The sequence below is a fragment of the Onychomys torridus genome, chromosome 2 (assembly GCF_903995425.1).
Source record: "Onychomys torridus chromosome 2, mOncTor1.1, whole genome shotgun sequence".
Classification (NCBI taxonomy): Eukaryota; Metazoa; Chordata; class Mammalia; order Rodentia; family Cricetidae; genus Onychomys; species Onychomys torridus.
This window is the reverse complement of record NC_050444.1, coordinates 158,751,893-159,002,025: the sequence shown is the minus strand read 5'-3', so window position 1 is coordinate 159,002,025 and position 250,133 is coordinate 158,751,893. Positions and strand designations below refer to the sequence as shown.

The 250,133-nt window shown below is 45.0% G+C and overlaps 1 protein-coding gene across 5 annotated transcripts; it reads left to right on the top strand.

Moving 5' to 3' along the window:
• The first annotated feature begins 6,621 nt into the window (after positions 1 to 6,621).
• Positions 6,622 to 236,179, top strand: Vps13d (vacuolar protein sorting 13 homolog D). Of its 5 annotated transcripts, none has more exons than XM_036179299.1 (70): positions 6,622 to 6,699; positions 10,993 to 11,162; positions 23,068 to 23,145; positions 25,800 to 25,990; positions 26,084 to 26,164; positions 28,520 to 28,636; positions 31,552 to 31,656; positions 32,521 to 32,691; positions 33,033 to 33,133; positions 34,756 to 34,924; positions 37,228 to 37,329; positions 37,490 to 37,691; positions 38,228 to 38,407; positions 39,498 to 39,628; positions 40,425 to 40,497; positions 40,890 to 41,060; positions 42,074 to 42,204; positions 44,992 to 45,124; positions 47,286 to 49,496; positions 50,797 to 50,948; positions 54,462 to 55,493; positions 58,811 to 58,901; positions 60,660 to 60,786; positions 62,505 to 62,685; positions 66,404 to 66,583; positions 70,857 to 71,079; positions 73,732 to 73,942; positions 76,871 to 77,042; positions 77,237 to 77,349; positions 78,726 to 78,938; positions 83,222 to 83,484; positions 84,329 to 84,462; positions 87,773 to 87,928; positions 89,891 to 90,101; positions 90,678 to 90,752; positions 92,580 to 92,786; positions 94,960 to 95,049; positions 96,836 to 96,976; positions 98,208 to 98,330; positions 100,454 to 100,528; positions 104,197 to 104,302; positions 105,947 to 106,099; positions 107,723 to 107,858; positions 109,668 to 109,715; positions 112,588 to 112,738; positions 112,901 to 113,111; positions 115,186 to 115,433; positions 116,833 to 117,024; positions 117,275 to 117,401; positions 119,331 to 119,473; positions 123,665 to 123,795; positions 124,012 to 124,187; positions 130,396 to 130,519; positions 131,861 to 132,096; positions 133,616 to 133,724; positions 136,986 to 137,149; positions 138,118 to 138,226; positions 141,261 to 141,440; positions 143,897 to 144,013; positions 144,857 to 145,006; positions 149,609 to 149,758; positions 150,649 to 150,745; positions 153,074 to 153,222; positions 161,598 to 161,732; positions 162,772 to 162,939; positions 187,994 to 188,126; positions 191,128 to 191,323; positions 225,461 to 225,592; positions 231,975 to 232,215; positions 233,473 to 236,179. In XM_036179299.1, exons 2-70 carry the CDS (start codon positions 11,066 to 11,068, stop codon positions 233,602 to 233,604), a joined length of 13,158 nt encoding a protein of 4,385 aa, XP_036035192.1. In that variant the 5' UTR covers positions 6,622 to 6,699; positions 10,993 to 11,065; the 3' UTR covers positions 233,605 to 236,179. The 5 variants fall into 5 exon arrangements, with proteins under 5 accessions (XP_036035192.1, XP_036035191.1, XP_036035190.1 ...); XM_036179298.1 differs by having other exon boundaries at positions 40,422 to 40,497; positions 104,200 to 104,302; XM_036179297.1 differs by having other exon boundaries at positions 40,422 to 40,497.
• The last annotated feature ends 13,954 nt before the right edge of the window (positions 236,180 to 250,133 follow it).

Sequence of the window (250,133 nt, the reverse complement as noted above, 5' to 3'; positions counted from 1 at the left end):
GGGTGATTGAAGATGGAGGTAAAATGCAAGGTGTTTTTAAGAACCCGAATGCAGGTTTCTTAGGTGGATGGTGAGGTAGAGTCCTGATTACTCTTACTCACTGTCTCCAAGAGCTATGGTGCCTCAAGAGATAAAGCAGTGACCAAGACCGTCATCTTTGCTAGGAGATCTGCAGCGTCATTGCAGCCTTTAAAAACATTTATATAATATATTCTTTTTTTTTTTCATCCTATGAGTGAGTGTTTTGCCTGCATGTACATCTGTGTACCACATGTGTGTCTGGTGCCCATAGGAATCCGAAGAGGGCACCAGACCCCTTGGAACTGGAGTTACAGATGGTTGTGAAGCACCATATGGGTGCTAGGACTCAAACCCAGGTCCTCTGGAAGAGCAGCCAGTGCTCTTGATCTCTGAGCCATCTCTCCAGTCACACTTTTTGTTTTCTTCTTTTTGAGACAGAGTCTTATGTAGCCCAGGCTGACCCTGAATTGGCTGTGTAACCAACAATAACCTTGAACTTCTCTTCCTCCTGCCTTTACCTCCCAAATGCTGGAATTTTAGGCATATGCAATGATGCTATCTATGCTGGGAACTGAACCCAAGGTTTTGTCCATGCTAGGCAAGCACTCTACCAATTGAGCTACATTCCCAGCCCTACTGTACCCATTTAACAGCAGAGTAAACTGAAAGAGGTCAAGTGATTGGCCAAGATTGAGGAACTCAGAATAGTCAGTCTGCTAAGAGTGGGATCCTAGCCTCAGTGGTAAGGACAGAGTACCAGCAATCCCATCTCAACTTCCAAATTCATGAAATCCTAGAGGCAGCTATGGACACTGAGAAAAAAGATGTCTTCAGAGTCAGGAGTTCATCTCCAGGAAGAAACAGTTTCCAAGTGGCCATAGATAATGCACCAATGACAAGCAAGTTCTCACCATTTGGTTTGGTTGGTGGTGTGGCTATAATGGTTGACACCTTTCAGCGGTTGTGGGAGAATGTTCTTGACCAGTCTTGGCCATGGCCAGTCTCCTGCAACTGTTTCCTGTTTACATGCTGGGTTCTCTGCTAGGGCACAGTTTCTCTCTCCCTCTCCTGCTTCCTTTCCCTCTCCTCCTCCCCTCTCATGCATATAGGTATGATTTTACGATAAGATGAAAACATGAAAGCTGGAACCCTGGATTTCACTGCACAACCTGCAGGAAGCTCGGCAGTTTCAGATGTCCCATCCAGGCAACTCGGCTGGTCTGAATGTGTCTCTTAGTAGTCCTTACTGCTTATAACCTCAGGGAGTCAGGTAGACAGACTGAGAAACGTCTCCCATAGGCTGATGTATTTGAATACTTGGTTTGTGCTTGGTGGTGCTGTTAGGGAAGATGGAGCATTACTGGAGGAATTACATCATTGGGGGCGGGTTTGAGAGTTCATAGCCCTGCCCCACTTCAGTTTGCTTTCTCTGCTTCATGTTTGCAGTTGAAGGTGTGCTTGCTCAGCCATCCTATCTGGCCGTCTATGGCCACGCCTCCCCCACCACTATAGAGTCTCCCTCTAGAACCACAAGCCCAAATAAACTCTTCTTTCTATAAGTTGCTTTGGTCATGACATTTTATCACAGTACCAGAAAGTAACTGATACAAGAAGGGAGGAGCCTAGTGTATTTGGTCAGTTTCAGGGACTTTCTGAAGCTTTTGAGTTGTTTATCTCCTGAGTTTTAGCTAGCTCGAGGATATTGCTAGGCAACATTGTTCTAATCTTTGAGCTTCTCCATTTTAAAAATAGGCTTAATACTACCAGCTCTAACCCCCTTGAGATACTGATGTACGAAGAGATGAGCTGAGAGTTAAGGATGTGTCACAGTTGGTAGAATGCCTGAAGCCATGGGCTGATCCCTAGCCCCTCATAACCAGGAGTGGGTATTGTATCCCTGTAATCCTAGCACTTAGGAAGATAAGATGTTCAAGTCCATTCTTGGCTACATAATGAGTTTGAGGCTATGGGTTACCTAAGACAGAGACAGAGATTTAGAGAAAGCTCGGAGAGCTTGAGTGGGGGAGGACGAACCGAGCAAACCCATTAGGTTGGGAGCTGATAAACGGCTGCAGGGAAGGATTGTTGCCCCTTCAGTCTCTGGCTCCTTTTATTGCTGGGCATTGAACATGCACTAAGGATGGGCCTCAGGGACCTAGCTATGCTATGACTCACAACATTGAAGAGACAGTGGAAGCATCGGGTCATTAAGTACAAGAAGGTACAAATTTGGGGCAACTGAGGCAGCCACCTGACAGAAGTCACCAGTTAACAGGTCAGGTGCATCCCCTGCTGATTGTTTTGTTCAAGCCAGAGTGAGCAGTCTGGCTATGATGGGGAGGGAGGGTCTGCTTGCTCTTTAGTTTTTGGGGCTACTGGGGACATGCTGATGAAGTAACAGTGGCCAGAACCCGTGTCTTCCTGTCCCTGAAGCTGACCTGCCGTGGAGTGAATCTTGGCTGTTCCATTCACTCACTTCCTGTCTGTGTGATTGGTATCAGGCAATTGGCGCCTGTTGTCCCTATCTGGAAAGTGGGGTTAAGAAAATATCTCCCTCAGAGGGAAGGCTGGCTTGAGTTCCTACCTGTAAAATGCTTAAGTCAATGCCTGGCTCACAGCAAGAGCTTAGCTTGTGCCTGTCTTCTGTGAAGGTTCTGGAAAAGCATCTGCGGACAGAGCAGATAAGTCGCTTCCAAGAGCTACAGTCAGAAACACATGCAGAGGGGTGGGTGTAGGTGTGTGTGGATGTGCAAGAGGCCTTGAAGAAACACAAAAAGAGGCAAAGGGTCAAGGGGACTGGGTGGGGGTGGGTAGGATGGCTCAAGTGTTGGGCCTTAGTGGAGCTGGGAGGGGAGATAGCTCTGGGAGTATGAGGAGACAGAGCTAGTGTTGGGTAGGATGGTACAGGAAGTCGAGTTTTGCTTTCAGATGACACAGGAGTGTGGGAACTGTTCTAGCATGGCCTGATCTTAGAGTTGGGAAACCAGGCTTGCGTAACTTCATCTGGGAGACTGTTCTGGGAGAAAGGAAGCCGTCCACTGTCTGCTTTGCGGAGGAGGCCCAGGAGGCCTGGCTAGTGGGGCTGGTCAGGCGTGGTGCTTATTTATCTAAGGAGTGGGCTGGGTGCTTGTAGCAAGCTGCTGACTGTAGGAGGTTCCTGATAGCCAGTTCCTTAGAAATGCATAAGAAAGCCAGAGTTTCTCAACCTGTGGGTCATGATAGTATTTACACTGTAATTCATAACAATAGAAAAATAACAGTTACGAAGTAGCAACAAAAATAATTTTATGGTCGGGGTTCACCACAACATGAAGAACTGTGTTAACTGTTAAAGCATTAGGAAGATTGAGAACCACTGGACTCTAAGCTAAAGATGGCTGTTACCCAGTGCCACCACGGATTGTCCTGAGAATGTGGAATGGCCTCTGATTTGCAGAGCTCAGAACATCCCCTCTGAGCCAAGGGCTACTCTGTCATTTGTCTTTTTCCATGTCCCTGGGTGACAGTGACACTCCTTCCCTGGGCTCTCTTCATTTTTACTACAAACTCTGGCCCTGGGCTTCTAAACACTATAGCTGCCAGGCACAGAATGTACCTGAGCATCAGAAGGAGGCCCATCCTGAGACTGCAAAATAAGTGTTGGTACTAGATGCTGGAGAGCTCCTATCTATCCAACAGCACTGTTCCAGAAGGTTAAAAGCACTCAAGAAGCCCGGCAGAGGTGGCTGGCGCGCGCCTTCAATCCCAGCACTCAAGAAGCAGAGGCAGGCAGATCTCTGTGAGTTCGAGGCCAGCCTGGGCTACAGAGTGAGTTTCAGGAAAGGCGCAGAGCTACACAGAGAAACCCTGTCTCCATGAAAAAAAAAAAAAAAAGACAGGGTTTCCCTGTGTAGCCCTGGCTATCCTGGAACTCTGTACACCAGGCTGGCCTTGAATTCAGAGATCTGCCTGCCTCTTCCTCTCAAGTGCTGGGATTAAAGGTGTGAGCCACCATTGCCCTGCAAAAACTTTTTTCTTTTTAATGTTTTATGTGTATGAGTGTTTTGCCTACCTGCATGTATGTGCATCACATGCATTCTGGTGTCCTTGGTGGTCATAAGAGGGCATCAGGTCTCCCTGGAACTAGAGTTACCAATGGTTGTGGGATGCTGGGAACCAAACCCAGGTTTCCCTGCAAGAGCAGCAGGTGTTCTTGACTGATGGGCCATTTCCCCAGCCTGGCTTTGTTTTGTTTGAGATGTTGTCCAACTAGCCTCAAACTCCCGGGCTCGAGTCTCCTCTTCCCTCAGCCTTTCAAGTAGATGAGACTATGGGTACAATTACAGTGATGGCTAAAGCCGCTTGTTTATTTATTAGAACATGCTAATCAAGGGCTGGCCCAATGAGCCCCTCCCCCAGCCCCAGCATTTAAAAAGTATCCCTCAGATAGAGCCACGTCTGTGCAGACCAACCTAGCCTGCATTCCATCTGGAGAGTTCCATCTGGAGAGTCCCAACTGGAGAGTCCCAGGTTTTGTTCCTCTATCTTAGCTGCTGAGGAGGACCCAGCTTTGGGATGCTAAGAGGTCCCTGGGAATCCAGGCCTCACTTAGGAGTGAGTCAGCTCACCATCTCACAGTCACCCACATCAGTGCAGCATTATGAGGCTGGATAATTACTATGGTGAACACGTCGCCACAGCCTTGTCGTTCAGCTTCCTGCATCTTCTCTGTGAGCCTTAGATGCTGCCCTTGCTCTTTTTGGGATAATGGAAGAGTGAAGTGTTTATTTACCCATTCATTCATTCATTCACCCATTCATTCATTCACTCATTCATTAATTTTGTGTTGCTTGCCTTTTCTCATCACTGTAGCCCAATACCCTACAAGCAGCATCACAAGGGGGAAGGGTTAATTTGGGCTCACATTTCGGGGTACAGCCCTTCATGGTGGAGAGAGCAAGCAATAGGGACAACTTGGTCCATGTCGATAACAGGAAGCAGAGAAAGAGGAACGTTGGTGCTCAGCTCTCTCTTTTTTCTTTTTGCTTTGAAACTTTTAAAACTTAATTTGTATTGACATGCATGTATGTGTGTCGGCTTGTCTGTATGTGTAACATGTGAAAAAAGTACGCTTAGAGGCCAGAAAATGGTGTTGGATCCTCTGGAACTGGCGTTACAGGCAGTTGTGGGCCACCTGATGGGGCACTGAGAACTAAACTCTGGTCCTCTGCGAGAGTAGCAGTGATCTTACCACTGAGCTGTTCCTCGCTGCTTCTCTCCTTTTTATTCAGTCTGAGAAACTGACTCATCTGTTTTCACATTCATCCTACTCCTCAGTTAATGCTCTCTGGAAAAGCCCTCACAGACACACTCAGAGGCACGTCTCGTTAATGGCCTAGGTGTTCACTAGTCCACGGAGGTAACCCTGGAGAATTCCTTTCTTCCCTTTCCCCTGTCCCCCGCTCCTCCCTCTCCTCCCTCTCCTCCCTCTCTCCCTCCCTTCCTTCCTGGTAGGGTCTCATGTAGTTCAGGCTGGTCTCAAACTGGCTGTGTAGCTGCGGAGAGCCCTGAACTCCTACCTCCCCTGCCTCCACCTCTCGAGTGCTGGGATTGCAAGTGTGTGCCGTCACCTGGAGCTCGGACAGTGTGTGCCGAGGCAACAACTGTGAAAAGATGAAGCATCTGTTTTAGAGTAGCTGTCAGGGTTAGGAAAGATAACCAAGGACTAAACAAATACAGCTCATCTCATGTAGCATTAAGTTCTGTGAAGAGCTGGGCACAGTGGTTCACATCTGCAATTCCAGCTCTCCAGAGGTGGAGGCAGGAAGGAGTTCAAGATGAGTTTTAGCTACATAGGGAGTTTCAGGGCAGCCTGGGCAAACACACACACACAGTCCGTGAGGAAACATAGCAGCTGGAGACAGGGTTCTGTTCTCAGGAACACCTGGCTGCTCCTGTGGAGGACTTTGGTTTGTAGCACCCACACAACCATTATGTAGCCCAAGCTGGCTTCAAACTATCAATCTTCCTGAGTGTTCAGAAGGAGGAAAATATTTTTTTAGTTAAAACGTTTGCATTTATTTATTTTGTGTGTATGTGGGCAGGCACAGGAAGGCAGAGGACGACTTGTGGGAATTAATGCTCTCCTTCCACCATGTGGGTGCTAGAAATTGGACTCAGGTGATCTGTCCTGGCTGCAAGTTCCTGTACTGGGTGGGCCATGTCGTCTGTCCAGGAGGTGAGTTTTAATGAAAATATAGTGGGGAGGGTGGTTTAAGCAGGAAAAGGCATCATTTGAGTAACAGACTTCGGTGACAGTCAAGTGGTCCCTGTGGGTGGGGTTGAGATGGAAGGTGGATGGAAAGCAGGGCATCTTTGAAGGCACAATACTGTTTGAACTAGGTTCATTTACATCCCTACACGCTCCCGGGACTCAGTGTACCCATCTGTGAAACAAGCGCTGATTGAGTTGTTGCACATTAAGCCCCCAACATCCTGGGAGGCCGCCGCAGCCCTGCAGGAGCGGCTGCAGACGCTAGGGGGCGCCCCATCGATGGCTCGGTGCTCGGCTGGCCAGGCGCAGGCACATAGCCTTTCGATTGGTCGGGTCTAGCGCTCCAGCCAGCGCCATTGAGGAGTGGCCGAGAGGAAGCGCCTCGCAGAACCGGGCTAGGGCGGCAGCGACGGCGGCAGCGACAGGTATGGGGGAGGCGGGCAGGGCTGAGGGTCTCACGGGCAGCGCCCACCGCGATCGCCCCGGCTGTGCTTAGCCGGCCCGGCTCGGGGTCTGCGGCAGCCGGCCTCTTCCGGAGCCCGGGCGCCCTCGCGGGGACCCCGGAGCCCGAGTGTCGCCGGCTCCTCAGGCCCGGGCTCGGGGCACCGGTCCCTGCAGCCTGGCGACACCCCTGGATTGTGGGTGTCACTTCTCCCGAGGCCTGACCCCAACGTGCGAGTGTCCCTTCAGCACACCCCCACGGGGCGTCGTTCCATCCCTCGGTGCCTCCATCCCCTCTGGGGTCACCTCTGGGCGGGGGCATCAGGCCTGGTCCCTGGGGTCCCTCCCTTCCCCTCTCCAGGTAGGGGACCCTTCGCCTTCCTTACTAACCTAGAGGGCCACCTTCTCTGGGTTTGGTGGCTCCGTCCCTTGCTGCAGCCAGGCTTTGGGGTTCTGACAGCCGGTGGAGACACGGGGAGGCAGGGGAAGCTTTGCATTCCTGTGGACCCCTAGCCTGACACCTGCTCGGAGTTGTCCCCTCGAGGCAGAGCTCCGGGGACCCCTCAGCTCTCAGTCCTAGCTGCCTCGCGGAGGGACTCCCGGGTTCAATTGGCAGTGCTTCCCCTTCCCGGGTCTGGCCTCCTCTCGGGAGGGGCCTGGCTCAAGGTCACGTCCGGCTGTCTGCCCAGGCTGTGGGCTAGCCCAGATCCTCAGTGTCACCTGCCACACCGATAGGGGAAGCCAGGTGGGGGTTATTGCCGGACAGCTGCCTAGAAGTCCTGATGGACACGAGCATGTAAACACTCCGGGATTCTGGCCAGTCTGGCGGCCCTTCCTGAAACCAGATTCCTTAAGGGAATCCTTGAAGTGGCCTCAAGCCTGGTCTAGATGCTTAGAACAGCTAATGGATGCTTTCTGGCTTGGGCCCCAATTTACTGAGCAGAGGAACATTTTACGGCGCTAACCGTCCGTGTTTTCGTACTGTGTGTTTTGTATTTCTTCCACATAGAGTAAAGTACGGTAGGGCCTGAATGTGGGTACAAAATGACAATAGTTTGCTAAAAATGTAAAATTATTTTACATTTATTTGGAGGGTGTGTGTGTGTGTATGTGTGCACGTGTGTGTGGTCATAGGACAACCTGTAGGAATCTGTTCTCTCTTTCCACCAAGTGGGTTCTGGGGATTAAACTCAGGTCTTGCTAGCAAGTCCCTTCACTCTTTGAGACACCATGCTGGCCTGACACTGGTTTCTCTTTACTGGGAAAACATCTGGAGTTGACACTTCAGGGGGAGTTGACGTTTAGGGCTGAAATTAATGGCAATAAAAAAAAAAAAATAAAGTGTACTCCAGCTTTGGCTGGTTGCCCAGGACTGTTGGAGGCTCACATAGTAAAACAGGCTAGTCAGTTTCACACTGTGTTTTAATAGATTTACCTTTTTAAAATGACAACAGAGAAATGTTTCTTTTACTTACACTGTGAAGCATTTTTGATTAACAATAAAAACTTGTTTTTGTGATCTCTTTAAACAAATATCAAAGAGTCTCCCTCAGTTTCTTAGTTTTATGTTTGGAGCATTAAAAAAAATCTTTTGGAAGAAATAAGGCAAGTATTCTGCAAAATGTTTTAATAATATTATTATTAGACAGGGTCTCACTATGTGCCCTGGCTGGCCTGGAACTCCCTATGTAGATATAGACCAGATTGGCTTTAAAACTCAAAACTCCTGCCTCCGTTGTGCTGGGATTAAAATTGTGCACCACCACCCTGAATAGTTAATTGATTTTTAACTGTCCCTGATAACAAATAAATCTTGCATGGAAGTGCTAGATATTACTGACAAGTAAGTCAGTCTCCCCTGGAGACTAGGTTAACTCTTGGGGGCTTTTGCTTTGGGGCTTCTTCGTGTTGATAGCCTTTTCCTTGGGGCAAGTGTATCTTTTGGCACTAAGATAAATCACTAGTCATCGGGCAAAGTCCCTGGAAAGGATCCTGAAAATAGTCTGGTTCCAAGTGGGACACATGCCACAGGAAATCTGGAATGTCTGGTGTGGTGGCTGGTGATCAACATGAATGGCCTAGAGCAAGATTTACAGCTCACAGTTCTAATTGGAATCCACTGGCCCAGTCATCTGAGAACCCGCTTAAACTTTTGTTTTTGTTTGTTTGTTTTGAGCTGTTCTGGGACTCTATGTTGACCACGCTGGCCTCAAACTCATAGAGATCCACCTGCCTCCGCCTCCCCGATGCTGAGGTTAAAGGCGTGTGCCAACATTCTTGACTCCCACTTAAACCTTTTCTGTTTGTTTCAGTCTCTCTGTTAACCTTTATTTTTTTTTTAATCTGTGTTTATTTATTGTGTGTAAATGCATTTGAGTCTGTGTGTGGGTGTGCCCCATATCACAGCTTGCATGTAGAGGTCAAAGGACAACTTTCTGGACCAGTTCTCTCCTTCCTGTAGGTCCTGGGGATTGGACTCAGGCCCTCAGGGTGCAGCAGGTGCCTTTACCCTCTGAGCTATTTTGATGGCCCTCATGTTAACCTTTTTTTTTTTTTTTTTTAAATATAATAGTAAAAATCTATATAACCTCAGGCAAAAACCTTTTTAAAATAAATTTATTTTATATTATGAGTGTTTTGTCTGTATGACTGTCTTTGCACCATGTGGGTGCCTGGTGCCCATGGAGGACCAAAGAGGAGGGCATCAGATCCCCTGGAACTGGAGCTACAGATGGTTGTGAGCCACCATGTGGGTGCTGAGAATTGACTGAACCTTAGTGCTCTTAACCAATGAACCATCACTCCAGCCCCCTAAGCAAAACCTTTTACAAATATTTGCTAAAGTATCATAGTTATGTACACCAGATGAAATGAAAACTGACTTTAAGTGCCAATCAATATTTTGATGAGCTTTAAAGTGTTTATTAAGTATGTGTTTAAAAGAATAATAATTTTTAAAAAAATAATACTGGTAAGCACAGTATTATACCACTTATTGTAATAAGCAATGTGATTCAGTACTGAATCTAAATACTGGACCGATAACCAGAGGATTTCTGGTGTTTGGCTAAGATGCTTTATTAGGTCAACATCATCGAATGTCTAATGATAGGGCTGGAGATGTAGCTCAGTTGGTAGGGTGCTTGCATAGCATGCTTGAAGCCCTAGGATCAATTTTTAGCACCACATAAACCAGTTGTGGTAGTGGGCACTTGTAATCCTAGCATCTCAAGACTCAGAAGTTCAAGGCTATATCCTCAGCTATATGGTGAGTTCAAGGCCAGTCTTTGACATATGAGACCCTGGTCTGGAAAAAAAGAAAAGATTATTGATAAAGCACTGCCTTTCCTTCCCATTTAGATGATTTTATGAATGAGCCTAATGAATAAATTTGCAAATTTTAATTAGGACACCTTAACTAGTGTTGTAGAGTGTGAATTTCATCCACATAGCTTCTTGGACATTTTTGTTTTGATCTAGGTTCCTGCTTCTTAGCATTTGGGCTGGATGAGTCTTTGCTCTGTGGGGTTGTCATGAGCATTGTAAGATGTCTGACAGCTTCCTGTCCCTCCTCACAAGATAGCCACAGCAGCATCTGAAGTAATAATAATAAAAAATGTCTCCATAGAAGCTGCAGAGATGGTTTTGGGGGAGTTAAGAACACTAGCTCTTGCAGAGGATTTGGGTTTAGTTCTCAGCACCCACATGGAGGCTCACAACCTTCTGTAACACAGTTTCAGGGACCTTATGCCCTCTTTTGGCCCATCACAGGCTCCTGCATGCATATGGTGCACACATATACACACAGAATAAAAAAAAGGAACGTCTTCAGATGTTGCCAGATTGGTCCTATGAAAAACCCTGACTAGGGCAATCTGATCCCAAGTCTAGTCCCCAAAGGAAGTCTTTCAGAGAACAGTTAATTAAAAAGGCACAGTCAAATTGCAGGTGACTTTCAGTACGTTTCTGAGACCAGTGTGGCCTGGTCTTGCATTCCCCTCATCTCGGCCTGCTCCTTGCAGTCTTCCACCTGCAGGCTGGCAGAACAGGAAGTCAGCAGTGAAAATACATCCAGGTTCTGTTTTGTTGTTGTTTTTGAGACAGGGACTCATTATTTATCCCTGGCTGGCTTGGAAGTCCTGACCAGGCTGGCCTTGAACTCACAGAGATCCGCCTGCCTCCGCCTTTAAGTGCTGAGCTTAAAGGTACGTGCTACCACACCCAGCCATGCTGTTGTTAATTTCTTTTGTTTTGTTTTGTTTTTTAATCTTTTATAGATTCTGTGACCATGAGAGAGAGAAATAAAGACTGATCCATGATTTCTAAGCACCTTTTCCAGAGGAAATAGTCATGTTGGAAGGTCTTGTGGCCTGGGTTCTTAATACCTATTTGGGGAAATATGTCAATAACCTGAACACTGACCAGCTTTCAGTTGCACTTCTCAAAGGTAAGCACACTCATTTCTCTTCAGTAAGGTATGGCCTGTCTGCCTGTCTTCCCTCCCCTCCCCTCCCCTCCCCTTCCCTCCCTCCCTCCCTCCTTTCCTAACTAACTAATTAAATTAAAAATGTACATTTATCTGTTTATGTGTGGGAAGGTAATGCAGGTGTCATGGTGCCCATGTGGAGGTCAGAGCACAACTTGTGCAAGTTGGTTCTTCCGCCATGTAGGTCCTGGGGGTGAGTGTCAAACTCACATTAACAGCCTTCCTTCCTGGCACCTGCCCCTACCACCGAGTCACCTCACCTGCCCTAGTTTACCTGTGGGGTTGTGTGTGGTAATGTTTGTGCACAGGTGAGAGCTCATGGGTATGTTCAGAGGCCAGGAGCCAAATTGGGGTGTCTTTCTCTGACACTGTCCATCTTTTGAGGCAGAGTCTCACTGTATAATCTTGGCTGGCTAGCTAGGAATTGACCATGAAGATAGGCTGGTTTTGAACTCAGAGATCTGTCTGCCTCTGTCTCCTAGGATTAAAGGTGTGTGCAACTATGCACAGCTAATTTTTTTTTTTTTAAAGCAAAACAAGACATATTGCTGGTGACTGCTTTACCCCAGTTATGTCTTAGCTTTATGGGGTTTTGTGGAGGCAGGTGCTATGTCATGATGGTGGCATTGACTTTGGCTTCAAATGCAGTTACTTATTAGCTAGATAATATTGAATGTTTTTTTTTTTTTTTTTGGTTTTTTGAGACAGGGTTTCTCCGTGTAGTTTTAGTGTCTGTCCTGGATCTTGCTCTGTAGCCCAGGCTGGCCTCGAACTCACAGAGATCTGCCTGGCTCTGCCTCCCAAGTGCTGGGATTAAAGTGTATGTGCCACTGCCGCCTGGCCAATAATATTGAAATTTTGAGTCACATCTTCTTTAGCAAAAGAGGGCCCTCCCTATTCCTCCTATGGTTGCTGTAAGGATCACAGCCTGCTTCCACATAGACACAGCATAGCCATCTACTAGAAGTTTTATTAAAGTTTTTTTTTTTTTTCTTTTTAGCTGAGGACCAAACCCAGGGCCTTGTGCTTGCTAGGCAAGTGCTCTACCACTGAGCTAAATCCCCAACCCCTTATTAAAATATTTTACTTTGAGGTCTTTGAGGGAATTTTTGAGAACTTGTTTTGCTTAGTAGTTTCTTTCTTTCTTTCTTTTTTTTTTCAAGACAGGGTTTCCCTGTGTAGCTTTGCGCCTTTTCCTGGAGCTCACCCGAGTGCTGGGATTAAAGGTGTGTGCCACCACCGCCTGGCAGTAGTTTCTTTTTTTAAGTTTGCTTCGGTTCTAGGAATTGAACACAGGGCCCTATGGATGCTAGGCTGGTGCCATACCACTGAGCTATTTCCAGCATGTTGTCTTGCTTAGAAGTAAAGTACTCCAGGTTTGGGGCATGATAGCCTTGCTGGCCTGAACTTGGTGCACTCAGTTCTGTGATTTGATGTGGGAATTGGAAAATGACATCTTTCCTTTTTTAAAAACTTTAAATTCCCTTTGCCCAGCTCAAAGTGGGACTGTTTAATATGTGTAGAGAAGGAATATGAAATTTGAACTAGGCATGGTACACACCTTTAATCCCAGTACTTGAGAGACACAGGCAGGTGGATTTTTTTCTATGAGTTTGAGGGCAGCCTGGTCTACATAGTGAGTTTCAGGACAGCCTGTTCTACATATGGAGTTCTAAGCCAGCCAGGGATACAAAGTAAGGCTCTGCCTCAAGAAGAAGATAGTTTGGTTTCTAGCATGCAAAATCAAAGCTTGTGGAGAGGAACGAGGCCCAGTGTCCTGGGAATAGGGTTTGCCCAGGCCCAGGCTGGAGGGGATAGCAATGACTCCTGGGTTTGACACTCTGAGAGTAGGATCAGAGTGTTCCAGGAGGTTCCCACCCCTAGGTTCCTCAGGATTGGGTGAGGTGGCTGGGAGCTAGTGTGCTTTAGTTGTCCTGTATGCCCTCCTTCCTTTAGTAATGGGTCCAGATATTGCTAGCAATCCATGGAGTCTGCTTAAAGGACAAAGGAATTTATTAGAGAGGGAAAGCTTACGATACAGAACAGAGGAATTATTGCAGGGTCCTGGAAGGCTGAGGCACAGGCCCATGCTGTTCTTTCGCCTGGTCTGTCTCCAGCATCCAAAACCAGGAGGAAACAAAGAGAGCACCATGTGCCTCCCAGGTCTTAAGGGTCCAGAGTGGCCACACCCCAGAGGCATGGGTCACCTCAAGGTCACCTGCTACCTCACTAGGGGCGGTGCTTCAGAGTCATGGCTAGAACAGCTGCCCATTAAACTTAAGAGACAGGAGTGTATTCTCCTCTCTCCTGCTTTCCTTCTGTTCTTTTAAGGAAGCTAGTGGGAAGCAAAAGGGACAAGTGTGTCAGAGTGTCAAGTTCTTGCTCCAAGGGTTACTGATGTGCCTGGGTACCTCAATGCTGCAGGTAATAGGCCTAGAGAGCATTGCAGACTCAACTTCACTGGTTAAGAGCTGGTGTCTCCAGAGTGAGGTGGTGACATATGGTTTGCTGACAAGATGAACTGATGGAGCTTTAAGGCATGGGATGTATTTACTCTAGATTTACTGACAGATTTCTAATCTCAGCACTTCTAGGCCATATATATATATATATATATATATATATATATATATATATATTTTTTTTTTTTTTAATTTAAGTGCCAGGTGTGGTGATGCGTCCTTTTAATCACAGTACTTTGGAGGCAAAGGCAGGTGAAACTCTGTGAGTTCATGGCCAGTCTGATCTACATGTGGGAAACCTGACTTAAAAAAAAGAAGGAAGGAGACTGGAGAGTTAAGAACATTGGCTGCTCTTCCAAAGGACCTGGATTCAATTCTCACCATCCACATGTCAGCTTACAACTGATTGTAAATTAAATTCCAGTGGTTCTGACTCCCTCACACAGACATACATGCAGGCAGGCCAAATACCAACACACATAGAAATTAAATAAATGAAAAAAAAATTAAAGTTGCATTTATATCTTTTGTATGTTTGTGGGCACATATGCTATAGTATGTGTGGGGAGATCAGAGGACAACTTTTGGGAGTTGATTCTCTTTCCACTGTGTATGTTCTCAGGATCATATTAAAGCTGGGCAGGAAGCACCTTCACCCTTTGAGTCATCACCCTGGCCCTTCCTGTTGTTTTTCAGTCTGTAGCCCTGGCCGAACCTGGCACTTACTATGAAGTCTCTGCCAACTTCAAACTGGAGTTGATTCTCCTGCCTCTGCCTCCCAAGTGTTGAGATTATAGGTATATGCCACCACACAACTTAGACGACTATTGTAGTTGGAGAGCTTCTCTCCAGCCCCTGCCAAGCCCTGTTAGTCCAACAACCCACTTATAAAATAAACACACAGACATTCATATTATTTAAACTGCTTGGCCATTAGTTCAGGCCTACCATTGTCTAGCTCTTACTCTTATGTTTAGCCCATTCCTATTAATCTATACTTTGCCATGTGGCTCGTGGCTTACCATTACCTTATCTCTTTCTTGTCATGGCAGTGGCTGGCAGCACCTCTCCTCAGCCTTTATTTCCCAACCTTCTCCTCTTCCTTGTCCCGTCTACCCTATCCTTCCTGTCTGGCTACTGGCCAATCAGCACTTTATTTATTTTAATCAATCAGAGTAACACATTTGACATACAGAACATCCCACAACACTTCCCCTTTTCCTTTTTTCAAAAAGCAAGGTTTTAACTTTTATATAGTAAAATTTCAGATAATAAAACAATGATCAACTTTTTGTTATCTACTTCTATCTTAAATTAACCCATTTCTATTAATCTATACTTTGCCACGTGGCTTGTTACTTACCGGTGTCTTTACATGTTGCTTGTCATGGCGGTGGCTGTCAGTCCCTCCCAGCCTTCCACTTCCCATAATTCTCTTTTCTCTTGTCCCGCCTATACTTCCTGCCTGGCCACTGGCCAAACAGCATTTTATTTATATAGAGCGATATCCATAGCAGACTATATCTTTTTTTAATTAATTATTCTTTTTCATTTATTTTACATCGCGGTCACAGTTTCCCTTTCCTCTTCTCCTCCTGTTCCTTACCCCTGCCTTCCCTCTACCCACTCCCCCATCCACTCCTCCTCTGTCTTCGTTCGGCAGAACATGTCCTGTAATATCTGCATGCATCATTTTGTTGCTTTAGGGTAACTTTTCTTACACCCTCTTTAAGGACTATTCTCTTTGGCTTTTAAATATATGGAATGAGGCTGGGTGAAGTGGGGCGTCTTTTGGTTCTAGCAGTGGAGAGGCAGAGGTAGGCAGATAGCTGCTCTACATAGGGAATTTCAGCACACTAGGGCTATGTAGACAGACCTTGAATAAAAAAAAAAGATTATGGGATGAAACCGTGAGGGATGTTTTTCTTTTATAATTGGTATTAGTTATGAAAGAACGTGCCCCCTTTACTAAGAATCCACAGCACACTGCGGCATGTGGGAGCATCACTGTGAACTGAGGGACTGGTACCAAAAGGAGTTTACGGGGTTTGTTGGTCTTGATGTAGTTGAATAGGGACTGAGGGCACAGGGCGCTCGCTCGACAGGCACGAGACTGTTATTCTGATCTAGTAGTGAACGTTTGCCTTTGTGAATGTCTGGGGAGATACAAAGGAGATGGTGCTCAGGGTGTCTGGACTGATGGCGGGTCCTGTGGCTGGGCTGCCTGCAAGGTGCAAAAGGGGGAAAAAGGAAAAAAAACTTGTTTGTTTGGTTTTTCAGACAGGGTTTCTCTGTGTAGCTTTGCGCCTTTCCTGGAACTTACTCTAGCCCAGGCTGGCCTCGAACTCAGAGAGATTCTCCTGGCTCTGTCTCCTGAGTGCTGGGATTAAAGGCATGCATGCGCCACCACTGCCCATTTTTTTTTTTTTTTTTTTGAGACAGGGTTTCTCTGTGTAGCCTTGGCTGTCTTGGAACTCGCTCTGTAGACCAGGCTGGCTTGGGACTCACAGAGATCTTCCTGTTTCTGCCTCCCCAGTGCTGAGATTATAAAGGTGTGCAACACCGCTGCCTGGCAAGACTATGTACTTTTTTTTTTTTTTTTTTAAAGATTTATTTATTTATTATGTATACAGCATGTATGACTGCAGGCCAGAAGAGGGCACCAGATCTCATTACAGATGGTTGTAAGCCACCATGTAGTTGCTGGGAATTGAACTCAGGACCTCTTGAAGAGCAGTCAGTGCTCTTAACCTCTGAGCCACCTCTCCAGCCCATGGACTATGTATTTTGTATCAGACAGTTTGTGTCCAAGTCATAACATTTAGCAGCAACTTAAACACATTACTCAGTTTTTGCATGTGAGAAATTATTTATTTATTTATGTTTTTTTTTGAGACAGGGTTTCTCTGTATAGCTTTTTGCCTTTTCCTGGAACTCACTTGGTAGCCCAGGCTGGCCTCAAACTCAGAGATCCACCTGGCTCTGCCTCCCGAGTGCTGGGATTAAAGGCGTGTGCCACCACCGCCTGGCAGCATGTGAGAAATTATTAACCATCCCGTAGGGTTCTGAGGACCAAGTAGGTTAATGTGGGTCAAAGAGCTTAGAGCCATTCTTGGCATGCAGTGGGCTCTCAGTGCAGTTGAGTCCCCATCATCCGTCATCACAGTGGGCAGCACAGGACTGGCTGTGCACATGTACTCAAGTAGTTAAAACACCAAACACTGCATGAGTACTTGGAGGACAGAGTTTGCACTTGGTCCACATTTAGTGAGCACCTGCTGTGGGCCAGGCTCTGGGCTTGGGACTGATACCAAAGGATGTGTCAGGAAAAGTACCCAAGAGTTAGGCTCAAGCCCTGACCCTGCTTTCATCACTTACAACGGCATGTGATGTGAGTGGCCACTAAAGACCGTCTCCATCCTCTTTCCACCCCAGGGCAGACAGACCTATGACCTCTGGTGCTACCACGTAACCAGCTCTGAGATTTCTAAGCAAACTGTTTGTTTGCTAAGCCTCATTTTCTCATCTTAAAGTTGAGAAACTGATATTCAGGTTGAGTAACCTTAGTCTGGAATGTTTTGAAAGTTAGAGCACTTTAGTATTGACAGAGCTCAAAAAGCCTTTGATATTGGAGCACAGTGTTTGCATTTTGAATTTTTTTTTTTTTCTTTCGAGACGCGGTTGCACTGTGTAGTCCTGGCTGTTATGGAACTCACTATGTAGATCAGGCTGGCCTCGAACTCACAGAGATCCGCCTGCCTCTGCCTCTTGAGTGCTGGGATTAAAGGTGTGCGCCACCACTGCCCAGCTTTTAATTTTTGTTGTTGTTGTTGCATTTTGAGTGTTTTTAAAATTTAGTTTTCCTCCTTCACTCTCTTCCCTTCCTTTTTTCCCTTTCTTTCCATTATATTAATTGGTTGATTGGGGTGGGGTGTGCCCCATAGGAAGTAGTTGGATATCGGAAGATAACTTGTGAGAGTTAGTTCTCTCCTTCCGTAGTGTGGTCCTAGGGATCAGACTCGGGTTAGTTCTGGTGGCAGTCAGCTCTACCCTCGCTAGCCCAGCTGGCCTCAAACTTGCTATGTGGCTGAGGATGACTTTGAATTTCTGATCTTCCTACCTTCACATACCAAGTGCTGGGCTTACAGGTGTACACACTTCCAGTCTGCAGTCCTGGGATGGACCCGCTGGCTCCAAGCATGAGAGAGAGGGTATTCTACCCATGGAACTACAACCCTGGCCTTGAATTTTTGATTTTTGTTTTGGAATGCCCAACCAGTAAAATCTATGTAAATAATTTAAAATCTGGAAATCCCCCAAATCTGTATGTGAAATCCCAAGCATCCCAGACAGGGCATACTAACTTGTAGTAATTCTTTGCCTTGTTACGAAGATTGAATACATGGGCTGGAGAGATAGCTCAGCAGTTAAGAGCACTGGTTGCTCTTCCAAAGGATTCAGGTTCAATTCCCTTATACCCACCTGGTAGCTCCCAACTGTCTGTCTGTACTTAGTTTCAGGGGATATGGTGCCCTCTTCAGGCCTCTACATGCACCAGGCACAGAAGTGGCACAGAGACAATCATACATACATACATACAAAACATCCATACACATACAATTAGATTAGAGTGTGTTGTCTTAGTTACTGTTCTATCATTCTGAGGAGACACGCAACCAAGGCATTTAATTGAGGGCTTGGGAAGCATGGGAGCAGGCTGGTAGGCATGACGCTGTAACTGGAGCTGAGAGCTCACATCTAATTTGCGCGTTGTAGACAGAGAGACTGGGCCAGGCATGGGCTTTTGAAACTTCAAAGCCCACCCCCGTGACACACCTTCTCCAACAAGGCCATACCTCCTAATTTTTCCTAAACAGTCCACCACCTAGGGAACCAAATTTTCAAATATAAGAGCCTGTGGAGGTCATTTTCATTTAAACCACCACATGTATTAAATACTTAAAAAATATTTCTTTTATCTGTTTGGGATTATAGTTATACCTTTCCCCCTTCCCTTTCCTCCTAACCCTCCCATGTACCCCTTTTTGTTCTCTTTCAAATTTCTGGTAAATCTATAATTTTTAATGAGGTAATAAAGGGGCTGTGGTTATAGCTCGGTGGTAGAACATTTACTTTGCATAAGTGGGTGGGAGATTAGGAGGGCCTGATTTTGAGGCTCACTGTTTGGGGGAAAGAGGGATATGATGAAGTATTTGGCACCTAAGTGGTAGGTGCTGTCACTGTCATTGTCCCCCTCAGCCACTGTCCTCAGAGCCACTAACCTGTGGGGAGGCAAACCAAGCAACACAAGGCAGCCTTTGCTAAATGATTGCACTTCAGCTATATGTGCGGGCTGGCTCCTGCGATCCCAGCACTTGAGAGGATGAGGCAGGACGATTGCTGTTGAGTTGGAGGCCAGTCTGGGGTACATAGTGAGTTCCAGGCTAGTCTAGGTGACACTGAGAACCTGTGTTTAATTACACACAAAAAGTTGCATTATGCATTTAGGTTCATAGGAGAGGAGCCTTTTGTTTTGTCTGTCTGGGGAAAGCCCCTGTGGGCGGCTTTTGAGTGAACAGAAAAGGGTCTCAGTGGGTTGCACAGGAGGGGCTGCCACCACACTCCAGGTGCGGTGAATCCCAGGAGCAGAGGCTGGGAGTTGTAGGCCGGGGAGTCAGAAAGTGGAGACTTTTTCAGCCCTATTCAGCCTGGCCTTTAGATAACCTAGAGCTGAGTGAGGAGAATCTGGTAGTCAACAGACATGGCTGGGAAATGCCTGAGGCCTGAGTTCGCTCCAGTGTCAGTGAATAGATCTCTGGCCAGTGTGAGGTGAGGAATTTTGGGGCGAGTCATCCATGAATAAGCCTGGAAATTGTTTGCCTGGAAATCAATGAGTGGCCTGCTGGCTTTGAAAATGCCTACTTCCTTCAGGTGCTTTGCTGCCTGAATATCAGGCAGTCCTTCCCAGCAGGACCCTTCCCAGCAGGGCAGGCCGAGTGAGTGAGTGAGTGAGTGAGTGAGTGAGTGGAGACTAATAAGTCTTCAGTTTTGAACCATTACTGTGGTTTTGCTGTTCCTTAGCTGTTGGCTTGCTACAGGCTTCTGTTTCTTCTTTCCTTTCTAAACCTCCTGTGTTTTCTCAGCTTCAGCTTCTTTGATTTTTATGTGTGAGTTCCTGACGATTCTGAGCAGTACAGCAGCCAGGCAAACCCAGAAGCCACCTGCCTTGGTGATGGATTAGCATATGGAAAAATAAGGCACATGAGAAAAGGGCCCGGGCATAGCTGCACATGGAGCCCTCACCTCACATGTTCAAGAACCTGCCTTCAATCCTGGTGCTTGAAAAACAAACAAGAAAACGACAGTTTTCTCTCGGAAAGTGATTTTCACCTAAGGAGAAGATTGTCAGTTTTTCTCCTTTATGATAATTTTCTCCCTACCTTTGGATATAGATTTATTTTGCTTTAGGTCAGTCTTAAAGCTTGTGATGGAACACCGCCCCCCCCCCCCAAAAAAAAAAAGAGACTACATTTGCTTAGAATCTGCCAAATTGCTAGGTTTGACCTCTTTTTTAGAGTCTGCATAGTCATTGATTTGGGGAAGTCATCTGCCTATGTCATTACACCTTTGCAGTGAGCTTTGTCTGCCCAATTCTTGGGCCTTTCTACCAGTTAATGGTTGTTGTCTATACACCCTGTTCTCAAAAGTACCTATCCCAGACAGATTCAAGTAGCTCAGAAGTTGTTTTGTGTTGTGCAAGCAGCTTTATGATACCAAGGCCCTCTCCTCAGCAGTTTGTGGCTAGGATGTGATGTCTTTCTCATGTTCCCTGTGGCCTGCACAGAGTAGAGCTTGATTGTATATATGCAAATGGAGGCTTGTACAGTCAGGTGAGCCTGTTTGTCAGTCCTCCCTCACTGTGATAAAATACCTGAGACAATCAATTGAAAAGGAGGAAAGGTTATTTTGGTGCAGTTTTGGTTCACATAGGTTGCTTGGCCCCATTGCCTTTAGGCCTACAGTGATGGTGGGAGCCCCTGGATAGGCCTGCTTACCCTATGATAGATGGGGAGCAGAGTCAGAAAGGGGCCTCAGGCTCAATACTTCTTTCAAGAGCATGTCCTTAATACCTCAACTTCTACCAAGTAGGCCCACCACATAAAGGCCCCACCCCTCCCAACAGTGTCATGGGATGGGATAATCCCTTAATTCATTTGATGAACATTTGGCTCCAAGTGGTAGCAGAGCTGAATCTAGCTGCCCTGTCTTGACACACCTGGGCTGGAGTCATCATACAGGCTGGCCCTGTTCTTTCTGTGCCTTCTGACCAGTTACTATGCCTCAAGGGAGGTGCAGAGAGACCATTTGGTCTTGCTAGAAAAATAGAGTACTTTTGGGTGACCAGTTTTATTTATTTAGTTAGTTACTTTTGTTTGTTTATTATTTTTTTTTGTTTGAGACAGGCTATCCTAGAATTAACTGTATATATTGACCAGGCTGGCCTCATAGAAATCTATCTGCCTCTGCATCCCAAGTGCTGGGATTAAAGGCATATGCCATGCCTATGTTCAGTTTTATTAACTAAACCATGGATTCTTAAGCATTTTGTGACCCATGATCAATTCTGGGAGGAGGGCATTGCTGAAGGCTTGGACTGTGTTAAAAACTACAGCAGAGTCTTGTGGTTTTTTTTTTGTTTGTTTGTTTTTTGTTTTTTTTTTTACTGGAGCTGAGGACCGAACCCAGGACTTTGCGCTTGCTAGGCAAGCGCTCTACCACTGAGCTAAATCCCCAACCCTGAGTTTTGTGTTTTAACCTCAGCGATTCTGGTTTGGGGGATGTTGGGGTGGACCCAGGAACCTGCATTACATCTTAGTCAGATGATGGCAATATTGTGGGAACTGTTGGCCTAAGCTGGGCATCTTCAAACTAGCCAGTAGGCCAGATCTGACCTGCTAGCTCAGGATGGCTTTTACTAACTTTACTAATATTAATTAATTGATTCTGTGCATACTTAAGAGTCCAAGTGGTCAGAGGACAACTTTTGGGAGTCTGTTCCCTCTTTGCACTATGTGGGTCCTGGATATTGAACTCAGGTCTTCAGGCTTGGCATCAAGCGCCTTTATCTGCTGAGCCATCTTGCTGTCTTTATTTATTTATTTGTTTATTTTTTGAGACAAGGTTTCTCTGTATAACAGTCCTGGTTGTCCTGGAACTTACTTTTGTAGACCAGACTGGCCTCGAACACAGAGATCCATTCTCCTGCCTTTGCCTCCTGAGTGTTGGAATTAAAGGCATGTGCCCTTACTGCCTGGCCTCTGTTTTTGAGACAGAGTCTCATGTAACCAGGCTAGCTTGTAATTTTGCTATGTATCCTAGAATTATCTTAAATTCCTGATACTTCTGTCTCTACTTTATGGAATTCTATCTTTTTTTTTGAGACCGAGTCCCTAGCCAGGCTGGCCTTGAACTCACTATGTAGCTGAGAATGATCCTGAACTTCTGATTCACCCTGTCTCTACCTCTGAACTGTGGGATTACAGAAATGTACCACTGTAGTGGTGTTACATTTTCTTTTTTTTTTTCTTCGAGACAGGGTTTCACTGTGTAGCTTTGTGCCTTTCCTAGAACTTGCTTTGGAGACCAGGCTGGCCTCGAACTCACAGAGATCCGCCTGCCTTTGCCTCCTGAGTGCTGGGATTAAAGGCGTGTACCACCACCGGCCAGTAGAAACTCTTTTTTTTTTTTTTTTTTTTTTTTAACATTTTTTACATTTTCTTTGGTGGGGATCAAACACAGAGTTTTGTGTATGGTGAGTGACCATTGAAACCTCTGGGTTTAGTGGCATATACCTTTTAGTCCTAGTTACTCAGAAGGCTAAATTAGGGGGATAGTATAAGCCCAGAAGTTTGAGGTCAGCCTGGGCAACATAGTGAGACCCATGAGTTAGGGAAAAAATATAGGAAATGCCAGCAAGATAGCTCAATGGGTAAAGACGCTTGCTGCCAGGCATGGTGACTTGTGTTCTATTGCTGGAACCTACATGATGGAAGGAGAGAATTGACTTCTGCAAGTTGTCCACTGACTGTCACATGTGCACAGCACACACACACACACAAATAAATGTGATAACAAACTTTAAAAAAGGAATGCAATTGTCATGATGTAAAGGCTTAAATATTTACTCTCTGGCCCGTTACAGAGATAGTTAGGGTCTTGCCTAAGCTCTTCAGTCCGCCGCTCTTCAGCTGTCGTTATGGTTCAGAGTGGGTGGTCAGATTAATGCTGCAGACAAAACCCTTGGGCTAGTGGTGGCATCGCCATGGCTGTTACCCTTCAGTGCTCTGTTCACAGCCAACAGCACACTGTCTTTGGATGAACATTTCATGGTGTTTTGTTTGTAGGTGCTGTTGAATTAGAAAACCTCCCATTAAAGAAGGATGCCCTGAAAGAACTGGAATTGCCATTTGAAGTCAAAGCTGGTACGTGGAACCAAAGGAAGGAGGAAGGTTTGAGGATCAAGTTGTTTGGGACAGGAGAGTCAAAAGCCCTGGGGACTAGACAGAAAGTTTGAGAGTTTACATCAGTTTATATCAGTCTCACCACATGGTAGGTGGATCTCTGTGAGTTCTAGGCCAACTTGTTAGAGGGTTCCAGGCTAGCCAGTGAGACCCTGTCCCAAGCAAACAAACACAGAAACACGAACAACAAAACCTGTCCTCAGAATAGTCAGGGAATAATAGGACTTGGCATGTAGTTCAGTGGTAGAGAATTGCCTAACATGCGCAGGGCCTGGGATTCCACATTACACACACACACACACACACACACACACACACACACACACACACACACGCATGCACGCACGCATGCACGTGCATGTACACACATCCTTAAACACTCTTGCACATGCAGAAAACCACAAAATCATGATAGTATTTATTTATTTTGTATTTTTTAAAAAAGATTTATTTATTATGTATACAGTGTTCTGCCTACAAATATGCTTGCAGGTCAGAAGGGGGCGCCAGATCTCATTACAGATGGTTGTGTGCCACCATGTGGTTGCTGGGAACTGAACTCAGGACCTTTGGAAGAGCAGCCAGTGCTCTTAACCTCTGAGCCATCTCTCCAGCCCCTATTTTGTATTTTTAAAAACTTTTTTACAGTTATTTATTTGTGTGTGTGTGTGTGTGTGTGTGTGTGTGTGTGTGTGTGTGTGTGCATGCATACCACCAGCAAATATACTGACAGGAATCTGAAAGCTTAAAGAATGTTGACACTGGTTACTTCCAGAAGAAAATTCTTCAAATATTGAAGGATTAAGAGTAACTCTTTGGGGAAAATTGATGGTTTTCTGATACTGTATTAGCAAACTTGACCTTATTTCTTACAAAAAGTAAATAAGATGTATAAGTTCTGTCTGTCAGAATGCTTTGTATCCTCTTGCAAACTCATTCAGTACTACTGCTGTGGCCCTGCATGACAGAGCATGCCTACAACCTAGCATTTGGGAGGGAGAAGGAAGGTCAGGCTTCAGGACCAATGTAGACTGTATACAACTCTGTCTCAAGTCAATTAATTACCTGCCACTGTGTACTAATTCAGATTGGATGTAAGTTCAGTTATAAGTCTTATTTTTCTAGGGAAAACTGATTTTTTATTATTTTTAAAAAAATACTCCCCCAGTAGTGCTGAGTATTAAACCTAGAGCCTAGTACATGCAAAGCAAGTATTCTATCATTGAACTGCATTCCCACCCCCAGTATTCTTAATTTACTACTGTATTAGACAGTCAGTTGTTTGTATGGACTGGGGTTATAGCTCAGGGTAGAGCCCTTGTTGAACATGCATGAACATATAAGGGCCTTGGTTCCTTCTTTAACCACATACAAAGGAAAATACCATTCTGAATCCTCCATCTTGCTTTTTGTGACTGAGTCTCACTATGTAGCCCTGGCTGGCCTGCAACTGTGTCTCCAGGCTGACTTCAGATTCACAGAGATCCTCCTACCTCTGCCTCCCAAGTGCTGGGATTAAAGGCATGTACCACCATGTCCAGTGACCTGCTTTTATTAAATTGAATTTAAAGGCTTGGCTAAAATGGAAGAAGCTGGGAAAGTAAGTATACTTTTATTGGCCAGGTAGCTATGAGCCTGGGTTCTTATTCCTATATCCATATGCTGTGTTGTCTGTTTTAGTTTACAGTGGGTATATTCAGGGTTAATATGTAAGCATGGTAACTCCTGACAAAGACTTGTCAACCAACCAATTATTAATTAACAAGAGATGAGTCCTGTAACCAGGGTCTGTGCAGATGCATACCATGGGAAGGGTCTGTGCGGGCGGGTGCCATAGGAAGGGTCTGTGTGTGTGGCTGCTATGGAAAGGGTGTGTGTAGATGGGTACCATGGGAAGGGTCTGTGCAGGTGGGTACCATTGGAAGGGTCTGTGCAGGTGTGTGCCATGGGAAGGGTCTGTGCAGGTGGGTACTGTGGGGAGGGTCTGTATATGTGTGTGCCATGGGAAGAAAGACACCTTTCTTTCAAGGTGTGGTCCAGTTGGAAGAGTGTTTGCATAGTAGATAGTCTATATTTGATATAAAAAAGACTCATTGGGCATTTTCCAGTTTAATTAATTGTAGCTGCTTCTTTTTAACTAATTAGTTTATTTATTGTAATATAGCTTTTACAGACTACCCTAACACTAGTTTCATGTATGTAGGAGCCTGATTGGCTAGCCTTGAACTTAACTTCTGCTCCAGGCTGGCTTTGAACTTACCATCCCCCTACTGTAGCCACCTGAGTGCTGTGATTATAGGCATGTTCTACCACTCTTGGCTTGCTGTCTATTTTTGTGATTTTTGTCTTTTTTCCTTCTGGTTCTGGGGATGGAATCCAGGTCCTTGCACTTCCTAGGCACATGTTCTACCAGAGCTAAGTCTCCCCCCTCCCCAAGGTATGGCCCCCAATGACCTTGGTCCTCCTGCTTCTGACTCTTCAGCATTTCTTAAATGCACCACAGTTGTCAGGTTCTGTTTTTTAAAATAAAATAAATAGTGGTAGAAGTAATATGTGCGCTTTAAAGGGAGCTAGAACTGTGTGAGTGTCTAATGAGGCGTTCCTTCTCCTCCCAGGCTTGATTGGGAAAGTGACCCTCCAGATCCCCTTTTACCGCCCGCATGTGGACCCTTGGGTGATCTCCATCTCAGGCCTCCACTTAATTGGTGCCCCTGAGAAGATCCAGGACTTCAACGATGAGAAGGAGAAGCTACTGGAGAGGGAGCGCAAGAAAGCCCTGCTTCAAGCCCTGGAGGACAGATGGAAGGCAAGGCTTAGAGCCTCTGGGACCTGGGCTCCTGTGACTGTGTCCCAGCAGTAAAGGGCAGGACTGTGCTGACACTGGCTCTTTCCCTTGCAGAGTGAGCGGCAGCAGAAGGGAGAACCCTACTGGTACTCCGTCACCGCCTCGGTCGTCACGAGGATTGTGGAGAACATTGAGGTGAGTCCTGTCATCCATTATGAGGACACATGAAGGGTTTCTGAGCCTCAGATGTGTTTTCACTTCTGAGTTGCTCTTTTCTTGTGGGTTTATGTGGTACAGTGTGTGTGTGTGTGGGCTGACTGCTCAGGTGTGCACTTTTGGAGGCTGTGCCAAAGGGAAAACCTGAAAAGCAAGTCCTGTGTTGTGAGGCAGACACAGGTCTTTCTTGCTTTAGCTGATGTGAGTGGGCATTTCCAAGTCATACCCCCCACCCAACCACACTTTCTGTTTGAATGTTGGAATCTGATTTGCTAAAGGATTTATCACTTCAGAAGCTAGGGTACTTAGGTCTCGATGACTAGTTTCAGGGCAAGTCAGTTAACCTCTTTGGTCTCAGTTTTTTCATCTGCAAATGGAGGGAGGCGGGGTCCCCATTGTCTAGTGTGTTGTGACTATGAGTGAGTGGCCACTAAGGTATCCAACCTCTTGGTGATGTATCTTACTGAGTTTGGATGCACTGTAGCACTGGGGCTACCTGTTTGCTCATTAGGAATGGGATTAGGGGATGAAATCTTCATTAAATGTTACAAGACAGACAGCCCATGCTTAAAGTCTCGAGGGTTCTCTTGCAGTGTCAAGGCAACCCGGGCCAAATGTGTTCAGCATGTGTGATGTTCCCTAAAAGTATGATCTGAGGTTGTTAGTTTCCTAATGTGGATGAAAAGATTGGTACACTTGAGGGCATTGTTTTTTTTAGAAAATGTTACTTTGCCAGGCAGTGGTGGCACAGGCCTTTAATCCCAGCACTTGGGAAGCAGAGGCAGGAGGATCCCTGTGAGTTTGAGGCCAGCCTGGTCTACAGAATGAGTTCTAGGACAGCCAGGACTGTTATACAGAGAAACCCTGTCTTGAAAAACCAAAAAAACAGAAGAAAATGTTATAATACTTTTGTTCATGTGGTGTGTGTGTGTGTGTGTGTGTGTGTGTGTGTGTGTGTGTGTGTGTGTCTAGGTGTACACATTTGAAAGCCAGGCCAGCTTGAAGAGTTTGGTTTTCTCTTTCTACCACACAGGTCCTGGGGATGGAGCTCAGATAACAGCCTTGATGACAAATGCCTTTACTCACCTAGCCACCTCACTGGCCCATATTATGATTTTGACATCAATATTAAGCATTGGTTTTTCTCCACATTGGTCTCAATACCATGATTGTCTTTTGATTACAATCATATTAACAGAGTGATGACTTACTGTTGTTTGACTTTCTCTTTTCTTCCCTTCTCTGTGGTGTGTGTGGTTTATGTTTATTGGGCATGCACACACATTTACATGTGGCACCCTTGTGTTCATGGATGTGGAGGTCAGAGCAGGATGTCAGTGCCTTCCTCTATTGCTGTCTGCCTTGTTGGCTTGTGTCAGGGTCTCTCCCTGAGCTGGAAGCTTACTATTTTGATTAGGCTGATCCAGGACCTGGACCACCCAGGTCCTTGGATCTGTTTCTGTCCCCTCAATGCTGGCATTACAGGTAAATGAAGCCATGCCTGGCTTACTGTGTGGTGCTGGGGACTTGAACTCAGATCCTCATGCTTGCAAAATAATTGTTCCTACCTATTGAGCCATTTCCCTGGCCTAGTTTGTATTTTCGTAATGGCTAATGATGCTGAACAACTTTTCTTGACCACATGTGTATATGCTTTATCGTTCTTGTAGTGCTGAGGACTGGACCCAGGCCCTTGCACTTGTTAAACACACACTCTACTTTTGAGCTACTCCCAGGCCCCGTTGTTGGTTATTAATTCATTGAAGCAGAGTACCTTCTCTTGCTCACAGGAGCAAGAAGAAATAAACACACGTGGAGAGTCTCACAGACCTTACCTGCCTTGCTGGCTTTCTTGGGCTCAGATTTCTACAGATGCTAGAGCAGCAGGACCAATTGTGTGGATTCAGTGACATTATTCTTTCTCCCCTCTTCTCTAAACATGCTACTTATTTATTATTATTACGGGTGGGGGTTATGTGTGCAGAGGTCAGAGGACAGCTTTCTGGTATCTGTTCTTCTTTTTGTCTTTACAAGGGTTCTGGGGATTGAGCTTATGTTTCTAGGCTTGCATAGCTGCTGAGCCATCTCTCTGGCCCCTGGGATTCCTGTGTTTAAGTGTTTACATTGATTTCTGGAATGATTTGATGGAAGCATTGTAGCCTTCCTGTGATAATCTTCATGAGAGTGAACTATCATCCTTGAGTGGCTCGTGATTATGTCCTGTGGAACTTTCAGCACACTGGAAACCAGTGTGTAGATGCCCTGTGGTTGGACCCCACCTATAGGGTTCTATGGCAGTGGTTATCTAAATGTTTCCTCTTTTTCTCTCTGCAGTTAAAAATTCAAGATGTCCACTTGCGCTTTGAAGATGATCTTACCAATCCCTCTCATCCTTTTGCGTTTGGCATCTGTATTAAGAATGTGTCCATGCAGAATGCTGCCAATGAACCTGTGAGTATGATGAGCTCTGACCACAGACCTCTGTTCCTCCCCTCAATGTTAAGTAAACTAGCCCTGCTACTTCACCTCCTATGCAGGTGTCCTTTTTTGGTTTGTTTGATTTTTGTTTTTCTAGACAGGGTTTCTCTGTGTAGTCCTGTCCTGGAACTCATTTTGTAGACCAGGCTGGCCTTGAACTCAGAGATCCACCTGCCTCTGCCTCCCCAAGTGCTGGGATTAAAGGTGTGCGCACCACTGCCCTGGCTATGCTTGTGTCTTGTGTGTAGACAACAGTTACTTTGCTGGGAAGGGAAACGGTTACGCCTCACTGACCTGTTGCATCACTTTGGTTTATACACAAAGATACTGAGGTGCAGAGGGTTCCTGTTGGCAAAGGGTTTCCTCCTCCATTTTTCTACTCCTTTGTCAATCACCAAGGAAACTCATTCCACTTAAGAGTTTCACCTGCTCCCTGATAATGTCTGTGATGGTTTCCACACAGTCCCTTTTTATAATGGTGTTTTAGACTACCTGATAAAACACTGATTCTCCACACTTTTCACGTGCCCTTTTTTTTGTTTTTTGTTTTTTGTTTTTTTTTCTTTTTCTTTTTGGCTTTTTGAGACAGGGTTTCTCTGTGTAACAGCTTTGGCTGTCCTGGAACTCACTCTGTAGACCAGGCTGACCTCAAACTCACAGAGATCTGCCATCTCTATCTCCCAAGTGCTGGGATTAAAGGCGTGCACCATCACTGCCCTGCTTGGTTTTTTGTTTTTTGTTTTTGTTTTTTTTTTTGGTTTTTTGAGACAGGGTTTCTCTGTGTAGCTTTGCGCCTTTCCTGGATCTTGCTTGGTAGACCAGGCTGGCCTCAACGCACAAAGATCCGCCTGCCTCTGCCTCCTGAGTGCTGGGATTACAGATGTACGCCACCACCGCCCGGCTGTTTTTTTGTTTTTTAGACAGGGTTTCTTTATCTTCTACCAGGATGGCAGGCTGACACCATCACACCTGTATTTTTTTAAATTTTTTTTCTAGTTTTCTGAGACAGGGTTTCTCTGTGTAGTTTTGGTGCCTGTCCTGGAACTCACTCTGTAGACCAGGCTGGCCTTGAACTCACCATTCACCTGGCTCTGCCTCCCGAGTGCTGGGATTAAAGGTGTGTGCTACCACTGCTGGACCACACCTGTTTTAATTGATTGTATTTCCTATTCGAGAGGTAGATAGCACCTTACTAGAGTAAGTGTTCTGTTGGGTAGGGCTACTGGTGGTTGATATTGCTGATAAAGAGAATTTGACAGATCATTTCCAAGTTTGAGATGGCCTCATGGAGCCTAGGCCAAACTTGAATTAGATACGCAATTTACTAAACATCTCTTTGGACTTCTGGTCTTCCTGTGTTCACTTCCCAAGTGCTGGGAATTACACGTGTGCATCACCAGCCTCAGCAGCCCATCATTTTTCTTGACTGGGACGACCATTTACAGCTTTTGAGCCTTTGTGTGCTTGTGGACCCAGCACCCTTTTTCGGCCTCTGCAGGCACTGGTTACATCAGATGTACAGACACTCATGCAGGCAAAATATCCGTACACATAAAATAAAAAAAGAGCAGGATGTGGTGGTACATGCCTTAAATCCCAGCATCTAGGAGACAGAGGCAGGCAGATCCTGAGTTCAAGACTAGTCTGGTCTATGTAGCGAGTTCTAGGCCAGCCAAGGACAACATAGTGAGACCCTGCCTCAGAACAAAACAAAACAAAAATGAAGGTAAAAACAAAAAAGCTACAGTAATTTTTTTCTCTAGTTCTGGAAACCAGAAATGTGAAACTAAGAAGTCAGCGTATCCACATCCCTCTCTAGCTGAGGGTTACAGGAAGCCTCTGCTTCCTTGGCTTATAGATGTGTTACTGAAGTCTCTGTGCTGGTGTTCACAAGGCCTTGTCTCCTCTGTCCTTTTCTTTTTCCTTCTTACAAGGACCCCATTCATTAGCTTTGTACCTACACTCATCCAGGATGGCTTCATTTTGACCTGATTCTGTCTGCACAGATGGTGTTTACAAGTAAGGACACACTCACACTTGTGGGTGAACGTGACTTCTTGGAAGAAGACACTGTTCAAACTGATACTCTAGTAATAGTCCAAGATGCTTTTTCAATACTCAGTTGACTTCCCACTTTAAATATGTGTTCATGCACGTATATCCATACTGTTTCTCTGCCATTCAGAGTTCTAGTTAAGAAATATAATCACTATCCCCCTTTTTGCTGACTTAGTCATTTGTATGAAATTTCAAGTTTTTTGGTTTTTTTCCACTTTTTATGAGACAGGGTTTCTCTGTCTAACACTGACTCTCCTGAAACTCAATCTGTAGCCCAGGCTGGTCTCTAATTCATAGAGATTCACCTGCCTCTACCTCCCGAGTATTGGTACTATAGGCATGTGCCACCACCACCTGGCTGATATTTGCAGATATTTTGACACTCCTCTGCCCAGTGATATTTTCTGTTTGTTTGCTCCTAGCTTAGATATCCTTCCACTGCTTCTTTTATGTAATTAAAAATATTTGTCCACATTGGTGTTGCTAGCTGGTTGGATTTTGTTTATCTATTTATTTATTTTTAAGGCAAGGTCTTACTTTGTTTCCTGGCTGTTCTGAAATTCACTGTATAGACTAGCTAGCTGTATTCTTGAACTCACAGAGATGTACCTGCCTTTGCCTCCTGAGTGCTGGGATCAAAGATGTGAGCCATCAGGCCTTGCGTGGATGGAGTTTGAGCTGTAGGAGAGTGGACTGTTCCTTCGGTTTTGTATCCCTTGCACCTTGCAAAGTGTCTGATGTGTGATATTTCACACTTCGTTAGTTGAGTGGACAACAAATATACCCAGGATTAAAGGTGGCCATCCTTTTTTCTCCTCTTTCTCCCTCAGGTACAGAAACTAATGCGAAAAAAACGATTAGATGTGGCTGAGTTTAGTGTCTACTGGGATGTTGATTGCACTTTATTGGGGGATTTGCCCCAGGCGGAGTTACAGGTATGTTCTGGCCAGGACTTTAGTGTAAGATGGTACCAAAGACATGTGGTGCAAAGACTCTGATTTTCAGGCTGTAGTCCCTGGATTCTCCTTCTACAAGCATCTTTGTTCTAGAGTCTGCCTGAGATGCTTATTGTGTCTGCAGGTTTCAGATGCCCTGTGGTGGCTTGTGTATTTTAACTTGGATCGGGTTGCCTGGTAGATGTTTTTATATCTTTTTCATGTGAAGTTCTGCCTTTTTTTAAAAAAAAATTAATATTTATTTATTTTTGAGACAGGGTCTCTCTGCATAGTCCTGGCTGTCTTAGAACTCACTATGTAGACCAGACCAGGCTGGACTCAAATTCACAGAGATCCTTCTGTCTCCCAAGTGCTGGGATTAAAGGCCTGCACCACCACACCTGGCTAACATTCTGTTTGTAAGATGTGTCTGTGTGTCCTATTTCTTGCTTCTTACTGCTGTGTGCCCGTGGCACACTGGAGTTAGCATTTTGTTGGCCAGTAGGTCTCAAACATGAAAATTTCAAGTGAACAGAGCAGCTTCTTTAAGAGCGACTAGCCTCCTGGGGTTTCTCCTTGAATATCACCATGGGGATTCCTTTTAAGACACATGGATAGATACCATTACTGTTTGGAAAGGACTAAGGAAAAGCTTAGCTTAGTGTTTTTGTAAAGAAATTGTAGGTCCTTTAGTGAAATGGAGAAAAATGATTCATTTCCCCAACTCCTGGTGGCATAAGGTGGATTGGGTAACAGTGATGCTATGCCACAGCCCATGGCTTAGTTTCACCATTCAGCTTAAATTCCCAATGTTGTAGAAAGTAATAGCCAGAAGGAAGGTTGGTGTGTATTCTTGTGACACAGGAGGCCATGGCCAGAAGCATGGAGAGTCGCAGTCACCACTACATCCTGGAGCCTGTGTGTGCATCCGCCCTCTTGAAAAGAAACTGCTCCAAGGAGCCTCTGAGGTCCCGGCATAGCCCGAGGATTGAGTGTGATATTCAGCTGGAGACCATTCCCTTGAAGCTGTCCCAGGTACTTTTCCTCCAGAGTCTCAGACCCGTTGCTGGAAGCTGGAGTCAAGGAAAACCACCCTGCAATGGTGTCCTCAGCATTGTTTCCCTGCGGGCCAGAGTCTGATAGGTGCAAACCCAAGTGGCATCACATGGTGCAATTGGGTTCATGTCCACTTAGTTTCAGTTTGGATTGGTGTTTCTAAGTACTGAGCAGAGAACATCGGAGAACAAGTAGCCTGATGATGCTTTGGTCACTGAACTTCAACTTAGCAGACTGAGTTGTTCCTGTTAGATGGAGGTCTTGACTGAGCCAAAGAATGAATTCTATCCTAATCTAGTATCTCTTACTCTTTAACAAAGCTGCAATACCGACAAATCATGGGATTCCTCAAGGAGCTGGAGCGGAAGGAGAGGCAGGTGAAATTCCGGAAGTGGAAACCAAAAGTGGCCGTGTCCAAGAAGTAAGGGCACCTTTGCATATTCCCCATAAGTTCATTTTCCGGCAGCATGCTTTCCTGTACACAGATCAGAAACATGACTCCCATCCTTTACATGTGACTGGAGAAAAAAGGGCAGTTGGGTTAACTTTGGTAGAAGTAGTTACATTTTAAAATTCGTGAATGTGTTACCTATGAGGAAAGAGAAATAATATCTGGGACAAAGTGGGGCCTGAAGTGTCTGTTGTTATATTGATTTTTCTATTGCATCTCTGTTGAGGTAAGAACCACTCTTAGATTGAGAGTAGTGAACCTCAGAAGATCCTCGCTGTCACTTAGCAAGCAGATTGTTCTTGTTTAGTGATGTTGGTTATTCTCTGTAGCACTCTTTTTTTTAAAAATTATTTATTTATTTGTATATTCATCACATAGACAGTGTTCTGCATGCATGTAATGTCTGCATGCCAGAAGAGGGCACCAGATCTCATTACAGATGGTTGTGAGCCACCATGTGGTTGTGGGGAATTGAACTCAGGACCTCTGGAAGAACAGCCAGTGCTCTTAACCTCTGAGCCAGCTCTCCAGCTCCTGCAGCACTCTTCTGATCTCCTTTTGTCTGTCTGTCCTCCGGTCTGTTTGGCCCACATTAAGTAGGTTGTGCTCTCTGACTTCCAGAGCAAGCATCAATCCTCTTTCTCACAAATATTTATTTTAAGAATTTTTTTTTTTGTTATTATATATACTGTTTTCTGCCAGCGTGTGTCCTTGCAGGTTAGAAGAGGGCACCAGATCTCATTACAGATGGTGTGAGCCACCATGTGATTTCTGGGAATTGAACTCAGGACCTCTGGAAGAGCAGTCTCTCCAGCCCACAAATACATTTTAATTTAAATTATGTTTATGTGTATGTAAGTGATTGTGTATTTGCATGGTGCAGGAGCCCACAGAGGCCAGAGAAGGGCCTCACATTGGAACTAGACTTAAGGGCTGATGTGAGCTGCCTGATGTAGTTGCTGGAACTGAGCTCTGGTCCTATGGGGACACTCTGTCCTGTTTATTTTGGTGTATCCCTGGATGTTCTGGAACTCACTATTCAGACTAGACAGTCTTTAGACTCTCAGATCTGCCTCCCTTTGCCTCCCAAATAATGGGGTCAAAGGTGTGTGCCACCATACTCAGCCTCAGTATGTGCTCTTAATTGCTGCCATCTTTCCTGTCCCATAAATTCTCTCTTCATATTATAATGATACATGTGACCAGTCTGATAAGTAAACCTTTTTAATGATCTCACTTGTTTCTATGTATGTCCTTAGAAACTCAGTTAAATCTGTAGTGGTCAAGTCCATGGTAACTGTCTCAAGGTGGTGTTTGCCTTTCTGCCAGCAGCGATTTCTTCCTGGGGAGGGATGCTCTGGGTGAGGCACCCTGGTCACATGCTGTGGTATTATTATACAGTGTAATTCAATGTCTTTTTGGTGACAGAATCACTCTTCTGCCCATCAGGTCAGTGTTAAAATGGACCCAAGACAGAGACCAAGGCTGATTTGAGAAATGTCTCAGGAGTCAGCAGAGGTCTAGGTTGTCCTGGACCAAGAGCACTGAATTTTTTATTGGGAGGAGTAACATGTTGTCATGGATTGTTGCAGCTGTCGAGAATGGTGGTATTTTGCCTTGAATGCTAACTTGTATGAAATCAGAGAGCAGAGGAAGTGTTGGACCTGGGACTTCTTGTTGCATCGTGCCCGAGATGCTGTGTTTTACACTGACAGATATTTCAACAAATTAAAAGGAGGCGTGTTACCTGCAGAGGACAAGGTGAGTGGACCTCTTGCTTATTAATTTTTCTTTATTTGTTTGTTTGGATTTGAGACAGTGTTGTGTGTAGCCCAGGCTGTCCTCAGACTCTAGTAGCTGAGGCTGATTTTGAACTCCTAATCCTCCTATTTCTGTTTCTGTAGTCCTAGGATTATAGGCATGAGCCACCACACTTAGCTAAGAATATTTTCTCACAGACTGAGAAGATACAAAATCCCTTGCTGGAGGCACAGTTTTATAGGCTAGTGTTGGGCTCAGTAGAGTAGGGACTCCTTGGGAGGTAGTGAGCCTCATCTTGGCCAGAAGTGTTTTCCTGCTCCCCGAGAAGAGCCATCAATCAGGTGAGAGGAAGCAGAAATGGCCATGACCCTGCCAGACCCCTCCTGGTACAGTATGTAGTTCTGTGCATGCAGTTCAGGGAGACTCATGGAGTCACCAGTGTTTCTTCCAGTGCCGCACCTAGTCTAACTGTTGGTCTGTAGCTAATTTCTGTGGACATTGGCCTATATTTTCTGTACTCCTCATTGACTTGATTGGCTTTTGGTGGTAGAGGAAGCCAAAGCCAGTGACAGAGATGAGAAGGTTAGCCTTAGCTGAGTTATTTGTGGCCTAGGGTACCCCTTCCTGGGTCTGCCTGCCTTCTTCTCCCAGGAAAAGGAAAGGCAGTGGGGCTGCTTTGCTCCATAATGGCTTTGCCTTTGTGAATGGCTCAGACCATTCTCTATGTTTTGGCTAGGGTTATTTCTAGTTTGTTCCTGTAGTTGACCTTCATGAACAAAAAGGAATAGTTCTTCACTGGATGGTCCCCAGGGGTCCTGCTTAACCCCTGAGTTCTTATCCATCCTGTCAGCATGCTGAGGCCATAGCCCCCTCTTGCATGTTTCTGTCTTCAGTGGTGTCTGACATAGATACGTGACAATGGGCACCTTGTGAAAAGGATGGACTAGGTCTGTTATTTGTTCTGCATGGCTTTTCCTGAAGACAAAGGCAGGGCATTATGAGGAGGAGGAGGAGGCATCTGAATCAGAGCTGAGGTGGCCAGGTAGCTGTGGGCACGTGCTACTAGTGTGTTCTATAGTATTTTTTTTTTTTTTTTAAACTCTGTGGGTCTGCCACTTAACTTCCAAATAATGACTTAGAGTCATTCTTTCTTATGAATGCTCGGCCTTAGCTTGGCTTATTTCTAGTCAGCTTTTCTTAACTTAAATTATCCTGTCTATCTTTTGCCTCTGGGCTTTTACCTTTCTCTAGTCTATATGCCTTTCTTTACTTCTTACTCCGTGGCTCCTGTATAGCTGGGTGGCTGGCCCCTGGTGTCCTTTCTCCTCCTTTTTTCTCCTTCTAGTTAGTCTCTATGCCTGCCAGTCCCACCTATCCTTTTTCCTGGCTAGTTATTGGCTGTTCAGCTCTTTATTAGACCAATTGGGTGTTTTAGACAGGCACAGTAACACAGCTTCACAGAGCTAAACAAATGCAACATAAAAGAATGCCGGGCGGTGGTGGTGCACGCCTTTAATCCCAGCACTCAGGAGGCAGAGCCAAGTGGATCTCTGAGTTTGAGGCCAGCCTGGGCTACCAAGTGAGTTCCAGGAAAGGTGCAAAAAGCTACACAGAGAAACCCTGTCTCGAAAAACCAAAAAAAAAAAAAAAAAAAAAAAAAAAAGAATACAACACATCTTTGCAGCATTAAACAAATATTTCATAGCATAAATGAATGTAATACATCTTTAACTAATATTCTACAACAGTGTTCTTCTAATGTTAGGAAATCAGACATTATTTAGGATAGTGATTTTACTTTCTTAAAAAAAGTGACATAATAGTTGTCATTGCTACTCTTTAGTAGCTAGTATGAAACATGTTGAAATGACCACACCCTTGCTAATTGTGAATATGAAAGAGCTAGGGCCTGATCACACATACTGTGTGAGCTTGGCCTTCAGTTTCCTCTTGGAAGGTAGGGACAATGATAGCTGCTTCCCTTGATCGCCCAGGTTAATGGAGCTAATGTGTAATGTGATTTGTGACTGCCAGTGCTGTGCAGATCAGGATGCCTCTGCTGAAGACAAGAGTATTCTCATTTCTCTTCCTGCTCCCACTAGTTCTAGTGGGGTTTTTGAGAACAAGTAACATCTGCTGGATTGTAGGGAACCCCATGTAAGCCAGAGGCAGCTCTCTTGGCATTGGTCACTCATTGGTCACTGCTTCTCAGCCTTCAGAGAGGCGCTGGGGCTAGTGTATTGATGAGGATGGTTCACTTTCTGTAGCTCTGCAGTGTCTTGGTTTCATTTTATTCCAAACAGGAGGAGATGTGTAGGATTGAGGAGGAACAGAGCTTTGAGGAATTGAAGATTCTGCGTGAATTGGTTCATGATCGATTTTATAAGCAAGAGGAGCTAGCAGAGGTGAGAAATCTGTTTAGAAAGGATCATTCGGTCCCAGAGCACCCTGAGCCCTTCAGTGTCAATATGCTTGCATTTCTGTCAGGGCACATGGCCACTGATGGCATATCACAGCCTGTATCTGTCTGTGGGTTTTCATGTCTGCCTCTTTGTGATTTCACAGAGTCTTCGAGAGCCTCAGTTTGATTCTCCAGGAGCCTCACCTGGTGACCCAGATGCCAGCGGAGGCAGTGGGATGTTGCAGTACCTGCAGTCCTGGTTTCCAGGGTGGGGCGGCTGGTCTGGACAGCAGAGCCCTGAAGGGCAAGTGGTGGAAGGGTTGTCAGCTGAGTCACATGAACACTGGACCCCTGAAGAAATTTTGGGTATGCTGGGACCCGGTCTGTACCTGCTCTCTCAGCCAGAGTGAAGGGTTAGGTGCTAAATGTCATTCTGCTCTTCGTAGAACAGCTGAAGAGGTCATTTCTAGACTTAACCAAGTGAGATGACATTTGAACAGCAGTTTGTTACATAGAGGTAGAGGGAAGACACTCCATGGCTATGGTCATTTGTATGTTATTGGGCAGATCTGAGTGGCAAACATTGCCAGAGAACTAAATCTGAGCTTGTCCACAAACTCTGAGGCTTGATGGCAGTCCCGAGGCCCTCTCTAGGCCTGTGCTGTCAGTGTGAGCCCATCGAAACAAGGGACTATTTAAGTTAAATTGCAGTAGCCACATCAACCACATGTGTTACGCTGCCTAGTAGCCACATGTGGGTAGTAGATGCTGTCCTTCAGTCACCTATGTCTCTGGGTTCTTGCCTAAATAAGGGAAATCTGGCTTAGCAGCATCGTCCCAGTCAGGGCGCCTGCTCTTGCTCTCCATGTTTTCTCTTAAGCCTGTTCTCCCTCACTGTGTAGGCACCGAGGAGTTTTTTGACCCCACTGTGGATGCCTCATGTATGAATACCTACACAAAGCGAGATCACGTCTTTGCCAAGCTGAACGTGCAGCTACAGCGAGGCACAGTGACTCTCCTGCACAAGGAGCAAGGTGCCGCTCATGCCAGTGAGAGTGCTTTCATGCAGCTTGAGTTCTCAGGTATTGCTCAGAGTGAGCTCTGCCCGTCTCTAGGGCCAACACACTGTCTGTTTTCGTCATCTGTGGCAGTTAGAGTCTGTGAGAAAGCAGATGCTGGAGAGATGCCTCAGAGGTTAAGAGTGCATACTGCTCTTGCAGAAGACCCAAGTTTGATCCTCAAAATCTATATCATAAGGGCACCAAGAGGTTTGTCTTAGTTAGGTTTCTATTGCTGTGGTGAGACACTATGACCAAAAGCATCTGGGGAGGAAAGGGTTGGTTTGATTTACATGTCCGTATCACAGTATGTCATTAAAGGAACTCAAGGCAGGACCTGGGGCGGGAACTGAAGCAGAGGCCATGGAGGAGCATTGCTTACTGGCCTGTTCCTTCTGGCGTGTTCAGTCTGCTTTCTTAAATATTCGGGTCCACCTGTATAGCACGAATCTTAAAGGGTCTTAAAGCAAACCCGGAGCCAGGTATTGGGGTGAACACTGAAAGATCAGAGAAACAGAACAAGCCACATCCAACTTTTCCTCACCAACTCTGCAGCTTCCAAATGCAAACTACTTCCTGTCTATCCATGCCTTTAATATGCCTTGCTTTTCTGCCCTCTCATTGGCTCTTAGCCCAGCTACCTCACTTCCTTGTCACTGTCTGTTTGTACAGACCTCTAGGTCTCTATGGTTGGTACTGGGATTAAAAGCGTGTGTCACCACGCTTGGCTCTGTTCCCTAGTATGGCCTTGAACACACAGAGACCCTGTCTACTAAGTGATCAGATTAAGGACATGTGCTGCCTGATTTTGTTTACTTAAAATGGCTGGCCTTTTCCCCCTGATCTCCAGGCAAGCTTTATTTATCAAAGCATAAATAAAATATCACCACATTTCAGCACAAATAAAATATCACTACACATCTGCCCAGGGGTAGCACCATCCACAGTGGACTGAGCATATGTGTGTGTAAGTATGCATATGTGTGTTCAAACTTCATGGAAAAATACTTCCTACTGTTAAATAGTTCTCTTTAAAATATAGCCACTATTTCTAGATATAAAGCACATTAGGACTTATATCATAATGCCATTTCTTATGCTTATCTTTTTATAGATGTAAAGCTTCTAGCAGAGTCTCTTCCTCGAAGAAACTCCTCCTTGCTTTTAGTCCGGTTGGGTGGACTGTTCCTCCGAGACTTGGCGACTGAAGGAACCATGTTTCCTCTCCTGGTCTTCCCTAATCCGGTATGTCCTACCATGGCGTGGCCAGCGTGTGTTGCAGTGGTATGGCTAGCACCTGTGGGTGTAGGTATATTATGCCTGTTTTAGGAAATCTGAAGTCCTGTCACCTGAACTGATTTTGACATTTGATCATTGGAGACAGACTGGGACTAGGTCCTTTGTTGACCTTGTTAGAGAGAAAATGTTGGTGAGTTGTGTGGCTCTGCCTCTTCCCTCCCTATGCTGTAGCCATTATAGAAGTGTCTGTCTACCTGGGGATAATGCCAGGAACACCTGCTCTCTGCATTTCATGGTTAATAGTTGAGTCCTTCCCATGTCTAACAGCTATGCTCACAACCTACTGTAAATGTGAAATTTCATCTTTCAAGGAGCCCAAAAGAGAACTGCCTTAAGTCCTTTATATATGTGCAATTTTATATGTAATATCCTTTACCAACTATGGGATCTTCAGTCTTATTAAGTGGTCAAAGACATAGTCTAAATAGCTGAATATTTACCCATTTACTCTGTCTGTACTTCTTTTTGAATGTTCTTAGAGAGTGTGGGAGGATGGACTTAAAGTTTGAAAAGTTATGAATACTTAGTATTCATCTGGTAATCCATTAGATGCACTGGGTACCACATAGCATATTGTCAGCTCAGGGAAATGGTACAGTAGTGTATGGATTGGGTAAAACTCAGTGTGAAGGGGGTTTGAGTCATATGTGCAAAGAAGTAGCAAGGTGTGCAAGGTGAAGGGGCAGTGTACTGTCCCTCTTGCCCACTAAAGCATTTTTTTGTATATTGTGTTTAATAGCAGAAAGAAGTTGGCCGAGTTTCACAGTCTTTTGGTCTTCAAACTGCATCAGCAGACAGAAGTGATCAATATCCTGGTAAGTTTTCATATGCTCTGAAAAGAAATCATTATTATTGATTGGTAGACTTTGATTTCTGTTCTGTGCATAGTGGTTTGCTAGGTGGATCCATGTCACACTGTGAGGCAGCCTGGTACTCTGCAGGTGGGACTGTTTCTCTGGTGTCACTAGGGTAGCTTTGCAAGGCTAGCCCTGGGTTTGCATTAAGGGAATAAATACAGTAGCCTAGCTGTCATAATTCCTGTTAAAAATTAAGAGTCAAGACTCATTAGGCTTTATTTAAAAAATCTGCATAATTGTGAACTGATTAGAAAAGAATTTAGAAAATGTCTATTTCCCAGAATACTTTGCAGGCCTGTGTGGGTATAGTGGTTGTTTTTGTTGTGTTCCACTCTTCGTTCTTTCTTTAGCTGCAGACCCAGACAATCCCGTCTTTGAGATGCTCTATGAGAGGAATCCAGTGCACAGCCAATTTGAGAGGCGGCTGCATGTCAACACAAGGCCTCTGAACATCATCTACAACCCACAGGCTATTAAAAAAGTGGCAGACTTTTTCTACAAGGGAAAGGTTCATACCTCAGGTTAACTTTTTTTGTTTGTTTGATCCTTTGTTACCTTTGGGGAAAAAAACTCCTCTTTTGAGTCATTGCTGGTGCTCTGGACAAGGTTTTAATGTATTTTGATGACCTGGTATTATGGCAAGAGCTGCAGAATAAGTGACAGGATTGTGGTAGACACCAACTGAGTGTCCTTTGCCAATGTCCTTCCCATGTCCCTTTAGGATGCCCTTTTTCATCCTTCATCCTGGGATGGATGGCAGTTTATTTGGCAAGCCAGGATGTTTTAGCTTGATGAACTAAGGTGGAATGTTCAAGAATTTCTTTCTAGATGGCAGCATCTCTGGTTTTTTTTTTTTTTTTTTCCCTCTTCACTTGATTTAGACTGTAGGGTTCTAAGTATTGCTATTGATGCACTTATGACTTTATTCCTCAAGGAGGGTGAGACAAGTGCTTTCACTGACAGGGAGGCTTGTGAAACAGTAACATTTTCTTTGTGTACATCCTTCCTCCTTGCCCACTGTGAAGCTCTTGTAGTCTTTTGACAGTTGTGAGGCTTTTCATATCAACAGTAGCCGTATGTGACCTGGCTGACATTTCTCCTTCAATATAATATTCTGCTTTATCATGATTTTGAGATACAGCAGTTTGGGGTTTTCAGACGTGTTTTTAGGGATTCTAATAAGGTAGGCACCCTCCACGTACCTCCACGCCCTTAAGGCTGTCCACTCCCCTGCCTTCCTTCTCCTGGCTGTCCTATGAAGAGCTGTTTGGGGCTGGGCGGTGGTGGCACTTTAACCTTGGCACTTGGGAGGCAGAGGCAGGTGGATCTCTTAGTTTGAGGCCAGCCTGGTCTACAGAGCGAGTTTCAGGACAGCCAGGGCTCCACAGAGAAATCTCTCTGAAAAACAAACACAAGATCTGGTTTTGTCACTGACTACCTTTTCCACTTTGGTGGATCTCCTGGGTGCGAGCAGAAGCAACAGTAGCCCAGCTACTTGCAAATTCTGACGTCTTGTGCCTTTCCAATCTTGCAGGTTTTGGTTATCAGTCTGAGCTTGAGTTGAGGGTAGCTGAAGCAGCTCGAAGACAATATAACAAGCTGAAGATGCAGACCAAGGCTGAGATCCGACAGACTCTTGACCGATTGCTCGTGGGAGATTTTATTGTAAGTAGCCTTGCGTGATTCTGTTTGGGGGTGGGAGAGGCAACCATGTTTCCTGACAAGTTCATGACCTGTAGTAGATAGGCTTGCTTGTATCAGTTATGTATGCCAACTAGGTGAGTCAAAAAAAAGGGGAGCCGGGCGTGGTGGCGCATGCCTTTAATCCCAGCACTTGGGAGGCAAGAGGCAGGCGGATCTCTGTGAGTTTGAGGCCAGCCTGGGCTACAGAGTGAGTTCCAGGAGAGGTGCAAAGCTACACAGAGAAACCCTGTCTCGACAAACAAAAACAAAAACAAAAAAGGAAAATGTATAATTATATCTATCATAAAACAAACAGCTCATGTCTTTTCTATTAGTAGTTCATTTAAGGAAATGAACATTGCTGACCAGATCATGTTTTCCTTGCTCTGAGGGTAATTTTAAGATTTGCCTGAGTGCCTCTCCAGACTAATCTGCAGGTAGTTCACAGAAGAACCTTCCTCTTACTGTTTTAAAAGGTATTCAGTAGAACAATGCTCTACTTGTGGTAGTGACTTGTGCTGTGTGCCCAGCCAACTCGAGGACACCTTGAATAGAGAGAGCCAAGAAGCCGCTTCACTGTCCAGAGCGACAGTTTCTGACTCTGGGTGTGGTAGTGCACTGCCCAGGCATGGCAGTAGATGGAGCTGTTAGACAAGTGTGGCTCTTGTGAATGCTGAAGGTTGGCAGTGATGCTCCAAGTCAAATGCCTAAAGACTTGTGGTGGGGGGATGGGTAATTAATTAGTCTTATTTTCCTGTGTGTGTGTGTGTGTGTGTGTGTGTGTGTGTTTCAGAATAAATTACAGCTATCAGTGCCTTCCTGTTATCTTCAAAAGAGGGTTCTTTCTTTTTTTTCTTAATTTCTATTACAATTTTTTCCTACAATACATTTTGATCATATTCTTTCTCCCTCTCCCAACTCCTCCCAGATCCTCCCCACATCCCTACCCATCTAACTTCATGTTATTTCTATCTCAAAACAAACAAACAAAAAAAAACCCCAAACAAATGAAAAGTAAAATAAACACCTAAATAAGACAAGACCAAACAAAACAAAAACACACAAAAAACTATGGAATCCGTTTTGTGTTAGCTCACTCTCTTGGGCATGGGGCCCACTGTGGATGTGGTTGATATACCCAGTGACACTCTATTGGTTTAAATATTAAGGCAACTCCATGTAGTTAAAAGGGAGGTTTATTTTGTGGGGTAACTTACAAGTGAAGGGATAGGTAACAGGGTCTGGGAAAAGTGAAGCACAGTCCGGCGGTGTTCCCTGGAGAACTCTGCTCCATCTACCTCCAGTGTCCAGGATCTAGGAACCAAGAGAACCAGACCATCAGGATCTTGGGTCTTCAAGGGTCCTCTCTCTGCTCTGCCTTGTAGGCATGACAGTTACTAAAGCCTCATTGAGGGTGGCATTTCCAGTTCAAAGCTGAAACAGCTACCTATTACAACACTCCACTAGAGAAAACTTTTCCCCATTCCCAGCAGATATCACTTGCAAATATCTTCTTGGTTGGGGGTGGGACTTCTCAGTGATGGGCTTTTGTCTGGTTTCAGTCTTTGCACTTCTAGTGGGTATTGTCAAGTCTCTGTGTTCTTATGTATACTGGTCCTGTTGTGCCTGGAAGACTATTTCCTTGGCAGTCATCTGCCACCTCTATTTCTGATAATATTTCTTCTGCCTCTTATTCCATATAAATCCTTGAGTCTTGAGGGGAGGGTTTGATGAAGACATCTTCTCTAGGGTTGGATGCTCCAAAGTCTCACTTTTTGCATTGTCCAATTGTGGGTTTCTGTGTCAGTTATCCATCTATGCAAAAAGAAGCTTCTCTGGTGAGGTTGAGTGATGCACTGATACTGTGAGTACAGCAGTGTGACATTAGGTGTCATTCATTACTGTGTTCCTCTAGCAGAGTACTAGTAGTAGGTTTCCCTTAGGGCTCATGATCTGTCTAATCTCAGGTTCTTGGCCACTTTTGCAGTGTCAGGTGCGGGTTTCTGATTACATTTATATAAAATAGCCTTTACCACATACATGAAATTGAGGCAAATTTTAATCAGAAAGAATTTACCAATTCATAACTTGCTGTATTATTTATATTACAAATATTAGAATGCGTATTTCCCTCAGGATACTTTAGCATGAAAGTTTATTTATATATGTTTTTTTTTTTTTTTTTTTTTGGAGACAGTTTCTCTGTATAACAGCCCTGGCTGTCCTGGAACTTGCTTTGTAGACCAGGATAGCCTTGAACTCACTTAGATCCTCCTGCCTCTGCTTTCCAAGTGCTGGGATTAAAGGCGTGTGCCACCTTGCCGGGTGAAAGTTTATGATTACCAGTGTCTATGAATAAATAAAAGCATACATATTTCAATGTTGATTTGTATTTCATGATTTCTTCAATACTTCACAAAGTATTAAGCCTTGTAAATTACAAACAAAAGCCCTCTTAAGCTATCAGTCAGTACAAACAACTCCTCAGATTAATAATTTGCTAACTTTTCCTCTCTACTTCAAACATCTACCTGTGGTAGTGTCTTCAGACATGTATAACAAGTCTAAGTGTCTTGTGTTTCAGTCCTGAGGCCCGGCATCCTGGCTGAGGTTTCAGGAATGTTTAGACACCTCCAGAAAGCTGCTTGGCAGTCACAGTTATTAGTGATAAAATGAAGCAGCCCAGGCTAGCCTTGAATTTTGGTCTCCTGCCTCCTGAGTTTTAGGGTTAGAGCAGGTTTACAGCTGAGTTTTATTTTGCCTTTACAGGAGGAAAGTAAGCGGTGGACTGTTCGACTGGACATTTCTGCCCCTCAGGTGATATTTCCAGATGATTTCACCTTCAAGAACCCGGTGCTGGTTGTTGTGGATCTTGGAAGAATGCTTCTGACCAACACCCAAGGTGGAGTGTCAGCGTATGGTAGCAAACCTGCCCTAGTGCATTGGTCTGTCTGCGCTTCACTAAGGAAAGCTGGGCAGAGTTTCCTAACATTTTTACACTCCGAAGTTTGGGGTCTGGAGAGGTGGCTCAGTGGTTTTACAGAGGACCTGGGTTCGGTTCCCAGCACCCACATGGTGGCTTATAGCCATCCTCAATTCCAGTTCCAAGGGATCCAACACTCTCTTCTAACCTTTCTGGGTACCAGGCATGTATGTGGTGCACAGATATGCATGCAGGCAAAAACACTGGGAAAACAACAAACAAACCCCCTGAAATTTCACTTGTTGTTTCTTTAATATTAACGAGATACAATTCACATTTCAAAATGTCTAGTTCTTAGCCGGGCTGAATCTAAACCCACTGGCAGTCTCTAACCCTCTTCCCTCCGTTTTGACAACCAAACTTGATCTGTATTTGTCTGTTCTAAACATTTCATGCTTGTGGAGCATTTGAACACATTGCCTTTCATGTTAGGCTTTTTAATTTAATTTAATACTTTAAAGGTTCATCCATGTTGGGGTGTGTGTGTGTGTGTGTGTGTATGTGTGTGTGTGTATGTATTATCACACTCCTTTTTATGGCCTTTACTAGTCCCTTTATGAGTATATCAAATTTTATTTACCTGTTCTTTGTTAGTAAACATTTGCAGCACCCTCCCTCCCCAAGCCCGGAAGCTGCTGTTTGAATAGTAGCACTGCCGACAGGCAGCTCATGTGTCTGTGGAGACACGTCTTTAGTTTTCTTCCATTCTCACCCACGAGTCGGGTTGCTGAGCTGTGTGGCAGCCTTACAAGTAACATTTTAGGGACTAGCGGATCACTTCCCTGAGTGGCTTATTTGCTCACTGGTTTGTGAAGATTCTAGTTTCTTCGTATCTTTCTTGTCACTTGTTACCTGACCATTGGATTGCAGAGATCTTGGGACTGTAGAGGAGTATCTTCCTGTGGCTTTCTTTATCTTTCTATGTGACATTCTACACCATAATAAACATTTCCTGATTAATACTTAGTGCTAGAGATAGAAAGTTCATTTTTTATTTTTAAAATGTTATTTACTTATTGTATGTGGGGGGGGGCGTGCATGTCATTGCACATGTGGCAGTTAGAGACAACTTTGTGCTCTTGGTTTTCTCCTTTCACCTTTAAGTGTCAGATAATGATATTGTGTAAAACAAGAATATTCTAGAAGGGAAACAAAATGGCCACTACAACAAGGGAGATGTGTATAAATTTGGAGAGTGCCATAAGAGAGTTGTGCGCAGCCCTGCCAGTGACAAGGTGCAAAGATGTTGGCAGTAGCTGGTGGCCTCAGCACCCAGCATGAGCTTGGGGACTCTCATAGCTCTACGTTTTTACTCTTTGTGTTTGGTTTTCAGTTTAGTATATAAGTTCACACTGAGTGAATAGCAGATACACAATGTTGCTCTTGACATTTCATCCACTCAGAAAACCTCAGCTTGGTGGAAGTGTTCTTTTTCTTCTTCATCTCATTATCATCATTAGCAGCAGCAGCAGCATTATTATTATTTGTTTTTTGAGACAGGGTTTCTCTGTGTAGCCTAACTGTCCTGTACTTGCTCTGTAGACAAGACTGGCATTGAACTCACATAGATCTACCTGCCCCTGCCTCCCCAGAGCTGGGATCAAAGGTGTGTGCCACCACTACCCGGCTATCATCATCATCATCATCATCATCATCATCATAATTTGAGGCAGGGTCTCTCTATTTAGGTCTAGTAGGTCTGGAATTTACTATGTAGACCAGGCTGGCCTTTGACTTACAGTGATCTGCCTGCTTCTGCCTCTGAAGTACTCAAATATTTATTATGATGGAGTTCTCAGGGCTTTATATTGATGTCTACAACTTGTTGAGATTCTTTTTAAATATTTATTTTTTAATGTATATTTGTATGAGTTTACATGTACTACATGTGTGCAGCAGCCTGAAGAGGCCAGAAGAGGGTGTCTGATTTCCTGGAACTGGAGTTACAGGTGGTTGTGAGCTGCCATGTGGATACTGGGAAAGTTCTCCTAAGCTCTGAGCTGTCTTGTAATAAGGGAAGGAGGGAGGGAGGAAATAAGAGACATTTTACTTACTGTCTTTTCATTTTCCCTTATAAAAGACTCTAGGAGGAAAAGTGGAGATGGGTCAGCCTCTGAAGAGAATCAGTTCAGTGATGAAGAATATAAGACCCCTCTTGCCACACCTCCCAGCACCCCCCCTCCGGAGACCAGCAGCAGCAATGGGGAGAAAACGCCACCCTTTTCTGGAGTGGAATTCAGTGAGGAACAGCTTCAGGCTCATTTGATGAGTACACAGATGTACGAGAGGTACTCTTTGACGTTCATGGACCTCCAGGTCATGGTGGGGCGAGTAAGAGACAACTGGAAGCGAGTGCAGGACATAGATGTGGGGCCGACACACGTGGTTGAGAAGTTCAATGTTCACCTACAGTTAGAACGTCGACTGATTTACACGTCAGACCCCAAGTACCCTGGGGCTGTACTCTCAGGCAACTTACCAGACTTAAAAATCCACATCAATGAAGACAAGATATCTGCTCTAAAGAACTGCTTTGCTCTCCTCACCACACCTGAAATGAAACCCTCTGATACCCAGATCAGAGAGAAGATTTTCCCCCAGGAAGGACCTCGTGGAAGCTTGCAGGATTCAGTTATGAACTTGACCCAGAGCATTGTGATGCTGGAGCAGCACACACGGGAGGTACTGGTGGAGTCGCAGCTCCTTCTAGCAGAATTCAAGGTGAACTGCATGCAGCTCGGTGTAGAGAGCAGTGGCCGCTACATCTCTGTGCTCAAGGTGTTTGGCACCAACGCCCACTTTGTGAAGAGACCGTATGATGCAGAAGTCTCTTTGACTGTTCACGGGCTGCTCCTGGTGGATACTATGCAGACTTATGGTGCTGATTTTGACCTTTTGATGGCTTCCCACAAGAACCTGAGTTTTGATATTCCCACAGGAAGCCTCCGGGATAGCAGGGCGCAGTCTCCTGTCCCTGGACCTAATGTGGCCTTCCTAACTGATGTGGCTACCCTCAACAACCAATCAGCCACTAGTGTTTCCCTAGAGAAAATTCTCACCAAAGAACAAGAGTCCCTCATTAAACTGGAATATCAGTTTGTGAGCTCAGAGTGCCCGTCCATGAACTTGGACAGCACACTGCAGGTGATTTCCCTTCAGGTCAATAACTTGGACATCATTTTAAACCCAGAGACAATTGTGGAGCTCATTGGTTTCCTTCAGAAGTCCTTCCCTAAGGAAAAGGATGACTTGAGCCCTCAGCCTCCGATGACTGACCTGGAAAGAAGCTTTAGAGAACAGGGTACACTCCAGTCGACATATGAGCAGAACACAGAGGTCGCTGTGGAAATCCACAGACTCAACCTCCTACTGCTTCGGACAGTGGGGATGGCCGATGGGGAGAGGCAGGGCAGGAAAATCGCAACGGCCAGTATTGGTGGCACCAAAGTGAATGTGTCGATGGGCAGCTCCTTTGACATGAGTGGTTCCCTTGGCTGTTTGCAGCTCATGGATCTGACACAAGAGAATGTGAAGAACCAGTATGTCGTCAGCATTGGGAATTCCGTAGGCTATGAGAACATTGTCAGCGACATTGGCTATTTTGAAAGCGTGTTTGTCAGGATGGAAGATGTAGCTCTGACCGAAGCTTTGAGCTTCACATTTGTTGAGAAATCGAAACAGGAGTGCTTTCTCAACCTGAAGATGGCATCCTTGCATTATAACCACTCTGCTAAATTCTTGAAGGAGTTGACATTATCCATGGATGAGCTGGAAGAGAACTTTCGCAGTCTGTTGAAAAGTGCAGCCACGAAAGTCACCACAGTTTTAGCCACCAAGACTGCCGAGTACAGCGAGATGGTGTCACTCTTCGAAACCCCGAAGAAGACCCGGGAACCCTTTGTCTTGGAGGAGAACGAAATCTATGGGTTTGGCCTTCCGTCCCCTCGATCAGACACTGTGAAGCTCATCTTGAACATAAACATCGAGTCCCCAGTTGTGTCTATCCCTCGGAGGCCTGGGAGTCCTGAGCTGCTGGTGGGACATTTAGGACAGATATTCATCCAGAATTTTGTGGCAGGAGATGACGAATCCAGAAGTGACCGCCTGCAAGTGGAAATCAAAGACATTAAACTCTATTCTTTGAATTGCACTCAGCTGGCAGGCAGAGACAGTGCTGGGCCTGAAGTTAGTCGGACGTTTTACCCACCATCTGGGTCCGTCAGTGCCAACAGTCAGGAGGAGGCTCATTTCACACGACATGATTTCTTTGAATCTTTGCATAGAGGCCAAGGTGAGAAGCAGAACTGAGTTGAGTATGTGTGGAGGTTCTCAACCCAGCTCCTGTATATGTGTCCCTGAAAACAACTCAGCCCCTTTTAGGGTTATATCTGGGTAATGTGTGAAAAATCATAGTGGTGTTTTAATTAGCTTCATGAAGGGCTGGCACGGTTTTACTTTCTCTTTTTGGACAAAATACGAATGTACTTTGGAGTGTTGCCCTTTGAAGTTGGCTGAGTGCTGCTTTCCAGAGCTGCTTCAGGGAACGGTTGTGGTCTGGCCTCATTTCATATGATGCTTCTATTCTTCGTTAAATACTGCAGCCCAAGGTAGCTAGCGCAAGAGATAACGTAAATAGAAAAGAAAACTTGGTCTGGGTGGTATGCACCTTTCCTGCTCTGCCATCTTCTAATTGGGTCAGTGCAGGGTTCAAGGAATGATGTTTTCATGTTTGAGGAATGATGTTTTCGTGTTTATATTCTGGATGCAGACAGTTAGACCCACACAGTCCAGCTACAGAATCAGGGAAGTTCCAGAGACTGTTTATTGGTGAAGAAACTAATGCCTTTGAAAATATCTGTGGTTCTCAGAAAGGCCTTCACTGATTCATTTGAAATTTAGAGAGCCAGCCTCTGGCCTGAGTGTGCTAGGCGTGCACTTGACCACTACTTCATTTCCATGCTTAGCAAACAGTTCTTTTCTCTGTTTGGAATAAAGCGTTCAGTCAGAAAGATGTCTTAAGGCATAATGATAAGGCTGTGTCTGTCTCTGAAAGCTAAGGATGGAGGCAGTCTGGTTTGGAAAACTAGCTTTTATGACTAAGTAATGTAAGGTAGTCCGTGGACTGACTTAATGTTTACCATATCATATACATTTTAAATTATATTTATTTGGTGAGTGTGTGTGTGTGTGTGTGTGTGTGTGTGTGTGTGTACACTACAGTGCTGTGTATGGAGGTCGGAGGACAACCTGTGGAGTTGGTTCTCTCCTTTAGCCATGTAAGTTCCGGAGATTGAAATCAGGTCGTTAGGTTTGACAGCAAGTGCCCTTACTTCACCTTTGAGCCATTTTTCCAGCCAATAATATTTCATATTTTGAAGCTGCCAAGCAGAAAATGTCATGAAAATACCTTCTTTTCTCCCATCTTGTGGTTCTGCTTGCTGTGAGTGTTGGTCTCAGCCATAGACTCAGTTGCCAGGCCAACCTGCCATCAGATAACCCCTGGGCTTTATTTTATATACAGGACACTTGATCATCAATAACAAACCAGATATTAGTGTTCATGGTCTGTCATTTTTGTTCACTTCTGCCAGCCTTTCATATCCTGAACAACACCACCATCCAGTTTAAACTGGAGAAGATCCCTATTGAGAGAGAGTCTGAGCTGACTTTTTCTCTCAGTCCAGACGAGCTGGGGACATCCAGCATCATGAAGATTGAAGGAAAATTCGTCAACCCAGTTCAGGTAAACAAACACAAGATTGATTTTCAGGTCAGGGCAGTTGACAGCCCATCAGATTGTGTTCTCTGTCTGAGATGCGGGATACCTGATGCTTTTTAGGTTTTGGAACTTTATGTATTTGGGACATTTGCAAACTTTTATGGTCAAGCATCTCTGATCTCTAATTTGAAGTCTGAAAGGCTCTTAGGTTGGAAACCTTTTGAATGTTGTATCAGCTATTAGAAAGGTTTCAGGGGTATTTTGGATTTCAGATTAGGGACATTTAGTTGGTGTTTATTTATTTAAGTTTTATTTTACGTGTGTGAGTGCTTTGTGTGCCTGTATGGAGTGCACTGTATATGTGTCTGGGGTCCAAGTAGGCCAGATGAGGGTGCCTGATTCTGTGCAACTAGAGTTAGGGATGATAGTGAGCTACAATGTGGTTTGGAATTGAACCCAAGTCTTCTGCAAGAGCAGCAAGTGCTTTTTAGATTTATCTATTATTTATTATGTGCCAGATCTCATTACAGATGGTTGTGAGCCACCATGTGGTTGCTGGGAATTGAACTCAGGACCTCTGGAAGAGCAGCCAGTGCTCTTAACTGCTGAGCCATCTCTCCAGCCCAGCAAGTGCTTTTAATTGCTAAGCCATTTCTTCAGCCCCATCCATATTTATTTTATATTTGTATTGTATATAATACTGAGAGTATAATGGTATATATTTTTGTGTATTAAGCATTGGAAGGAAAATATGTAAATTCAAGGAAATAATCATTAATGCATGTTCATGTTGATAACTTATTCTAATAGATGTGGAACATCTGTGTAGCCCAGGCTGACTTTGAATTCATAATCCTCCTGACTCAGCCTCTTGAGTGCTGGGATCCCTCAGCAACATGGGATCCTTTTGCCATGTCATTTTGTCCCTTGGCAGTGGCTTTCTTCATGTATCACAGAGAAAGAAAGTGGATCTCTAATCCCATGTCCAAAAACCAGTTGCTCTTTCTCAGGAGGACATAATTCTCACCCCACTTTGTACACACTTGGACTAGACTGTGGAACAATGTGATTTGAACCATTAGGCTTGCCCTCTCTGAATTGAGTGTGTGTGTGTGAACTGTGTATGTATCCTTTCTCCTTTTTAACAGGACTAGAGGGAAGAGTACGATTAGGAAACATGTGGACTCAGGATCTTAGGACAGTGGAACCTCTGTCATGCTGTAGTTGGTCCCAAGTTTGTTTTTTAGTTGTTCTTAAGTAAACCAGGAATACGTATCTCTATCTCTGTTGGTATCAGTAGCTCCTAGGTGTGGGTCTTTGGGCAAGAAACCTTCCCCCAGCGTGCTCTCTCTCTCTAACTTAAATTTTTTTTATTCTATATGTATGAATGTTTTATCTGCATGTGCAACACATATGTGTCTAGTGCTCACAGAGGCCAGAAGAGATCATTAAATTCCTTGGGACTGGAGTTAGATAGTTGAGAGTGTGGTTGCTGGGAATTGAACTGGGGTCCTCTGTAAGAGCATCCAGTGCTCTAAACTACTGAGCCATCTCTACAGTCCCCCTTACTCTCTTTTATTGAGACAGGACAGGATCTCATGTAGCCCAGGTTGGCCTTTGACTTGATGTGTTCCTGAGGATGACCTTGAATGTTGGATTCTCCTGTTTCTGCTTTCCAGTACTAGGCTCATTCTTTTTAATGAGATAGTTTGGGACAGGGGCAGGTGAAATGATTTAGTAGGTAAAGTGCTTGCTATGAAAGCGAGACAACCCAGGTTCCATCTTTGGAACCTACATAAGGTGGAAGGAGAAAAACTTCCTAAGATTATACTGTGACTTCTGCACATGCTGTGCATGCACACACACTTGCACTGTACACACAAGGATAATAGACATTTTTAAAAAAAGAGACATTATAAGGCAAATCCCAGGCTTTATTCACTTCATCTTGTTTATTTGGAATGTGTTTCTCTGAACTGGGTGTCTCCATGTATTGCAATGGCTTTTGAGTCTCAAGAATGTCTTCACTTTGGTTTGTTTGCACTGGGAGCCAAGCAAGGTCTGTAGATTGCAGTTAGATGCTATGTCTTTAGGTCTTTAGGTCTCTCTGCCCCATCTGCCATGCCATAACTCTGTGTGGACACTGGTCAGTTGCCTACAGAATGGCCTACATGGTGCATTGGCTGTTGTTTCTGTCTTTCTGAACATGTTTCTGCCGTGAACTACACAGGCGCCTCTGGATTCTGGGTCTTTTCTTGGCTCAGCTTCTCATTTGCCTAGAACTTCACAGGTGCTGTCAGGCACCTCCGGTTACATTATATCTGTCACACATGTCTACATTTGATGAGGGTGTGTAGGTGGCAAGAGCCTGATCTCTCACTTGTAAAATTCCCTGTCAGTCATTTCTCTTGCTTCATTCCACTAATGAACTCTGTGGGGATGAAGATTAAATTAGAGGTTATAGAACGGTCACTTTCCAAGTCTGTCAAAATTTCTGTAGCTATGAGTTGGAATTCCTCTGTTAATTGCCCTTAATTAGTAAAAAAGATGTACTTGAAAATATTTTTAAATAAGAAATTCTAACTAAAAGAGAGTAAGACGCCAGGGGTGCAGCTCAGTGACAGTGTTTGCCTATCGTGCACAGGGCTCTGGGTCCCACCCCAGCCCCAACAACGGAAACTGTAAAAGAGAAAAAACATAATTGCAGATCAGATCATTGTTTGAAAAGCATTAACCATTGTTTGTCCCACTGACTGCTGATCTGTTGTAGTTTTTTTTTTTTTTTTTTTTCTCTCCTCTCTCTCTCTGAGACAGGGTTTCTCTGTGTAGCTTTGGAGGCTGTCCTGGAACTCACTCAGGAGACCAGCTGGCCTCGAACTCACAGAGATCTGCCTGCCTCTACCTCCCCCAGTGCTGGAATTAAAGGGGTACACACCACTGATCTGATCTGCCTGGCTGATCTGCAGTAGTTTACAGTCTTGTTTTTCAGTCCTGTGCTGTGCCCACATTAGACTTTTGGAAGTCTTTTCCTTGCTTTCTGCAGTTATTTCGTGTGATTAGAAAGAGTGGCTTTGCTGACTTGAGCATACAAGGAGCACTCACTGCACGTTGATGTGTATAGATTATTCTGCAGGGGGTAGGAGAGCCTTGTGAGTAGAAGTGGATGGGAAAGAAGAAAGGACAGAAAAGAAATGATGGTCCTTGGTGCCAACTAACTAAAGCCTCTTGTTACACATAGACATACCAACTGGGAGTGTAGGGTCTGTGTGATAATAATAGTGTTGGAGGGGGACTGGAGAGATAGTTCTGCGGCTAGGGCCACTTACTGTTCTTCCAGAAGACCTGAGTTAGGTTCCTGGTATTCATGTTGGGCAGCTGCCAGCTGCCTGTAACTTCAACTTGGTGTACTGGGGGGAAGGGTCCTGGCTCTTTTAACCTCCATGGGCACCTGCATTCCTGTATACCCCCCATACACAAAGTTACAAGTAAATTTTAAAAGATGGTTCTGGAGTAACTGGTTGTTCCCTTTGAATGTAGGTGGTGTTAGCCAAGCACGTGTACGAGCAGGTTTTACAGACGCTGGACAATCTTGTGTACAGTGAAGATCTGAATAAATTTGCAGCCAGTGCCTCATCCTCCCCCTGCCCTAACTCCCCCCTGCCCCCACTCAGCTCCTGTGGAGAACCTTCTGTGGAGAGGAAGGAGAACGGCTTGTTCAGCCATTCCAGCTTCTCCAGCACCTCTCAGAAGTCCTTGTCTGTGAAGGAAGCCAAAGCCTTTACTCAGATTCAAGCCAACTTCTGTATATCGGAGTTGCAGGTTCAGCTGAGTGGTGACCTGACTTTGGGGGCCCAAGGGCTTGTGAGCTTAAAGTTTCAGGATTTTGAGGTGGAGTTCAGTAAAGACCATCCGCAGACCTTATCCATTCAGATTGCCTTGCGCTCACTCCTCATGGAGGACTTATTGGAGAAGAATCCAGACTCCAAGTATAAGAGCCTGATGGTGTCTCGAGGGGCTCCCAAGCCATCTAGCTTATCACAGAAGGAGTATCTTTCCCAATCCTGCCCTTCGGTATCCACTGTGGAGTATCCCGACATGCCCCGGTCTCTCCCTTCCCACATGGAGGAAGCTCCTAACGTCTTTCAGTTGTATCAAAGACCCATCTCCACATCTCGGAAAAAGCAAAAGGAAGTTCAGGACAGCAGCTACCCCTTGACCCCACCTCCTTCTCCCACAGTGGACGAGCCCAAGGTGCTTGCTGGAAAGAATAAATTTGACGATTCCTTGGTCCACATCAATATATTCTTGGTGGATAAAAAACACCCAGAATTCTCTTCTAGTTACAATCGTATTAACCGGAGCATCGACGTTGACTTTAACTGCTTGGATGTGCTAATCACCCTGCAAACCTGGGTGGTGATTCTGGACTTCTTTGGGATTGGCTCCACTGCAGACAACCACGCCATGAAGGTGCCGCCTGAGGGCCCTCTACAGAACGTGAAGTTGGAGTCCAGCGCTGCCATGGAGTCTGAGCTCCAGGAGCCAGTGAACTCCAAGCTAGATCTCAAGGTATCGTTATCCTCTGAAGATGAGTTTGAATCCTATCTAAATGTGAGCATTTTACATTTATCCTGGAAAAGAGTTCTCATTGACTGAGGGCTGTGTAGTCTGTGTCTGGCTGTTGAGAAATATGGACATTCGTGACATCAATGTCTTAGAAAGGGCTTTGTTGTAAAGCCCACCTGGAGGAAGAGGGAATATGTAATTTAAGCAGCCTGTCTTCCTCCGGGAATCCTTTCTGTTTCTTTAGCTTCTTTCCTCACCGTCCATCTTCTGTCACAATGTGAGCGGTGTTTGGTGCATGGTAGCAGCTTCTGTGTTGGCTTTCTTATTAGCTCCCCACCCTCTCACAGCATTATTGGCTGTTGGCTGTCACTAGGCTCACTGTAGGCTGCCATGGAATGCAGTGTGCAAAGTTAGATTGTCTGTTGGAATCCTTGCTTCGCACTGGAACCTACAGCGGTGGTCTTGGGTGAATGAGGGAGTTTTTTCACTAGGAAACTGGGTGGTATGCTGCAGTGCCTATAGAGAGGGCGGTCTCAGGCATTACATGAGATTAGTGTGAGACCCTCCACATGGTATGTGGCACATAGAAGCATCCAGTGAAAGGTTGCTGTTACAGTTTTTATTATGACATGGATTGCCATGCTTGTAACTTAATCTTGATATTCATATTGTAAATATTAAAAAGTAACCTGTAAGGTAGCATTTTAAGGCATTCTGCAGTCTGTGATGGAACAGTAGTCAGGTACACTGAGTTGACTGTGTGGGGCAATACAGGCCTGTTGTGTAAGTTATAAGGCCTGGCCAGAGTTCTGGCACCTGTGCAGCAGCAGCTGGTCACTCTGTGTGCCTGGGGAGGAAGGTCTTTTATTTGCATGTCTTGGTGCATGCGGCCTGCATGTACTGTTGGGAACAGCCAGGAAGGGAACTCTATTACCCCATGTTGGTGTTGTCTTGCTTCTCTAACCCACGGCAGGCTTCACTCCTCTAGAAGGGGGAAGCCTGGGAGGAGAGGTGGGGACATGGGGTGGGAGGTTGGAGGGTGGCAGCAGTTCTACCTTGTACTCAGTTGGCTTGAAAAGCCAGTTCTGCCTCTTGCTCGGTTGGCGGGTGAACACACTGCTTGGCTGTGCTCTGAGGCTCTGGGGCATTGGGCCTAGCAAGGTGACTGGAAGTGGCAGTGTTCAGTCTTTCTTTGGTTGCATTTGATGTGTTATAAAGGTGACTTTATTCTGCCTGCGGGGATCTGCCTCAGGACTCCTTCCCTGCTATGGTAAGATGTGGTGTGCTTCTGGGACCTTTGCACAGTCTACTACTGTAGGAGCACAGGACTATATAAGTGCTTCCCACAATGGATTCCTAATATATCACAGAGGAAATGAGTCATGAACCTCAATATTCCCAATACTAGAATCCATCACATCACCTTTATTCCCTTTTCTTCACTGAAATCTTTTAAAGCAAATTCTAGGGCAGGTCAGATTGTTCAGTGGGTAGAGGTGTGTGCTGTCAAGCCGTTGACTTACATGGAAAAAGAAGAGAACTGACTCCTGAAAGTTGTCCTCTGACCTCCACATGTGTGCACATCCATACCCGCGCCGCAGACAATCATTGTCTGTCTCGCTACATTGACAGACATGCCTTGGTGTTACACAACACCATCAGGCCACACTCAGATTTCCAGAATGTTGCACAAATGCCTTTTTCTGAATGAATTGTGGAGGCATAAATGAATTGAGAGACTTGAGGCCTTTCCTTTGGTCTCTGCAGTGCTAGGCTTTTCTGAGAGATAAGTTTTCCCAGCTACAGAATGAGAAGTCAGTAAAACAGCACATGAAAATCTGAGTCAGCGTCCAACGAGGGTCCATGTGTTACATTTGCTGTCCTGTTTCCTTAATCTCTTGTATCTCCCAGTACCCTGTGCATCGATTTGCTAGAGAACCCGGGCTTGTGCTGGGGCGGTACCCCACATGTTAGTGGTTTTCCTATTTCCTACTCGACTCCATCCTATTTGGGATTGGAAGTTCATGTGTGCATCTGATCAAACGCACTTCTTGGAGAGGACATAGCACCAAAGTGGCAAGTGCTTCCTGTCACTCTGAGGACAGCTGATCCTTCTCAGTGATGTGAAGGTGCCATGCCATGAGGTGGGTTCAGGTGGCAACAGCAGGGTTTCTGTCAACAGGGCATTTTTAGACTCAGGGTGTGTAATCCCAGTTGATTCAATGCTTAAGGATCTTATTTTTCCTTTTTTATGGGACCTTGATGTCTTGATCCTTCAGTGGTCCCTGTCAGAGGAAGAACGTCCCTGACTGAGGCCCTGCTCTGATGACAGTGCTCTGCTCACCTTCTGTGCCTCCTATAGTGCTTCCCTCCTTCCTGCTCTCACTTTCCTCTTCCCTTTGCGCTTCCTACCCATCCGCCAACTCCTACTCTGCGAAGACTGTGAGTACAAAGGCGTGTGTGGCACACATGTTCTTCTGTCTCCTGCTCCTTCCTTCTCTTCCGTCAGAGCCTGGCCCCCAAGGCAGAGGAGCTGGGGACTGACCCAGCAAATTCTTAGACACATAAGTATTCTCAGTAGTTGGAATTAGTGTAGTGCAGCCTCTCTCTGTTAGAGAATTCTATTCCCAAGACAAGAGGTCACTGTCCCTGTCCACTGACGTCCCATTGCTAAACATAGCCCTCTGTTAAATATGGGTTCAAAGGCATTAGGCAGGATTCCAGGTCATTTTCATCATTTGCCTACATAGATTTTCTAGAGGAGACCTGCCTTTACAGATCTGTGAATCATTACAGAACTATGCACTACTAACAATTAATTGCTAAGATGGGAAACCTTGTTTTATACCTTGTGACATTCCACCACCAACAGAGGAACATAGAGGAGAGGCCACAGAATCTGACACTGTAATTCCTTCCTCATGTGCTTGGTTAGCAGATCTGCTTTGGGCACAAGTGAAATTGGCATCATGAATGGGTTTGAGCGGGCGAGATGACTCAGCATGTGTAAGTGCCTGCTACCAAGCCTGACAATCTTGGGTTCGAGTCCCAGAACCCACACAGTGGAAGAAGTGGAAGGAGAGAAGACTGATCCCCACACATTGTCCTATGACCTCCAAACACATGTGCAAGCTCAGAGATACACACACACACACACACACACACACATACACACACACACACACACACACACACACACAGAATAAGTAATAAAAGGTTTACCTTCACTTTTCTAAGCCTGTCCCGTTCTCACCTGTTCTGTTTTGCCGTTTCCTGTTCCTCTCATTAACTTGCCTTTTGCTTTGTACCTTGTGTCCCAGGTTCATTCGCTTTCTCTTGTGCTGAGCAAGGCCACCAGTGAGCTGGCTAAAGCAAATGTGTCCAAATTGGTAGCACACGTGGAGATGATCGGTAAGTGGGGCGAAAGGAAACATGCACGAGCTGGTAAATGTTCCAACGCCTAGCACAAAACTAGTTGTCCTCACATGCCAAGTCAGGTGTACATCCGTGGCTTAATTGTGGGTATTGGTGTGGCCATTATTTATGGTAGTGGTCCCAAATCCTGGCTTGGGATCAGCATTGTCTGGATGGCTTATTACAAAGGCAGGTAACGGTACAACTTCCTCCCTGCCCCTCTCCCATCTCATCCCAAGGGCCCCTAGCATTTGTTTGTGTAGATATTTTTTTTGTTTAAATTGGGATACTTCTGAGAGTGAAATGGAGAGATATTAATAGTTAGATCTAGAAGACAAGCAGGTCAAAGGGCTGTCTGTGGAAAATGGGACAAGCTCATTCTGTTTGTGGTCTTAAGTAGGGGTGCTGCCAAGAGAGGGTATGGTGTTCTGCAGCAGGGTATGGTAGTAAATCTGGCCTCTTTCTGGTGAGCTTTTGCAGGTTGGAATTCTTACTAGAACACCATGTTCTAAGGGGTAGAGTTTATAAAGCATGAGCTCAAACACTGACCTCCTCCCGCCCTTTTTTTTTGTTTTGTTTTTTTGTTTTTTTGAGACAAAGTTTCTCTGTGTAGCTTTGTACCTTTCCTGGAACTCACTCTGTAGTCCATGCTGGCCTCCAACTCAGAGAGTTCCACCTGCCTCTGCCTCCTGAGTGCTGGGATTAAAGGCATGCGCCACCACCACCTGGCTCTTAACCCCCTAAGGAATGTGTAATGCAGTAGTGAAGACAAAGATGCTAACGCTGTCATGAAGTCAAGAATGTCATTTGGAGAAGAAATTACCTGATATAGAGGTCTTGTGCCTGATATTATTTTAGAAAAGCATCCTAGAAGAGAGGTCTTTAATTGGGAGGATTAACCTCTGGCATTTTTGTTAGAGGACATTAGGAATTAAAAATAAATAATATGCCTTTGAGTCCCTGGGGAGCTGACCTGGCCTGCCAGAGGTCAGCTCCCCAGGTTAACTCATTGGTTATCATGGTGACAGCTGGGTAAAGTGATGATTGGTTTTGTCCTGTAGAAGTAATAGTTCAGTCACTGGCCTGGAACTTCCATGTAGACCAGGCTTCAGTTCCCAGGGATCCACCTGCCTCTGCCTCTTGAGTACTGGGATTACAGGCATACACCAGCCACTGCACCCTGCATGAAGGAACATTTCATGCTCATGTTCCAGTACATGCTCACGTTCCTCACCCTGGGGCTGTGCCCCTGCCAGCAGACTCATTTCCAATCTGTGCCAGCACTGTCATCCCCACGCATCAGCTGAAGTCACTGCAAGCCCACTCAGTGTTTCTTGAGCAGCTGACCCAGACACTTCCTCCCTTGTTCTTTTATTCCTAGTACAGTGAACAGACCACGTGATAGATCTTTCACCTCTAGCCAGTGGGCCGGTCTCCGAGGATCCTGCCTTTATCTGCAGCTGCCCGTGTTTTGTCCTTTAAGTTGGAAATTCATTTAGTTTGTTTCCTTTCCCTTGTAGATGTGCCCCTAGTATGCAGTGTTGCTGGCTTGTGTAGACTTTGTTGTTTAGACTTGTTCAACTCCTTGAGACTTTGGCTCTGAAACCCTTAGAAATGGCACATGAAGTGTTTTTCTGACATTTAGTTTGATTAAAAAGTGGAAGTCTGAGGCATGTGCATGTCTCTTTTAATTCACATGTATAAAACAAGTCCAGAAAATGTCTATAATAACATGTTCTAATTTTAACACTGTAGAGGGAGACCTGGCCTTGCAGGGAAGCATTGGGAGCCTGTCCCTGAGTGACCTCACGCCACATGGAGACTTCTACAGAGAACGTTTCACCACAAGTGGAGAAGAGGCGCTCATCTTCCAAACTTTCAAGTAAAACATGCACATCTTCCCTCTGGGCTGTGTGTCAAGAAGCTTGCTATAAAACATTCACCCTTTCTTGAGCTGTGTTTGGTGATTGCTGCTGTTTGGAGTCCTTTTTAGACGTTGTTTTACATACGGTTATTTTCTATGTGTCTCCCACAGTGTGTGTGCAGAGGCCAGAGGACAACTTGCAGAGCTGGTTCTCTCCTTCCACCATGTGGGTTCTGGGGATTGAACCCAGGTCGCCAAACTTGGTGGCAAGTGCCTTCATCTACTGAGCTGTCTTGCCAGCTCACTGTTTAAAATCCATATTGACTAAACAGTGAAAAATTTTACTTTCTTTAGTAAAATTGAAAAGATCTAGCTTATGAGGAGTCCTGATTTATATTGACTTTTATTAAAGAAGATTTGTATTGGAGATTACTTAGTGTCATAAGCATATGGGATAGGATTGAAATAATCCCAATTATCAAAAGACCTGGACTCTGTCTGCTCCTACCAACTTGCTATGTGACCTGAAGCAAGTCACTTAATCTCTGTGTGCCACTTTTCCTCTGTCTGTGAAGGGGGCCTGAGTTGAGCATCTCTGAGCTTCCATGTAGCACTGAGCATTCTTGCCTGATTTCAGTCTGAGAGTCCTGCTCCCACTGAGTGTGCTCTTTTTGCTAATAAGTATGACTTATGTTGAATTCTTGTTGGAATTTAGAAGGTGTCTTTAGACCTATCTGCTTACTTTAAAGAATGGTTTTCCTGGATGAAGTTTTCAGCTTTCTTGAGAGGCAGTAGAAAATGTAGTTGTATAGTCCTGCCTGTCGGTATTATATAAGGTCAAGGCTCCTGTTCATTCCCCTCCCCCCCACCAATTTTAGTGTGCTGAGAAAAGTGGTTCCCAAAAAACATCTGTGGGCTGAGGATATGGCTTATTGGTAGAGTGCTTGCTAGCTTGCACAAAGCTCTGGGTTCACTCTTTAGCGAACCCCTTAGCTCACACTCCTCTGAGTCTGAGAACTTCTCACTGTGAGGTTGCCGCAGTCTACTGAGGATTTGGACTTCAGAGTTTAGTTTGATTTGCTTATTTATGCATAGCAATGGCATGGTTCTACAATAAATGAGATGATTAACGTGAACCCTTAATTCTTTGCTTGGCACAAAAGAGCATTCCTTGGTAAATATGAATTCCTTCCCTCACTGACTGTGGGGGAATCATTTCTTTCTTGGCATCTCAGTCCATTAGATTCCGAGTGACTGTAAAAGTCTTCTGTTTATCTTTGAGTCTACACTCCACATTACAGTCCACATTTCACTGACATAAAAAGACAGCTCCTCTCTGTTTTTTAGAAGCCCCCTTTCCCTGGAAGCACTAGCTCTGCCTCTTCCATTTCTCCATGGCTTTTAAAATTACTTCCCAAACCCAGATTGTCACAGTCTCTGCCAGAAGCAGCTGCGGCCTTAAAGCAGGGATAGGAGGTGCTGTGCGGGGGCAGCACTCAGGTGGCTTAGGTGCTTTCTGGACGGATAGTGAGTTTTGTGCTCAGCTGTGCCTGCTGTGTGTAGCCCTGGGTGTCACACCACACTTTTGTTTAATGTCCTTACTATTCAATTATTAACAGGCTTGTTTTGGGGTTTTCTATTTTAATAGCTAGAGCTTTTTGGAGAGGAAGCCCTTAAACCAACCTAATACTCAAATCTTGCTGATGTCTGAGTCCTATTTTTGTCCCCATTTCCAGATATGGGCAGCCAGACCCTCTGCTCCAGAGAGAGCATGACATTCGTGTGAGCCTGCAGATGGCCTCTGTGCAGTATGTGCACACACAGCGCTTTCAGGCGGAGGTGGTGGCCTTCATTCAGCACTTCACTCAGCTGCAAGATGTCTTAGGGCGCCAGCGAGCTGCTATTGAGGGTCAGACGGTGGGTAACAGCTAATCTCTAAGTTGCCTTTTCAATTTGATTGATCCATAGAACTTAAAAAAAAATTGTTTTCTTTTACTGAAAATAGATTTTTTTCATGCAGTATATTCTGATTATGGTTGTCCCTTTCCCAGCTTCTCTCAGTTCTTCTCTTGTCTCCTTCCATCTAGATCCACACCCTTTCTATCTATAGTTTAAAAAAAAGCCAGGCATCTAAAGAATAACAATAAAGTAAAATAAAGCAAAATGATATGGGGTGTGTATGTATGTGCGTGTGCACATGCACACGTGCTTGCTTGCTTGTGTGGGCACATACAGGCATCAGAGGTTGACATCAGGTATTTTACACAATCACTTCACATTAAATTTTGAGGCAGGGCTTCTCACTGAACTTGAAACTTGCTGTTTCAGTTAGCGTGGCTAGCCAGCAAGTCATTAGGATTCTTCTGTCTCTGCTCCCTAGCACTGGGGTTACAGTTTGGTGCTGCCATGCCTGGCTTTTACTTGGTGATCTATTCTCATTTTTGTTGCTTTGATAAAATACCCCAATATAAAGCAACTTAGCGGGAGAAATGGGTTTATTTAGCCCATATTCCAGGTTACAGTCCATCATAAAAAGGAAGTCACAGTGACCTGAGCTTTTGGCAACTGTAGTCAAGAGCAGAGAGAAATGGATGCCGCCAGGCTCACCTGCTTGCCCGATTCCTCACTCGCTTGCAGGCATGCTCACTCACTTATTTGCTCAGCTTGCTTTCTCCATTTTTAAATAGCTCAGGACCCTCTCCTTAAGGAATATTGGGCTTGGTCCTCCTCATCAATTTAGATGTTCCCTGCCACTCCAGACATCCCCACAGGGAAACCCAATGTAGATATTCCCTCAGTGAGAATCTGTTCCCATGATTCTAGGTTGTGTCAAGTTTACAGTTAAATCTAATCAGCACATGTAGGTTCTGGAGATCAAATTCATGTTCTCATGGCTTACTTAGCCAACACTGGTACCCATTAAGCTATCTCCACAGTCTTATTTTATGATTTCTAATTACACAAATGGGTGTGTATCTGTGTGTGGTTATGTACACATGAATGTATGTGCCCACAGAAGTCAGAGACAGCCATTCCCTTGGAGCTGGAGTTACAGGTGGTTGTGAACTGCCCAGTGGGTGCTGGGAAAGGAACTCAGGTTTCCTGGAAGAGCAGTACATGCTTTCTTCTACTGAGCCATCTCTCCAGTCCATTGTCAGTAGAACTTTGAAGCCTCCAGAGATAAATCTAGAACATTTCACTGAGGAAAGGAGAGGTATTTTCTATTTACCAGAGTGTGGTCTATATGGCAGGTTGATTCCCCATCTCTAATTCATACTTTAAGTTCCTTTGAAGTTTAGCTTTAGGTGTCTGTAAAAATAATAGAAGAGATTTCTGATTGACACTTTGGACCTCTGGACCCTTTCAGGACTTTATTGGGGTCACTTCTGGAAACTGTTGGATGATTTTCCAAATGGATGAAACCTTCCTGGACATTGCAGTTCATGGCCCCCTTAGTGCCTGGATCATTTCCCCCCGCTTTGGTGCTGGTGATGGACTCTAGGGCCTTGTACTGCTGGGTACCTGTACTGCTGGGTACCTGTCCTACCACTGAGCTACAGTCCCCAGACCTTGGTTTGTGAGGCAGTGTCTTACTACATAATCCAGGCTGGTTTTGAACTCACTATGTTGATTGGGCTGGCCTTAAACTTGTGATCTACTTGCTGGAGCTCTACTGTTGGAATTGTAGGCATGTGTTACCTTGCCTAGATAGTCTATGTATTTTATAATCTTTAAAAAGTTATTTTTTAAATGTATTTTTCCTTTGAGAATTATAAAATGTATACATGTATACAATGTATTTTTTATAGTTTTTTTAAAATAATTTTTTTCTTTTTTTAAGATTCCTTTATTTATTATGTATACAGTGAGTGTTCAACCTGCAGGCCAGAAGAGGGCATCAGATCTCTTATTGTAGATGGTTGTGAGCTACCATGTGGTTGCTGGGAACTGAACTCAGGGCCTCTAGGAAGAACAGCCAGTGCTCTTAACCTCTGAGCCATCTCTCCAGCCCCCAATAGTTTTTTTTTTTTTTAATTTTATTATTTATTATGCATACAGTGTTCTGCATGCATCCCTGCAGGCTGGAAGAGGGCACCAGATCTCATTACAGATGGTTGTGAGCCACCATGTGGCTGCTGGGAATTGAACTCAGGACCTCTGGAAGAACAGTCAGTCAGTGCTCTTAACCTCTGAGCCATCTCTCCCCCACTTTTTGTTTTTGTTTTTTTGTTTTTTTTTTTCCGGAGCAGAGGACCGAACCCAGGGCCTTGTGCTTGCTAGACAAGCACTCTACCACTGAGCTAAACCCCCAGCCCTACAATGTATTTTTACCATCACTACCCTACTTTTCCCTTCAAGCACCTCTCATACTCATAAGAAGTCCCCCTCCCAACTTCTGTCTTCTTCTTGTTCTGAATAACCCATTGAGTCTCATTAGCTGGTCATACACACATGGATGTGGGGCTCCACTGAAGCATGGGCAAACCCACCAGTGGCTACACCCCCAAAGAAAAATGGCTCTCCCAGTGTGTTTTAGTGCAACGATAGGAACAAGAAAACAAAGCTAATACATTATGTTTATACCCAGCAAGATAGTGTGGGCAGGCGTGTAAAGTGTTGGACCGCCTTTAAAGGCCTTGCACAAAAGCCTGGTGTCCTGAGTTTGATTCATAGAATCCATGTAAAAGTAGGAGGAGAGAACCAACTCCAAAGTTTTCCTTTGACCTCCGCATGTGTGTTGTGGGATGCATACCCCCTCCCCCTAAATATTAAATAAATTAAAAAGTTTAAAAAGAGTCCTTTGTGGCTATAGCTCAGTGATAGAGCACTAGGTTCAATTCCCAGAATGCTCTCCCTGCCAAAACCCCTCTGTACTATAAAGTTGTATTTTTTCTCTTAAGAGTAGCACAGAGGGGCTGGAGAGTTGGCTCAGTGGTTAAAAGCACTGGCTGCTCTTGCAGAGAACCTAGGTTCAGTTTCTAGCACCCACATGGTGGTGATCAATCATCAGTAACCTCGGTTCCAGGGGATCTAATGCCTCTTCTACCTTCCTAGACACCAGGCACTCATGTAGCGTACATATGTACATTCAGGCATACAGCTATATGCATAAAATGTTTGTCAGGTGTGTTGGTACATACTTTAATCCCAGCACTTGGGAGGCAGAGGCAGATGGATCTCTGAGATTGTGGCCAGCATGTCTACAGATCCAGTTCTTGGACAGCCAGGGCTACCGAGAAATTCTGTCTTGAAAAACCAGTCAACCAAACAAACACCAAATCAACCAAATTTAAAAGCAGCACAGGCCTGGTGAGATGAATAGTTGGTAAGAGTCCTTGTTATATTACATGTGTCCTGTAATCTAATATATTTTCTTCATTAACGTTGTGAAAGTATTTTCACATTTCTCTTATGATTTACTCTCTAATTTTTAGGCTATTTAGAAGTATGAAATTAATTTCCAAATATTTGGGTACTTTCCGTTATCATTTTGTTCCCGATTCTAATTTACTCTGGTGGCCACAAATAAACTGTTGTGTTCTTTAATTGCTGTATAAGTTTTTGGGCCCCGTAGAGGTCTGATTATAAAATTGGAGAATTAACCGAGTCTCTGGGTACTTTCCTTTCTGACCAGGTGAGGGACCAGGCGCAGCGATGCTCGAGGGTTCTTCTGGATATCGAAGCTGGTGCCCCTGTGCTTCTCATTCCAGAAAGTTCCAGATCAAATAACCTGATAGTAGCAAATTTGGGCAAGTTGAAAGTGAAGAACAAGTTTCTCTTTGCGGGTTTTCCTGGGACTTTTTTACAGGATAAGGTGAGCCCCCAGCGTCTGTGGCTGTTTAACTTGAATTTGAATGTGAACTGAAAAATCCCCAGTCTACAGCTCAGGGGTTGCTGTTAACTTCTGAGGCCCTGTAGCTGGGAGATTTCTTTAGCATTTTATTGACATTTCACTTAACCTTTGCAGCTGAAAGAGTGTTACATTGTAGCCCTCATCAAGTGCTATTAACTTGTTTTTAGCTAACAACCCTGTGGGACCAGTCTTCCTGGTTACAGTGCTCTCTACAGGCATATAAGAGTCCCGGGAGGTCACTGGGTGGGTAAGACACTTGCCAGCCAGCCTGATCACTTGAGTTCAATTCCTGGAACCCAGTGAAGGAGAACTGATCCCCAAAGTCATTTCCTGATGCTCACATGTACCCATACTCACACCCACACATCATGTACCTTCATAGTAATAGTAAATTAATTTTTTTTAAAAGGGCATTCCTTTCTAGATGACTTGTTTTCCTGATTTAGTCCAGTTTTTACCTGAAGACAACTAAAAATATCTTAGTGGTAAAATGTTAGCTCATGTCCTGCTTTGCAGATTTAAATGACCTGGACATTTGTTTCTTACCGTGTTTGGAGTCCTGGGCTGGAGGTTTGCCAGCATTTTTGCTCTGTATTTGGGGAAGCCAGGGCTCTTTGAGTGTGAACAGCGGGTGAGTTCCGAAGCTGAGTGGCTTGGAGACACTCCGATGATCCATCCTCTCACGGGTTTTTGCCTTCCAAGAGCTTGAGCGACATTTCTAAGCAGCAGAGATGCCATTCTCAGGGTATGCTCCCACCACTCCTTGCTGGTCTCCAGGCCCTCATTCCCTCTGCTTATTCAGTTCAAACTCGTCTTTAGTGTATGGAAAAGGCACTGGAACACACACCAGCTCTGCCTGTTTGTCATCCAGCAGCTAGTCATGTAGGAAAAGAGGGAGGCCTCAAGGAGGTGAGTGTAAGATTTGATCGTAAGCTCCTAAGAACAGAGAAAATAGCAGTGAGTAGCTGATGCTTGTTGAACACCGTTGTATGTCATTTGTGCTAAATTCTCTACATATAAAAAGAATCTCTGTTTCTTCATAGCACTTCTGACACCATCTGTGTGCCGGCTTCTCTACATCTTCCATTTTCTAACTTTGTAGAAACTTGCTGGGAGTTAAGTCAGTCATGGTGCAGCTACCTGAAGTTAGCCAGCTTGGGGCCACTGTGGACACAACCACAGTTCTAGGTGTCGCACACTTCTGACTAACCAGCGACAGATTAGGGGGTTCCCACAATCCCTCCTCAGGTCCAGTAAGTTGCTGTAACAGCTCGTAGAGCTTGGGAGAAGTACATTGGCTGGCTCTTTTACAAGGGGTGGAAGAAAGGCCTGGCTGAAGAGTCAGATGCATAGGTGTATAGGGCAAGGGTGTTGCAGGCTCAGGAGCACAGGGATCTTTCTCGCATGTGTTGGAGCATGCCCCCTTCTCTTGTGTGTGTATCTAGCAACTTGGTAATGGTGAGTCCAGTATGTATGCTTTATTGATGAGCTCCTTGGCTCTTCCTGACAACACTTTATCTCTAGCTGCCCTCTCTCTCTGGAGGTCTAAGGAGTGTAACAGAAAGTTTCAGGAGTCATATAGTGTGAGTTCTTTGCAATGTGTTTTTGGTACATTTTTTTTTTCTTTTCTTTCCACGTGTAACATTTTATTATTAAAGAAAGAGAGAGAGAGAAAGAGATCAATACATCTTTATTTTGAGGTCACACTAAATGTTTGAGGCAGGGGGTTATCTGTAGTCAGAAATCTAGTTCAGTAAGTAGCACTATTTTGTTTCTCTCCCCTTCCAGAAAAAGGAATGGACTCATTGTATCAGATGTGTCTGTGTATGAGCTGACAAGTTTGCTCCAAAGTTAGCTGTGGATAAAGAATTGCCAAACTATTTCAAGATGTTTTTACAAAGAGTCCTATAATGGTTAAGCCAAATAACAGTACAAATTATAGCATTTTAATAACAAAAATTTGCTTGTCTTTGTTTATGAGGATTTGATTTTAGGTGTCAGTATCTACAAAGAATGCCTTTTCTTCAAGGTATGATGTGGATTCTCCCTCCCTTTTTTCCTTTCTCCCTCCCTCCCTCCCTTTCTTTAATTTCTTGGTTATTTTTTGGAAAACAAAAACAAAAACAAAAACAACCTTATGGGATCCAGCAGTCAGTTTACATTCATGTACTTAAAATAGAACAAAATAAAACCAGTCAAAGCCCCCAAATGCGGACCCTTTTAAATACCTCACTGTGGGAGAGGCCTGCTTTATTACTTTTTGTGTGGCTGCTTTGGGGAGTTCTCGACTGAGCAGAGGAGCCTTTCTTAAGGACTGTATTAAGAGTCTTTTTAGTCCTGACTAGTACTTCCTGAATGACCTCATTTTATATCCAGATATCCTAGGAAAGCTGCTGTGTTACACACTTGTGGTTGTTCGGTGGAACTTCCTAAGGCTGTGTGGAGTGTGTCATTTGTTCAGATCTCTGTGATCTGGCCTGCTTAGCTGTGCAGCTCCCTCCTCATACGAGCCCAGTGTTGACTGATGGTTTCTGTGCTGATACTGTCCTCTTCCACTTTGTACTTATACTTGCTTGTTGATGTTCTTGCTCCTGTGAGGTGTGTCTAATACGCAGTCCAGTGACCCAGAACACGAGATACTGCTGACGCAGAGCCTGTAGATCACTTGAGCACTTGTGCTCTGTGCCCTCAGGTTTTATGACTTCTGAATGTGGGAACAGTTTCTTAAAAACCCCATCTTATGGAAGACATGTTTGGAGTTTTGGTGTATACTTGCCTTTTCTTTTTCTCAACCATGGCTTGTGTTTAAACCATAATTTCTAAGTCAGAGTTGCTCAAAAGCTTCGAGTTGATCTCCTCCAGCCATTGATTTATTTTAGCTAACTACAGAGAGGATGGAGAGGTAAGTCAAGTGAAAGAGCAAAAACACTTTCTGTGGTTGAAGTAAACAGAGTACTAGGGCACTTTTAATGTGGAAACATTTAAATGATAGCATTTACCTGGTAATTGTCCTTGAAAAAAATGCAGGAAGTTTGTGTTACTGTTAGCTGTAATTACTGCTCAAGAAGTGGAGAGATCTCCGGGTTTTTCACCTTTTTTTTTTTTTTTTGTTTTTCGAGACAGGGTTTCTCTGTGTAGCTTTTGCGCCTTTCTTGGAACTCACTTTGGAGACCAGGCTGGCCTCGAACTCACAGAGATCCGCCTGCCTCTGCCTCCCGAGCACTGGGATTAAAGGCGTGCGCCACCACCCCCGGCCACCTTTTATTCCAAAGCTGTGAGCCTTGCAGCAGCAGCAGCAACAGCAGCAGAGAACCATTGCTTCTCAAGCTGCCAGGGTGCACGTGAGAGGGCCAAGAAGGAGCTGCTCCATGATGCAGAAGTCACACACAGACAGGGCTCTGAGAGGTCCTGAGGACCCAAGGAAGAAGTTGAAACACCAATGACTGACTCACTCTGTAGCATCAACTAAAAGCACTCAGCAAGAAAAAAGAGTCCTGTTCTTTCAAGAGAACCCCAGGGTTGGCTTTACTCTGTATGAGCAGAAGCCTGACATGGGCGGCTCACCTTTGTTTGCCTTTTGTTTCATTTCTGTGGTTACTTAGATGGGCAATGCAGATGAGTGTGGGAGACTCGAGTGCACAAACACCTTCCTGCGGTGACTATTGCAGCCCTATTGCCATTAGATACTTGTTGTTTAGTCCCAGGCTGCCTTCAGACTTGATGGGTAGCTGAGGAGAACCTGGAACCCCTTCCACCTCCACCCGGGATTACAGGCATGTGCTACCACATCCAGTTTATTTGGTGCTAGGCATTGAACCAAGGGCTTTTTGCAGACTAGGGAAGCATTCTGATACCTTAGGCACATCTGCAGTTCCCTAGGTACATTTTTTTTTAATTACAGTAAGCTTCCCTCTCCCCAAAGCAGTAAATATATTGTATAGTTGAGAGATTTGCTTTGGTTGAATTTGACAAATTGTTCTTGAGCCAAAAGACAGTGTCTTCCTGCAGTGCTGCTGTAATTCTCCACAGGTGTGGAATTGTTGGTAACAGTTTTGAAGATAATTGTGTGAGGTGGTGGGTGTCACGTCCCTCACTTCCTTGTGTCTAGGGTCTGAGGGCAGTGTATCGACTGTAGAGTCTTAGAGAACCTAGGGACTAGGATGTGATTTCTGAGCTAGGAAAGGCATTGTTACCCCTTCATCTCTGCATTCTAGTTTTCTTTTCTTCCTCCTAGGAATCTGTGCCTTCAACCTCTCCATCAGGTACCCCCAAACACAGTGTGAAAAAAATGACAAACTCAGAGGAGCCCAAGGGACCCCACGCACAGGGGCTGTTCATGAAGCCTCCTGCAGGAATGGGCCTTGGCAGCCTGAAGAGTGAGTTTGTGCCCAGTGCCTCCGTCAAGCAGCGTGGGCATCAGGCCATGCCACCTGTTAGCCAAAGTTCCAGAAGCCCAGGTAAGAAGTAGCTGCACAGCAAAGGTGGGGGCTGTCCTGGAGCCCTTCCGTGGAGCTCTGTGGAGTGTGGTGTCATGGCGGAGGCTGACATGAGCTGGTATCTGTGTGATGACCAGGCCTGATGCTGTGTGTGAGGCATGAGTGTCGGAGGTGCGTTTCGTCTCAGATAACTTCTAAAGTAGATTTATTTAGAAGATGCGATAGGCATGATGAGGCTGTTGGTTGTCTGTGGGACTCTTACAGGTCCATATGGCTTCCAGCAGATGGTGGCAGCCCAGCTAGTCCTGCGTCCTCATAAGCTGTTACCCAGACCTTGTCCTTGCAGGTCACTGTCCCCCCACCCCCCACCTCCCCCAGGCACACACCCCAAAGACACTAAGGTTAGTGTCAGTGAGGCTTAAGGGCAAAAGTACTGTAAAATGACTCTCAGAGGTCTGAGTCATCCTGCTATGGGTACTCTTGTTTTTTATTTTTTTATTATTTTCTTCTTCAGGCTTTTTGGGACAGGGCTCTATAAATAGCCTAGGTTAGCTTGACCTCTACTTTCTGCCTCTGCCTCTCCAGTGTTGTGACTGTGCTCCTCTGGTGAATGTAAGAAGCTGTCATTCTGAGCCTGGCCTGATCTGAGCTCTGGAGTTTCCACATGTTGTGGATGGATGCTGTGTTGGAAAGTGAGGGACTCAGTTGAGAGGGAGGCATAGTGTAAGAGGTGGCCGAGATGAGCTCAGTGTGGCTGCACTGTGGGCAGTGAAGGGTGGCCACTGAGGGAGGTTCTGTTTTTGCTAGATAGACCCAAGGACTGGTGGACTCCCTGCAGGACCTCATAGTCCTAGAGACTAGTGCTGTGCTGACAAAAGATAATTTTGTTCATAATTGTGGCGTTTTCTTGAACACATCAATGAGTCAAATGCCATTGTGTTTATCTGCATGGACTTATCCTTGTGGTACCCTGCTCATGGTTTATCTCCCCTTCACAGGAGGGAGGAGATGAAGTAACTTGGCCTGTCATGTGGCTAGTAAGTGGTAGAGCTGGATAGTGAGTTTTGGAAGAAGACATTGGTGTGACTCTGTCTCTGAGCTCTGTTGGCGGTACTTGAAGGGTTGCTGTGAACCACTCTGTAAGTGGTTACGATGGTGACGGTTGGACATGCAGCCAGCCTGACACACAGGTGGATGCCTGCGAGAAGAGATCTGGGGGCGGGTGGGGAGATGGCTCAGTCAATAAAGGACTTGCACATAAGCATCAGGACTGGCGTTTGCTCCCCAGCACTCAAGTCAAACAATGACAATGACAAAACTGGACGAACTGGCCTGTGTCTAATCCCAGTGCTGGAGAGGGAAGGCAGGGCATCCCTAGGGCTTGTTGGGGACAAGGACAGACACTCCAGACTGAGTGAGAGACCTGGATGAAAAAATAGGTGTAGAACAGTTGAGGAAGACTACACAAGACACTGACCTTTGACCACTGTACACAAGTGAATGTACACGGGCATTGATTGATCTACATGTGTGTGAATATGTGCAAACATGCACAAAGAGGTCTGGAATGTCTTACAGGAATATGTCTGCTCCAACATCATTTCTCCTACCCAGGTGATGTTTTCACTAAAATTCGTTCATCCATGGTACCTGGCCTTGGATCAAGGCCGTGGTTTCACACTGTCTCCATGTGGTTCTACAGCTACTCCCTAGGGTCTCTGTGGTCATGATATCACTGTTCTACAGCTCTCTCACAGATAAGTCCTGCTCTCATGGGTTCATGTATCTGTAGTACAACTGTCTCATCAAGAACTGTTTCCCACGCTCCTGCTTAATGATGGGTGTTATAATACTCTGTTCTCTGTATATGTATATTAATGCATATATGTTAACATCCCCTTAGTTACAGTCCCTCCCGGGGTGGTACTTACAGAAGAAAGATATTGGATGAACATGAGCATTGACAGATTATAGTGCATGTTATGGGAAAGAAGAAAATTGAGGACTCAATGTAGATTGAGGTGGGAAGGTCGTGATACTGATGAGGCTGCCCAAGAAGCAAAGAGCATGGCCTTTTGGGAGATGTAAAGGCCTGGAGACCTGAAATTTGGAGAGCAAATGGGAGAATGGCTTGAAGTGAGGTCAGAAAAGTGGGCTGTGGGCTTAGGTAGGACCTTGTAGGCATTTGCAGGGAGTTTTGCATTAAACATAGCCACTGAAGCTTCCATAGGAAGAAAACATTTCAGTCTGTTTTCTCTTACCCAAGTATTTTGTGGAGAGAATGTGGAATTAATATAGGTACATTGCAAGATTTGTTTGTGGAGGTGTTGTAGGCAAGGATGAAGGTGGTTTGGGTTTGATCAGTGGCAATAGAAATGGCTAAACATAGTGAGTGTGTGCTTGAGAAAAGAGTTCTGCTGCTGGGACATGAGCAGCATGGCCAGGTGTGGAGGGCAGGGAGCAGCACGTGTTGGACACAGCTATGATGGATGCTATGTATGGTGGGCTCTTGAGGCCCCGATGGCCAGGTTGCTGAGTAGTAGAGAGCAGGGCAGCAACTGGTTCTGATTTTCAAGGACAGGATGAACTGACTTTGACCCTGCAGTTTGCTCCAGCTCAGTCCTTTCTGCTTGCTACTTTTGTCCTTACCTCTTTTCCCTTGGGTCCTTGTAGAAGACCATGTCTGCCTGCTGGATTGCATTGTCGTGGATCTGCAGGACATGGACATCTTTGCTGCAGAGAGACGCCCCAGAGAGGGCTCTCAAGCCTCTGACAACAGCAGTGGGGACCTGGTCTTCCCTTCCTATTTTGTGCGCCAGACAGGAGGAAGTCTCTTAACTGAGCCTTGTAGGCTGAAATTGCAGGTGGAGAGGAATTTGGACAAGTGAGTGTCTTATCTGAATACCGTGTAAGTAGAATTTTAGTAGCTTGGAAATCAGGGCTGTAAGGTAAGTGAGGAACACTTGTTCACCTATGTAGTGAATGTTGAGTCCTTGCTACGTGCTAGACAAGAGGGCTTCTGGGATGAAAGAGAAACTGCTGCTGTCACAGACCTTAAGGTTTTTAGGGACATAGAAGATGCTTAGATGGCTCTAACTTAGTGTTTGATTCGGGGATTCTTTTGTCACCTTGCCTTGGGGACAAAGAGGGAAGAGTTGGAATTTAGAATGGCTTTAAGTGGTAATAGGGAGGTAGCGAGAACAGGCAGGGTATCTGGAAAAGATGGGCATTTGGAGTAAGTGGGCCAAGTGTAATAGACCCGCTGGAGTCCATTTACTTTGCATAACTGCCCTGGTGCAATTTTCCCCATCCATATCAGGAAGCCCATTTGGGAGTGCTCCATGAAGACTAAGGGGCTGCCCCAGTTTACCCTGAAGTTAGTCTCATGTGCAGGAAGCTTGTGTCTGTAGTTGAGAGCAATCACTGATTCAGTTCTCATTGGCTTCATAACTGCCTGGGAAACTCAATGACCCTAGACCAGCAGAGTCATGCTCAGGGCCAAAGCTTGCGTGTGTATTTAGGAAGGTTGTGGCCTGGGGAGTGCTTCTGTTGCCTGGCCCACACATGTGGGCTGGAAGCACTGATTACAGCATGTGACATCTTTCATTATGCTGCTTTGGTTTGGGAGAAAGCAGCATTTTGCATTTTAACTCCAGAGAAAGATAGAAAGTGTCTAGATAGCAATCAAAGAGATTTGCTGAGGTTGGAGATGGCTCAATGGTTAGGAGAACTTGCTGCTCTTCTGGGGGTCCCAAGTTTGGTTCCTATTATCTATGTCAGGCAGCTCACAACCACCTATAACTCTATCTCTGGGGAATCTGATACCTTCTACTGGCTTCCATGAACAGCTGCACACACACACACACACACACACACACACACACACACACACACACACGAAGTCAAACAAAACCCAAAGATATTTGCAATAGTCCCATTAAACAGGTCCTTTCCAGTCCCCAGGTTTGGGCAGCTCACTTCATGCTGTTTTTCATTTTGGTTTAGCTCATTGGGGTATTTCTCTCACTGGAAGCTGTTATTCTAGAGCTCCCTGGCTGGTGTCCAGTTATGGTTGGCATGGGCTGTATTTGGCTATCTTGGCTTGGCTATCCTAAGGACTTCTTATTTAGGGACTGAACTCAGGGTTTTCTTTGCAAGCAATGGTTTTTAAGAAGTGCTTTTCTTCTCTGCTTCTCTAAATTCTCCCCTTCCCTTCAGTGCTGTGTGGGGTGGCATAGCTCTGTCAGCCAGCGAGAACACAGCAGCAAATGTGCTGTCCACTCCTCACCCACCAGTGCACCACATGGCAGTGCTTCCCTGTTGTCCTTTGTTGATTGCATTCTTGCTCTTTAAAACTCTATGTGGGACTGGAGAGATGGCTCAGTGGTTAAGAGTGTGTGCTGCTCTTGAAAGGCCCTGAGTTCGGTTCCCAGCACCTGTGTCAGGCGGCTTATTTGTAACTCCAGCTTCAGGGGATCCTATGCCTCTGGCCTCCCTGGATACCTGCATTCAGCATGTATACACCTTACCCCTGCCCTCTCATGTAAAAACAAACAGCAGTTTTATTATATATAGGTTTTCACTTACAGACAAGTCAAATTTATTTACTTATTTACTTATTTTGGGCAGTTCTGAGAGTCAAACCTAGGGACATAGTACATGCTAGACAAGTACTCTGCCATTGAACTATATTTGTTCCCAGCCTTAGAGCAGTTTTTTTTCTTTTCTTTTCATTTTTTAATATAGATTTGCACATCTTCCTCTTTAAATCCCAGTCTTTGAGTTCATGTATTCAGATCTTGTACATGGAGGACCCATGATGCCTGCTGCACCCATGGAAGGCAGAGAGAACTCTTTAGGCCTAGGGTGAAGCATGTGTGTCCTGGCAGCCATGGGCATCTTCAGTCTTACTCCAGCTCCTCCAGGCACGGTCAGGTGTTATCTTAATGAGGGCCCTGTGCTCAGGAGGGAAGACTTGTCTCTTCTGCTGTCTCCTGTGGGAGCAGGAGCTAAGAGCTGGGCATCTGGTCCTTATGACTTCCCCAACTACAATGTTTAAGCTATTTTTGAGTCTTGTGAGATTTTCCTTATTACTAGGCTAGTTAGGTCTGGTGTGGTTACATCTGTAATCCCAATATTCAGGAGGCTGAAGCAGGAGGATTGCTATGAGTTCAAGACTATGGGCCACAGTGTGCGACTGTTGCAAAACCAAACCAAACCAAAACAAAACTTGGGGCTGGAGAGATGGCTCAGCAGTTTTGAGGACTAGTTGCTCTTGTAAAGGACCTGGGTTCAATTCCCGGCATCCACTTGGCAGCTGAAAACCACATATAACTCCATATCCAAGGGATAAGATCCCCTCTTCTGGACTCTGCAGGAACTCAACACATGTGGTGTACAGACATACATGCAGACAAAACAATCATGTATGTAAAATAAAAACAATTAGTTCATATGTGTATTTGTATGTATTTGTATGTTCATATTTGTGAGTGCACTTATTTGGCATGCTTGAGATGGAACCTGGGGCCCATGTGTGCTAGACTAATGCTCTACTACAGAGCTACATCCCCAGCTCATTAGATCTGAGGATTTTTTTCCATGTACATGTGGGAGCTAAAAGTCTCTCTGTAGTTAAAGCATGGCATACATGTAACATGATCATTGGAGATGCGTAACTTTTTTTGCCATTGGAAGTTAGAGAATAACTGGCTGATAATGTAGTAGCCACATTGTAGCCTTACATTTGGCTGTGCTGTACCAAGGCAGTTAGTGACTTATTTCTGAGAGTGGCCTCCTTTCTTTCTCATAGAGAAATAAGCCACACTGTTGCAGACATATCTGTCCATGGCAGTCTGTCATCCGTGCACTGCTCCCTGGATCTGTGTAAATACAAGCTGATCCGAGGCTTACTAGAGAACAATCTGGGGGAGCCCATAGAAGAGTTCATGCGGCCTTACGACCTACAGGATCCAAGGATTCACGTGAGTGAGATAGACTGGGTGCTCCTCCATAACTTGTAGTCTCTGCTGATGGTCACCCATGTGGTCCTCCAAGATGGCGGGGAGCAGAAGAGGGGGGTGGATGGGACAGCAGGTGGATTAGATTTCTTTGCCTTTGAGTTCATTTTCAGGTTGGCACCTTCACCTGAGGGTTGACTAGCATTTTCCTTTCACAGACTGTGCTGAGCGGAGAAGTGTACACTTGCATGTGCTTCCTCATCGATATGGTGAATGTGAGTCTGGAGCTCAAGGATCCGAAAGGAAAAGAAGGCACTGGCTCCCTAGCCAGGTCAGACTTTGATTAACTCTGTGATTTTACTGGTAGTAAGAGCGATGTGAGAATGTACCCATTTCACATTAGCCGAGGGCAGAGTGCAATGGTGATCTGAGGCGAATGAAGTGTGTAAGTGCTTTGTGTGTGTGCATGCATGTGTGTGTGATCATGTTTGTATGTGAATGAGAATGAGGTGTGTGTGTGTGTGTGTGTGTGTGTGTGTGTGTGTGTGTGTGTGGTGCTGATCGGTTACCATAGAGTTGTGCCCCTGACACACACCCCCAGTGCTTTATTAGAAGTTTCAATTTGGTTGTCCTATCAGCCAAGTCAGGTTAGCTTATGTCCTTTTAACAGCCTGCCCCAAATACTGGTGACTTAAAGCTGTGAAGGTGTATTTTCCTCTCAAGCTAGGACGCTGGGGGACAGGCTGCTCAGCTGTTTTGTCTTTTGAGTGACAGAACATTTGCTTTGGTTATTCTTTTGGTTTTGCTGTGTTACCCAGGTTCACTTTGAACTCCAGGATCCCAGCCTCAACTTTTCTTGAGTAGCTGGGACATAGGTGTGTCACTGTACCCCATGTGCTGAGCATTTTGACAGGACAGACTGAAAAATAAGAACTCTGGAGTAGTAAAAGTAAGAGCTCTGGAGTAGTCTTGGGTGGCACTTCAGTGCTCTGGTACACTTGGCACTGGAGCATGGTCTGACCAGTGTGAGGGGTAGGGGGCACCTTGCACTGTGTCTATACAGTTTTGGCACAGTTCTGGGCAGAGCATCACTGGTGACTGCCTGGTGGGTCAGTGTTTTAAAATTGAGAGAATTCAGACAGATGCAGATATAGACAGACAGACAGACAGACAGACAGAGAATATAAATGGGAACTGTTTTGAAAATTGACAACACTGGGCTGAGCTCCCTACTTGGAAACCTTTGGACTTATTTCCCTGTGTGCAGAGTAGGATGTGTTCTGGTTGCTTCTAGTGAGCTATAGTGGTCTTCACAGATGTGCAGGCTGACTTTGGAAAGCGAAGCCTCAAGCATGCTGTAATTTCATAGATGGAGGTCAAAAGAGACCCTTTATATCCATTGGGGACTATGATTTAACACATGGCTTTCTTAGCCTAGGATGGGACATGGGACGGTAAACCATCAAGGATATAATAGACTGGGTATGTTGTTATTCCTCTGGATATAATCATCTCTCTGCACATGGAAAAGGTTTAAAGTACAGCACCATTAACTGCATTTTCAGTGGCCTGTGAACAAAACCAGTGCAGGACCTCAGATCGAAAGGTACTCTGATATAGTGATGACGGTGCTCTTGTTTCACACTTGAACTTAATTTTGTAAGGTGGGACTGTGCTTAACTTTTTGTTTGCTTTCTTCCCTTTCAGATTTGACTTTAAGAAATGTAAGCTGCTCTATGAGAGTTTTTCCAACCAGACCAAGTCCATTAACTTGGTTTCCCATTCTATGATGGCATTTGACACCCGCTATGCTGGGCAGAAGCCCAGCCCTGGCATGACCAATGTGTTCAACTGTATCTTTCAGCCCTCCAAGAGCAGCAGCGCCACCCAGGGCTCCATTCAGATTGAACTGCATTTCAGGTAGTGGAGGCAGGCTGCAGCCAGCTCTGCCTTCCTTTTTTTTTTCTGTCTGTCCCCACTCCCACCTCCATAGGTCTCTCTGTGTAGCCTACTAGGCTTTCCTTGAAGTCACTATCCTCCTACCTCCATGTACCCCACACTTGGACCCCCAACTCTGTCTGTCTTTCTTTTCTTTTAAATTTATTGACTTTTATTTTAAGTGCATTGGTGTTTTGCCTGTGGGTATGCCTGTGTGACAGTGTCAGATCTTGGAGTTCCAGACAAATGTGAGCTGTAGGTGGGTGCTGGGGATTGAAGAACAGTCAGTGCCCTTAACCGCTGAGCCACCAGCTCTCCAGCCCTCCAGCTTGGACTGTCTTTATGGCGATATTTTCTTTTGTGGTCAGTGGGCTTTGGAACATCAACGGACCCCAAAATTGGAGGCTCACCGCTACTCACCAGCACTGGTGTCACTCACCAGCACTGTGATGTGTGGTTAACAGCACCTGCTCCATTGCAGTATCATGGACTCACCAAAAGATGTCTCTGTTGCCTTAAAAAAAAGAAAAAAAGTAGTTTGGCATTGAGCCAGATCCTCAAAAATCAACCTCCTTGTAAGCTTTAATTTGTAAAGTGACTCGGGGAAGGAAGAGTTTAAGGGAAAAAACCCAAGCCAAAACCTTTTGGTCTACATGAAAGGAAAGGCGGTTTTGACCCAAACAGTTGTTTAGTCAGGTCTCCCTGACTCTGGAATTATGGGAGGCAGTGGGAACAGGGAGGAAGGGAAAATGTCCTAGAATGAGACAGACCTTAGCCCCACGTCTTAATCTTCCTCTCTATAGCTATGTATCCTGTTGGCTTTGGGATTCACTTTCCTCTTTTTGGAATGACCCAAGAGTTGAGTCCTTCTGGCGGGTCACGTGGACCCGGAGCCGCCGTTATGGCTGGCTGTCGTAGCTGTGCCTTTCCTGCTCCCCTGGAGCAGGGGTCCTCACCCTTCCTCACGCTGCAGCCGTTAATACAGCTCCTCGTCCTGTGCTGACCCCACCATAAAACTACTTCATTCCTACTTCAGTGCTGTAATCTTGCTATTATTATGAATATCTGATATGCAGGATAGCTGATATATGACCCTCAAAGGGGTCTCACCCCACAGGCTGTGAACTATTGTCCTAGTGTGAGATTCTTGTGGCTTACAGCTACTCTTGTACTTGTATGGCTGGTATTTAGTGTGCCACTCAAGACTTACTCCCAGTTTAGCTTTGGAAGGGAGGAGCTGTTGGTCTCTCCATATCCTTTAGGAGGCCTAGCAAATGGGACAATTTAGCCCTCGTAGGAACATTAGGAGTCCATCAGTGGCAGTGCTAGTGGTTTCTTGCTGGTCCCTGCCTTGACCAGCCTTCTTACCTTCTGCCAGTTGAATCCTCCCAGATCTGCAAACTTGGGCAATTTCGCCCCCCTTTCACACACACAGAGACATCTGGAGAAGGACCAAGTGACTCTTGGAAGACTGTATAGCTAAAAGTCTTATAGTCACCACTTAGACCTGGGCCTCTGATGTCAAAGTTGAGTCCCACCAACTCTTCATGCCCTCCGGTCTCTGTCATTGGCTGAGTGTAGCCTTGGGATGTGCTGTGTGTGTTTGGCAGCTTCTATGAAGATGTTTCTTAGAACGGGAGGCTTCCATGTATTTGGTCGTCCTGCAGAGGGGTAGTTTGGTGTTTGCTTTATTGTTACTAATTGTGACTTCCAAAGTAGTCACCTCTTTGTCCCCTCCTTGTCATATCTTTAATATACAGGGGGCCCAAAGTATTATTCTGCTCACATACTAAAGGCATATAATTTCAGGAGTCAAACAATCATTTCTTACCTTGGCTTTTGCTAACAGACGCACCCTTGTTAGTGAGAGAAGAGAACTGCTTCAGGAAGAATCGCTCTTCTGTTGGGATTTTGTATGTCAAGTATAAATCACTTCACAGTGTTTGAAGGCTTGAACTATTTTCCAGAACAGGGTCTGACACACTTGACTTTCCAGTTAGCACCAAGGCCTGACAGTCCCTGCTCAGAATGGGGTGGAAAAATTTTACTGAGGGCAACATTTTTTGTCCATTACAAAAGAGTAGAGTGTTTCTGTGACAAATGCTGTGTGTGAGAAGGAACTGTGCCTTGCCATGCCCTTTTACTAGAGGCAGTGAGCCAGGTTAACAGAAGCGAGACTGGAGAGAGCAGCCTCAGGCACATCCCCAAGTCAGCGCTTCACAGGCATGGGGGGAGCTAGTAAATGTAGCAGCCAGAGCCAGGGTCTCTTTCACAAAATCAGGTTCAACTCCCAAACCCTGTGACCTACCCCTAGCCTGCCTCTGCTGGCCTCCTTTCCTCTCTCTGCCTGCTAGTGTGGTGATAGGGCTGCCATCACCCTGAGGACACTGTGGCTTCAGGCCAGGCCTGAGAGTCTTTCTGGGGAACAGTGAAGACTATAAAAGCAGTCCCTGTCCCCTGCCCATCCCTCTGCCCATTTCTGCTCTAGTGCGCTTGCTCTCCATTTATGGCCAATGTCCTCCTCAGGCTAGAAGATCTGGGGTCTGAGCTTAGTTGCAGTTAAAGAAGCCAGATAGCACTGGTGAATGAACTTGACATTTGTGAAGCAGTCCTGAGCTTCTAAGAAGAGGCCTCATCAATTTTAGACTTGTTTGTCAAGAAAGAAGCTGGCATTTAGGGGACACCTGCCATGTGCCTGGTGCTTTCGCTTACAATGTTAGTTCTCATTTTATATATGAGGGAACAGGTTGATATACTCAGGATCACACAGCTTGAGAGTGACAAGATTTTAGTCTGGCCTCTTGACCTCTAAACCTTTGCTCTTCCTACTGGACCAGCCTTTCCCAGTGGTAGCACTGTAGGGCCTGTGGCCAGAAGAGTTTGGGTTTTCCCCCTCATATTTTGGAGAATTCGCATAGGCTTTGCCAGTCAAACATCTCTAATAAACCTTCTAATATCCAGGGGCTAGAGGAATGGCTCAGTAGTTCAAGCACTTTTGCAGAAGGTCCAGGTTTCATTCCTAGAACCCAGATGATGACTTACAACCATTTGGAAGTTCTGTCCCAGGGTACCAATGCTTTTCTCTGGCCTCCTTGGGCACTGTACATATGTGGTACAAAGACATACGTAAGGGGAAGACACCCATACACATAACATATATAACTTCAAAAATGAAAAGAACATCCAAAGGTTCTCAATTCAGATTTGAGCATTTGGGTATTTGGATTGGGATGCTTAGCTTGTATTGATATTTCAGATCAGGCTGCTCCTATAAGGCTTTCCTATGCATTGTGGCATGGTTAGGAGCATTCCAACTCTACCTACCAGGTGCCAATTGTTCCCTCTCAATAATAATGATAATGATAATAATAATAATAATAATAATAATAATAATAATAATAATAATTGTTTTCCGAGACAGGGGTTCACTTTGTAGCCCTGGCTGTCCTGGAACTCATTCTGTAGTCCAGGCTGACCTCGAACTCATGGAGTTCCATCTGCCTCTGTCTCCCAAGTGCTGGGATTAAAGGCTCACACAGCCACTGCCTGGTGCCCTCTCAGTTATTATTACTAATAATAGTTATTGTTAAAGACAGCAAAAAAAAAAAAATGTCTCTAGATTGCCTAATAAATGCCTATTGTGGACTCATGTTAGCTGAGGGCTCTACTATCCCACGTTCTTAGATAGAGTTCTTTTTTTTTTTTCAAATGAGGGGCTGGAGAGATGGTTCATTGATTGAGAGAGCACTTGTTGCTCTTGCTGAGGACCTGGGTTCAGTTCCCAGCACCCATGTGGTGGCTCACACTGTCTATAACTCCAGTTCCAGAAGATCCAGTGCCCTCTTCTGACTTTTCCTGAGCACTGGGCATGCAAGTGGTGAACAGACATACATGTAGGCAAAATGCTCACACACATAAGATAAAATAGTTCTTTAAAAAATGTGATTAACCTCCAGAAAGCTTATACTTTGTGTGCTCATAAAACAGTGCTCAGAGTGTTTCCATGCTCAAAGTTGGCTATTTCTGCAATACTGGAATGGGACCAGGCATGGTGCTGCACACCTGAATTCCCAGGTACATAAGAGCCTAAAGCAGGAGGATCCCTGAGCCCAGGCATTTGAGGCCATCTTGGATAACATAAAAACAGAAGAAAAGGGGAAAAAAAAAATACTGGGCCTGAATAAAGCCTTGGCAGTGATGGAAATACCATCTTTGTGATTCTGTTTTTTTTTTTTTTTTTTTTTTTCCTGCCTTTTTTCTTGAAGATCTACAAAGGATTCTTCCTGTTTCACTGTCGTTCTCAACAATCTCCGAGTGTTTCTCATATTTGACTGGCTGCTGTTGGTCCATGACTTCTTGCACACTCCCAGTGACATTAAGAAACAAAATGTCACTCCTGCACGCCACCGCAATGCCAGCAGCGAATCTGCTGTTGTTCCCAAAACCGTTAAGAGTGGAGTAGTCACCAAGCGGTCTTCCCTGCCTGTGTCCAATGAGAGGCACCTGGAAGTCAAGGTCAATGTAACAGGTGATTGTTTTTAGTGTGCGCCAGTGTGTGTTAGTTTGGATGTTAGCTCAGACCTGTTGTACAGGACAACTTCTCTGTGCCAGCCACACCTCTTTATTTTTTGAGACAGGATCTCACATAGACCAGGCTGATTGCAAACACTAAGGTCTGCCTACTTCTGCCTCCTGAGTGCTACGATTAAAGTGTTTTTTTTTTGTTTTAGAGGAAGATCTCACTCTGTATCACAGGCTGACCTGGAATTTGCAGCAGTCCTCCTGCCTCAGCTTCTGCCTCCCAAATGCTGGGATTGTTGGTATAAAACACTGCATCTAGCTTCATACTGTTTTTTGATGAAAACCCAGTGTGAGTGAGTTTTGCAGACCCAGCTGAGTAGAGATCTGTCAGCACTTAGCAGCAGTGGCGGCTGGACATCAATGATCTGCACTCATTGTGGGCAGTGTGGACAGCTGTGCAAAGCTGTTGTGATACCCCATGCTGCTTGACCAACCCATCTGACTCTTCTTCCTTGGCTTCTAAGTCCTCTGAGAGAGGATGCTCTTCTTACCTTTTGCGTATCTTTTTTTTGGGCCTCCCACCATGACTAGAATGTCATTTCTCTGTTTGTCTTGAAAATGCATGTTGAATAGAGGAACTACATTCTAGTTCTTTCTGCCAGGCATTGCTTCATTAGCTCACCTGTGCTTACTAGATTCTGAGTCTGGGAAGGTAGTGAAATAGGACATTGAGAACTGTCCTTTGAGAAGGAACAGTGTCTTTACCTGGCACACCTGTGCCACTTGTGTTGGGACAGCCAGGTGATGCCAGCTTCCTTGCTTGCCTTGACTGATGATGCTGTCCTTTGCAGGCACGGAGTTTGTGGTTGTTGAAGATGTGTCTTGCTTTGATACCAATGCCATTATTCTGAAAGGTACCACGGTACTCACCTATAAGCCCCGCTTTGCTGATCGCCCCTTTTCAGGAAGTTTGTTTGGCATTGAGGTAAGTTTGTGTGTTGACCACAGCACTGCAGAGGGATCCAGAGAGAAACATCTAGAAAAGTATTTGCCTCCTGAATGCTTATTTTTCTAGTGCTAGGAATGGAACTGAGGGTCTTGTGAATGCTTAGGCAAGTACTTTACCACCAAGCTACATTCCTACCCTGCCCCTTTTTATGACAAGTTGTTTAGGCACAACCTCCAGAGCTTTTGAGTCAGTAGGACTGGGAAAAGACCCAAGACTCCATCTTTATAAATATGTGTGTGTGTGCATTTTAGGCAAGCACTCCATCAACTGAGGTGAGTTACATTCCCTGCTCAGCTCAGTCCTTTTTTGTTTTGGTTGTCCATTGCCTAGGCTAGCCTTGAACCTTTGATCCTTTTGCTTTAGCTTCTTGAGTAGCAGGGATTATAGACCTATGCCACTGTAACCATCACGGCCTCCTGAACTCTTCTTAGGGAAACATCATTCAGTGAAGGGCCTTTGCCTTCTCTTGTAGCTTTTTCCTCCAGTCTGGTAGCTTACTCCCCTGTGTCTGTCTTCCAGTGTGAGTGAGGCTCTGAGCACACAAGGACTTTTCTCATACGCTCCTCAGGATGTTAGTCAGGGAGTCAGTCCCTCTTAGCGCCTATTCCTATTAGCACCTTGTTGTGTGGTCTGGGTCTTCTTCCTGTCAGGATTGATGCAGTATTTCTTTCCAGTGCTAAAAAACATGCACCACAGGGCCCCTTAGCAAATGCCAGGTTAGTGGCTTACACTACAAGATCTCCCTCATGATCTCTCAAGGAAGATTTAGAAGTGAGATCCAATTGGGGATTGATTAATGTGTAGTCCCTGAAGGAAAAAGGAAAATGAATATTTTTTCTCTAAAGTCTTAGAAAAACTCCATGGTAGGTTTGCACAGTTTAGGCAGTGGTCCTGCTTGCCTTGAATCCTCTTCCCTGTTAAGAGACAGGGCTCTAGGGTAAGGGGACAGGCGGTGAGGATTTTATATGGTATCCATCCCTTAGGAATATCTGATCTCTAGTGACGCTCGGGAGAGTCATGTGTGACCAAAAGGACCATGTCTCTGACTGGTGTGATTATTATGAAGGAGGTAATTTGTACCTGAGTAACCTTTGTCACCTGGACATGTCATGTGCAGTATTAAGTAGCATCTACCCTGTGTCTTTTTTGTTTGTTTTGTTTTTGTTTTTGGAGACAGGGTTTCTTTGTGTAGCATTCCTGCTCTTCTGGAACTCCCTTTGTAGCCAAGACTGGCCTCAAACTCACAAAGATCCACCTGCCTCTGCCTCCCAAATGCTGGGATTAAAGGTGTGTGCCACCACCATCTGGTTCACTTTGTGTCTTTTAAGCCTTGGGTTGTGGAAACAACAGAGGAGACTATGCAGAAGCCATCTCTGTGGGATGCTCTTAGCTGAGGGATTTCCTCTCACTCTTGGCTCAGGGATCTCAGTGGATATTCCTCTCACCAAATGGTGGAACATTTGCTCAGCCTCTTGAACCTTCTGATGGAACTTGGTGTTACTTCCATTGATTGCTATTACTCATTTTTATCATAAGCTGTTTTTATTCTTCCTTTGAGGTTCAGATGTAGCTGAATTAATCAGGGGTTTTCTCTCCTTGACCGTTTGCTTTTGTAAGGTGAATAAAGCTCAATTTGGGACAAGGAGCTGGGTGTTCAGATGTTGGAGTTGATCATGGAATTGAAGTTTGTTTGCTTTCCAGGCCATGACAAGGCCAGCTTTGAGTGGGGCATCATGGTGACTGATTAAGGAACTGTACAAACTGGGCTCTGTATAGCTGAATCCTCCAAAGGAGAAAAGGAAGAAGAAACTTTCCTGCTCCCATGTTTCAGAAAAGTGGAGTGGCAGAATATTTGAGATGCCTAGTTTTGAGTTGGCAGAGCCAGATCTCAGTTTTAGGACCTCTGTGGTAGATCACTGGGAGGATTGAACATAGTGAAAGGCTTTGGTGTTCCATGGTTTCCATAGTGCTAAGAAATGTCCTGTGAAGATAGAGGTCCATAAGATGAGAGTAGCTTCACAGGAATGCTCCCTTCTTTCCTTCATACTCCTTCTGAACACATAAAAGAATTTGATCCCAGAGCGGGGGTCCTTCCTCCTGTCTACCCTGAAGCATATTTGTTTATTTGTTAGCATTGCAGAATATTTCATGCACATAGAGTATGAAACCAAATTTAATGGATTCCTATGTACCTGTCTGGTAGCTTTCATCACGAATGTGCTTTAAATTAGGAATTCTGAGAGCAGGGGAAATTACCTGTTCCATATATAATTTATATTCTTAATTTGGTGTGTTCAGTCCTGTCCTTAAGAAAGTCAATATTACTATTATTTTGTTCATTTGAAATAGGCTTCCATTATGTAGCACAGGCTGGCCTTGAATTTCAGTCCTCTTGGCTCAGCTTTCTTAGTGTTGGGGTTACAGTCAGGAGTCTCATGCCTAGCTTTGTCATATATACATATGTTTTTGGTTTTGGAGACAGGGTTTCTTCTCTGGGTAGCTTTGTGCCTGTCCTGGATCTTGCTCTGTAGACCAGGCTGGCCTTGAACTCACAGAGATCCACCTGCCTCTGCCTCCCTAGTGCTGAGATTAAAGTTGTATGTCACCACCCGCCCGGTGCTTTTTGATATTTTGATGGGGCTGCATTTTCACATAACCTGTGATATGCTGCCCTTCCTAAGATTGAAGGCATGTGTCACCACTGCCCAGCCTCTGTACAGTCTTTTCAACTGTCTTTTCTCTCCTTCCCTCTCTTGTTTCTTCATGTTTCCGGAGACAGGGTCTTGCTGTGTAGCTCAGGCTGGCCTGAAACTTATGGTCCTCATGCCACTGTCTCTCAAGGATGGGCTTAGTGTGTCACCACTCTGGCTATTAGCTCCTACCTTTAGGTGACTGCAGAATCTTTACCAAGGAGATGTGGTACAACCTCACTTGCTCTTTTTTTTAAAACTAATAAAGTGGTTAGTGAAATTTTCTATATTTTGTATTATTTCAAACTTAGGCTAGTTTCTAGAGAAAAGTGAGATTATTGGATCAAAAGGCAGGAGATCTGTAAGCCATTGTGGATGAATTGGGAATATTTTCCTGCACATGAACCACTATAGCTACAATTGACCTCAGGCTAGAGTGGCAGCCCAAATCTTTGCAGCGTTTACTTCAACAGTTGATATGGGTCCTGTGAGAACAGAGGGCTGATAGCTCCTGGGACAAGTCCATTGGTGCTGCCAACTGGTAGAGCCCTCTCAAGGCAGATAGTAATCTTTGCTGTATTACATTTCATTTTCAGGTATTTTCTTGCCGACTAGGGAATGAGCAGGACACAGCTCTTTCAATTGTAGATCCAGTTCAAATCCAAGTGGAGCTGGTGGGGAACTCTTCTTACCAGAATAGTTCCGGGCTGATGGATGCGTTCAACAGTGATGATTTCCCACCCATCTTAGAGGTAATGCTGAGCAGCATCTAGCCCATGGATGCACTCCTGGTCCCCTGTGCAGACACTGTTGACCACTCTGAATCTAGTACCATTGTAGTTACCCCAGCAGATGTAATGAATACAGTGCCACCTAGGAGCTTGCAGTGTAGACAAAGATAAAAGACTCCCTAACAGGCTGGTATCATTTTGAAGTTCTGAAAAAGTTGATAGAAAGCAGAACTCAACATAGGTAGGAATAGTGGGTAGAGTGCGGGGCAGGTAGGATATAAATCAGCAGAGGAAAGAGGACATTCCAGGTCAAGAAACTGAATTAGGGCAGAAGCAGAAGGTCTCACTGGGACTGAGAGGTGTTGGAGGAGGGGAGGACTGAAGCTGAAGCTAGGCAAGAGAGGCTGATAGCTCTGGTGTTCTTGATCTCACTTTCTTTATTTCTGTGTGTGTGTGTGTGCGTGTGTGTGTGTGTGTGTGTGTGTGTGTGTGTGTGTGTGTGTGTGTGTGTGTGTGTGTGTGTGTGTCTGTGTGTGTGTGTCTGTGTGTGTGTGTCTCTGTGTGTCTGTGTGTGTGGATGCACACAGAATCCAGAAAAAAAGAGTCCGAGTTATAGGCAGTTGTGACTGCCATGTGGATGCTGGGAAGTGAACTCAGGTCCTCTGGAAGAGCAGTAAGTGCTTTGAACCACTGAGCCACCTTTAAGCCAGGTGTTGTTTCTTTGATAATTGGGCAGTAATTAATCAGTCCACTTGAATCATGAGGGCCTGAAAGAGAAAAGCTATGTGGCTTTTGAGTTTCAGCAGTACCTCACTGGTAAAAAACTGAGTGAGTGAATAAGGAAAGGCTCCTTCATAGACCTTTGCACTCTGTCCAGTGTGTTGCCTGCTTGCAGCGTCTGTGCTGCCCTCACCAGTGGAGCTAAATTGCTCATCTCTGAGGAGGAATGCATTTCAGAAAGGGTACTTCCAGACTTGACCAATGTAAGGTTATGTTTGAATAAAGCAAAGATTTTCATCATTGTTGTTTTTATTTCTAGCAATGTTATTATTATTATTGTATTATTATTATTATTATTATTATTATTATTATTATTATTATTATTATTGACAGGGTCTCATGTGGCTTAGGCTGGCCTGAACTCCTGATTCTCCTACCTCTGTTTCTGAGTGCTGACAGTATAGGCGTAGAGATCCGTTTTGTAGGTGTGCTGGTTTCATTTCTGTTGTTGTGATAAAACATCCTGATGAAAAGCAACTTAGGGAGAAAAATGTTCATTTCATCTATAATTTCAGGTTATGGTTCAACATAGAGAGGTCAAGGCAGAAACTTCAAACACCTAGTCACATCATATTCACAGTCAAGAGCAGAGAGAAATGAGTGCATACATGATTGTTTTCTTGCTCACACTCAGCCTTATTCTCTACTCTCACACACCTCAGCACCTCCTGCCTAGGGAATGGTGCTGCCCACAGTGGGCTGGGTCTTTACATCAATTTAAGACATGCCTCTGAGACATGTCTAAAGGCTAACTCGATACAGCCAGTCTCTCACTGAAACTCTCCTCCTAAGTAATTACAGGTTGTGTCAAGTTGACAAAGCTACCCATCACAGTTGATCAATTTATTTCAGAGATAAAAAAATGTAATGGGTCTGTGCAAAATGGATTAACAAAATATTATCATTATGTGGTCTTCACCCCCAGCCATATTCTTATATTGTGAGGTATTAATTACTCTAGTAATTATTCTAGTTTAGTTTTTTTTTTTTTAAATTTCATTCAGTTTTGTAACCATTACCTGATGACTGAGTTATTACCTCATCATTATTTGTTTAATTTCAAGATATTTGCAGTCTTTTAAGTGAGAAGTTGTGGTGATATCTGGACTTCTGAGACATAAAGTAGGAATTATGTGTGAGTGATGTGTAGGCACAAAGCCGAAAGCAGCTTTAAAACTTTTGCTACCTTTTACATTTCATTAGATTCAGTTACAAGCCCTGGATATCAGGCTCTCCTATAATGATGTTCAGCTGTTTCTTGCCATTGCAAAATCCATCCCAGAGCAAGCTAATACTGCAGCCCCGGAGACAGCAGCCTTGGAGGCAGACTCTGTCAGCACTTGCCTCCCAGGGGCATCTGGAGTTGGAGAGGATGTCAGAGAAGGGACAAGACACACCTTAGATCCTGTCTTGGGTAGGTGTCTATTTGGAAACCCAGGCAGTCTTCTTGATAATACTTATTCTCTCTGTCTCTCATGTTTTACTCTGCATCCCGACTGATCCAACATTGGATATGTCATACATCATCCATGCTGTTCTCAAACTTATGGCAGTCCTCCCTAGTACTTGACTTATCTACCTTAGTGGTAGCCCCGCCCCACCCACCGTTAACTTTTTCAGTTTCTTATGCACAGTTCAATTGATCATAATCTAATTGCTTGTCCTTGAGTATGATTGTAAAGTATGACTCTACAGCTACTGCTCCTGCTTACAGCAGGGTTTCCCCTTACAACTGCTTCTGGAGTTGTGTGGCTCATCTACAAGTTTGGTTTTAAAAATTGAGACTTTTCTCTGAAAACTTTGAGTCAATGTTGCTCACACTTAATGATAGTCTTTCACTTTTAAAGATAAACATAAGGAAATGATGGAAAATTCCAAGGTACACATGATAGAGTTCTACACTAGGAGCCCATTTTACCTCAAGAAAGGAAATGTTACTAGTTCCCTTTATATTGGACTGTGGAGTAATCTGTATGAAATTGTCTTCTAGAGTTACAGCTGGCTAGACTGCAGGAGCTGGGTTTCAGCATGGATGACTGTCGCAAGGCTCTTCTGGTGTGTCAAGGTAATTCGCTGTTTGTCTTGACAACATGCTTCCTTTTATTTCCTCCTCAGTTGAGAGTGACAGTGAGTGGCTGGCTGCGTGGGTCAGATTCTTCCTTGCCCTCATCAGGGGCCCCAGGCTGAGCCTCTCAGTGCTAGTGCTTCCTTACCTGGGTAGGAGGCCCTGGCTTTTCGAAAGTGCCTGGCACTTGGAAAGTAGTTGTTAGTTCTGGTTACTGATGGTGGTGGTAATGGTGGTGATTCTGACAGCCATGACCATGTGCTGAGCTCCTATAGCTCTGTCTCTGGTCTTTTGAACAAACCAACCAACAGGGATTACATTTCTTTCTTTGTGTAGATGTATGTAAGTGAATATTCACGTGTCACTACGTGTGTATGGAAGTCAGAGGACAACTTGGAGTTAGTTGTCTCTTTCCATAATGTGGGTCCTGGGGATTGAACTCAAATTGTCAGGCTTAGCAGTGAGTACCTTTACCCTCTGAGTCATCTGACTGGGCCTATCTTTGTTTTATTTAGCTTTGTGTAGCTCAGGCCAGCCTTGAACCCTTGTGCTTAGGATCATCTTGAGCTCCTGATCCTTCTGCCTCTGTGTCTCTAGCACTAGGATCACAGCTGCAGACAACTTGTCTTTTATGCATCTCTGATGATGGAACCCAGTGGGCATGCACTTTGAGCTCAATCCCTCTCCCCAGCCTGGCTCTAGGTTTTCTCATGGAGTCTCCTAACTCTTGGAAATAGCCATTACTGCCCAGACTTCAGATGAGAAAACTGGTTCAGATAGGTTAAGTAAGTTTGTCTGAGTTTATCTATTAGTGTGGGCCCAAGGTACATTAAAGAGAGGTCTATCGGATGTGGAACCTATGTCCTTTGTATTATGGCACACTGCACACTGTGTCCTTCTACCATGGCACATCAAACCCACCTTTTGTTTCTCTTAAGAAAAAGCAATACAGTCAAAGTTGTTTTTCCTGATAGCCTTTACACTTGTTTGGTTTCTCTGTTTCTCTCGGTATTATATGTGTTTGGGTGTGAAGATGGATACACACACACACACACACACACACACACACACACACACACAGAGAGAAAGAGAGAGAGAGAGAGAGAGAGAGAGAGAGAGAGAGAGAGAGAGAGAGAGAGAGAGAAAGTGTTCCCTTTTCTTTCTGAAGTGTGAAGTGCTGGAAATTAAGCATAAGGCCTTGTACATTCTAAGTGCTCTCCCACTTAGCCTGGACTCCCTTCTACAGCTCTTATCTGCTTTATGACCTAGAGAGAAATTCTAGCTCTGTAATTTTGTGATTACCAGAGAATTGCCTTTGTTTTGTGTATATATTTAAACTGAAAACTTTGCAGCAAAAAAAAAAAAAAAAAAAAAAAGAGGCATACATAGAAAGATCATGGTGTGAACTGATTTGCTTTCACCCTCATATACTTAGTTTTTTCTTGCTTATTTAGCCCTTCTTTGGGCTCCAGAAGAAGGCCTAAAAGTCTTTGTTAATCAGGGCTGGAGAGATGGCTCAGAGGTTAAGAGCACTGACTGCTCTTCCAGAGGTCCTGAGTTCAATTCCCAGCACCCACATGGTGGCTCACAACCATCTGTAATGAGATCTGACACTCTCTTCTGTGTACATAATAAATAAATAAATCTTAAAAAAAAAGTCTTTGTTAATCAACTTGAATAGAAGGTGTACAACAAGCAGGTGGGAGCTTTCTCTGTTTGCTTAAGAGCAGAATTCCTGCTATATCCCCCCACTCCCCATCCTCACTCTCAGATCCTTGTAAAGCTTTGGGAAGTGGTGTGACTGCTCACCTTCTGATTTTCTTGAAGGCCAGCTGAAGAAGGCTGCAAGTTGGCTGTTCAAGAATGCAGAGCCTCTGAAGTCCCTGGCCCTGGCCCCCAGCAGTAAAGATAGCCCAGGGGCCATGCAGGCCCCACGCATCTCTGGAGTGGAGGTCAAGGCTGAGAATGTATGCATCTGCTTCATTGATGACTGCATGGACTGTGACGTGCCCCTGGCCGAGCTCACCTTCTCCCGTAAGTGTGCTTGGCTTGGGCACCTCCAGCAACCCAGTGCTGCTCAGTTCTTAGGGCCTGCTTTAAGTTTTCTGTGTGTTCTTATTCCCCTTCTTCTTCATAGTGAAGTAATAAGGAATTAAGATAAAACTTAATTGTCTAACATGTTTTTCAGATTATTTTTTCCTTTTGTGACAGTTTCTCTGTGTAACAGCCATGTCTGTCCTGGAACTCACTTTGTAGACCAGGCTGGCCTTGAACTCACAGAGATCCGCTGCCTCTACCTCCCAAGTGCTGGAATTATATGTGTGAGTCACTATGCCCCACCATATATTTTTTTAAACAAAGCAGAATTGAGGCTTAGTAAAAATATTTTATATTTTAGTATAGACTTAAGCAGGAGGGTTAGGATAGAAAGAGGCACCCAGAAGAAAGTGAGCCACACCTGAGGGCATAGTTGTGGACTTTCAAGGGATAGTCAGGAGAATAAGACATACTTAAGTATAGGTACGAGGAAGAATTGCCCAGATTTTTTATTTATTTTCCTTGTGTGGCTTCAGCCTGTAGCTCAGGAATAACACTGATAAAATTTCCATCACATTTAGAGCTCTGGCCGAGACACTCTGTCTGTCCATTCTTGTCTTCTGCACATGAGTATAGTGGTGACGTCTAAAACACAAGCCGGCAGAAGAATGCTGCTGCCCTTTTTTCTCTTGAAAACTAATCCAGGATCCTATTAGAAAGCTCATGTGGCCTCTACTGCAGAGGGCCACATGTGAGGTGACACTACTCATCTGCTTTTGATAGGTTGTGACCCAGGCAGGGGTGCTTTCTCCTCAGTGCCCTCTTGCACATGCTAGGATGAGGCTTCTGAGGGGAGCAGGTGAAAAATCACCTGTCACTAGCTGGGTGGTGGCGACGCACGCCTTTAACCTCAGAACTCAAGAGGCAACGGCAAGCAAATTACTGGGTTTAAGGCCAGCCTGGTCTACAGATTGAGTTCCAGGACAACCAGGGCGATACAGAAAAATTCTATCATGGAAAAAAAAAAAAATCACCTGTCACTTCCATGGTTTTTGGCTCACCAGCCTTTTCTCCTTCATGAAGTTTGGTTCTGGGGATTTGAGGTTAGTCTTTGTTCATTTTCAACTTGTCCCTTCTCTGCTTTTCAGGGCTGCCCAATTAAAAGCCACTGGGGTTTTGACTTCTGGCATGGATGTCTTTTCTGTAGAGAATAATTGTCTGACTTCTTATGTTTTCTATGGCAGTCTTAAAATTTTGAGCTAATATATGGTAAGAAAGGGTCATGAGCTTCCACAGCTATCTAGGAGCTTTGGACAGCTGGTGGTCTCTGTGCAGCTCGGAGCCAGTTTTCTTTTAGGCCCTGGTTAGGTCAGCCATACTGCAGTGGATGCCCACTCAGAGTATGTGGGCAGCTCAAATGGAAGTTGATGGGCAAGAAGAAGGGGCGGTTAGAATTTTCCTAGGGTGGGGGTGGATCTGCGGGTAGTTAGGAGGAGGAATTGGGGATAATTATGATAAAATACATTGTATGGAATTCTCAAAGAATTAATAAGTACACTAAAAGCAATTTAAGCTAGTGTTCAACGGGGCATGCATTTTCTTATCACTGCCCTCTTTCCATGCATTGAGGGAGAAATACCTTATATTCCTAAGGCTTTGGCTATACTTGTGTGCTGGGGATGGGGGCAGGGAGAGTGAGATCATGTTTTAGGTACAGTGCTTAAGGGAGTGCCAAAGACTCATAAACTAAGATAATAATATATATGTTTTTATTTTTTATGTGTATGGGTGTTTTGCCTGCAAATATGTATGTGAACCACTGCATTCCTGGTGTCCATGGAGACCACAAAAGGTCATCAGATCCCTTAGAACTCAAGTTACAGATGGTTGTAAGCTGCCATGTGGGTGCTGGGAATAAAACCTAGCTCCCCCAGCAGCCAGTGCTCCTAACCACTGAGCCATCTTTCCAGCACAATAATGATATTTGAATGTGGTGATTATAAAACAAGAAAACTGATGTACAAACCTGTATGGTGGACAGAATGCTATAGTTATGTGTGCTCTCCCATGAGGTTGTCAGTACCAGCTACAAGCTGTTGTCTGCAATGCAGTTCATCTGGGGAGGCCAGCTTGGCTCCTGCCTCTGTAGTGAGATTTGCTTCTGTTGCAGGTCTGAATTTTCTTCAGCACATAAGAACTAGCCCTGAGGGCTATGCCCACTTCACCCTTTCTGGAGATTATTATAACCGCGCTCTCTCAGGTCAGTATAAAGCGTATGTTATTGTAGGATTTAAAGAATAAGTGTAAATGTTTACCAGGGCCCATTGCTGCATACATGTGACATGAAGAAAACGTGTGGTGGGGTGAGACTGAGAAAGATCAGGTATGATTGCTATGTTGTGACTGTACTTACAAGTCTTTCAAAGGTTAGCTAATTGGTCTTGAAGAGCTGACTGTCTTTCATTTTGTTTGTGCATTTGTTTTGAGACAAGGTCTTACTCTATAGTTCAGTTCAGGCTAGTCTGTGACTCATATAGTTAGGTTGGCCTGGAACTCATGGAAATCTTCCTGCCTCGGTCTCCCGAGTGTTGAAATTAGTCTTGTACCACAACATTTGGCCCAAAATATAATCTTTTTTAATACCCAACAGCCAGGCAGAAGTGAAGTGTGACACTACTACATACTTGGGTGCAAATGAGCCATAGTTTCTGAAACAGAATTATTTGTATGGTTTGGAGGTATTCATCATGTTAAACACAAGCATATTAACAGCTGATCTGCACACCCCTTTCCAGGTCTGTATATTAACACACATGGGCAAAGCTGTTTAAAGTAATATTCTTCCTAGTAGTAATGAAACTAAAGTCGAATGAACATCTTTCAGGAGTAAAATGAGCAAATTAGATATTCACTGGTGGATTGCTACTCATTGGCAAAAACCATGATCTCAATCAGCTTCACCAATATATTGCAACAATGTGCTCAAACATGTTTTAGGGGCAAAGAAATCTTGAAAAGACTATATATGGGATTCCATTTATGTATCCATCTATTCATAGACAAGGCAAACCAACCAATTCTTAAGAAGTACATAGTCTAAAAGCATAAGACAGATAAGAAAGCAGAGACCAGTACAAGCAGATGGTTGCAGGGAGTAGCCTGAGAAGGTTGTTGGGAAGAAGGTAGGGTAACACTCAGACTTCATAGATACTTGCCATTTTCTAGTTGCTCTTCTTTCTTCTGTTTCCTTTTTCTCTTTCTCCTCCTCCTCTTTTTTTTTTTTTTTTTTTTTGGAGACAGGGTCTCTCTATAGCCCAGGCTGTCCTAGAACTTGCCATATTCACTAGGCTGGCCTCAAACTCAACAGAGCTCCATCTGCTTCTGCTTGACAAGTTCTGGAATTAAAGGTGCATGCAACCATGCCTGGCCTGATTTTCTATTTCTTTTTTTGTTTGTTTTTGCCAGAGCTGAGGACTGAACCCAGGGCCTTGGGCTTGCTAGGCAAGCGCTCTACCACTGAGCTAAATCCCCAACCCTCTGATTTTCTATTTCTTAAGTCAAACAATTACAATTATATGTGTGTGATGCATTTTAAGATTAAAACAAAAACCTGAGGAATTTAAGCTAATGAGCCTCCAAATGTGCCTTTGTTCAGCTGGCGGTTTGATTGATCTATGAACACAAGGATTGATGTAGGAGCTCTTAGCTAAAGTCACTGTTTTTCTTTTCTAACCTAAGTCTGAGGCTCCTTTTCCTATCTCCATTGAGGAAGGGGTCACATAACTTTAATGAAACAGGGCATGTGTCCTCCCTGCCCTTTTTCCTGCCACCTGGAGAAGAGCATGGTGGGGAGTGTTAATGTTCTTCCAGGCATGTTCTGCAGACAGCAGGCATCTGTAGGGTGACCTGTAGTCAAAGGTAGTTCTTTCATTGTGAGATTGAATTGGAGCCATTAAGACTGTCCTTGCTAAGCTTTCATGAACAGTATCCTCCTATAAACCCTTGATATCTGCTGAACAGATGTTTTATTTCCTGCATTCCTTTAGGCTGGGAGCCATTTATTGAGCCATGGCCATGCTCTGTATCCTGGCAACAACAGGCAGCTAGTCGTCTCCATCCTCCTCGACTGAAGCTGGAGGCCAAGGCCAAACCCCGCCTAGATATCAACATCACTTCTGTACTGATTGGTGAGTGGAAAGCTGCTTGCTGTAGGCTAGCATTTATCTGTAACATGAGTCTTTTGCCTGAAGACAAGGATGCCAGGTGGGCAAATGCTTGGCCCTGTGCCTGGCATCACTTATTCATCATGGCTGCTCTCCTAGTGAACCCTAACCTGGTCTCTAGTGTTGGGGGCCCCATGTTAATGCTCTCACTGGCCAAGTAAAAGCTAAGGCTGCTTGGAGACCACAAAAGGTCCCTGTGAACTTTCTCCTCATAATGCTTGTCAGTGGGGTTCACAAAATATCCTAAAAGTGAGCTTAGATTCACTTCTGTTAGTCACAGAGGAATTTTTGTTTGTTTTTGAAACAAGGTTTTGTGATGTAGCCCAGGCTTGTCTCAAATTCACATTTCTCCTGGCTTAGCCTCCAAAGTGTCTAGTATTGTAGGCATCCACTGCCATGCCCAGGTACAGGGCAGTTCTTTAAGGTCTGACTTTAGCACAATTAGTTAATTTTCTGTGCTCTTCCCTATCAACTGTCACACTGACTTAACTCTGAAAATGGCTTGCTTAAAGAATTGCCAAGCTGGGTTGGGGATTTAGCTCAGTGGTTGAGCGCTTGCCTAGCAAGCGCAAGGCCCTGGGTTCGATCCTCAGCTCAAAAAGAAAAAGAAAAAAAAATTGCCAAGCCAATGGCATTCATCTCAAAGTTTCTTTGGTGGCCCTGAAATGTACATATGTGGATCTAGATTTCTCTGCTGTGTTCCTCCTGCTGTATGTGCACCGAAGATACAGCATTGCACTCAATGTTCCCTCAGTGTCCTGTGTCCTTTAATGTCTTAGAGTCTTGCTAGTCCCTTTTCCTAGAATGAGACGCTGTCCTCAGTCTCATTGAGTCTCTATGCACTTTTTCAAGTCCTGAAGTATGGGTCTGCCTCTTGAAAGACTTCCCTGGACTTTGGCATACACCCACCACCCACTTCACCAAAGCAGAGTAAATCTGCACTTCTCTGCCCCTAGTGTTGTATTTCTGTCTTTGATTTATCCCCATTCACATCATGGGTGACTTCATGGAAGCAGTTCTTCTGATTGCTTTAATCTCTTACAGGTGGAATTGCTGTCTCCAGGGTCCAGCCTTTTCTAGCATAGGCCCAGCATCTAGGGAGGTGCTTAGTAAAAGCTTGTTTTGCTGAGTTGAAATTATTTGATATGAACCTTTTCTATCTCTCCTCATAATGTTTTCATGGCATTCTTTCTAGATCAGTATGTAAGTACCAAGGAATCGTGGTTGGCAGATTACTGTAAAGAAGACAAGGAAACAGAGTCAGCCAAGTCAGAAGACTGGATGGGCTCCTCAGTGGATCCACCATGCTTTGGACAAAGTAAGGTTTTTATATGCACGTCTGTCTGTATCAGTGTTAATCTACAGAGCAGTTCTTCACTGAGAGATTCAAATAGAATGGTCATTCTCTGTGGAGAACTCCATAGGAAGTTCGACTGGCCTCTGCTGTTCCTTTTAGTCTTTGGAAAAGACAGTTTTCTGGCACAAACTACTGAACTGTTAATGCAGGCTCTAATTCCACCGATGTGGGGGAGAGGGGATCTGCAAATGGTTACTCTTGATTTCCAGTGACACCGAAGAAGAACAGGTGTACCGAGAGCATGTCAGGACATGCTGTTGGTTGCTTTATTTTCAGATGGCCAAACACAATTGGTTTTTCAATCGACAGGATTTTTAAAAACTGGGTTATAAAAACATTTAAAGCTAGTGCTAGAGGGTTTGTATGCATTCTTGGAAAGAGGGACGGCAGGATCCCAAGTGGAAAAACGTTTTTAAAAGAAGGGCCTGCATTGTTCATAGAGCATAAAGAGATTGAATACCGGCCTCTTGAGGAAAGAGTCAGTGTGCTCTTTGTTGATGATGTTTTTGGTTTTGATGAATGCCTCAGCATGGAGCTCTGTTTGCCTCAGAGCTGGGGAGATGGTGACAGACACCACGGGTCCTGGTTGTTCCACAAGCCATTGTCATCCAAATTCAGCTCAGCCCCAACTCTTTCAGTGTGGTTTCTTTGGAGAGTCTTGGCGGGGACTTCACATAGCTCATGAATACGTAAATATTCCATCTGGTCTGCAAACAGTCCCAGGAAGATGGGCTTTCTTAGCATAGGAAGCATTTGTGCTGGTTTGCCTCTCCTGGGGTGTGTGAGCAGACTGCCTCGTGCTTTTAGAAGGAAAGACAAAAGCCTCAGCTGGGCTTGTTCTCTCTTCTCAGGCTGCTGCTTCTGAGCCCAAGCTCTCCTAATCCTCCTAATCTATGTGGCCAAAAAGTGACCTTGCCTGTCCAGAAGACTCTAAGTAATCCTTGTGTGTCCAAGAGAGCATGGTTCTGAAGAGAGCTCTGTACTGGGCAACCTCAGATCCAATCAGTGCCAACTCCAGGAAGGCCTGATGTGCTTGAAGGCCCCACTCTGTCTTTCTTACATTTCTCCTCTCTATTGTTAATAAATTGCCCTATCTATATATTAAAGCTTGATTTTTATTTATCAAGATTTTTATGGTTAGTGATGCTGATGTGATGATGCACTATTTTAACCACTTGAAACTGCTATCCAAATAGCAAGTGTCTTTTTATTGGTTATTCCTGGTAGCTGTCTAAGAGGCCTCCTGCAGCATGTATAGCATTGGCTTTCAAGTTAGAAGTTTCCAACCGTGTTGAACTGACTACCACTTTTCAGATCTTATTTGAGAATTTTAGCCACATTTCTCCCCAAAGTTAGGTTGTTTACTGAGGCCAGCAATAAATCAGGCTCCCAGAGTAGCCCTTAATGTGAACTTCTACCTAAGGAACTGTGGGCTTACTGCTGTTTCACTATCTTTAGCAGGGAACAGAGCACATTTACTTTGTGTTGTCATAGTTGTGAGCCTTTCAGTAAGGGCTTATTCTTTAGGTAGAACTCAACAGCATGACTCCATTGATCAGTTTATGAGAAGTACAAGTTGTTTTCATGATGTATGTTCAGTTGGAATTTAGTACTGTGAGATAAACCCTGAGAAAGGACTTTGAAATCTGGAGGCCAGACTGACTCTTGCCTTGAGTATTTGAGGTACCCAGTGACCAACACTCTGTCACTCTTGCGTTTTTCCAACTGGAATGGCATATCTCCCTTAAAATCCATACTGATTTTTCTGGGCCAATACATAACATGGTTTAAATTAAAACTCCCCCGAAGGCTTGTTGTTCTCTTCAAGGGGATGTTCAACGAATTCATTGTTGCTTAATTAGAACAAGGGCAGTGCTCTGCCTTGACATAGCTGCACCATCAAAGCCTTGCAGAGAAGTGCTGGCTTTGCCAAGCACATTCTTGGCTCCCAGCAGTCAGGAAGGGCGCTCTCACAATTGCACGATGCATGCCATTTGTAATGTTCTCTGCTCATGCATGTTGGAGGTGAGTCTTGTTCACCGCACCTGTTCTTACCCTCTAACTTTGTCTCTCCTGTCTACCAGGCCTCCCTCTTGTCTACCTTAGAACTAGGAGTACAGCCAGTCTGACTAACCTAGAGCACCAGATCTATGCTCGAGGTACAGTACAGCCAGAGGGCTTGCATCATTTTCCTGTTTCAAGAACTGCCTTATACGTCCATTTGTACATTGTTTGTTTGTTTTTTTTTTCATATGTGTTGTTAATTGGAGCTGAATTGTATATTCAGTTGTAAGAACTTTGCTTCAGTAACCTGAAAGCCTGTCTCCAGCAGATGAGTAGAGCAGCGCCTCTTTATGGCTGTGGCAGCAGATGTGACACCTGCTTTCTTACCATCTCCCTTAGCATCCTGTGAAAGTGGGATCAACTGCATACTACACAGTACAGAAAAGCCAAAGGCATGAAGGGCTCTTATAGGGGAAAGGGAGGAGGTGGAAAACTCCATCTTCGGCAGGCAGTCCCTCATGGTTTGGCCTACAGAGTCCCCAGTCAGTATCCCAGGGGATACAGGGGTTCTGTGAACTATATAGGAGCTATAATCATTAGTCATAGAGCCAAGAAAGTATTTCCCAACAAATTGCTTGGATACAAACCTTCATTTCTTTACATAGGAATTTATGTACTTAGGAGATAGGAAAGAAAATGTTCCTGAAGAACTGACCGGTGAGTAAGAGCAGAAAGAAACACCACATTTTGGATCACCAAGCTGCATTTCGTCCTTTGTGTTAATGAGCACTGTTAATCTGACTGATTCGTGTTTGAGAGCAATTTCAGATCATGGGTCTTGATATATCTTATTTTAAAAGGCATTTGAGCTGGGTTTGGTGGTCCACATCTGTAATCCCAGCACTTGGGAACCTGAGGCATGAGGATCATAAGTTCTAGGCTAGCCATGGCTACATAGCAAGACCCTGTCAAAAGAAAAGGAAAGATAAACCAAAAGGCATTTGAACCTCTTTTCCTGGGAATACCGAACAAGGTTATTAATACAGCAGGGTCACCGTATATTCTGTTTTTAGAAGGCTCCACTGAGAGAGGTCTTTGAGAGAGGGTTCCCATCTTCATTTCTTATGAATTCACACAGCTGAGCTTTCCAGGATGATTTCCTCATTGAGGCAAAAGCTGAGCATTATTTCCCTTTTGCCAATGTGACAGACTCTTGTGGGCAGCTCAGGAATTTGCCTTATTTCACTTCACTGTCTAGCATCAGACTTGGGGCTTCAGTATCTTTATTATGATTCACAAGCCAGATAGCGAGAACTGCTAGGTAGCATAAAAATCCCACTTCTTAGAATGGCCAATTATTCTGGGAAAAATGTTCAGAGGGGTAGGACTTTCCTCAGCTGGCCTCGTTTGTGCTGAACTTGGATGTGAGGAGCTTGTGGCTTTTTCAGCCCCTGAAGAAATTGGATTTGCTCACTGGAGGCAGATTTTTGAGGTCATCAGGAAATAATGTTCTCTTTGATGGATTTGGGAGTTTTCTCTTGGTATTGTGCCAAAGGCAAGAATACAGAGGAGTTGGATGCTGATGCAGTGCTGGGATTTGTGTGTTCTCTGTGGTGTTTTAGCCTCTATTATTAGCACATGAAACTTGGGATCCTGTGCACTATGTCTTCCATGTTATCTAATCCCATAGCAGTAGACACATAGATTGCTTTCTATGGATTTGTAGTACTTGATTGAGGCTGTATTTCAAAGTAAGTGGTTAAAGCCAATCTGCCACCTGTTCTTTCAATGCATGATTTGCAAATGGGAACTTTCAATCTGGTTCACAGTGGGATGGGAAGGCATGTCTGGTCCTTTTCCTCTTGGCCCTTGTCTACTGTAAGGAAGGTGCTTGCATGCTCCTTGCTTGCATGGAGGGAGGCTCCTCCCTGAGCACATGAGCACTGTCTATCCTTTATAAAGCTCTTACTGTAGCCTCATAGCCTTATCTTTTATTTGGGGAGCACCTAGGAATGAGGCCACTGGAATGGGAGTGGACATAGTAGTAGCCAACCATCATCTTTAGCAGTATCCCCACACAATGTAGAGGAGCACCCTCTAGACCAGTGGTCCTGAACCTTTCTAATGTCTTTTAATACAGTTCCTCATGTTGTGGTGACCCCTAAATTATTTTGTTGGTACTTCATAACTGTAATTTTGCTACTGTTGTGAATCAGAATGTGAATAGTTTTGAGATAGAAGTTTGCCAAAGGGGGAGGGGTCTCAATTCACAGGACGAGAACCACTGCTCTAGACTGTTCCTGTCCTCAGCAGATGGCTGGTGTAGGTCCTACTGAGTTGCAACTGTCCAGAGAGAACTTACGTTAACCTGAAGTTGTCCATTTGATAGTCCTCATGCTCCTCCCCTTTGGAAAGCTGTCACAATGCAAGCCCCAGAGAAAGTGATGATGCTGATGATGGTTGTGGCTAGACAAGCCATGATCATCATGGCTCGGCAGGCATGGTTTATCTTCTTGGTCTTGTCTGTGGGAAGCACATGGCCCTGTGAAATGATTTCAGCCTCACTGGTGTTCTCCACTGCTGGCATTTGCTGTTCCTTGAGATGACCCCCACACAGCCCCCATTGACGTTGTGGTTGTTCTCAGGCTGTCTTTGTGCTTTCAGGATAAATGAAAGTGATAGCTGGACCCTGGGGCCTGCTGTGGTCATCAGTATCCATGTGCTGTGAGCTCCTCAGCCAGCTGCCTTCCTACCCTGAATTGTCACTGCTGGGTGGTTCCTGCCACCATCTCCCACTTACTTTGTATGGTTATTGGAGGTGACAGGCACTTGGTCAGAGTGGATTGCAGAAGGGTCCTGAGGACACTGGAGTGCCTTCTGACAGTTCTCAGTGTTGATAGTTAGTGCCTTTTCCCTAGAATTTGGTGATATCATTTTCTAGTAGTTGTTATTTTCCTGCAGGTTCCCAATCAGAGGTTGTTTTGTGAAACAGCTGAATGGAATGTTGCCTTTGTAGCCTCCTTGATGCCTTCCTTATGGTAGCTAGCTGGTTGCCTGTGTTAAAAAGTGAACTATGTTGGAGATCTGGCTCCTCTGTGCAAGTATGAGGACCTGAGTTTGATCCCCAGAACCCATGTAGAAAAGCTGTGCACAGTAGCATGTGTCCACAATCCTAGTGTTGGTGTAGGAGGGGGACAGAGGCAGTCACTCAGTCAGTGAACTCCAGATTCATGTGACACCCTGTCTCAAAATAAGAGTAAGTAAGTGAGTACATAGGAAAGTGAAGAAAGATAGAGAAGACATCAACTCTAGCTTCTGCATGCATGCCTGCACACACACACACACACACACACACACACACACACACACACACTACCCACTAAAAAGAAGAGGGAGCTAGAATTTCATTTTAAAAGCTTTCAGATAGCATGACCTTGATTCTCTAGTGAGAGGGAAGAAGATAGTTCTAGAAGAGAGAATGGGGCTTCCGCCAGCCAGGGTTAGTGTTGAGAACGCATTGCTTGGGAAGGGTCACCAATGTCAGTCTTTTTATTTTCTTATCTAAATTTTAACCAGGTCAGGTCCTGATTCCCTCTTCTCAGCAGTAAGACCTGTGAGAGTTGTGGGGACTGTGTGTGTATGTGTGAGAGAGCCATCACCCAGAGGCCAGCAAATCCATGACGCGTCTGTTTGTCATGTCAGGAAGCCTGCAGTTCCTTTTCTCCAGAGACAGCTGTGGGTGCTGTCTCCAGGTACAGGAGGGTCTCTATCATGAAGACCGAGAGTAGATCTTAATAGTTTTCTGTCTGTCTGTTTGTCACAGCAGAGGTGAAAACCCCGAAGCGCAGGCAGCCATTCGTACCCTTTGCTCTTCGGAACCACACGGGATGTACACTGTGGTTCGCCACCCTGACTACCACACCCACCAGGTAAGGTGCTTTGGTTCTGTCTCTGGAGCCACTTAAATCCCCGGCAACTTCCATGCAGCAGCCTGGCAGTGCAAGGTTAGTCCCTGATCAAGGCCTCTGGGCTTATAACTGAATCAGTAACTCATACCCTGAGATTGGTGGTAGAAGTTCTGATTCTACAAACGACTACAGAGAAAGTGGGTCCTGAGTGTGCAGTAGTGGAGCTGTGCTCATCTTGACCTGGAATGTGTTATATTCACAGTCACAGGGTGATAGAAAAGTCATTCCAGGTCTCCTTAGGTGCCACACTCTTTAAGGAAGCTAAATATGGTCACAAAACTAAGTATTTTATATTTTTTCTCTGAGCCTGCTTTGGAAATGCCCTCCACCTCCTACTCCTGAACGCTTGTTTTTGTCTCTAAAACACACTTTGGCCCAGATAGCATTGGGTGGAGTTAGGAGGGCTTGAGAACTTGCCTAAGCTAAATGCAAAGCTTGTCTGACAACTTTGCCTGCTTAGATGTTGGCTCACTATTCTAAATACACGGAGGGACATTTCCAGCTTCATGAAGTGCCGAGCTGAGTAACTGCCAGCTGATTTGAAACTACATTCTCCTGTTTCCACCAGCCGTGAGGGTACCTCAGCCAAGACTTTGCTGTTTACCAGTTCACGTCAGTTAAGTTCTTGCTGGTCACAAGCATGTTCCCTTAGAAGGTCCGGCCTTGGTTTACATGTTCCAGACTCACAGCCAGCAGGTGACTGACAGCTTTCAGGGGTTTCTTTCTTTTTGATGCATGTTTATGTGTGAGTGTGAATGAATGTGGCTGTGTGTGGATGAATGTGGTTATGTGTGTGTGTGTGTGTGTGCGCGCGCGCGCGTGTGCGCGCGCGCGCGCAGAGGCCAGAGAGTAACCTTGGATTCCATCCTTAGGAATGCTGTCTACCTCCTTTGACAAAGGGTCTCTCATTGACTTGGGGCTTATTGATTAGGTCAGGCAGGCTGGCCACTCAGCTCCAAGGATCCTGTTTTTCCTTCCTTAGTACTAGGATGCATGCACCACCACACCCAGCATTCTAAGAAGTGAAGACAGGGGGATCCCTGGAGGTCTATGAACAGCCAGGTTAGCCAGGTGATGAGCTCCAGGTCCACAGAGAGACCCTATTTCAGGTAATGAGGTGGAGAGTCACTGAGGAGGACACCTGATTTAACATCTGACCTTCACATACACAGATGTGCATGATATGCTTTACATACACATATGCTCACAACACACACACACACACACACACACACACACACACACACACACAAATGAACTTTCTTCAAATTAAAAAACATTGAAACAAGGCCTCACTGTGTAGCCCAGGCTGGTCTAAAACTTGCCATATAGTAAAGACTGACTCATCCTCGTTCCTCAGCTAAGGTGGTAAGTATGTGCTGCTATGCTCACCGTTACTTTAAGCTATTTCTACTTATCCAACGAAGTTGTGACCAAGCCTGAAAGTAGCTGAAGTCACTGGCCTTCAAGGCCAGCCAGATTGTGTTATGCCGGTGTGGTCGGTAAGTTCCAGGAGGACTGCGTCCCCTTGGTGGCTGGGGACTGCTGTAGAGACAGCAGGAGAGCAAGGCACAAGGGACAACATGTCATCTGATCTGGTTCCAGGGCTGCACTGTCTCACAGTGGGAGTCCTGGGCTGGTTCCAGAAGGGAATGGAGCATTTCTGGATGATGCCCACAACGTCAGTGAGTGGCGGGAAGTCCTCACAGGTGAAGAGATTCCCTTTGAATTTGAAGCCAGAGGAAAGTTAAGGCACAGGTAGTATATATGGTTGTTTATTCCTCTGTGAAAGATGTGACATGGATGTAAATGTTTGTTCCTGGTGTTTTGTCTTTCATTTATTCATGACTTGAATGTTTTATTGTGAAAAGATAACTTTGAAATATAGACTGTCATGCAATCTGGAAAAGCATTTCTTTCTATTCCCATTTACTCGATGTGTGAGTAGATAACTAAGTTATTTCAGAGTCTGGGCAAAGGCAAGATACATGCTAACACTCAGATCCATTGCATCCCGGCCAGGTTTCCACATGTAGGAGTGATGTGCTGTTCTAGAAAGGGTCTCAAAGCCTGGTGGTTTCAATCTTAAAATATACTGTGCCACACAACCTTTCTGTAAGCAGATAGGCTCAGGCTGCAGAGCCAGTAATAGTAAGGCAGCAATTCAAAGAGGTGTAAGATGAACTCTTTAAGGGGCACTGAGATGCCCTGGTCACTCCTGAAGCAGCCAGCTAGAGGACTTGGCACAAATATGGAAGAAGGCTTTAGTCAGTTTCCTGAAAGATAATAGAATGTCCAACAAGGCATATCACTGTGTTTTCAAATGGAAAGGCTGTTGTAGGTGTAGATGGGTGAAGATTTAGTGTTTGAGCCTCTGACTGATTTCAGGGCCAGCTCAAGTGGAGGAGACTGGTTTCAGGCCTGAGCCCTGTGTTTCTGTGCAAACCTGTCTTACAACAAAGCACTCTTTTGCTGGTTTGCACTGGCTAGTCCTATCTGGCGAGGGCTTTGAATACGTGGGTCTGGGTTTCTGGGGGTCTTATGGAGGTGGGGGTGGAGAGATGTCCAGGGTGTACTGTTCTTCGTGAGGCTCTTGTTGATGGTGACTTAGAATAAGCCCTGCCTCTTGCTTTAGAGAGGGCTTGACCTCGGTGTCATTTCTGTCTTAGTCTCCATGTTCTGTAACCCACTGTTCTGCTTGAACTCATCAAAATAAATGCCTTTTTTGGCATTTTCTCCTTGGCACACTGTACCCTGTGCCACCCTCCTCCTTTCCTGTCAGCCTCAAGTTCAGTTCCCCATTTCAGCCTTCTGGCTTGCATTAGGCAAAATCTAAAATAGAATTAAACGTGCAATTTCCTCCCATTCCTTCTGTTCTGCCCACTGCCTTCTGCTCCGATTTCAGCTGAGCACTTGCGCTCTGTAATTCCGAGGGCTCTGCCTCCCCGGCCTGCCTGCGGCTGTGTAGGGCCTGCGCCAGACCCCTGGATGTGCTCCCGAGAGGAGTAGAACTTTCACCAAAGGGACCCAAGGGAAGGCATGGTTACGTGATTCAATGGCTAGTATGCTTTGACCACCCCACTCAACTGATACCCACTGATTTCACTATCTTATGAAGGTTAGGTAAGGGCTGCTGGGAGAGGCCTGGTAAGCATACAAGATTTCATGGTTTGTATGAGAGGAGGGCAGATGCCTCTTGGTTCAAGCCCCTCACATCTCACTGCCAGCATAAAAGCCAGTCTTCTTGGCTTCTCTTGCTAGGTAATGCTGAGAAGGTTTAGGCAGCTGACTTTTACATGATTATACAATAAATTGGATTGGAGTCTCTGTTCCTGATTTCCTTCCTTTTTGAGACTGGACCCTTTCTGTTCTGATTGACAGACATACCCATGACCTGCGCATCCATCAGTTGCAAGTTCGAGTGAGTGGCTGGGAGCAAGTGAGCCCAGTGTCTGTGGACAAGGTTGGGACCTTCTTCCGGTATGCTGCACCAGACAAAAACTCCTCTTCCTCTACGGTGAGTGGCTGCGGCGTGGTGCCAGGCCACATTGGCACCCAGTGAAGCCTGCAATAACCTTGCTCCCATATTTTTAAGAAGAAGACGTTTGGTTATTGGCTCAGGCATAGGGGTTGGTAATCAACATGCAGATAAGCCAGGTAATGGTTGACATCAGTAGAAAAAAAGGTGGGAACTGGGCAGCAACATGTTGTCTCATGTAGGCAGAGATCTTTCTTGGCTGCTTACAGCCGGGGAAACATGCAAAAAGTCATCCCTTAGTGTCTCTGGAGGATAGGTTTCATGACATCACCTGTCCTCCCATACCCAGATGTTAGGTGCTCAAGTCCCTTGTGTTAATGTCATAGTGTTTGCACACAGGTTGTGAATTGGAAATTATCTCTAGACTATCTGGGTATCTAGCATCAAGATTGCTGTAGAAACGGTTGCTAATGCTGTATTGTGTTGGGGATAGAGACAAGGGAAGAGTTTGTGCATGCTTACCATTGGAAGTAAGCCTGACCACATAGCACATGATCTGGGCTTGGATGAGTCTGAGGGTATGAGACCTGTGTAAATAGAGAACCAACTATTTTGACTGTTTTTGATGTATTATAAAGCTTTATGGGCTGGAGAAGTGGCTCAGAGGTTAAGAGCACTGCTTGCTCTTCCAAAGGTCCTGAGTTCAATTCCCAGCAACTACATGGTAGCCCACAACCATCTGTAATGAGATCTGGTACCCTCTTCTGGCCTGCAGACATACATGTTGACAGAACACTGTATACATAATAAATAAATCTTTAAAAGGGGGGGGGGCGGGAGAGATGGCTCAGTGGTTAAGAGCACTGACTGCTCTTCCATAGGTCCTGAGTTCAATTCCCAGCAACCACATGGTGGCTCACAACCACCTGTAATGAGGTCTGGTGCCCTCTTCTGGCTTGCAGGGACACATGCAGGCAGAATACTGTATACATAATAAATAAATCTTTAAAAAAAAGCTTTATAATTTATATACATTTTCATATTATAGTGCTTTTCTGTGGTCCCTTTAGTTCTGTGTCCCCAAATCCTGTGTGGCACAGAGGTACATAGGTGACCATTGCTGCTTTTTATCTGATCACACATGAGCTCACATACCTTCTCCCTAGTTTTGCCCTGGCCTGTGGTCCTGGGTCTGCAGGGCAGTGAGGAAGGATGCAGGCCATGGGGGAGGATACAGGCATTTGGGAAGGATGCAGGCAGCTTCCCTGGCTGCCTGTGTAGGCAAAGCCCAGTGTCCAGGTGAGTTCCTTAAAAACTCTTGTGCAATATTCACGTTCTCTTGGGCAGGTGACCTATTTATGGGCACCAGTGATGAAATAGAAACTACAGAGACACTGGAGCTTTCCTCATGAGAGATACTTTTGGAGAATACTGTCCCACAGGTGTTTATTTTCAAGGTCCCCCCCCCCCCCTCTCTCTCTCTCTCTCTCTCTCTCTCTCTCTCTCTCTCTGGTATCCCATCCATCTTTAGTGGGAGAAAACAATTCCCTCCATTTCTCCCCAGATTATTTTTTCTGCTGAAATTCATGCCAGGCAGTGAAAGGACCAACTCTTCCCATGATACCTTTCTATGGCATTGATGGGTTCTGGAGAAACCTCACCCCTGCTAAATGATTGTAGACTGAATTTTGTTTTTTCCCTACTGCTCATGACATGGTATATTGTCTTAGACATATTGTACCTGAAAGTAGTTCCAAACACTTCTCAAGGCAGTTAGATTGTCACTGAATTTAATTGCACCTGCTATTGTGGGTCTGTGCTGACGCTCTGACTCTGTGACTCTCTTAGATCGGCAGCCCAAGCAGCAGAACAAATATCATCCATCCCCAGGTTTATGTGAGTATGATTGATCTTTCTGTTGTTATCATTGTGCTCACTGAGTGTGTGCACCACACTGACATTGTACATAGCTGTGTGTTTCTTGATGGTCAAAGGACTCTGTGGCCTGTGTATGACTGGCGTTTATCCTACCCTTTCCTACTAGTGCTTCCCCTAAATTAGTGCACATAGTGAGGAATAAGGTGCCTTCAAGGCTTCCTTTTCCATCTCACCTGAATTAGCCATTTTCCCTGGTTCAGTTGTGTATTTCCTATGCTTGGTCCAAAGGCCATGCAAGGAAAATACAAGAAGTTAGATTACCTCCTTACTGGTGCTGAAATATCACTGCAAAGTGACATGAATGACATGGCCCAGGTTTTCCTTTTCAATTTCTTGTGCCCCAGGATCCCAGGCACTGAAGTTTCAGGTGGGTCTGGAAGCTCTGGGGTGCAGTCCTTGGGGGCTGGGCCAGTGGAAGCTTGAAATAGTGACTAGACTTTGATAGTGACTAGAATATGCTCCTTAAAAACACTGCAGAGAAGGGGCTAGAGAGGTGGCTCAGAGAATCTAAGTTCAAGTCCCAGCATATCAGGTAGCTCACAGCTGCCTGTAGCTCCACCCTCAAGGGATGCAACTCCCTCTTCTGGCCTCCAGGGACACCTGCACATGCATGGCATCATTCAATACTGAGATACACACATCCCCATAAATAAAAATAATAGTAAAAACAAAACAAAATCCAATAATACTCCAGAAAAGATGGTTTGATTTCTGACTTGGACTTTCTAGTGCTCTAGTTTGGAAGCAAAGTGCTTTGTTTTATTGCTTACTAGAGTGATTTTTACATAGTTTACTTTAATAACAATAAAGTTGGCAGAATGAAGCACTTGGCTTGTGTATCTCACATGGAATTCTTTTTTTTTTTTTGGTGGGGGCGGTAGGAGGTTTCAAGACAGGGTTTCTCTGTGTAACAGCCCTAATTGTCCTGGAATTAGCTCTATAGTCCAGGCTGGTCTTGAACTCACAGAGATCCCCCTGACTCTGCCTCCTGAGTGCTGGGATTAAAGGCATGTGCCACCACCCCCTGGCCCCGTGGAATTCATTCTTAAATAAATATTTCTGTATGATAGTTGCACAAAGACTGTCATATGTAAGCGAACATACAGGAACTTAACATAGTATCTGTAACCCAACAGCAATGATGAACCATTTCCCTCTGTTATATCGAGTGTCTAAACCTGGTGTTCTGTTTATAAAGGTTGTACATGCCTGTAAAAATCTCAGCACTTGGGAGGTAGAGTCAGGCGGTTAGGAGCTCAAGACCATCCTCAGGTGCGTATTAAAAGTCAACCTGAGCTACATGAAAAGCAAGACAATTGAAACCAAATTATGATTATGGAGCAGAACCTGGAGGGACGATGAAGAAAGAAGTTTATTTTTGAAGTTCTTGAGTTGAGTACACATAATTAGTTTTTGGTTAGCATGAGGGTAAGTTGAGTCACACTGAGAGAAAAAGAAGTCATGTACTCCGAAGGAATGTCCCCCAAACAGAAAAGATTTTCCTGCACAATGTGCTTTCCACAGACAGATCGAAGCCTCTGCAGGCATCTTTCTGTCTTCCTATGTGTGTCTGGGCAGGACCCAATCCCTTGTTAGTATTCAGGGAATGCTTTCTGAGCCGTAGTTTGGAAGGAAGATGCCACATGAAGGAACCAACATGCCTTGCAAGGTCCTCCCTCAATGTCTCTAATTTGAGTTGCTTAAGATGACTGTTCTTAGGGCTGCAGAGATGGCTCAGTGGTTAAGAGCACTGCCTGCTCTTCCAGAAGTCCTGAGTTCAATTCCCAGCAACCACATGGTGGCTCACAATCATCTCTAGTGGAATCTGATGCCCTCTTCTGGCATAAAGTTGTACATGCAGATAAAGCACTCATACATAAATAATGAAATCTTAAAAAAAAAAAAAAAAGAGATGACTGTTCTTTATTTCCTCAGGAAAGTTGAAAACAAGTCTTGTGTATAGTTTCTTTATGAGGGCTTTTGGTGTATTTTTGTTTTTACCAATTCATAGGAAATTTGGAAAGTTGAATAGGTTATTACCACCATCTTAGTTGAAGTTCTTTATAATATATCTGGAGTCCTAAGCATAACCCTCCCATCCTTCCTCTGTAGAACTCAGGATTGAAGCCAGGGTCTCCTGCATGCTACTCAACACCCTACTGATGAGCCATACCTCTAGCCCTGATGGTTTCTTTTGGGACATACTTTGTGGTATCCTATCTGAGAAGACTATTTTATAGACATTTTTAGAGTTGTCTCTTTAAAGAAAAGATTTATTGATTTTCTTTATTAAATACTTTGTGTGTGTTTGATTGCATGTAAGTGTGCCATGTGAGTATCTTGTTCCTGAGGAGGCCAGAAGAGGGCAGGTTCCCTAGAACTGGAGTTATAGATGGTTGTGAGCTGCCATGTGGGTGCTGGGAATTGAACCTACTGAGGTATCTCTCTGGTTCTTTTTTTTTTTTTTAAATGGGTGGGGTGGTGGTTGTTTTGAGACAAGATCTCAAGACAGAGCTCTGGCTATTCTGGAACTCACTATGTAGATTCCAGGCTGGCCTTGAACTCACAGAGATCTGCCTGCCTCTGCCTCCTGAGCTGTGGGATCAAAGGCGTGCACCACCATGCCCAGCAGTCCTGGCTCTTTTATGGCAGTATTCATGTTTAGCAATGTTTATGGTCTGCTTGTTTACTTTAGAGTTGAGAATTGGTTTGGGGTAGATAATAACTCACCGAGAAGCTTTGGTAACAGCAGCGTTTCAGACTTCTCACAGTCTGGACTCACACACTGTGTGTTTTCCAGATGCAGTTATCTTCTTTCTCTCTTTTGCAGTTCTCTTCGCTCCCTCCTGTGCGGCTGGTGTTTGCCGTCACAATGGAAGGCAGTGCTCGGAAAGTAATCACTGTCCGGTCGGCCCTCATTGTAAAGAACAGACTGGAGGTACCAATGGAACTCCGACTGGACAGTCCCTCAGCTCCTGACAGTACGTTCAGATGGTGTAGAATGAAGTGTTGTCTACTGTTATTGTGACTGTCTGTCCCTATGCAGTTGGTATACTCAGTGTGTCTTGCCTCTGTCCTGAGATAATGTGTCTTGAGGTGGGGACCGTCTCCTGCAAGTGCTAAAACCCTTATTTCTGTGACAGAGCCAGTAGTGCTTCCCGCCATCATGCCAGGAGACTCGTTCGCTGTGCCTCTACACCTCACTTCTTGGCGGCTGCAGGCCCGACCCAAAGGAATGGGTGTGTTTTTCTGTAAAGCTCCCATTCACTGGACCAATGTAGTAAAGACTGCAGAGGTCAGCAGCAGCAAACGGGAGTGCCATTCTATGGACACAGAGAAAAGCCGGTTCTTCAGGTGTGTGTGCTGCTGGGATAGGTGCCTGGGTGTTGGCTTTTTCCCTTCATGATCTCTGCAGACCCTTACCAAGTCCTTTGTGTTTGTTTAAAACCCTGATTCTCATTCCGTAAGTTCTGGAGTTAAAGTTTGTGGGAGGAACAACCAACAAGGGCTGTATCAGCTCAGGGTGCAGTATGTGTGCATCTGTACAGAGAGAGTACACATAGGGAAGAAAGAACAAAACAAAAATCACTAAGCTCCTGTATCTAAACTGGGAAGCCAAATCCTGGCCTGGGGTTTTTCCTAGGGAATAATTTTAAAGTCAAGATTTACACCCAGTGCTGACTTTCTTGAGCATGTTGACAAAATCGCCTCACCACTTAAACCTGTGTTTCCCTCTGTAGCCCTGTGAGGGCATCTTCCTGGGAAGAGACACTGGATTGTTGCCTTCAGGCTTTCAGAGACTTTACACCCCATCCAGACAAGAGCTCACCTGCTATACTTTCCATATAGTGAAAATGGGCATTCATTTAGTTTAAACATACAAAATAAGTACAAGCATAGTATAGAGACTTCTAGTACACCCTTGTCCTAAATGTGTCGGTTATAGGGAGACTAAAAAGAGAAATGGATGAATACATATGGAATCACAATTGACAAAATAATAAAGAGATCAAAGATTTCAGCCACATGGTCACTGAGCTTGTTTTAGTTGGCATATGCACAGAGAATGCCTTGTCCAGTAATTCCTGATTGTATGTTATATTCAAGTATCTGTGGAACATTCTTTAAGAGAGACCATCTCTTGGGCCATAGAATTAAGATCAATAAATATTTAAAAATTGAAATCATACAGCATATGTATCCTGCTTATAATAGAACTGAATCAGGTCAACAGCAATAAGATGCCTAGGCAACCCTCAAGTATTTGAGAATCAAACAATATACTTCTAAATAACCTTTGGGTCAAAGAAGAAATTACAAGGGAAATTAGAAAATATTTTGAACTGAACAACAACAATAAAAACAGTAATAATAAAGACATGTCAAAAATGGGGCATCCTGCAAAAGCAGTTCCTATGGGAAAGCTACAGTTTTTAATGTTCTGTGAGAAAATAAAGATAGGTAAAACTACCCATTTAGCCTTGAGAAGCTAATAGAAGAATGAAAGCTAGTAAAAAGCCAGGCACAGAAACACACATCTGTAATCCTAGAAGTTGGGACATGGAGAGGATCAAGAATTTGAGGTCATTCTCAGATTTATTGTGAGCTTGGGGCTGGCTTAGGCTACATTAGATCCTGTCTCAACCAAAACCACAAGTAAAGCCTACACACACACACACACACACACACACACACACACACACACACACACACACTGCAATTTTAACAAAAGTATGATTCCCTATGATTTATTTTTTTAAACATCCTTAAGTTTTGGTTTTTTTAAAAAACTCTCTTCCTTAATTGTTAGCTTGATACAACTTGGAGTCATCTTAGTGGCAAGTTTCAATTAAGGAATCACCTAGATTAGATAGGCTTGTGGGCAAGTCTGGGGGATTGTCTTCATTATTAACTAATGTGGATGGCACCATCCCTAGGCAGGTAAGCATTTGCGGGCTGTCCATGAGCCGAAGAGTGAGCCAACTCTTTTCTTCTTTAAAGTGTTTTGGTAAGAGTGTTTATCACAGCAATGGAGAGCAACTAAAATACCAAGTGTACAACAACATGCATAAATCCTGTTGAACAACAAAAAGCCCAACACAGAGTAGTGTATACTATGTGACCACATTTGTATGGAGTTCAAGACAGGGGTTTCTTGAATGGCTGGGAGAACCAACTGTTTGGAAAGTTAGTGAAGGCACTTTGAGGGTAAAATAGTCTTTAACTTGTATGGAGCACATGATGGCTAAAACCCATTGAACTCCAGTATTCAAAACCTATACATTTTACTGTGTGCCACATCTCAGTGCATATATTTTTATCAAAGGTTACAGCTATCTGGCTGACCCGAACTGTTATTCAGTTAAGGGGAAACAAATTCCAGTTTTTAATTCAGTTTGATGTTTTTAATACTATTTTGTCTTCACAGGTTTTGTGTGGCCATAAAGAAAGAGAATTATCCAGATTACATGCCCTCAAACATATTTTCTGATAGTGCAAAACAGATTTTCAGACAGCCTGGGCATACCATATATCTCCTACCAACAGTGGTCATCTGCAACTTGCTGCCTTGTGAACTTGACTTCTATGTGAAAGGAATGCCAATTAATGGGACCCTTAAACCTGGCAAAGAGGCAGCCCTCCCCACGGCTGATACATCTCAGAATATTGAACTGGGTAAGGCTGCCCTAGCATTATTTATAGTAATGCTGTGAAAAATACCAGGGAGTATTTTGTGAGCGTTCTGAACCCCTTGGAGAAATCAAGTTGCATGCAATATCTCATTGAACCAACTCAGAGCCAAGGACTCAGCCAGGCAGCAATCAACAGAGCCCTTTTTTGTGTGTGTGGGTATAGGGAGTGATTCCATTGTTTCAAACTGTGCGTATTCCTAGCTCTAGAATGGGGAGAGGCAAATGTTTCTATGCACTCATCCCTTCAGGAAGAAGGCAGGCTCTGTCTGTGCCCTCATGTAATCCTTACAGGAGCACTTATTTGGCCCATTTTATTGATGCAGAAATGGAAGTTGCAATGCTTATTGCACCAAGTAATTTTCCTTTGTCAGGGTCAGGGTAGAGAATAACTGCACTTCAAATACCAATCAGATATCACTAACAATAGCTTTACTGGGGCCTTCAAGGAACTCTAGGATTTGAATAGTAAACTTTGGATGGTAGTGGTGCATGCCTTTAGTCCCAGCACTTGGGAGGCAGAGGTAGGAGGATTTCTCTGAGTTTGAGGCCAGCCTGGTCTACAGAGTGAGTACCAGAATAGCCAGGGACACATAGAGAGACCATGTGATAAAAACAAAAAACAACAAAACAAAGAAAGCCAAACATGTTCATCATGCTGTTCAAATCTGTCCTAGGCTTTTCTTTTGGGCCACCAACCAGCTCCAAATTATGACACAGAGACTTATATTAGTTTGAATGCTCATTATTAGTTTGAATGCTCGACCTAACTCAGCTCATTTCCAACTAGCTCTTCTAACTTAAATTAACCTTTTTTTCTTTATCTACCTTTTATCTCGGACTTTTTACCCACTTTCTGTATATCCTACTTTGATTGATTCTCTGTCTAGCTGGTGTCTGCCTGGCTTTTGTCCTGGGCATGTCCTTTCTCTCCTCTTCTCTTTTGAGCCTAGATTCTCCTCCTAGTTCTCTCCGTCCACCAGCCCTCCCTATCCTTTCTCCTGCCTAGCTATCGGCTGTTCAGCTTTTATTAGACCAGTCAGGTGCCTTAGGCAGGCAAGGTGAAACACATCTCTACATACTTAAACAAATAGAGCATAAACAAAAATCACACACCTGATATGAGATATTATGCAGCATAAACAAATGTAACACATCTTTGCCTAGTTAAAAGAATATTCTACAACACAGACTTCCTAATGTGACTCTTGGGCTCTGGTTTGCTTCATATTTGTTCCCATCCAACAAGATGAACGTAGCCTTGAGGTTTCTATTACGTACATCCTCAGTGATTTCTCTAAAAGGATTCCAGTTTAGTTTTGTGTTGTCTGTTTTTGACAAACTGAAGTGCAAGTCCAAAAAAACCCAATGTTCTGTACCTTTAGGGGTGTCACTTGAGAACTTTCCACTCTGTAAAGAATTGCTCATTCCTCCTGGGACCCAGAACTATGTGGTCAGAATGCGACTCTATGATGGTAACCGGCGGCAGCTGAACCTCACCATCCGCATTGCATGTCGTGCAGAAGGAGCCTTAAAGATCTTCATTTCTGCGCCATACTGGCTAATCAACAAAACAGGTATACCCGGAGAGCAGGTAGACCTGTGACATGGCATTTGAATGTCTTTGCTCAGCTGACCAACTGGAGCCAGTGCAGACAGACATTACTTCAGAAGTCTGCTCTGCCCAGCCGTCCTACTGTCTCACCATAGTCAAGCTGCCCATTTAGGTTCCTGGAGCTTCCCCAGGTGCTTTCTCCCTTTTGCTGTTTGCATGTTTCATGGGGAGACTGGGTGGGAATGTTATAAACTTTTCCCTCCTTCCTAAAGGGTTACCACTGATCTTCAGACAGGACAATGCAAAGACAGATGCTGCAGGCCAGTTCGAGGAGCATGAGTTGGCCCGGAGCCTGAGCCCTCTCCTGTTCTGCTATGCGGACAAAGAGCAGCCAAACCTGTGAGTGTGGCTATGGATGGGAGGGCCAGTGAGCTAGCTGGGGAGAAATCAGCAAGGCTAGAATTGACCTGTGTGAGTGTAAGTAGAACTGTCCTGTAGGCCACAGGCCTGACTTGGCAACAGTGGAGCCCTGACTTAAAGGGATTCTTTTTTTTTTTTAAACCCGAGTTATGTGTTATTAGACACTGAGAATAAACTATTTGTGAGTTTGCAATGAAAGGTGATTTTATTTTATTGAAGTAGGTCTCTTATTTGTAACGGTGCCAAGGAAGAGAAACTGGGCACCCTGTCTTTCCTGCCATCTCCCTTCTGCTAGCAGCGCTGAGACCTGGAGAGGAGCGAGTGGCATTAGGGAGGATACAGATTGTCCTTGGTGAAATCTTCAGCCTGTGAATACTGCTGAGATTGTTTGTGGGAGGTTTTGAAATCCCAAATGTGCTGTTATACCATCTTCAAATTCATGGAAGTGGGGGTGGAGGAGCAGTTGTGAGGTTAAGTAAGGTGTCTTTTAGGGCATGTAGGGACATTAATCTACTTTTGTTGGTTTTGGCATTCAGTTTTCCTCAGGCGTTTATAGCCCCAATCTAAAGATAAATTGGTGTGTTCTGTATTTCTCAACACCTTCTGTAGGGTGCTGCTAAAACCTTAGAGGAAGGTGGTCTCAGTGCATTCCAGTGAGCACTATGAGGTGGCCCCAGTGCACTCCAGTGGACACTGTGAGGAGGCCCCAGTTCAGTGCAGTGGACACTGTGAGATGACCCAGGACACTCCAGTGCACACTGTGAGGTGATCTCAGTACACTCCAGTGGACACTGTGAGGCGGTTCCAGTTCAGTGCAGTGGACACTGTGAGGCAGTCCCAATGCACTTCAGTGGACACTGTGAGGTAATCCCAGTACACTCCAGTGGACACTGTGAGCTGACCCCAATACACTCCAGTGGACACTGTGAGCTGACCCCAGTACACTCCTGTGGACACTGTGAGGCAGCCCCAGTGCATTTCAGTGGACACTGTGAGGAGGCCCCAGTTCAGTGCAGTGGACACTGTGAGATAACCCCAGTGCACTTCAGTGGACACTGTGGGGCAGTCCCAGTGCACTTCAGTGGACATGATGTGCTTATCATGGCCAGCCTGAGTCTAGTGTAACGGTGCAGTTAGTCAGAGCTCAGGCTGTCAGAGGAGACATAGCCAGACAAAATGCAGCTATGAAACTCTTATTTATTTGATAAAATAAGCCCTACACGGGTCTTTGAATGCAACACTCAAATTTCAGACGTGATATATCTAGCAGTCTCTCTCTCCCATGGCATTTGTCACAGTTTGGTTTACCTGTGGAAGTCACACTTCTCACTGGGTTTCGTATAGACCATCTAATTGCATTCTCCTTGGCCTCCAGTGGTTTAGGGAGGCCAGGAAATATTGTTAAATCTTAAGATGAGGAAACTGAGTCACAGAGGCAGAGGTATCTGCCCAAGGCCATATTGAGTGTTCATGGCAGAGCTGGAACATACATTCTGGAGTCTTTTTCCAGGTTCTATGATGAGGTGCCAGCCACCTCATCAGTGCTCTTACCATTGTGATCATACTAGTTCTTAGAAAGACACCCCACCAGCTGCCTTGCTTTACAGTATTTTCTCAGGGAGGTTTCTTGAATCTTTGGATTTTAAGGAAATGGTAGAGATTGTAGCATGTGATAAGCTTATGGAGAGTTCTAGGATTTTCTACCAAAGTGCTTAGTTGTAGATCTCAGTCATTCACCTACTGCTGTGTGGTGGCTACCTCTGGGGTTAACTGTCTTGCTGTGTTTGGGGTCCATAGGAGGTAAGGTTCAGAGTCAGTGTCAGAGACCTAAGCAGGTGGCAGCCACAGTGTCTCCTCATTTGAAATCTGTTGTGGACGGCTGTGTATGTTTGCCTTCTCCCACCACAGCTGCACCATGAGAATTGGAAGAGGGATTCATCCAGAAGGCATGCCGGGTTGGTGTCAGGGCTTCTCCCTGGATGGTGGTAGTGGCGTTCGAGCTTTGAAAGTCATCCAGCAAGGAAACCGCCCAGGGCTCATCTACAACATTGGTGGGTTATGTTTGGGACTGAGGGAGGGTGGATTGGGACCCTTGGCCTTAGGCCTGCATGAGTAAACCTGGCAACAAGAGCAGGTTTTCTGATTTGGCAGTGGTCAAATATCCTCGGAATGCTAGATTAGTATCTACATAGATACGTTCTCTGACAAATCCCTTTTGTCAGGGGAATAATAGACACACTTAGAGCACTTTCATCCTCCAAGTGTTCCCACACATTCATTTTTCCCATGAGCAGGTGAGAAGAATTCACCTGAAGTGGAGAGCTTAAGTGACAGTCCAGAAGCGTGGGTCAGAGGCAGGAAATACAATAAAATGTACCTGGGGGTGTCAGGGAGGATTCTATGCCCACATCTCTCAGTGCCACCTGAGGACATGTGGAGCATTTCCTGAAGGCACAGGGTCAGTTGGACTAAGTGTTCCTCATGTTTTATATGTTAGCATTGTGTCCTTGTAGTAAATTATTTCCAGGGACTTTACAGCCATGTTTAGCCTAAAACTGCTTGGTCCTGGGTCCTGTAGAACTTCGGTAATGCTGGAAGTTTTCTCATGCACACTGCCCAGCACAGTAGCCCACACCACAAGCAGCCACTGAGCACCTGAGTGCACGCTTGGTTGTGTAACCAAGGGAGCCATCAACTTTTCATTTTATTCAATTTTTTTAAAAAGATTTCTTTTCTTTTCTTTGTATGAGTGTTTCACATGCCTGTCAGGATGTATACCATGTGCATGTAGTGCCCAAGGGGCCCTAGAAGATCGGAGGATTTTCTAGAGTGTTGTACAGTGTTGATGTTGGTCTAGACAGTCATGTTGTAGGAGGGAGAACCATGATGGTACAGTTTACTCTGAGTCCTACAGAGAATGGGGTAGTTTAGTCTAGAATTCTTTTTGTAAAAATCATTTAATTATTGTGTGTGTATGTTTTGTGCATGTGCATGTCGAATACAGCTTGTAAGAGTTGGTTCTTTCCTTCCATCATGTGGCTCCTGGGAATTGATCTGAGGTTATCAGTCTTGGAGGCAAGCACCTTTAGCTGCTGAGTCATCTCAGCCACCCTATTTGAGATTTCTGAAGAACAGATTTGTCCAAGTGTAGTTTCCTTTTCAGATTATTTAACCTGGATTTGTATTCATGTTCCCATTCAAGCTCTTTCTTATAGTGGACATAAAGATTTGAAAAAGAAACCAGCTTTATTTGAGCTGAAAAGAGTATTCTACTTACATTTGTCGGCTCCACCCCTTGAGTTAGCATAGCTTTCTGTTGGTCTGTCTTGCCCTTAATTTGTTTTCCAAAACAAGCTACTCAGGTTGGCTGGAAGCTTGATTTAGGAAGGGAAAGGAATGAAAGTTACTCCTCTTAACACAGCTCTTGCTGAGAGCCGCAGAGTTGAGGCAGACAAGCAAGAGGAGCAGAGAGCACATGTGTAAATGTGCATGAATGTGTAACTGTGTAGGCAGGTGTAAATTGTAAATGCATGTGTAACTTGCAGTATCTGTACATGTGTGTGCTAGGAGAGTGTTCCTCACTGGCCTGACTTCTGAGTGCTGTCCTTCTTCCAAGTGAAGGGGCAAAAGGGATGGGCCAAGACAGGATCCTAAAAGTTCTTGGGTTTGTAACATTTGTGTATGTGTTGTCAACATGTGAACTGTCCTGGTGCATACAACCAGGGAATGTTTATAGCAAGTCCCCAACAGAAAAGCTGGGGACATGCACCTTGAAAAAGAAGGATTCTATGTATTTTTATTTCAGCTTGAATATTGAGGGTCTGCCAGGGTAGGCTAGGATAGAAGGGAAACATAAAGCTCACCTTTTCTAAAAATAGGATGTCTGTGCTGCTCTGGGTGACTCTCTGTGCTTCCAAATTAAGCACAGCTAAGATCTGCTGACTCCCACCCTGTTGATTTCTGGCAAGTAAGGCTTTTCTTCTTGTCCCAGAAGAAAAGTGTGGAGGGGTTTTCCATCACCCTGGAGCCATGTGTACTTTCTTTTGAATGCAGAATGCCGTTTATTGAAGGAGGGAGGAGGTCTTAAATACAGGCTTACAGCACAATGGGAGAACCCCGGAGGGCAGAAGTTCGCTTCTGATTTTTTTTTTTTTAAAGCTGAGGATTGAACCCCAGGTCTTGCACTTGCTAGACAAGTGTTCTACCATTGCGCTAAGCCCCGCCCCCCTCCCCCCCATGTTTTACAATCTTGCATCTAAGCTGTTAAAGCCCAATATGCAGGATACATAGACAAGGAACTTCCCTTAAGCATTCAGGAGGGTGGAATCTCACAGGGAATTAGCATAGGGAGGATATCAAGGTCAAGGTCAGCAAGCAAGGCAACAGTTACCCAAAATGGGGGCCATGGCCCTACATGTCCCCCCCTTTTACTAAAAAATGAGCTTCTGACTTAGGTTGCGTGGGACATCAGCAGGTCACCTTACCATCATGGAGACACCTGTCTAGGCCACACAGGCATTCTGTCTTAGGTTGGTGAGCATCTCCCAAGCATTGCCCGTCTCTGAATACTCATTATCATACAGGCTCAATCCTATGAGAGCTTCAGAATTAACTGTTGCCAAAGATCTCTAAGTGGTACTGGGCTTGCAATCTGTGTGTTCGACACAGAAAAGACCAACAGAAGTCACCCATAGCCGGTAGGCTAACGGCAGCTGAGCCATTCCCTTTCTTAAGGAGCCTTAACTGCAAATTGGAGTCCTTGTAAGATGGTATCCCAAGAGCAAATGGAACTTGAGCTTGTAAATTTATAACTTCCAAAGCCAATCAAAATGTATATAACTATTGATTTAAATTTGTCATGCTCAATAGAATGAAAAATTAGTTAACTGTGGTAGCTACTTTTGCTGCCAGGGTCTCCACTATGTGTACTTTTTAGGTAAGATTTCCTAGAGACAGTCTCTAGAGACTGTTCAGTCTTGAAATCAGCTGACTTCTCAAGCCAGTTGAAGCAGTTAAAGAGTCAGTAGGTTGTGGTACCTGTAACTGGGCAGGGTGCTGGCTCTTATGAGGTGCCTGGGCTGAACCCCTAGCCTTATCTAGAGCAGGTGACTCCACTTCCCATGCCTTAGTTCCCTCAGCTGTGCAATGGAAGTGATTAGTACCCTTACTCCAGAGGGGTGATAATGAGAATTAAGTATAAAGGGGCTAACATGCATGAAGGAGTCGAAAAGTATCAGGATTGTTATTTTTATTACTTTGGTTATAAGTATTTTTAATTATTGTATAACCAGAACTCAACACAGAGCTTTGGACTTATTTTCTGTATTTATTGTCAAAGCGAATGAGTGAGTCATCTCACTGAGTATTGTATTTTTTTTAAATTGTCATCGGATTTTACCAGGTAACTCAGTGTGACTTGTTATTATGTGAAACTTGTTATTTTGAGATTTCTTTCTCACAGGGTTATGTGTGTGTGTGTGTGTGTGTGTGTGTGTGTGTGTGTGTGTTTCTGGTTTGTAATGAGTAGGGAAGGCCTATTTTTTAATGAATAAATAAATCCTAGCATCATGTATGAGTTGGATTATTGGACAGTAGACGAAAATTACTGGAGAAGGTTCTAGCTAGAGAGTGCTCAATTGAGTTCAGGTTGGCATAGAATCCAACTAAGTAGTCTAAAGTTTCCACTTATCCTTTAACAAAGGCAGGTTCTCAGGGGGAAGTCTCATTTTAGTGGTTAGTTTCATGAATAGACAGCTAAGCTATGTGTGACCAAACACCTGTGTGTCTTAGCTGTTATTATAATGGTGAATACATGGTAAAGAGACTAGGAATTAAAGGGACATTGGTACTGCCCTGAGACTTTTTGAACCTTTACTTATTTATTTTGTGCATTCTTGCATGTATGCCATGGTGCGTGTGTAGAGGTCAGAGGACAACTTGTAGGAGTGAGCAATGGGGGTTCCAGGGATCAAAATCAGGTTGTCAGACTTTGTGGCAAGTGCCTTTACCTAAGACATCTTGCCACCCACCCCCCAGGACTTCCTAAAGCCTAAATGGGTATAAGGAATAATACATTGTGAACAACTGATATTTCCATTCCATTCTTGAAAGGCTTCATACGCTTTCTAGGTGACATGCATGTTTGCTGACAAGAACTAAGGAATTATCAAGGATACTTATTTCTATTAAACCTAGAATTTTCTGTGATGATTAATCAATGAAATGGTTCTTGTCATTTGTAGGTATTGATGTCAAGAAAGGCCGAGGTCGCTATATTGACACTTGTATGGTCATCTTTGCCCCCCGTTACCTGTTAGATAATAAATCATCTCACAAGCTTGCATTTGCACAAAGGGAATTTGCTCGGGGACAGGTAAGCGGTTTGCTTTGAAGAATGGCCAGAGCTTGTTTTTTAATGGGGAGTTTAATGTCGAGGCTCACTTCTTCTCAAGACTGTGTGTTTTATGATGTGAGTGACCTAACAGTTCCTGTGTAGGATAAGGCTCAGAGTAGGGACCCAGCAAGAATTGTATGTGACTTGGTCAGTGATTGAGTGATGTGACTAAAGCCTGTGATCTGTGTGTTTTAGGGAACAGCCAACCCTAATGGCTACATTTCCACCTTGCCTGGTTCCAGTGTGGTGTTTCACTGGCCGCGCAATGACTACGATCAGCTGTTGTGTGTCAGGCTGATGGACATTCCCAATTGCATTTGGTCTGGAGGCTTTGAAGTCAACAAGAATAATTCCTTCCATATCAACATGAGGTGAGTTTGGAACGAGACAAACCAGCTTTATTTGAGGCATGTTAATAATATGGTATATAACATACATACATATATAGTGCAAGCCCATTTCACTCTTTGTGAGGTTGGCTTGTGAATTCCTGGCTCAGATCCAGTTCTTAGAACTTGTAAAATTCCAGGGAAGTGAGTACTTTGATTAGATGAGTTACAGAAGATGTCAACAGCCCTAAGTGAAGAATACAGTTCTGTGGTCTTAGGGCATGTGAAGTCCAGAGATTGCCTGTAACTTGAAGTTGCTGTCTGTGTTCAGATGGTACTGCTGTTGTTAACTGTTTTTGTTTAGTCTTGTGCATTTGAACGTCCTTCTCTCATCTGATGTTGTTCTGGTAAGTTGTCTGGTCTTCTGTTCTAGTTTCTTTTCTGTTACCATGATAAAATACTCTGGCCAAAACCAAAACAACTGGAGGGAGGAAGGGGCTTATTTCAGTTTATACATTCAGGTGATAGATATATAGTCCAACATAGCAGAGAAGTCAAGGCTGGAACCCCAGTCAGCTAGTCACATCACATCCACAGTCATGAGCAGAGAGAGAGAAATGAATGCATGCATGTACACTTGTTTAATAAATGTGCTTAGCTCTATTTCCCTAGTGTCATACAGTTCAGGACCCTTTGCCTACGGAATGGAGCTACCACCATGGGTTAGCTCTTCTCTATTGATTAACTAAATTAAAATAGCCCTTGACAGAGCCCCTGGCCAACCCAATGTGAGACAATCCGTCAGTTAGGCTTCCTTCCCAGGTGATTTTTGTTGTGTCCAGTTGACAGATCTAAACATCACATCTTCTTTGCTCACCCCAATGACCCTCAGTTCCTTGTTAGAAAAATCAACCAAATTCAGCCTCAGCTAGCTCAGGATGACTTAATTTCCTTCCTGCTTCATCAAATGCTTTATGGTAATTATTATTGTTATATTTGTTTGCAATTGAATCTAGAATGTATTGTACATGCTAAGCAAGTGTTGTCACTGAGCACATTCCTAGCCCCATCAAACAACAACAGTTTTTGGGTTTTTTTTTTTGTTTTGTTTTCTTGAGACTAAAGTTTTCTTTGCTGGATTGTCCAACTTGACTTTCAACTTTTTGGCCACAGTGCTCACCCTTATTGAGCGTGCCCTTCAACAGCCAGTGCATATTCATATTGCTGTACACCTGCAGGGTCTCTGTGACTACCAAAGCCAGCAGAGTAGGAGGCAAGAAGGTAGTACTGTTCAACATGACTTAATAGCTGGTGTTAGTTGAAACTACTCCCAACTAGTTTATTTTAGACATATTTAAGCACAGCACAATTTGGTGAAAATTTTCCTGTTGATAATTAATTCAGTCCATTTGCACAATAAAGCTTAATATATGACTACATTGAAACTTTGTAAAGAAAATGTGACATCTTCCATAAAGATAGGTTCTATAGATTGACAACCTCATGATAAGGATCTGGGAGCAGGGGAGATCCATTGTGGTCTCAGCCACACAGTGCAAAGGTCACCAGGCTATTAACCATGTCTGCCCCCAGCTTTCTGGTAGATAACAGATTATGCACACTTCTCTTTGAAGGAACAATCCTGTGTGTTTAACATTCCTGGTTTCTCAAGTGCTTATCTGTGAACACAGGAACCTTTGTGCCTCCCCCACACATCCATGACCAGCCAGTGCACACTCCCATTGCTTCACACCCTTGAGCAGCCAGTGTTCACTCACATTGCTGCACATCCATGAGCAGCCAGTGTGCACTCCCATTGCTTCACACCCTTGAGCAGCCAGTGCACACTCACATTGCTGCACATCCATGACCAGCCAGTGCACACTCCCATTGCTTCACACCCTTGAGCAGCCAGTGTGCACTCATATTGTTGCACATCCATGAGCAGCCAGTGTGCACTCATATTGCTTCACACCCATAAGCAGCTAGTGCTCACAAATGTTGCACATCCATGAGCAGCCAGTATGCATTCACATTGCTGGACACCCTTCAACAGCCAGTGCACACTCACATAGATGCACAGAGAGCTTAGCGCTTCATGTCCTGTAAAACTCAGACTCTACACCAATTAAATAACTCCTTATTTCCCTTGCTCCAGTCCTTGGTAGCCCCCATTCTACATCACATATCTAGAAATTTGATTACTCAAGAACCTATTTTTTTTTTTGTTACTATCTTATTTTACTTAGGATAATATCGTTTAAGGTTCATCCATGTGGCATTGGTCAACATTTCCTTCTTTAAGGCTGAGTAGCCTCGAATGTCTGTTCCACGTTTTGTTTCTCCATCTACTGACGCTTCTGCCTTTTGGTTCCTACTGTGAACACAGGTGTGCATATGTGCTCTCCAGACTCTGGTTCCAATTCTTTTGTGTATGGATCCAGGAATGTCATTGTTGGATCATATATATATATGATAGGGTTATACTCTGCAGCCTTGGCTGGCCCGGAATTTGCTACATAGACCAGGCTGGCCTTGAACTCATAGAGATCTGCTTGCCCTTCTGCCTTCTGAGTTCTGGGAGTAAAGGTGTGTGCCACCATGCCCAGCTGTTTTATTTATTTTTCTTTAATTTGAGGTCTTAATGTGTTGTTCAGGATAGTTTTTTTGTTTGTTTGTTTGTTTTTTGTTTTTTCAAGACCGGGTTTCTCTGTGTAGCTTTGTGCCTTTCCTGGAACTCACTTGGTAGCCCAGGCTGGCCTCGAACTCACAAAGATCTTCCTGGCTCTGCCTTCTGAGTTCTGGGATTAAAGGCATGCACCACCACCGCCCGGCCAGGATAGTCTTAAACTGGGAACTCCAATAGTCTCCCCACTTCAGCTTCCTGAGTGGCCAGGATTGTAGGCATAGGTCATAGGTGTAGGTCATTGGCTTTATCATTTTTAATCTTTCAAGTTTGTGCTATGCTGTGTTTTGTTAGGATTATGGCATTTTATTTGTTTTGTGCGCTGTGGCTGGGGGCTCCAGTTTCTCTACAGCTTTACCAATACTTATCATTTGCTGTTGGGGGTATCTATAGTAGCTATCCTAATAGCAGTGAGTGGGGAATCTCACTGTGGGTTGTCTCTGGGCTACTGAGTATTGAGCCCCCAAGTTCTCATGAATGCCAACAGATCCTCTGCTACTGAGCTAAGCCTCAGCCCTCACTGTAGCTCTGGTTCACATTCTCCAGTGATCATCTCATGTGCTTGTTTGTCTTCACTGGGTCCTTTGCCCACGTTTGACCCAGGTTATTGGAACTGATTGTTGTTCTTTTGCACGTTAGTCCTGACCAGGTATGTGATTTGCAAATCTCCTAGTCTGCCTTTTCATGCTGCTGATTGCCTTCTAGGATAGCTTTGTTGTTGTTTAATCCAGTTTTTTTTTTTTTTTTTTTGGTACTTTGGTTGCTTTTGATAATGCATCCCAGAAACAGTTTTCAAATCTAGTGCCATGAGGCTGTTCTCTTTTGTTTGCTTAAGGGTTTTATAGTCTCTAGTCTGCTTTGAGTTAACCTTTGTGTGTGGTGTAACTGTGAGGGCCACTTCTTGCTTGGCATATGGTTGTCCTGCTTCTCCAGCAGCATTGGTTGTTGGAAGGCAATTGGCTCTACACATAAGGGTTTGTTTCTGGACTTCCTACTGACTTGTCTGTGTGCCCAGTACTAGTATTGATTGCTGTACCTTTTGAAATGAGGCAGTGGGAGACCTTTAATTTGGTTTTGGTGCCTCTTTTATTCAGAATTCCTGAGACCCATAGGAATTCTATGATTTTTCTTTTCTATTTCTGCTAAAACATGCTGTTGGAAGTCATTCCTTAGGCTGGGATTCCACGAGTACTTTAAAAAGGTGAGGGCCGTTGCAAGGGAAGGTGATGCCTGTGTGCCTAGTGTTAATCCTTTAAAAACGCCTCCTCCACCGGTGTCAGCATTTTACTAAGTCCTGCTTCTGCCTCTTCCTCTCCCTTCCCACACCTGCTCTGGGTGTTGAGCATATGTGAGCACATTTTGCCGAACCATTGGAAAGTAAGTCCAGGTCATCCTGATACGTGATCCACACATAATGATATGTATCTAGGGAATTATCTTTGTTTTTAAAACAAATAATGATACCGTTAAACTATGATACCATTAATACACATGCAAGGAATTTAGTACCAGCACAGTGCTTTCTCGTAAGTAATCTCTGTCACAGACAGGATGAATGGGTGTGTTTTCCTTCACTGCAGCCCACTCTCTCTGATCTGGGGTCCGCTCAGCAGTCACCTGTCTAATGCAGCTGCAGATGCTCTTACTCTTGTAGTGGAGAGCTGGTGCAGCTCTGCCTTTTTGGCTGTGAGCCAGTGGTATTTGTTTGCTAGTTGCTCCTGTGGTCTTGCAGGATGTGTTTTTTTCTGTACTTGGATGCTAGTGTCCTGTGTATAGATTAGGTCAGTCCTTCGTGTGAATAGTTCTAGCTTATGGGATGTGTCTTTCCCCTTGAGTCACATCAGAAGGCCTGTGACACATTGATCTTGTTACTGATGTGATTTGATTAGCACTTGGCTGTCTTGGTACCCACCTACTCCTTCTGCTGCAAAGTCACTTTTCCATCCTTGTCAAGAGGACTAATCCATTGAGGGATCATTTGTAGTCCATTATTTTGTTTCCCCAAACCTTTTATGTAACTGGAATTATTTATTATGTCAGGGATTGGAAATGGTGATTTTTTTTTTTTAATTTCTTCATTTGTTAATTTATATTCTTCTGTAAAAACAAGGTTTTCTTTCCTCTAGTAAGGTATCTTAATACAATGCACGTAGATACAACACGTGTTCTTTCAACTGGGTCTCATGTAGCCCAGGCTGACCTGGAACTCAGTATGTATCTGAGAATGTCCTTAAATGTTTGAACTGCATCCCACCCTGTCGGGGTCCAGTGTTGGGGTCCAGCCCCTATCGAAAGTTCCCTTGAAGGAGGGAGTGAGGAATTTAGAAATGCTAGGTAGGAAATATAAAAGTAGATGAAGAAAAAAGCACCTTGTGATTAGGCCTTGAAGTATAAGACAATTGGTGGGCTGGGAGGTGGTGGCGCACGCCTGTAATCCCAGCACTCAGGAGGCAGAGGCAGGTGGATGTCTGTGAGTTCGAGGCCAGTCTGGTCTACGGAGCTAATCCAGGACAGGCTCCAAAGCTACAGAGAAACCTTATCTTGGAAAAACAAAAAACAAAAAACAACAACAACAACAACAAAGAAGAAGGAGGAGGAGGAGGAGGAGGAGGAGGAGGAGGAGGAGGAGGAGAAGAAGGAGAAGAAGAAGAAGAAAAAGGGCTGGAGAGATGGCTCAGTGGTTAAGAGCACTGGCTGCTCTTCCTGAGGTCCTGAGTTCAATTCCCAGCAACCACATGGTGGCTCACAACCATCTGTAATGAGATCTGGTGCCCTCTTCTGGCCTGCAGGCATACATGCTAACAGAACACTGTTTACATAATAAATAAATAAATCTTTAAAAAAAAAAAAGACAACTGGTAACCATGCTTTTGTACACTATTATTCAGCCTTGGATAGTAATATAAATTCTGACTCTGACCGTGAGTTAAAGTTGGAATCTTTGTGGGCTCCCATACCACTCCTTTCACAGGTCTTCATAGAAGAATATCAGCTGGAGAGACAAATAGGAAATCACCATTTTGTGCTATGTTTCTACTGTCTAAGTTTTAATAACTTTAATTTTAATTATATGTATGCACATGTGTCTCTGTGTGGGTATGTGTGGTGTGAGTGCACGTGTCTGAGGAGGTCCTTTGATTCCCTGGACCTGGAATTTTAGGTAACTGTGAGCCTCTTAGTGTGGGTATTGGGACTGAACTCTGGTCCTTCACAGGAGCTGTATGTATCCTACCTGCCGAGCCGTCTCTCCTGCCCTTCTGCTTTCTAAGTGTGCTCAGAGACCACACAGTAGGCTGCAGCTGCCAGCATCCTTGGCGGCCCCAGTGTTGTGACTGAGGAGCAAAGGGACTGCAGTCGGTGGCCTCCTTTGTTTTTTAAGATTTATTTTTACTTTATGTGCATGAGTGTTTGAGTGCATGCATGTTTATGCATTGAGTGTGTTCCTGGTGCCCTCGGAACTCAGAAGACATCAGATCCTTCTGGAACTAGAGTTCCTGTTCTGTCCACTGAGCCATCTCTCTAGCCTATCTCCTTTTAATGTGGCCTTTGCTCCTTGTTCTGCAGGGACACCCTGGGAAAATGCTTCTTCCTCCGAGTGGAAATTACTCTCCGAGGAGCTACATACAGGATCTCCTTTAGTGACACAGACCAGTTGCCACCTCCTTTCAGAATTGACAACTTTTCCAAGGTACCATGTGTTTCTGAGGGCTGGCTGCTCACATGGGCAGGGTGGAAAATTATGGTGCAGTGTACATGTACACTCACTGAAGCCCTGTGTCTCTGAAACCCATACTCTTAAGAGGTGGTTTCCGCTGGCTGGTATTGTTACTATTTTTAGATTTCCTAACTTATTTCATATGTCTGGGCATTTTGTCTGTATGTTTATGTGTATCTGCATCTATGCCTGGTGTCTTCAGAGTTCAGAAGAGGGCATTAGATCCCTTGGACCTGGAGTTATGGATAGTTGTGAATCACCATATGAGTGCTGGGAGCAAGTGCTTTTAACCACTGAGCCATTTTTCCAGCCACTTCTGCCAATTATTAAGGTCACTAAGCTGCCTCATCCAGATTGAAGTAAACTTTCTGCTCTCAAAGCTTATTTTTGACTAAGAATGTGGTGCTATCTGTAGATGTGCTATGCAGGCAGAGAGAGGAATCCGACTGATGAGTAGGAGTTGAGTGGGTACACTGCTGTTGCTCAATTTCAGTGGGCATTTCTATTATCCTAAATGTTAAATGGAAAGAAACCATGAGGTTTGGTTCTTATTTTCTTGTGTGTTTGGCTGTGTGAGTGAGTGCCATAGTGGACATGGTAAGGCCAAAGGACAAGGTTCAGGAGCTGGTTCTCTTCCATCAGGGGGTTCCTGGGGGATCAAACTTAGGTCATTAGGCTTGACAACACGTACTGTTATCTGTTGAGCCCTCTCCCTGGCCCATAGATTTCATTTTAAGTTACTCCTTCCAACTATGTGTCATAGAATATAAGACTTTCTGTAGCTAATGTCCGGATCCCTATTCCTTCCATGTTCAGACATTCACAGGGAGAGAGTAGCAAAGACATCATTGGAACAGTAGAATTGCTGCCTTGGATGTTTTGGCAAAGCCTCTTCAAATTTTTATTTATTTATTTTTATTTATTTATTTATTTTTTTCTGCCAGAGCTGAGGACCGAACCCAGGGCCTTGCGCTCTACCACTGAGCTAGATCCCCAACCCCTCAAATTTTTATTTTTAAGATTGATTGTTTTTACATTTTTATTTATGTGGGTGTATTATGTATCGGTACCTATAAAGATTTACATGTTGTATTTCCTGGAGCTGCAGTAATAAACAGTCTGAGCTGCTGGGCACTCTGTTTCCAGTTGGCTGTGGTCCTTGCCTTTCAGCAGTGGGCCTTTTACAGAGCATTGTCTCCTCACTGGTCATCATTCCCTGTAGAGTATTCATTTGGGAAGATGGGAGCTTCCACCTGGGCTGGCTGGCTCACTTTCCCAGAACACTGCCCTTGAACAAAGTCCTCTGCCCTCCAGGTTCCTGTTGTCTTCACTCAGCATGGTGTAGCTGAACCCAGGCTGCGGACAGAAGTGAAGCCCATGACGTCACTGGATTATGCCTGGGATGAGCCTACCCTCCCACCCTTCATCACTCTGACCGTTAAGGGGGCAGGCTCCTCGGAGATCAACTGCAACATGAATGACTTCCAGAATAACCGACAGTTGTACTACGAAAATTTCATTTACATTGCTGCCACGTACACGTTCTCTGGGTAATTCTGGACTTAATTACTGTTCATGTACAGCAGAGTATTTGAACTATTCACTGGTTTTAAATTTAAAGCAGTTTCTGAGGAGACAAGTCACAGCCAGTCCCTTCTTTACCAAACCCCAGGCTCAGTGTCTGCCTTGAGAGCCTAGTCCACATCCTCATCTTTAATAGCTTGATTTCCCCAAAGCCTAGACTATTTTTTGTTTTATTTGGTCCCCCTCCCCCCCAGACAGGGTTTCTCTGTGTAACAGTCCTGACATGGAGCTCACTTTGTAGACCAGGCTGGCCTCGAACTCACAGAGACCCGCCTGCCTCTGCCTCCTGACTGCTGGGATTACAGGCATGCGCCACCACCGCCTGGCTTTTTTTTTTTTTTAAGGTATCATTTAAAAAACAAAATTTCTTTCATTTCTGTGAAATCTAATTTGTTAAGTTTTGTTTCACTCTTCTCTCATATACTTTTGATGTCCAGATGACTGATTTTCAACAGAACTCATCAGTACTTTTTGTAATAGTAAAGATGGAGGAAGGAGGCAAGTGATCTCAGTCAAACATCATTTAAACATTATGCATGTACTCCAAGGTCCAGTGGGTACAGCACTTATTCACAGGTGTAATTTCCTCAGTGTGGATTCCAGCACTCATAGGAAAGCTAAGTGCAGTGGCCAGTGCTAATAACCCCAGCACTGTGCATAGAGATGGGCAGGTCCTAGGCCTTGCTGGCCAACTAACTTAACTGAGACAGTGAGTCCCAGGTCCAGTAAGGGACCCTGTCTCAAATAATAAGGTGCAGAGTGGTAGAGGTGGATACCCAGTGTCAACCTCTGACCTCCAATGCATGCATATAGATGGGTTTATCCAACCATGGACATACAATCTGCAATATCCCACACAAATAATAATAATAATATAAAAAACACCCCAACTGAGCCAACATTTCATAAAGCTTGGGATTTTTAAGCTACAGGGAAGCACCACAGGCTTGAATTGGGAGAAGGTGCTATTGGCCCATTCTTTTCATCCTAAAAGGACTTCCATTTCTTGCCAAGACTTGGGAGTGCAATGATGATGATACTCTGCCTGGCAGAGCATAACATGGCAGCGCCCTTGGTTTACACACACACACACACACACACACACACACACACACACACACACACACTGCTTTAAAGATTCATGGCTGTTATTTCATGTCTTAATTTTGTGCCACTGAAATTCTGGGGAGAGGGAAAAATGCCAGAGTTTTGTGTTTTTACAGATGAATCCTAAAATTGTGCAGGGGTAAGGATAGCTCTAAGCCTGTGTCTTGTCAGGCTTTTTCTTCTATATTTCATGGTTTCTGTTTGTCTGTCTGTTTTGAGACAGTCTCTTCTGTATAACCGGAGTTCTCTTCCTACTTTAATTTCCTAAGTGCGGAGATGAAAGGCATGGGCCAACTTCTTTGTTTGTTAATGGAGATTTATGCTTTGCTCATGTGTGTGAGTGTGTGTGTATACACACACTCATTTATTTCATCTTAGTTTGCAGGAGGGGAAAGGAAGGCCTGTGGCTTCCCACAAGGCAGTTACCTGTGCAGAACTCGTCTTGGATGTGTCCCCAAAGACGCAGAGAGTCATCCTAAAAAAGAAGGTAAGAACTCGTCAGCTGGTGATGAGACTTGGAGGCTCAGGCTCATCTGGTCCAGCGTCTCTGGCACTGGAGGAAATGGGCCGGGAGCCTGGAGGCTTTGGGGTTGCACTCCCACTGTATTCACTGTGTTCATGCTGGCTGCTGGGTCCCAAGCCTTCTCTCTTCCAGGTCCTTCTGGAGAGAGGATGGCCCTGAATCTGTGATTGGGGGTTTTTATCTGTTTTTCTTTCCTACCACTTCTTTTATCATCTCAAACTGGATGAAGAAAAATGTCACACTGACAAGTGCCCCGCTTTATTTTCTCTGGTTAATTAGTGTAAGAAGAGCAAGTGTGTACAGGAAAATATCTCTGTTAGCTGGCTTAGATTTGGAGGAAAAAGAGGAAAATTGGATCAAAGATCTTAATAAATGGCAGGAAGAGTGACAGTAAGTAGTTGAAACTGAAAGATGACCGAAGTTAGGGACCATGGAGATGCAGCAGGGACTCTCGGGAAGAAGACCACGCACAGAGTTGTCATTTGGAACACTAGACCTGAAGAGTCTGTGATTCAGATGCTACACTAACCTCTCTGTGTTTGCGTTAGTGCATGTCATTGCCCATGGCATAATGTAGATTGTTTGCAATGGGTTTCCCTTTGAGGGTATGCAGATCTGGACAGATTTCTAATAGTCAAGGGTACTCTGAACACGTTCCACCCTTGAATTTCTTCCTTCCTCATTCATGTGTAAAGGTTTAGGACTAAATTATTAGGAAAGAGGAAAAAGGTACCCCAGGAAAGTTGATGTGTCTCCATTTTTTAAAGAGGGAGTTCTGATTGTTTCCAGCTTAGGATAGGTAAGTCCCTGCAGGCCAGCTTCCTTCATTGGCCAAGTGGGCCCTGACTCAGCCTAAGGCATCTGAGGGGTTTCCTGTGCTAGCTGTTTTTGTGGGCAGATGTGAACATAGGAAAGGCTGTGGGAGCTGCAAATGGAGATGGAGGCTGACTTTGATCTTATGGGCACAGGCATCAGTTCCAGCAGGAAGAATAGGGTGCTGGTCTAGTTTGAAGCTGGTTTTCTCACTCCTCCTGAGCTGCATTTTTTTTTTTTAACAGACTTCCTGGGGGTTTTAAAGGAACCATCTAAGACAGTGGTTCTCAACCTTCCCAATGCTGCTACCCTTCAATACATACAGTTCCTCATTGTTGTGGTGACCCCCCCCATCATAAAATTATTTTGTTGCTGCTTCATAACTGTGGTTTTGTGATTGTTATGAATTGCAATGTAAGTATCTGATATGCGGATATTTACTATGCAACTGGTGTGAAAGTGCCTTTTGACACTCTCCCCACCAAGGGGTCGCAACCCCTTGAACTGCTGATCTAAAATAATGTACATGAAGTGCTGTGCCAGAGATGTAGTGGGTAATAGCATAGCACATAGATATGAAGCGACAGCTTTTTCAGTCTTATACTGAGCACCTGTGTTTATTACATTTACCACAAGAACAGAAGAGGTAGTTTAGTTTGCCTGTTTGACAGGTCAGAAAGTAGGCTCTGATAGCTTAGGTGCCTCATCCCTGTTACCAGGTTGTAAACTAGCTCACCTTCTGACTGTGCAGCTAGGTCTCAGGTCCTGGCATCTTGACTTTGACGTTTATATTATACCCTTTGGTTTCTACTGTGTGGGATGTAGAAGGCAGGGCTGTGGATGCAGCTCAGCAGAAGAACACTGCCCATCCCTAGTTTCAATTCTTAGCACTTGAAAAAAAATTGTAGAATGCAAAAAACTATCTTTCTGGCCTGTGTATAGCATGTGAATGAGTAGTGGGGGGAGCCAGAAGTGTCCACTACTGTGGTAAAACTCCTACATCCTGGAAGTGTGTGACCCTGAGAATTGCAGCTTGGAAAGATGCCCTGCAATGGGACTACATGGCTGTGTTATGGAGGCAGTGTCATATAACAGTTAAGTAGGCTCCAAAGTTGGACAGGTCCAATTGATTCCTCTGCTCACTAGTTGTGACAATGTGGGGAAGTTACTTTTTCTCACTAAGCCATAACTTCTTCATCTGTAAAGACAGTGACAGCATGCACCTTGTTGGATTGTTTTCATGGTTAAATGAGTTACTGTACTTAAAGATCCCTGAGACCAAGGCCTGACCTGCAGCAGGTTATCCATTAGTGTTATCACCTGTAGTAGATTATGGCTTCAATAAACTTCCTTGACTGACCTGGAAGCCTAATTGCAGTATTTAAGTATTCTAGCAAAGAAAATGCATTGAAAATTAGAAGCAATCAACTGAAAATAAGCTTTAAGTGCAACCAAATTAATGGTTAGTTGTGATCAGTTTGTAAATGTTGAGATGGTAGGCATTGGAAGTAGTGAGGGCTGTTGCTGTCCCTGCTCTGGCAGTCACAGAAATGCCAGAGACAGGGTACTGCCTCACGTAAATTCTTAGTATAATAGACTCTTCTCTGGGCTAAAGACATCGAAGTCATATGGAACAGTAGTAACCATGGCAATATAGCTAGGGAAGAGATGACCCAGTCATTTTGTTCTGTTTTGTTTTTGTTTTTTAAAGGAAAAATACTAGGTGCCTAAGTTATAAAAATTGTTCCAATTATTCGTACATGTGCATGTCTGTGTGTGTGGATGTGTACTTGTCAGTGCTTAGCCTGTGGACTCCAGAAAAGGTCATTAGATCTCTGCCTAGAGCTGAAGTTACAACCAGCTGTGAGCTGCTGCCTGACATGGATGCTGGGAAATCACTGGGTCCTCTGCAAGAGCATAGAGCTCTTAACCATGAAGCCATCTCGTTTGAAGAATACTTATTCAAAAATCTGCACCACTTAGAAATTTTGGTTGCTTAGTTTAGGATTTTAGCAAATGGGCTCAGGGTTTGTCACATAAACCTGATGACCTGAGTCTGAACCCCAGATCTCATGGTGGAAGGAGGAACCAGCTCCTGAGAACTGTCCGTAGATTTCCACACACATGCACCATTGGACACACATGCTTGCACTCAACATACACACACACACACACACACACACACACACACACACACACACACGTAAAAAATAAAAATGAAAGATGAAAAAGTTTAGCATACTTCGTCTAAGTCTAACTAGAAATTCACAATAATGAAATCTTTAGTTGCATATTTCTATGATGTGGAAAACATGCAAGTCTAGTTCCAACTGGAGAACCTCCTTGGCCCTTAGAGGGGGAGTGTGAGGACAGAGCTAGCTCTGGCCATATCTATGTGTATCTACCTATCAGGAACCAGGAAAGCGCTCTCAGCTCTGGAGGATGACGGGCTCAGGAATGCTGGCTCATGAGGGCTCTGCAGTTCCTCACAACCCCAACAAGCCATCAGCCACACGCTCCATCGAGGGATCTGCCATCCTAGATATTGCTGGCCTGGCTGCTGTGACAGACAACAGGTAATCTGATGGGTAACTTCCTAGTCAAGCTTATTACCTTCAAATTCAGACCCAGGAAATTCACCCCTCAAAAGAAGGGTTCTGTAAACCCTCATAAGAATTTATATTTTATTTCGTATTTTTTTTCCTTAATGGCTGATGCCTGTCAATTTCTCAGATATTATTTAATTTTAAAAATTATTGTGACAGTATCCATACAGGTGTTAAAGATCAAATAATAAGATCTTTTATAGAAAATGAGTATTTATTTTACTGAGAATTCCAGTCTAAGCTTCCTTCCTAAGTGTGAAGAGTTTTTGTTCTTAAGTTTTTCTAATAATTTGTTGTCTTTTAAGAAGAATTAATTTGTCAGGCAGTGATGGTGCACACCTTTAATCCCAGCACTTGAGAGGCTGAGGCAGACCAATCTCCGTGAGTTCAAGACCAACTTGGTCTACAGAGTTAGTTCCAGGACAGATAAGGCTGTCTCAAAACACTGGATTAAAAAAAAAAGAAAAGAAAAGAAAGAATAGCACTATTGAGACACATTTTTTATGAGTAATTCTTTGGACAGTTTACATGAGTATACATTAGCTTAAATAAGTCACTTTGTTTACTATATATTATATTAGTTTCTCCATAAATTCAGTGTGTTTGTCTTCACTTGCTGCCTTATGTGTTTCCAAAAATGTGTAAGTTCAGACACAGAGTAAAAGTATTTAGAAATAGAACAGTGGAGACAGTTGAGAAGATTTTAATTCTTCAGCAGCTGGCTGCTCCCAGACTGTAAGATGGCTTGTCCCATGAGGCTGCAACACTTGAGTTGTGGATCTCCATTCTGTTCTTTTGACTTTCCTCATGTTGAGGCTCAGCTCGGATGCCCCTCAAATTGCAGTTGGGGGAGGGGCACGGCCTGGAAAGCAGAGGGGCAGAGCCTCAGATTCTCCTCAGACTTTGACCCAGAGGATTCATTGTGTGTCTCTGTCCAGATATGAGCCACTGATGCTGAGAAAGCCAGACCGCAGGCGTAGCACAACACAGACCTGGAGCTTCCGAGAAGGAAAATTGACCTGTGGCTTACATGGGCTGGTTGTTCAGGTCAGTTGCTTTTGACACCCTCAGTTGCAGCTCCCAAGGGTTGAGCTTTCTTCAAAACAAAGCCTCACCTAGGTTATACATGATGAATTATTCAACAGGGAAAATTAATCAGAGAGCAGGTACTCTCTAGTTACTCGGTTTTTGTTAAGGCAGTCAGGAAACTTTTGCTGTGCAACTGTGTGTTGCTATGTGGGAAATGCTTTCTATTTTTAAGGTTTGTTTTATTTTTAAATATGTTCCTAATTGAAATAAAACCCCATCACTTTCCCTTCCCTTTCCCTGCTCCAGCTCCCTCCCTCAAACCCCTCTCATGCTCCCCCACTTTCAAGCTGATAGCCTCTTTTTCTTTAATTATTGTTACATGCGTACATGCATATGTATGTCCACAAGTGTATATAAATGCAACCTGCTGAGTCCATGGTTGTTCTTCGTGTGTATATCCTTTTTAGGGCTGACTGATATGCATTGAATAACTGATGTGGGTGACTCATCACTGGGAGGGACCAATTCTCTTTCTCCCTGCCTATATGACTTTGTTTAGGGGTGGGACTCCCACAAAATTTTCCTCCTTCCATGTTGACATGTTCATGGATACTCCCATTGTTCCTATCCTGTTTATGCAGCCATTTCTAAGGGAGATTTTTCACGGCAGGATTTATGGCCCCTAAAATCCTTCTACTCCCGCAGCTCCTGCATCTATTGCTCAAGATTTATCTTAATTATATGTATCTGTGTGCATCTGTTTGTGGGTTTGTGTACATCAGAATGCAGATACCTGCTGTGTTCAGAAGAGAGTGTCAGATTCCTGGGAGCTGGTGGGTTGTATGGTACTCAACATGGGTGCTGAGAATCGAACTTGAGTCCTCTGTAAGAGCAGCAAGCATGCTTAACCACTGACTCTTCTCTCTAGCTCTATAGGATGTGTTCTTGAAGGTGATAAACTAAGTATGGTAGAAGTAGCTGTCCTGGGTGATGACTTTTTTTCCTTATGTTCTTGGTTCCTCTGAACTTTTTCTCCCTTGTGGCATAAATTACCTATGTACCTTTTAAATGAAGGGAAAAAAGTGTTCGTTAAAAGCCTAATGCTAAGATGGGTACTTAGATGGGTACTGAAATGGAAGCTACAGTGCTCTTTTGTAAAGTGTAGGAGTAGTCAGTCCTGAGCTTTACGTCATCGTCCTTGTCATCGTTGCTGTCTCCTTCCTCTTCTTTCCCCTCCTTTTCTTCTTCTTCTTCTCCAACATTTAGCCAGTGTCCTTTCCTTTCTATTTTTTTGAGATTATATTGTAATTACACCACTTTCCCATTTTTATCTCTCAAAACCCTCCCATATCTTTCCCCCTTGCTCTCTTTTAAATTCATGCCTTCTTTTTCTAATTGTTGAATATGTGTGTACATTACTTGTATGTATATGTTTTCAGTGCTGACCATTTGGTATTATATAGTGTGTATACATATTTTTTATTTTGCTCATTGTTATATTCTTAGTGGTATCAAAGTTAGCATTTTGTTGTAGCACATGTAACAGTCAAGACTGCTAGACATTTTTCTTTGTCCTCAACTCAGCCAGTCTGTGGCATAATAAAATTTCAAGTATTTTATCAGGGATTTAGATTTCTGCCCTTTCTTCCTTTAGGCTAGGTATGGATGCATGCATCTGAGGTGAGCAGGTGGGAGGGTGGCTTGGAGGGTTGAGCACATAGCAGAGCAACACAGTGACTATGTGTGCAGTTCTGCCCACCATGGGACTCACACAAAACTCAACAGTCCAGCAGCAGACCCTGGACAGAGTTAGTGTTTCTTTCCCTGGTGGAGTCAGGCTGTCCTCTCATATGGTGGTGCATATAGCTGTAAGAAGCCTCTTCTGTTTGGTGAGATTTATTTTCTTTACCTCTGTGGCCCTGAGCTTTTCTCATCAAAGGCCAGCTGCTTGCTTATGTGAAGCTCACATCTGGAGTGGATTTGGGATTTTCAATTAGCAATGCAATTCAGGCTTCTAGAGGCAGAAGAAGGCTTGTTAGAATTGGCGGGTTTCGGGTCTGACCCTGACTTTACTTCTAGTTTTTTTAAAAGCCCATGTAATTCCAATTTTCGTGGAGCATTTTCCTCCCACCCAAATCCCTTTTTAATGTTTGTTGTTTCCTGGATCTGCCCACCATGTCTTTGCTGTGAATGTGTTTTGGTTAGGGAACCGGGTTTGTTTCATTCCTATGCTAAATACAGCAATAGAAGGCTTGCAAACATTTTCTGACCTGCCCTTTCCAAGTTATGTACCTACTTCCTAAACTCACCCTTATGAAAGGCTTTCCTTGTATCGAAGCCTGTCCTGTATGCCTTTTCATCACTCAGTACTTAAAATGAATGAAGATGGGTGGGCATGGTGGTACCTACAATCTCATCAGGAGACGAGTTTGAGGCTGCCCAGGCCACAGAGCAAGGCCCTGTCCTGAAAACCAAAACAAAGAAAAAAGATTGAAATATTTGTTCTATGGTGTGTCCCCACAGGCCTCACCCTGTCGACCTACATTTTGTGTTGGGAAAACAGCAGGCCTATGACTTTTCCCCAAAAGCTGTATTAACAGTTTTGATGTGGTACCGATTTGGTTGTTTAGCAAACATCAGCTTGGGGGAAATGTTAGTTCTGAAACTGGCTTTTAATTGGAAAGCTGAGTGATTAGTGATCAGTTTTATAATATTTAAGGTTTTTAGGAAAACCTCAATGATAATACTCAAAGAAGGTGATTGAGATTTATTATAAGGTAGATAAAACCAATCCACTATTTGTGGAGTTACCTCCTACTGTGTGTGTGTGTAACCTTCCACATTAATCAGTAAACATACCTTGCCATTTTACACAGGCCTATCATTTTTTAAAATCTGTTAGATAATTTGTAAACAATTTAAAAATCTTGTTAGACAAGATAACAAACTGTGACTCCCCAATTCAATTCATTTATTTCCCAGGTGCTATGTTGAATTGTCCAAGTCTCTGCTTTGGCCTTTTCTTGTATCTCTTTACTTTGACGTCTTTTAGGCCAAAGGAGGGCTGTCCGGATTGTTTGATGGAGCTGAAGTTGTTCTTGGTCCTGACTCATCTGTTGAGCTGTTGGGACCAGTTCCACCAGAACAACAGTTTGTTAACCAAAAAATGAGGCCTGGTTCCGGAATGCTGTCCGTCAGAGTCATCCCAGATGGACCCACTCGAGCACTCCAGGTAGGACTAGCACTGACAAAGCCATGCCTTTCCCCGTCCCGATGGTCGGTTACATATGTGCTGAGTGTGCTCATGCTGGATGTGGGCCATGCTGTCCTTTGTAAGAAAGGGCTGCCTCTCCATTACAGTGAGAAGTGTGGAAATATTATAGTATGGAAGTGAATGGGAATATAAAGATTAGCCAAGTCTAAAAAGGCTTAGGAGTTAACCAGGCATGGAGGTGATTTTTCATACTCAATACTCAAGAGGGTGAGGCAGGAAGATACTGGAGTTCAAGGCCAGCCTGAGTTATATCAGAAGACCTTTATCTCCAAAGTATAAGAATTTAAATAGATAAGAAAAATAATAGTGATATTCTCTGTGTAGTTAGCTATTATACTAAAACTTTAAATAATTGGTGTGTGAGCCCTCCTGAGAAGAGAGAAGCTTTCCTAGCCAGACAAGTACAACCTGTGTCGTGAAGGGAGGAGTGAGGGTGTAGAAGAGTCTGGGTTCTGAGGCTGAGGGAACTTCCTACAAGACGTTAATACTCAAGCTGAGCACTAAGGTGATAAAAAGAGTTAACTTGGGGGAGAAGGGAAGGCAGAGGGCTTTGCTGTGATGGGCATGTTCACACAGAAGTAGTTACTGAGCAGCTATGGAAACCAGGCCACATTTCAGTTACTAAGCATGTGACAGTGAGCAGACCTTCAGAATTTTGTCTTCATAGATAGTTGATGAGAGATAAACATAGTACATTATTATATTAAGATTCTCTAGTGAAAAGAACTACTAGAATGTGTGTGTTTGTGTGTGTAGTTTTTTGTTTTTGTTTTTTTGAGACAGGGTTTCTCTGTGTAGTTCTGTCCTGAAACTCTGTAGACCAGGCTGGCCTTTAACTCAGAGATCCTCTTGCCTCTGCTTTCTGAGAGCTGAGATTAAAGGCGTGCACCACCACTGCCTGGCTATATGTATAGATAAAAGGGAGCTTATTAGAGTGGCTTATAGGCTGTAGCCCAGCTAGTCCAACAGTGGCTGTCCAATATAGGCTGATAGTTGTTAAGCCATGAGGCTGTATGCCTCCCCTAATTTTCAGTCTATGTTGTAATCCTGAAGAAGTAGGTTCTAACACCAGTGAAGGAATGCCTCAGTGGCAGGATAGATGAACTTGCCAGCAAGAGTAATGGTAAGCAGGCAAAAAGAAAAGCCTTCTTTATTCCATGTCCTTCCATATAGGCTGCCACGAGGTGTGGCCCAGATTTGGGGTGGGTCTTCCTACTTTAAATGATTGATTAAGAAAACTCCATCAGTGTGCCTAGATGCTTGGGTTTTAGTTAATTCCCAATGTAGTCAAGTTGACAACCAATATTAACTATCACAGTTATTTAGTATTTGGGAAGCTGATTAGTGAAGAGATTGACCAATTGCATATGGTAAGAAATGAGGACACATGCTCAGCCTGGAAGGAGGGGACAGGACCTGCCTGTACTGAATCCACCAGGTTTAAATGAATCCCCAGGGGTGTCTTGGTCCTGGAGGACATGGGAATGGAGGGGAGGGGTTGGGGGGAAGGTGGGGGCGGGAGGGGGGAGGACAGGGGAACCCATGGCTGATGTATAAAATTAAAACACATAATAATAATAATAATAATAATAATAATAATAATAATAATAAAAGAAATAAGACTAGAGACAGGATTGAGCCTGAGATTCATACTGAAGTTAGAATGTTTTGTTCAAGGCAGGCAGGAGTCAGGGGTTGGCATGATAAGGATTTATCTGCAATAACTACATTGGCTACAGTGTAAAGACTGGAGGCAGAGAAAGCCCAGCTAAGAAGCTCTGGCATGATGATTGGAGATGGTGGCTTAGAGCAAAGTGCAGGGTGAGCGTGTGAGGTGCAAGAGAGAAGCTAATGCAAAGGAAGCTGAGTGGTCAGTGACTGGGTATCGATGAGGCTTGAGGCAAAGTGGCCTCCAGGAATCTGTTCTAGGCAGCAGGGAAGACAAGGGTCCACATCACTAAGCAAAATACAGAGCAGACTTGAGGAAAACAGAAGTTATGTTGGCACTTGCTGAACTAAGGTAGCCTCATGATTCTACATGATGATGTCCAAAAGACATTGTGATGTCTGGTCTGAGTCTTAAGGTGAGATACATGCTGGAAATGCAGACTCATCAGTCATAGAGTAATAGGGAATGCGGGAGCATTCTGGTACAGCACATCACACTCCACCATAATCTGTAGTGCTGCTTTACAGAGCCATCTACTCATGGCAAAGCAAGTGCCTGCCCATGCTCTGTGAGACCTGCCCATGCTCTATGAGGATAAAGTGCTATCTAGACTCAGAATGGCACCTGTTTGCCCTAGCAGCCTGGGAAGCCATTAGCTTCCGTAGGTTTCCTGGGCATAGAGTGACTTATGACCTATAGTTGACATGAAGGCGTAAGCTCTCATCTTGTTCTGTTTTGACTTCAGATAGCAGACTTCTCCCAGCGGAAAAGTGAGCGCTCATTGTATGAAGTGGAGGAACTTCCCGTTACTGAGCAAGAGCTGCAGAAACTGAGGAATCCAGACACACAGCAGGAGTTAGAAGTGAGTTTACTGGTTTATTTAGACATATGTGCATGTGTGTGGGCATGGTACCACTGCATGTGTGAGGTCAGTTCTCTCATCCTACCTTTACTGAGAGCCATCTTGCCACTCCAAGCAGTAAGTTTTTTAAATGCTGCAGATTAGTTTTCTTGGTCATTAGTTGAGAATTTGCTCTGTGATTGTGTGAACTCTGACTGTGGGGTGCTGTTTCACTGTGTTTACTGTTAACCACACGTGTGTTTATGTCATGCAAGTGACGTCTGGAGCTTATGTGGAATCACAGACTAACAGATGTTGCTCAAGTGAGATGACAAAAAGGAAGCTAAATGGTCCAAATTTTAATAGTATTTAGAGAAAAAGAAAATTTGATTTTTTCCCTCCATCTGACTCAAATGCTTATTCCTTTCTCTTTGTTTGGGTTTTGGGAAGAGAATGACAAGTTTGAAATCGAGATGAGATGAGCATGAGGCAGTATGCTTATTTGATCATGTTGAATGGTGTTTAATCAAATGCCTGTGTGGAGCCATGTCAGGAGCTGTGGAAGTGCACAGAATAGCCTGTGAGGAGCTCAGGTCCCAAACTGGGAGAGAGATTCTAGAATATTCACTCTACTGTATTGTACTGCACGACATCTATTGATGCTAGGTGAGGGGGTCCTCACATCCCTCTGCCATTCTGACTAAAGTGGAAGGCTTCCAGAGAGATGAGGACATTGGGCCCAAAGGTGACTGGTGAGGCTCTCGAGAGCTTCTCCGCTCTTCTGAGAAGCGTTCATGCTGTGTCCTCTGGCCACTGTGAGCTCTATTATAAGCAGGTCATGGCAGTACTTTGATTTCCTTTCAGGTGCTGGTGCGCTTGGAAGGTGGGATTGGCGTCTCTTTAATTAATAAAGTCCCAGAAGAGTTGGTCTTTGCAAGCCTTACAGGAATCAACGTCCACTACACCCAGCTGGCAGCCAGTCACATGCTCGAGCTGAGCATACAGGACGTGCAGGTACCAGAATGAGAGTGGTGTCTTCGTGCTCTGCCCAGATCAAGGGTGTCTAAAAACATTGGAGGAGTGTCCTTTCTTTTTTAAAATTGCTTTCAACTATATATATATGTCTGCATGTGAATAGGCATACGTGAGTGCCAGTGCCAAGGGAAGACAGAGCTGTCCCCCTAGATCTGAAGTTAGAGGCAGTTGTGAACCATTCAACATGGGTGTTAGAAACCATACCCAGGTCCTTTGCAAGAGCAGCAAGGGATCTTAACTACTGTGCCATATCTCTAGCCCCTGGAGGAAATAACTTACGATCTTCAAAAGAATCATCCTGTGGGGGCTGGGGATTTAGCTCAGTGGTAGAGCGCTTGCCTAGCAAGCTCAAGGCCCTGGGTTTGGTCCTCAGCTCCAACAAAAAAAAAAAAAAAAAAAAAAAAAAAAAAAAAAAAAGAATCATCCTGTGAAGTAGTTTCCACCCCAGTGTGTCTCATAAATTCTCTTTGTGTTTGAGATAAGGTCTCACTATATAGTCCTGGTTGGCCTGTAACTTACTATACAGGACCAAGCTCCTGAATGCTGTCCTCAAAGGCATGCTTATTCATGTCTGGTGATACAAATACAGATGAATTCCAGATGCTCTAGCTGATGTATAAGTAATTAAGATAACCAATTGGGGTGTGTGTAGCTGGTGTATGCACAGTATACATGTGGAGGTCAGGGGACAAAGTCGGTTCTCTCCTTTACCTGGGTTCCAGGGCTTGAACTTAGGTTGTCAGGCCTGCATTGTCAGGCCATGTTACCAGCCTCAGGTTTCCGGAGTCCTGTAGCTGTCTCCTGGAGGAGTTGGGGTCATCATAGGGATAAACAAAAGGCCTTGACTTCTGCTTCCAGGCAAGATGGAGTAACTGAGACTGGTTCCATTCTCCTCTTGAGATAAACCCTAAGACTACATACGGTAACAACAGCTTCAGGACACTGGGCACTAAACCACAAAGGACAGTGACCCGTGAGAGAGGAAATTAAAGAGGTGAACCTTATAACTGACTTAGCTTGAGATCTTTCCAGGCTATGGTCCTGGGAGAGGAGCCTAGAACAGAGAGGCCTGCAAAGTGGACTCTAGAGAAGACACAACTGAGCATCCCCAGGGACTGACAGCTAAGTAGATAGCAGTGCACCTGTGTGGAGAGGGCTGAGGTTTGGCAGAGTGCCAGCCAATCTGTGTGAAGAAGCTTCTCATCCAGGAAGTTCTGAGGTAGCAGGCTGTGAGCTGTACTGGGAACCCCAGAATTTGTGGGACATTGAGAAAAGTCTCAAGCAAGTCTTACCTCCATGGTTTATTTGCCCCAGATTGAATGCTACTCTGACCCTGTCTTGAACATCATGAAAGAAAGATCTGAAAGGATCCTGGGGAAATTGACTATGTCCCCAACAAGCCTCATAATGTGCAAACATGACCAGCACCCAACAAGGCAAACCTGACAGGCTTACAGACTTTCAGCAGCTGCTCTGTGTGTAGATGACAGAACAGCACACTGTGAGGACGAGAATGCTTTCAGGATGGAACCAGTGCTAAAACAGTTGTCAGAACATATTAAAACTGTTATTGGAACTGGAGTTTTGTATGTTTAATAAATTCAGTAGAGACCCAGAAAACAAAAACTTGACTTCAAGAAATGAAAATTCAGTGGATGTATATAACACACAACCTGGATGGGGACCCCAGTTGGCCTTCCATGACCATGGGCTCCATGTCTGTGCTGAACATATACAGGCCTTTCTCCATGTCATTGTCTCCTAATGAAACATAGCCTCTTTCATAGCACTTATATTGTATGAGGCACTGTAAGCCATTTAGAGACTGTAAAGTATGCGGGAGGCTGTGTGTAGCTGTGTGCAAATACCACACTGCTTTATAGGCTAGAGCATTCATGGATTTTAGCGTGCAGGGTATCTTGGAACCAATTCCCTGCCACTGGGGGACATTATAGTCAGGTTATACAAAACCAATAGTAAAGTAAATCATAGCTAAATATATTACATACAAAGGAACAATAAGATGACAAAGATAATAACAACAGATTTCTTGTTGGGAAAAATGCAAGCGAAAAGACGGTCAGCGATGTCTTGAAGTATTGAAAAGGTGCAAAAAGCTGTCATTCTAGAAATCTGCTCCTAGAAAAAGTGTCTTTCAAAAATAAGGATCTCAGTGTTCTATTGCAGTGAAGAGACCATGACCACAATAACGCTTCTGAAAGGAAGCATTTAATTGGGACTAGCTTACAATTTCATAGGGTTAGTCCATTATCATCTTAGTGGGGAGTGTGTGGCACACTGTCGGGCATGGTACTGGAGAAATAGCTGAGAGTTTTACATCCTGATCCTCAGGCATAGGCAGATAGTGAGCCTGGGCCTGGTGTGGGCTTTTGAAACTACAAAGCCCACCCCCAGTGCCGGCCACACCTCCAACCCTTACCTGGACTAGGGACTAGACATTCAGGCAGCTATGGTTCTCATTCAAACCACCTCAAAGGTAAATCGAAGATGTTCTTAGACAGAATTGATCAAAGGGGTTTGTTATCACTGATCACAACTTCCAAAAGCATTAGAGAGCAGACAGAAAGCGGTGCTGCCATGAAAGCCATGCAAGACCAGGCTTCTTAGGTCTGGCTCCTGAGGAGGTGTGGCTGCTTAGCCAAGCATGGCAACACTGTTGGGTGTCTGCACCACATGTAAAAGTAAAATGGTAACAACAATGATGTGAAGTCTGCAGGTGAGAAATGCAAACAGCACTGTCATTTTGTACATGAACTGGTATGATGTCATTTAGTGATAGACCAACACATTGAGTTAAATACTCTAAACTTCCCCAAATAATCATAGTTGTATGTAATTAATAAAGTGGAATAAGTGCCTGGTGGATCCAAGAGAAGGCAGGAAATGGGGAAGATAGCACATGGGATGGATAACAAGCCATAGAGAGATGGCAGACAAAAATTTAATGGTGCCAGTTAATTGTCAGTATGATCAACATAGGTCAGATTGCATAAAAATGCAAGATCCAACTGCCATCCACAAGAAACACACATTAGTAGGACCTATAATCCGCAGGAAGCCGAGGCAGGAGGATCTTATGTTCAGGGTCAGCATGTGCTATGTAGTGAGACCCTGTCTCCAGCCCCCATTCCCCCCCCCCCCCCCCCGCCTCTACCCCCCACTCCTCCCACCCCCACCCCTGTTAGCTATAAAGACACAATAGGTTAAAAGGACCTAAGGGAGGGGGGAGCACACTACACTTTTAACTAGTCTTGAGGAAGGAAGTAGGAGTCACACTGATTAATGTCAGAACAAAGAATATTAGCAGAGATAAAGAAGGTAATTTCCTAATGATAGGAGAATTAATTAATCAAGAGGACCTGACACATGCTAACACTGATATGCCTAATCACAGACTCTAGCCTTCTGACATTGTGACACTGTGTCATCCTCAGAAACCTCACTTGAGAACTGTGCAATTGAATTACAAAGAAAAAAACCGCAAAAAGAAAAAAAGAGAAATCTCAGGATGTTTTAATAAGTTTATGATTTCATGTTTCGCTGCATTTGTAGCTGTTCTGGGCTGCACATGGCTCAGAGCCTGAGGATTGAACATACCTGATTAGAACTTTAAAATTAATAGAAGAAAGCTCGTGAGATGGCTTGGTCGACAAAGGCACTTACTGTCAGGTGTGTTGAGAACTGACTTCCACAAGGTGTCCTCCAACCTCCACACGCACACACATGTAAACCACAATCAGTTGTGTTCTCAGCCTGGTATATGCAGTGATGAGCAAGAGACCTGTCTCAAACAAGGCAAGGACGACTGGCATCCAAGGTTGTTCTCTGACCTCCACACATGTGACCATGTGAACACATACCATACACACCTGGATGCATACACAGGCACAAAGGTTTAAAAACAGAAAAATTGGAAGAGAGCAATAAACACAAACAGCAAGGAAAAAACACTGAATGTATGAAATTGAATCTATGATTGTAGTAGAAAAAGATTGGTAAAATCAAAAGTTGTCTTTGGGGGCTGGAGAGACAGCTCAGCCCTCAGAACTCTCAGAGGAGCAAAGTCTCTGCTCTCTCTTGTCTTCAAGGAGCTTGGAGTGAGGTAGAAGCATCAACAGCATATCAGTAAGAACCCTAGCCTTGGGTGGAGGTCAGGGCACAACTTGAGAGGATCAGTTCTCTCCTTCCACCACAGGAATACTAGAGATGAAACTCAAGTTTTCAAGCTTGACATCAAACACCTTTATCTGCTGAGCCATCTTGCTGGCCCTGTTGTTATTTTTGAGACAGGGATTTACTGTGTAGTGCAGTCTGGCCTCAAGTTCTCAGTTCTCCTGTCTCCACTTTCCTAGAGCTAGAATTATGGGTATGTACCATGTTGCCCATTGTCATCACCACTGGTCTTGGATGAGAATGTGTAGGTGCTGTTGCTGTGAGGTGGCGGGATGGCCAGGGGATTCGAGTAACCTACATAGTATGAGGCATAAGGAAAGGTAAAAAAATGACAACTAAGCAGCTTGTCTTGTTTGTTTTTGCTTTGCTGGCTTTTTCTACCCCCAGGTGGACAACCAGCTCATTGGTACGACTCAGCCCTTCATGCTCTATGTGACCCCCCTGAGCAATGAGAATGAGGTCATTGAGACTGGCCCTGCTGTGCAAGTCAATGCAGTGAAGTTCCCCAGTAAGAGTGCGCTGACCAACATCTACAAGGTGGGCGGCCAGGGAGGCTGGGGGTGATGGCATGTAGGAGGCACACTTGCTTTCTCATAGCCAGGTTACAGAGCAAGCGGTGGCATGGTGTGTGCACAAAGGTGGCTCTCAGGGCTGAGCCACATGTGGCTTTTGTTTGACCACTGAGGGAAGTGTTAGGAGCACCTTTTCTTGGCATCCTGTATCCTTAGTTGTGTTTTCAGTGACCTTGTAGCTGAACCTTTGATAGTACTGACCCCATGGAGGCCAGTCTTCATTCCTGAGTGAAGCAGTATCTTGCAGGCTGCTTGTTAAGGGTTGAGCAGTTTGGAGGTACTCCTGAAGCGCTATGAGGGGACTGACCTGGAGCAGACAGCATGCTATGTACACTGCTATCGTTGTTCTATCAGCAGAGAGCTAAAGATGAGAGCCCTCTCTTTCCTAACGGGGTCCCCAGGTAGAAGCCAGCTGTGATAGCAGTAAGCTGCAAAAGTGGAAGCCCTGTTTCTGGTCTTTTGTTACTGATGCTGATGGGACCAAGCTTACCCTCAGCCCTCCACCACAGACACAGTCATGTAGCTGTTGTTCACTGGTGAGGCCCTGGAGACCAAGCAGAGGTGTGACCAAGTGTCTACTGAACACTCAGAATTCTGTTCACTGTAACGAGACAAAGCCAGGTGAGCCACATGTGGTTTATCATTAGATCACACAGGTAAAGAAGTGATGAGGCGGTCTTGCTTTGCTGCCCAGGCTGATCCGGAACTCCTGGGCTCAAGCAAACCTCTTGCCTCAGCCTCCCTAAGTAGCTAGAACTATAGTGTCACCAAGCCTACCACACTGAGGCCTTTTAATGGCACAAATGAAAACTGCTTTGGCATTTGTCTATTAACCAGAGTTTCTTTTCTCTCTAGCATCTCATGGTCACAGCCCAGAGGTTCACAGTACAAATCGAGGAGAAACTGCTGCTCAAGCTGCTGAGTTTCTTTGGCTACGACCAGGCGGAATCAGGTAAAGCTGCATGTTTTACACTTCTGCCCAAGATTTGGTCCACAATGATGTGTTAGTCTGTTTGTAAAGCACAAGTAGTCCCTAGATGCCAACCAAGCTGGCTCTGCCTCCTAGCCTGACCTAGCAGGCTTAGGTTTGCAGTTCAGTCCCTCTCTTTCCAAAACCACTTGTCTGAGTTATGTCCTCAAACTAGGCAACCTCTAGAGGGTCATAGTATCCTGGTCTAGCAGCTGGCTAGGAAGCAGTGCACCCTCCTCTGCGCTTTGCAGTTTCTGTTCCTCTGCTCTCACATGAGAGATGACTGTCATTTAGCAGGCCACTTTATTATGAAACCAGCTCTGGGCCAAGGGTCAGAAATGCCTTTTTGGTGGTTGCTTTGGTTTAGTTTGAAAAACAAAAACTGGCTAACCTCAATTATTGACTTCTGACATCCGTGCCTCTGTGCCTTAATGCCTTTACAAAGGTTTCTTGTGCTGTCCTCTGGTCTTGGGAGAGGGAGTCAGATCACTATCAGAAAGTATGCATTTCCTGCAGAGCTGGAGGGAGGGAGAGCTCAACTGCTGCTGCTTAACTTCCTCTTCACAGCCTTTCTGCTGCTCTGAGCTAACTGCTGAGGGCCACAGCTAAGAAAGGAGCCAGTGGTGCACAACCTTTTAAAAGACTGATTGTGTGTGTCTGTGTGTGTGGAGGTGGTGTGTGTGTGTGGGGGGGGGGGGGTTGCAGGTGCCTGTGGAGGCCAGAAGAGGGAGTCAGATCTCCTGAAGCTGTAGTCATAGGTGGTGGTGAGCTGCCCAATATGGCTGCTGGGAAGTGAACTCAGGTCCTCTAGAAAAGCAGCAAGTGCTCTCAACTGCTAAATCATCTTTCTGGCCACTTGGCTAATTTTTTGTTTGTTTTGAGAAAGCCTGTCTCTGTAGTTCATACTCAATCAAGTTCATAGTCTTCCATGCCTTCGCCTTTTCAAACCTAAACTAAAGAAGCTTTTGTTCTGGTCTGCATTTGTCTACCATGGAGGGTAGTGTGTGTGTGTGTGTGTGTGTGTGTGTGTGTGTGTGTGTGTGTGTGTGTGTGTGTGTCTATAAATGCTAAAGGGAACATGTATATACACTCCCACAATGCAACGAAAATAGTTTTGTATTTATACTCTGGTTGTAGAATTCAGCTTTTAAATCTCCAACACCGCAAATAAAGTAGAATGAAGCTTTAACAGTATTTAGTATTCTCTAGGGATTTTGCTCAGTGGTACAACATGTAGGCAGCTCTTATGAGGCTCTGTGCTGAGCCCTTAGCGCCTCAAAAAGAAAGCAAGTAAGAAAGAGAAGGAGACAAGCATTTTGGAGGAAAAGCAAGGTGCTGTCTGTCTAGTGGTATGCTATCCACTTTGGCCTGAGTTCCAGTTTATTTGGAGTCACACAGCCCCCTGAGTACCCAACATCCAAGCAAATAGGTAGGCATTCTGTGTGGCTCCTTCCCAGTAAGATTCACTTCAGGGTTCCTGGGTCATGCTTTTCCTGTGTTCTTGTGAGTCCTTTTGGAAATCTCTTACAGCATTGCCCGGAGCACTCCGGCTTTTGTAAGGACCGCGTCGGCCTTTCATTATTCTTCTGCCACTTCAGTAAGCAGTCTGTTTCCCCATTACAGAAGGCTGGTCTCCCGTGGGGCATCCTTCAGCTCTGAGTAGAACTGATAGCAGCTTTAAGGAGCTGTGGGCATTCTCTCTGGTTTTCCTTTGGAGACACAGGAAGTCAAAGGGAAACCTGCTGCCTGAATGGATGCTGTGCATCTTCTCATGCAAAGAGAACATTGCTATTCTAGCCCACGCCCCTTCTTTGTACTCAGGGGCTGGCCAATAAAAACTCTGGCCTTGACTCTGTGCTTTTGAGACTCGCACTGCTGGGGAGGATGCTGCTGGGGAGGTGTTCCAGCACTTTCTCAGTGCATAATATTGCTTGTGCTGAGAGTGTCCTCTTTGGTTCAGCTGTACCGCACCCTAGATTCCTATGACCTGGATCATTGGTACTAGTAATGACAGTAATAGTTCTGGAAAGTCTGTGGCCAGCAAGTGAACCTGTGACCTTTGGCTTTCCAGGGTGAGGTCTGCTGGGTGGCACAGAGTCACAGGTTAACAGATGAAGATAATCTAATCCAATTTACATCGGATAACCAATGTAAAAGCCCGCTTTCATATAGAAATAGCATCTGGAAAGTGACTAAGAAAGTGAGATGGCTACATTTTGTTTATATAGGTTTTTTCTGTGAGGGCACACATGTTTGAATCATGATGCCAACAGCTTTTGGTTTTGTTTTTTGCTTCTGCCTTTGGACCAGAGGTGGAAAAATATGATGAAAACATCCATGAAAAGACAGTGGAGCAGGGAGGAACCCCAACTCGATATTACTTTGAGAATCTCAAGATCAGCATCCCTCAGATCAAGCTGAGTGTTTTCACTTCCAACAAGCTGCCACTGGACCTTAAGGTGAGCTGACAGCTGGTGTGCTCTCAGGGAATGTGTCTTGACTGTTCACTGTCTCTGTCTGAAATCAGCATCCATGACATTCATTTTGTACCTTTCCTTTTACAGGTGTTCATTAACTTGTGTAATGCTCTTTTTGCTTAGTGTTTGGGGATAACTTTGCTAAAGATCAAGGCATTACTAAATAGGATAAAACAGGATTGTGAAACATTCATCTGCTCTTTGGAAAGCTCTAGGCTTACCTCAGAGCAGTAGAAACCTCTTCCCTGGGCTTTGTCCATGTTTTAAGTGAGACAAAGACAGTCTTTCCTTTAACGAACTGCCCAGGTCTCTTTCGCTCTTTTCTAAGATCTATTTCCACTGTGCTGGCTATCAGATAGGTCTGCCATCTTCCAGGGAGACTCAGCTATAAGCTTGCTGGGATGTGGCCTTGTACAGCTTCAGGACATAACCCTTCTACCAACCGTCTTGATCCATGGTTGACAGTTACAGCCTCAGTACCACCTTCATTTTTAGTAGCAAAGAATATTTTAAGGAAGGTCAAAGGCTGACATTCAAATCCAAGTCTGTATTGTGTCTGGGTTCCCCACTGTGCTGTGCTGCCCACCCCACACACCCCCTGGGACATAGAAGAGGGTGTTGTTAGATGGTACGTCCTCAGTGGTGTCCTTGCTAGGTAGGGAGGGAAGCTGAAGTCTGTGTTTCATTGTTTTATCCTGTATAGTAGCTAAGTGATGCTGGAGCAGGATAGGGCAGGCGGTTGTTCAAATGCCTCTCCTTCCTTTGATTCTACCTGCTCAGGCTGGCAGCTATTGCTTCTGGTTTTTGTGATGTGCTTGAAGACAGTTGTCCAGCCCTGCCCCTTCCCACCACACTCAATTTCCGTACAGGACCGTGCTGCCTTCTCTCGAGATCTAGGATGGCCGCTGTGTTTCTACAGAGGACCATCTAGATGGCTGATGGGTTCAGATGCCCGTGCAGGTTAGGTTGCAGGGTCTGCCTGGTGGTGCAGGGGGCCTTCAACCCAGAGCATGAGGAGGGGGTAACAGCCCCACTGCAGCCCATTGCTGTGGGTGGGGAGTGGGGGTCCAGTGCTGCTGAGTGTTCAGGTTTTTAAAGAGAGGCTTGAAATCTGCGTTTTTCATATGGAATCTCCTGATTTTTAAATGTTGGCAACCAGTTAACATTTTTAAAACAACAACAAAAAGCCAGCCTTGTGGGCCTGACAGAATACCTGTGTGGGCCTCCTGTGCCACAGCCTGCCATCTCCCACCTTCTAAAACAGACACACAAGTGGTGAGACAGCTGTCTGTTCAGCCTCAGATCCTGGAAGATCCTGGGATAGAGGCAATGGCTTCAGTGAGTGCAGACTCAGTGAGTGCAGACGGGGAGGGCCAGCTGGGTGCAGGGCAGCCTCCTGGGAAGAGTGGTGCCGTCAGCACCCTTCTTTTCCCACTGCCCTGCTGCATGTGTTTCCCAGGAGGCTGGAGATACTTAGAATTAGCCAGGGAGTGAGGGGAAAACCATGGGAAAACTACTGTCTTGCTAATATCCACAAGTATCCACTTGACTTTTGTGACCCTTGGAATGGGTTTGTTTGATAAAGTCTGTTCCCTCAGAACACTTGGCTCTCAACCAGCAAACCAATGCTAAGCATTTCCTGCAAGTGGAAGACTTCTTGATTTAAAATCATCTCTTTAAAGAGCACAGACCCCCAGCATTCCTCTCAGAGTGCTCCCAGCAGAAGTGCCTGGTCCCCAGTCTTGGAGTACTGACGCCATGAGTGCTCTGCAGTCCTGGGGTACCGATGCCATGTGTGCTCTGCAGTCCTGGGGTACCGATGCCACATGTCCTCTGCAGTCCTGGGGTACCAACACCATGCATGCTCTGCAGTCTTGGGGTACTGACGCCATGTGTGCTCTGCAGTCCTGGGGTACCAATGCCATGTGTGCTCTGCAGTCCTGGGGTACCAGTGCCATCCATGTGTGCCCTCAGTCCTGGGGTTCCGATGCCATGTGTGCTCTGCAGTCCTGGGGTACCAATGCCATCCATGTGTGCTCTGCAGTCCTGGGGTACTGATGCCGTGTGTGCTCTGCAGTCCTGGGGTACCAATGCCATGGGTGCTCTGTAGTCCTGGGGTACCGATGACATGTGTCCTCTGCAGTCCTGGGTTGCTGATGCCATGGGTGCTCTGCAGTCCTGGGGTACCAATGCCATGGGTGCTCTGCAGTCCTGGGGTACCAATGCCATGGGTGCTCTGCAGTCCTGGGGTACCGATGACATGGGTCCTCTGCAGTCCTGGGTTGCCAATGCCATGGGTGCTCTGCAGCTCTACTGGTGGTGTATATGCTCTGCTGAAATGAGCTTGTCCTTCATGTTGACTATCTTCTTGGTACTCTATTGGAGGACCATTTCCAGAGCACTATTCAGCAGATGGCATGGCATACCTATGTTTCAGGCGGGGTGTTGAGAATTGGGACTTCAGAGTTGAGCTCTGGGCTTGTGGAAGTCACCATGTTAGCATACCTTGAGTGTTCCTCCTGGAGTCTGGGAATCCTAAGATAATATCATTTATGCAGAGTTTCCTAACAGAGTAACAGCCCTTTATTAGGAGCTCTTAGGAAGGGCAATATGCTCTTTCTGATGAATATGGAATCACTAAAAACATGTGCTTAGGAAATGAAGCCTTCTCCTTGAACAGCAGCCACAGGAGTCTGACTAAAAGGTAAGCCTGTCTTAGTATTGAAGGAACAATTGCCTCCATTCTCTGGATTCCCAGGCAGGAGTGAGGCTGTCAGAAATCTCAGAGGGGGGCCTTTTCAGGTTTACACTGAGGTACATTGTTGCCAGATGCAGTGTCTGTCTGGTGACTCAAAGGCATCCACACTGTCCGGGTGACTCAAATGGGTCTACATCTGCTATCTTTGTTGAATTCATGACTGACAGAAGAAGGGAAGCCAATATTCCATTTCATAGAACAAGAATACAGCTGCCCCTCCCTTCTACTCATGCTCTGCATGGAGTTTTCATGTTAGAGATGCCATGTCATATTGAAAAACCAGGTAGCTTTTATATAGGGGTTTCCCCAGCTCTTTTAAAGATCAAAAGATACCAGGGGGTCTTTAAAAGGTTTCAAAAGGTGGCCTACAGCAGGCTTTTTCCATTTAGAGCATTGGGGTATAACAAAAGAAGGACCTTAATTGAGCAATCTAGTTTGGAAGAAAACCCACACTTTAATGGTCAGAGAGCGAGCGGGTGGGGGTATGGGGGGGATTTCAAACAAAGACACTATTTAAAAAGCCTAAAACTGTCTTCTCAAAGGCTTGAAATAATTTGTTGGGAAACTTCAGACCCTTTACTTTTTCCCTCCCCTCCCTAAATAAAAACCAGATTTGTTAAAAGGAAAAAAGATCCAGTATTGTTAATTGTGTTTCAGAAAGTGCCAGAGAGGGAAGTAGTCCCATAGCTTTAAACACTGTCCCCAAAGGGAAATCGGCAAATACCCTGCTTCACATAAACAGGCTCTGTGTGCCATAAATAAACCTTTAGAGAATGAATTCCAGACAGTTTTGTTTAGTGTGGGATAAACTGAGACAAGGAAAGGACAAGGCCCAGGGACTAGCTGTGATCTGAGGCCTCGTGGACAGGTATTTCTTTCAACTGGGTGCCCTGTCTCTGGAAGGCTTCAGCCACTTTGTCTGGGAGGTGGGAGCGGACTGTTTCCTATTTTATCAAGAACTTAGGAGCACAGAGTTGCTTTCTTCAGAATCCATTTTTCAACAGGAAACTGCTACCTGAGTAAAAAGCGTCAGTGCCTCATCCTACTGTATGTGACCATTCACTCAGATCATCTGGAGGAGCAATCCTGTTTGGCTCTCTGCTCCTCTAGTCTTCTCCTTCCACTGAGCACATCAGCCTGAAGGTGGCAGAGGAATTCATGCCTGCAGGCCTGCCCTGCGCCTTTGCAAAGGGACCCACCGGGGCAGTCAATGACTAGGTGAAGACAGTCTCACTTCAGCTCTTGGTTCTTGGTTCCTGGTTCCAGGGCCTGTTGTGGACCTTGGCAGCCTGATAGAGGTCAAAGGTCCTTGCAGCAGTGTACCAGTCACTTTAATGGTAGGTCTCAGTGAGGAAGTTGCTTTTTTTTTTTTTTTTTAACACTTCCTCTTCTCTGAGAAGAAAAGTAACACTAGGAGCTGCACTGGTGAGGCCATGTGCCCACGCTTGAGTCCCCTTCACAGCATGCTTGGCCTGAGGCTAGGAATAAAGGAGTTAAGCTGGCTGACTCCAGTTTCTCTGTCAGTGAAATGGGACATTTAGGCACGCTCTCTTTGGTGCCCACTCACTCTTTGGTGGGGGGTGGCTGACTGAATGGCAGAGAGTTTTGAGAAGAAATAGTGGACCTCTCTGGCCTCTGTGATTTCTGCCAACTAGGTAGCTGCTGTTAAAAACCACACATTCAAGTCTGGGACCTCTCATGTCTAGTCTTGTGACTTTAGGTCATGCACTTAACATTTCTTCAGTTTGGGTGGGAGCATGGGGTTAGGCTGGCCTTGAATTTAGTCTGTATCTCAGACTAGTTTTAAACCTGGCAACTTCCTGCCTCAGCCTCCCAACTGCTAGAATTAGAGGTGTGTGCCACCATACTGGTAACTTAAGGATGTTCTCGGTCCCTGAAGTTCTTCCTTCTGATACTACCAGTGACATCCCATGGTACCAGACTAGTGTCCTTTCCCTGTCTCTGTCTCTGTCTGGTCCTCTGCTGTGTGGTATTTGACTCTGGGTTCATGTCACCTCTCTTCTGGCCCTCCTTCCTCTATCATGTTTCTTCTTGGCCTTTTTTGGTGGATGTTCCTTTGTTTTTGTGTTTGTTCTTCTCCATGTTAGCACCAGGCTTCGTTCTATGAACTGTCCGGTCCTAGCACTTGGCTAGGTTTCTGTCAGGTTATTGGTCTTTGTTGGTCTTTTATCTCTTCTCATTTTACAAGTTATAAAAGTCTTGTCTTTGGAAGTAACAAATGTTTTTCAGGGCTTAATTTTTATTTGGCTATGTGTATGTTCACACCTGTGTGTGTGTACAGTCTAGAAGACAACCTTAAGTGTTGTTCTTCAAGAGCTAGTCACCTTGTGTTTTGAGATAAGGTGTCACTGACCTGGACCTTGCCGATGAGGGTAGGCTGGCTGGCCAGCAAGTCCCAGGGATCTGCCTGTCTCTGCACCCCCTCCCCTCCCTGCTGTGATTACAAGTATGAACCACCATGCCTAGTGTGTGTGTGTGTGTGTGTGTGTGTGTGTGTGTGTAAGAGAGAGAGGGGAAGAGAATCAAACATGATGGAAGCCTTAATGGGATGGAAAAGCTTTTGAGGTCAAAATATATTCACATCACTTCCCCCTTGCTCCACTCCAACCCTTCCCATGCACCCCACCTACCATCTCCCGAATTCATGGCCACTATTTCTTTGTTGTGTGTATATTCCTAAATATAAAAATATAATCTGCTCAGTCCTCATAAAGTTACTATGAGACTTGGTTTGCAGGCTGACCTTGGTATTGGATCACCAATAGCTGGTGTGTGATGGTCTCCCCGGTGCTCTTAGCATTCCTTGATTGCCTTAGCTCTTGGTCTGTGCATGAGGTTCCATGAGATTTCTCTCTTCCATGTTAGTGTGCCTCTTGGTATTGTTCTTGTTTAGATCTCGTTTAGGCAGCCATGTTGATGAAACATCATGAATACAGCTTCTCTGCTATTTCTAGGAGATGAAATTTCACAGCAAACTTTCTGTTCTCTCTCACATGTCCGATGAGTGGGGCTGGCTGTCAGCAGAAACTTTCTAGTGACCCTATATCTTCTTTTTTGTTGTGTTTTTTGAGACAGGGTTTCTTTGTGTAACAGTCCTGGCTGTCCTAGAACTCGCTCTGTAGACCAGGCTAGCCTTGAACTCACAGAGATCCACCTGCCTCTGCTTTCCGAGTGCTTGGCATATGCCACCACCACCTGGCATGAGCTCTTATCTTTAAGGAAAGTAATCTTAGCTTCCCCATACTGTCGGGACATCAGAAACAATGGTGTAGGCCTGAAGACCTCTTGAGGTTGAGGCTCACTGATTTCAGGGCCTCACTTCTGAAATAAATGTCAGCAGTTATTAAAGAATCTGGTGAAAGGAAAACAGACTTTTCATAAATGCACCAAAATATATCCATAGAAGATGCAAAGAACTGCAGCCATTTTAAAAAAAGATTTATTTATTTATTAGGTATACAGTGTTCTGTCTGCACATATCCCTGCAGGCCACAAGAGGGCACCAGATCTCATTACAGATGGTTGTCAGCCACCATGTGGTTGCTGGGAATTGAACTCAGGACCTTTGGAAGAGCAAGCAGTGCTCTTAACCTCTGAACCATCTCTGCAGCCCCAAAATCTTTTTTTTTTTTTTCCCAGACAGGGTTTCTCTGTGTAGCTTTGCACCTTTCCTGGAACTCACTCTGTAGCCCAGGTTGGTCTCGAACTCAGAGATCTGCCTGCCTCTGCCTCCCAAGTGCTGGGATTAAAGGCGTGTGCCACCACCACCCGGCCAGCCATTTTTATCTACCACAGGTATTTAGGGACACACTGAACAGAAGATGTACAAGGTATTCACATAAAAAGAAGGAAACGTTGGTGACATTAAAAAGCCTCTCTAGATTAGGGAGGAGCCTTGTTACCATAGCAGACACTGGACAGTGTGAAGTTTCCCTTTCCTCAGTTGACCTATGGGTCATAATCCTGAGGACATTGCAGGATTTTGTGGGAGAGGTTTTTTGTTTTATTTTGTTTTTCTCTTCAGAATTTATAGTGGACAGTACCCAAGATAGTCCTTAAGGAAAAAAGGGAATTCAGAGCACTCACAGATCATTACAGGACAACAGCAGTTAACATGGCAGCACTGTGGTGGGCAGTAATAGCCACGTGACTGTCACTGCCTGCAATAGGAAGAGGCCATGTGCTCAGTACTGCTTGGGCAGATACTGTCTAGAAAGGTGTGTGTGGATCTCTGGTCACATAAGAAGCAAACTTGCGGAGTCACTGTGTGAGTGTGAACAATAAAGCAGATATGTATACTGAGGTCCAATGTGCTCATTCTTTACAAGCCAGCAGTTCTACTCCTAGACACGCACCTAAAAAATAGATAAATAAAATTCATACACATTCACCTAAAATGAATGTTTATGAATGCCACAGCCACTTCACTCATAACTGCAAAAGATTTTCAATGCCTGCGTGTGGCAGTGCACACCTTTGATCCTAGCACTCTGTAGGCAAAGACAGGAGGATCTCTGTGAGTCTGAGACAAGTTGGGTTTACATAAAAGTTGCAGGCCAGACAGGGTTACATAGAGAACCAACCCTCTTGTCTCAAGACAAGACAAAACCCAGCTTTCCACCAATACTAATGATAAAATAGGATGTTACTTGTGTGATGTAATATTATATAAAAATGAAAATTAATAAGATATAGCTATATGCCACAGCCTAGTGAAAATACAGCAAAATACTTATTAACAAATCTATTTATGTAAAATGCAAATCAGAAAAACCCAATCTGTGGAGGGAGGAAAGATTGTCTGTGCTGGAGGCAGGTCTGTTTTCAAGGCAGAAATAATAATGCACTTTCCTACCTGGGCACTGGAGAGATGGCTTAGTGGTTGTAAGCATTGTAAGCAAGAAGACTGGAGTTGTGATCCTTAGAACCCCACATAAAATGCTGAGTAGGCTTGCCATCCTACCTGTGGTTCTGGTTTTAGAAAGCAGAGAGGAGATTTCTGAAGCAAGCTGGCTACTAAGACTGGCTATTCGGGAGCTCTGGGTTTGATGGAGAGACTGCCTCAAAAGAACAAGGTGGAAGAGAGTCGAAGTTTCACACATCAGCTTTGCATTTCAACACATACATGCTCGCACATGTGCACACTCTTGTGCATATAACCATGCACATACACACATGCATGCACTCCACCCAGAAACATGCAAGTGAAGATAAGAGGCAGAAACAATAAGAAAAAAAAGAAAACAAAGTGTTGTGTGTGATGCTCCACTGTCCCTGTCCAGTGTTGTGTTAGTCAAAAAGGAGAGCTTGGCAAACACAGGTTCCAACCAGACCAGAAGGAATTCTACTGTGAGGCTGACGGTGTTTGTTGCTGTAATGCTGAGATGGGTGTGACTTTGGGTAATAGATTTGTATGTCTTTTTTTTTATATATATATATTTTACTTTTATAATTATAGGGGAAACCCATATGTTTAACTATTAATCCATAAGTCATAGTTTGTCATGGATTCGAATTATAGCACCCCAGAAAATTATCCTGTGTCTGAAATCTGTAATTTCCTTTCTTACCTAACTAGGCCCTGAAAAGCACCCTGGGATTCCCACTCATTCGGTTTGAAGATGCTGTGATCAATCTGGACCCGTTCACTCGGGTGCACCCTTATGAGACCAAGGAATTCATCATCAATGACATCCTCAAGCACTTCCAGGAGGTGTGCATGCAGATGAGGAGTGGAGTGTGGCAGGGGCAGCCAGGGCCAAGCAGCTTTATTTGGGGTGTTGGGAATCTTATTACTAAGATGTCACTACCAAGACATGTCACAGCTCTGCTGTGTTGTGGGTAGGTCATGCCCCTTGCCCCCCATAGATATCCTGAGAATCCCAAGACTGACTTATAAGCTGTTTGTCTTGTTTCTCAGGGCCAGTCCCAGGGGCTTCCCTAGGTTAGTCACAGTTCTTAGTGGTTTAGTTAATGCTTCAGTAACAACACAGAGTACTATGAACTCTTTATGTACCAGGCATGGCCTCCTTTCAACAACCACACCACTGTTCTTACCGCCTGTGAGATCTTGACCTTGAGTTGAACTTGACTTTAAAAAAAAAAAAAAAAAAAAAAAACCAAACTGGACATTTTCCATTTTATATTTTTTAATCTAGACTGCACAGCCCCAAATATAGAGCCTTTAATGGATTATCATATCATGCAGAATTTCTTAGTTTTCACAGTCAAAGCTTACTCATTTCCTTCCCTGTCTGGAGATATTTCCCCCGCTACCTCTAGGGAAGTACACAAGCAGGTACTCCTGGAATCAGGCAAAGGGCCCAATGAGGGTTTGCTTGCCAAGATGGGCACCCCCTCTCCTCGAATGTTCCAGCTGTTTGTGCACTCCAGACCACCCCTCCTCGCTCCTGCCTGATCAGGAGAGTATGATGCTTGTTCATTAAAAATCCCCAAAGAACCTTTCCAGTCTCACAGCTGCTTTTATTCTCCTAACTGGCCTTGAAGCCTGTTTTTAAGTGTATTGAAAACAGTCCCCTGTGTGTGTGTGTGTGTGTGTGTGTGTGTGTGTGTGTGTGTGTGTCTGTGTCGGGTAAAGTTTAAGGTCATTCATGAGAGCACAGGAGGTCATTGGTGGGTGACGAAGATTGAAAAAGTCATTGTTGACAGTACTGGAGGATGAGAGAGATCCCTAACCTCTTCTTGGGGACACTGGTACTGACATGGCTTTCTTCCTCCATTCCATCCCACAGGAACTCCTCAGCCAGGCAGCTCGGATCCTAGGATCAGTCGACTTCCTTGGCAATCCCATGGGCCTTTTGAATGATGTTTCTGAAGGGGTCACTGGACTGATAAAGTATGGAAATGTCGGGGGCCTCATAAGAAATGTTACCCATGGAGTGTCAAACTCTGCTGCTAAGGTAAGGGAATGGCAACAAGATAGTGTGATTAGCCTGAAGAGGCCTCTGTGTCACTGGAGTTCCATTGGTGATTAGCTGGCCTGGATAAACTGTAATCACACCCTCTCCTTCCTTGCTGAAATCCTTTGCCTTCCCTCTGCTGTAGAGGTCTGCCAGCAGGGCCAGTGAGCATGCCCCAAATCATCTTTCTTTCCCCTGTCCTGGCTCTGCAGCTTGCCTGGTCAGTTCAGTAGTCTCCTGACCTCTGGGCTTTGTGTATCCTTCCCAATACCAACAGGATGAACTAGTTTTTTGTAAACATGAAATTGAGGGGTTGAGGATGTGGCTCAGTGGTAGTGGCTCGTGGCCCTTAACCGAGCATGCCCAAGGCCTTGGGTACCATCCTTGGTACAAAGTAAAAACGCCCAAACCAAACAGTATAAATTGAGCTATGCCTTCTGCCTGAGATTTACCAGCTAATCCCCACAATTCCATGGAAAGTCTGAGCTAGTGGGCTTCAATAGCACAGAGGCCCTGAAAGCCATGTGAACCTAGCTGTGGGAGGACAATGGGCTGTTCTCCTGTATCTTGTAGCCCAGTGACCTCTTGGTTCCCTGGCATCTTGCTTGGTGGGCATTATGATGGTCTACTGGTGGTATTCAGCAGTGGTTCTGTGTGTGAAGGTGGCTGAGTGCAGCAGCTGTCCGTGGCATACACACTTTGTCTGAGAGCCTCATCTTGTTCCCGGAGAGCCTGTTTCCTTCAGGTTCCTCTCTGCTCCGCCGTCTGTTCATGTGGACACTGTCCTGTCAGTCAGGAAGGGAACCTGAGGGAGCACTTCCTATGGGCCTGACTCCTCAGAGGCCCAGGGCTGCTGGGAAGGAAAGTGGCTCTGGGAAGGCAGCCACCCCAGCCCCTGCCTCGCCCCGTGCTGTAGAGCAGGTGAATAGTTTTCCTGCTTTGTATGTGGTCCTGTTCGTAAGGTGCACAGGGCAGGGAGTGGGTGTCTTTTCAAGAGTGTTACCAGGGAGGACAGCTTTCCTCAGATCAGTGTCTCTGAGGCTGTGGTGTTACTCGGTCATAGCACAGGTGTTTGCCTTGTGGTTCACCACAAAGAAATCTTGCTTTCGGAAGAAGGAGAAGGAGAAGGAGAAGAAGAAAAAGGAGGAGGGGGAGGGGGAGGAGGAAGAGGAGGAAGAAGAGGAAGAGGAGGAGGGGGAGGGGGAGGGGGAGGAGGAGGAAGGAATATTTTAGAGTACAACTTGGAAGTAGGTAAAGTCAGAGCCAGGTCTGCAAGGCAGTATGCATCTCTTCAGAGTCTGTCTCAGGCTGCTCTCTCCACTATGTACATTACAATCTATTACAGCTCAACTTCCAAGCCCTTCATTTAGTACCTGCACTCCATGTCAGCAGATATCCTGCAACTTTCCATTGTAAACACTCTGCCTAAAGCTTTTTATTAGGTTTTATTATCATACTTTACAGTGTCACCGCTTTTGTGTGAGGGCTTTCCAGGGCCAGGGTCGATTGCCTGCAAACCTTGTTAACTGTGTCAGCATATTTCATGAGTTTCTTCTTGTCTTCAGTAAGCTGAACAGTGTTGTAGTCACAGGCTACTGAGGGAAATTGCTTTCTAATTTATTTTGATGAACCCTGGATTTGTTACTGAAAAATTAAGTCCATCTAGCTGTAAGACAAGAAAGCTCCCACTTGACATGGGCCAGTCTGTCTGCTGACACCAGGCCAGACCACCTTTGATGTTGCTGTATGTGTGGCTGCACTAAAGCTCTCCTCCGTCCTCTTGTGGGTCTGGGGGTTGAAACCAGACCTTCAGGGATGCCATGCTGAGTGGCTTTGTCTGCTTCTTGGCATACATGAGGGAGTTTAAGGAAGTGCAGAGGGCACACTGTGGGGGTGTATTTAGAGTGCTGAGTTCCAGTGAGGAAGAGGGCAGAAGGTGACCCTGCCCCTCACTGAGTCACTGTCAGCCACCCCGCTTTGCTCTGGTGTTGAAATCAGTTTGTTTGTTGTGATTTTGACAAAGTACTGGTAGTTCTGTGGCATTCCTGATGCCCACAGCATTGCCAGGGAAAGGTGCTGGTGCTGGGACAGAGCGGAGCACTGCCGTGTGGCACACACTTTCCCTTGCAAACTCTTACTGAAAGCCTTCTGTCTGTCATGTCTGGGTCAGAAGGCCCTTGTCACACACTGCCATGGTGGAGTTAATCTCCACCCTGCAAATCAGGAAATGAGGCTTAAAGGACTTGGAAACATTTTCAAGGTCAAGTGACTAAAAATGACAGGGTTGGACTTGATCAAAGTCCAGCTGATTCTAATCCCCCTCCCCAACAATGTCCCCCTTGTGTGTCTAAGGTCCTTTTGCAGGCACTTAGAGAATACACCTGATTAACAACTGCTAACTTCCTTCTGGAAGCTTGTTACTGGATATGGACATTGCTTTGTTAGCTGGTAAGTCTTTTCCCTTTGTCCTCTCTCCAGAAGGCCTGGGGACAGTGGCCTGTGGTTACCCTCTCTCCAGGCAGTCAGAGCTTGGTGCTTGCAAATGTGGCTCTGGTCTGGTGACATTTGGCTGCCTAGGCAACCCAGTCAGGTTAGGCACTGTTAGTGTGTCATTGAAAGGACTAGAGCTCAGAAGTAAGGACTGACTCCAGTCAGCAGACAGTTGTAGAAGTTTTACCTTTCCCAGGTCACTCTTTCTTTTTTTTGAAAATTGCATATGTTACTACAATGTATTTTGATCATATCCATTTACCACTCCCTCTTCCCAACTCCTCCTCAGGGCCCCACTTGGTCTCCCTCCCAACTTCCACCCCACCCCATTTATTGTTATTAATACCCCAACCCCCAGTCCACTCAAAGTCTAGCTAGCACTCAGGAGTCTGAGGCAGGAGAATCATGAGTTTGAGGCCAGCAGAGGCTGCTGAGTGAGATACTGTCTCAGGAAACAAAACAAACCAAGGTCCTGCCTGCCCTCAGCATGAGGGTTTTAGTAACACTAAAGATCAATATGGGCAGGTAGAGAATGAGGGTGGCCTTGAGTGATGTCTGCAGAGTCCAGCTAGGACCTCAGAAGATGTTTTCTCCCACTTCTTTGCTCCCTGTTTTGGGTAGCAGGGTGCAGTTGAGCTGTTTCCCCTCTGCTGGCCCTGTGTCCCAGGAAACCAGATCTGGGACGTCTCAGTGATCAGTGAACTTTCCTATTCCAGAGCTTTTCTGACTGATCCTGCCCCAGCCCCCACCTCATCTGCTGTGGCCTTGCAGCAGGCAGGGCAGCCCAGCTGCCTTTTGTTTAGGAGCTGGCATTTGTTTGTGTTTGTTTTGCAGGCAGTATATTTATAGGGCTCGGACAAGACTAACGCACTGTTTATTCAAGGAGAAAGTTAGATCTTCGCACAAAAGAATGTTCTGTGTGGATTCTGAAGGGGAACGGCAATTTATGACTTGTGTCTGTTTTTGTCATTATGCGTGACTGTTCCATTTTATTGTTGAGCTGATTATCCCCATAATAGCTTTTCCATGTACCTATATGCAAGAAATAGGTGGATAGCTTCTCGTAAGCATTGGGTTTTACTGTGTTTAAGTTGGCATGGTTTTAAGTTCAGTGAAATTTGCTTCAGACAGTGATCTACACCTTAGAGAACGTAGGATTTTCTGTTTTCAAAACCTCTTTGATCCCAAGTCACCTGAAGGATTCCTTTTCGGCCTCAGATGGGGTATGTTCAGGTTGTCACAAGTGGTGAAATTACTCATATGTTTGGCGTCAGCATTTTGTTTAATTTTCCTTTAATAACCTTGAAGGCTGAAAGGATTCCCTTAGTTTAAGTCCTGTGTAGTTAGAGGTACTTTCTGATGCTCACTGACCCATCCTAGCTCAGGCCAATCTTAAACTCTGGGTGGTCAGAAGCCTGTTTGGCACAGGGAAGTGGAGTGGTGGCATGGGAATCCAATCGATGGGGTTCCCCAGAGCGGCTTTGGCACTCCTCTCCTCCAGTGAGGAGGCAGCTTCCCAGCCTGGCAGAAAGTAGATGACAGACCTACATTTCCTAGTACTGTCATTCAGTCAGGAGGAGGGTCCTGAAGTTGTCTTAGCAGTGAGCAGCACACATTCCAAAGGCCTTCACCCCAGCACCTAGAGGTGCAGCTGTGTGGTAGAAGGGTGGGAAGTTGAAAAGATGAAAAAGAAAAAGGCCTGTCTTCCTCAAGGTTTTTCTAAGTTCAAAGATGGCTACCAAAAGAAATGTAGTATAATCAGGCTTAGTAATGCACTTTTCTGTCCTTCATATTTGTATCTGATATTCCCCTAAATATTGTGCCAAATGAGTTGAAATGAACTGTACTTAATTTTCACAAATTCCTTTTATTGTTATTTTTTTTAATTAAGTAATTAATTTTTGTTTTCCAAGACAGGGTTTCTCAGTATAACAACCCTAGCTGTCCTGGAACTTGCTTTGTAGACCAGGCTGGCCTCAAACTCACAGAGATCCTCCTGCCTCTGCCTCCAGAGTGCTGGGATTAAAGATATGTGCCACAACCACCTGGCTAATTTTTACGAACTTCTAAAGACACATCAATTAGTTTTTGACAGTTGAAGATCAAGATCACTGGGTCTGGAAGATTCTATTTTCCTTGAGTTCTTTCTCCTTTATAATTGTCCTCGCTACAAGTTTCTGTCTGTTTAGAAGTACTTTTTTGGTCAATTTCATAGTTTAAAGTGACTGTGTATATAACCTGGCTGTGGTCTTCAGACCCCTTCTTGGTGCCCTCTTCCTTGGGTGAGCTGAGTTTTAACTCTGGGCTACTTGACTACTCTCAGCACTCTGGGATGCCATTAAAATACTGATATCTAAGGGCTGGAGAGATGCCTTGGCAGTTAAGAGCACTTACTACTCTTGCAGAGGACTTGAGTTCAGTTCCCAGCACCCACAGGGTACCTCACAACTATCTGTAATTCCAGCTCAAGGGATTTGACACCCTCTTGTGGCCTCCATGGACACCTGAATACACACACACACACACACACACACACACACACACACACACACACACACAAAATTAAAAACAATCTAAGAAAATAATATTTAACTTCAGCCCATTATGCCTAAAACTGGGAAACATTGTATTTCCCTACTATCAATTAATGACAGAACATTAATTTGTTTTTCTCAGTGGCTCTCTTCCCTCCCTTCTTTCCTCCCCTTGATCTCTCCCATAGCCTTTTAAACTCTGTAGAGACAGTTTGTCTCTGAGTTCTGTAAGCACATGGCTTTCAGGTGCTTAGTAATTGATTTCTAGAGGTTTGTGTAGGTCCTGTCGGCCTGTTCTGTATTTGCTTCTTGGAGGAAAGTGAAGACCTTGCTCATTGGTGCTTCACCATTTCTCACTAGTCTCTGCCTGTCTTGTCACTTACTGATGACATCTGAAGGCAGGGAGGTGTCACCCCACTACCTTACAGAGGAAGCATCAGATCTACAAGTAGCTCTGTCAAGATGACTGACAGAAACTGGTGAGCTTCGGCTTTCCCCCAGGTCCTGTTGTCCCTGGAACTTTGCTTGTCATTGTTTCTTGAGTCTTCCCTTATACTACAGAAACAAGTGTGAGCCCATATTGGAGTTTCTCCCATCAATGCCCTCTGTGAGCCTTGCTAGCAAGTTCCTCCCTTGCAGAAAGTTTCAGAGACAAGAGGGAAGGAAAATGATCATGTGATATTTGTGTGAGATATTTGAGAAATTATAAAAAGCCAAGTGGAGATAAAAACAGGTGGAAGCATCTTTGTAGATGGAGGGGCTAGAAGAATTGAAGCTTATATAAAGGCATTACTTTAAATAATCTCTACAGTGTTGGGGAAAAAAGACCATGGAAGGAAAAGATACTTCTAGAAGGCTAACTGATGGACCTTTTTCTTTGCCTTGCCTCATAGCTGGATGATAACATGCCCAGGTCTAGCTTGTAGGGAACCAAGGGCAACCCAACATGGCCACAGGTGAGCAGAGGGACACCACACTCACTCAACATGTGTGTGGGAAATGTGATGTCTTTTCCTTTTCTGTTCAGCTCCAGGGGGAAAGTCCTCCTATGCATTTCTAGGAAGGAAATGTGTAATTAAGCATGAGGAGTGTGACCATAAGCCAAACATTAGGAGGCTTCTGGAGTGTCAGATAAAGACGAGAGGATGACGAAGCCAGCTGTCCCAGTCTCTCCCTGCATGCTGTTCTCCCTACTCTTTGGTTTTTCGAGACAGGGTTTCTCTCTATAGGTTTGGAGTCTGTCCTGGATCTCACTCTGTAAACCAGGCTGGCCTTGAACTCACAGAGATCTGCCTTGCTCTGCCTCCCAAGTGCTGGGATTAAAGGCATGTGCCACTGCTGCCCAGCTCTCCCTGCTCTTATTCTCAGCACTTTGCCTTCGGTTGTGATGTTCATCTTGCACCTCAAGCCAGAGACTCTGTATTTATAAGGTCCAGCTCACATGCCACCCAGAAAGTCCTCTTTCCCCACAAAAGTACAAAGTGCAAGTTTCCATGGCATTGAGTTAGTTGCCAGATACTGTGGACGATACTGAAGAAAGGAAGATGATGACAATGTAGTATGTATTTATTTGTGTGTGAGAGGGTTGGGGAGAGCATATGTATGGAATAGAAAAGAGTAGCGGTTGCAGTGGGATCTGTGCAGACTGAGAGCAGTCACATGGGAAAGTGCTGAGGGAGGCCGTAGGGCAAGAGCACCCTGTTCTTCCTCTAGGATGAGGTCAGGGCCTAAGGAATTAAGGAATGTAGATGTCTGCTTATTATTGCATCCTTGAGTAGACTTCAAGTTGTCTGAGGGTAAAGATCTTATCTAACAACATTTTTGGCCAATGTTCCTTATGACCAGCCGTAAATATTTGCTGTAGGAAAAATGGAAGTGAGCCAGGTTGCACTGTATGGGGTGTCTCTTATTTGGTTTGGCATTTTTTGCATTGTGTATGTTCAGCAAAGTTATGAAATAAAACACCAGTCTGCTTTTTATTATCTGTTGTTTAGTTTTTAATGTAAAATAAACAGAAACTGTCGAACGGTTGATTTACAAGTGTGCCCCAAACACATCTGAAGCTTGCAGCTAACCAAAATAGAAACAGGGCACCCATGTGCTGTAGGACCACAAGTTCAAAGCCAGTCTTGGAGACATAGAGAGGACCCTATATCAGGGACATTGACTTGGAGGATGTGCTGTCTCACCAGCCCTTTTGGCCCTCAGTCTTATATAGCATAGTCCACCACAAAGACTTATCACTCAGCTACCACAGTTAGTTAATCTTTCATTCTATTGGACACGACAAATTTAAATCAGTAGTTATATACATTTTGATTGGCTTTGAAAGTTATAAATTTACAAACTCAAGTTCCATTTGCTCTCAGGATACCATCTTACAAGGACTCCAATTTGCAGTAAGGCTTGTTAAGGAAGGGAATGGCTCAGTTGCCTTTAGCCTACCAGCTATGGGTGGGTTAAGACTTCTGTTGGTCTTTTCTGTGTCGAACACACAGATTGCAAGCCTAGTGCCACTTAGAGATCTTTGGCAACAGTTAACTCTGCAGCTCTCACAGGATTGAGCCTGTGTGATAATGAGCATTCAAAGACAGGTAATGCCTGGGGGGCACTCACCAACCTAAGACAGAGCGCCTGTGTGGCCTGGACAGGTATCTCCATGACAGGTAAGGTGACCTGCTGAAGTCCCACGCAGCCTAAGTCAGAAGCTCATATTTTAGTAAAAGGGGTGGGGGACCTGTAGGGCCATGGCCCCCTGTTTTGGGTAACTGTAGCCTTGCTTGCTGACCTTGACCTTGATACCCTCCCTATGCTAATTCCCTGCAAGATTCCTCCCTCCTGAATGCTTAAGGGAAGCTCCTTGTCTATGTATCCTGCATATTGGGCGTTAACAGCTTAGATGCAAGATTGTAAAACATTAAAGTGAACTTCTGCCCTCCGGGGTTCTCCCATTGTGCTGTAAGCCTGTATTTAAGACCTCCTCCCTCCTTCAATAAGCAGCATTCAGCATTCGGCATTCCAAAAAAAAAAAAAAAAGAAAGAAAGGTATGAAAGAAATTGATTGACGATGGTGATGTTCTAAAACAGGAACTGGTGATGGTGTCATGGGTCTATGAGGATGATGGACTAAAGTCTATCAAATTGTGCAAACAGGAAAATTGTATACTATGTGAATTATCTGTCAATAAAGATCTTATATTAAAAAAAAAAAGACTTATCACTCTGGGTGCCAGCAGACCCTGGCTCCCCCCAAGATGGCAGGAAGCCTTGGCGAACTGTAGGAAGAAGGGGAATAAGCCCAGTTCTTCTTGATCTGGTGAATAAAAGTGTGGGTGGGAAAGAGCTGTTTGCTTTCTTAGCAGGGAAATACTTAGGTAAATTAAATTTATGGAATAAAACCTAATGTTTGGAGATATTAAACTTTTAATGTTTTTGTGGAAGTAAACGTTAAGCAGAATGTGCTATCAAAACCAAACCATTATTTCAATTCTGTTTCCTTTGTGATGGTCAAAGCGAGGTATTGTAGCTAGTGGTGTGATTTCCTCTTTATTGGTAACTGGGAAATGGACAAGGGTTATGGCAGTTGCAAAAGGAGGTGCAGCAGCTCCGTGGAGTTTTATAGACATTTATCCTTTGTAGCATGCTCCTGTCACCATCTAATCTTTATACACTTAGACATTAAAGGTCAAGGATTATCCCCATTTGACAGATGAAGACATTGAGTCACAGTATAGGTAATTAGCTTCTGGAGGGTCAAATGGAGCTTGCAGAAAAGCACAGGACAATGGGCTCCTCCACAGCCTCGGGCTGTTCCCATAGCAGGCAGTGCTGCTTCTTCCTCAGGACCGGGAACACTTTCATGTCTGCTGGCTCACTAGGCTTTTGACATCCCTATGGGACCAGCAGGCCAGGCTGTCATCACTTTCCTCTGAGTGGTGGGAAAGTAAGTCACCAGCATGAAATGGGGCAGTTAGTGTTGAGCCAGGCTGCCAACCCCTCTCTACCCTCTGGACTGAGCTTCCCCAGGGAACTCAGAAAATATCCCCCAGGAGCCCTCACAGCTTCCCAGATGGGCTCTCTCTTCACAGCTGTCCTGGGAAGGATGGACTCTACAATCCCAGGTAGGCACACGGGGCTGCCGTCATGCAGCCAGAGGGTAACAAAGGCAGGTGGATTCTAGCATCCCGTTTCTAGTGACATTAATGTTCCATGGCCTGAACAGATGAAATTTAGAGTGCTACAGAGTCATTGTCAGGAGAGACCAATCAAGGCAAATGAATTAGCAGTCATGATGAATTGCTAGGTCTCTGAAGAAATGACCAGAGTTCTGGGGACAAAGCGCAGGATGAATTTGCCACCTGAGTCCCGTCAACTAGTGTCACAGACACAGACTCGAGGTTCGTAATAAACCCTGTGTGAAAACACCATACATGGTAGCAGACTGGTGCCTCTGTCTTCCCTAAGTGCATCTTGTATTCCCAAGAATCCTCAGACCAGATGCTTGCTTGCACTTGCTGGACGTGGAGAGCCAGCCTTTCTTAGGTGTACATGGAGACACAACCTCTGGGGATAGCAGATGTGGGAAAGAACATCAAGATTGGTACTGAGCCCTCGAAGACCATTGTAAAGAGACCAAGATCCTGTGAGGATCACAGTTCATCAGTTCCAGGGCCAGCTTTCAGAGATAGACCTTGCCCGTGGGTGGGCAGCTTGTGGCTGCCTGCTTCTTATCCTGTAGAAGGGAAGGAGAGAAAAGTAGTGGAGGTCAGAGCCCTGGGGTTATAGGTATTTGTTTGGCACCTCCTTTTAAAAAAAATTTAAACTTTGTGTGTGTGTGTGTGTGTGTGTGGGTGTGTGTGGGTGTTATATGCCTATGTGTATACATGTGTGATGTCTGTGCATGCATGTGCAGAGGCCAGAGGTTGACATCAGGTATCTTTATTGCTCTTCACCTTGGGTTTTTTGTTTTTTCCCTTTTGAGACAAACTCTCTCACTGAACCTAGAACTCATCTGCCTGGGCTAGACTGGCAGGCCAGTGAACCCCAGCATCCGTCCCACTTTCCACTCCCAGCACTGGGATTACAGGTGGCTGCAATGACTATGCCTGGCTCTGAACTCAGGTCCTTAGGTTTGTACAGCAGACTTTACCCACCACTCCATGTCCCCAGCACCTTGTTTAGCACTCTTTCTATGGATTTTATGTGTTTCCATGACTGTCTCCACAACAGATAAGGAAGACAAGGATCTAAATAGTTTCCTCCTGTATTTTTAGGGCTGTGCTGGATACAGTGTGGATAATGTCCTCTGGTATGTGCCCTGACCCATCTGCTCACCTACGTGGGGAGGGAGGCAGGGCTCCTTTGAAGCACCTTGCCTAGCTAGTCTTTCAACAAGATCTCATCCAGCCAGTAAACCCAGGAAAAAAATGCACCTCCCCTATAAACAAAGCCAAGTAGGAAGCCCTTCCATAGCCAGGTTTAGAAGACAGCTGGTGAGTTGAGGCAGAGATGAACTTCAATAGGCACATAGTCTTCTATGCCCAAATTAAAGTAAGTGTTGGTTGCATGCATCCGAAGAGTTCTTCAAATGTTCCTGGTTCGTCTGTGTCTTGCTATCAGCAATTGTTGTCACTAGTTCGTTCTAAAGTCTACATAAAAAGAGAATCTAGGAATGGCCTGCCATGGGAAGAAGCGTGGGCCTGCCTTCTTTAGGTCATGCACCTGGCCCAGAGAGCATAAAGGCCGTGTGCTTGGTGAGAATATGGCTCTCTGAACCACGGGCCTGTGCTGAAGCTCCCTTCCCTTCTGGAAGGAGTTCCAGGTGCTGCTGGAAGCCAAGTGCTGGTGCCCAGTGTTTACTTGGTTTACTGTGGTCTCCTTTTGGCACAGAAGGCCCTGGATGGCTCTCCTATGCTTCTGTGAGTGCCAGGAGTTGGGGCAAAGCAGACCAGGGTGGGCTCAATATGTCTGTGTACCGGATTTCAGGGTTTCTGCCAAGGACTGTCACTGTCAGGCCACTCCCAGCCACAGCACTTTGTCCTTTTTTACCTTAATCCAGAACACTTTGCCAAACCAGCAGACCCAACAGTGACTGAATCCTGTACCCCTCTGGGACAGATGAGCCCTGTCCTGCTTGGGCTATGTCTGACCCAGTGTCCTTGTGTTGATTCAGACCTGCTTGCCCTTCCATGGGAGTCTCTTCACAGCTGAGGTGTTTTTGTCGAGCAAGATTGCAAAGAGTTAACACTTTTGCTTTTTCTCAAAGTTATCTGTGAAGAGTATTAGTTGTTTAATAAAGCGTGCCTGCCCTCCAGATGAACCCGCCAGTGACTCTGCAGCTGGGGTCATTCCAAGTTCACGCGGTGGACTTTTGACTGCCTCTGTGTCTGTGAAAACAGTCGGCAGCTCCTGCGGGGATCATTCATTCAGGCCTGTAACACAAAACTATTGCCAATGGGCACCTGCTGGGCCAGCTTCCCAGGAGGGCGTGGAGAGAAGATACCAAACTCCTCAGGCATCTGTGGAGATAAGAGCCACAGGGGCTCAAGGGATCTCTAATCAGGCCTGCCCCTGGGACCCACTGTGGGCCAATAGGCCAGTGTCAGGGAGTGTTAGCCTGGCCAGGCCACTTGGGTTGCATGGGAGCTAATAAAGACAGTGTGGGGTGGGAGGTAGGAGGGGGAGGCAGGAGCAAGAGAAGAAGGGAGGGTAGGAAGGAGAAGGGGGGTGGTGCATAAGGAGGAAGAAAGATTCAGAGTACATTCCCCAAATTTCCAGCACATTCTTAATTCCTCAAAACAAGAAAACACAGTCTATGGGTTTGGACATGCCTAATCAAAAATTGCTGTTTCTAATGCCTGAACTGTATTTATTGGTTTTAACTGCTCTTTTCATGGAATTCATGTACCACCAAAAGCACATCTCGCTGCATTGACCCTGTCCTTGAAAACCTGCAGGCCAGCAGCTTGAGTCTCAAACATTTACTACTTTTACATATCCAGCAACAAATGTGCACATGGGGTATGATCCATATTTCTCCCCTTTGCTCGGGAAAACATATCACCTGCTCTCCAGAGAAGACATCACTGGGGGCTCTGAGTAACTAACTCCACACATGCTCTTACATTTTAGTGGCAGAGGTACAGCAATGAGGTAATGGGGTTGAATGCCAGAGAACATTCTGGAGAGTACCTCACAGTTCTAATGTAACCCCATGTCATATGCTCCACTCACCCCCTTCAGAAAACACAAGTCACCTACAAACATTTGATTTTCCTGCTCATCTGTGTATTACTTAACCCACATCTTCCCATCATTTCCAGTAAACAGTTAGCTGTATTTATAGGCCTGGGTTTTCCTAATCTGCCTATGATGATATACTTTTTAAAAGCAGTTTTGTTCTCACAGAAGCCTTCCTTACTGCGTCTGATCCATTTCTCATAACTTTGTGCAAAGAAACATTTAACTTAGTTCTGCACTACTGATAACAGTCCCAGGAAATTCCAGGCAAAAGCCAGAAGCCCATTTTCTTCATCCAGGACTGTGGCCATGTCTGGCTCTGGATGCTTGGATAAGGAGGACAACAATGTTAATTTTGTATTTCCTTGGCTCTTGACTCTCGTAATCTACTGCCAGAATGAGCAGGCAGCTTGTCCACCTGCATGCTGTTTGTGGACTGTGTGGTCATAGTGCAGAAAGGAGCCAGACCACATGGAATGCTGTCATCTGCGAACTGCATTTCCCTTTATTTCTCAGTGGTGCCATACAGGAGATGTGGGGGTAGCTGCCAGCACCCGTGTGCCATTGTAGGTAGCTCTGTGTTTAACCTGCCTGAATGGGCGTCTGTCAGATAGGACAGGGCTGAGCTGGGGGTGGAGCTCCGGGTTCAGTGCTTGGCTGGCATGTGTGAAGCCCTGGGTTCAAGCCTAAACAGTGCTGTTTTGTTTTATTTTAAGGTAGGAGCTGGCATTTATTGCCTACTGTGTGCTGGGCACAGTGATGGTTTTTGCATAAACTAATTTGTTTTTTTAAAATACTTTATGATTGTGGGTGTGCATGAGCATGTGTGGAGGGTCTCTCCTAACACCATGAGTTCTGAGGAGTGCTTCTCACCCACTGAGTCACCTCATCAGCCCCAATCTAATCTGCCTAATCCTTAACATCATCCTCCCAACTGCTCCTTTTACAAAAGACTCACTCAGATATTAGTTAACTTGCTCAAGATTGGGAAAAGAGCGAGGCCAGGAAGCAAGGCTGCCTGACTCCCGCCTATATTTGTGGCCTTCTCATAGCTGATGCACTGTTGCAGGCTTCCCTGCTGGGCTCACGGAGGTGCTGAGGACTCAGCACACCTAAACATCATTTCCTATAGTTGCCTCTTGCACAGCAGGGGGTGGGGAGTGGGGGGGTGAGGGGTGGGAGAGTGGATGCTTTTGTAGTTGCTGCTGCCTTATCTGGGATGAAGCATGCAACCCAGAACTGGGGCACTTAGTCAAGGCACGTGAACCTTATTCTAGCTCTACACACAGACCTAACTAACTAAATACAGAGTTGTGCAAATGTTAACATGTTAACAGGTTTGCTGGTTTGCATGCCTTGCCTTTAGCTCACAGCTGTATGTAGACAGCTAGAAACACCAGACTCTGTGCTAGATACCAAGGACACATTGGTGGAGAAGGCCAAGACTGCCCCTCAGGGACACCACGATACAGCAAAGAAGAGGGTGGGAACCATGTATTCAGGGAGCGTCCATGTGCTGGGGCAGGGCAGGCTGGCATGGAGAAAGCCTTGAGGATGGGTGCCACACAGACAATAGATTGTAGACAGGAAGGGATTCATGGCTGGAGCGGCTCTGCCGGAGCACTGCAGCACTTCTCATTAACCAGGTACTCCACTAGCCACAGCAGAAAATTGACTTTCCGAAGCTAGAGCAGCAGACTGAGGGCTTTTGGCCCACAAGTGAAGCAGCTAGACCACGGGAAGAAGAGAGGTGGCGGGTCTGGCTTCAGCCGAGCTGTTCTGCATAATGTGGAGCTCAGCAGGTGCACTGTGTTCCATTGACCATCAAACTACATCTGGGAAATTCTCAGACCCTGTTTGACTAGCCATTAAGCTGCTTGGTGATCTTTTTAGCATACAGGTAAACTAGATGTGGCCTGAAATGGAGAAAATTGAGCGTGTTACATATAGGAGTGTTTCATGGCCTTCACCCCCAAGCCCCTATCTCATCTGTTTTGATCGGTAGATTCTTCTCTGAAAATCCTTCCTTTCATGATTCTACTCAGCACAGCTAACAGTGCCCAGAGCTTGGCTGGGAGTTTTCTTTGTCCCATATGGATTAAAAGAGGCCATTTATCTTAAGGCACACGTCAGCTCAGGCCAGATAGCTTCCTGGTGGCTTCTTGGAGCCTGTGATTTCCAGTGCTCAGAGTCTTAACACTGGAGTCATTTGCCCAGCAACTGGGCTGGGAGGCAGGCTGGGCAAGCCTTTGACTCAGGCTTGAAGTTGGGCTCCTTGGCATATATGGTCAAGGAAGAGTCCCTGGTGCACACCTGTCAAGACTGTCTGTCAGGATGGACTCCCTGGCCCTGACTTGCTCAGCATGATTGTGTGCCCATCCCCATCACCCAAAACTTCAAATTTTGTAGCTGGCCAATTGTGTCCTGAACTTGAGTAGAATGAGTCACCATTAGAAGACTTGGGGAAATTTGTATATGCTATGATTGACTGCTCATGCCCTACCTGCATCCCCACCTCCATCATATATATCACCTACAAGGTGATTTTATTAGCAGTGGGAACCTTTGAGAATGATCAGGCCATGAAGCTGGAGCTCTCAGGACTGGGATTAGAACTGTATTCTTGAGATGAGGTCGTGGACTGTTGGTCAGGCTGGTGTATAACTCATACTCATAAAGTAATCATCCTCTCTCAGCCTCCCAAGTAGCTGGGATTACAAACATGTCCCACCACATCTGGCTGGATCAGTACCTTTTTATTTGTGAGACCACTATTATTGTTGTTTTTAGGTAGAGTCTTGTTATTTAATCCAGATTGGCCTCAAACTCACGATTCTCCTGCTTCATCCTTTTTAATTCAGGGATTACAAGCTTGCATCATCATGCCTGGCACATTAGTGCCCTTTAAAAATGAGCCAGTTCGCCGGGCGTTGATGGAGCACACCTTTAATCCCAGCACTTGGGAGGGAGGCAGAGGCAGGTGGATCTCTGTGAGTTCAAGGCCAGCCTGGGCTACAGAGTGAGTTCCAGGAAAGGTGCAAAGCTACACAGAGAAACCCTGTCTCGAAAAACCAAACCAAACCAAAACAAAACAAAAATGAGCCAGTTCCCCCTCCCACAGTGAAAAGATGCAGGAAGTGAAAAGTCTAGGGAGCAGCCCTTTTGCAACTCCGAGTCCTGAACAAAGCCAGTCCTTTCTCTGTGTTCTTAGGGAATACCTAAAGTGAGAATTTGGTTTTATCTGAACTCACCTGCAGGGTGGGGACATTTCTTCCATTTTATCAAGAGCCTTCTTTTGTCTTTTTGCCTGAGTCCGGCCTCAAGCTTCTCAGGGAAGTAGATCAGATTTATTCAATACCTTAGATCTTCACTCTCCTCCCCTTTCTAAAGGAAAGACTAAACTTCTTACTCTTCCAGAGGCCAAAGACAGTTTCCAACAGGTGTTCATGCCTCTTCATCGGTCACTTTCCCAGACACTGCCTGAGTGAGCAGTGGCTCCATGCAGGGCAGTCCTCAAATGCAGCTGCTGTCCCCAAGTAGGTTCTATGTTCCCAGAAACTGCTTGCTTTCCTTGGGAATTAGCTGCTGTTGTTAATGAGCTGAGGGTTCTGGGAAGACAAGAGAACCTACTAGGGTGGAGAGAAGAAGGAAGGGCAGAAGCTGGATGGACTTGGATAACTTTTAGACCAGGAGTTCTGTTGGGGTTCGCCAGCTTCACTTCTCCAAGAGGAAAGATGTATGCGTTGAGTCTGTGGACTTCATGGCCTTCTGCAGGCATTTTCCCCAAAGGGAATAATCAGCCTTCAGCCCTGTTCCCTCTCCAGACAACCTGTGTTCAGGGACGGGCACATAGTGCATATTTGTTGGCGATTCTCTAACTCTTCCTAAGTGGGGATTGTGGCTGTTCTAATGTGAGGACCAGACTAGGTGATTTCACAGCTGCTCTAACAGGGTTGCTTCACAGGACAGCTTGTCTAGCTAAGGTCCCACTAAGTAATTTTGACAAAATTTTAAGACAAAATTTTCTTCTTTGTCTCATGAATGAAGACACTGTTCTTAAGGAGAAAGTTCCTAAAGAGAGTTTTTTAAAATTCTAGTCAATGCTAGCTAGTGTCACAGGTGCCCCGGAACTCCTCTTCAAAGTCTGTGTGGCAGGGCTGGAGAGATGGCTCAGTCAGTAAGAGCACTGCTGCTCTTGCAGATGACCCAGGTTCAATAACCCAACACCCGGGTACAAGGCTCCTCCCAACCACCTATAGCTCCAGTCCCAGGGGAATCCAACGCCCTCTTCTGATCTCTTTGAGAACTGCATGTATGTGGTATGCAGGTGTACTTAGAGGCAAAACACCCACACACGTAAAATAAAATAATAACAATAAAATGAAGTCCATGTGCCTTTCTAGAGTGGAGCTAATTCGCCCACCTAGGTAGGCATTATGCTGTGACTACTACAGAGGGCATTTCTCTCATGATCTGGCTCAGTACTTGGGTAAGGGCCTTTGGTGTTTGTTGCAAATCTTGTTAAGCGGGCACAGCTGTTTGGAACTGCCTTCAGCTTTCCTGTGTGTCTTAGGGTTCTCAGAAGTGGATGAGAATCCACACAGACACCAGTCATCTGCCAGGAAAGCCCACTTACAGCATGTTCAGCCACTGCAGGACCAAGTTCCATACACGACTGTCTTTACAGAGGCGCTTGGGGCTGGTGAGATGGCTCAGAGGGTAAAGGTGATTGCCACCAAATCTGGTGACCTGAGTTCAATCCCTGGTACCCACATAGTGAAAGGAGAGAACTGACTCCAACAAATTGTTCTCTGACCTCTACACACGCACTAGCACATATATAACCCCCAGTAAATCAATCAATCAATCAATCAATCAATGTAATTTTTGTTGTTATTTTGAGACAAGGTCTCTCCACATAGCCCTGGCAGTCCTGGAGCTCGTTATGGAGACCAGGCTGGCTTCATATTCACAGAGATCCACCTACCTCTGCCTCCTGAGTACTGGGATTAAAGGTGTGCACCACCCTGTCTGGCAGTCAATGTAATTTTAAAATTAAGCATGAGAAACAAAATGTGTCTCCTCATCCATGTGGGAAAACCCTAGGACTTGACTGAGCCCCTCTGCCGGTCTGTTGAGGTCACTCTCCCAAGCCCGACTCCATTCTGCTGTGTGAGCTTTCAGTCTTAGAGCAGACCCTACCAGTCCTTTTGAGAGAAAAAGCTAAATCCTATTATGGAAGTGCTTCAAACCACTCTGAGCTTCCGGATTAATCTGAAACAACATCTGAGTTCATAACTGGGTCACAGTTGCAGAACAGCAGAGACTTGCCAGTTCAGCTGGCGTGTGCCTCAGGCCAGTTACGACCCTGGCAGTCTCGAGGCTGGACTTTACTGGATGCCTTTAGACCTTGTGTGCTGAGATAATCGGGTGCCTGTGGATAACTTTGTTTCTTAATGAGAAGGAGTGGCCTGTCCTGATAAGTGTTTGTCCATGAAATGGCTACATAGGACACATCCTAGGGTTGGAGGGCCTCAAGAGTCCAGAGTATGAGGAGGAGAAAAGCAAGGTCACTGACTTGGAGGTGCCTCTGACACAGAGTGAGTGTCAGGCCTGGCTTTCAAATGCCTTACTATTAGGGTTCTCCTGCCAGGCCTGTATTCTCAGGACTACATAGAATTGGTTTTTTGTTTTGTTTTGTTTTGTTTTGTTTTTAGAATTGTGACCATATAGAATTGTAACTGGAAACAACCTGCTCTGTGTCCTGTAGACAGAAATCTGGGGTTCCTAAATACCCCCTTTTCACCAAGCCCCAACTTATTCCTTGCCCCTTTTTTTAATGTATATCCCTACTTGCCCCACCCCTTACCCTTGGCCAAGTGACAGATAGCAGTTTGATTTGCCTCTTGTCAGTGACAGACAGTTACTGGGTTGGGGTCATTGTTTCCTTTTGTTTATAAATATTGCAGAAAGGTTCAATGTCAAGACAAAACTCACAGAATAACATTTTTTTTTAAACAAACTGTTTCTTTTTAAAATTTATTTAATTTTATTTTATGTGCATTGGTGTGAAGGTGTCAGATCTCCTGGGATGGGAGTTACAGACAGTTGTAAGCTGTCATGTGGGTGCTGGGAATTGAGCCCCGGTCCTCTGGAAGAGCAGCCAGTGCTCCTAACCCCTGAGCCATCTCTCCAGCCCAGAATAACATTCTGAAAGCCTTCTTTTCCCTCCTCCCACCCTCCCTCCCTCCCTTTCCTTCTTTCTGATTGGATGTTGTGCTGGGGATTGAGCCTAGGTCAGTGCTATACCACTGAGTGGCATTCCCAGCCCCAGAACAGGTTTTTTTGTTTTTTGGTTTTTGTTTTTTTTAAACTGTGGCTGTTTTAATGATACCAAACAGACGAGAATGATTTAGGATCTTGGTTTTGAAGTGATTCAGGTCACAACTGACTTGAAGCTACTAGTGAAGTTGAAAATGACTTTGGAGTTTAAAAACCCAAAGTACTTCTTAGAAACTTGTTCAAATTGATGGGCAGACGCTGGGCCCAGCACTCTGCTTTGATTACTTCTGGAACCCCTCAAAGAAACCCTCTAGAGTAGGGACTTGCAGATGAATAACTGCAAGATAAACTGAGGTCCAGACAAGCTAGGTGACTCTTACTACAAAGGGATGTTAGTGACAGGCAGTTAGTGACAGGGATGTTAGGAACAGGCCACTGCTCTGTTCCTGCATGCTGGCCTCTTTGGCAGCACCACACAGAACCCCTGCCAGCCTGTGGCACAGCATGGAGATAGCCATTCTGATTGTGTGTCCTGGGCACTACTGAGGGGACTTGGGACTGTGCTGGTTATGCCGCAGCTGTCCAGCCTTGTCCTTGGATGAAGGGAAATCCTCTCCCCCATGCCAGAGTCCTGTTACTTGTTTCTCTTTCCCTGTGAAATACAGTCACCACCTGCCCTGGTGACAAGGAAGATACTGTCACTAGCAGTTTGCAAGGATCTTAAGGAGGAACTTTCCATTAGGTAAATAACTATGAAAGAAGAGCCCCAGAGAACAGGGAGAAACTGAAGTCAAATACCTTTGGCACCTATGCTTGCTGAGTATCATGGAAGGGTCAGGGAAATGAGCAGGACAGAACTGAAGGACACAGTGGGGAATTTTCTCCCTCATGCTATTCCACTGTCTGCTTAAATTTCTGAAGTCAGAAATTCAGAGCCAGATCCCCAAGCCCAGTCTTCCCCAAAGTGTCTTCGTGCATAAGAACAACAGGATTATTTTGGAGTGTTGGTGCACAGTGTGCGTTAGCTGTTCAGGAGAATAGGCATCTTGAAGTACTCCTGAGCTCTTTACCCATGTGAAACACTGCTTTAGAGAACTTAATGACGTTGGCCAAATGCACAAGTGTGGCTCGTGCTGACGCCTCCTTTGGCTACAGAGGGAACGCACTGTAAGTGTGTGAGTAGGTTTCTGAAGGACATTCTGTTCCTTAGCTAGGCTGACGTTCACTTGAAGCTTGAAGTGTTTTTGTAGGCTTGAACTTTTTTTTTTTGAATGAGCTAAATTGACTTAACTCTGCAAATCTCCTGTGCTGTGGAGGTTTTGATTATAACCACCAGAGTGGTGCCTTACCTGCAAATGACAGGTTGAGACTGCTCAGCATATCTTATTGAGTGAGTGTCCCTTACATATCTTTCTGTGGTGAATGCTGTGCCACATTGTCCAACCTCTCTGCATTTTCCAAAGTGATATTTTTAATGCCCATTTTGGAGCTAAGAATTAAGCCACTGTCCACGGATTCTCTGCTATTAAGTGTCATAATTGGAATTTGAACTCAAGTGTGATTGGCTTTCTGTTACACCACACATACATATACTCTGAGCTGAGGTCTTGAAGGCAGGAGACAGAACTCACTTCTGATTGCCTCTAGTCCCAGCCTCTAGGTGGCCCCAGTGGCTCTCACTGTGTTGAGACTGGCCACATAGCCAAGCTGAAGTTGCTCCTGTCCTGAAGACTTATTCTTTCCCCTAGAACCTCTGAGAGTCACATCTCCTTTGAATACTCTGGATGTCAGACTCCAGAATTCCCTTCTGTCAAGACAGTGAGACCAGGGGAGGGGATGAGGTGACTGTGTCCTGGGTCAGTCAGATCACTTCAGCACTGACATTGTAGCTGTTGTGAGTGTTTGCACCCTGTTGATGGTTGCCTTCAAAGCTGAGGGCATGATCAGAGAGTGTGTCCCAGCTACAGCAAATACAACGCTGTGGACACAGAGAGCAATGATCCTAGAATCCCTTCCCTCAACAGCCTGCATGTCAGTGTACTGTCTGTGAGGGATGGACAGTGGAGTGTTTTACCCGGCCCACTTGGATGGGAATAAGTAGTGGATTTAAAGATGATCACATGAGTGTCCCCAAGGTGATGGGAGGCCACTGTCTTGATCAATTTGCCCATCATCTGCCTGGCTTTGCTTTCTTTTCTGTAAAATGTCTCTGTTGGTAAGAGCTGATCAGCCTCCCATCAGCACATGTCTGGGTAGGTCACAGACTTCCTTCAATATCTACCCTGTTTCTATTCTCAGATCCACTTTCTGTGGACAAAATGGCACATGCCTGTAATTCAGCATCTGAGAGTGGAGGCAGGAGGACTAGGAGTTCAAGAGCAGTACACTGGCCACAGCAGAACCCTCTCGAAACTAAACTAACAGGCTGCTTTCCAGGGGGGCAGACCTTTATAATAGTAGCCCATGAATATCTCCCCATGCTTTCAACTCACAAGTGACAAACAGCATGTCTAGATGGCTTGCACAATAGGGTTTTTGTTGTTGTTGTTGTTTTGTTTATTTTTGTTTTGTTTTTCTGAGACAGGGTTTCTCTGTATACCCTGGCTGCCCTGGAACTCACTCTGTAAACCAGGCTGGCCTTGAACTCAGAGATCTACCTGCTTCTGTCTCCCAAGTGTTGGGATTAAAGGCAAGTGCCACCACCACTGCCTACACGAAGAGTTTTCATCACAGAAAAGTGAGAACAGTAAACTGACTTCGGTGTAGACATCTTTCATAACAAAAGTCAGGCTCCTAGCCAGGTGGGGTGTTACATGCCTATAGTCTGAGGTAGGAGAACCATCAGCTTGGGCACACATAGAGAGACCCTCTCTCAAAACCAGAACAAAAAATGAAGCATCAGAGAAACATCTGGAAGGATTTGGCTTTTGGGATGGAGAGTGATCTCTCCTTGAGATGCTGACCTTCTCTCGGGGGTTAGCATGGACCTTTGTATAGAGAATCACTGAGAGCTCCTGGTGCAGGGTGCAAGGTAGCTGTAGAACTAGATATCAGTCATGGCTCCCATGGGCTCCCTCCCGAGCCTCACATATCTCACTGGTTTCATGGAAGGGATTTAGAAGGAGACAGGGTCATGTTGGGTATCCTTCCTAGATGATTTCCCATATTTTCTCAGAGGAAGGATGATGGGGGAATGTCTCTCTGTACACTACAAATATGTGCTGCTCTGATTAGTTGATAAGTAAAGCAGTTTGGCCTGTGGCAAGGCAGCTTATAGGCAGGTGGGAAAGTCAAAGAGAGAGACAGAAAGAAGGGGGTGGGGCAAGGATGCCCATGAGTCGCCCTAGGAGCAACATGTAATGGGAAGCAGGTAAAGCCATGGGACATGTGGTGATCCATAGATTAATAGTTATGGGCCAATTTACAGTATAAGAGCTAGCTAGCAAAAGGCTTGAGCCATGGTCATGCAGTTATAATATAAGCCTCTGTGTGTTTACTTGGGGGATGAGAATGGGAGAGATTTGTCCCGATTGCCAACAGGCCGGAACACAGGAAATCTTCCGACTACAGAAGGAAAGTTGGTTTTTATCTTCGTTCTTGTCGACTGTTACAAAAGGCAAAGTGGCCTTCACTTACACTTTCCTCTCAGTGCTTACTCTTCTCTAGCTGAGAAAGACGCTGAAGACAGCCCGGATACTCTAGTGCGTCCTGCAGGCACCGTCACTGCCATGCCCACATGACTATCATCTTACCACCTCTGGGGCTTTGGTACAGACTGCAGATTAATGTTCCAGATGTGTAGTGCTGGCCAATGCGTCTAGGTCACCACTGCCATTGCAATGAGACCTGTGGCTGCAGGACAGGCCCCAAGACCAGTGTTTATCTCCCTAGTGGAGTCCATGTTGGGCCAGGCTTGGTGCTTTGGAAAGACATGCGCTGTGGAGATTGTTTGAAGTTAGAACTGGAAAGGTTTTGAACACATCCAACCCCATCCCCTGAGCGCTCTAGCTTTAGGTGGTCCTTCTCTGAAAACTTGGTTTGGAGGCTTGCATATATCTGCTGTGAAGCAGGAGTGTTAAAGTTAAATTGTAGTGTGGCTGTCCACAGCCCTAATCCTTTGAAAAGGTGATGATTGTCCTTGGGTTGGCAACTGCCTCACGGTGGTGAGAATGCTAGCTGGACACCAGGCCCCTAGTTACTATTGCTGATCTTGCCATCCACATGGTACAACAAGTACCATTGTCTTGCCCCAGTGCAAGTGGAGGCTCAGAGCACAAAGCTCCCACAGTGCTCAAGAAGGGTCTGCCATCTGGCTCAGGCCAATGTGCATGTTCCTGGCCTTCTGTTCTGTGGTGGCTTTCCAAGGACAAAGTCTGTTCTCCATGATCCACAGTGATGGCTTTGCAACCTGCCATGGTTCCTCTCATTATCCTAAAGGAAACTGTCAGATTAACTTCCATTAACTTTGTTTCCATAACTAATCATAGAGTGATGGAGAAGGTGGGGCTGAAAAACAAACTGATGAGGCTCAGATTTCCAAGAGGGTGTGCTAGTGATGCCCTAAACCACACCAGCATTGGGGAGTGTGGGTGGGACTGTGGGAGTGGGAGGAGCTTTCCCATAACTGGCGCCAGGAAGCACTTGCTATTCTCCTGTGTTCAGAACTTACCTGTCACTCACGTCTGAGCCAGACTGATGGCTTGCAGGGTGGATCTGATCTGTGTTAACCACACCCAGAAGCCCTCATTCCTTACCCCACTCCCACCAAATCAGAATGAAGTTGGCCCCCAAATGGCTACCTAGTGTCTTGGGTCCTCCAGGTAGGCCGTTGGCCTATAGTCTTCCCACTGAGCTGTATATCTAAATAACATTCCTGTAAGTTTTCTAAGAGGTTAGTCCTGGGTCATTGGCACTTAAACCAGTTGTTTTGGTAGATCCTTCCTGAGAAGGTTAATTATATATTTGATACCCTTCTCTTTTTATGCCTGAATGATGAGGATAAGTACTCTGTGGTTTATTAACTGTCACGTTAAATCTTTTCAAATTGTCTGGTGACAAAACAGAGTTTTATGTCCTTTTTATCCAGCTTTGATGGATGAGACAGCTTCTCTGGGTAAAGCATGCTAGGGTAAATACAATCCTCTTGATTTGTGGGGGATGATGAGTTTGCATTCGAAGTCCTGAGTTCAAGTCTGCTGTTAATCTTTTTACCCACTTCATTTTCTTCTTTTGATAAATGGGACTGGGTACCTGACAGGCACTTGGTAATGGCTGAGTGAGTGAAGGAAGGTACAGCTTTCTGGGGGTTCATCTCACCCTTTCTCTTTCCCCATAAAACCCCATGCTCAGTGCATGCTGGTGAACATTCCACCAAGCTGCACCTCTCCAGAGATCTTGATAGGAAACCAGAGCGTGTTTCCTGCCTTGAAGCCAACTGATTCTTAGCACAAAGGGCAGTGTCCTTAATATCAAAGGATCCTACCTTTCACTTTCTCTCCCCCGATCCCTGGCCATTTTGTCTAAACCTTTAACTTAAATTAAAAAAAAAATGTATATGTGTGTGAGCATGTGTTTGTGGTCTATGTACACATGTGTGTGTATGTGCATGCACACAGAGGCCAGAGGAGATGTCCTGCTCTATCAACCTCTACCTCATTTTCTTGAGACAGGGTCCCTCATTAAGCCTAGGGGTAGACTGGAGGCCAGCAAGTCTCAGCAGCCCTGCTGTCCTTGGCCAAAGTAGTCCCAATAATATCCTCTGATTTGTGAGAGAAGATAGATTTTCACTTGAAGTCATGGCTTCAAGTCTGCTGTTAACATTTTTAATACTGCCACAGCACTGGAGTTCAGGTACCTGTACAGCAGTAATGGCTTTTTACATGGGCAGTAGGGCTTTGAACTCTGGTTCTTGTGTCTGTTCTATAAGTGCTTCAGCCTGATAAGCCTTCTCTCCAACTCACATCTTTAACTTTTCAATACATTGTCAGGGGTCCGAGGAAAGTAGCTCTTACCTGAAGTACTTGGGTCCATAAGTCTTTAAAAACTTCTGGATTTTCCAGCTTCATAACTATTTACATGTGGGTTTCATACACACCTCACAGGTGACTGTTAAGTACTTTTGATGCACCAACATTCTGACTATGATTCTTCACATGGGGCAAGGTGTGGAATTTCCATTTGTAGTGCTTTATCAGTGCTCAAAAAGTTTCCAATCGTAGACTATCTTAGGTTCAGACTTTTTTTTGGGGGGGGGGGCGGTTGTATTTTGGAACTGATGTGTAAATGCTTTGAGGGAATCCTTGTAGCAGCTCTGCCTTGTGTTTCCCTGTGTCTGCCACCCACGGTTTGAGAGATGCTCTTCTGGGCCAGACAGTGTCTGTAACTTGGCAGTCGTCTTTCTGGAGAATCATAATTTACTGACTCCTGGGTAAGAGTGAGGGAAAGTATTTATTTCATAGAAAAACTAATGCTGAGGCTTTGAAACTCCTCTGTTTTTTAATTTGTTCCAGTTTGCAGGGACGTTATCAGATGGCCTAGGGAAGACCATGGACAATCGGCACCAGTCTGAGCGAGAGTACATCAGGTACCACGCAGCCACCAGTGGAGAGCACCTTGTGGCTGGCATCCACGGCCTGGCCCATGGTAAGTCCCATGGAGTTAGGCTGAGGAAGAATATCTCTCCTGCCAGTGTCTTTAAGATACAAATCTTGGTGCAAGAGGGGAAATAAAGCTGGCAGTGGCATAGTCCTAGTGAGCTGTCTTGGTGAGCCCGCTAGCCACCCACCCTTTCCTGAAGTCCTCATCCCTCTTCAGGATGCTGTGCACATTGCACTTCCTCCTGGTTCTCTAGCTTCCATTCCAAGGGCATTAAGTATGCTCCAGCAATCTCCTCTTAAAATCTGGACCTACTGCTTTAAGACTCCCTTCAGAAGGCTGAGGAGATGGCCCAGGAGGTAAAGTGCTGACATGGCAAACACAGGGCCTGAGTTTAATCCCCAGCATCCACATCAAAAGCCAGATTTGGGAGATCCTTGGGGCTTGCCAGCCAGCCAAGTAAAAGACACACACTCCAACAACAACCATAAGTGGATGACACCTGAGGTTGACCTCTGACCTCTGCATGCACGCACGCACGCACGCACGCACGCACGCGCACACCCATACCCATGACTGCCTGATGCTTGCCACTTGTTCCTTCCAAAGAAACTGAGATATAGAAGCAGCTGCTGGGCAAATGGCCTTGGTATTTCTGCATCTTGTAAGATGCAGGATTATAAAGCCATGTGATTACAAAGCAGGTGATGGCAGACATATGACATCTCTGAGTTTGTTTCAACTCAACCACCAGTTATTGACCAAAAGTCAACTTTTCCACCAGTGTCCCTCAACCACTTGGTCCTTCAGCCACATAGAGCCAAGTGCTGCCCCAGATCAGCTCTAGATACTTCCTGCTCATCGTCCTGCCAGTACCTGTGGTGGTCTTCATTGGCCATATGGCCAGTGGTGTGCAGCTTGCTGTCTGATGGACTGACTGTCAAGAAAGCAGAGGGGCCATCCAGAGTCCTCTGGCCCATTTGCTTGCTTAGCCATGGCTGGCAGGTTTGACCAGATCCTAGGAATCATTGACACAGTGACAGTCCCCCAGAGTGATCAGTCCCAATTGTCTGCATTGAAACAAGGGAAGATAATATTTTATAATGATATAAGCATGATTAATCCTATTCTTAGGATATAGTGTTTATTGTAGTGGGAGGTTTGGAAGAAGATGTCTTTGCTTTCCTGAGACTCATCAACTGTAATCGTGGCAAGCGACTCCCAAGCATCAGGCTCTTTCAGGAGTAAAGATTTAATCATCTTTATTAACCGTAATGATAATGCAGTGATGATTAGAAGTGTCTAATTGCCATCCTTTCTTCAGAGAGAGGTGGCTGGTCTCGATTTTTGGATGAACACAACCATGTGCTAAGAAACTAGGTAATTTTTTCACAGTTGCAAAGTCACCTCCAATCAAAGATTGTCCTGATGCTATATATAGCCCCTCCAGGAGCCAGTTAGGCCAGTCTGAGACCAGAACCAGTGCCAGCTCATCTAAGAGGACACTTTGAGCTCTGGGCAGTGTGAAAAGAGTATCCTTTAGGAGGAGAAGACTCACATGATAAGAAGACCAGAATCCATCCAGTCTCTTTCGTTTAAAGCTGGAGTCCTAAGGCAGATCAGATGACTCAGCCCCTAATGATGTGCATTCAATAGCCAGGCCCCATGTGGTGGAAGGAGAGAACTGAGTTCTCCAAAATGACTTTCTTGTATGCACTTTAGCACATGTGGGTGTGCTTGTGCACGCGCGCATATATACACACAAATGAAATAAATGAATAAAAACCTGGAATCCTGCTTGGCCCAGGACCATTGAAGTCTGTCTCTTAAGTCCTAGCTGTTTGACCGGGAATGCTCTTCGAAGATTAGGATAGGGATGTTACCCCACTGGAGCAAAAGGACCCTGAATCTGAAAGAAATGCTATGAATTCTTAGTACTTTCTCACCCAACCAGTTTCCTTTCCCAATTTGTCTCACTAGAACTGAAGTGTGCAGAGAGCTTCCTCACACCCCAACTGTCAGAGGGTAAACATCCTGTGAGTGTCCCTGGCCCAAGTCCTGGAAATGCTCACTGGATAGGGCCTGCCCCTTCCCTGCAATGCCTGCAACCTCACTAGCCTTTGCCAACTTGTGACCACTTCTGGGCCTGCTTCAGCCATTGCTGTCAGCCTTTAAAATGTTTGGATGCCTTTTTCATTTAGATTAGTCTTTTAAGCTCGACACAGCCAGGGTCCTGGTTAGCCTTGGCAGCCTTGTTGAATCATTTGGGGTGCCTTAATGCATTCTTTGCCATTTTCTCTAATGGTCTCAGCAAAACATGCAATATTACATAAACTATGTCAAACATTTGGTGGTATTGGCTGCTTTCACGGTATTCATGGAAAACTGAAACATATAATTAGCTAGCCTTCTGCCTTATATTTCAGAGGAATTTATTGTCTGTATGCTGCCTAGGACTTAGAATAGAAAAAAAAAAGGCCACCATTAACATCCCAGCCTTTTCTTTCCTTAATTGATTAAATGATGATCTTTTCTTTTTCTTTTTTTCTTTCTTTCTTTCTTTTTTTTTTTTAATTTTTTTTGAGGTAGGATCTCATTTCTTCCAGGTTGGCCTTGAACTTATTATGTAGCTGAATTCAAGATGACCTTGCATTTCTGGTTCTCTTGTCTCCACCTCCCTAGTGTTAGGATTTATAAGTATATGCTCCTGTTCCTGGTTTTATGTAGCAATGGGGATTTAACCCAGGCTTTGTACACGAGGCAGGCACTATACCCAGCAAACTCCTAATACATCCCCATCCTAAGATTTTGTTTTGTTTTGTTTTTAATTATCCAGGACACATGTTCCTTCCAACTCACAGTCTGGCACAACATCCTCTGAATCTGGACTTCCTAGACAAGTCCCCTAGGTCCCTTGACTATGGTCTGCCTAGAGATCAACATTGCCTTTATCATTCCAGACTCATGAACTGGGAGTTTGGTTTGAAATGCTTTTGGTTTTGTCCTTGGCCAGGTCACAGAAACGCTTGTTTTTTCCCCCCTCCACTAGGTATCATTGGTGGATTGACCAGTGTTATAACCTCAACAGTGGAAGGTGTGAAAACAGAAGGAGGGGTCAGCGGCTTCATATCTGGCCTTGGAAAGGGACTTGTGGGCACTGTGACCAAGCCAGTGGCAGGTGCCCTGGATTTTGCATCTGAAACAGCCCAGGCGGTGAGAGACACAGCCACACTCAGTGGTCCCAGGTCAGTGGTCATGGCGAGAGTGGATCTCTGCTTTTGAGCTCAGATCTGAGGCTTTTCTAGATTATAGTGATGTGTTTAATGATATACTGTCTGCATTAGTTATATGTTGTTTAGCTTAAATACACGTAGTAGAAATGTCTGACCTGTGCAGTAAAATCTATGGCATGAAGAAGGGATGGCATTTGTCTGTCCTCCCAGCACTGGGGAGGTGAAGGCAGAAGAACTGGGAGTTCAAGGTCATAGCAAGCTCAGGGCCGGTCTGGACTGCATGAATCCTGCTCTCACTCCATCCACCTACACAAAAAGTGGCATATATTTTTCCATAAATATATAATACTAGGTTGGATATAGATAAGAGAATATAATGGCTGGCTCTTTCATTAGAGAGGTCAAAACTAGGATTATATCATTATCAGTTTCTCCAAGCTTATTGTGCTCCCATGCCCATCAGCTTACTGAAGGTTGGTGGTCTTTGCTCCTAGACCCAATGTAGTTCTAAAACACATCAGTTGCAGTTCATCACGTGGCTTGTGATGTTCTCTTAGGTTTCCTTCTAGTCAAAATGCCAGCCATTCCTTCAGCCCTGAGAAAGGAGCATCCATACTCTCATAAGCAAGTTGGTGGTTCTGCTGAGGGCTGGAAATCAGAGATGGCCCATGTAATGCCAAATCCTACAGAACCCAGCCACTTTCACTTAGCTATTTGGTTAATGTTTTAGCCTCCCTTCTCCAGAGAGACAAGGAGGGTTGCTGTTCCCAGTGGGCTCCACTCTGCCCATAGGGAATTCACTGCAGCCCAGATAGCTGATGTTTCCCAGATAAAGCACTGTCCTTTTCAGAAGCTGGGCTGGGCTGGGCCCATATCTGTTGCTCCTTCAGTAAAATTCAAAGTGAAGTCAACCCCAATGAAAATGAATGCCATTGTCTGTCACCAGGGAACCTCATCAGTGACATATCGCTGCAGTAGGGGAAGTGCTTGTGATTATAGACCGGGCCTTGAGATATGTTCTGCCAGAATGTCTTCCATCTGGAAACAGCTGTTGGGGCGGGGGAGAAGGGGGTGAGGTCTGTTGAGTTTACTTTAAAAGTTAAGCTGCAGTCTATTCTCAGATACAAAGTTAAAATAGCCCTGGAGTCTATTTTGAGGCATGTATGCAGTAGTGAGAACAGGCAGGCAATAGAGAGTGTTTCCAGCTAGTTCTTTATTTCTGCTCAAAGCCCAAGAAGTCTCCTCCAGTCTATAACTGAAGACCCTCAGACATTCTCAAAGAACTATTCTTTATTTGTTAAAACCTCAGAATATCAAGTGATTGGTTTGTTTGCTCAAAAAAAGATTTTTAAGGTGCTGGAAAGGTGGTTCAATGGTTAGGAGCAATGTATTGCTCTTTTAGAGGACCTGAGTTCAGTTCCCAGCACCAATGTTGGGTGGCTCACAGCCACCTGTAACTCCTCCAGGATGTGTCCTTTTCTGAACTCCCTGAGCACTGGAACTCACACATGCACAGACATTTTCTCCCCACATATATACATGATTAAACATTGAAATCTTTAAAAGATGGTTTCTGTTGGATGGTGGCAGCCACACCTTTAATCCCAGCTCTCAGAAGGCAGAAGCAGGCAGATTTCTGAGTTTGAGGCCAGTCTTGTCTACAGAGGGAGTTCCAGGACAGCCAGGGCTACACAGAGAAACCCTGTCCCAAAAAAACCAAATAAATAAATAAATAAAGATGAATTCTATACTGCAAAGGTTAAGGGTGTTGACTAAAGAGAATTGTTACCTTTGCACAACATTGGTTTGCAAGCCTCTAGGAAGCTTTGTATTCTCTCTAGGAGCAAAAATCATGGCACCATGGTTGCTGTAGGAATAGAAATATTCTTGTCATTTTTACCAGTCATCCAGCATTTTCACAGAAAGTTTGACTTAGTGCCAATTGGTTTCTATCATTTACTCATTCATTTCCAGTCAGTAAATGTTGATTGAAAATTTCCTATGAACTCTAGGCTGAGAATACAGCAGGAAATAAGACTATCCCTAGCCTTGGTCCACTTAGGATTAATCAGGGCAGCAGACACAAACAACCATATAAATAATGATTTGCGGAATGATGCTAGATGACCCAGAAGTAATATAGAGATGGTGTGGTGATGGGTCTAATCAGTAAAAGTGCAGGGCCAGGAAATAGTCCAGAGGTCTTATGAGTCCAGAGGGAGCCTGAAAGAACAGACCAAGTAGAAGGAGCTTCTTACAGAGTTCCAAGCATTATTGAGAGGCCTCCACCTGGCCAGTCCCACTCATCTTTGAGCTTTACTTACAGACACTTCAGAAAGCCTTGTGGTCATCCACATCCACACAGCCGTAAAGCCAGAGTCAGGCAGCCCATCCTCTGACCCAGCCCAGCCCCTGCTGTGTAGTGCACTGCTTGGACACTCACTCTGCCTAGAAACAAGCCTTTGGGCATGGACACTCAAAGGGGGAGTTATTCCCTTCAATCTGTCCTCTCAGCTCCTACAGGGCTGGTGACTGGGAAAGCCACAGCAGTCATGCCCACAGGCCACCAGGTCAATCTTGGTGCCCTCTACCGAATTGCAAAGGTGAACAGGGTCTTCTGAAGGGCAAGCAGTAGCCTTTCACCCAGTTCCCTCTGTGTGTTTGTCTAGGTCCAGGTTATTAATGAGAAGCCCTGTGTTGGTGAGAGCAGAGCACTTGACCCAGAAAACAGCAGGGCAGAGTCCCAACCCTGCTTACTTACTGACCCTGACTCATTGGTTTGATCTCTAGCCTGTCCTCAGCATTTTCCATCTATAAATGAGAGATTAGATATACCTGTCTATTAAGTCTACCTCCCAGGGGTTTGAAGCCCAACCAGGATTATTTTAATATAGAAGCCATGAAGAGCTACAATAAAGCTGGGCAATATTATCTTCGGGTCATGCTCAGAGCTCCTTGCAGGTGGAGAAACATGTCCTTGTCTCTGGGCTTTGCTCCGATAACACTGGGGTCTCTCGAACATCCTGACACTCCCCAAGGGATAAATCACCCTGGCTTCTTGGAAGTGAGATAGAACCATCCAGCCATCCCGGTTGGTTGAACAGGATCCAGGGGTGTTACTCAGGGTTTTCCCCACTGTTTAGACAACAGGGACTAACAAATGATTTGAAGGGATTAAAAGTGAGATTCTGACCGAAGACTGACCTGAGCCCAGGGAGCTCGCCAGGAACAGAACCCAAGAGTCCAAGAGTTCTGCCTCTGAGTCTGCACTTGGAAGAGACTCTCTGCTTCCTTTGCTATATTTCATCCCATTGAAGGCTTAGATCTCAGCCATCTATGTTTTAAATGACCCAACTTTTGAGCAGATGATAGCAAAGTAAGTCATAAAACTGTGAAAGAGTACTCCTTCCAGTAATCCATCTGCATAGTAGCTTTACAGGAAACACTGGCTCCTTCTCGTGTTTATTTGAGCATGGTTTTATTTATAGGGAACCCCCCTCCTATGTCCTTTCAGATTAAAATATTTCCAAGTTCCTCTCCTTGTTGGGCATTCCAAAAAGACAGCCACCTAACTTTCTTCCAGTGTTCCCATGGAGTCAGCAGTCCTTAGGAAGGCAGATGAGGGAGGGGAGAAGAGGGCGGAGGACAACAGCACCTCTGGCCCTTGCATCCTCACTGCAGATCAGTAACCCCCCCCCCCCCCCCCCCCCCCCCCCCCCCCCGCATTTGTTAACTCTACAAATATGTGTGGTTTGGAACTGAAACGGGAAACTTTTTCCAAGGCAGTGTTCTGCTGGCTCAGGGTGCGTCTTTTAGTCTACATGGAGTGGGCCACATTCATCTGTTCCCAAGTAAAGTTTATAAAGATGGCACAGATGCTTGTGGTACCATTGATGCCACAGGAGAGCCACTGCCACTCTCTGTGCAGACCAGGCCAAGCAGGGCAGCTGGCATGTGCGTGTCTGGTTCTCTGTCTGAATGCATGGTACTGGGGGGGAGAGGCGTTCACAGGTGAAGGTGACACTGCCTGCCTGAGCCCACACTCCTCTGTGTGTTTTGGACTCTGGGTAGCACAGCATGCTGGGAAAGCAGCAGACAGAGATTTATGAAGCCAGGCCCTGAGGTTTCCTCTGAAGGATCTCTTCAGACCTTTTTAGTCAAGACCCCAAAAGGCAGGAGAAATGGGAGCTGGCAGAACTTGAAATATTTAAACCCATTTAGCAGAGCCCAGGAGTTTTGGGCTTATCTGGTTATTTAAGTTAGATAAGGAGGAGGGGAGTTTGAAGGATGATGATAGATCAGTGTTTAAGAATATAGCCATCAGGACTGACTTTCAGGAATCTCAGGACCCTGTACTGAGCCCAAAGATAGATTCCAGTTGCTAGGCAGCTTTTGAATAAGCCTAGGTTGATTTCAGACAGGATTTATGTGGAGCATCTTTGACTGTTTCAGTAAAAATACTCCCAAGACACCACCCTAAATTTATTAATGACATTGTTAATGTCTGGTTGGAGGGAAAGCGAATGGCTTTTCCTTAGCTAGAATCCTTTCTGGTACAGCGTTTGTACTTTCCTCTGGCTCTCAGGAGTGGGAAAGAACTGCTCCCAGAGCTTCCCCAATTGTGGTGGTCCTGCTTTGGGTCCCTCTGCCCTGCACTGGTGTTGTATTGAGACATCCAGCAGGCTTGGTTTGACCTGAGCCTTTAGGGACTTCCTAAAGAGCAAAGCCTAATAGAATGAAGGTGTTCATGAAAACATATGTTCTCAGTTTCCCCAGCTGTGTTTCTATCAAGATGGAAAAGCAGACCCCTTGTCTGAACAGGGTCAGCATTTCTCTGGAAGTTCCTGTTTGGTCTTTAGACTGCAAATGAATTTAATGTATTTTTCCATTTTTGTTTTAAGAAGGAAATATTTTCACTTGCTGCTCAGTAAAATTGACACTTCTGAACATGCGGTGGGTCAGCCTGTGGCTCCGCTTCTCACTTAAACAAGTGAGAAGTTCAAGAATGCATCTTCCAGATAAGTCCTGTGAGCGGATATGGCTATTGACAGGGTGAAGGCTGGAGTTCTCTGTGTAATTTGACAGTGAGGCTCTTTGTCCTTTCTTAGGTGGTTCTGTGGGTCAGCCTGGTACCCTTCTTCTGTGGTGTGGCATAATTATTAGTATGACTGAGACCCCATTCGCATGAAGCCAGAACATCATTATCATATCCAAACAAAGGAAAGGGACTGCCCAGCCTCTCCTGCTGTCCACAGAGCACAGTGGACAGACATCATGACCTCTACTTCATTTGTCTACAAAGTAAGAGCCATGGCTTCTCACTTCCTCATCTTGCTGGCCCAGGTCTCTCAGGAGCAGGTGTGGAGTCCTTAGGTCATTTCATACCCCTCAGTCTTCCCGTGCTACCCCAGAAGCGATCGGTGCCAGGAGCTGTCTCACTCCGGTCTGAACTCAGGCTGAGGGCGTTACAGGAGAAGATATTTTTAAGAAACATCTTAACAGGCCTTCATGCCTTATAAGTTAAAATTCTCTTGCAGGAACACAAGTAGAGAAATCTTATTTTCTGAGACAGACTTCTTCCCTCTTGCTGAACTCTAAATCTTCCACTCCCCTTCACTCAAAAGGCCCCAGACAATGCCGTCCTCATTATAGCATGACTTATGGAAAGCTCAGTGCTTCTGCCAAGAGAGAAAGGCAAGGAGTGTGTGTGTGTGTGTGTGTGTGTGTGTGTGTGTGTGTGTGTGTGTGTTCATGCTCACACGTAGTTGAGAAAAGCCTTCCATTTCTGAAATCCCATGACTCATTTTTATGCAAGATTATGTTAGGGGGAAAAACACTTTTTTGGTCATGGTACATTATAATCATTTCTAGAAAGGAGAGCATCTAATTTTTGCCATTTTTGGCATGCCAGGATGACTGACTTCATGGAAACGGCACGATCCTGCTCCCAAAGTAAAAATCAACTGAGCCAGGAGAGAGAAAGAGTGTTACTCAAGCTCAGGCCCTGTGTCTCCACCCACACGTCCACACAGAGAGGACGGCATGATGGCTCTCAGGCTTGGGCTTCTGCCATTTGAGAATCAGTCTGGCCATTGGTGGTCTGTCTCGCCTGTGTTCAGTGAGTTCACAGGACTCAGCATCCGAGGTCTTCAATTCGAACTTTGAGCAAAGTAGTGCCCATAGTTCTCCCAGAGAGAAGTCTGTATTCTGTGCCCAAAGAAGGGTGGGGAGCCATTTACTGTCTGCAGGAGTCGTCTGCCAGGTCCTCGGCCGCATTATTTTTAGGGTTTGATGCCTGTCATGAGCCTTGAACCCTGATTGCAGTAGCGTCTTTGGGATCAGACTGGAATCTTCCTAGAGATCAGTTCTAGGTAGAGCTGGAAGGCCCTCTCCCAGCAGCTTCAAATGGGAAGAATTCTAAACTACACAGAAGTACTCCCCTGCTGGAGACCAGCAGAGAATGGAACATTGGTAGTGTGGCAGGGGTGAAGGACTGGAAGCTTGCAGGAGGAATGATGGGTGGGGCCTTGCAGGTCTCCTTCACCTTCCCTCCACATTTCAAAGACAGAATCTTGTTCAGTTTCTCACTAATTTGGCTTATCAGAGAAGAATAAAATCAGATCAGGTCCACATTTTCAGTGGCAGTATACTCTGAATGAAACTGTCTTGCCATAGTGGACTTATATAATCAAGTCAATTGGCAGTGTTATGAATCAGCATCCTGAGTGTACTAAATACAGAATGGGAAGTACTTTCTTATTAGTGCAGGTTTGAGCATGTATGGAGCCTTAGAGTAAGGACCACAGAGGAACCTCAGCTCTGTAATAACCCTATTCTTATATTCGGGTACTTATATATGAACTATAGGTACATAATAGTTTTATACTGGTAATCTCTAATGAGTGTACAATGATGTTTTCCAGAACCCCCAACAGAGTGCATGTAGGAGCAGACATAGGATACAGCTGTTTTTGGTTAAGCAAGACTCACAGAGATTTGCAAAAATGTAAAATAGTCCCCTCCTCTCACCTTTGGTGACTCTGCAAACACATTACTGGTCTACCTGTACCTGGTTAATTTCTTTGACAAGCTGTTGTGTTGGAAAATATAGTGATGATCCCTCCTATTGCTGATAAGCAGCACATATCAATGATGGTAGATTAATCTGGAATACTCGAGGGCAGCAACAGTAATGTGATGCTCTACTTTGGACTCCTGCCAGCCCTTGTCAGCCCTCCTGACTTGCTCCCGGATTTTACGAGGTTTTGCAAAGTAATGATTGGGAAGATTTTATCACATATCAGAAAGACCTCTTACAATAATTTACCTAATTTAGTCCTTCACTTTAACCTGCCCAACCCAATAAATTTTAATTTTGGCAACCTAAGTGGTGAGCAGAGAGCCCAGGTCCGTCCTGTCAGAAGGCCACTTGGTTGGGTTAGCACAGTCCTGACTGATCTCAGATGATGGGAGAACTGTGTCTTGGTTTCAGAGTTTACTTATTTGCCCACTCTGGGGCTTTCTACCCTAGTGAAGCTGGTGCAGCAAGGCCAGCCCACAGCATTTGGATAAACCCTTTGAACTCCTGAGGAAAGCTGTTTTTATGAGGCTGTAGCTCTGTGTTCACACTGGAGTCAGCTCCTGGTACATTTTCCCCAAACAGACTTCAAACATTGATAATGGCAGGGGTGACCCGGGTCATATCATAAAATTCACAGCAGCCACAGAAGACTTCAAAGAGGAAGAACAGAGTCCCACCTCTTCTTGTGAAGAGCCTGGGTCCTGGTGATCCTGGCTGGAATCCAGTCAGCCTTGCTGAGTAAGGCAGAATGTCCAGGACAGGGCTCATGGGTTCCCCAGATTTCACCAGCTGGTCCCAGTGGCACAATTCAGGTGGGAATAGCTGATACCTGTCTACCTCCTACTGTAGAACTAGCCAAACTGTCACATGTGCTTTTCTGCCCCTTAGAGGAGTGGTTCATGACCTCATAGAGGTTCATATCAGATATTTCCATTACAAATCAGAACAGAAGCAAAATTACAGTTATGAAGTCGCAATGACGTAATTTTATGGTTAGGGGTCACCACAACATGAGGAACTGTATTAAAGGGTTGCAACATCAGGAAAGCTGAGACATACTGCCTTATAGAGAAGATGGAAACCTCAGGTAGTCTTTTTGTGTGTTTGAACTTTGGGAGGCCCCATTAATTCAGGTTCACCAATTCTTGACTTGCAATTTTCCAGATACAGTTGCTTAGTAGTACTGCAAATTGACAATAGACACTGGTTATTGAACACTTGATTCTATACATGCAGCAGGTATTAAGTGAGAATAGCTGAATAATTGGGGTCAAACTGATTTGAAGAGTCTTGAGATAGAGCATCACCACACTGTTTGGTTTATGTGCTAATGCCAATCATTTATTTTATATGTATGGGTGTTTTGCATATATATATATATACACACACCACATGCATGCCTGGTGTCTACAGATGATCCAAGAGGGCATTGGATCACCTGGAACTAGAATTACAGACAGTTGTGAGGTGCCATGGGGGTACAGGGAATGGAACCCAAGTCCTCTGGAAGAATAACCAGTGTTCATAACCTCTAGCCATCTCCAGCACCCTCTTAATACTCTTAAATCCCTTTTATGTGTTCACTAAAGTAAATGTGAGGTACTTAAAATATGCTTGTTAGTGATTTAACAGCTTAAAAAGAGTAAAACTACAGCCAGGGGACCCCATCCACCCCTTATTTCCAAGTTTAAGCAGTACAACACAGTTTTTCTTTAAAATACATCTTAATTTACGGGGAGATAGCTTCTCTTTGGGGTAAGGGGGTCTTGAGACAGGGTCTTACTCATTCCAGAGGCTAGTCTAGAACTTCTGATCCTTCTGCCTCTGTCTTCCAAACGTTGGGATTAACAAGCAGTGCTACCATAGACTCAGCATTTTAACCTTTTTTTTTTTTTTAAGTCAAAAGACTTTCTAATGTCTCTCTAGTGTCTCAGTAGCTAATTCTGTAGTCTTCTGTACCTGATTCCTGATATTCAAGGGGGCAGCCTCCCTCTTGTGGGAACTCTCTTCCTGCAGAGATGTAAGAAATGTCTACCCCCTCCTTATAGAGCACAGACAAGAAACCGAAGTATGAGTCCACCAGCGTCCAGCTTGGGGTACCAGTATATTTATTGGACTTACAGAGCATGGGGTCACAGGAGGGGTATGGGTGACCGAAGAGCATCCATGCCATCAAAAAGTCTCACCGAAGCATGGATGACAATACCCCAAAGCTGCACAAGTGCCCCTTCAGATATCCTTCCACAGTCTATATATTCTAGCACCCCTAAGACGCTGAGGCTGTGTGCTGTTGGGGCAGAAGTACATGCGGTAGCTGGAAGGTGCAGAAGGGCATGATTGAGGTCATGTGACCCTCCCCACATCATTCTTATGTGGGAAGATCAATGATCAACGGCCTGATCTTGAAAGTAGGCGTGGCTTCTCTGATGGAGAAGAAGGATGTTGTGCTCTGAGATAGTGCTCCACAATACCCTCTCCTCAGCATCTTTACGGTTTCTTCAATTTGGAGGTATCTGTCTTTGTAATTCTAAAATGAATGAAATGAACAGACTGCTAGTCCCTCAGCCCATTAGTCTGTCTACTGAAATATACACACATTCCTTCTTATTTTCAGTATTATTCTCTCATCCTGTTTTGATAAGTCAGTAGTATTCAGATTTTACATTATGATTATGTAAGTGGTCCCAGTGAAGCCACATAGTTTACTATTACAGTTTTCCTTTTAAGTTGTTTGGTTTATCGTGGTCCCCAACCCCACCATCCCACCCCCAGTTTGTAACTGCCTTTAGTATTGTTGTTTGCTTAGTTTTCTAGTTTTTAATTTCCATCTGCTTATTACTAATTTACCCACAAACTCTTCTCTGTGTATTTGAAAACAACTTAGACGGCTATCAGTTTCATTCTTTCTCATGGGAACTCCCCCAGACCTAGCACTCATCCACCTCATGGACTGGCCCTCCTCATGGGCTGGCCCTCTCTATGGGCTGACCCTCTCTATAACCTGGCCCTCTCTATGAACTGGCCCACCCTATGGGCTGACCCTCTCTATAACCTGGCCCTCTCTATGAACTGGCCCTCTCTATGGGCTGACCCTCTCTATGGGCTGACCCTCTCTATAACCTGGCCCTCTCTATGAACTGGCCCACCCTATGGGCTGGCCCTCTCTATGGGCTGACCCTCCTCATGGACTGGCCCTCTCTATGGGCTGACCCTCTCCATGAACTGACCCTCTCTTTGGACTGGCCCTCTCTATGGACTGGCCCTCTCTATGGGCTGGCCCTCTCTATGGGCTGGCCCTCTCTATGACCTGGCCCTCTCTATGAACTGGCCTTCTCTATGGGCTGACCCTCTCTATGACCTGGCCTTCTCTATGGGCTGACCCTCTCTATGACCTGGCCCTCTCTATGAACTGACCTTCTCTATGGGCTGACCCTCTCTATGACCTGGCCTTCTCTATGAACTGGCCTACCCTATGGGCTGGCTCTCTCTATGGGCTGGCCCTCCTTATGTGTACTTGAATGTTAGTGATTATCCTCCTTCTGTCTAAGGCTGAAGAGGGCTCTGGAGTGTTGTGTAATGATGACTTGGTGGAACCCATTACCTGATCTCTGCCAGTGAGGAGGAGCAGGCCGGATGGGTGTCTGAGGAGGTATGTCCATCCAGCTCCTCCTCACACAGCATTTGGCCCAATCCTCTTGCTTTCACCACCTCACACACATACCTCCCTGTTCCTCCTTTATACCCAGGCCTTCAGGGCTCCTCGGGGCCTTGTCTTTCAAAAATCTAGCAAGTTCTGCCATATTAATTAGCTCACTGCTCTGTGACTTCCCCTCCCCCAGGCTTACATTTCATCGCCATATGTCCATCTGTGTTTTGGCTTCTAAAACTTGTTGACACCTTCCTTTTATTCATTTGGGTGTGTGCCATGTGCAGCCTTTTGCTTTCACTTTTAGGGGTGGGTGTCCTTGGACTAGATCTGCCATATACAGTCAGAAGCCCTATAATGCAGACTTGATGATAATTCATCCGTCCTTAGCGCTGTCCTTTTCCGAGTAGCTATGGTGTGAGGTGGTTTCTGGAAACCCAGAGCATTATCTCTGCTCATACCACCATTACATATTTGTTAGTGTTAATATGGAATCACACTGCTAGCATTTAAAAGCCTTCGTCTATGTGGTTTACATGGATTATCTCAGTTCACCATCACAGCGACTTTGGGACATCTGTGAAGGCGTCCGTGTGGCCCTTCTCTCAGAATGGTTGTTGCCAGTCTGACCCCAGCTTTGGGTCTGGCATTTGCTCTTTAATCTCTTTCTGTGTATTGTAAAGAAACAGGTTGGAGAAGGCTCTTGTCAAATCCAAGGAACATGAAAGAAATAGCACACCGAACAGTAGTGACATGGGCCTGTCACCACCCCTCCTTGAACCATGAAAGCTATTCAGAGGGCTGGCAGCTGGTGAGCGACTTGCTTAGACCCTGGTGCTGATGGGCGTTTGTAGTTTGCAAGGGAAGTTGCCGAAAGTTTTCTTATCTTGACACTCCGAGGGCAAGAGGTCTTTCTTCAAAGAGAAGGGCTTGTCTCAGAAGGAGATGTGGGAAGAACATAAAACCGCAGGTTCTTCCTTCCTGGTGCTGGTCAGAAATGTGACAGCCAGTGAGAAAAGAGAACAAGCCCTGGTGGCTTCCACATCTCTGTGGCACGAGGCCCCTGCTGTCAGTCCATGATTTGAATGAGTGTTCTGCTCCTGGGCCTGAAGCAAGTGTTCCCCTCTTAATCTCACTTAACCAAAGGTGAAATCCCTTTGGCTCCTAAGGACTAGGGATACTAATACCTACCTCAGTGGGTGGTGATGTGAATTGAATTATATAATGTATATAAACCACTCAGCCCGGCATGTTACAGCTCAAGCAATCGTATTGATTTCAATGGTCTCTCCTGAGTGTGGAATATGGAACAGAAGTGAAGCAACAGTTGTATCAGTCTGAAATCTGGCTGACTGACTCCTCTCTGTACTGTGAATCTTGGGAGTTGTGTGTTATGCTTGGTTTTTGTCCTCCTTATACTTGTCACATAAAATCAGCAGTTAAATAAGGCCTAGGAACCAGGCTTGAGCTGCTGGCTGGCCGGTCTCACCTGGGCTCTTAGCCCACATTCAAGAACTCTACTAGAAAAGGTGTGCAGAGGCCATGAACCTGCTCTGAACCTAGTTGTGATGAACAGGTGACCCCAAACTGTTATTAGTGTGTGCTGTAAATGAGATGCCTCTGGTTTCAGCAGAGTTCAGCCAAAGGCCCCACATGACATGAAAATCTGCCCTAGAGCCAGGCTTGTTGGGTAAAAGTTATGTAGCAAATGTCTCCAAACACTGGTATCTGTTGTGTGCTGGGGGTAGGGCGACTGAGGTCTGACGGAGTGCTTACGGAAACGTGGACAGGGCATGCGACCTGTGACAGTGACAGACCGTTTTTGGCCACTGCTGCACATCCAGCTCTTTGGGTAAACAGCTTTAAAAGCATTACATGGTTTGGAAAGCATTCTTTAAAAAAAAAAAAAAAAAAAAAAGTTATATTTTCCAGACGCATGACAATCTAAGGCTCAGTATCGTGTAAGGGTTTTAAGTTGGACAGCCAGAGTCCCCTCCAGCAGGGTTGTTGTCACTGTTGAGGGCTGTGCATCTGAATCTGCCTGGACAGTCTCCCAACTTCACTGTCATTTAGGTCAGGCTCCCTACTATCTGTTTAGGAACAAAACAGCTGACTGGAGTTTAGGGCTAAATGTTTAGGATGGAAAACTGTTTCATTTTACCTCAGTATGTTTGGCTTTTTAAAAACATTCCTATCATGTCCTCTGTTCACAATTTGGCAGATTAGAGATGGTGGGCAGCTTATTCTGAGGCTCTGAGCCCTTAGAGATGAACTTTCTCTAGACTATAAATGCTCATTCTCAATTCATCCAAACCTCATCCTCCCACTTGGCCTATCCCAGAAGCTTAACCCATTGCCTTGAGCCTCCTAGGAAATTCTGAATGACGTTGGGCAAAGGAGGTGGCTCTGGGGACACGGCATTCAGGCCTAGCACTTTTTCTGGGTCTCTTCTGGACCATGCAATAAATACAAAGTGTTCTATCTAGTGATAATTTGAAGAATTTTTTTTTAAATCCAAAGTCAAATATAGCACAGATTTTTTTAAGTTTCATGGAAGGATTCGTGGGGTTTTTATTCCCAAATTGCAGTGGGAGAGCTGGCGGGACAGCTTGGAGCATCATCCTGGTTTGTTGTGTTGAAGTGACAGCAGTTCATCTGCTGTGTAGGAGCAGTTCCTCCTTGACTCAGATCATCTGATCAAAAGACCCTGTGCAGACGTTCCCTTTGGGTGTCAGTGCAGGTACATCTCTGGGCAGGAGAACAGGTTTGCAGATTGTGGGATCCAAATTCCAGTTCCAGTCTTGGTACAGCTTTGTTGCAGACTTGTGCAGATAGCTTTGATAACTCCCACCCCACCCAGGTCATTCTCCCCAGTGGCAAGGGGAGAGGATCATCTGTGTCTTGGACACATGTGTGGCATACTGCACACCTATTATTGATTTCCCTGCACTGACATCAAAGAGAGGACTTCTTCCAAGGGTTGGCTCACCAGATACTGGGAAGAAAGTCTATGCAAGCCATAAAAGTTAAAAGTTCAATACCTTTCTGTTAAAATTAAAGGCATTAAGTCAGTCTGGGCTGTGTGGTACTTAAAACATTCCTCAGCAGCTGTGGCTCTAGTCCTGTCCCCAGCTGGACTGACCACCACTTAAACTGGTTATATCTCATCACCCAGAAGAACTGAGTCATTGGCCCAGCCTACCCATCACTGCTTCAGCCCTCTGAGTTCTTACAGACACCTCTGAGAAACTTACAGATATACCAGGCTAGCTCAAACAAGAGGAATGGGTCGCTGCCGCCTATATAAAATGTAATGTCCAGGAACCTGATATAAATGGCTTGCTTCTCACATGCTCCTCCCCTCAAGAGGTACTTTGCATGTTCACAGTGTTTTGTTTTATTTATTTATTTATTTTTTAGCTGCTGGTCAAGAGGTTAATATCAAAACAAAATAAAGGCCTTGAGAGACATTTCAGAAAGATTGGGTGTGTATGTTGTTAGAAAGCAAATCCGAAATCTATTTCCTCCTGGGCCCCAAAACCCGTATATCATAGCAGTGCTTCTTACCCTAACCGTGTCAGTGATATAAGTAGCAACGTCAAGGAGCTGGTAGAAGAGGTAGCCCACAGCCAGCTTAGGAGAGACTGGTGGATGGTGATGAGTCTGCAGGCAGAGTCTTGCATGTGATGGCTGCTATTGCTGCTATGTAAGCAGCTTGTGCTCCTACATTTTCAGTCTTGTCTCCTTGTTTGCTTTTGATTAAATGTCCCTGGAATATTGTCATGAAAGTGATCTTAAGATAGAAAGGGTCCAACAGGAAGTGGAGATATTGAGTGTTGGCTGATGATAGACTCTCATTCTGAGGGATAGGCCAGAGTCTCACTGTGGGCCAAATTAGGCCTCCAGGGATCTTTGTTTTATGTAAGAGCATCTAAAGGAGGCTGAATTCACTTAGTTATATTGACCTGACCCATGTGACAATGTGAAACAAGTGCTCCGTTGACTGTCTTTGGAGATGTTAGGTGTCCTTGTGGCTAAAGCTGACTGAACTCTAACCATCTATATAAGTAAGGAGAGGCAAGTTCCGTGGATTACACATTCTCTTGAGAATTTCCTTGATGAGCCTTTCTTTTTGTTGCTTCTTGTTTTCTGGCTCATGTGGTTCTTTGTAACATTTTTAACAAATCAGAATAAAGAATATGCAGAAGAATTGCCACAGACAAGAGGGGTTCTAAAGAGCAAGAGAGAGCTTTTTGTGGTCCATTCATTCCAGGCCCTGCCCATGGACCCCTGAAAAGGTACTTTAGGCTCAGAATGACAGATTCACTGGCTTGTCAATCTCTCAGCATTGGGACATGGACAAAGAAGCCTTTGAGGAAACCAAGAGTGCCCCTCAGAAATACGAGGCTTGCTTAGAATGAGGGAGTGAGCAGCTTCAGCTTGACGAAAGGCCTGGCTTCACTAGCCTCCTCTAAGCAATCCTGCCTCAACACGAGGTTAAAACATGCCTATGTCATGCTGTCATTAGTACAGGGTCTGTGCTTTTATTTTCAGATGGTTTGGGCATTGTCAGGGTTTGTCCAGTCAGCAGTGATGCCCTCAGAGGCTTCCTGCCTGGTCTTCTTGGGGTGCCTTTGGTTGATCTTGGCTTTGGTTATTTCCCCACCTCTATGTGCCTCCTGCCCCTCTCTCATGCTTGGACCCTGGTTAGAAGAGTTCTAGTAGCCATCCCAGACCTCCAAAATTCAACTGGCAGTCTCATTGCACAGAGGGCAGTGGATGTCCATGAGGAGCTCCAAGTTCCTGCTGACTGCTGGGAACCTTTATGAACTTCTGGGGTCAGCTTCCCTTTCCAGCTTGTGCACATTCTTCATCAGTGGTGAGCACAGATGAGCTGCTGGAGTCAGGAGGGCCTTCTTCATGTGGAGACCCTCAAACCAAATGAAGCCCTACCAGAGCAGGCTGGCAACCCAGCTGTGTGGGTGCTAGTCAGAAATCCTGAGTTTAGGGCAAAGGAATGGATTCATTTAGAAGATCTGATGCTTGGGACCTTCTACTTGATTCTATAAGACCAATTTCCCAACAGACATGCACGTGTGTGTGCGCACACACACACTCACACACACATTGGTAGTCAAGTCCTGAGAAACTAAGTTTGCTCTTTTCTGTATCAAAAATATGATCAACTAGTAGTCAACATTTGTACGCCTGTCTCCATGGAACCAGGAAGACTAGAAGATGGCTGTAAATAGAATATGCCTGCTCCTGATGTCCTGGCTGAGTTCAAGTGCAGGTTCAAATGCATGAGGACTTGGTGGCTGTTTTGCAGGAAGTTTGCCAGGGATCAGGCTGAAGATTTTGCTTTTGTGAGAACAAAGTGAAGTTGTACATTGAAGAGCAGTTCGGGGCCTATATATAGGGGCCCAGGGCCTGCTGGGATGGGGTTTACACTCAGGCTGTCCTTTTGCCCTTCCACTGAACTCTTTTCATTTCAGCCATGAGCAAACAGTCAGGGCCTGAACTAACAACCCTGCAGTCCTCCAAAGCACGGCTCGCTTACAGTACCGAACAAAGGGAGGGAGGGCCGCGTGGGCCGGCCCGGGCCGTGGAATGCAGCTTCAGGGTTCTGCTCCATAAATTTAACCAGCACGACGAAAAGAAGATAATATGAGCCTTGGTGATGATCTGAAAGGGGGAGGCTCTGTGTCCCATTGATTGCGGTCTGGCCCGTTGCCAGGCCCAAGCCTGACCGACAGTTGAACCATATCGTTAAGGCGTGTAATACAGCTCAAGTCTTGTACTGCCGCCAATGAGTACATATCCACAGGGCAAAAGTTTATAAAGAGTTGAGGCTGTCCTGCTTAACCCTCTCACACGGCATGTAATAGACCCAGCTGCCATTCAGAACCTGCCCATCCGAGGTCACACAGGGAAGCCCACATGCTTCCTTTCTTCAAACAGCATTTCAGGTCTGGGGAGAGGGAAGGAGAGTCACTTTGAGGGGGTCACAGTGCTGGAATGTTCCCCTCTGGAGCAGCTAAGCAGTCTGCCTCCATCCCTCCCCCGGCCCCCAGCCCAGAAATGGGATACCACGGTGCTTTCTTCCGAGTGGCTCTGTTTGCAGTATAATGTTGCTGAAGGAAACAGGGCTGACACAACAGGAAACCTAGCCGTCTCGAGGAGGCTGTGCTATGGCAGAGTGCTGGCTGCCTGGATGCTGGGTCTTTTGTAGCATTGCTGAGACTGGAGATGGCTCTACCCCCCTCTGTACTGTCCCACTGCTCAGGGCTGCGAACTGTGAACCACTTTCCTCCCTGGCTCTTTGAGGCCCAGTCTTCATGCTGATCAGAGCAAGTAGAAGGCTGCCTTGTGGAATGGCCCAGTGTTGCAGGTGGCCTCAAAGGAACTCTGTCCTCTCACCAGAAAGGGCATAGGGAAGTAGATATCCCAGTGAGGCCCAGGCAGCCAAAAGGAATAGTGAATTGAGCGATATACAGACAGAAGGGCTTTAATTAATGTAGGCAGAAGGGGAAGCTACCTGCATTCAGAGGACTTGGGAGGGAAAGCAGATGGGATAGTTTCATCCTGTTTGTCAGCCCATCACATCCCTTAGCCAAAGTGCGGACCTTGCCCATGCTTTGTGTCTCTGTCATTTCCAGAGCACAGACGGATCCTGGCCTCTTGTGGCTCATGTCCAGAAACCAGGTCACCAAGCTCTGTGCCCAGGAGCTGTGGCACTCCCTTCCACACCCAGAATCTGCCCATTCCAGAAAGCAGCAGTGACACTCCCTGGCTATGGCCTTGTTTCTTTCTGCTCTGCCTTCCAGAAGTTCATCTTTATCTGCTCATCACCTGGGAGTCCAGCTGTTACACAGCTGGCACAGGAAGCCTCTGCGTAGGATGCCGAGTCAGATATGCTCAGCATGCTGTGACCTCCTTGGGAGGCCAGGGGATTTCTGTTTATTTTGGTGCTGTGGGCTGAGTAAAAAGGCTTTAGAGGTAGAAGAGATGCAGTGGCCAGCCAGCCTGAGACTTTTGGGGCCTTTGTTAGTCATGCTTCCACTGTCAAGGTGCTCTGAAGGCCTCGGAGGCAGGCTCTGGAGGTGATTCCAGCATGGAGGGCGTTGTCATCTGGACTCCATTACACTATTGCTAAACCTAAACTGCATGTGTCTCTTCATCGTGCATGTGAGGCCAGATTGTATGAAGAAATTCTTCTGCTCTTCGGATTTCTTTCGTTCTGTTTAATAATCACTGAAGATGCCGTGACTTAGCCAGATGCTCGCTAGGGTTTATAAGAGATTTTATCTGCAGTTGGAACACCAGAAAGTCCTCAATGGTTTATGTGCCACATAGAGGGAAGCTTGGTCCCAGCTCCCTGGTCTGAGAAATCCTTTGGAAAGAAAGGGAGCTGTGAAGAGCTAAGACTGAAGAGCCACTTCTGACCTCCACTGTGACTCACCCTTTGTCAGCAGTAGAGCTGTTCTAGGCTTGTTGTGCCCCTCCTTCCCCCAAGGAACTTGGTCACTGGAGAGCCACATGCTTGCCCTCACTCTCTGCTGTCAGTGCCTGGGTCCAGAAGGAAAAAGGAACCCTCAGTCTCGGGAGGGGTGGGAGCAGAGCTTTTGTGTTCCTTGTTAGCCATCAGAGGCGGCATGACTGAACCTGCCTCTGTCTCTCACTGAGGGAGACCTGGGCAGGAGGGCAGGGCCCACCTCTGTCTTGCTCACAAGCCTGTGTGCCCATGCACAGGTAACCAATTAGAAAGGCACATGCTGGGTGTGAGCAGTGGTTGGCACCAGATCTGGGAGACTTTGCTTACTGCCCCATCTGTCTGGCAGGGTTTAGAACCCTACCGCGCCCCCCCCCCCCATCTCTCTGGCTCATAACACATTTTTAATACAATTTGCGTGTGTGTGTGTGTGTGTGTGTGTGTGTGTGTGTGTGTGTGTGTGTTTTCCAGGCCTGTAGAGGCAACCCCCACCCCTTCTGCAGGCCAACAATCCGAATGAATTCAGTCTCACTGGCTCTTAATCTCCTAAGAAGACAGGTGCTGGGGAGGTTTGGTGTCAACTCTGACCCAGGGGTGCATCTGATCTTTATGGACCCTCAAAATATACCAGGGATGACCCAATCCCTTATCTTTCCTTTTGATCTCTCTCCACCTGGACCATTAATTCTGCTTTCAAAGGAGGTCGGGATTGAAGAGCATTTCAAAGTGAGGTTGATTTGGTCTCTGAACCAGCTTGTCTTCTGGCTCATGCTCTGCCTTGCCCTGATGAGAATCAGAAGGGACAGCCATAAGCCCCTTCAGTCTCATGGATCTGCAGCTGGAGAGCCTCAAAACCAGTTCCAGATGTCACTTCTCACTTTGCTGGTGGGTTGAGACTGGGGTATGCTGGGAGACAAGATGTATGTGCTCTTACCTATCCTTACAGCATGCATTTGCAATGCATGTCTTACCTGGGGGACCCTTAACGACTGTACCGTGCATACCCAGGTCCCTTTTGGGCCTGCCAACACCTCTAGCTCCTCTGTCAGAGCGCATTACTCTGAGCTTGCTGGCTCCCATAAGCAGGAACAGACTCTCTCCTGCCATTCAGGGTCAGAAAGTGAGACAGTCCTGCAAAAGTAAGTTTGTTCTCGGGCCACAGAGGAGTCCTGTAGGCAACTGCAGCTCGGTAAAGTCACATACCTGGCCAGACTATAGGAGGGACATGAGTAGAAGGTCACTCCCCTTTGAGTGCCCCTTCTCCAGAAGAAAGCCATTCAGCAGCTCCTTCCCCCACCTCACATAGCCGTGTAGTCATTACAGTGGAAACCTGGACTCATCTGTGGTTTCATTGTGGGTGTACTTTAGATATTTGCTGTTTGAGCTCAACTGCTTTCTGAATCTTTATGTTTTTTAAAAAAACATAGTTTTAGTGTTTAAGTAAATTAGCATGCAGTATATGGACATTGCCGTTTGAGTTAGCTCTTTGATTTCTGCAGCAAGCCACTCCTTGTTATCCTCTCCCCTCCTTGTCTCGAGAGAATGAGCAGAACTCAGTGTAACCAACTCACTGTTAATAATCACCAAAAAGATACTAATATAACCCCACCAGACACCTACCTGCATGTCTGTATGACGCATGCATAGACATACAAATATGTACATATATATGAATGTTACATAAATAGGTAGGGGTGTGTGTGTGTGTGTGTGTGTGTGTGTGTGTGTGTGTGCGCATGTACATGTATTGGCAGAGGCTCAAGCGTCCTAACTAAACCTAGCTCTGCTACCAAGCTGTACCTGCAGCCCCAAGTATAAACATTTGATGTTCACCTAAAAATACCTTTCCATTCCAAAAGCAAGTTATTTTGAATATTTATGTAATATATTGTAAATATTCCACAATATACTTTCCTTGCCCATTATAGACACTTGCAGCTTTCACATTCCAAGTGTCATATGTAACTTTCAACACTGTACTTAGGATGAATTCCTAAAGGCTTGATTGAGTGTGTGTTTTCTGTAGCAACACATTACAGATCATATCTGAGGAAGGTGAAGCAGTTTGTGCTTGACCCATGGAGCTGAGGTGGAGCCATTTCTCCAGTCCCTGCTGCTCATTCATTCAAAGCATGAACTTTTATGGGGTAGCTGCTGGGCTGGATGCCATAGGAAGAAGCAGGCTTCATCTTCTAAGCCTGCCAATCAGAGCAAGTGTCCCAATGCTGCTGTTGCTCACACTTCTTTGCAAACTAGGAGTGTCCAGTCATCTCCTGTGTTTCTGTTGGCTATTTCCATTTCTCCGTTTGTGGGTTATTTTCCATAATCTCTGTCCCAAACCCTTGGAGTGCTCCCCTGGTAGAGGGCTGACCTAGTCTACTTAGAGGCCCAGGTTTGAGTCCCTACACTCATCAGCACTGGGGGGACAGAGGCAGGAGGATCAGAAATTGAAGGTCATCTTCTGCAGCTTAGAAAGTCTGAGGCCAACCTGGGCTACATGAGACCTTATCTTGAAGAAAAGGGGAGAGGGCAGATATCTAAGAGATGATTAAAGGAGCTGTTAGAACGAAATAGTATTTTTTTAAGAAAATAAAAAGTAAACTTCTTGAAGTCAAGTATTCCTTTGTCCTTAGTGTGCTTGCTGTATTTCTCTCCACTCTCCCAACAATAGGCATGCGTCAGCCTCTCATCAATGTAGGTGCCTGTCCTCCTCCTAGATGTTAATAAAATGCAGCTTAGCGAATGACAGGTCCTGTCCATGTGCCTTGGAGTCTATGTCATGGCTCTGAAAGCCTCTTGTCACTCTGCCTGCAGTAACACCAGTTGCTACAACTCTAAAAAAGTTAGTGTTGGCAGATGTTTTGGTTGTGTGGGTGTGACCTGTTGACTGGTTGTTTTATTTGTTTTTGTTTTTTAATCTTGTTATTTGTTGCCTTCTATTAAGTATCTGTTTACAGTCTGTTCCTTCTGACCTTACAGCAGACTCCTGCTTGATGCCAGGCTTCCCCAAAATGCTGTAGCATGCCATTCCAAGCCTCCATAGTGCATAGCACTCCAGAGCGCCAAAATAACTAACCACTAGCTCCTGCACTCACTCATCTGCTGATATAAGGTCTGGGCTTCTTCTGTAGTCAAGAATGTAGACTGTGGGGTGCTGCGTGACAGACTTTTCCTGGGGAAACACAACACACACACACACATCTACTCACCCCAGACAGGGAGCTCACAACAGACCAGTGAGGTTTTTGGGGTTACTTACAGGAGCAGAAATGGCTCAAAGATAGCTGTTACCAAAATCCAGCCCAGCAGAAAAGCTGGAACCCAGAGTGTACTACACACCTTGCAAGCATCTCAACAGGTTGGAGGTGTCCTTTCCAGGCAGCTCAGTTGCTTTCTGCTTCTTTTAGACTGTTTGGCTGGCCTCAGAGGCTTCTTTGCAACTTGGCTTATCTAAGATTGACTCTCCAGCAGCCCTTACTACACAATGTGGGGCTAGATAGATGGCTGAGAAGTTAAGAGCACTTGATGCTCTTACCTAGGACCTGGGTTTAGCTCCTAATACCTACATGGTAGCTCACAACCATTGTAACTCCAGTTCTAGAGCATCTGACACCCTCTTTTGACCTCTGTGGGTCCCAGGCATCATGCAGTATATACATGCAGGCAAAATACTCTCACACATATAAGGAAGCAAATAAATATTTAAAAAGAATGTAGACCTTGGCACTGAGGAGATGGCTCTGTTGGTAATGTGCTTGAGGACCTGAGTTCAGATCCCCGGGGCCAATGTAAAAGCTACATGCAGCATCTATACCTGTAATCTCAGCACTGGGAGTAGGTGAGCTTCCAAAGCCTGTAGGGCAGCCAGCTAGCCAAGACCATGAACTCCAGGTTCAGTGAGTGACCCAGCCTCAAAAATCAAGGTGGAGAACAACAGAGGAAGATAATGTGTGTGCACACATATCCATATAACAGACACACACACACACACACACACACACACACACACACACACACACACAGAAGGGCAAGAATGTAAATTGTACCTTTCTGATTGTAAGCTTCTCAGTATTACCTTCTCTGGTATCCTTTCATGGTGTCCAGATCCCTAACAGTGATGGAGTCTATATGTTGAGAGTCTCTTCAGCAAATGTGATATCTAGTGAGTTTACTGAGTCCGAGGGAATCAGAAAGACCCTTGGTCAAGTTTGCCACTTCCAGGAAGACACGTTTGTCTTTACCATTAAGTGAAATATTAGTGAATACCTCCTGAGAGGAACAGTGTGAGGCTGGAGTGTTTGGGATTCAGTCAAAATATTCATACCACCAGCCACAGCCCTACCCCGCATGCCAGTTGCCCAGTCCCAACCTAGTGTCTTCTCACCAAAGGCTGATGGCAAATGCATGTGCAAGAGTTAGTGCCACAAACATACATGATTCACAGGCATTTTCCCAGTGCCTTGGGGCATACACACACCCCTCCGTCATGTTTGAGTCACCCACAGACTGGTACAGTGCCACAGCTTAAAACATGCCAATTGAGCTGGGCAGTGGTGGTGCACACCTTTAATCCCAGCACTCAGGAGGCAGAGGGAGGTGGATCTCTGTGAGTTCAAGGCTAGTCTGCTCTACAGGGCGAATTCCAAGACAGGCTCCAAAATCTACGCAGAGAAACCCTGTCTTGAAAAACCGAAAAACAAAAATAAAACAACAAAAAAACCAAACATGCCAATTGTTTTCTCATGCTCCACCCTTTTCTCACAAGAGAGTGAGTGTGTGTCATGCGTCTCGCTGTATGCCTGTGTGTAAAGTGTGAGGGAATCAACCCAAATGAGTTTCATTTTGTCAAACATAGCAACTATCATCTACAGTAGCCTGATTTCCTTCTGTTCTGTTTGCTTGTTTGTTTTGTAGTCATTTTAATGTATGGAGAGCCAACCTTTCAAATGAGTCACCTTGTCAACGAAAACCTGTTATTTACTTGAACCACCAAGGACTAAAGAAAGGGTAGAGCAGCCATTCCCTCACGACCTGCCAGTTTGCACCATGCACAAACCAGTCAGAGGCAGGCTGGAGAGCCGAATCTGTAGAGTGAGCTCCCGTCTCCTCCCCTGGTGCCATCTACCTCTCCTTGACTGTGTCCAGTGGCCTTCAGCTGCTGTGGCATAAGAGCCCTTCTGGCCTGTGCCACCCCTGGGGTCCTGATTCGGCAGGATTCAGCAGATCTGTTGAGTGCGTGTTTAATGTGACACAGATGGGGGACATCCCACAGACCTTTCTGCTTTACAAATTTTCAGCCTTTTGCATTTCATCGGCGTTGCTTATTGTTTACAGGCTGTAACCTGAGACAGCAGAACAGATTGTAATTTTTAAAAAGGTTTTTTTTTGGGGGGGGGGGCGGGGACAAGGCTGCAGGGGATCTGGGAGAGAAAAAAATCCAGTAGTGTGGAATGTTGTTTGCTGTCCAGACCAAACAAACCAGTTTGCCAAGGGTTGATGGACTATGACAGTCAGCCCAGCTCATGTTAACACCAGGCAGCACATAATGAACAGACAGCTTGACTGTTTTATCACCAAATAAAGAATGCTCTCTGTCACAGGTGGGACATCCTGGTCCCAGGTAGAAATGAGCCCCTTGTAGAGGGATCAAAGGGGGTGGCCAAGATGCCAGCTCTGTTCTGTTTCCTTCGTGTCTAGAAAGAACACTGCCGAACCCAGTCTGTATTCTAACACGTGGCTGTTCTCCTTCACATCTTCCTGCAGGGCTTACGCCTGGACCTATAGCAAGAGTCAGGACAAAGAGAAGGGTTTCTTTAGTATGAAAAACTAGGGTGGTCATGAGGACATTGGACTGATGGACCAGAGCCAGGCAGACACAAGTTTCAAGACAGACCCCATCTCTGGTTTTAGATGGTATGGCTAGCTGGAGGTGGCCTTGGCTTCTGTGAGATCTCAGCCATAGGATAAGCCTAAGGATCAATAGCAAGAAATCCAGCTGATGAGGAAGGACATGGGAACTGGATGTGACTGGTTGTCTCTAAGATCAAAGAAACCTAAAGCTTGGGCTGATATCGAATGTGTCATATTAGGAATTGACCCCGAGGAGTCCTTTCCTTGGTGTTTGAATGAGTTCAGAGATTGATCACCGAGTCAGACATTTCTGAGCCATTGACCATCTGAGTGTCAGGATACCATTGACTTCCCATGAGGAGCTGGACCCAGAGCGGCTGCCAGGCTTCTGAGCCCATTTTTTTTTTCCTTCTTGGGAAAATGCAGACATTGCATGGTTCCCCAAAGCTGCCAATTACCCTCTGGGAGCATGTGACATGGGTCAGGAGCTTCCTTGTGTCCCCCACAATGGAAAGTCCAGCATTCCTGTGCTCCAGGGGTTCCTGGGTCATTCTTAACTCCCAGCTTTCCCCTTGCTCAGGCTTCAGAGGCCCTGCTGCCAACCAGCCTTCTCTGCTTACCCGGCCCTTCTGTACCAGCTCCTACAGTTTCAGGGCTGTGCGTTCATCTCAGATGTGTCTGGGCTGGAACCTTCCGTTCTCCCTCTGTCCCTACAGCTCAGCTGCGGGGTCTGAAGCTGGGGGCTGGACGACTTTGATTCCCTCAGAGTTCTTTCTCCTCCCACTGTCCCTTCTCTTTTCCTGCCGTCCCTGCCTCCCACCCTCTCCTCTCTGTTTGTCAGGAAAAGAACGTGAGAAACCCCTAGGTTGAGCCAGCAGGTAGTCCTGAAGTGATAAGCAAACTACCAGCAAGCCCTCCTGGAGCTGTAGCTCTCCAGGTTTGCTTGGCTTTGACCCTGGAGACCCTGGGGCAGGGGGCTCAAGAGCAGGCAGAGATTATATTGCAAACTGCATTTAGAGGGAGTGAGTTGCCATTGATATATATGTATTTATTTCGTAAGTCCTTGGCTATGGTGAATTTTCCTAAAGGTGGTATCCTGAGATTATTTCAACTTTAAGAATTGTATGTCCATTGTAATTTATTGAATGTTGGGTGGTTAGCACTGCTTCTTTACAGACATTATTTCAGAAAATTAGTATTTGAATAGAGCAGGGGAAATGTTCTTGTGTCTAACAACAATGGACATGCTCCTTAGGAGTCACTTACAGGGAGTCACATCACAGCCTCCCCCAGTACACACACATTAGTGCTTGTCACAAGGAAACTATAAGTACTACACTTTTGCATTGGGGTGAGTTTTGTTTTGGGTTTGGTTTTGTTGTTTTTTAAGACAGAGTTTTTCTGTGTAGCACTGGCTGTCCTGGAATTCACTCTGTTGACCAGAATGGCCTCTAACTCAAAGATCCTCCTGCCTCTGCCTCACAAATGCTGGGATTAAAGGCATGTGCCACCACTGCCTGGCAAGGATTTGACTTTTTGTTTTTTGTTTTTTTTTCCCAAGACAGGATTTCTCTGTGTGTGGCCCTGGCTGTCCTGGAACTTGCTTTGCAGACCAGGCTGGCCTTGAACTCACAGAGATTCTGCCTGCCTCTGGCTCCCAAGTGCTGGGAATAAAGGGGTTGGCTACCACTACCTGGCAAGGTTTTGGGTTTTTGAAGCAATGGCTTACACTGTAGCTCAGGCTGGCCTGGAACTCATTATGCAGCCCAAACTGGCCTCAAACTTGATAATCCGGCCGCCTTAGCCACCCATGTGCTGGGATTAAAGGTGAAAGCCACTGTGCCCAGCCACATTTAGGAATTCTAAGTTGACTTATTTGTTCTGAGGAAGTGTAGGCGGTGCTGGACAGTTAATTTTATGAGTCCTACTATGTGCTGTGTGTGTGTGTGTGTGTGTGTGTGTGTTATTTCATGTTGGTGTTATCAGACAGTGTTATCTGTCTGTCTTTTCCCTACCAACCCTTGTTCATCTTTGTGCCACCCTGGTCTCAAAAGAGATCAACTCTTGAGAGAGAATTTCTTCCTTATGTAGTTATTTGTCAGAAATTGTCTGAAAATCGGCTTTTTGTCCCTAGCATTACACACTCAGCTTTGGCTCATGGAAACAGTCCTGGAGTTAGCATTAGAGTGACAGGTTTGCAAAGACTGTGATTCTGGTAAGCACTGGATTCTAGTTTGCTGTCGTTGGTAGAATACAAAGCCTTTGGTTGTGAAGTGCCCCTTCCCTGAAATGATCCTCAAAGTTGTGTGTCATTTTATAAAGTAAAGCAACCTCAGAATGCAGACAGATTTATGACATTTGGGGAACCTTTTCCAGAGCTCCCAGCTGTGCTGAATTCATTATAAAGTGAGCCTTCCTGGCCCTCCTCAGCCAGCTGAATTAAACAGATAGTCTCACTCTGGAGACAGTTGACCAAGAGAAAAGTCTGGAGTGTCTTTGTCCTCTGTTGAAGTCCCAGCAGCATGTCTACTGGCATTAGTCCTACCAGCTGCCATGGTCACAGTGTCATGGGGTCCCCAAATGCATGAGATTACAGAGAGCCTTGACCCCTATAAACAAGTCAGGTGTGAACCCCACTGATGGGCGCAAACCAGTCCAGGAAATAACCCCTGCTAGACTGCTAAAACCTAACAATATAAATAGGATTTCTATGCTTCCTTGAGTCAACATCTCCCCCGTTTTCAGTGGCAATGGTATGGTATGGGAGTTTGTATGTTACCTTAGGCATGACTTCAGAGCTCCAGGGAGCACGGTGGAATGTCAGCAGGAAAGTGAATGGGAAGCACTTCCATGACAAGCTGTGAGCCTCCCCTGGCCCTCCTCTGTGCCTTGGGTGCCATTCTGTTAGTGTGTTGTATAGACCAGCCTCCACTCTTAAGCACTATCCCTTTAGTGACTTATTTACTGCTAGTAACAGCCCTATTATCAGCTTCATTTTAATTTTTCGTTACATTATTAATTTGCATCTCTGTGTGTATGTGCATGTGGTATGAGGGTGTACTTACCTCTGTGCAGTATGGAAGTTGGTTCTCTCCTTCCACATGTAGGTTCTGGGGATTGAACTCAGGTTGTCAGGCCTGGCAGTGAGTGGTTCTCCCCAGTGAGCCATCCTGCCAGTCATCAGCTTTGTTTTATAAATGAGGAAACAGTTTGTAAATAATGGAATTGCCCTTCAAGCTTGAGAACCAGAGGGAGGCATGGCCATTCTCAGGCCTCTGAGCAGGTTTGTTTTTCTGACTACCTTAATTTGAATGCTTACTCAGTAATTCCAGAAAGACTGAATCTCTTCTGACACATGTGTCCAAAATCCAAATTATCCCAGGAAATACTTGGTATCATTTTCCCATTTCAAGATTCAACAAGCCAAAGCTTGGTTGCTATCTGTGAGTAGCCTCTAAAAGGTGGTGTTATATCTGCCTTTAACTATTGGTGGGGCATTTTCTCATGGGAAATGGTCAGACTTGGGAGATTTTCACACTCATGTAGTGTCGTCTCTCACCAGGCATACACTGAATGGAGTGAGGAATCTTTGTCCAGGAGAAGCATTTTCCTCAGTCTTTGGAAATGGATTCATGGGGCAGAGAGGAGAGAGCTTCAGGTCAGAGGTCTTCTGGACCCCAGACACTGTATAGCAGTGCATCAGAGTGCAAGGTGGTGCCATTCAGGTGGACTGTTCCATTCAGAACAATGATAAATGTTGGATGGAGCCATTCAGCTAAGACCCGATACCTTGTAGCTGTTACCAGGGAACAGTCAGTGTTAGAGAATCTGGGCCAACCTTCTGTTCTCAGTCTAATTATTTGTGCTTAGTTGAGCACACTGCATATCAGTAAGATAGTTAGTGAAAACAAAAATTGTGGGCTCAAATGTATAATAGTGTAAGCATCATCCATCACTCCTCAGAGGTCAGCATGCACAACCCCCAGTTAGATGGCAGCCCTCCATTGCATAAACATCTACTGTGCTTGGGCGTCCCAGCCTACTCATTTACTGATGGTTTGTGGATGTCATTTGGTTGATAGACATTGACCATGACAGACTTCTCAACCAGCTATCAGCTTGCACCATGCCGGGGTGGACATACACAACCATCTGTCTCCAACTAACAGAACTGTGACCCAGCTACTCATCATATAAGCACAGAACAAATCATGGCCTGGCCAACTGCTGACCTCAGGCTGAAAGTCAAGATCAACCAAGTGGAACTAGTTAGATGTGCCCGCCACCTTGTTTGGATTTACTATTGCATCAAGACTGTGACACAGGTTATTTTCATTGCTCTGATCTTTGGTTTGGGAGCCCCAGTGTCTGTCAAATAGTCCCTGCCAGATGAAATGAGTCTTCATGGACAGCTCTTCCTGGGTGGATATCTGCAGTATATCAGCCACTGTGTGAGTAGCCCCTTCCCTAGGGGAAGAGGCATCCATGGTGTATCACCGCCTCCTGACATTTTCATGGAGTTCAAAGCTCAAGTTCATTTGGTGCTGACATTTTGGATTAGCTGGTTGACTGGAAGGGCTGCTTCTTCCTATATGCTGTGAAATTTATAAACCACAGCAGCTGAGGGCTTAAAATGGCCGACAATCCCCAGCTGGCAGCAATTAAGCGCACCACAGACCTTTGGCTAAACAAAGGCTTGTGGAGGCAGAGACACTGCACACACCAAACTGACTCTTGTTCTTAGTGTTGGTCAAGAAGCACTTAACCAAAGAAAGGTGAGTGAGGAGATTTGCCCACTTCCTGTTTCATGTGGTGCCAGACACTGCTTAAGTGGCATCATGACCGTTAGCAGTGGGATGACAGAAGAGTTTCAGTGTTGACCTTCATGCCTGGTACCATTTAGTCGGGCTTCTCTAAGGAAGCAAAACTGGTAGAATGAACGTGCAGATATAAGAGGACTAGTTTATAGGCTGTGATCTGGTAGTTGTTCAGTCTACAATGCTGAATGTCTCTGCTGTCCAAATCTAGAGGGTTCCTGGAGAACTGCTGGTCTTCAGAGTACACTGGAATCAGCCTCAACAGGATAGATGAACTTGCCAGAGAGAATGGGGACAAGCAGGCAAAACACAAAGCTTCCTTGATCCATAGCCTTTCACGTGAGCTCCCACCATTAGGTGTGGCCTAGACTGAGGGTGGGTCTTCCTTGTTCAAATAATCAAGTGAAGAAAGTTCCTCCCAGGAGTGCCCAGCAGCTTGGGTTTTAGTTGATTCCCAGTAGTCAAGTTGACAGCTGGACACCATTATGCTTTCATTTGAAAGGAGGAGGTGGAATGAGAAAGTGCTGAGGCCATTTTATACCCACTCCAGCAGCAGGCTGAAAAATCTAGACCAGGCTGGCAAGATGGCTCAGCAGATAAAATGTTTGCTGCTCAAGCCTGAGGACCTGAAGCTTGATTTCTAGAACCCACAGTGAGACTCCAATAGCTGCCCTCTGACCTCCTCACATATGCTATGGCATGCATGCACCCCCTCCACAATAAATAAATAATCAAATAAATAAACATAAAATTTAAATGGATTCTAGATCAGTATTTTCTAAGATATAACAGATGTATCAATCAATTGAATCTTGTTTTGTTTTGATCCTTTGAGACAGGGTCTCATGTAGTCCAGTCTGGCCTTTAATTTGCTTTTAATCGAGGCTTGCTTTGAACTACTGATCCTCCTCCCTTTTCCTGAGTGTTGGGATCATGCCACACTCCTGATTTTCCTTTCCTTTGTTTGTTTTGAGATAGGTTCTCATGTGGCCAGTGACAGCATATTAGACAGTGTTGTCCTAGACAGTACCAAGCATTGTATGGGTATAGATAGCTAGTGTCTCATAACTGCATCATAGCAGAAGTGAAAAATGGTTTTGCCCCTTTTTAAAGTAGCTCAAATTCTCCTCTTAAGCAAATTTTTGTATCCTGAAATCTGGCAGAAAGTGTGCATGCATGCATGTGTTTATGTATATCCAAATCCAAAGGTCACCAGGAGACATGCACAAGCATGTTCATAAGCACATCACTTATAATAGCAAAACCTTAGTCAGTCTCAGAATTGTTGTAGACATTCACGCCATAGGGTATTAGTAAACAGACAGAAGTGAATTCCAGCTGCCCACGGAAATGGCTGAGTTCTTTCAATAGGCCCAACATGGTTAGAAGCCATAGACAGCACTAGTGTGTCAGAGCATGCTTTGAAGTGTGGGAAGACTGCCTAAGAACAAAAAGCATGGCTATTAGACATGAGTATCAGAATTGGGGCTGTGCAGAGAGAAGGAATGGGTGTTTGTATGCAGAAGACACACAGGCTGTGGTCAGCAGTGGGGCTGTGTATTGTATTTGTTCAAATAAAGAAAAAGGCCAGTGACAGTGGCAGGCCCCAAACAGAGCAAGAGGAAGCCATCCTGTTCCTCTTCCCAGTGTTCAGCTTACTGGGACATAGGACAGTGACTTAATAGTCAGTCTTGTAAAACTAGACGCCTGTCCCTGAGTCATAGAGCAAGAACAAATGTAGGATTGCTGTTATCTGTGGATACACTTGTTTGTAAGGGTGATTTGAGTTCATGGTGTGTGTGTGTGTGTGTGTGTGTGTGTGTGTGTGTGTGTGTGTGTGAACACACATATATACATACATGTATGATTATATGTATTTTTAGGGACTTGTGCAATAGTAAGTCTGACTCTACTGATACATATTTTATACAGTATATTACTATATTTTTTTGTTGTTCATGTTTGGGTGGTTTGGATTTTAGTCGTTTTTGGTTTGGTTTGGTTTTTAGACAGTCTCAGTGGGCCTGGCTGACTTTGATCTTGCAGCCATTTTCATCTCTGCCTCCAAACACTGTGATTACACACTGACTATGAGAACAGTTCTACCACAGTGGTTCCTTTTCCCTGGGGAAGGTCACTTTGTAACCTTCCTGCCAGCTCCTGGGTTTGAAAACATTTCCTTATCTTTGTTTTTTTTTTTTAAACTCTTAAGTAAGTTTGGGTTCATATTTATTCTCATGATGACTTTAAACACTATCCCCCAACACCTGCTCATGACTAGCCAACTTGGACATGAGAACTTGAAAGTTTAGTTGTGTTTTAGAGAAGAAAAATTGGCTTTAGTCATTGACAGAACATTGTAGAAGAATGAGGAAGTGTGTCTTCAATCTGCCTTTCTGCCTCCCAAATCACCCCTCACAGAGAACCCCTCATTTACAGAGCTGTGTCCTTTCTTTGAGGTAAGGTTGTAATGAGAGGCTGTGTTTTTTTTCCCCTGTATATCCTAGCGACATGAAAATGATCCTTCACCATCACAGTGTGCTCCTCCTAGGCCCTAGCACTAAGCATTGAGTCCAGCATGGCCCTTGGTGTTTGGCAGACCACCAAGAGAGAACCATAAAAATTGGGGGTAGTTTACTATCTGGTGGGAAGACAGAGAGGAGATGAGCATAACACATGGTAAGGACAGATCCACAAGGGAGCTGTTCTACCTACTCATTCTAGATGTTTCTGTGGGTTTGTAGTTTGCAGGCTAGAAGATTATTTATTGGGAGTAGAGAGAAAGTTTGGGGAAGGGCTCTAGTGGAGGCCACTGAGTCAAAGAATTACTGTGTGCACTTAAACTTTTTGGTAACACAGGACACATTTTCTCCCATTCTGAGTTGGCTCACAGTTCCTGTGAGGTGTGACTTTTAGGAGCTCATGAGCAGGACCCTGCTACCTTTCTTTGGCTTGCCAGACTTCCTTAGGTCCCTTCACAGGGATGCAGTTCACAGTTGGTTTTCCCTTCACCACAGTGTTAAGCACTAAGAAAAAGATTGTCTCTTGTAAGGAACAGGACACATATCCACAAAGGTTCCAGTTTCACATCTATCCTTTGCTGTCCCTAGTGAACTAGACAGAGGTACCCTGGACATTTCTCTTATGAAACTGAGAGTCTACTAGTTCACCTTGTACCTGATAATCTTTGGCTTTCAAATCTCAGAACCTCATCTTTGCTTTGTAGCTCAGTGAAAGCCACCAAACATTTGAGATTCTGTTGTGTCGCTGTAGGCAGCCAGGTGCTGCTGAGACAAAACACTTTTTCTTGTGGTGTGTGCTGTTCACATGGAGGCAATAAACACACACATATCCCAGTGCAATGACGTCCTTTGAACAGGTGACTGACTTGCTCTAAGTTATGTTTCCAGAAGGGCCATTCTCACTGAGGTAGTGGGGAATTGGCATTCAGGAGGCTAAAGCAGGGCAGCCAGTTCAAGGCTAGCCAGAGCTATATAGTAAGTTTTGGTCCAGCATGGACTGCAACATGGTGAGACCCTATTGCAAAGCAAATACATCCACAGGCTATTTTTAGGAGCTGTAGAGAGGTGGTTATAGTTAATGTGAAATATATATAGGTAAGCACCCAGGTATCTCTCTACAAGTTGAGAGACAGTGTGACAGGAAAATCAAACCTTAATTGAAAGGAGGTAGGAAAAGTGACTTCACCATCTGCCTCTTGGAGGGATATATGGTCTTCTGCTTGGCAGCCAAAGAACCATGGGAATGCTTTGGGGAAGACATGTTATTGGTCTGTCTAGACAGTGAAATGACAGCAGTTGTTTTGCCAGACTAGGAGACTAGAACAGGCCGCCTGGAAAAGTCCACCCAGCTCCTTACTGGAAACCCCTTGTGATCCATAGGTGAGCAGTTATGAAGTTCCTCTCTCAGTGGACTCATATTATATGCCTACACCACCGCCCTGCTTTCAGGGAGAACTCTGAGGTGAGAGCTATCCAGAGTTCTAAACCTTGAAGGAGGGACTGAGGCTAAGCACAGTGGAAATATATAAGTAAGTGCTGTAAATGAAGCTAACCCATTACCCGGGCCTCAGTGCAAGCCACTGCCACCTCCTCCGAGTCTCCATATCACTCCTAAAAACACAACTCATAACTAAATATTTGAGACTTGTTTGGGGTGAGAGACCTGGCTTCCTAACAGCCGTCAAACACCCTCCATGACACCTTCTGGAACCATAGCCTAGTGAACTCAGCCTGACTTGGGTTCAGAAACACCTTAGCTCTTCAGATAGCCTGTGGCAAGTTCCAGACTGCTGCTTCCAAGGTCCTACCCCGACTTGCCCTGCAGGACACTTCCCCCATCAAACCATCTCCACTACTACAAGGACGTGGTTCTAAAATGCTGATTCAGTGTGGCCTCCTGTTCCTCTCTTTGAGGTATGTCTAGAGAGGGATGTTTTGCTTCAGTGGGTTCCAGGAACAAATAATAAAAAGTACAGCAAGTACAAGGTTGAGGACAGACCCGGTACACTCTTATCAGTCATCTCAAGTATGCACCGCCTTTCCAAGACAAATATGGACTCCTGTTTCTAGGAAAACACCAAAAAGTATTTATCAATTACCCTGTCTATGGTTTGTGGAAAAAGACAACAGCAGCCGACCCTGAAAGCCATAGCAAAGCAGATTCCTTTGGGCAACTGACAGCCAAGTGGCATGAGTTAGGGCTGCTGCTGCGGCCTGGGACTGGTCCTCTCATGGCCACTGCATTCCTTACCCTTTACCCAGGAGACTGAGCTCACCCCTCAGGAGCCTGGCAGCATAGCAGGGTCACAATAAAGCCCAGGCCCCTTGGTGTTCCTCCTGAACCCACTGCATGTCCCCAGCAGGCCAATGCAAAGAAATCCCTGGCAAAACATAACACCGGTGTGGTCCACTGGAAGGCTAGTGATAATGACCTGAAAGAGCTGCAGCGATGGGTAACCTCTACTCTCCAGCTCATGGGTGCTTTTTTTATATGATCTCCCAGCCAAGAGGTAGGTTGTGCCAGCCCATTACACAGAAAGTGAGATGGAGGCCACGGAAGTCAACTGATTGAGCCAATAATCCTGTAGCCAAAGGATTGTCTGAATTCACAGTGGGTATGCTCGAGACCACATAACTCTGCTGCAGCTTGCTCCAGTCTATAAGCAGTGTCTTTTCAAAAGAGGATGGAAGATCCCTTTAACCTTGACACTTAACCTCTTCCTGTCCATTTGCCCCTCCAGGACCCAAGCCCAGAGGGTTCGGAAACCACGGTGCTGCACTGGCCCCCAGGGGCTGCTTCCTCGGTATTCTGAGAGCCAGGCAGAAGGACAGGAGCAGCTCTTCAAGCTGACGGACAACATCCAAGACGAGTTGTGAGTGGGGGCTGGAGAAACAGGTCCACTGTACTGCCTTGTCTGTCTTTGAGTCTGAGAAACTTCCCTGTGACCCAGGAGCTTCAGCCTGATGAAGCCCTTGGGAGAGGCTGAAGGATTGCGTGTCCTAAATGTCCAATGGGTGTCAATATGGCTACTTATAAATGGCTTCACTAAAGAGAATGGCTCTCAGTCTGTTCCAGAGTGGACCTTGCTGTGTCGTCTCTGAAGTGAGTCTCTCTGTAGACAGCTCAAAGAGAGGCCAGTGTGGGGGGTGTTAAGAGAGGTCTTTCCCATAAAAAAAATTACTGTAAACTTTGGTATCCAGTGTTTGCTACAGAATGCTAGTGAAATGAACCACCAAAAAAAAAGTAGCAAACAGGCTGGAGAGATGGCTCAGAGGTTAAGAGCACTGGTTGCTCTTCCAGAGGTCCTGAGTTCAATTCCCAGCAACCACATGGTGACTCACAACCATCTGTAATGAGCTCTGGTGCCCTCTTCTGGCTTGCAGTCAGACATACTGTATACATAATAAATAAATAAATCTTTTTTTTTAAAAAAAGTAGCAAACAATTACCCATTGAATGTTCTGGAAATGCAGTTTTCTTGATTGTTTTGTCACCCTTTTAGTAACCCAGGACTTTGTCACATTTGTGGCTACTGAGATTATTCTTAGCTGATGTGGCAGCCATGGCAGTCTTTGGCGATATTCTGTGGAAACGCTCAGAATGTAAAGTGTTCTGTGACTTGACCAGATGTGAGAGGACTGCATTTGGGGCATAGCAGTGTGCTAGTGTAACTTGTATCTTCTAAGATGAGGCAAGCTAGGGAGGATCTGAACACTGGTGTTGCTGGCTGGTAAAAGAGTTCAGGGAGAGATTGGCCCCTGGGATGGCCTTCAGTGTCACTGGGAGACAGTACCGGAGAGGCCTCAACTTACATTTCATATCTTGTTTGAACGGAGACACATGGGGACATAGAAAATGAAGTCCAGGAATAGGAAGTGGGCTATGGCATCTTCTTAGATGTGTCCTGCCATGGTATCATTGCAGCATCTCTAGAGAGTGCTGTGCATTTCCTCTCTTGAGCCTGCCCTGCTCCCTAACAACAACACAAAAACTTAGATCTCCATTTCTGAAGGCTGAGAGGACTGAGACTGTCCTGTATACCACATTGTTGATGGGACTTTGGGCTCCGACTCCAAGCCCTAAAGAGTCATTTCTCAGCCAAGTAGGACATGGTAGAGACTCTACTAGAATGACAGCCAATGATGGCTAGGGTGTTCCACTCAATGGAGAACCCTCCAAACCCAGAGCAATGCCTGGGATTCAGGTCACTCAATAAACTCAGCTTGAAGAGCTGCGGTTCAACATTTGTGTTAACTCATGACCCACTTTCCAGTCACTGGGGATTTAGGAGTGCTATCAAAGGTTAAGTAAGGGGTGAGGAGTGCTTGCCTAGCATACACCGAGCTCTGGGTTCCATCCCCAGCACTGCATAAACCAAAAGTAGTGGCATTTGCACTTGGGAGGTGGAGGCAGGAGGATCACAAATTCAAAGTCATCCTCAGCCACCTTGCATAGTCAGTTGAGCTATAGGCATCCCTGTCTCAAAAAGGGGAGTAGGTTAAGTAAAATTATAGATCCTTGTGTGCTATATTTTAAATTATTTGCTAGCCTGTTATCTCTGTTCTAGCTAAACCATCCCTGGCCCTTTGCTACAAGATTCATTTGTAATAGAATTTCATAAGACTGGAAAACAAGAGGGGGAAATCGTATAGTCTGGTCACCATGGGATTGCTGCCCATGTGGTGACACGCTGGAAACAGGCCAGCGAGCTGAGATCTGGAGTCAGGGTGAAATCAATTTCATGAAATGCTTGAAGTTCACATGATCTAGGCACAGTTACTTGAATGGATTTTGACTTTGAAGATGAAAACCCTGTGTCTCCACCCAAGCTGAGGGTGGAACCTGGCCAGTGGGTGGTGAGGGAGACATGTGACCTCAGTCTTTCTGGGCATACAGGAGAGGTCAGCAGGGTCTCTGGCAGACGTGGCTCAGCGTGTCCTCTCTTAACAGCCTGTCCTCAGGGCAATGCGAGTGGTCCAGACATCTGTCTGCAGGAAGGGGTTTCTCAGGAAAAGCTCGGGTGCCGACTTCTGCCTCTGACTTTTATCCTAGATTTGTAATTAAAAACATGTTTAAGGACCTCATTATTTGCATATTCCCCTCAAAGTTAACCCGTTAAAAGGGTCTTTAATACCTTGCTCTACTGTTCTAACTAAATGTTTCCACATTTTTTTCCAGTTAGACTCACTGTTTTACTTCTGGAAAATATTGTGTAATTACTTCCTGATGGAATGAAAACCCTACAAAGTCCCCAGTACCACAGCAGCCTCAACTTTGATCTCCCACATCAAGTTGCATTTAGTTTTGTGGGTTTTTTTTCCATTTAATTAAACAGTATTGAACAGATTGTCACTGACATCCGATTTAAGTGTGCTCAGGTCTCATAGCAGGTTCATGGGAGGTTCGTCCGTTACTTCTCAGTCTTAACCTAGAACCTGGAGGAAGACGGTGTTAAACTAACACTCTGTATGCTTAGCTTCTCTAAGCAATGCCTAGTTTGAGGCCAGCAGTCATGTTTTAGTTGTCTTTTCGTTGTTTGTTTTTTGTGAAAGACCTGCTTCTAGTATTTCATCAAGTTTGCCCATTCAGATTGCAAGTCCAAGGGCGGTTCTCACCTTTTCCTGGAAGCCCAGGAGCTACCACATCAGCAGGACGGCCCTTGGGACCTTTTGTCATGTAGACAGAAAGTAATGTTTAGGAGACTTTAAAAAAAAAATACAGAAAAGTATATAAAAAAGAAAGCAAGATGGGCTTGTAAACCTCAGGATTTTCTCCTTAGGTGCTTGTCTCCTAGAGGCGGGGGGGGGGGGGGGGGGGGGGCTTTTGAAGAAGAGGATCCTGCCCAAAGTAGCATGCTAAAATGCCACCTCTCTCCTGTAATGGAAGTAGCTCATTTACATGGCTAGCAGAATCAAACAGAGTTCAGCAAACACATGCTGGTGAAAACCCCCTTTGTGAGCTCTCTCTTCTTCCCCCCCTTTCCTCCCTCCTCTCTTTGCTGGGAATGGATCCCAGGGCCTTACATGGCTAGACGGGTACCGTATCTTTCTGCCACAGCACTAGCTCCAGCTTCCACTTTCCAAGCCAGGAACTAATCTGTCAGGAATGTTTGACACCCAAAGACCTGTGTCTGACAGGTAACCCAGCTGCCCAGATAAAAGTTCTGAGGGAAGCACAGCCGCCTGGCATCCCACACTCCATGTTTCACATATGTGCAGTTGAGTTCCTCCAGACCCCTAGTGTCCTCTCACTGCCATTGTCTGAATCCTTGACCAATCGTTAAGTCTCACTGTGTGCCAGGCCAAATATGAACTCTGTGGTGTTCCTCAGCAAGTCAGATAGACCTGTGTGGGAGGAGAGGGATGAAACGAAGGGATGAAATGAGATTTTCACTACTATTCCTTGCTGTCTCTGTCCTAAAAGAAGTCTGAGCTGTGTGTCTAATGGTTAGTTTTCCTGAGAGGGCCTCTGTGCCCTCAGAGTCAACAGATCAGGGGACAGATGGAGTGTCCCTCCTCTGTCACCCGTGAGGCTTTCCATCAGCCCCCCTGTGGACCAGTGGCAGTGAGAGCAGCTGGAGGTGGAGAGTGGAAAGTCAAGTGCAGGTGTCAGGGTGTGGTGTCCAGCTGCGGCCTCTTGCTTTGTTGGCAGAGCCTGTAGAGAGCTGGCCTGCAGGTGTGCAGACACAGAGAAAAGGGGGAGCTCTTCTTTGTCCCCCTTCTCCTCCCCAGTCGACTCCTCACAGTGAGTGACAAGTTCGGGATCAGATCAGCGGGTGAAGGAGCTGCTCGGGAGCCATTTGAATGAACCTTTGATGTGGCTTCCAGATGTGGGGGGTGGGGGGGTGTCAAGCAGGATGACAGCAGTGCTATTGATGGGACCCCAAACCTTGACCTTGAGTAATGGGTCTCAGGGGAAGCCTCAGCGAAGATGGGGAGACAGCCACTGCCCAGCTCTCCTCTCAACCCTGCCCTTGGTTCTTCCCTGCTTTTGGTTTGAAGGCCTTAGAATAGTGAATGCAACTATCAGCAGCAGCCCCAGCCTGATCAGGACTCCTGGGCCCAGAGTGCAGATGTGGCAGTTAGGGCTGCTGTGCTGCCCATCATGGATCCCTTCGGGCTTGTGTTAACTGAAGGAGCTGGTAGACAGCACCATCTCTCTTGGAGATGAAGGAACTGAGCTACCAGAAAGCAAGCCACCTAGCTAGAGGGCTTGCAGGCCCTCCTTGCCTGCCTAGCCCAGCTTTCCTTCACCACGCAGTTGCTCTGGCCTTTAGGAGTCCCCATTCCTCCCTAGGTTTCCTAGCCTGTAAGAGGACTCGAGCCACGGCATCTCCTAGAAGGGAGGTGGGGAGGTGTGCTCAGAAGCAGCCTCTGCTCCCTTGGGTGTCACCAAGTCCTCTGAAGGCCTTAGTGAAGGGTGGAGCACTAATGGGAAGCTAGAGAGCCAGTCTCAGCTAGATGTTGTCCTGTGTGTGCCTGCTATCGCCTTGCCTCCTGGCCACCTTTGCAGTCTCCTCAGAGCATCAGGGACAGCCTTCATGGCTGAATTGCTGGTCCACCTGTGCCCCAGAACAAAATTGTTTGTGCGTTTACCTCATTTTCCATCCAGTTCCAGCTGGCCCCGTGATGTCCTCTCTTCTTTCTGGCTCTCCATGTGCTCCCCCGCTCCCTTCTCCTCACTCAGTAATGCAGCCCCTGACTCTCAGAGTGTGGGACGTGAGGAGGCTGTGCTAAGCCGGCTGAGCACCAAGGGCCGCTGGGCGCTTCTAATTTTGGCAGTGAGACTTTACAAGTCTACATTCTCAGCATTGCCAACCAGTTAAATGAGAACAGCAAACCCCAATTTTTGTCATGGGAGCCATAATTAAAATGAGGACTAGAACAAGGTGGATACTTAGCAAGTCCTCACGGGTGACTGACTCGGTGGTGGGTACTCAGGAAGTCATGTGGGTATACAGCGGACCACACCCAGGCTTAGAACACCACTGAGAGCCAGGATGCTCGGCCAGGAAGCAGAACGAATCCTCTGGCAGTGCTTTGGCAGGCCAAGGTGTTGAAAGGTCAGCAATCAGGAGCCAGGGCATTTGGGGAAGCTTCTCGAGTAAGGATGGTGACTCAGGCTGGGGATCGGGAAGGGGAGTGAAGTGCGGTCTAGAGATCCACTCCTGCACAGAGCAAAGGAGGGCCAGCCATGCTTGGGTCTGTCAGGAAAGCCCGTTACAGCAAGCAGGCCTTCTGCTGCTTTCTCTGAGGACTTTGTGCCTTGTGATGCTGGACCAAGGCTACCCTGGACCTGGGGGTCCGTGGCAGTAGCAGGTGGAACCTTGGCTCTGAGCAAACATAATTTAAAACCCTGAGGTCCACAGCCAGCCTGTTGTCAATCAGGTCATAGTATGCTTGCCATCACCCAGTGTGTTTTTGCTGTCCCTGATGCCCAGGCACACTGTGAAAGGCCAGCATAAGATACAGGCGGCCCCCAAGCTGGGAAGGCTGTCACTGTGGCTTCCAGGGTGACAGCTGAGCAGAGAGATGTGACCTGCATACATTTCCACATCAGCGTGTGAGCTCTGCTGAAAGTGCTTAGGGCTCAGTCTTTCCTTTCTCTTTTTCAAAGCTAAGCTGTTTCTTAGTGGCCGGGATCTCTTAGAAGCCGTGACTGCAGTTCTGAGAGGGAACTGGTATCTCAAGCCCCATGTCCCTGGCCATACTGGATGGAGGTCAGGTGACCTCTCATCAGTGCTGTCAGAGGGAAGAAGTCAATGCAGGTGTGCAAATCTGGCAGACCTGCCCCTCACCATCCTCTAGCCCCTACTGTTGCCTCTCGTGGCCTAACTGGTCTGTGTTGTGTGTCCTGTCAGCAAAGCACCGCTTCCATTTTCCCTAACTCATAAGCTATCCAAAAGCTCACTGACCTCCCCACGAAGCCCATTTCAGAACAGGAATTTGTTTCTGTTTTTGAAACTCCTGGCTGACATCTCTTGTTCATGAGCACCCTACAGCTGGGAGTGTGCCATGAATGCAGGCCTCACAGCAGCTCCTGGGGCCACGTCCTCCTTAATACCAATTTGCAAATGAGGCCCAGAGTAATGAAGCCACACGCATGCACAATTGTGGTAACTGGGAAGCCTGGGTAAGCCTTGGCTCCAGATGCCAGAGACCTCAGCAGGCCTTTGCCCCTTTGAGCATCAAGGGATGGCCTGGCCCCAACATGGAGCAGCTCAGCATCTCACGTTCTTCTCTCTCCCCTCGCAGCTTCATAGCCGTGGAGAACATCGATAGCTACTGTGTACTCATCTCCTCCAAAGCCGTGTACTTCCTAAAGAATGGGGACTACATTGACCGAGAGGCTATTTTCCTCGAGGTCAAATATGACGACCTCTACCACTGCCTTGTCTCCAAAGACCATGGGAAGGTGTATGTGCAGGTGACCAGGAAGGCTGCAAACTCCAGCAGCGGCGTGTCCATCCCAGGCCCGTCCCACCAGAAGCCAATGGTGAGCACAGCTGCTCCTTGCCACTCACTTGGACAAGTCCTGCTCTGTCTCCACTTTACCTTGAGGACTCCAGTGGGAGGTTTGCACTGTACTCAGTGTTCTGCTCCCACTCTGCTGGAAGCCCTGGGTGTGCTCTCTTGCATCTGTGCCTCCATTACCCATCAACACAGCTGGTACCATGTTTCATAGAGCTTTGTGTCCCTGAAACATGGTACTAAGTGCTGACTGATGCCTTGAGTCCAAGAAGGTGACAGAGCACACACTGTGTTATTTTTCTGGTATCAGGAAACCACAATCTTTTGATCTATGCAGAGAAGTAATGTGAAGCACATTCAAAAGGAATTTGTAAAGAAAAATGATATTTATCTCTGCAGGGTGGGAGGGTTGTGTCAGAACTTCTAGGTAGAGATGCTCCTGTGTCTTCCAGCCTGCGCTTCCCACTCTTCCCTCAGCTGTTAGATAAGAAGTCGAGGCAGGTGATTCCTTCAGGCCACATAGCTGACTCTGGCACAAGCTGGGGCTCAGACCCAGGTGACCCACCTGATCACCACGCTAGTGTCTAGACTGAAGAGCTCCTTACTCTGTTAAGCTGGGCCAGTGACCAACAGAGCAGGTGTGAGGAAGCAGCCACAGTACCAGGTGTTGGTCCTGCTACATCTCCAAAGCTGCACCCTTCAGAGTGGCCGTGTGCATCTCTGGTCTTTCTATAGACCAGAAAAGCCATCTTGCTGGGTCTCTCCTTCCCCATTCTCTCAGCAATGAACTGGACTAGGTTTGAACTTGTCAGGCCCCTTGGATCATTGGCTTACATTAGAGCTGGTTGATTGAAAGTTAATGCCCCAAAGTGTGCATTCCCCACCAATTGTACCTACTCACCACTGTCTCCCTCTTAAAGGCAGGCTAGCAGTGAAGCATTCTGGGTAAGAGAGGTTTTAGGCACTTGCTCGCTGATTTTTTTTTTCCTGTGCTGGCCACCACCAGGCTTTGGACTTGAATAAGGGGCTCCCTCCATTGTCCCTGCCTTACCTCTGACTGGAATCTCATCAGTGAGGGTCACAGATGCTGGTGCCTTAGTAACCAGAGGCATAAAGTAAAAGCTTGGATCAGAGTGAATCAGGCACAGGCTCCTGGGACTCAGTCTTGGATGCTCAGATGGGAGCTGCTATGTAGCTGGTGTGGCTGTATCCTGCCCATGCCCTCTAAGTGTGCTTGGCCGCCCCACTCAGGGCAGTGTGCTCATCTTTGTTTCCTCCCTAGGTGCATGTGAAATCGGAGGTCCTTGCTGTCAAGTTATCCCAAGAAATAAACTATGCAAAGAGCCTCTACTATGAACAGCAACTTATGTTAAGACTCAGTGAGAATCAAGAGCAGTTGGAACTGGATTCCTGAGGACACCCAACTGCTGGACAGGGATGCTCCAGACAGAACCCAACCAGGAGGACTGACCCCCAGACTCATGCTAACGGAAGCAGAAGAGGGTTTAGGGGGAGATATCAAGGAACAAGGGAAAAGAGATTCTCACAGGGAAAAATGTAAACAGAAACCATATTAGTTTGTGGGGCAGGGAGTTACTTTAGATTATGGGGAAATAATTTTTAAAAGTATTGATTGAATAACGTTAAAAATGTATTAAGATGGATCTAATTTTTAGAATGCTCTGTATTTTGTTAACATGTATATATGTACAACTGTGTGTTTGTAAATATATAGATGCTTCCAAGCAGGGCTGTGCTATGTGTGAAGGTTTGTTCCTGTACAGTAATGTAAAGTTGGACTGGATCTTCTGTCACACTAATTCTACATGGCTCCTGCAGGGGAGTCCCTGTGCAAAGATGTTTTGGGAAGTTGAAGGGTACATTGTATGAGTTGCAAATGCAGTCAGTGTTCAGGGTGAGCCTTCAGTCACCTAGACGGGAGCAGAAGCAGAGTCACCGTGGAAAGGACTAGAGACAGGCATGATGCCCGTCTTTGTTCTCACCCATGTTACAGACAGTGTTTCAGTTTCTCAGGCAATTCTCTAGTTCCTGTCTACTGGCTTTCTCCAAGCACTCCATCCAACGGGAGGCCAAATGGTCAGTTGCTGAGTGTGTGCGCACACAGAGCAACCATGCAGGGTTTCCTCGTGCAGTAGTTTGAAGCATTGGTGGGTTCTCTTGACATAAGTTTAAAAAAGAATCCCACTGCCCACTGTGTTCTTTTTAATAAAACCACATGCTGATTTCACAGCACCATGGACTCTTGGGAACAGGATGAGGAGGGAGAAAGTTCCAAAAAAGGGTGTGAGCTGTGAGTACTGAAAAGGCATGCATGGGAGCTTGGCACTGGGTCTTGGCCAAAGCCTGTCTTATCCTTGGTTCTAACCTGAAGCCTGGTATGGGAGCCAGGGGCTTCCTGGGTCTTACTTTTGGTATTTCCCTTTTCTAGAAGAAGTAAGCAAATAGGAGATGAAGGAGGGTGGGCCTCACCCCACATTAGAATCAAACCTTATGGTTTTGGTGGGGGTTTTGTTTTATTTGTTTGTTTTATAACAATTTCTACAATCTTGTCACACTTATAGCTGAGATTCAGGTAACCCAGCGGGTATGTGGAAGGTTTTGGTGTTTATTATTCTAATCCTTCCAAGACACAAATACAGCTGATCTGTTCCTTCACCTTAGTCAATGCCCGTGTGTGTGTGTGTGTGTGTGTGTGTGTGTGTGTGTGTGTGTGTGTGTGTATGTGTGTGTGTGTGTGTACCATGGCACATAAGCATCGGTAGGTAAGGGCAGTCCTAAAGGAGAGCTTTAGCTACATAGTGTTCTCAAGGCTCTGTCTTCTTGAACTCCAAATTTGCCATCTTCCCTGAACTGAACTTGACTTTTGTGGTTGAGTCTTTGGTTGGCAATTTGTTGCTCCCTGGGGAGGACAGAATGGTGTCAATGCTCTTGTTGGAGTCTCACAGCTGAGGGGGCGGGTAGCTCCTCACAGCCTTGCTCACCAGTCCAACTGGTGGTCTTGTGTCAGTAAGTAACTCACTCACTGCCTGAGATCTTGGTCTCTTACAGAGGAGGCTTCAGAAGCTTTGCAAATGTGTGTCCCCTGCTACTTGCTGGGACAGTTACTTCAAACATCCTAACCACTTGAAGTGTTGCTAGGGGAAATCTACCCTGCCTTGGGCCCCTTAAACTGGGTTTCTCAGTCTGCAGCTGGTGCTTCAGGAGGACCCAGGGAGAATCAGACACCGCCCTCTGGCTCCTTTCTAATTTAATCAGCTCTTTAAATAACTGTCCATCTATGATGGCACACCTCCTCCTTCTGATGTTTAGCCTTAGAAGGAGCAGATATTAAAATGACGTTTGGAGACCGGATAGGGTAGGTCTGCAGGGTGAAACAGTTCTCAGTTCTCCTGGCCCTACAGCCCTCATGCCAGGCCTGGGGAAAACCCCAGGGGCTTCCACCATTGCCTCCTGGCTTCCCAGGACAGAGTGCAAAGCTCCAGAAGAAACAGGTCTTGCCACAGTTCCTGTTTCCTTTTAAGTTGGTACTTAGGCCGTGGCATCAGAGACTTTGCTGGGACAATTTCATACTGCCTCAAATATAGCTCTTCTAGGAGAAGTTAGCAAAGGGAAGTTGGAGAAGGAGTCATCAGAAGCCACCCCAGTTCCTAGATCCCATCAGAAAGCCAGCGAGAGAGCATCCCTGCCCCAGGCCTACATGGAGGAGGCTGAGAGGTAGACTCTTGTGCCAGTCCCCAACTGTTTGGTGGATACCCATCCCGCCTCAGTGTTCAAAAGGGTCCAGGGCCACTTTGTGTTCAAGTGTCATTTGTGCCTCAAAATAAATGAATAAAAAGCACCAGAGCTGCTCAGTGAATGGAAAATACAGTACCAGGTTCTTCACTATGTAAACACAGACTGCGACCAACCTGCATACCCCAGAGTTGGCACTGTTCTCCTGTGAAATAAAATGCATTGTTGACTTCCCATGCTTGTTTGTTTCCTTCCTGCTGCTGCTGCTTCTCCTCCTCCTCCTCCTCCTGTTCCTCCTTCTCTCTGTGTTGCCAGAATTCTAGAGTCCTCACCATTGACAGCCCTCAAACATAGTAAGTACAGCAGTCAGGTGCAACCTCTGGTAGACTCATACCTGGAGTGAGCAGCTGGAAGTGGCTCTGCCCTCCAGTGGCTGTGTGCTGGATGTTGCTCACTACTGCCCCAGGGCTGTTGGGCTGAGCTTGCAGGGTAGAGGTCATCATTTAGAGTTCAGGCAGGTGAAGAGGCCACCGAGCAGGCCCTTTCAGAGACAGGTGTTGACTCATGAGGGTGTGGATCCACATCGGATTCAGAATTGTGCTAGCAAATGGATCTGATAAACCAGGAGGACCACATTCATGGTCCAGAATCAGGAGCAGTAGAGACGTTGCTCAGCATTTTTGGTGGGGTACTGGGGCCAAAAGCTGGCTAAGAGGGGGGAATGGAAGGAGAGAGACTGGAGACACCTCATACTGACACCTCTAGAGTAGTTGACCATGAGTAGAAGGTGGCCAATACCTAATGCCTCAAGAGGAAAGGGTGGTTAGGTACAGTGGCTCACACCTGTATTCCCAGTTACTCGGGCTAAGACCTGAGTGTCTCTGGAGCCCAAGCCTTTCTAGACCCGCAACATAGCAAGGAAAAAAAATAGGGGGAGGGTAGTCTGATCCCCTGGGTAGACATTTGACTACTTCTGTGTTCCAGGGACATGAGCTGATTGTGACAGGGCAGGAGGTGATGGAGATGTAGAAAGATGTGTAATCACCCCCGTAGGGCAGTAGACAGTGTGCAGGACATTGTGGTTTACCATGAGGAACAGGGCTGGAACATAGGGATCATTTTATGTGTATGGATGCCAGAGGACAGCTTTCCAGAATTGGTTCTTCCCTCCCACCATGTGGGTATTGAGGATTGAACTCGGGTCATCCGGCTTGGCTGCAAGTGCCTTAATCTGCTGAGACATCTTGACAGCTCTCCTTTTATTCTTTAAGCTTAAAACAGTGTGTGACTAGATTTCCTGATACAGACCACCCTTAATTCCGGGAGTGAATCTCATTTCTGCAGTGTGTTACCTGCTAGTCTTCTGTATGTCCCATCCCTTTTGCTGGTGTTTTGAGTCTTTGTATCTTTAAAGTAGAAAATATCTATGGTTTTCTTAAATGCATCAGAGAGCTCTCCACATTCTTCTGCCTTGTGCTTCTTACATTACAGTAGGGTTTCCTGCCCTGGTGCTTGAAGGCTTCAGGAGGGTGTGTCCTTTGCATGAGTTCCTTTAATCACTGCTTGCCCGTGGGGTAGTTCAGATTTTCCACTTCTTAGGTCAGCATTGGTGACATTTAATTTTTAAAAACATGATTTATTTCTCTTAAGCCTTTTGGTTATCAGACAGTTGTTGGAATCTCTTTAAATTATATTAATGTTTTATCATTCCAAACCTGCAGATTTCCACTGCTTGGTTTTAAGTCCATTGTTCTTTTTTAATAACTGCTTTGAAATGTCCTCTTTGCTGCTTTGTTTTTATTACTCATTTATTTTATGTGCATTTGGTGTTTTGCATGTGTGTATGTATGTGTGAGGGGGAACCTGGAACTAGAGTTACAGACAGTTGTGAGCTGCCATGTAGGTGCTGGGAATTGAACCAGGGTCCTCTGAAAGGGCAACAAGAGCTAACCATTGAGCCATCTCTCTAGCCCTGCTTTTATTGTTCTTGATTCATCCATCTTTAGTGTTTTATTTTCTGCCTTGTTTTGATTTATGTTACTCTTTCTTGCTTTCTAAGGTAAGTTCATCCGTTGGTAGCCATGGAAACTGCATCCCTGTCCCATGGATTCCATCCCAACTCCTCAGATGCTTCAGTCCCTGATGGTACATGCATTTACACATTGAGGTGGTTAAAGCTCGATGTCAGCTTTGAATGGATTTGGAATCACCTAGAAGACAGGCACACTTCTCTGCGTGTCTGTGAGGGCGTTTACAGTTTAGCTGAGGAGGGAAATCACCGAGGAGGGGCGATGGACCACACACGCAGCTAGCACCAGCCCGTGGGCTGGAACCCCAGAATGCAAAGGGAAAAGAGGAAGCCGCTGAGCACCGGCACTCATCTGCCTCCGTTTTCTGGTTGTAGATACAGTGGGCCAGCTGCCTCCTGACCCTGCCGCCATGCCTCCCCACATGATGGACTGAACCTTACACTGTGATATAAACAAAGTCTTCTTTTTGTTTGTTTTGTTTTGTTTTGTTTTTTCAAGACAGGGTTTCTCTGTGTAGCTTTGTGCCTTTCCTGGAACTCACTCTGTAGACCAGGCTGGCCTTGAACTCACAAAGATCCGCCTGCCTCTGTCTCCTGAGTGCTGGGATTACAGGCGTGTGCCACCACCGCCCGGCCAAAGTCTTCTTAAGTTGCCTTTTTGTTCCATCAATGAGAAAAGTCACTGCCACAGAAAATTCATCTAGCAGCAGGCAGCTGCTGTGATAACCCTCTCCACCTGGTTCTTAGGGATTTAGAACTGGTTTGTGGGAGGGATGTGCAAGAGTTTAGAGCTTAGGGCCAGAGAAGCCCTAAGATTCTGTAAGCAGAACTTAATGGAACATTCTGGTAGAAGTCCAGAAGACCAGGGTGCCAAGAGCAACGCGGTCAGTGGAGGCCCAACTCATGAGGTTTCAGAGTAGGACAAGGACTCTATTGGGAACTGGACTAGAAGCCATTCATGTCACATTCTGGTTAAGGGTCTGACTACTACATTCTGCCCATGTCCTGAGAATTTGAGTGAGGCTGAAGACAGGCATGATAGACTAATTTGTTTCTCAGAGGAAATCACAAGTCAGCTAGTGTCCAAGCTATGGCATAATTACTGCTACTGCTCTTGTCCGGGTTTCTGACGGCAGAGAGCAGAAAGATATTTAAAAAAAAAAAAAAATCAGTTTTGTGATAAGGAGGTGTCTTAGTGACTGTTCCATTGCTATGAAGGGACACCATGACCAAGGCGACTTATAAAGAAAAGCATTTAATTGCAGACTTACAGTTCAGAGGATGAGTCCATGACTGTCATGGCAGGAAAGCATGGCAGCTGGCAGGCATGGTGCTGGAGAAGTCGCTGAGAGCTCACATCTTATCTGCATGCCCAAGGCAGAGAGAAGAGACTGGGCCTGGTGTGGGCTTTTTAAATCTCAAAGCCTGCCCAAGTGGCACACCTCTAACAAGGAAGGCTACACTTCCTAGACAGGGCTCTTTGCATTCACCCACCACAGGATGCATGAGTAAATCAAAGTTGCTGACAAGTGTAGCGGGAAGGTTTCTCCAGTACCGCCTGGCCACATGGTCCCTCAGCCGCTTATAAAATAATCATTCAGAAGCTCAATATAAATTACCAACTACATGGCCTATGGCAGGCTTCTTGCTAGCTGGCTCTTATAACTTAAATGAACCAATAACTATTTAATCTCTGTAAAGCCACGTGTTCCGTGGTTTTACCTGTGTGCCATCACATGCTGCTCCCCAGATGGCGGGATGGCATCTTCCCTGCCTCTCCACTCTTCTTTCTCTCTCCTGGATTTCCCACCTGCCTCTAAGCTGCCTTGCCATAGGCCAAACAGCTTTATTTATCAGCCAATCAGAGCAACACACATTCACAGCATACAGAAAGACATCCCACAGCAGACAAGGAAGGTGCAGAGAAAATGGCTGTAATTGTTATAGGAGTGAGTACACTTGAAGGGGGACCTTGCACTTTATAGTGCCACACCAGGAAAGGTGCCTCACTGAAGACTCCAACTTGCCAGAATCACAGATTCATTTGAAAGGAGAAAGACTGAATAGAGAACGTCACTGTGGAACTTTCCATATGCAAAATGAGTCAGCTTTTTCCCAAGCTCTACCACCAAGGTACAAAAGCCCCACAGCCATGCAGAGGGCCACATAACAGCTTGAGCTCATAGCAGAACTTGATAGCATCACCCATGGTGCTGGTTTTATAGGCATGCAAAAGTGCATGCATTACAGGGTTGGGAAGGCTTGCACCAATGTTCTAGAAAGCCACTGAGGCCAGGAAGTGTGTCACAGGGTTGGAGTTACTGCAAGAAGCCTGTGAAATACCACTCTGTGACTCTGGGAAGGTAAAGCCTAAACTGTAATGGAGATGCCAGGATGGTGGAGATGCCAGGCCCATGAGATGTCTGCCAAGGAAAGGAATAAGGTTACCCAAGGCTGTTCAAGTCCAGCTTGAATATCAATAGGAGCCCCAAATCCAGGCCATGAAGCTGGAGGGCTTGGTGTTTGCCTGGCTGATTTCTGGTCTTGCTTTGGTCCAGGCTTTCTCGCTATGCCCTCCTCCATGCTTTATGGAATGGAAATGTTAACTGTTCACCATTGTATGTTGGGGTAAGTAAAACCTTGTAACTGTTATTTCCTGGGCCTGACAGCTAAGAGTTCCTGAGTTCTATAAGAAATCCTGCAGTAACACAGGCTTCTTGCAGGGACTCCAACCCTGTGACATACTTCCTGGCCTCAGCGGCTTTCTGGAGCATTGGTGCAAACCTTCCCAACCCTGTAATGCATGCACTTTTGCATGCCTATAACGCCAGCACTGTGGGTGAGAATTTAGAAACTGTTAAGATTTTATGGTCTTTGAGAGATGGACTGCTGCATTTTGCATTATGAGATTGACATGAGACTTTCGAGCCCAGAAGTGGAATGCTGTGGTTAACAGTGATGTGTCTGGGGCATCAAACTGACAAGGGGTGAACTTGTGATGGTGGATCTTCAGTGTTAACTTGTCTGGCTTTGGAATCACTTGGAAGACACACCTCTGCCCGTGTCTGTGAGGAGTTTCCAAGGAGGCTTAACTGAGGGGGAGACTCACCTTGAATGTTGGTGTACTATTCTTTGGACACCATCTCATGTAATAAAAAGAGAGAAGAGGAAGCCAGCCAAGCATGAACATTCACCTCTCTGCAGATACTGTGTGACCAGTGATCACACACTCTGCCTTCTTGCCATGATGGAGAAATATTTTGTCACAGAGAAAGATAATGAATATAGAAAAATGATACCAACGATGGGGTAAATCCTTCCTCCCTTAAGTTGCTCTCGTCAGAAAACTGATACACATACAAACTACACATCCTCTTGTGTGCCTAAGTTACTCCCAACTTACTTTTTTTGTTTTTTGGGTTTTTTTTTGTTTTTTTGTTTTTTTTTTGTTTTTTGAGACAAGGTTTCTCCATGTAGCTTTGGCACCTTTTCTGGAACTCATTCAGTAGCCCAGGCTGGCCTTGAACTCATAGAGATCCACCTGCCTCTGCCTCCTGGCCAGCTTACTTATAAGACCTAGGAAGGCTTCCTCCAAATTGCTATGGCTGTTGCTCTCCTAAATTATGTTTAAGTGGGTGGGCGTGTATTCATTCATGCAGGGCAAACATGTGGAAGTCAAAGACAATTCATGGTAGTCAATGTTCTTTCTTCACCATGAGGGTCTTGGGGTTTGAATTCTAGTCTTCATGCTGAGCACCAAGAGCCTTTACCTACTGAGACATCTCACCAGCCTACCCAGTGCTTTCTCACCCTTATATGGCTGAAATCTGTTAACATTCCCTGTGGCAGGAAGGGGAGGCTCGTGAGTCCCTCACCCTGAAGTGATGTGTATAGTGATATTTTATTTGTATTGAAATGTGATTTTATTTGTATGTCAATAAAGTTGCCTTGAGGTCAGAGCAAGCCAGAGCAGAAGCCGAGCAGTAGTGGGGCACGCCCTTAATCCCAGCACTTGGGAGGCAGAGCTAGGCGGATCTCTGTGTGTTCAAGGACACAGCCAGCATAGCAGACACACGCCTTTAATTTCAATACCAACCATAGAAGACCTGGAGGTCTGTACAAACAGGCAGTGACGAGGAGGTCATGTGGCTGGGTTACAACCAATGAGGGAGGAGAACAGAAAGTCTTTAAATAGACAGGACGCACAGAAGTAGGTCTCTTGCGGAGAGGAGGAACCGCAGAAGCAGTGAAGGGTAAGGTTTTCTGCTTTGGCTCTGACCTCGTGGTTTTTAACTCTTCAACTGGCTCTGTGTTTCTTATTTAACAAGCAGGATACATCTACAATTGGCGCCCAACGTGGCAAGAATTCATTAAAATCCGCTTGCCTTGGCAGTGGGTCCGGCTTCCCGCCTGGGCGGGCCTGCCTCCCTAGCTCCGGCTTAGCCCTGGTCTAACCCAGGCCTAGCTCAGCTTAGGACTCAGGCGCTGCAGCTGGAGTTACTTGCTTAAAAAGCCAGTGCTACAAACAACTCAGGCCTGCGGGAGCTACCGCTAAATTGCAGGAGCTACACGCAACTGCAGATAGGCTGCTTTTGGCTGAAACGCCAGCGCACGTGGTCGGTCGGAGCTTAAGGAAGCCAGAGCCCAGGCTCGACTCCGCTCAGACCGGAACATTGAAGCGGCTGGATTCAAGATTTTAGCCAGAACATGGCTACGCTTTCTCTCTTTCTCTCTCTCTCTCTCTGGATTCCCACCTCGGACGCTAGGTAGCTGTTTGGAAATTCCCTCGGATTTCTACTGTTCTGCGCAGAATTGGTAAGTCATTTATATCAGATATTTTAAAGGAAACTATTTAAAAGAGATTTTTTTTCCACATTAAAAAAAAATGGGTTTTATGTGTACATTGGAAGAAAATTGGGCTTTGTTTGAAATTTTAGGCAGTATGGTAATGGAACAACTATATGAGAAGATTAATGTTGATCGAATTATGTACATTATTATTCTTCTTATCCTTATTTTACAATTTAAAAAGACAGTCAATTTAAGTGCCAGGATAAAAATTTTAGAAAAACTTGTTAAACCTGTTAAAATGAATTATAGAGAAATTCAGATTCAGACAGAAGAAATTAACAGTGAAGTTGTTTCAGGATTGGATTATAAGGTTACAGAAAGAAAGCCTGTTTTCACACAATCACCCTTAATTTATCCGGTAACCATACAACAGCAGCCTGGTCAAATGACTACACAAAATATTTGGACTCCAGTTGAAATGTTAGACTTACGAAGGTTTAAGGAGGCAATAGTATCTTATGGCATGCATTCTCCATATGTAAAACAAATGTTAAACTCCTGGTCGACTTATAATAGAATTATACCACAGGACTGGCGGGAGCTGGCACAGGCGGTTCTAGAACCCGGACAGCAGCTCCAGTGGCAAATGTGGTTCAAACAGGAAGCTAAAACCATAGCAAAACAATGTAGTGATAGAGGTATACAAATCTTCCAGGATCAGCTTGTTGGAGAAGGCCAATATGCTGCAGTACAAACACAATGTTTATATGATATGCAAACTCTAATTCTATGTCGAATGGCAGCCATGAATGCATGGGACAGAGTTGAGGAACCAGGGAAGAAAACTGAGTCATTTACAAAGGTTATACAGGGCCCAAAAGAATCTTTCACAGATTTCTTACAAAGATTGACTTCAGCAGTAAAGAGAATGGTCCCAAATTCAGAAGCTAGCCAGATAATAATTGAATCTTTGGCTTTTGAGAATGCAAATGAAGCATGCAAGAGAATAATCAGGCCGTTAAAGGCGAGATCTGCACCCTTGGAAGATTGGATTAGGGACACGGTTAATGTTGAGGCTCATGATCATGATAATATGTGGGTAGGAGAAGCAATTTCAAGAGGTTTGAGGAATGTTAGATGTTTTGGATGTGGAAAGCAAGGACATTTGAAAAGGGACTGTAAACAGGGCACTTCTAGAAACAATGTTTCTTCAAGGAACAATGGCAACAGAATGCCCCTTCCTTCAGGAGTATGTAGAAGGTGTGGTAAGGGAAGACATTGGACCAATGAATGTAGATCAACAAGGGACAGACAAGGTAATACTTTGCCTCAGTCTTTGGGAAACTCCCAGAGGGGCCTCAGGCAGGCCCCTACAGTGAATCCAGTTCAGACTTTTCCTGCAATCGTAGAGGAGACCCCTACTCAGAGCAGTTAAATGACCAAATGCCTATTGGAATAAACCAGGCTACTCAGAGTAATGGAACAACTGAGACAGAGAGAACAGAAAATTCAGGAGAGACCATAAAGAAAATTTTTTGGCAAACTTCTATAAATGAACAAAGACCAAAATTAACAATAAAAATAAATGGTGTTTTGTTGTCTGGTCTGGTAGACACAGGTGCTGATGTTACCATAATTGCACCAGAATTTTGGCATCCATCTTGGCCTCTTCAGGAGGTAAATGTTCAACTGTTAGGAATTGGAACATTATCTCAAGTTAAACAGAGTGCAAGATGGCTCGAATGTATAGGCCCAGAAGGACAGAGAGGCAGATTAAAACCATATGTGGCTAACATAGCCATGAACCTGTGGGGTCGAGACCTGTTACAACAATGGAATACTCAGATTAACATCCCTCCAACCTCAGAAATAAATAATAAACTAGCACATGTTTCTGAGAGAAATATTAGAAGGTATTATTCTAATGAGTGGTCACCAGCCATCCATATTATACAAGAACAGGGCAGAAAAACTGATGATCTTCCAAAGGCACCAACAGCTCTACCTTTAAAATGGTTAACAGACAAGCCTGTATGGGTTCATCAATGGCCTTTAACAACAGAGAAACTCCAGGCTTTAGAAGAGCTGGTAGAAGAACAGTTAAATGCTCAGCATATTGAAGAATCTACTAGCCCATGGAATTCTCCTGTATTTGTTATTAAAAAGAAATCTGGTAAATGGAGAATGGTAACAGACCTTAGAGCGATTAACAAAGTAATTCAGCCAATGGGCTCTCTACAATCTGGAATTCCTTTGCCTACTCTGTTACCTAAAGGATGGCCTCTCATAGTTATTGATTTAAAAGACTGTTTCTTTTCAATACCCCTACAAGAAAAAGACAGAGAAAGATTTGCTTTCACGGTGCCTACTTACAATAATTCTCAACCGGTTAGAAGATTTCAATGGAGAGTCCTCCCACAGGAAATGTTGAATAGTCCAACCCTGTGCCAATATTTTGTACAACAGCCCTTGGAAGTGATACGTAAAAAATTTCCTAAATCTATAATTTATCATTATATGGATGATATTTTACTAGCTGACTCAAATGCAGATACTTTAGAAAGAATGTTTGAAGAAGTAAAGAAAATATTGCCTGGCTGGGGATTACAAATTGCTCCTGAAAAGATACAAAGAGGAGATTCTATTAATTATTTAGGATATAAAATAGAGCTACAAAAAATTAGACCTCAAAAGGTACAAATTAGGAGAGATCGCCTACAGACTCTTAATGACTTTCAAAGATTATTTGGGGACATTTCTCATCTATGAACTATTGTTGGGGTAAAAAATGATGAACTGAATAATTTGTTCAAAACCTTAGAAGGTGACAAGGACTTAAATAGTCCAAGAGAATTATCACCTGAAGCTGAGAAAGAATTGGCCTTGGTAGAAAAAAAAGTACATGAAGGACATGTAGATCGTATTGATCCAAAGCTGGATTGCATTTTGGTTATTTTACCTTCTAGGCATTCTCCTACAGGAATATTAATGCAGAGAGAAGATATTATATTAGAATGGATATTTTTACCAAATAAACCAAATAAAAAATTAAAAACTTATGTGGAAAAAATCTCTGACTTAATTTTGAAAGGAAAATTGAGGCTTCGTCAATTAGCAGGAATAGACCCAGCAGAAATTGTACCTTTAACTAAAGAGGACATTGAAAAATTATGGACAGAAAGTGAACCTTGGCAAAGAGCTTGCAGTAATTTTTTGGGAGAAATTAACAGCAAATATCCTAAAAGCAATAGAATTGATCTTATAAAGAGAGCTGATTGGATCTTGCCTCGAATTGTACGTGAAAAACCCATATCTGGAGTTCGGACATTTTATACAGATGCCAACAAGCAAGGAAAGGCAGGTTACAAATCAGAAAATTTAAGTAAAGTGGTTCAAAGTCCTTATAATTCAGTTCAAAAATCAGAATTGTATGCTATTCTGTTGGTATTAATGGATTTTTCAGAGCCTCTCAATATAGTTACTGACTCTCAGTATGCTGAAAGAGTGGTATTACATATTGAGACTGCAGAATTTATCCCTGATGCTTCAGAATTAACTTCACTATTTATTCAATTACAAGATACAATCAGGGAAAGGAGTCATCCTTTATATATAACTCACATTCGATCCCATACAGGTCTGCCAGGCCCTCTAGCACAAGGTAATGATGAGATTGATAAATTATTGATAGGAAATGTGCTGGAGGCCTCAGAATTTCATAAGAAACATCATGTCAATAGTAAAGGTTTAAAAAAGGATTTTTCCATAACCTGGCAACAAGCCAAGGAAATTGTAAAGAAATGTCCTACTTGTTCCTTCTACAATCAGACACCATTACCAGCAGGATGTAACCCAAAGGGTACTCAGAGGAATGAAATCTGGCAGATGGATGTGTTTCACTTTACAGAATTTGGAAAATTGAAATATGTACACCATACTATTGATACTTATTCAGGATTTCAATGGGCAACTGCTTTGAGTTCTGAAAAAGCTGATTCTGTAATCACTCATTTGCTAGAAGTTATGGCCATCATGGGTATACCTGCACAAATTAAAACTGACAATGCTCCAGCATATGTCTCTATTAAAATGAAACAGTTTTTTGCTTATTATAATATAAAGCATATTACAGGTATACCACATAATCCTACAGGCCAAGCAGTTATAGAAAGATCCAACAGAACTCTAAAGGACATGATAAATAAACAAAAAGGGGTAACAAAAACCCCCAGAAATAGACTGCACAATGCTCTATTAACTTTGAATTTTCTCAATGCTAATGAGAAAGGAACAACAGCTGCAGAGAGACATTGGTTAATAGAAAAAACAACAGAATTAAATCAGCCTATATACTTCAAGGATGTGCTGACCTCAGAATGGAAACCAGGGCATGTGTTACGTTGGGGACGAGGTTTTGCTTTTGTTTCTGCAGGAGAAGATAAGCTGTGGGTACCATCAAAACTGATAAAGTTTCGATTTGAACAAGAGGGACCTCTTAATTAGAAGAGGTGATAGTTCATCAACCAACATGACCATCCAGTTTAAACTCACTTATACCATTAATACATGCCTTTTCATTTAATCAGATGTAACTTGCCAAAAGGGGACCTCCCCAAAATTAGTCTTGGGGAAGGGTTTTTGTTTTTGTCTTTTAGGAGAATGAAGGCTAAGGAATCTGAAGAACACTGGACAAATGAGACAACTGAAGAAAAAGGACAAATCATCTGTCCCAGGAAAAAGAGTAAAATGGCCTATTGGTATATCATCTACAAAATTTCATAAATCTTTCTAAATGTTTGTTTCTGCTCTTCTCTAAAAAATTAATACTCTTAGTCTTCTTGTAGTCCCAGTTCAATTAAAGCTCCAAGCTGATTTTGGAGTTGGAGAATGGCTCTCTCCTCCTTTAAACTCAAGCATGTTGTTAAAAGGAAAATGAAAACTCCCTGTATCATACCAGAAGAAAGAGCCATCTTCTGACATGGGACAGGAGAAAAACCAAATTAATTAAGGGACTATTCTATTACTAATCTCAATTCTTTGACTCTATTCTGATTCTTTAAACTTTTCTTAAAGTATGAATTTTATATCAGAATTCACAAGATATATATATATATTTTAAACTTTGTTGAGATAATAATGGTCATATGAGTACTACTTAATTTAGAGAAAAGGCTTCGATTAGCTGCCTATACATGTCTTTGTGTTCGAGTCTCTTTTCAGTTTTCTGCAGGAAATCACGGCCAGGCCTAACATCAAATGAAATCTCCAGGAAGAAGATGGGGCCCCACAACGACAATTCCACGTGGAAAATAATATCACTAAGCTGACAAACATCATCTACAGATCAGCTTTGGACTACAAAGTGCTTAGAGCAATTCTGAGATGGCTAGCTGAGATGATCCAGTTTCAAAGACTGCTTGAACAAGGACTTGAGATAAACCCTGAACTTTGGCATTATGGATAACAAAGAATATAGTTATCTTTCCTAGAATTTGTCAATTAACCCAAAATTTTTCTTTTCAGAATAAAGATAACTTCGCCCATACCCAGCAGGAAGCAATTTTAAGAATTCGACGCCCACATTCCCAAAGGGGTGGTGTGGGGTGGGTGGTTTTTTGGTCTTTTTATGGGTATTGGGTCTGGGATAGTTTTCATTGTTTAGGAGGGTTGGTTACAAGTTGTTGTTAAGGGTTAGGTAAAGGGCTAGGCAAAAGGTGCTTGTTTTAAAAAAAAAAAAAAAAGAAAAAAAAAAAAGAAAAAAGAAAGACAATTACTAGTTTTAAATACTTTACATTCAATTGGATTGTTTTATATTGTATACAAATTATTATTATTGAGATTGAGATTGTTAGAATATACCATATACGTATTTCTAATCTTGTTCGAGATATTGTATTTATACCATTCATTTAACAATGTAATGCAATTTGCTAATCCTTGAATGTTAGTAATTACCAACTATTAGGATATATAGAAATGAAAATTAGTGGCTAGACATTACAATTGAACTTGTAGTCATATTAGTTGTGTTTTCAAGATCAAACATATATTCTAGATAGACAGGTCATCTTCAAACCCTTCAGAGATCTACAGAATATGGCATTTAAAATGTTTTAATAACTTAAGAATTTTTCTTTTTTGCTATGACTATGAGACATGATGGCTCCTGGCAGTACCAATCTACTTCAGAGAAAATATGGGCATTGAAGAAACTGCATATGGAACTAACTTTCATTGTTGCAAAAGTCAGCCACTGGACAACAAAGTATCCTTGAATCAACTGCTGACAAACAGGACAGACAGGACATGAAACCAAGGACTACCAATTCTTGCCAAAACAAGTGTGGTTGTGGCTTTAACAAAAGGCATCTTCTGAAGCCAGGACAATATGGCACCATCCCTGAAGTGAATGACCTTTGCAATCTGTAAAAGGTACCATGTCCTTTTCTTTGAAGGCAGCTGAACAGGGAGTGGGCCAATGGCTTCTGATGTGCAATGGAACAGCAGATGAAACAGTTATTCTTGAGGAATAACTAAGCTCACCTCTCTCAATAGTAGACTGGCGTTTAATAGAGAGATGTGGAGAAGAACAGGATGCCAAGATGAAGCCACATATACACAGCCAAGAAAAATGGACAGCTGAATTGAAAAGACATCAATAATTTCCAGAATTTAAAATCCTGAATCATGACATGACACTAATGGAATTCAGGTGTTTCTGGTACATGGACTGCTCTCACCAAATGTGAGGTCAAACTGTTGACCTTGTATACATCTTAGTTCACAAAAGAGTCTGTCAGAAATGCTAAGCCTGTAGGCTGAAGATGATGCCCCAACACTGTGGAGAAACCTCAGGTGACTGTCCAGGTAGCTGGCTGTTTCTGTCAACTCACAATTTTTTTTGAAGCTGCTTGCATGTACTTCTTGTTTTTATTTTTTATTAGGTAGTATTATTTCCTTCTTGGGTCTCTGAGGGAATTGAAGATCAGTTAGTTATAGTAATAATTATCTTTGTTAAGGATTTCAGAAAAACTCACTAAGAGCTGTAAGTGTATAAATTTGAAAGACGTTATAAGACAGTTCCGTTAGCTATATAAGTTAGGATAAAAAGTAAATCAGGTACATTCTGGACTTACCAAAATAGGATAGATAATGGAATTATTTTCTCTGAATTTGTCAATTACAAATGGACTAGACATTGTTTAGGTATTTATTGTTTGTATATATGGTATATATAGTTATTGTACTTTTGTATATAGTTTTTCTTATATTAGTTATAACTTTTTCCTTTTTTTCTTTTTATTAAAATAGAAAAGGGGAAATATAGTGATATTTTATTTGTATTGAAATGTGATTTTATTTGTATGTCA

Excerpts from the sequence above, each read along its gene's own strand:
- Vps13d (XM_036179297.1), top strand. The coding sequence starts at position 11,066 with ATGTTGGAAGGTCTTGTGGCCTGGGTTCTTAATACCTATTTGGGGAAA. Across the intron at positions 25,991-26,083 it reads CCCTGGAGGACAGATGGAAG|AGTGAGCGGCAGCAGAAGGG; the intron begins GCAAGGCTTAGA and ends TTTCCCTTGCAG. Across the intron at positions 188,127-191,127 it reads CATCCACGGCCTGGCCCATG|GTATCATTGGTGGATTGACC; the intron begins GTAAGTCCCATG and ends CCCCTCCACTAG.